At 45.8% G+C, this 288,358-nt stretch overlaps 1 protein-coding gene across 1 annotated transcript; it reads left to right on the forward strand.

The window, feature by feature from the left end:
- Window positions 1–32,826: 32,826 nt before the first annotated feature.
- On the forward strand, window positions 32,827–172,006 carry CLBA1 (clathrin binding box of aftiphilin containing 1). The gene is made up of 6 exons (XM_069207325.1): window positions 32,827–32,957; window positions 75,352–76,066; window positions 106,916–107,064; window positions 108,119–108,242; window positions 134,917–135,036; window positions 170,722–172,006. Exons 2-6 carry the CDS (start codon window positions 75,602–75,604, stop codon window positions 170,869–170,871), a joined length of 1,008 nt encoding a protein of 335 aa, XP_069063426.1. The 5' UTR covers window positions 32,827–32,957; window positions 75,352–75,601; the 3' UTR covers window positions 170,872–172,006.
- Window positions 172,007–288,358: the final 116,352 nt, after the last annotated feature.

Here is a 288,358-nt window from a genome sequence, read left to right on the forward strand (position 1 = left end):
CAGGTACCTTAATTCTGCCTCAGTGTATGATTCCAACCTGTTCACTCCCATAGTTCCTTCAACTAGCTCAGCTGCTTCCACACTCAACCTCACAAAATTCAGGTATTCCTCTCTCTCTGACCGCTCTGCTGTTGCAGGAGTAGTCTGCGGAGTGTTAAGCTTGTCTAACCATTCGTTCAGTTGTTGCGCCATCAAACCTTGCAATGAGATATTTCCAGCTTGCACGATCGGTGTTTGTGACGTATTGGCACTCAATACCTGTGGAGTCAGCAGACCCAAACCTGCTTGTCTCATGGTTTCTAACGGAACCCTGATCGGACTGAAGTCCAACAAGGATCTAGACCTCTCCGCTGTCTGTTCTCCCGGTGTCATCCCTTGAGAGCTTCCTGTGAACCCTCCTCTTATCACCTCTTGAGTCATTACTCCTTGGTCACATACACTAGGCTTTGCCTGCGCATACAGCGGTACTGGCGGACCAACAGTAATCAGCAAAGATATAGCAGCTGGTGCTTGTCCGTTTTCCAGACCCTGTGGAGCATTAAATCCCATGGCTTGATTCATTACAGGTGCTGTAACTGACTGCAGTCCTGTGAACTAAGTGTAATTTGGAACCATCTGTTGCTGCAGCTGGGGCAGCAAATGTGGAGTTGGCTCAATCTGCACCAACTTTGATCTTGTGTATACTGGATCAGGTGGCAGCATCAAATTTGTAGTTGTCTCTAATACTGGGACATCAAGGTAGAGCCTCTGAACTGGTGGTGGCTGTAACTGTATCTGCGTCTCTGGTGCAATGGATACACTAGCACCATTCTGTATCGGATGTAGTAACAATATTTGCCTGTGCTGTATTCGTGGTCCCCTGATTCTGTGTTGAATTTACAGGACCTGCACTAGTACTCGGTCTGTTGTCATTTATGGCCTATGGTGGTGGTCAATCATGTAACAGCTGATTAAGAAATTCATCATCATCTGAATCATCTGCATCTGCCCAAGACTTCTGAGTTTCCTTTTGCCTGCTAGAGCCCTTGTCTGTTTTGCAAGTGGCCTTTCTTCCATGTGTTTCGGCCTCTTGAGTTATTGCCTGAAACATCCTAACCCCATCTATTATTTCCCTTCTCCACATCCTGGTCTCACTATGCCATCTAGCCTCCGCTAGTGTCTTCTCTGCTTTTCTCATTCTCCTCTCGAATTTTTGTTGCCTCTGTCGTATGGCCATTAATTCCCAAATCGCTAATGCCTCAAACTGAGCTGGCCTTGAAGGCGGCTTTTGCTCATTTAATGCTTTCTGCAAATTCTCTAGGACCCCTATGTTAAAGTTTCCGTTCTCTGGAAACGCCAAACACCCATCCTTCTCTGTTAATTTGCACCAATGCTTTAGCCAGAGACATGGCGTGACTCCCTTCTCCTCCATTACGGCATAAGCCGGAGTATCCTCTGACGGTGTAGACTACCCCACACTCGCTGTAATGTACACATCTCCCCTCAAGGCACTCTTTAGAGCCTTGAAAAACTTCATTTTTGCGTCCTTTATTTAGTTTAGAATCGAATCAGGAAGTGACTTTAATTCCCAGAACACTCTTCGCCTACCTTCTCAACCAATTGCCTCTCACGGACTGCTGCCAATTCGTGCGCGACCCTTCTCAGCAACTGACCTATCCCAGTGCGGCTCCAATGATGTCACACTCACACACTGCTGCTGACAAAGTCTTCGGCTTGTCTTTCTCACTCTGAATCCACACAAAAACGAATGCAATATATTGCGAGCACTTTAACAACAAAAACTCAAATTTGTCGGTTCACTACAGGAAGGGTAACACAATCGCTTCAGAATTTTACAGAGATTTCACTTGAAGCCTCGGCCGCTACTCTCTCCTTCTCAGATCCCGCACTCACAAGCAAAATTTGACCCGCAAATTTCACTCTCGACTTGTCAATGGTTTGTCCTAGTGCACCTTAGAACTTACCAAATCTCCATCGAAGGTTTCACTCACACACTTTGACTCAAACTCGACTCGTCAACCATGCCCAACTGACCTATTAAACCACGCAAATTACAACATAAACCAAGTGTCTCATACACTTATCAATATACTCCGGAGTCTTAGACCACGCCGGGTCCGTACATCACCAACAACCATGTGGACAATTTTTTGAGCACAAAGCGCCACACTCACATGAAGTTCGCCGACTTCCCTACTCTCATACTGCGGAGTACACCCACTCCTACTAAAACATTACCTGGCCTAAATTCTCACAAACCTCACAATTCACCTGCGATACACATAAGCTGAGCAAGCGCAAATTCTACGTCACGCATACTTATCACTAGAACGCTGGGAACATACCCAACTCACTTCGGCAAGCTCCGAGATTCCGGGAAAGTCATTTGGGACTTAGAGGCACATCATACCTCCAATTTGCATTATTTCAAAAACAATTCTAAAATAATGGTCCCTCGTCCTACGGCCCCAAAGGGCCTGAACCGTCCTCTGCTACCAGAACTGATAACGCGTCCCAATCTAGATAATTTAATCACTCTGGGACTCGTTTTAGGTCGATTAATCTTTTGACCCTGATTGAAGACACCTTAGGACGAGATAACTAATCCACATGTCAATCAATAGATCAATAACCTCATCAATATTCACAATAGCAAATCAATCAAATTAATCAATACCATCAATAAGAATTCAATCACACCATGACCTTTCAGCCATGAATGACCACACAAAATTTAGTAAGATTTATGATATTTATTCCGTATTGATTACACTTCTACCAGTAGGTTTATTAGTCTCAATACCAGAAAACACATCAACAATGTCACAATATGGCAACTTGAGTACGATTTCGTCAAAGCAAAGATCATAAACATTAGAACAAAGCATGACACCAACATGGATTAATCTTAGCAGAGTATCATTAGCGCATTATTCAACAAAGCATTGATTCCGTCATTTGTCTATTTGCGTCCGTTTAGTGAACCTCTTAACTAACCTCAAATTAGCATTGGCATGTTGGGCTTCATGCAAAACAATTAAGCAACATAAATTTAGAAAAACATCTAACTATGGTCTCTATCAAAAGAGTAGTTAGTACCTAGAAAGAAAAGGCAAACAGACAATCACAACGTCATCATTATATAGTTACCCTCCGTAATGAGACAGCATACAGAGTCAGTCTTGGTCCTCAGGACATCAGTTGATTCGCCATCAGCCAGGAAATACAGCAAAGTTCAGCAAGGCAGGTAATAAGGGACACTTCCCTCATAAGGAGGAAAAGTATGAATCTGGCAGGACAAAGGCAAGAATGGTTTGAGAAGTCAAACAGCAAAGTCTTTAAGACAGAGTGACAAAGTGCCTAGATAACCGCAAAGAATGGCACGTAATGGCAGTGGCAAAAAAGTAGCTCGGAATGGCTAGGATACGGCAAGGAATGGCAAAAATAATGGCTAGTAATGGCAGAGAATGGCCGATTTCTCCTTGTGTCACGAGATTATATCAATCTTGTTGTACAGTCCCCTAATATCCAATTGGGCAAGTTTTGGTGCATCATTATCTCCCTCCAATTATTTACTTGTCGCCTCATTAAGATTGTCACTTTAAGACAGTTCTCACGTAGTTCATTGGCTCCTGTAATTGACGTCTCCAACGGGTAAAATGTCAGGTACAACCTCATGTTCTCGCGGTCCTCTCACAGTCCCAGTCAGTAATTCCATTGTCTATACCAGTTCAGGCGACCTTGTACCTGTTGCAAGTTTACACTGTTGCATTAGGCAACAATGTCTCCTTGAGCAAGTTGAGTCTCATGAGAAAGAATATACTACGGTTACACACATCTAGCTTCTGGAAAAGTACGGCTACATGTCCTTCAGCAAGTCAGCACATTTCACATTAGAAAACACATTTAATATGAAACCGGGCAGCTAGGCCACGACTCATGCTAACTAAGGCCTAGTGATTAATTTAGCAAAACCTTAACATATAACTCTTAATGTTAATACAAAATCATACATTAGTACATGAATAATTCATTATTAATCAATTTCATTAATCTTCGTATACATTGGTGGCCACTCCCCGTGGGCACACTTCAAACACACGTTTAGTAAAAGCATATTAATAAATTTTCCATGCGGCATCATTATGCATTAATTCGCAAACATTTCATGGTAATTTTGATTATAAAACTACACTCCAACAGTAGCAACATGCATTCTAAAAGAAAGGTTCACAAAATTCCCCTGTACATCTCAACATTACTGGTGCCTGATGCAGTTTGATAATTTCTGGAACCATTCTACAGAAAGTGCTCTGGGGGCGCAACAAGCATATTTACCTGCCTTTCTGTGCCCAGGGGGCACATTGCTTCACAGAAGGGGTTTCAGACACTTGAGCATCCCCTTGTATAATTTAGATCTTACCAGAAGTAAATTAGTACAGGAGCGATTTTAAAGGGGCATTGCCTCATTTGAATGGGGGGGTGACCTAATTCAAATTAGGTAATCCTTTGCATCTGCACCATAATACAGGCCCGGGCAAAGAGACCGAAAAAGAGGTGAACTGACTGTATGCCACATATAGATGGCGCACAGTTAGTACACCACTCAGAGGGGCATGGGGGTCACAGGGAAGATCGATATTCCCTTGGAAATAGGCACTGAGTTACCGTCTGAACTGAAAGGCAGACTAATGTATTCAAACAGTCAGTCCACCTTGCTCTAATGAGATGTTCCCAGTACAGGCACGTGTCTATGCCTACTCTGGGAACAGCATATTCAGTGTAATAGGGTCATTCGGTGCCTGGTGCACCTAGATAAAGGTATGCCACAGTACAGACTTGCAGATGACCCAATTTGCAATACGACCAAGATGTTTTCTTAGTTGATGTCAACAGCCCTCTCTGGATTTTCACCATCCTGGAATATTCCTGGATCCTGTCAATTATAGGCAATACTTTGGGTGGATGACCATCACTAGATTGGTAGGTGCAGCAGTCCTGGAAAGGAAAATTGCACAAGGAGAAAACTTCCTGTGAGTCAGGGCCAATAGTATTTTGTTTTTCAGCAGCAAACATGGCACGCACACAGTAATATTCACAACCTCTGCTGAAACTGCCTCATTAACTGCTGCCGTGAAGGCGTTAGAAAAGGCTTGAGAGGTTCTTACACAAGAGGTAGACATGTCTGAATTAGCAAAGCAGTCCTGCACCTGGGAAGAGGAAGCCCGTGCCTCTGAAGACTTGGCAGGCTGCCCATCAGGCTCTAGATGCCACCTCTAGATCCCACCTGACCTGATCTGTATTCTGCTACTGCACGCTCATTCGTAAGCAACCCAACCTGCTTTGAAGATTTTATCTTATACTCTGCTAGTTCTTCTGACTTGGCACATTTAATTTACTCTCCATTCGTTCTGACTCTCCATGGACACTTGCCTGCGAAAGTTCTGATTCTGACTGTATACCATTACAACACTTCTTTCAGCAGTATACTATCTGACGTTCTCTAGCTCAACTGCCAAATCAGGAAAATGGGTTCTATGTTGTGAAAACTCCCAGTATTTTGCTACTTGACCTTTGGTGTTTGGATTTATGCTGTGTGGTGAGCTTCCCTAATGGAGGCTTCCTCACTGTAAACTGTAATGTCTGCCTTCTTATTAAGGTCGACAGCTAGGATAAGCAGTGGTCATCGTCCTCTCAACAGCTATGGAAAGGAGCCCTAGGTAGATTCCAGGGGACATGTACATCGACTGTGTCTGCATAGCACATGTTGTATGTGTGTATTATGATGAGCATGGTGTATATCTAAAGTGCTTCCCCGGATGGTGACTGGAATCCATTTTTGGTCCCTCTATGGGTGAGTGCTGAATATGCTGGAGGTTGGAAGGAGCCTACTTGGCAGAAATGTAAATTGAGGGCTTCTCCAAAATATTCCTTAGGTTCTCTGAAGTGGACCACAATCCAGATAATGAGAAGGTGAGGACGGAGGTACCCTTTGAAGTATAAGAACTAACCTTACCCCTGCTTACTCCATTCACCCCTCACAGGCGCAACCCCCAGCAGGTTGAGAGGCAGCTGAGTGAAGAAGTCTCTCCCTCTTTTGTGCTTTTGTTTGGAGTTCGTGACAAGGAGTTTCAACCCCATCCTTCTACCTAATGACAAATATGACACGAACTGTACCTTGAAACCACTGAGAGAGACACAACAACCAGGAACTGCCTAAATCCGCCCTTAGAGCTAGACCTGTGAAATACAGAATCTCTGTCTACAAATATGTTATAAGTATGGTTCAAAAGTCCCCAGTCAGGGTGCTAGTAGCCAGTGAAAGAACCCACTCCACTACAGACAGGGCATCTTATTGCTGGTTTCCTTACAAAGTGGCGGGGGAGGGAACCTGGGCCAGACCTATGATATGAGAATTATAGACTGATTGGAGAAAAGGAGGAAATGTCTGCAACGTTTTTGCATTCGCAAGCTCTGTGATTTGGAGTTTGCAACTGCGAAAACATTTCTGGCCATATACCAAACCCAGTTTAAAAGTTGGTAAAGACTGAGCCACTCCGAAAATGAATGCGTGAATAAATACTGATTTGGTATTTATTTAGAAGGGGAGTGTTTTGGGTGTCCTTTTAAATGCTTACTAAGTATTAAATGGACCATAGGTTTGGAACCATAATTTTGGCTGTAAACCACTGAAAGGGTGACCACCAAGCTAGGATGCTAGTTCATTTGCAAAAGGGAAGTGGGAAGGGGAACCTTCTCCTTTGGGAATTGTGAAAATAGTTTTTGTGAGAGTACACAGCAATCCAGGAACCCACTGCCTACTCCCACATAAACGTTTTGAACATTATTTTTTGTAAAGCAGCCATGTTTCCTTTAACAAAAACAGGCTGCTTTAAAAAATGTATATACTATCATTCAAAAAGAGTCTCAGACATGGTGGTCTGCTGACCATTCCAGGTCACCACTCCTGTGACTGCGGCCAATTAGGATGAGTCACACTTTGAGGGCTACCTAATGAATATTAATGAGGTAGGTCATATTGCCACTTAATCTGAATAAAAATTTAAAATTCTACTAACACACCTATCAGATTATAACTATGCATAGTATCAATTCACAAAATTTCACACTGGTCACTAAATTACTGGCTGCAAATTGCAACCAGTTTTTGTAACCAGTGCAATAATACATCTGGCACTAGGGTTCTAACAATGAGGGAAAGGAGGTACTTGCATTGAGTGAAGGAGTCAACTTTGCAGGTGTATCCCACAAAAGCAAGCTGTCTACAAAAGTAGAGGTTAATTGTACAAAAAAACAAATGACAACGTTCACCAGTTCTGGGGTCAAGAGGCCATGGAAGGGGATACTTGTGATTGGAAGTCATTGATAATTGGCTTAACAGGACCCTAGATAGCTTTAAAAAAGTAGATGCTCATGTGCAGTAGTATCAAGGAGAAAGTCGGTGCCTGGGAAGTGTAGGGCACCTCTAGGTCAGAAAATCCCAAATGGGTTTAATTGTTTGCACTTCAGGAGCCGGTGTGATTTTGGGTCACTCGAGGGGACCACAAGCTCAACTGCATGGGTTTTGTAATGACCCAACTTCTATTGATTTGACTCTATGCCATAAGAGCCCATGAGGGCCCTCCAGACCTTGTTGAGATACCATATGAAAAGGTAAGGCTTCCAGGTACCATGGCCAACTCAAATGCACCTCTCCAGCACACCAGAAACATTAAAAGTGCAGGCTGTATGGAGTAAGTGGGAGAGTGGAAACAGGTGACTCCTACCCGCACACAGGAGAAGAATGCTGGGGCAGAAAAAATGTGTCTTATTTTGTGGTGTCCCCATAAGGGTGGGTTGCCTCAAAGTTAATATGAAGTTCTAGGGGATCACCTACAGTTGCCTAGAGCCCCACATTAGCACCCTATGCATGGAGAAAGTCATCATCCCAAGACTCCTGGGGCCAAGAATTAGCAATTGTGGGAGAAGCTGAATGTTATGACCCAAGAGGGTCATATGGGAGGTTTAGATGAGTGGGTGTCAATGCTAATCCTCACTATTTACCAAATAAGAACAAGGGGTTGAGATTTGAATGAACCCAAACAAACTGTTAGTATGAGGGGTAAACAGGGATAAGAATAGAAGAGAAACACATTGGAGTTTCATCTCGCATATTCAGGGGCATTGTGTTTTTTTCATAGTTATGGAACTGCAGTGTTTGCCAAATAATCCATCATTTGCTGCACAATCTACAGATTTTAACCAAAAAAAGTTTCTAGCTCAAACAGTTTATGGGTTACTACAAATGCAGCAACATTTGTTGCTGTGCAGTGGAAGGACCTCTGCAGAGGTTGACTGGTCACCTTTCTGTTGCTTATTTCTATATATAGGAGCAAAACTGGTGCCAAGGAGTGCAACATATGCCCAGAGTGTTAACTTGTGTAAAAAGGACAAAATAATTAAAAATTTCTATCACAAAATGTGCTGCATTATGCTGAATAATTTGTCCTGTCTTGACGCATAATTTAGTCCACTCTGCCACATAATTTGGCCCTCCCCTGCTGCATAATTCCAGTGGCTCTACCCATTCTTCAGGATTGCATCTATTTCTTTCAAGGAGAGTAGAACACGTGATAATGCATATGACAAAGGGGCAGCAAGTCTAGAAATAATAATAAGCACACACAATTTGAGTGTGAAATGTAAAGCACGTATCATGATACTGAACAAATTAAATTCCTGTATTGCTCACCTGATACCCACATAGGAAGCACTAAAACAAACCCAGAAAGTACCCAGAGACCTTCCTTGAGCTAGGGAGTACCAGGAGATGTTGTCAATGGGATTAAGTTCAGGTGTAGAAGGGCAAAACTGACAGAGCAGCTTTCTTGGTAGGTGATACAAGTAAACAGACAGAAACACGGAGGAAAGGAAGGGGAAACAAAACAAATATGCAGGGAACACAAGAACAGATCAGTGAGTGAACTGAGGTAACAGAAACCACGCACAGCATGGTTTTGATGCCAACCCCAAACTTCAAATTAAATCAGGCCTCTTTCTCAGAATATATCCACAAGGGGAAGATAAGGAAGATCAGGACTGGACTTCAATGGAATTTGCACTGGGTAATCTGAGCCATGAAATAAAAATAAGATGCTAACATTACAGCCTCATGGCTCAGGAGATATACAACATGATTATGCTATACTGCTACTTATATTGTTCTGCAAATACTCCCTTCGATGCTCTGATTTGTATTCCTCTTTGCCTGACCTGGAAGGCCCTTCCCCGTATGTCACTCCCAAAAACCACTGACAGGTCTTCCAAAATCTCCATGCCTGTGATCATAATCTTTTCTTGTGTGTTGATGTATTCTTATTTCTTGTCTTGTCTTACATTTCGTCCTACCTCCTGATCCTCTTCGAATCCTTACACTGGGGTGTGATCTATGATTTCCCACGTCTTACCCTATGTGAATGCCCAGGGAGTGTGAGACTTTTGGGCCTGAATATGACCCTGGTGGTTTTAAGACTGCCAGGGCCGTGGTGGCAGTCCGAAACCCACATTCCAACAGTGGTGGTTTTCCACGGTTGGACCACCAGCACCACCAGTTTTCCTCCACAGGAGGGGCTGCTGGTGCTGGAGGTGCTGGCAGTCCTGATCCACCAGGGCAGCGCTGCAACGAGTCCCTTCTCCGCCAGTGATTACATGGCTTTAGCTCCGCCATGTAAAGGCTGGCGGAGATGGAGTGCAGGGCCTCCCCTGGCCAGCCCTGTTGTGAAGTTCACTGTCTGATTTGCAGACAATGAACATCGGAACGAGTGCTGGTGTACCCTACACACAACAGCATTGCCGCCAGCTCTATTATGAGCCAGCAACAATGCTGTTGGGTGTTTCCCGTTGGGCCAGAGGCAAGAAACATCTTTCCACCCGCTGGCCCAGTGGGAAACTCTTAATGGCCCGTCGGGACTTCAAGAGATAGACTTTTCCATCTGCCAAGTCATAATGACCCCCTTTACCTGTGAAGAATCCAGAAAGGATGCTTAAACCCCATGTGTGATGTTAGAAGGCTACATTTAGGCCACTAGATTTAGCTGGGTGATTTTGAATGCCAAAGGTTATACGGGTCAAAAGGTCCCACTGTCATTATGTCCACTATTTTATATACTAATTTGCCTGCTGTGTATTGTTTATGTACATTGGTGATTCTATCAGGTTATAGTTTTATGTGTATTAAAGTACTTTTCCTATTTAAAAGTAACAGCACTGATTGGGCAATGATTTTTTGAGAATTAGGATATAATTTCCTGAGATCAGAAGACCTGTGTATGGTTTGTTTTATTTAATTAGTTTTTATTGAATTACATTTCTGAAAATAAACTTTCTCCATCTGAGACCCCGTGAGAGCTAATAATTTAGGCAAGTGTTCCTCTGCAATTTGTATGTGCAATTTATTTTGTCATCTGACCTTCAGCAGTTCTGTGGTAGAAACTGTGAATAGTGACTTAATAATAGTACCATGCAAGGTTGAGGCTGGTCCTCTAAATAGACCCTACACACGCATATAAAACAGTAGTGGATAGCATATCCCTGTGTAGATAAACATTTATAATTTAATTGTATGCATATATCTAGATATGTATATTTCTTTGCACACATATGTATAATAACTATGTATTTTAAAATATCTAGAGACTCCTTAGGCCTGGTTAACAAATGTATATATAACTTACGATTCAAAATATATATATTATTCTATGCTTAACACTTTCATAGGTCATTGCATAGTTTTTTACATAAGTTTTTTTTATTAGAACCCTTTGGCTCTCTGTTTTATTTATCAATCTCAATTGTTACATATTATCATAACTATCTACTTGCACTTCACTATTGAAATATTGAGGAAAAGATAAAATTAGTAAAAAAATAAGTTTTAATTATAAAAAATAAATAAATAAATTGTATTCAAATACTGCAACACTTGAAAATCTGAATTGTTACAATACAACTCAAATCTCAATAGATTATCTTCATTTATTTATATATATATATATATATTTATATATATATATATATATTTATTACCTGTCTATGTAAACATATATTTATATATTTATTCATTTACTCTTACGTACAAGAGAAAAAGGTAAGCAAAAATCACTCTATCTAATGCACCACTCTGTCTCACGCTATACCTCTCTCAATCCATCCTGTCTCCACTCTCTGACTCATACCAAACCTCAACCTACTACTATGATCTCCCAAACAACCCTAGTAACTTCTTCCCTCGTGTATATCTCCTTTGGCTCATCACAAACCTCATTTTACTACTATGATCTCCCTAATCCCTTTCTACAGACTCTTCCCTCCTCCATCTCTCCTTTATTCATCCCAAACCTCTTCTTAATACTATGATCTCCTATCACTTACTCTATTCTTCCCTCTTCAATCCCTCCATTATTCTATTCAATCCAATTAACAGAGTCACTTGTCCACCACTCAAATTAACTCACATTTTCCAGTACTAATCCATCACTAATCCTTTGGGTTCCGAAGTAGCATGCTACTCACCAAAAAGTGCTTCGGTGCCTCGTCAGGGGTAGAAAGCACTATATAAATACAATTGCAATTACAATAATCGTTGATGCAAGACATTCGCAAGGGTTTGCCCCAACTTGTTTTTGGACAATGAGTGAGTTGGAAGCATCTCCCAGTTTGAGATTTTTTCACACAATATTTAGAATTTAAGCCCTGAATGATTAAGGTGATCGTTCTGAATTAGATTGTTAACGGTGGAGATGCATTCTGTGGCCCACTTCCTCCAGAAAAAGGGGCGCCAGCCTATTTATGTTAAGAGTATGTCAATAAAGTGCTATAGATTCCATTATTTGAATTTATAGGTCCCTCAGTGTCACCACAACTGCAGTACAAACGAGTTAAGTGACCCACCCAGGACAGAAAATAATTTTCTGTGCCTTACCACAGAGGTGTATTTGCACAACATGGTAGCATTCAAGTAGTGCAGGTCAACTGATTCACAGCATATTATGAGTACATGTGAGGTAGTCCCAGGGTGCCACTTGTAGTAGCAACACTCAGTTTAGATAATTTTACAGTATTAGTAATATGAGTGCATGATTAAAATATGGTTGAAGAGTTTCAAAGATGCTGCATCCCAACATACTCCATGCAGTAGCTGTGCTGTTTTATACTTCTTAATCTGGTAACATTCATTTCAATAAAGAAACCATCATCCCTAGTTGTCTTACTGGAATGCCTGCTGTTAATAGCTTTGGATATTTTCTTTTCTGTTATTGTACCCTGCAATCCCCTACTCACTTCCGGTGAAACCCTGGCTAGTGAGATCCTGGCTAGAATCCTATTCTCTAAATGTCCTGTTTAAGTTTGGTCTGACCTATATAAGAATTTGAATAATCTTGCAATCTCTTTCATATATGACAATGGATATATTAGGTCCCGCCCTTTAGGTATTCTCACAGGCTTCAGTCTATAGGTGCAGTCCCTCTTCTGTTACTCCACATGTCTAGTAGCACGCTCGGACATAAATAACCCCAGGCACATATTTCATTGCAATGAAAAAATGCACTGATGCACAAGGGCAGAATCTTCCTATAACCCCTCGGAAAGGCCCAATCTTTAAAAACAGCGCTGGTCATGGGTCACTGGTAACTCTTGACGGCCAGCACCTGCAGCATGTGCTGCACCAGTTCCAGGCACAGGGAGTGTTAATGTCAGCCCATTGGCAGTGAGATGCTTGCATTTAAAATTAGAAGCCTATCCCTGCCCTCCCACACATTGGGCTGAAGAACCCTTGATTATTACTAAGAAAAAAAGTCATAAACTACATTTTACTTTGCATTTCACAGGGTTTGTAGTTTTGCTTTAACACTATCATTATGCGTTCACAACCACAGCATGCAAAGAGCTTTTGGTTAAATGCCAGAATTGAAAGAAGGATTATACATAAAATGTCGCACTATTCAGGTATGTTCTAAATGTTTTTGTCTAATCCATTACAAAAACCAGCTTGTTTCACATATGATACCGAAAGTAACTTCTGCTCAGCTATTTTGTGAAGATTAGGATCACCATCATGCCTTAAAATAAGCATTGGTAGGATGAACTGTGGTTGAAAGTTTTATAACGAAATTCACAACACAACAAAGGAAATCATGGGCAGCACAACCTTCTTTAACAAAAATTAAGGTCAGGTGGTGGAAGCAGGATGAACATCACACAATTGTCTGATACATACAGAATGAGTATAGCACTGGCATCTAATACACTAAGGAGGATACGAGAGGAGTTGCTTTTTATGCACTCACCTTAAACAGACAAAAACACAGAAGAAGTACAACAGCTCCTGGAAGAAGCACTCAAAGTTATTCTGGACTTATCACATAGCCATGTACTCGCATAGGATGATGAACCCTCACCTACGTAGTGTGGTATGTTTCATAAGTAGTTTCTACCTCTAGCACGTGGAAACAACAGACAGTAGTGTAGCTCTTTGTACATTCAGCTGAATATGGGCTCCCTCGTTTGGGTGAGGTTATGGCAACTTTTCTGTTCCTATGTTAAACTGTTAAGCCCATATTAAAATTGTGTGTGAGTGAGCTTAAAAACGGGTTCACTAGTGTCTCACTAGCACAAGATTAAAAATGGGAGGGATGAGCAATAGGCCCTGCTTTTCTTTTCCACACACGTTTTGGTGCTCAAATATTGCCCCTATGGGTAAAGGAACTTCCTCTGGACTATAGCTATTGGTGGCTCACATCAAATATTGTGAATCAGTCCCTGGTTCATAAGGCGTGTTATTTAAGTGCATTCAATATATCCTTTGTTTTTGCATAACATGGGCAACAGCAGTAGGGACACCCATTCTTTAAAGACCAGGTACAACCTGGGTGGAAACAGTGCAATCTTCCCTCCGTCAGAAGACAGGTGGAGTTAAGGCAGTAGCAGTACAAGCTTTCCCCATCCCAGGACACATACAAATCAGGCAGCAGCAGTGCAAGCTTTGTACCTCAGAACAACATGCCTGCCAAGTATCCCTCATCAGGGGTTCATCAAACGCAAACATATTGTTTCCAAATTAAGCATAGAAAACGTTTTGTCACGCGTTTGATAGCATCTCTACTAAGTCACTTTCACACACATACTGGTGCACCTGAATAAATCATCAAAAATGAGTGCTCATTGTCGCCGAAATCTGGTGCATTTATTTCAGCTCATGCTGCCAGAGACTTCAAGGCCATGGGCTTGGAGAGGTAAAGTTGTCAGGGTAATGCAGCACCCTTACCCCTGAGGCTAGCAGGCAGGGCTATACTGTGATGTCGACTACAGAGCGATGAGGTCTCACATTGATGGCACCGCACGTGTAGGCCCTGTAGGTGATCTTGTGATGTTCTCAGAGTCGAGCAATTGTGAACAGAGTGCTATTGGAGAGATTTTACAGCAACGGCCAAGCAAGGTAAATGTTCTTTAAAGTCCAGCCTGGGACGGTTCAACATTACATATGTCAGCTCAGTTCATCCTCTGGCCCGTAATATTTGTATGTTTCAGCCATGGGGGGACAGAGGCCTCTGTCCTTCTCATATGCTCAAAAGAACACACACATCCTAAATAGCTAATAACCTAAAAAAATAATCCCCAGACCTGGAGACAAAAGGGGGCAGGGAACGAGGGAGGGGATGAGAGGCAAAGTTAGAAGATGGACTATGAGAAAGGGAATGAGATAAGAAGAACATGGGAGTATTTGGTAAGACAGGAAGAAGATAACATGGAGGCTTGTTGGGCAAGAGGATAGAGGGAAGCGCAAGGACATGGCTATCCAAAGTAAATCAGGGCCATTGGAACTCACTGAACTCGAATTATGGGTGACCTCTATTATCCATCCTTGCACCATTGCCCCTGGCAGCCTTGCTAAACCACTGAGGATGAGGCAAAGGGAGTTGGTGATGAATAAGGCAGGAGAAGCAAAAGAGAAAGATGAGTTGCCAGGGAAGAGAGAGAAATTTAAAGTGAAACAGGAACAAAGAGGAGAATGAAAAAAAGGGTGAGTTGGAGAGGGAACATTTGGAAGAGAAAAGGAAGGATAGCAGAGGAGGAGGAGGCAAAGGTGGGCTACATAAGCAGGAATAAAGGTTAGAGAAAGGCAGTAGTGGGGGAAAGGAAGAGCATGAGCACAAGGAAGGGTAGAGGGAGTGAGTGGTCGGAGAGGTGGGAGGAACAAGAGAATTGTTAATGAAACGTGTTGTAACGGAAATGGGGTTAGAGAGTGAGAAGAGAAAGGATGAAAAGAATAGTTGAGAGGAGGAAGAAAACAAAGGGATGAGGATTGAATAAATTAAGCAAATGAGCTATTGTTAACTACACACCAAGGGAAGACTGCATATGCCCCATGTTTACTGTATTATTTCCACTGCACTCCAGCAGTCCCAGGGGCCTCGGTTATTTGTGGGTGGCAACGGAGAATCCACTGATTCCTAAAGGAAGGGTAAAATCTGCTAATTTAAACTCGTAGAATGTCTTTCCAATAGGGATACTATGATAATGGCAGTTTTCCACTAAAGTAGTGTCAGTGTCAGGTTATCCCCTGACTTTCCTGGTGCCAAAAGCCAGGCTGCCAAACACTGCCCGTCTGAGCTAACCCTGTGCTCCTTACATTTGTCTGTCTTTTGACAGCCTTCAGTTGAGCAGAAAAGGCTCTCAGGTTCTTGCTTTCTCTACCTGCCTGTGTCATTCAGGATCCACGCCATTGCATGTTGCTGTAATATGGTGAAGCACTAATTACCTGTGATTAACTCCCCTAGCCTTAGGATACTCACCTGCGAGCTGCACTGAAAGCATATGTGTTCCATGTGATCATTGTCAACTTCATAACATGCATCACCTTTTCAGGAATTGCGCACGTATTTTAATGCCTCTTCCAAACCCTTACATTTCGACATAGTGATTAATTTCCGCAATTAATCTCTCTATAGTCACATAACTGCCTTGCCCGTCCGTCTGAAAGTGTCACTCAAAGTGTCAACCATAAGGCACTGAAATGTCATACAAAGGGGTCTGCAAACATGGAAATGTCACACATAAGCAAGCTGAACCCTTGGCAGCAATGGAACAGGTACAGCATGACAACAGCAAAGCAAGCTTCCCTCTCTCACAAGGAAACAAGTGCAATCTTCCTTTCCCAGTAGAATAGATTCAGGAGATATACCAGAAGAGGCTTTCAATGCACACAGAACATGTACAGTTACCACATGAGTGACATCAGTTATAGTCAGCCCACTCAGGTGGATGCGTAACTCATTGAAAAGAATGTATATGTGAATGAGTGAGTAAATATGTGAATTTTGACACCATACTTCCTTAGGTGATACTCTACATCAGTATCCTAAATGTTTTATTGCTGTCACTTGGAGACTTGCAGTTTGCGTTGATTCTTTGATTTTCCATTGTGAGGAAATGCCCTTTTGCAGCATGTGAGGAAATATCCTTTTGCCCCCAACTTTTGCTACATTTAGTACTGGTTTAATGACTTTGAACACTGGGGTTCATCCAGTCACAACCAGTGCCAGGTGTTATGTGTTCTGACCCCTAAAATATATGTGCACTTGACTAATACCTAATTGTCATATATAAGTTACTTAGAAGTCCCTAGCATATGGTACAAAGAGTACCAAGGCCTGTAAGTTCAATGGCACTAGTGGACTGCTGTACTGGGTGTGCCACCACTAAAGTGACAAAGTGAAAAACAGCTATAAGACTTCCACAGCAGCCTAGCATTGCAGTTTTAAAGTTGCCAATTAAACCAGTCAAAATAAAAATAACCCTTTTGATAGGCTTAGACTTCCTTTTTAATACTGGTAATTCACCCCCCCCCCCCACACCCCTGCGGCGAAAAGTCTCCAAAGTCATTATTTCACTGCAGCAAGGCTGGCTAAAGGGAGGGGTCACATTACCATTGTTATTATATTACATTACCTCATAATGCATAACTTCACTTTGGGAAAAGATAGAATCATGATTCAAGGACTCAAATTAATAGCAATGTAAAATCCAATCTGATGATAAAGTCAGACTTTGAATTACTAAATTGAAAATGCCACTTCTAGGAAGTTGGAATTTTCCTGCCAATAGCCTCTAGTAGCCCTTTCTTGGATAATCCCCAACTGTCACCTGGCAGCCTGCAGGGAAGAGTCAATTGCTCTTATGAAAGGGAACAAAAGTCCTTGGCTGGGAGGGTGTGTGACCTGCTCCCGAAAGTATGGTCTGGAAGGATGTGATCATCAACTGTACAAGCTTCAACGGGGCAGCCCCTGCCACAGGCAGGTGTAGCTCACACCTGTGTCACTCCTGCCTTTATCTAAATAGACAGAGTAGCACCAATCCTGGGGAGGGGGGTCTGCCACAAGGCTTGTTTTGCGGGGGAGGTCCTCATTGCCCTAGACACCCCTCAGGGGTGTACCAAGAGCTCTAGCCAAGGTAAGTACGATTCTGCCATGTTGGATTTTGGCAGTGCATTGCACTTTGGTATTGCTTAAGGCCAGACTCCCAGGAAATGTTGTCAAAGAGGGTAAGTTACCCCTGGGAATATTTTCCTTACTGGTTATGGAGTGAAACAAGCTAGTGCCAGATGTGGCTACCTGTCTCAGAACACTGCTGGACCTGTAGAAATCAGAAGAAGGGTTGTACTGGCTGAAGCAAAGGAATCAAACTAAAGAAGAAGGATTGAACCTATTGTTTTACCTTTGGAGAGAAACCTCAAGAGCTGGAACTGCTCCCACTTGAACCCAGGACAGAACAGTGAAACCCATGTGTTAATTGACTAGCCTCATGTTAAGTTTAAGTAACACAAAAGATGCAAGAAGCTTGCAACAAAGAAGAGCCCTGTTGACCAGTTCGAATCGGATTTGCCTCAAACCCTGCTGGTGGCTTCTGCTAGATTGAGTCACAACTCACCAAGTGGTGCCCAAAAAGTCCTAAACCCTTGGCTGGTCTCAGATGTAATCTTTCCTCCTCAAGATTTCAAAAGTAGACAAAACTTTTTCTAAACTTTTTCGTAAAAGAACCAGAGGCTACCATGAAAGTGACATCAAACCACTGGTGCCGACACCGCAGGTTGGATTCAATTTGTTGGTTTGCACAGCTACAAGCAGCTCAACTTTCAAAAAAGCTTTTAAGCCCCGACATGGAGGATTTCACTAGGATCAACGCCAAGCAGCATCCCTGCAGTCGTTCAGCCACCTGTTAGATGCAGCCGACAGCCTGTTCTGCTGAGGAGAAAATTCCTCCAGAAAAAAGACTAATTTAGAAGGTAATTTTTTTACAGAGACAGATCTGGTCTCTGCATTTTACCCATGTGCCAATGTAGTCTGCCTTAACTTTTGACTTTGACCCAGTCTAAGGTGGCCAGATACCAGTAGTCACTACTAAAAATCAAATCTCCAGTCCCCTGGTCCATTTTTTGTGGCTTTGGTGTCCTTTTTGTTTATTAAAATGTGAGCTATTTTTACAAATTGGAGTGGGATTATTATTGTGTTGCATTTTTGATTTATCAGCTCTTTTGGGGACTCATAAATGGTTTACTTTTGTTTCCTTTGAGCTAAACTAGACGGCTTTGTGCTTCTGCTACCCAGGGCTGAGCTAAGGTTTAGATTAAAGTAAACTAACTGGACCTGATACAGAGTAGTGGCATTATTACTTGGAGGGATCTCACAACCACCCTAACTAATAATCCGCTTTCTCACATCCTTTTATCGAGAAGTAGCTGTTACCTAGTAGGTCATTATTGGCAGCAGCCACAGCTTGAGTAACTATCCTCTTGTCATGCCCAGAAGTAGTCAACCTCCCCAAAAAGGTTTGAATGCCAGTGCACCAGCTACTGTGGAGTACCAGCCTCGGTGTGTCAATCATTAAAAATTCCAAGGGCTGCTATTGATATGAGAATATGAGTCAGCCGAGCAAACTACAAAGGCTGCTTCAGTCCAGGTTTTCCCTTTGAATTCAGGAACTTGCAGTTTTATGTATTCCATTATAAAACAGGACTACAAGTTGCAGAATTCAAAGGAAAAAAACCTTGACTGGAGCAGCACATTACGCATGTACCAGGGAAACTTGGCAGCTAAGCACCGCCTGTTAAAAGCAGGCATGCTGAATATGTACTGAACACAGCAATCAAGACGTTCATTCACCTGTAATGCCCAGGTCCACAAAACCTCAAACACTGTGGAATCAACAGAAAAAATACTATTGTGAAAGTTGCTCTACCACCACACGATAATTTTTTCTGAAAGAAACAAGAAAAGCATCTCTCATACATTCTGTTGATTCCTGGCCATTTTTAGGTCTCGTCTAAGAGCGCGCATGCGTTGTTTTTTGTGAGGGGTATTGTTTACAGTAAAGGGCTTGGAGCCCACCCTTACCATTGGTTTGCTCCATCTGCACTCTTCAATGCAGCCTTTTAATTGGGCATCATAGGCCATTGTGTCAGTTCTCTTCCTTTAGTGGAGAACGGACGAAGTATAAATGAATTAAACTTAATCAGATGTCATCCGCTCCTCGCAGTATGATTAAAGTACTATGGTCCTCATTACAACCCTGGTGGTCGCTGTTAAAGCGGTGGTAAGACCGCCAACAGACCGGCGGTAAAAAAAATGGAATTATGACCGCGGCGGAAACCGCCAAAATAGACAGCCACTTTAACACTCCGACCGCCACGGCGGTACAAACAAACAGCATGGCGGTCACCACCAACAGACAGGCGGAAGACAATGTACCGCCCACACCATTATGAGAGGCCAATCCACCACCTTTTCCGGGGCGGATTCAACGCAAACAAAAACACAGCGGAAACTGGACTTGGAAGGGAAAACTCCTCACCTCTACACACCCCACGAGGAACCAGGATGCCATGGAGCCGGAACTCCAAATTTACCTGCGATTGTCTTCCTACTCCTCTACCAGGAACACGACCGTCGGCGGCGACGACCACAGTGAGTACTGCACCTATGACACAGGGGAGGGGGGAGGGAAAAGAGAGTGACACACACACGCAACACCCCTACCCCCACCCTCAAACACAACAACACACACACCAAAACATGCTGAAACATTACATTTACACCCCCCAACCCCCACAAAAGAACGTAAGGACAAAGGGAAATTAGGTGAACGATTGTAATCAGGAAAAATCCATTACTCAAAAATATATATACACTATTAACAAATATGTACACCAAGAATTCAAGTCCATGTACTGCACCTACATAGTCTGTGGACCACTGGGCCCAACATGCATGGGCGAGGCCCACACTCAATACCCGATCCAAACGGTGAGAACACTGCAGGGGCATCAGATTGAAATAAAACAGGCACCTCAGGGGGAAGGGAAAGGGGAGGCACCTCAGCCGGACGACTGCACGATGCCAGCTCCACGATGTGGCTCCATGCCCACTGCTTTATCCTGGGGAGTGCAAAGCCACAGTCTCTCAAGTCTCTCCAGTGGGTAGGTTGCCCACTGCTTTATCCTGGGGAGTGCAAAGCCACAGTCTCTCAAGTCTCTCCAGTAGGTGATTTGCCCACTGCTTTATCCTGGGGAGTGTAAAGCTACAGTCTCTCAAGTCTCTCCAGTGGGTGGTTTGCCCACTGATTTATCCTGGGGAGTGCAAAGCCACAGTCTCTCAAGTCTCTCCAGTGGGTGGTTTGCCCGCTGATTTATCCTGGGGAGTGCAAAGCCACAGTCTCTCAAGTCTCTCCAGTGGGTGGTTTGCCCACTGATCTATCCTGGGGAGTGCAAAACCACAGTCTCTCAAGTCTCTCCAGTGGGTGGGTTGCCCACTGCTTTATCCTGGGGAGTGCAAAGCCACAGTCTCTCAAGTGGATAACAGTCTCCACTGGTTCTGGAGGGGGCTTTGTGCCCAGAGTGCTACTTCCTGCCAAGGACAGAGGTAGTGGATGTCATTCTCCACTGGTTCTGGAGGGGGCTTTGTGCCCAGAGTGCTTCATCCTGCCAAGGACAGAGGTAGTGGATGTCATTCTCCACTGGTTCTGGAGGGGGCTTTGAACGCAGAGTGCTTCATCCTGCCAAGGACTGAGGTAGTGGATGTCATTCTCCACTGGTTCTGGAGGGGGCTTTGTGCCCAGAGTGCTTCATCCTGCTGAGGACTGAGGTAGAGGATCTGACACTCCACTGACGGTGGGGCAACATGGAAGCTGTCCAGGCCCCTGGAACTGACCACCAGCCTCGTACGAATTACCACTGGGGATGGCAGCCATGTCTGCGGTGGTGCCACTGGCACAGGATGTGGCGTGGTCGCTGGCGGTGCTGGCGGCGGCCTCAGTAGCAGCAGTGCTTACGGCACTCATTGGGCAGCGGTGCTGGTGGGGGGCTCACTGAGCGTGCTGCTGGCGGCGGTGTCCTGGGCGGCGGTGCTGGTGGGGTGCTCACTGAGCGTGCTTCTGGCAGAGGTGTCCTGAGCGGCGGTGCCTGTGGTGGCGGTGCATGTGGCAGTGCCGGTGGCGGTCTTGTCCGTCGTGCAGGTTGGCGGCGACATCCCTTTCTTTCTCTGGCCCTTCCCCACCTTGGATGGTGGCGCAGCTGTCTTGCCACTCCCAACTGTTGTCCTGGCTGAGCCCTTGGTGGCAGGTGTTTTGCCCTTCTCCCTCCGGGCTGTGGGCAACTTCTTTTGTTTTGGAGGTGGGGGAATGTCCTTGTCCTTGGGACACTGGCTGCCCTGCTGCTTGGTGCACTCCAGAAGCCGGTTACTGCTGGCACCACTGTTCCCGGTGATATGGTGGCTGACATGCTGGGTTGGGACCTGGAAAGGCAGGCCCTAGGGGACGGAAGGGGTGGGGGAGATGAAGGGAAGAGGTCAAGGTTTGACAGGAAGTTTTTTTAGACACACTGGGACGGGTAGATAGAGGGGGATTGGGAGTGGAGGAAGAGGTAGTGGTTGTAGGAGGTGTTTGTTTGCTGACTTTGGGTGAAGGTGCATGGGCTGGAGGCTGTCGTGAGGTGGATGGCTGTTGGGTGGGTGTGTGACTGCGTTTGTGTAGTTTTGGAGGAGGGCTCACAGACACACTGGGAGAGGACAAAGGGGATGTGTGAGTGGCAGCGGTGATTACACGTGAGCGGTGTGTGGTGATGGGCGTGCTGGTCATGGACGTAGTGGCTGAAGATGTAGTGCATGCAGGTGTGAGTGGAGACGTGACAGGGAGGGAGGAGGGAGACGTGGAGGAGGGGGACACAGTGGAGGCAGTGGCTGTTGGTATGTCTGCATGGTATGATGCTTGTGTGAGTGCCTGTGGGATGTGTGGTGCTTATGTTTGCCAGACCTACCCTTGTGTGTTGAGGTGTGTGCATGCTGGTCTGATGGTGTGTTTGGGATAGGCTGAGGTACTGGGGATTGGGTCTGCGTGGAGGAAGTTGGAGGGGGGAGGCTGGACACAGGGACAATGGCTGCCATCAGTGCTGAGGCCAGTGTCTGAAATGCTCGCTGTTGGGCTGCCTGACCAGAGTGAATGCCCTCTAGGTATACATTTGTCTGTTGCAACTGCCTCTTTACACCCTGGATGGCATTCAGAATGGTAGACTGCCCAACAGTGAGGTATCTGAGGAAGTCAATGGCCTCTTCACTGAGGGCAGCAGGGCTGACTGGGGTAGGGCCTGAGGTGCCTGGGGCAAAGGAGATGCCCACCCTCCAGAGTGAGCGGCCATTGACCTCCTCAGATCCCTCACTGTTGGGCAGTCTACCATTCTGAATGCCATCCAGGGTTTCAGGGCCACGGGGCACACGCTGAGGGGCTGCTGGGAGGGCGGTGCTGGTGGGGGGGGGTGGCGGCTGTACCTGTAGATGCGGTGGGCACAGAGTCGGTGTCGCTGGTCTCAGCTCCTGTCCCCGCCGTGAAGCTCCCCTCACCCTCCGTCCCACTGGGGAATCCGTAGTCTCACCCTCCAGGGCCATGTGGGATCAGCTCCCTCCTGCTCCGGTGGCACAGCTCCTCTGCCTGATGATGCTAATGCACACAAGAACAGGGAGACCACAAAAAGGGGGGGAAAGAAAGTAGAAAGACATGTTCAGTACATGCAATACCGCTACTGTTGGCGGACACTACAGACACAGCAGCCCTCTGCACTACGCCATGCACTTAGAGTTCTCCAATTAATCACAGGGACATGGGGTACAAGGCCTATGCCCGATTGCTGCACACATGGAAGTCACAGGAGACTGACTAGGGGTAGATGGCTCTTAACACTGGTGGGGTGGGGTGCCACATAGCCTACCTCACAAAGGGAGCTTGCCTACAAAACTCGCCCTGGCTTAGGGGAACCCAAAGCCCACCTCCCCCACACAGACACCTCCAATGCACGCTGAATCAGATGAATGTGACGGTACTCATCCCCTTGTGGCTCCTATGATGCCCTCAAGCACCCATCCAACTCCGGATACACCACCGTCAGGATCCGGAACATCAGGGGGGTCATGGTGCGACAAGTACCCCTCCCACGTTGGGAGGCCATCACCAGCTGGGCCTCTGCCATCTTCTTGCTCCAGCGGCGAATGTCCTCCCATCTTTTACAGCAGTGGGTGCTCCGTCTGTGGTGGACCCCCAGGGCCTGGATGTCCTTGGCGATGGCACGCCAAATATCCTTCTTCTGGTGGGCGCTGACCTACAGGAATAGTACAGGGGAAAAGGAAAAACTATAACCATCCGGACCGTCAAAGTCATTGGCCCACATTCCCACCCTTGCCCTGACACACATCCACTCACCGTCGTTTCATGCACGCCTCATTCCACCCCCCTATCTCCCATCCACACCACTCGAAACAGGCATTGCCCATACAGCATACTCACAGTGTACTCACCTGTTTGTCTGGAGGACCGTAGAGTAGCGTGTAGTGGGGGAGGACCCCATCCACTAGTTTGTCCAACTACTCCGATGTGAAGGCAGGGGCCCTTACCCCAGAGACTTGAACCATTGTCGCTTCCACACTGAGGTCACAGCAGCACTTGCAGTGTAGGTCCTCTCCTGTCGAAGATCAGGTATCAAGTGAGTGAACAGAGAGAAAATGGCGGTCACATCCGCAGCAGTGCGTACCGTCACCGCCGGTGTACATTGTCATTGGCTCCTGGGACCCATAGGGTCCAATGTTAACCAATGCAGGATTGCACCGCGGTCTTTGACCGCAACGGTGTACAACGGCAGCGCAGTTACCTCATATCCCCTTGTCCCACATTACAGGTCAGGCAGCCGCCATTTCAGGGGGCCACATGGCATTATTTTTAAATGCGTCACACATATCTAGGACTTGCATACACGCTAAGACAGGCACATAGCGGATTGATAAATGTGTGCAATAAAGTTGTTTATTTCGTACCTCAGTGTTGGCTGACCCTCTGATCGCTGTTCTCATCAATAGAGCACGTCCGCTGGGGCAGGTGAGGAGATGGCGGCATCCTCTGGTGTACAGACCGCTGGTGGACCTGTCGACAATGGAAGAGCGACATGTAATAGTCACCTACAGATTTGATCATGCCACAATCCAGGAACTGTGTGCCCAGTTGGAGCCAGACCTGATGCCAGCTATCAGCCATCCCACAGGAATCTCCCCTCTAGTGCAGGTTCTGTCAGTACTCCATTTCCTGGCAAGTGGGTCCTTTCAAACAACAGTGCCCATTGCATCAGGCATGTCCCAGCAAATGTTCTCTAACGTGTTGTCCAGAGTGTTGTCTGCCCTGCTGAAACTCATGCGCAGCTACATCGTGTTCCCTCAGGGGGAGGATTTGCCTACAGTGAAAGGTGACTGCTATGCCCTGGGACATATCCCCAACATCATAGGTGCCATTGATGGGACACATGTGGCTTTGGTACCCCCCCGCAGGAGTGAACAGGTGTACAGAAACCGGAGGAGTTACCATTCAATGAATTTGGCAGATGGTGTGTTTGGCCGACCAGTACATCTCCCATGTGAACACCAAGTTTCCTGGCTCAGTGCATGATGCTTACATTCTAAAAAAAAGCAGCATTCCTTATGTGATGGGGCAACTCCAGGGGCACCGTGTGTGGCTATTAGGTGAGGACATGGATCCTATACAGTGTGAATAGTTGTCTGGGGTTGTCCCTAAGGGTTAGTGTGTGTCTAACAGTTGTCCCTCGACATTTGCAGGTGACTCTGGCTACCCCAACCTGTCATGGCTACTGACCCCAGGGAGGAATCCCAGGACAAGGGCAGAGAAACGCTACAATGAGGCACATGGGCGAACTAGGAGGGTTATAGAGAGGACCCTCGGCCTCCTGAAGGCCAGGTTCAGGTGCCTCCATATGACAGGTGGTTCCCTATACTAGTCACCAAAGAAGGTGTGCCAGATCATCGTGGCCTGCTGTGTGCTGCACAACTTGGCTTTGCAACGACAGTGCCTTTTCTGCAGGAGGATGGTCCTGAAGGAGGTGTTGTGGCAGCTGTGGAGCCTGTGGACAGTGAAGAAGAGGAGGCAGAAGAAGAGGACATGGACAACAGAAACACCGTGATCCATCAATACTTCCAGTGAGACACAGGTAAGAAGACCTCACTGCCTCCTACATCTGATAAAATTGTTCGACCTCTCATCTGTCTGTCACTTTCACCCAGTGTATGGACCCTGATTTGTCACTTTCCCTTTCGATTTCACAGATGTGTGTCCCACTGTGTGACCTCTGCTATGTTACCTCATGGACTAGAGCTGTGTGACATAGGTATGTTGACAATACAAAGGACATTGATATTTCCCTCAGTTATTGCAAATACACTATTGTGAAAGCACAGACTGACTCCAGATTGTTTTGTGATTTAAGGGTGTTTATTTAAGTGATAAATAGTGGAGGAGGTTGTAAAATGGTCAGGGGTGATGGTGGAGGAATGTCCATGGCAGAGTCCAGTCTATTTGTCTCACAGGTGCATTGTCCAAAGGGGCATAGGAAGTGGAGCTAGGGCAGTTTAAGGATGGACAGGGTGACAAAGTGGGACAGAAGGATGACAATCAGGGTGGTCTCATTTCTTGGCGGGGGTCTTGGCATTGTTCTCTGTCTTTGTCCTGGATCTCAGGGACCACTTGCGGGGTGGTTCTCCATCTGCAGGGGGTGGGGTGCTGGTATCGTGGTCCTGTGATGGTGCCTCCTGTCCACTAGCGCCGGCGGAGGTGGTGGGCAGTTCATCGTCCAGGCTAGTGTCAGGGGCCCCTTGTTGTGCCACAGTGTCCCTCCTGGTGTTCACGAGGCCCTTCAGCACCGCCACAATGGTGCCCAGGGTGGTATTGATGGATTTGAGTTCTTCCCTGAACCCCAAATACTGTTCCTCCTGCAGCCGCTGGGTCTCCTGAAACTTGGCCAGTACCGTTGCCATCGTCTCCTGGGAATGATGGTAGGCTCCCATGATGTTGGAGAAAGCCTCGTGGAGAGTGGGTTCCCTGAGCCTGTCCGCCCCCTGTCGCACAGCAGCCCTCCAAGTTCCCCGGTTTTCCTGGGCCTCTGTCCCCTGAACCTTGTGCCCACTACCACTGCCACCAGGTCCCTGCTGTTCTTGGGGTGGTGGGTTAGCCTGGGTTCCCTGTAGTGGTGGACACACTGCTGCTTGACGTGTCCTGGGGACAGAGGTATGGGCCCGCTGGGTGGGTGCTGTGCTGGTGTTTCCTGAGGGGGAAGGCTGTGTGGTGGCCTGCGACTGTGTGAGGGGAACCAAATGTCCCGAGTTCCCAGCTGGGCTGGTCATCTAGATCCAGCTGGACAGAGCTGCTGTCATCACTGTGGGCCTCTTCTGTGGGGAGAGTGGACATGTCTGGAACGACCTGTCCTGTGACATTGGGTAGGGGTCCTGCAGGGGTGTAAAGGCATGATCATTGTATCTGTGTGTGCCATGGTGTGCAATGGGTGGGAGAACCTGTACCCCAGTGCGTCCATTCCTGTGTAGGACCTTGTGTGATAATTGTTTAGGGGTCTGTGTGGGTATGTGTAGTGGACATGCATTGGTGATGGGTGTCCATGCTTTGTTGTTGCATGCAGGGCTTGGTGTTGGGATGTGTGGTTTGTGATACTGGGACATATGGGAGGAGTTGGAGTGATGGGGTGAGGGCGAGGGTGGGGTTATGTGATAGCACTCCGGTAGGGTGGGGGATGAAGTAGTGAAAGATTTGACTTACCAGAGTCCATTCCTCCTGCTACTCCTGCAAGGCCCTCAGGATGCAGTATAGACAAGACCTGCTCCTCCCATGTTGTTAGTTGTGGGGGAGGAGGTGGTGGTCCGCCGCCAGTCCTCTGAACCGCAATGTGGTTTCTTGAGACCACAGAACGCACCTTCCCCTGTAGGTTGTTCCACCTCTTCCTGATGTCATCCCGTGGTCTTGGGTGCTGTCCCACTGCGTTGACCCTGTCGACGATTCTGCGCCATAGCTCCATCTTCCTAGCTATGGTGGTGTGCTGCACCTGTGATCCGAATAGCTGTGGCTCTACCAGGATAATTTCCTCCACCATGACCCTGAGCTCCTCCTCAGAAAACCTGGGGTGTCTTTGCAGTGCCGTAGGGTGGTGTGGGTGATGTGTGAGGTGGTGTGTGTTGAGATGTGTGGGATGATGTTTAGGGGTGTGTAGTGTTTTGTGCGTGGATGTGGATGTCTGATGGTGTTGTGTGCCTCTGTATGGTGGTGTTATCTTTGCTTTGCTGTCTCTCTGGCCTTCTTCAAATTTTTGGGTATTAAGGGTTTGTGGGTAATGCAGGTGTATGTTTTATATTGTATTGGGTGTGTGTATGTGTATCAGGTGTGTGTATTTCGATTTGTCCAATGTGGTAGTGTTTTGTAAATGTGTGTGTATTTTGAGCGCAGCAGTGTGTACCGCCAATGGAATACCACGGTTGAAAGACCGCCGCGTGGATTCGTGGGTCCTGATAGTGTGGGCGTATTCCTGTTGGCGTGACGGTGGAGGTTTTGTTATTGCCAGTTTATCACTGACCTTTGGTGTGGCGGACTTGTGTGGGTGTCTAGATTTTGACGGGTTCTGAGCTGTGGGTCGTAATAGCTGTGGCGAAATTCCGCGGCCGCGGCGGTGTGTTGGCGGTCTTCTCGACGGCGGTAAGCGGCATTTACCGCCAATGTTGTGATGAGGGCCTATGTCTTTTTCCCCTCACGACTCCCCCTTCTTTTCCCTCTAGCACAACCTCGACTCAAAGGTATTGGAGCTTAACATGAGCTCCAGTTACGTTACATTCAGGTTTTTAGTTTATTAAAGGTTTTTACTTATGTATGGAGACACATGAAACAATGTTACATTCATTTTTATTATTTTGTATTTTTGTTTAAGCACAGGGAAATTAGGTGATTTGCTCACAATCACACAATGTTGATCCGATGCCGAGACTCGAACCTGGCCGCGTGTGCAATTTTCCAGCATTTGATGCTTTGAACTGATGAAAACTTTCCCTGTATTGCCTTCTGTGCCCTCTGCGGAGCAATTGCTGCATGACGTTTGAGCCCGATCACTGGCTTGCACATTGGACCAGGAGCTGGGAAACCAAACTCCCTGCTGCATGCAGTCCTACAAACCGAGGGAAGCCACACTAGGAAGACTTTGCACGTAAGTGAGCCCGGGTGGATAAACAGCGTACCGTCTCTGTCAACCCGCAAGTGTTCTGCCAAATATACATCATGTTGCCTTCACTTATTGTGAACCAACCCTTCTGCCACCACCAGCGTGACTGCTCCGGGAATAACAAACAGCTCCTTCCTGCTGAAGCACGCACAGCCCTGTTTTTGCATTGTAGTTTTTTTTAGACTTGTTACAGGGGAGGTGTGGCCCGACTGTCAGCTATATCTTCTTGAAACCGAGTTCAACCTAGTATTGTTCTACTTTATTAATGCATAAATCATTTGGTGATTTTAGGAAATTTAAACTTGTATTGTCAGGTTTGTGAGAAAGCAGCTCTGAAGAACTTGTTAGGAACCAGGTGTTTCCCAGGTTACTTCTTAAAAAGTAATCTGTTTTGGAGAAACTGCTCACCTCGGCATGCCTGTTAACTAAGATACGAATTGCAGTGTAAAAAGAACATGGCAATGAAAAAACAAACCATTTTGTATTCTTTTGATTTCTCCAATATTGTTCCACTCTATGATGTGAAGCAGCTAGTTTCGATTTTTTAAGGGCTTAATTATTTTGGTGTGAGTTTCCTTCATTGTGTGATTTTGCTCTCTTGTGTCTGAAGTATCTGTCTATCTAATGCTTGTTAATGGAAAATTGCATGGGTGGGCAGGTTCAAGTCTCGGCATCAGCTCAACCTGATGCCCCTGGCAGACTTCCACAATTACATTTCTCGGACGTTGTCAAGTGTGTTGTTTCAAACAATCAAGCAATCCAATTTCTGAGGGTTTGTTGTTCAGCGGTTGATAAAATGCTCTTTGTTCTTTATGGTAGTCACTGCCATTGTTGGTGAAGGATGCATTTTTTGACTTAACATTGCACATTATGAAAGATAAGCAGTGAATTACACAAGCAACACTTTGCTTATGGGCCTGCCTATTTTTAAGAAACTTTCAGCATAACGTAATCATGGACAAAAATAGAGCACACCAATTATTTTGCATCAGTGCTTTTTTGACCTTCTCTCTACCCTGTCTGTGGGACAACTGGGCTGATTGCAGAAACCCCCTAACTTTTTGCCCCCATTATTCAGCTGCAGTGCAACTATAAGCAGGGACTTTACAAAAGATGTGTTATTAGCCCTGGTGAGGGAAAAATAGCTAAATTTGTTTTTCCCCATTGTAGTGAACAGGCTCAATAGGCTAGTATGGAAAGACTTTATTTTACATTAATAAAGTCTTATTTTCCATAAGAAGGAGCTAAATATGGCATGTTTAGTATCAAACTAAAAGTTATAATGAATCCGACAACTTACCACTGTTGAATTTAATGTAATGTGTACCTAGAAAGAGTTTTAGAATTCTTACTAAAGGTTACCCGTTTCAGCCCTGCAGTGGCCTGGTCTGATTGGTCAGATTCTGGAAGCCTGAGCCAGGCTGCCTGGATGAGGTGTGAAGTGGCCTGGGCTGAAACAAAGGAATCCTCTGGTGGGAGATCTGACTCAGCAGATGGTAGAACAGAAAAGTGGGGAGCAGCCAAACTGCACTTCAAAGGAGGGAGGGACATTTGGGACAGCCACTGTACCTCCCTAATTTCCTGTAGCCCCAGACAACCAGGTGCCCTTTGATTAGATTGAGAAAGGGGTGTGTTAAGGGAAACTTAGCAAACCAGTGGGTGGGCTCTCCCAGATCTAACCTCGAAAATTGATTTTTTGCCATCTTGGATTTTGGAGGAATGTTGCTACCTGGGACTGACTTTTGCCACACTTCCCAGGAAGTGGTCACTCAAGAGGGTAGTGACCTGCATGTGATTGTACATAGCCCCCCCTTGCTTTTCACCCCAGGAGCAAGGATAAAATTGTCAGAGGTGCACCCACCACAGATCCCTACAGTAACAGGACAATAATAAGAAGGACTGCCCTGCTAGACCCCTGACCTGCACCTGGCACTTCATTCATAAGGACTGCACCAGCTGCACACTTGGGCTTCACCAAGAAAAGGACTTTGACTGTCTTAAACTTTTCAAGAAGGGACTCCCTGTATACAGTAGAAAATAGCTGACCAGAGTCCCCTGCATCAAGCCCTGAAGAAACTGACCAGCTTACCAATGGCCCTTTTTGGATTTGAACACGGTGCATTCTGGGAGTTGAAGTCCTAACCCCAAGGAGCAACTCAGAGCTTCTGGAACCTTGGGGTGAGTTGTGGACACCTAAAACAATCCTTAGAAGAACTTCTGGAAGAAGATCCAGAAGTTTGGAGCAACTTTGGAAAAAAGCTCCATAAGTGGACCAACCCCACGTTGTGAGTCAAGGTGACTTACGTCGACAATGATTCGGCCTGGCTTGCAGGTTCGTCCATCTGAAAAGCTCCAGAGCCCCAGACTTTCAGGATTTCATTGGGGGCTCGTGGAGAGGCAATCCGACGACGTTGAATTGAAATTGGCTTGCTGTGGAGGGTCGCCCGACGTCAGAGAAATAAAGCTCTAAAAAGATTTCTAAGTCAGGACGTAAAAGTTTGACCGAGGCTTACCGTGCAGTGGATCCGAAGAGGGCTCCAGGGAGGTCGGCTTCAATTTCAACTTGGTCCCGGACGAAGATTTCCATCCCGAAAAATAGTCTAAGTTTGAACGTAGAAACTTTTAGCGAGGCTGCCTGCGATACGTATCTGAAGAGGGCTCCAGGGAGGGTGGATTTGACTTGTGACTTTGTCCCGGTCCACAAAATCTTAAGGAAAAAGAGTAAGTCTCAAGGTAAAACTTTGACTGAGGCCTCCACTCACTGTAGGTAAGCAGGGCTCCATCGCCTTCATCCTCACATTTTAGCTGTGCTGGGTCAAGTGCAACCAGATGTCCACTTTTGTGTCTGATTTTGTTTCCTATGCCCTAGAAAACATGTATTCTTTAAAAATTCATATCTCAGGCTCCCTTTATTGGAATTTTGCCATTTTACTGTCATTTTAAAAATAAAATATAATCTATTTGTATAATAATGATGTTGGATTTTTTATTGTGTTTTGTGTTTTACTTATTTTCTGTTTGTGGTTGTTGAATGCTTTACACACGTCTCCTAAACTAAGCCTAACTGCTTGTTGCCAACGGTTGAGTTGGGATTAATTTATTGAGACCCTGACTGGACCTAGTGCATGTTTGTGGCCTATTGCTAAGTGTACGTACTTACCTGTCCTTACCAATATTCCAATTTCCAACACGTCCATTTTTCTTCCTCACCTACCCACTCAAGTTTCTTCTCTTTCCACCTGCCCCTTCCTGTTTTTTCTCACCCTGCCCATCCTGTTTCTTCTCCACCCCCACTTACCTACATCTTGTTTCTTCTCCTCCAGCAGCTCACAACCTGTTTCTTCTCCCATGCACCCTTTTGTGCGTTTCTTTCTCCCCTTCCATCCCTGTTTATTCAGCTCTTTAGTAACCACCATCCCATCTCAGTTTATTCTCCCTCTCCAACATGCCTCTGGTTCTTCTCCACACTCCTAACTGACCATAATAAAAAACAAAAACAACCTCTGGACATTTTATAGTACTTTTTTAATCGTCCCATTGCCCACCCCCATCTGCACCGCCCCTTTTACCCAACCCCCACCTGATTGCCAAGCCAATAACTCACCCATAAGCTCGACCTATTGGCTTTGCCAGTGCTTGTTTATCCAACTCCCTCTCCCGGTTCAACTGTTGGGGCGAACTATTAACATTCCTCAATTCCTCAAACTCAGTCTATCACATTTTTGAGATGGTAAGGAAAAAGACATGTATGACGTTCACCTCTCATGATACCTGCTTTAGATCTCATTGCTGACTCGACCGCAGCTGACGAGAAAGGACCACCGGTTGGAGAATCCTTCCTCAGCTGTCACTCGAACGAACACTCCTCATAGTGCTCGGGAGAGAATACTGGGCGGAGCTTGTCCCTACCCACAGTCTGAACTCTCTTACTGCTAAAAGGGTTACTGACAGACACACTGTCCCGAGATTAGCTCTTTTAAGTATGCTGTGGCCACTGACTCCGAACCCTGGCCCCCTCCCATTGCCTTGACCCTGGGCGCTGACAGTAATCATGGCGAACGCTCCTCCCTCTGCCCTGCTCCTCTGAGCACCGGGCCGGTCTTGAGCCAATCCCCACACTGAGCTCGCCTCCTTCACTTCTTCCCCTCCAGAGGGCGGAGCTGCCACCTGTCTCCGGGCCTGCCTTCCCCTTTCTGCTTTTTTGTGTTCAGTACAGTGCAGCTGAGGCCAGGGAGAGGAAATGCCTTTGACAGCGGCCTGACCCGATAATTTGGCACATCTCGTTTCTTAAGCGCCCGCTGTGACACGGGATGAGGTAGGCGTTTGTGGGAAGTTTCCCTACTCTGTTACCATGAATGTTTTGTTCCATTTCCGTGTTTTAAATTATATTACCAGTTGTGCCTTCTAAGATCTTTTCGAAAGGTGAGGTGCATTTAGCTGGTGATTTACGCATCCGAGTATTGTGTTTTTCTTACTAAAGGGCACCAGTGCCAAGATTGAATTAAGCAGTTTAGTAAATGTCTCATTTTCCGGAGTCCTCAGGTGGTACCTGGTTCTCACCCTCCAGGGAGGGCGTTTGCTTCCTTCCTTTACGTTTGTCGGCTGTAACTAAGCAATCGGAAGTACCGCCCAAACACCCTGGAAGGAAAAACACTCGTTTTACTGCCTGCATCGACAGGTCCCTGGGTGTACAGACATAACTAGTTTGCAACTTAGGCTGTCTTCATTTATCGTTTAATTGCTGTTTTCTTGTTTTGGTACCTGCTAACCTGAGCATTCACGGTGTGTGCACAGCGCTAGAGTGCATAGGGAGGGAAGTCACAGACTACCTATTTGCTACTGAGAAACGTCTTTACTCTATCATGGTTTGCAGCCCCGTTGAAAATTGCTGCCACTCTCCCTTTCGAACTAAAGAAGTACCGACACTCAGTACCTGCCCATTGTAAACAGTTGATTCAGGAGAATCTGGATGCTGCTGCTGTTTTAAAGTAAATGCTCTCAGGTGCCTGCATTGTGTTTCACTTTTTAAGTTAAAGTGCCTGAATGAGCAGGTGATCTCCACATAGGTTTCTCTAAAAGTCAAACAGTTAATTGTAATATATGTAGCTTAAAAACATTCTCAAAGACATCCATGCATCCTCTTTGTTCTTCTAATCTAATGTAGATTGCTGCCAAGTGTTTTTCACATTTGTCGTGTGCATGCGCATGTGTGTTTATGTGTACATTAACTATTCAAATTCTTTTACTTTATCTTGGGTCTAAATGAAATAACACGGAAAAAATCTAAGCATAATATTAAAACACTTAAACTACAAACCTCCATTGTTCTCCTATTTCTGCCTTAACCTGACTGTCTCACCATCCTGGTCGTTGTTTATTTCCACTCAGGCTCTTCCCGCTTCTTTCTGTGCAAGATGCCTATCTCTGATTAATCCTCCCACATCTTCCTCACCCTCTCTCTTTTGAGGCAACACCAGTCGTTGCGTGTTTCCTTAAATACCTTTATTTTAAAAAGTGCTACAACTGAACCATCCAGTTACTCAGTTTATCACTTACTCCCTCTGGCCAGGTGGCTCAGTTAAATGCTCTTTGCTGAAATCTGTGATGATCTTCAGTTAATGATTTTCAAACTCAACAAGTCAAACTCATCCTTCCATCATTCTGAGGCCATGAAATTGGGCACCTAGAGTAACATTCATTTGTCAAACTTCATAGCTTCTGCAAATCATGAGGACTAGTCTGAGATCCTCACTTTCCACCTGTCATCTGGGCCACGGGAGCTATGTGGCAAGAGATGACCAAATTGTGCTGCAGGGTTACTTAATTATGCAGCAAGAAAAGGTAAATTATGTGGCGTAATGCATCACATTTTTAGGCTGTATTCAGTATTTTGTCATTTTTGCACATCTAATGCTATTCGGACAAAGTTTTTGCCACACTGGTTACCATTTGATACCTATTTACATCAATCAGCAACTGAAAAGTGATCATTTAGCCTTTAAGGGCCTTCCAGTGTTGGGAACGTGTGGCAGCAGTTTTAATAACTTTTGATAACGTCTGCTGCAGAATCGCATACTTCTAGTGGCCTTCTCTTCAGGAGCATTTGACAGAGTAGACCAGCCTTCTTATATTTGTACTCTTGAAATCATGGGTGTCCCAAGATCAACCTTGGACTGGCTACCGTCTTACTCCTCAAAAGACTCTATCCTCTGCTGCTCTCTTCCCCTACTCCTCTACATGTGGCCATCACCCAAGACTCAGTATTGGGGCTTTTGTGTACACTACATTTCTTGAGGAAACTATGTATTTTTTCAGCTTTTCTTACTACTTGTACTCTGATGACACTTAGATAATTTTCTATTTCAGTACTATGCTGATCACTTTTAGCCAGTCATTGACTGTTTAATGGCAATTCCTGCACTAATGCTAAACTCTGCAAACAATATATTGCTTTTTGGCATTGTCGGCGTTGACATCTCTACCTGAATGTACCCATTTTATCCCTGATATTCTGTCTTCAACCCTTGCTTTTGGAATCTTTGGTGCTTTTTTTCACTTCAACTTGCTTCTGGAAGCATCTATATCTACCACAGCTACTGCCCTGCATTTCCTTTCACCACACACTTGCAAAATCCAGCCTCAGCTTCCTTTCCACAAGGGGCATATTATGGGCCCCTGGAACTCATGCGGTGCAGTTGGACCACAGCCCTTTAGTGGCAACCAAACCCTTCAGAGGGGCCCCATTCAGCTCAAGGCAAATTAATATATGTCACATGTGGGAGACTCAGGGTCCCCTCTTCACATTGTGCAGAGGAGCTCCGTAATTATGTGCTACACCGCAGCTTTCTGCGCTGCCAACTCTCTCATCAGTAGCCTTGCCATAAGCTGAATCAATTAGCCTTTTAGTTGCTTTATGCAATACTTGTTTGCCCCCTCAATTTAGGTTGTAACCTTTGCCACATGAACCCTGTTCAATCTTCCCAGCTACATCCACACTTCCACTTGTCAAATCCAAGCTATCTGGCTGCCATGACCCACCATAGGCTCCATAAACGTCTTATCCTATTCTTTAAAGTAGTCCACTGCATTGCGCTATCCTCCCATACAACTACTGGATAGATATGCTCTTATTTAGCTATCCTTAAGCTACTCTATGCCCCTTGTAGATTATGATCCACCAGCACTCTAAGGCCTCTACTTTTGCACTCTTTCTGCAGCCAATGAGTCATGATCTGTCAGCATCCAAGGCAGTCCTGAAATCACCCTTGATGCTGGTTGGACATCCAAATGTTTGACCACCACTCTCCTCGCATATGATCAGTAGGCATGAAACCAATATAAATGTACATTTGAGATGAACTTTGATTATGTGTTGTTACTGACTTACTCACAACTGATTCTCTCACCTAGCTCCCACTCTAACCTCATGGCACCGAGTGGCTTTGCAACATGCCATTACACAAAGCATTTCTTTATCAATGGTTATTCATATAAAGTAAACATAACCTTCAAAATAAACTTCCACATTGTGTTCTCAGAAGTTAATCCCCTCTTTTCCATCCCCCCCCCCTCTTTCTTCCTTACCTCTCCCCCATCTCCCTTCTTAGATACGACACACCTACGGGTCTCAATTTTTAGGTCGAGCTTCAAGACCTGTTGCATATACTTTGCGGGCCCATTGCTTATCATTTGTCTATTTTAGTGTCCTATAAAAATCCTTGCCTCAAAGTGGTTAATCTTTCTTATTTGCCCCTCCTCTTTGTAAGTTGTTCACTCCCCCATAGCAGCGCCAAAGTACTTGTAAGATTAAACAACAAGGAAGGGACAGGGAGATTAGTGGTCCAGTGTACAGTCTCCCAGTGTAGTTAATCACAAAACCATAGAGTACACTGTTCCAAGAGAGAGAAGCAGGGAAAAATAACTCTTTAGGAGCAAGAGCCCTCACACATCCCAATGGATGTCATGCTTCATCATTGGGAATGCTCCTCGTCAGACCAGCACTGCAATGTCTGACGGGCTCCCCGGAAGGGGGCTCTTTGCTGGAGTTTTTTTGTAGTGACTGACGTAATCGACTATGTTGTGGACAATGCCTATCTGCAGACACTAAATAAACAGGAGAGGAAAAAACTAAAATTTGCTCTAAACCTCTAGTAACATCACCAGTTTATTCAGTTAGTATGAGGTGTAGGCCAAGGTTAAAAACAAGTTGAAAGTGAAGTATGAGTGGTCATGCTCAGTCACTTTCAGAAAAAAATGAGAGGCCAGAAAATATCATAAAACCTCTAACATGTTTCGCCTCTAGTGGTCCAGCCGGATCCATTGACGCTTCATCAGGACCAAAATGCAACCTCTCCTATAACAAAAAAGTTAGACAATAATATGTCACCCTAGACAGTAAACTAAGGAACAGTCACTTACTTTAAGCGAACTGTACGTCCGGTCAAAATTAAAAGTGCAGGTCGCCCTGTCAAACAAAGGATTATTTAGTATGTATCAAAATGAAATACTGTTAATTACTCAATTCGTGGCAAACAGTGTGAACTAGTGGAGTCAGTGCTCAGTGGTAGTGGGAACTGTAATGAAGGCTTACCATCCCCAATTGTGAAATGTGGCTCCTTGGGAAAGCACACACCTAGGACTAAAGCTGTTGCTATCTAGAACAGTAATCATAGGTCAAATACCACATCAACACAAAGTTCAATCAGTCTGCAAAACAATTTATGAGCATGAACAAAGTTACTCTGCAACTGTATAACGTCTATACAAAAGCACAGCCAGTGCAGTTGTTGCACAGTAATTGCCAGCTTCACTGAAACAGGTTTTAAAGTGTAAAAAAATATTAATAAAGAGAAATGTATCATCCTGTCTGAATCGTTTGGTCGGCAAAGGCAGGAAGTACACATTACCAAGTTCATCGAAATACCGCACTAATGGCATAAAAACTCCTTGGCTTAGTAATGATATCAGATTTCATCTTGTAGGGACCCACTAATAAAGTGTGCAAAAAAAGGTGGGCTTGAAATATCAGTTTTAAAATTGGTCTATGTAAAGTTGCCGGCTGAGGGAGGAATAATGTGGCCGATGATCCTGTCAAAACGAAGTACTCATGATTCAGCAAACCGTCCACGCTGTAGGACCTACCCTCCAGCAGTGCTCCCGAATCTTGAACTAGGAGCGCTGTCAGAGCAGCTTATACGCAGCGAAAGCGGAAGTGAAAATGTCTTCCGGCTCGCGTATTAGGGACAAGTAACATAGAAGACGGAGGGGGAACCCTCTCCGTCAAAGTATAGATGACATAAAAGAAAGAATGGTGGTGCCGATGCGCACAGGGGGTCTTGGGGGTACCGCGCCTAGTTAAAGTTATGCACACACTAAAAATGTATTGTTTAAAAAGAAAGGCAACAATGCACCTGGTATGGAAATTAATGAAAAGGGTAAAAAAAATCTCTTAAATAATACTCAGAAGAGATATCAAACAAATTATTGTTAATAGTAATGTTAGACCAAAATAATTAATAACAGTACTTGTAGCCTTCCACTTCTCCCATTATAGCCTCTGCTTAGGGACTTCTTTTCTCTTTCTCTGAAAGCATTTGACATGAGCCCTTAATGTTTTCAGTTGCTCTGAGCTCCAACTTCTGTTTATGTAAACAGGGTTATAATTCTTTTTATCTCCTCACATCTGCTGCGCACCTCTCCCCGTGTGCTTGCAGAGGTACTTATTTTTAATTATATTCCTTAAATCACTTATTCTCCCTGCGCGAATCCCCTCTCCCTCCCACTGTGCTTTCCCCATTTTCTTAGTAAGTGCTTGTGTTTCCAATGGTCACTGTGATAAACACTCTTTCGTTAGAAAGATTGGCAGAATCATTACGAAGTGATGCCCTCTTAACTGTATCGTAGCGCTTATTTGGAGTGCTGCCTTTTTTAAAAGAAAAACTTCTTTAATAGCTTTGTCACAGGCATTTCAAATCTGAGCACTGCTTCACCCCCTTGCCGTAGACACGCTTGCTGCTCACCACACACCTGCTTCTCACCCTCCCTTTAATTCCACCTGGTGTCCTACTGCCCTGCTCCTCCAAGTGGCCGGTGCCTGCATCTTTAAACCCTGGCTTCAGCCCTCAGCTCGCTTTCTATGCAGCCCCTTTAATTTAGTGGAAAGTGATCCGTACCCCATTAGAACCCAGCCTTTGCTAACCACATCCCCATACTGCCTGAAGTAATGGTGGCCATGCGCCTCTCTTTTATCATCAATCGGGGTCCGCCCTCATTGTCTGCCACCACAGACTCCAACATCCCTTTGTCCATTCGCTCCACATGGCCCTACCTGTCTGCAAGCTGCTGTGGCAGCTTCACTGGTTCAGAGCTCTGTTGCGTCTACAGCCGTGCAGGACTCTGGTTACTGCCATGGCAGCCAAGCAGAGCGGTATTAGTATGGGGAGAAGGGCAGCGTGGCAACTATTCTTTAAAAATCAGCAGAAAAGTAGAACTTGGATGAACTAAGGCCCATATTTATACTTTTTTAGCACTGCATTTGCGTCATTGTTTTGATGCAAAAGCGGCGCAAACATACAAAATACAATTGTATTTTGTAAATTTGCACCATTTTTGCATCAAAAAGCAGCGCAAATACGACGCTAAAAAAGTATAAATATGAGCCTAAATGTCTCAGAACTTTCAAGGTGATTTTGTCTTACCATACGCAAGTCAAAAACCCTGCAGTTCCTAAATAGAGACAAGACACTGTGTACATTCTGGAATATGGATTTATTTAATTATTTTTAATAGTTGTAAATATGATGTAGATCTGAGGAGAGCCAAATGCTGCATGAAAAAGGGCTTCTGCCCTTTTATTTATGTGCTGCAGTGTGCATTGGTTGACAGGGTCACGCTGATAACGGAAATGGCACATATAAGCCACAAGCTAGCATGATGGCCCCATTTATCATATTTTGCCCTCTTTACAAATAACCATTCAATGCCTTATTTATTTTGGGGCTGTGCCCGTGACATTATCTGTGTTTGAGACAAGCAGGAACCCTATCTGTGTTGTGCACAGAGCAGTTTGGATACGTTGTGCCATTCTTCCCCAGTACAGCTGCTAGGAAGATGAATTGGCAGTCTGGTTTAGATTTTGAAGACTCATGTTTTTTTTCTTTCTTGAAACTGCCTTTTATGACCACAGTGAATCCACTATTATTAACCTGTGTAATTATTTACTATACTTAGCAATGCTTAGTGGTATTTAGTCCATTTTCTTTTTTTTTCGATATAGGGAGGTGTACTTTGCTTTCCAACATACTTGATCGACTTAAGACGTTCATACTAATCACGTAAGGTGAAAACGTGTCCCTTAATTCTGTTGCAGCATGCACTGCTCTAAATTTTAATTAATGACTGATGCAAGTCTAGGAGTACCACCTAAGTGGCAGATTCTTTTTGATAACTGTTTGTGCAAAGGAGTTCTATTTATATTACTTTCGTGTACTTTTTTTAAGCAGCCTGGTGCACTTTTTTTTTGTAAACTTTATTTTCAGATTTTCAACTCAAAACATGGAAATGTAAAACAATTGCAAATCATAAAATAACCATACAGTGCCATGACGATGTTTCCTGCGACAGAGGAGAGTGAGGTATTAAGAGTTCTGAGTTTTCAGGATTCATTTGCAACAGTAATGTCAGTTTGAGCCTTCATAGCGCATCACGTAGAGCAGTTATTGCACAATAAATTCATAAACCAAATCGCCAGGTTAACATAATGATCCTGATAGATCAGAGAAGGAACTTACTCATTTGGTCGTCTCCAATATTATTCAAATACCATAATGTGCATCGTTGACCCCTCCGCATCAGCAAGAGACTCTGAGCTGGAGTCATCTCCTTCTGTAAATCGTTCAAGCACCAAACCATAAGCCAAAATTTCAGCCGTAGCATCGTCATCTGTGCGCACTAATCGCATGTGCTGCTCCTCTGCTGCCCCCCACTCCATCAAGTCTCTTATCCAGTGTTCCATCTGTGGCCCCCTGGTTTCCATCCAACTAATGGCCACCCTTCTTTTAGCCATCAAGAGGGCCTGCTGGGTCAGTTTATAAGGTATCTTCCACCCCTTAGGCCTAGGTATCACTCCCAGTAGGCAGGCTGTGGGAGGCAGTGGGAGTATTAGCTCTGTAGTGGCCTTTAATTTAGGGATAACCTCTCTACAGAAGGCCTGAACATCACATGCCCTGTCAAGTGCTGGAAAGTGGCCCGTTCTTCTTCTCATTGTTGGCATCTGGCCCTCTTAGCTGGGTCTAACTTACTCAGCATATGCAGTATGGTATAGGTCCGATGTAGATAGGGAAAATGCAGGAGTTTAAACCTATTATTACATGATACGATGAGGACCATTTCCAGGGCCAGTCCCTAATCAGAATCAGAAAGCAGTTTACCTAATTCTTTCTCCCATGCTCTATGTGCTACACACAGTGCAGTCTGCCTGTCATTTTGTAAGCACTGTATAAAACAGTGAAATCAAGTGTCTTCCCTCCCCCACCTAACCAGCCCTCCCAGGACCTCTGACCCTTGAGGGGCATTCAGAAAGTCACCTCAAACTTCCTGCACCACACTCTCTAATTTAGCATATTGCAGAAACTGGTCTGGCCCTATTTCAAAGGTCTCCTGTGCCCATTGGAAGGATATAAAATGTTCTCCCGGGTAAATGTCTCCTGCTAATAGTCAGCCTCCCCTTCTCCACTGTTCTGTTGACATACAGTCATTGGTGGCATGAAAAGGCATCAGATCCCACAAAGGCAATTCCCTGTCAAAGAGGTCTCTTGCAATATTCTTACATACCACCTGCTCCCATACACAGCTGTGATTTTTACCAGAGGCAATATCGGGTATCGTTTTCTGCCCCCTCTCATCAGGAGCTGTGGTAAGCTATCCTCACCCAGTAGGCCCTCGTACAGTCTTTTCTCCCACCCTTCTGTGTTTATCAGCCATCTAGACACATTCTGTATTTGGATTGCATGATAATAAAGCTGCATATCAGGGACAACTAGGCCTCCATCTTCCAGATCTCTCTGCAGTGTAAGAAGGGAAACCCTGTTGGGGTGTCTAGCCCATATCAATGACCTCAGTAGCACAATAAGTCTGCGAAAAAGCTCATAGTCAAGTGGAAACTGTGTGTTCTGGTCTAAATACAGACAGGCGGGCAGGAAGACCAATTTGGCCACCGCCGCTCTGCCCATAATGGAAAGAGGGAGTTTATTCTAAAAAGCGGCAAAGTTTGTCAAACCTCCCACCACCCTCTCCACATTAAGTCAGTGGTGTGCCTTCCTCATGTGTGTGACCCATATACCCAATTAGCGGAAGCCCTCCATTTTCCAGCTAAGCCCCCTGGTAACTGATCAGCAGGCCGTCCCATCAGGCCCCCTATGGGGAACAGCACCGATTTCTGAGCATTGGTCTTAAGTCCAGAGAATCTACCAAATTTTGCCAGCACTTGCATCAGTATCGGAAATCTTCTGGGGTTCTAAGATACACCAGGGCATCGTCCATGTACAAGGAGATGACATGAATTTTCATCCCAACCTGAATACCATAGCAGGCCATATCCTGCCGCCACAATAGGGCTAGAGGTTCAATCGCCACTGCAAACAGGAGTGGTGATAGTGGGCATCCCCACTAGTTCCCCTGCCCACCCCCATGCCTCGAAGAGCTGGACCCCTACTCTTATATGTACGAAGGGTTCGTTATAAAGGAGGCGCACCCAAGCACAAAAGTTAGGTCCGAATTCCATGCCCTAAGTACTTTTAACAAATAATTCCAATCAATCATATGAAAAGCCTTCTCAAATAATTTGGGGAGGAGTGTGGTGCCGTATGTCTGATAAAACTCCACAGGGAACCCCCCCGCCCCACCGTTTTTGACCTATTGAGTGCTTTCATGTCCTCCCTCAATTCCTTGCTTCTGTTCGAAACCCAGAGTGGGGAGATCTACACCTCCCAGATATTCTTCCAACTCCTGTTCTGGGTTAGCGGTGTCTGCTGTATAAACTGCATGGAGGTGCTTAACATACACAGTTAGGATCTCACTTCTACTGGTGAAGCCTTCTCCTGCTCTATTTTTGAGGTGTAGGATAGGTGGAAAGTCGATCTTGCGCATGAGTATCCGCACCAATAAACATCCAGACTTGTTCCCTTCCCTATGCAATGTCTGTCGATATGACTTTACAGTCATCCTTTCAAGCCTATGCCAAAGCTCACTCATGTCCCTGTGTGCCTGTAATATTTCCCCATGTGTAGTGACTGAGCATGTTTCTTCTCTCTGTAGTGTCACCAGTTTCTGTTTCAATGCTTTGAATTCAGTTTCAATTTGGCACCGTAGTCCACAGACTGTCCCCATACATGTCCCCCTCACTACTACCTTTAGCTCTTCCCACTCCACCTCTCTGTACTTTCTGGTGCCCCATTTCAGCTCTAATTATTCCTGTAGGGATGACACCAGAGCCTCACGGCCTGCAGGATCCAAAAAGGAAGTCTGGTAGCATGCACCAGGTGCGCTGTTCATTTCTTCTGGGCCCCCATTGTAACTCCAAGAGAACAGGAGTATAATCGGATAAGAATCTGCACAAGTTTTTAACTGCAGACATGTGCGAAAGTGTCAATCCTCCCAGCAAAAAACGATATCAGGGGCTGTATGTTCCATGCGTTTTGGAATGGCATGTTTATTCTTGCCCATCTGGATGTAGCTCCCTCCAACCATCTAGAAGCCCTGAACAACTCATTACCCTCTTGAGTGATCTCACCATCAGTGGCTTGGTGCCCTGCTTAGGCGATAATCGGTCCCTATTGCCATCTATGATACAGTTAAAATTTCCGGCCTAAAGTATGGCGGTACCCATTGCCACCTCCAGTAAGTCAAAAATTCTGTCATAAAACATGTAATCATCAGTGTTGGGTGCATAAGTGTTTAGGATCGCTATAGGTATTCCATCCAGGACTCCCTGCAGGAGTATTTAGTGGCCCTCTACATCGGCCTCACTGTATGTGTGCCTGAATTGTACCCCAGTTGCCACTCAGATGGCCACCCCTCATGGATAAGAAGAGTATGTGGACGTATACAGTAGACCTCACCATTTTTTGGCCAGCTCTTTGGTTTCTTCCCCCATCAGATGTGTCTCCTGTAGGTATGCAATCTGTGCTCCTTGCCGACTCAAATATGTGTCTCCAAAGAGGGTAGTATACCGTCTGAGCTCCCAGACATTCCAGGTTACACGCTTTAGTTGATCTACCATAAGCTCATATAACTCTGCTCTCAAGGGGGGTCTAGCCCCTCAACTACTGTCCCTCTAAGAGTGGAAAAAATCTGTAGGGAATCCTCACTTTCTTTAACCCCCATGCACACTGTATTGGCACATAGCAATGTAATTTCAACTGTTTCAGAACCAATGCAATAAACTCAAATCCACGCACCCTGGATAAGCAGTGAAACAACCAATAAAGCTGCTGCAAATCCATTACATAGTATGCTGTCAGGACATCCAGCCTAATCCCAGTTACCCCCACCATTGCCTATCACAAACGTGGAAGGGCTCTCCCTAAACCTTACAGGGTATCTTACCATGTCGGAACCCTTACATCCAATTGTCAGTGATCATAAGTTTCAGATATAGTTCAAGTAAGGCCATTGAACAATCTGACATAACTGTTCTAAGAAAAGAAGTCCATACTTCCCCATCAGGGAAACAAGGCCCACATTCCTGTGTATATTATGCCAGGGAGCCCCAGTTGGGTCGGACCATCTAGCGACCCTCCAAAATGTGTGTCTCAGAAATATCCTCATGCCATTGAAAGTGCCCACCCCCATCCGTCAATGAGTCTTGAGAGGAGGGAGCAATTGCCATTGTGCCGTCATCTTGGGTCATCACTCTTCATGATTCCTCATCTGTCGCAGGGAGATCCCCAGTCACAGTTTCAAGTTTCATCCTGTTGTCTCCAGTTAGAGTTGCTTGATCCAGTGGATGCACTTGGGCTCGAGCGCCAAGGATTGGCCCTATCCGTGGGCACCTTGTCCCACCATGGCCCACCATGTCCCACAGCCAGAGCAGACATCCTGAGGGCTATTGAAAAAGTGGGATTTACCTCCAGAGATGACCTGAAGCATGGCAAGGTACAGCAGCATATATCTGACACCCATGGATCTCAGCTTGGCCTCGACTTTGAGAAAGCCCTTCCGTGAGATCTGTACTTTTTGGTGTAATTGGGATATATGGATATCTTTTGGTTCTCGAAGTGAGCCAATTTGTCTACCTGCAAGATAGAATCTCTATCCTTATAATTCAGTATGCAGGCGCCCGGAGCACTCTTGGTACACGGTCATTATAAACCACCTAGGACCGATGAATTAGATATGGTGGGTTCGTAGATAACACCAGCTTTCTACAATGTTACTCAACCCTTTACCCATAGCACTCTATCTCTTGTTGCATGCCAATCTACAACACTGGATGTCTGGATTAATCCATATTTAAACAATATTGTAATTACTTATGTCACTTGTATATGCCATGTCTCTTTACATATTATTCAAAACATTAAAAACATTTGCTGTGAAATGCGTACTTTTAAATTTAAAATTTAAATTGTATTTATATAGCATTTACTATCCCTGACTAGGGCTCCAAAGGACTGTTATGTAAACAAAAATGCATTAAGCACAGCCTGGATATTACTAAAATCTATGTTTGGAAGCACAGTTTTATCTTAAACCTTTTTGTGCAATTTGTAGAAGTCTATATTTTCCCTTGTGTATTGCAAGTTTTAAGTAATAACTTACATATTCACACAAGCTCTGAACTCGTAGAACAAAAAATAACAAGTAACTATTCTCCACTGCACCAACCAAGATTTAATTCTGTTTCCTGAGGCAAGCATGTATTCCTGTATAGATCTTCAATCCCTGACGCACAGCACCCAGAGTAAAATGCTACATGGATGTAGCAGGCTGGCTCTCTATATAGTGTACAAAAATGTTGTGCACTGTGCAGAGAGTCCAAGCAACCCCGCCTTGATTTACAGAGGTAAAAACTAGACCACCTAATGCTCTAATTTTAATGGTAGCTTGTTTGAGCAGTTAGGCCAGTCTTGGAGAAGTGCTAAGCATTTGTTGTACTCACAGTATTAATAAGTGTGGACACACACTCAAAGGAATAGCTCGAGACCAATTTACAAAAATGCTTCAGGTTTTTATAAAATTTTTAAGACCAATGTCATTAAAATCGGGTAGGTACTTCTTAAGTTATGATTTTTCAAGTTTAGCAAAAATAATCTTTTTGTGCGTACTTACGCACCATAGGGATCAATGGGAGAAAACTTTAAAAATGCCTAAAAAAAATCAGGCGGTGCGTATACCAATGTCTCCTTTAATTTATAGGTCGAGGTCATTGAGATGTCCTCTGGACCAGCCGGGTAAGTTTGGGCAGCTCCTAGTTTTGGCGGGAGGAGCTGCTGAAAAGTCCTTGGCTGGTGCAGGACCACTGCGGGGGACCACTTGGAAAAGCAATACACAGGCAGCTTTCATGATGAGTTGGGGGGATCCCCTTGGAATGTAGTGGTCACAAGGGGTGGGGGACCCTTGGGGCACAGCTTGTTCTCACAGGAAGGCTGGGTGCAGAGCAGATTGGGGAGCCAGGAGCTGTGCGCAAAGTTGCCCTTGGAAGCAGGAGGCAGGGCACTTTGAGGGTGGATTGCAGGTCGGCAGGGCCACTCTGGGGGTTGACTCTTACATGTCCTGAAGTCCTTTGACTGGGGCTTGCTCCTGGTTCTTTGAGAGTCCAGAGTGGACTTTTCTTCTTGGTGTCCGACGTTGAGTTTCCAGTCCCCCGGGCTATTACACGGTTCAGCCACTGGAGGTTGTAGTGCCACCAAACTTGACACACTTGCAGGATTTTTCCTCCGGGTCCATCGGGTGGAATTTGGTCTGGCTGCTATGTCCAGTTCCTTAGTCAGCGGCCAGTGTGTGAACTGGACTTCACTGGTCTTTTGTTTTTTTGTTGCAGAGAGTGTTGCCTTCACTCTAGAGGGAGATCTTTGACGATTTTCAGAACAGTGGAAGTCCTCTGGGGTTTTGTAGAGTCCGTCTGATGTCCATGCACCTCTCAGCAGAGATTGTCGAGTCCTGGGTGCAGCAGGCAGGGTTTGGTCCCCTTTTCTTTGTGCTGCAGGAATGCAGTTCTTGAGCCTGGGGTCTTCTTTGTTGCAGGCCTTTTTGTGTCCTTGGAATCTGATCTGCAGGTCTAGGGGTGCCCACTAAATGCTGCATTTAGTGGGTGTTTTGGGGAGTCCCTAGTAATGACCAATGGGTCATCTACCCTAGGATGGCTACACCCACTATGTGACCACTTCCTGTGGGCAGAGGTCACTTCCCTATCTGTGATAGACTATTTCCTTACCATGCAAGATGGAGAACAATAAAATGGAGAGGTCACTTTGCATGCAACACCTTAGAGGTGGCACAAGCTGGGGGTGGCCACTCCTTCTGTCCTTTGTGCATTTTCCCACCGTTTCTCCCGCCAAAAGTGGGGATTTGCAATGGGGGCAGCCATCTGAAGCTAGCAGTAGGGATGGGGGTCAAGTTTTGAAGGTGGTAAGCCCTTTGAAGCTTGCTGGCAGGGCAGTGCACATTCCTGGAGGAGGAGGTGTTACACCTTTGCCCAGGAGGAGCTTTGCTTTCTGAACCCAGAGAGCACAGGCTGTCACCCCAGGGTTCCAGAATCTTATCTGGTGGTGGCTGGCTAGTTGTAACCGGCCAGCAACCATGCCAGGGTTAGTTAGCTTTTGCAGGGGGCACCTCTAAGGTACTAGTTTGTATTTATTGTTCTGAGTTGTTTGGTACCAAACAACCCAGAGTTCAGAGTGGCCATCATGTAGCTGTGAAACTCGTACTGACCAGTGTCCAGTACGTGCATTTAAAATGACTGCTCTGTTCACTTATTATGTCCCTGGTTTGGCAAGGACACAGTAAGGGCATATTGCTTATGTACAGAGGCCCACACATGCATTATAGTGCACCCTGACTTAGGGCTGGAAGGCCTCCCAGAGGGATGCCCTACCTATATTGCATGCATTGTATAGTGGGCAGGTCACACAGGCTGTGGCCCATATCCGTTTTGCATTTTGGGATATCACCAGGACACTCAGCCTGCAATGGCAGTGCTGGGTGCACTTGAATGCATGGCCCCTGAGGGGGGCACAATCTGTGCTGCTGCCCTCAGGGGGGCTACCCTTAGTACACTGTGCCCTGGGTACCTAAGTACCATTTACTAGGGACTTATAGTGGCAGCTAAAGGTGTTGCCAATTGTGCCAATGCATCACAGCAGTTTTGGGAAAGAGATCTGGCCCAGGGAACCTGGATAGCAGGGGACCTGGACATGAACAACTTTGAAACCACATCAAATGCTAGGCAAAAAAGTGGGGGCTAAGCATGTCAAAAGAGGCACTTTCCCACAATGGCTAAACAATTATAAGGTCCCGAAAGCGAGACCCATTGGCTATGCTTCTTTTTTAATCTTTCTTCTCATTCTATTGAGGTCTTAGGTCTTTTTCTTTCCCCCCATTTATATTTTCTCTTTCTCCCCTTTCTCTCCCCTGGTCTCAGACTCAATCTCCCTATCTGATAGCACCTTCCCGCTAGTGTTTCTCCGAGTGCAGCTTCACACCCTGTTTGCCCTGGAAGTGCCCTCTCCTACTGTGGCTCACCCTCTTGATTTTACAAGTTCCTGTGTTTAGCTAAGGTTGGAATGAGCAGCCGAGGACACTAGCACAGGGTGTGAATCTATAAAGAAGTTCTCTGGGCCTCCGTCTTTCTCAATCCTTGTCTCCATTACACAGTGTTCAACAGGTACCCTTTTCTCTTCCAAGGGCGCTCGGAGTCGGAGTGTGGGAGGTGCTTCAGTACCCCCAATTAACTTTGCAGGAGTTTAGAAGAGGAAAGGGCAAAAAAGAGCCCTTTACATTTAGTTTTTATCTTGCTGTCTTTGCTGTTCGTACAAAGACAGAGGTCAAGTGTCATGCAATGTCTTCTGACCAACCAGCTTATTTAACATGGAGATTGGTGTTTATCTTTCCTTTCCTCTCTCGATGGCAAAGTGAGGGAATGTCATAATGTGAACCAAGTGATATTTTTGCTTGGGTACAGGAAGCATGATCGAAAAGGCTGCTTCGCGTGAAATTTTTTCACACAATAAATGCTTGTAAATAAAATGTACCAATATCTAAAAATATATCAGCAGCAAGAACAGTTCACAAGAATCATACTGATTTTTTTGTAATTTGAAGTGTAAGACAAATAAAGATCTTGATAGGACCAAAACAAACCGAGACAGTGTACTTGTGTGATGCTCAAATGCTAAATATATGCAGAAGTCCACTTTAAAGCTGTATGAGTTATGCAAGTACAGAGGCCATTTCAATTGAAAATGTACTGCCTATAAAAGACAAATACCTACCACACCATGCTTTAGTCATATATTTGGGTCACAACGTTCTAAAGTTCACAGCTGGACACATACTGCTCCCTTTGCCAGTTTCCCGTCAAATGGGTGTGGCTCAATTGCTACACTTTGTGCAACACTTGGATTTTTCACAACCCCTCTGACTTCACTGACGTAAGATTCTGGCTCTTTCTCTTTTACTTCACCTCATACTCGACCTTGACTGAACCAGGGGTGTGGGCCATCCTACACACACATGCCTGTCCTCATACCTGTTCTGATTTCATTCTTAAATTATTCTCACTCTTATTATAAAAATTTAAAACAGCTTCCATATTGCTCATGCTAAAAACCCACGCGACCAATTAAAACATTCTCTTCACGATTGCGTCGTTATGCGGCTGCGCCTTTGCAAGGACAGATTACGTGTCTATGATGTCTTTGTGTGTATTGCCTTAAGATCTTGCAACATTAACGCCAGTTCAAACAAATTTCTAGGTGGCACAGTGACTAAATGAATGCTTAAAGTTCCACATTTCATGTCACCTCCTCATGTGGATGTATACGTATGGATGTGAGTCAAATTCTGCTTGTGGCCCGCCCAGATCTGACCATGCTTTCTCTTCCTCGCTGTCAATGTCAAGCGCCTGGAGGCGGCCTTTCAGATAATGGCTAGAGAAAAACTGGTGGATTCAGTATGATGGCGGCTCTTGGCTAAATTACAATATTTCTTGTTTTTCTAGTTGGGACAATGATTAGAAAACGACTAAAATGTCCTTCTCTCGTGCTTTAAACAAATAACCTGTTATTATTGTTGACATTTCATAGCATTGATTTCAAGCCATTTTATAGCAGTACTCAATGTTTTTGTAATCTGTTTTTCGGGTATGATAAGTAATATGTTAACTTTGATAACGTAGCACCAATATCTGTTTACTTTTTTTTTATTTTTAGCATGTATTTGTTCCTTGTAGCTTATGTTTGTCTTCCACAACTGACATTCATTCTTTTATGGGAAATTGCCTCGGCAAGTGTTGTGGCATGGTAGCATACACATGACTTGCTAGTAACAAAAGTAGCAAAAAAATGCAGGAAACGCAAGCCAAGAGGGAAAGAAAATATCAATACAACATGAGCTGCAAAATCGGCAGTGCACTAAAAAAGTGAACATTGTAGTCCCTGTGGTATCAAGTGTGCAACAATCATACTTGTGGTTCATGGCATAAGATCAGCAAAATACTGCACCCCAGCCCCCAAAGGTACTGTAGATATTGCCCACTGAAATAGGTATGAATTATTCTTGTTGAACATAAGGCTAGAAGTGGCTTTAACCCCTCGGGTGCCTGGGGCGAGCTGGTTACTTCCTTGGCCACAGCGCTTGGGTGCTGAGGACGTAACCAGCTCTTCCTGCACCTGTGGGCAGGGATGGAAGTGGAATTGCTTCCCTTTCCACTCCCGCCCCCACTACCCCCCCCAGTGACATTTGATGACAGCGTGCGATCGCACGCTGTCCTCATCAGAGGTTGCCCCCATTGCACTGGAAGCTCGGCATCCAGCGCGATCGGCAAGCATTTCTCTTCCGATTGGGGGTGCGGCGGGCAGGGAGACATGAAAGGAAAGGCCTTTCTTTTCCTTTTGTCTTTCTGAGCATTTCTGCAGGCCGATCGTAAAGCGATCGGGATGCAGAAATGCCAACTAGACACCAGGGAGTTTAAAAAAAAGATATAAATAATGAAGAGGAGCGACCCCTTGGACAAGGATCGCTCCCCTGTGGGGCATTTTGTATTAGGCCTTTTCTGCCCCCTGGGGGCAAATTGGCCTATTTTAATTAGGGGCAGAAGCCACTAGGCAGCAAGGATAATTTTTAAAAAAACATTTTTACACGTGGCGACCCCTTAGGCAAGGGTCACTCCCCTGGTGGTCACATTTCTTTTAGGCCATCAGCCTATTTTTTATTAGGCCAATCAGCCCCCAAAGGGGGCAGGAACCTCTAGACAACAGGGATTTTTTTTTTTACGTCAATTTCACACAAGGGGAGCGACCCCTTAGACAAGGGTCGCTCCCCTCGGGGGCAAATTTATTAAATTTATTTTAAGCCATTTCTGCCCCCTTTGGGGGCCTATTTTAATTAGGCCAATCTGCCCACAAGGGGGGCAGAAACGACTAGGCACCAGGGATTTTTTATTTTCTTTATTTTTTACAGATGGGGAGTGACTCCTTAGGCAAGGGTTGCTCCCCTGGGAAGCAAATTTATTTTAGGCTATTTCTGCCCCCCTTGGGGAGCAGATCGGCCTATTTCTATTAGGCCGATCTGCCCCCAGGGTGTGCAGAAACCACTTAGGCAGCAGCGATTAATGTGTGTGTGTGTGTGTTTTGTTTGGAGGGGCAGCCTCTTGGGCAAGAGTCGCTCCCCATGGGGGCACAATACTGTTGGCCCTTTCTGCCCCCTTTGGTGCAAATCGGCCTATTATTGTAAAGCCCATCTGCCACCAATAGGGACAAAAAGCCCACCAGACACCAGGGAAGATTTTTTTTTTTTTTTTGTTAAAGAGGGTGGGCTATGGCCATACCCCCACCCCAAACAAATCAGGGCAAAGTTGTTCTGCCCACAGTTGGGCAGATTAGGCAATTACCCCAATCCTCTCCCTGGAGGGGGGGTGCAGACTGCCTTCTAGATGTCATGGACGTTGTAGGTTCCCCTCAGTGCCGGCAGAGCTAGAGGCCAAAAGCCACAACTAGGCACTTTCCAAGAAACACGTCAGATTTCAATGTCAAAATGTGATGTGTCTATGTTGCATTTACTGTCCTGGGCAGTAGGCCTACCCACACAAGTGAGGTACAATTTTATCGGGAGATGTGGAGGAACACAGAATAGAAGAACAAGTGTTATTGCCCCTTGCCCTTCTCTACATTTTTCCTTCCAAATTTAAGACCGTGTGTAAAAAAGACGTCTATTTGAGAAATGCCCTGTAATTCACATGATAGTATGGGGTTCCCTGAATTCAGAGATGTGCAAATAACCACAGCTTCTCAACACCTTATCTTGTGCCCATTTTGGAAATACAAAGGTTTCCTTGATACCTATTTTTCACTCTTTATGTTTCACCAAATGAATTGCTGTAAAACCGGTATACAATGAAAACCCACTGCAAGGTGCAGCTCCTTTATTGGCTCTGGGTACCTAGGGTTCTTGATGAACCTACAAGCCCTCTATGTCCATGCAACTAGAAGAGTCCAGCAGACATAACGGTATATTGTTTTAAAAAATCTGCCAAAGCTGAAAAAACATATAGAAGAAAACATGGACAGTAATGCCTCTTTTGTCACCTCGATTTCAATGTTTTTATTTTAGCTGTTATTTTCTGTAGAAAAACCTTGAAGGATCTACACAAATGACCCCTTGCTCAATTCAGAATGTTGTCTACTTTTCCAAAATGTTTAGCTGTTCGGATCAGGCACTGGTTTCACATCCATTTCTTTCACTATCTGGAAGGAGGAAGAAAGCACAGAAAATTGTAACAAGCATTTGCAATGAAGTGGGTCTTGCATTTGCTCGAGTTTGAGCTATTGGCTTTGTAAACTCCTATTCGGACTTTTCTTGCCACGTAAATTGAAAATGAAAAGTAAAACAGTTTCAAATAAGCGAGCTGACGGCCGTCATGAGCTTTAGTGTGAAGGAGACACAGAAAAGGAAACAGAAGTTCTCTCACAAACAAACGTATCGGCAAAAGTGCAATTAGCCATGCAACAGGAGCAATGGCCAATGTGGCAACCAAACTGCCCCAAAGAGGGACAAAAGTAAAGCACTTGCCAATGATAACAAAGGATTTTTGAAGGGCAAGCCCACGAACAAGTGAACGTGATGGGCGTGAGGTGGGCATGGTGGCCCAAATAGATAACTACACGTCGGGGAAAGCAGCGCTTGGGTGCTGCTATGCTTGACCTAAAAACACGCTATCTTTCAGGCAATTAATTATATTTTAGATTCTTAAAGTTTGGCTCAGTTGATTATTCAAAGAGTCATTGAGAGTCCACATGAAATTAGGTATGCTTCACTGTTCCCTCATCAGCTACTCCCTCTCCAGAATTCTGATACGGGGTAAATGGACAATTTCAATAACAAAATAATTACTCGTAATGATTTCATCCACTCAGCTGGCCCTTTTTCTCTGCAATTTTAGCTAGGCATGATAGTTCCAGGTAACCTACTTTGAAACTTCATTGACAATAAGATCAAATGCACAGAATGTAGAGAAGTTTGATTCACTTTAATACTTGGGCTGCAATTATTATCTTTCCAACTTGATTTGCAATCTTGTGCTCATCACCATACTCAACCAATGAATAAATATTTGGCCAAATGTGAATTAGTTAATACCCACAGTGAAATCATGCCCATGCAAACAGTACTAGACTGCATAATTTTTGTCCTTGCAGGTGTCCTCAACAGTATCAACTACGGTAATATTTTGCTTTTATTAACCTTCTGTAAAAACATTATGAAAACTCCAATTAGGGTACACTGACTTAAATTGGGCTTGAAGCAAAGAGCCCACATAACACTCTACTACAAGTGCTACCAGTCAAACACTGGCTAAGTTCAAAACCTTTTATCTGTATAGCAGTCTATCGATTCACATATTCTGCTGTCAGTCAAGCCATCGTTCCTTTCCCAGGTGACCAGGCACCTATAGTGATTTGCCCAGAACAGATCCAGTCTATGGGGCGACTCAAACATGTTTGTGGAAATACAGAAAGAAATCTTAATCACTCCTTTCAATGAAACTAACATAGTTTTTTTTGCCTGAGATGCTGAGCAGATAAATGAGAGCAACTTCAAAATTATCTCATCAAAGATGTACTGTAATAATCGGATGGTGTAACCAGGTGCGGTGCAAGATATTTTGGTGTTCCAGGCAAATGAGCATTTTTCGGTCAGAGTGTTCGTTCCCTGTTACCTAATAAAAAGGGCCTATTCTTGTTGCCATGCTAAGGCTGCCTGCTAATTATCTAACACGCTGCATTTAGAATCATGTTGTGTTGCTACAAATTGTGCAAAAGTTATTTTTTTGTTTCAAAACTTGACATTAGGCTGTGCCGCTTGGCCTTATTTACTTAATTGAAATCCCCAGCGAAGATGTATGTCACTTTGAAGCAACGTGTTTTATGCCATCATTTATACATACTCAATGTATGAAACTCCAACCCCAGCTGAGGCACCCAGGCAATTATTTGTATTTTATTTCTTTGCAGTTTTTATATAGCGCAATCTAGGCCCAGGGGCCTTAAGGCACTTTACACTTGTACCAGATTACATTACATTAGCTCAGATTCACTTTTTCTGTGTTTTAGGCACAGACAGGTTGTGTGATTTGCCCAGAATCACAGGATGTGGATATATGCCAGGACTCGAACCCGGTTCCCCTGTTCCAGAGTCGGCAGCGAGTTAAACTACATACATATTTGAATAACCAAGTAAAAATACAATTTCTGGTCTGGAAATAAGATTGGGGAGAAATGGAAACAGCAGCCTGTGAAAATCAGACATGCATTGCATTTTTCTATTGTTCCAGCCATTTTGTCTGCCATTGTACATCATTTTAAATGCCTCACCAGTTAAGTCCAGATTCTTCCAGCAAAGCCAAAAGCAGCTATCTATCAGAGAGGCAGAAAGCCCTGCATGACGTCAGATTAAGCACTATTGACAGCCAGGGGACCGGGACTATCAGGAGTGCTCCTAATGGAGTCACACTCCTCTGCACCAGGGCAAATGATCGGAATAAGCAGCAGCTTGCCCAGGAAGGAACGAGGAAGTGGGCTTGATTAGATCACTCTATGTTTATTTTATTGAGACCGAAGAAGAGCAAATTTGTGCTCGAGTTTGAGGGAGGGAGGAGAGCCATCACCCAAAAACAACATGCGCTAAAAAGAACCCGCTCTGTAACAACCTTTGGAAACAAATGGATTCCACTTAAACAGGTCAATATTTTAGACTCACGTGGTGTTAACGGGAGAAAAAAGAAATTGAATTTGCGTTGGGGCTGGGACATATTTTTTGCACCAGTCACTCTGATTCAAGATGGAGGCTCCTGATGGAACCACTTACTGGTTCTCAACAGGCTAAGGAGTGCTACGTGTGAGGAAGAGCATGTGTGTTGTTTCCTTTGTTCCCTTTGCTGGGAGGTGCCTGCTGTTGCTTGCGAAACAAAAAAACACAACCCAGAACAGCCAGTGAGACTGGCCTCACCCAGCGCCTATAGTTTCATTTTCATCAGCCTGAGTTACGGGGGGGAGGAGGAGGCCCCAGGAGAGGGACGAGTGGAACTACCAGTGGAGCCCGAGAAAGCAGGGGGAGGAGACCCCAGACATTTAAAAAAATAAAACACAAAGAAACAGTGTTTTTGTAAAGATACAGCACAGCAATAGAGAATAACCATTTTAAATAAATAACCTGTAACATAACCTTTGCTCACCACGCACTGCTGGGGCAAGGCATTCCCTGTAGAAGCCACTTAAACAAGAGAAAGAGAGTGAAGGTGAGCAGGTCCTGGAAAAGCCCCCCCTCTGCTGTTGGTTTGATTTGCAGAGGGAGCTGGTGGGGAGGAGGAACTGAATACCAACCCACAGTGTAATACAAACAGGCAAATACTAAAAGAAAGTCCCCTACAGAACAGATAAACAGGACATGGCGTAATTATACAGTAGTTGGTGCTGCTCTCAAAGAGAAAAAGGCAGGACAAAAAGGAAGAACTGACCACTTGCAAGCAAGGATTTTTTAAGGTATACAACATGTTGAATGCTTACGCTCGACCCAAAAATGGGGTATGTCCCAGTAAAATTCAAGTCTGCCTGTTCCTGAAAGCTGGGAAGATGGTGATTTTAGCACAGTAAACCCTTTGTTGATGCCATTTTCAGGGGAAAAAACCACAAGCTTTCTTCTGCAGCCATTTTTCCCATAAAATAAATAAATAAATAGCTGTATTTTGGCTAATTTCTTGGTCTCTTCCTGGGGAACCCACAAACTCTGAGTACTTCTAGAATCCCTAGGATGTTGGAAAAAAAGGACACAAATTTGGCGTGGGTAGCTTATATGGACAAAAAATTATGAGGGCCTAAGTGCAAACTGACCCAAATGGCCAAAAAAGGCTCTGCACATGAGGGGAAAAGGCCTGGCATCGAAAGGGTTAAACGCCCCAGGTAAACAAATGAATACTGATAGATGGCATTAATTTTAAGAAAATGCAGGTGATCAGTTGGGTGTCACAAGAATCTCTGAGGCATTCAAGTTTATTTCTAGCACATTTCTGATAACTAGTCTTTGGTACGTGGTGTTAATAAAATCTCATTATTCCATATATTAAAAACACAATGAAACCATCACATGTCAATGACACCAACAAAGGATTAGAGATTTTGGAAGGGATCTACAATTTGTAGTATTTGAATAGGATTAGCGTCCAGTTTGAGAGTTTCTGATTAAGTACCTTATAATTTCACAGATTTCCTAACCTTTTGGGGAGGTTACTGTTTTCCTTCCACTTATGATGCAATCCCAGATCATTACTTTTTCGGCATCAGTTTGTTTTGGAACCTCATGATTCCTGGCTCCGCAGCAACTCCTACCCTAGCATGCCTTTAATTTCTAAGGATTGGCATTGAAAAACTCTGGTCTTTTGAAAAAATAATATTTCTCTGAAGCTAGGTAACGTGTTGTGTTCTAAATAGATGGCATTGTAGTTTTACATTTCAAAAACCGAGATACCTCAAAACCACGATATATATTGGGGATGAAAGGGACTAGTCTTTGGATTGAGCCTCTGTTGATTTTTACATGATTGTTTACTTGTGTCTGACAATGTAAAGCTGGCATACATAGTTCCCTAAGCACTAGTCTTGGGTTTAGAGACCTTTCAGAAAGGAACAGTAGGGATGATACCAACACATGCCTTTGGTACTGTCTCTTCTGTTGAGTCAGCAATGTGTGAACTTGACTGTGTTAGGGTGGATTGGGTTGATCAACATGATTGTCATCTGTGATTGTCCTTTTGAGCTGAGTGGAAACAGAAGGGTTCCCTGGACAGGTCCACTTTAAGCCAGGATAGTTCCTTGTATATAAAATCCAGCAAGAAGAGCAACTCTTCTCTCGCATGTTTGCTTCTGTGATCAATTTCAAACCTATTACATTTTGGCTCCACTTCCTCCTTCCTGAATTGCCTTGGCAACTTCAGTGGTAGGCCTGTCTTCCATGTCATGTAATTTTAGGAGTATTTGCGTTTGGTAGCAGCATCAACAGTCTTTCCAAACCTCAACTTGCCTGAGTTTAATATCTGCTGTCATCTAACTTTCTCAGGATCTTTTTTCTTGCTGCTTTTTGGAGATTCAGGTGTGAAGGTTTGGGAATGGATTAGTTTCTTCACATTGGTTACCACATAACAAACATGGAGCTAATGGAAGAGTGACTCTAACCCTTTTTGGAATACCACCAGGGCTTCTCTCCTTCCTCCTATCCATCCTAGATGCGGCTTCTAACTACATCTTCTAGGCATATGGCATACTTTTTGGTGCTGAGTGATCTGATTCACTCGCAGCATCAGAGATGGATCTCTGGTAGTGTGCGTTTCAATGATTAAAATGCACCTAAATCTGCAGCTGGGAGTGGGAGACGAAATATATATATCTATCCACGACAAGAGCCCAGAAATATTCTGCTGCCCTGCATCCTAGTGAGCAGATAACATTTAAGGCTCAAGATACAAGAGCGAAGCCTTTTCCCTCCTCCACTTTAATGCTTAATATGTTAAGACTGTTGGGAGGGAGGGAACTATTAAGAAAGGGAATTTCTTAATTCATTGTAGTGTCTCTGCAATCATATTTGTCCCTTCACCTTAGGTAATGGATAGTGATCTGTGGTTTAAATAAGGGGGTGCTTACTTTCTATAGCAAACACTACCCATCGTCACCATCTTGCTCCAGTGTGCTCAAAGCTTGCCCTCCTACACAGTACTTGAGGTCTTTAATACTATGCATGTATCCATTCTGTTCATTTACTCTCCCCCTTTCCCCACTGTCTAAGCCAAGCCCAGTACTGCCTCAACAGTTACTCTCTGATATGAGTGCAAAAAGTGTTGTGTCTCTCACACTGCTGGCCCAGTATTTGTCACTCTGAGGTGCCTCCACACATCGTCCGTCCCACTCCTGGACTTCTCAAGTGTGGATGTGGGGCAAGATCATTAGCGAAGGCCACAGAATGCATGCGTCTAAGACTCAGCTCTGAGAAAACACTGGCAGGCATGAAGATTGTGCCATCACTCCCATGGATCCCGTCACAGTCACCTGCCTGTTCACATTTCTTGGCTCCTGGAAACTTTGTCTCCTGAGTGTCAGCAAGCAGTTCACAAAATATCCAGCCCATGCTATCTAGGGCCAACAGCCCTCAGGCACCATCTTGGCTTTTCTGTCAAAGGTAAGGGTGTTGAGTACAAGACCATTCTTTTACCATTACACCTCATCCAGTCAGGTTGCTGCTACACCTCCACGTTGTCCAATTGTTTCAGGATTGGGGCAGTGGGCTTCACTCCCCGGGGTGCCCAAGAGCACAGCTTGACAAAGACTTATAAGTTTCATTTAGATGGAAGTTGATTTAAGCTCACCTGCTCAGCTGAGAATTTTGGCAGCAACCTAAGGAAGTATCTTTAAATGATCGAAGGCAGTAGGGACATTCGGAAGCAAAACTTACTTTACTTAGTAAGAGGACGGGTACTCCATCACAAAAGTGACAGATATCCCATCTACCTTATTACAAATGCGTGATTGAATAATGCAGGTGCAATAAGGCAGACAAGGTATCTTTTTGCCTAATAGACTTGTAATAAGGCAGACAGGATATCCTTCATGTTTGTGACAGAGTACCTGTCCACTAAACTCTAAATCAGGCTCTAGATCTGTGGCATGGCATTGGGCTGATTAATGCTCCAAAAGGTGGAAGAGAGGTGGAGCGATGATATTTTACCACTTGGGAATGGAATGCATTGTTTCCGATTGGCTATGTAATAGCATTTGTTGAAGAGAGTAAATGAGCTACATAATGCAAGAGACCATAATAACAACACAACTCAGTTCTTTATAACAAAAACACAACATTTTAATTCAGCAGTACATAATAAAATAAAAACAACAGAATGGAAAAAACAATACATTGCCAACACAAACACAGTACAACAGAATATTGACAATTGCATACAAAACTCACTGTATTGTTTTTAGATGTTGTGATAGGGTTACAAGATTAAACTGGTGTTATGTCACCCTTAGGTAATTTTAATCTTTAGGGGGCATTCACAGTATCATATATGGATATGAGACTGCTCATCAACCAAGTTGGTGAGAAGTAGGGTTGGACTTGGGTTTTAACACGCTCCCTTCCAACAAGAGTTCTACATTAACCGCGAGCCCACTCCCAATGATTTATGACCTCCAGCAGGACAGGGAGCAGTCCCTATGATGAAGCATTAAATGGATACACAAGATAGCAACACAGCCTAATACAACACCACAACACAATAGAAAAAACAGAAGTCAGTATAGCCACAATGACACTAAAATACCACACAAAATACACCACAACTACATAACAACCATGCTTTACAACACAAGTATAACAACACAGCCATACAACAACACACCACAAAAATGACACACTAAAACCAGGGTCAGTTTCTTTGAATGGCTGTGGGGGCTCCACCCCCGTAGTTATTGCCTTCATAATATTTTTTTATTAAATAAATGCTGATGGATAATGGCCCTCTCTGAAGGGTCACCACAAAACGCTTTTCCTTCCTCCTCCTCTTTTAGTGACCTCATTTCTGTTGGCTTTAGGACTCTGGACACTTTACCACTGCTAACCAGTGCTAAAGTACATAGACTCGCTCCCTAAAACATGGTAACTTTGGCTCATACACAATTGGCTTATTTAATTTACTTGTAAGTCCCTAGTAAAGTGCCCTACAGGTGCCCAGGGTCTGTAAATTAAATACTACTAGGGGGCCTGCAGCACTGATTGTGCCACCCACATATGTAGCCCCTAAACGATGTCTCAGACGTGCCATTGCCAGGCCTGTGTGTGCAGTTTCACTGCCACTTCGACTTGGCATGTAAGACTACTTGCTAAGCTGTAAACTCCCCTTTTTCTACATAGAAATCACCCCTAAGGTAGGCCCTAGGTAACCCATAGGGAAAGGTGTTATGTAGGTAAAAGGCAGGACATGTGTCTTGCATGTCCTGGTAGTGAAAAACTCATAAATTAATTTTCCACTACTGTGAGGCCTGCTCCTCTCATACACTAGCGTTAGAAAATGCCCTTATATACTTTTAAGTAGTAGATTCTGATCTGGCAGGAGTAGCCCTGTCATGTTTAGTATTTCCTGAATGGTAATAGAGAATCCTGATTACTGGTGAAGTTGGATGTAATAATACTATTTTAGAAATGCCACTTTTACAAAGTGGACATTTCTCTGCACTTACTGCCATATGTGCCCTACAGCCTCAGGGATGTGGAATTCCTATCGCCCGGGACATCTTGTTTGGGGTCAAGGGCAACAAGTTTTTATGTTTACTTTGTCCTTGGGACAAGTAGGCCCAACCCTCTGCAGCACAAACCCTTTGGCTGCCTGTTTACAGAGAGTGGAACTCTCTGCAGTTGAGGTAATGTGTTTCCAAAAGACAATGCTGTTCGAACTTGTATTTATGGTTCATTATTTGAAAACCTTCATTATTAGGGTGAGTGCTGTAAATAAATGTTTTAAGGTCAAACTTCACTACTGACGTTGGTTCCAGTACAAAAAAAAAAAAAAACGTGTATACACATGTTTGAAAAGTTTAGGCTATGAGGCTAAGTATAATGCTCCCAGAATGCTCTCTGATTAGATGCAAATGAAGTGTCATTTAGTAAAATGTTTTGATGCATGCTAGTATTTCCCAAAAATATTTCAGTGTAACCATTTTCAACACGATTATGGGAAGCATGAAAATAAACAAACACTGACAAAGCCAACTGATCTGATATATTTTTATAAGTCTTTTAGTTTCATCAATGCGTGTCTTGTTTTGACATGGCTTTTGTAACACTTTATTGTTGTGGGAGCTACCAGGCCCTCAACATTGTAACAAACACTGGCAAAAAAAAACCAAAACGTTTTTGAACTCTAAAAGCACACGTTGCCACCAGTGGCATAACAAGGGCCCCGCAGCCGCCCTCCAGGGGGCCCCTTCAGCACAGCACCTGCCCTGAGTGAGTCTGGATAGGGGGCTCCTCCATATTCTTTGCAAAGGGGCACCCTCCAGTTTCGTTTCGTCACTGATTGCCACTGTAGTTCCTGACAATATGCTCCTTGTGGAAGAGAAGAATGCGATCACTCACAGTAAAGCCAGCCGAAAGAGAGAGAAATAGAAGTTTAATAAAAACAATATGTCTTTGTTAACACCAGACCTAATTAGGGACCAAGACCTACATGTAGGTAGCTTTTTGCATGTCGCAAACAGCGGCTTTCGCTGTTTGCGACGTGCAAAAAGCACATTGCTATGCACAAACCCAGTTTTGCGATTCGGTAACCTGGTTACCGAATCACAAAACAGGTTTGCGACTCGCAATTAGGAAGGGGTGTTCCCTTCCTAATTGCGACTCGCAGTGCAATGTAGGATTGTTTTGCGAACGCGGGCGCAAACCAATCGCAGTTTGCACCCATTTCAAATGGGTGCTAACACTTTCACAAAAGGGAAGGGGTCCCCCTGGAATCCCTTCCCCATTGTGAATGTCACTGTAAACATTTTTTCAGAGCAGGCAGTGGTCTTGCGGACCACTGCCTACTCTGGAAAAAATGAAACGAAAACGTTTCAGTTTTCGTTTTTGTACTGCATCTCGTTTTCCTTTAAGGAAAACAGGCTGCATTACAAAAATAAAACTGCTTTATTGAAAAGCAGTCACAGACATGGTGGTCTGCTGTCTCCATCAGGCCACCATCCCTGTGAGGCCGCCATTCGCAAGGGGGTCGCAAATTGCGAACCACCTCATCATTATTCATGAGGTGTGCATTTGCGAAGCCCTTGCGAATCACAGATGGTGTCAGGGACACCATCCTACATTCGGATTTGCGACTCGCAATTTGCGGGTCGCAAATCTGAACCTACCTACACGTGGCCCCAAATTCTTAAAAAAAGTCACAAAAGTTCACCCATTTTATATGTCGTACCCCTATAAAATATTTGTGAACTGTATTTTAGCATGGGTAAATACGCATGTGTAGATTTGCTCATGTGAACATCTATTGAGCATTTGCAAGTTCATTTTCCCTCCAGCCACTTTCTTCCCAACCCTGGAAGAAGTTCTAATTCTGCCATTGTCAGGAGTAAATGTCCAACCTTTCTTATTATGGGAAAATATTAGAGAGAAGCTGGTGAAAATCTTTGAAACATGCAGGTTAGTAGGTTTGCAGACTCAAAGGCATTCCAGCCCTGAAACTATTGCTCACTGCTTCCTCCAGCCCCAGTATGCAGATCTGCAGAAAGGTGGAAAAATAAGGAAATTGCTACAGTAGGGATTGAAACTGCAAGTATTCAAGCCCTACTATGGTAGTAGCCCTGGCATAATCAGAGAGGCTATTATTAGAGCTCTTACATAATGAGATTGCAGCCATAATTAGGCGCCACACTACATGGCACCAAAGGGACAAGTAGATATGTTTACAGGACAAGTAGATTTGAGAAGCAACCTGTCCCATGGACAAGTAGATATTTTAATAAATTCCACACCCCTGAGCCTGTCTCGACTCCACGTCTGGTCTTTTCTGGTTGACAGCTCTCCTTGTGCATTCGACCCAGACAGCCATAAACACAGGACACTCAGTCACATCTGCATTCATCTACATACTGAATGGATCTCCCTGGGAAGGAAGGGTGGAGGGCCTCTCCCTTACATTTCAAAGGCCAGTGATAGATTCAGAGGGTGAGCTGGTGATCTCTGAGGGTGGGAGTCATCACTTCCACCAGGTGGGAGTGAATGGGGTCCCAGTCACTGCTCTGAGGGACACCAGGGCTAGTCATACCATGATGGTGGAGAGACTGGTTTCCCAAGAGCGGTGCACCGGCCAGTTGTGTGGGGTGACTCCAGCCTATGGGGAGGATTTTTTCTACCCTATGGCCATGGTGTCCCTGGAGTAGGGTTGGGGAGTGACCAAGGGAAGGGTCATAGTTAGTCCCCAGATACCCATAGATTGCATTCTGGGGAATGAGTTACACTTGGTGGCAGGAGAACGGGGAAGGGGTGGCCCCTAAGGGCGCCCTGACAGTTCAATTGTCTGGAAGTACCACTCCCCAGAGGAGGGTACGGAGCCCAGATGTAGGGGAAGATGAGGGAGGACACACCCCTGTCCCTTGTTGAGCCTCAAGGTACAGACCCCGGGTTGATTGACCAGTGTCAGAATACCACCCTGAACTGGAGGGAGGTAGAGTGGAAGTAGGGTGCAAATCCCTTTGGGGCTACTGTCCCCCACTCTGAGACGCCTCGGAGTTCAGGGAAACCTCAGGAGCCCATAGGAAACTCCCTGACACCCTAAGGCTGGAGGAGAAGCTTACCCAGTGGCCCCGATCAGGGCCTCTACTTAGCAGTGGATTGCCTGGGGCCTGGCTCTTGACATTGACAGCTGTTAGTGGCCTCTGTTGGTTGCTGTCCTTGTGGATAGAGTTTTCCCTGGGTTGTTGACAGAAGCCAGACCCAAGGACTGGAATGGGCCACATCACTCTGTTGGCCATGGTGGTACTGCCTGCCTACTGGGATGCACCTGTGAGCAAATTAAGGTTAGGAGCATCACAGATGGGGCCTACAGATGAGGAGAAGGGTTCCCCATGGGTCAGTTCAGTGGCCCCATAGAGTACAGACAGAGTAGCCCCACTGAGTTCAGAAAGGCATAGAACTAGGAAGTGCCCCTGCACTATTGGGCCAGTGTCCATGTTCTATCACCCTAAGCAGGGAAGTCCATCAAAGTATTGATTTGTCTACCCTGCTATTACGCTGGAATGGGGATGTACTGGAAAAAAGCCCTCTCTGAAGGGTCATCCCAAACCTTTTGCCTTCCTCCTCCTCTTTTCCTGACCTCCTGCTTACTGGTGAAGTTGGATTTAATATCACTATTTTAGAAATGGCACTTCCAGAAAGAAGGCATTTCTATGCCCTTTCTTCTGTGCCTTACAGACTGTCTCCAATCCACATTGGATCTTTCCTGGTTGACAGCTCCCTTGTGCATTCCACCCAGACAGCCACACAGGACACTCAATCACATCTGGATTGATCTGCATAGTGAATGGGTCTCCCTGGGCTGGAAGGGTGGAGGGGCTCTCTCTTACATTTCAAAGGCCAGTGGCCTGCCCTCACGCAAAGACTGATAATCCCCCACAGGGACCATGGCAGACAGGACTCAACTGAAAGGGGAAATTGTGCACCTCAAAACCACTCTTTGAAGTTTCCCCCACTTGAAATGCATTTTTGGGTATATAAACTGGGTCTCTGACCCCACCAAATCAGACACTTCTGGACCTACACCGGGACTGTGTCAGAGAGACTGCCTGGCTGCCCAAAGGACTCATCTGGACTGTTTTGCTGAAAGACTGCTGCCCTGCTGCCTGGTGCTCATGACTCTGCCGGATGGACTCTGCCTTCCTGACTCTGCCTTCCTCCTAAAGTGTGATCCAAAGGCTTGGATTGAGCTTGGCTCTGGATTCTGAAGTCTCAGGGCCAAAAAAGACTTCAACCCTTCAAGAAATCCTCGTGCATCGGAAAATCAATGCAGCGCGTGCAGAAATCGACACAGCACCCGCCTCATGGCTGAAATTTCACTGCATCACCTACCAGATTGACTCAGCACCTGCTTCTTGTACCAGCGCGTCAAGGATTTTCAACGCATCGTGCCTGGGTGTCAAAATATCACCCCATCGCAGTAAGGAACCAAGGCTGCGCTTCTGAAATTCTACGCATCACCTTGCAGCGTGGAAAGAAATGATGCATCGTCTGTGCCGCGCCAAAAATCCAATGCTGGGCCTTATTTTTCAACGCATCTCCTCCTCTGCGGCTCCCTTGTATCGTTATTTTTGATGCATCCCAGGTAGTATGCGTTACAAGGACACAGCCACTGTTTCTTAATAACTGACACTCTTTGGAAACTTTATGTTATGCAGCTAAATATTATCTATTTTTCTAAACCTGTGCGGTGTGTTTTTGTGGTGGTTTCACTGTGTTACACATTGCCTTCTAAGTTAAGCCTGACTGCTCGGTGCCAAGCTAACAGAGGGTGGGCACAGGATAATTTGGATTGTGTTGTGACTTTCCCTGACTAGGATTGTGGTACCTATGTGGACAAGGGTGTATACCTCTACCCACTATATTCCCAATTTCTAACATTGGTGGGCAGCAGTGAGGATATGATTTGTGTTTGTGCAATGCCGTACAATAGCTACACTACCTATCCACAGTTAAAAGTAATTTCAATGTTCTTTTTTTTCTTCTTCTGTAAGCTTTCCTGTCTTTACATTTTAATCAATCCTATACATCATGTCTCTGGCTGTGTCCTCAAGTGGAGCTGGGTTGTTTGGCCTTGCTAACCTGGAAAAGTACACAGTCCTCCAGCTGAAGGGCTTTTGCAAGGATATAGGGGTACCTGTCCGTGGAGCTTTCAAGAAGGGAGAGTTTCATAAGGCACTGAGGGCCTGGGCAGAGTCCGGCAACCAAGAGCATGATGAGTTGGTGTAACCTGAGAAGGGCTCTTCCAAGGAGCTGCCAACAGCAGCAGGTGATGACACCCCTGGATTTGTTCTCTCTGCAAGACCAGGAAGCAGTGTCTCCAGTCATGGCCTGACCGCAGAGGAAACAGAGAGAGTAGAGAGAATTCCAGCTGCAGTTGGCAAGATTAAAAATAGAGGAGAAGAGAGCTGAAAGGCAGGCTGATTGACAAGTGTTTTTCCTGCCTATGAAGTTGCACTGAGGGCACATGGGAATCTTGAAGAGCACTGCAGTGCGGGTCTGTGGAAACACATGCCTACACTTGGGAGGGACACGCTTCTGACATTAGAGGTTGGGGACCAGAACAAGTACACTCCCATGAAAAACATTTTCATTGCCAAATTTGGACTGACCCCTGAGAAATATTGCCAAAGATTCAGGGACAGTCACAGGCTCCCTAGCCAATCCTGGGTAGACTTCATTGATTACCCTAGTAAGACACTGAATGGCTGGGTGCGGGGCAGCAAAGTTAATGATTATGTTGGGTTATACAATTTAATCATGAGAGAGCACCTGCTCAATATCTGTTTTACAGTGTTGCGCCAGCACCTAGTTGACAGTAAGCTGACTGATCCCAGGAAGTTTGCAGAGGAGGCAGACCTCTGGGAGAGCACCAGGGTGTCCAAGAAGTTACCTGGGAGTGACCGCAAGAAGGGTGGTTCAGGTTCCCCTCAGCAGAGTGGGGGGGGGGAGGTTAAAGATGATCCAGACAAGTCCCAGAGTAAGGGGGAGGAAAAGGTTCCCATGCTCCATCTGAGAAACAGGGTGGTGGTTCTGGTGGGCGGTGGCCCAAGGCACTCCATTTCCAACCCCACAGGTGGGACCTCTACAGGGGTGGCCAATGTGGCCTTAGGGGAAAGTAGTCGCCAGGAGCAGGTCATAGACCAGGCCATTACATCGTGGAGCACTTTGAACGGGGAGAGAACAATGTTTCTGTGAATTTGAGACACACATGGAGCCCAGGAATTTTATTTCTCAAGCTCTGATCTGTTTCATCTGACGCATTTGACTGCACTTGTTTGTACCACATGAGAACTCTTGGCAAAAAAAGGTTTGTAGTCATCCTCGGGTCCAGTGTGGCCAGGTAGTTGGTAGCTAGGGGAGGGTGACCTGCTTCTGCATTTCTGCTTTGACAGAGTCAGCTTTTCAAAGCAGCAGCAGCACAACATGGATTAAAGAAGTGCTTCAGTGTGCTGGCCTATTACATTTTTCAAGTGCACCATGGCAGCCTTGCATGTGCATGCCGTGAAAACTGCATTGCTTTTCAGTAAGTCCTCTTTGCTACTCATGGGTAAAAGTAGTGAGCTGAGCAGAGCTTTCATTTTTTTTAAAAGACAGTAATATGCAGTTAAATGTCACACGTTTTTCAGTCCTCCCAAAAGTTTACATCAAATAGTTGCAGTTTAGCCTCAAGTTATTTAAGAGACCCTGTTGCTCACATTTGTTTGTTTTAATGAAGTAAATAGTTTAAGGTGGTGATTGGAAACATTATACAATTTGTGTATTGTGTGCAGTATGGTCTTGTATTGTTGAAATATAACTATAAGATAAAGGATCAAAACAAATGAAACACACTTCCAACCACAAACCTTACAAGACGTAGCGTGCTACCCATGTAGGGAAGCGCTTCAACGCTCCACATATGTAGTAAGTGCTATACAAATTTTGCAATACAATCAGTGTGCAGAGGAAATTGCATTAAGAGGTAGCAACAGGGAGCTATGTAGATAAAGCAGAACAAGGAGAATAAAGAAGGAATCAAGTGCTATGTAGAAAAATTGGAAATTGATACATTCAGGGAAGGGAGACACAGAAAAGCAAAGTGGAAATCGGTAGAGCAAATGTTCTGAAGAATACAAGCAGAACAGAAATTGGAATGGATATAGCTAGCTTGATGTGGCAGAGCATAGAGAAAGGAACAGAGTAGTGGATAGAAGAAAGGGGACATAAGGGCATAGAGGGTACAAAAAATGGGATTTTTTCATTCTGAATGCCATCCACAAAAGTCTTGTGTTACAGGAATAATCTAGGTAGGATATCAACTGTGAAAATATACCTCAGGTAAGTATAGGTATGGTTGCATATAGATGTACTATCCTTAGTTCGAAATCTATACACTTTGAGACACCTACCCATGACGTCCCATGGTAACAGTTGCTCTTTCTTACTACACTTGCTCGTACAGTCTAATTTGGGAGTTATTCTGACGCCCCACCACTTTCAAAATTCATCAGCTGACACTGACTAGAACACATCAAAATTTTAACCACAGCACATAACAAAAACAATTTAAAACAAAAAAGCAGCCCAACAATACAACTATGCAACACACCCAATTGGCAATATAACACAAACAATACAAATGCATTTTATAGTTGTGTTGTTGCCTTTTGCCACTGTTTTGTTGTACTGTGCTGTTGTGTTGGCATGTTGCATTTTTGTGTTGTTTTGTTCTGTTATTGTTATGCAGTCTTGTTCTTCTGCTGTTTTTTTTATTTTTATTGATGTGTTGTACCGTTGTGTTCTGTTGTTTTTATTATGGTATGTCTATATGACTTGTGTTTTGTTGTCTTATGTGCTTGTTGCATTGTGCTTTTGTTGTTGCTTTGTTGTATTGTTGTTGAATTAATGTTCTCTGTTATTGTAATTTGGTGTTTCGTTGTTGTGTTGTGTGGTTACAGTACCTCAACTGCAGAATGTCTTTTTAAACATGGAGAATCATGCTTGTCAGATATATATTACAACCACAAGTTTACTTTTATGATAGGATGGTGGTAGGTCTTTGCACCAAACACTGCACTGTTTAGCATCAAGGATATCAAGTAATGCCAATCAAAAATGTTTTCTGATCCAGCCCGAGGTGTGTAATATAGAATTCCAGTGCTGGTCATTCTACCTTTCTGCTGTTTCTCATCCCATGTATTGGACATATCCGATTGAGACGTCTAGTTGCAGATTCCTTACCTTAGGATTTCTCCCAGACATCAGACTGGATCCAGAGATTTTTCTTCAAGCAGTACCCTTGCGCACTGTCAGGTGGCAACAGTTCCCCACCTTGTGTGCTAGTGGTGCTCTGGAGCGTGACCAAAACCCAAAGTGGTGCTCATAGTGCCGGGCCATGAGCCCGAAGGCTTTGAGGGAGCGGTCCCTAAAGCGCCTGGTGGCACAGTCCTCGGCTCCACGTCACTACCGCTCGAGAAGAAGGTCATGAGACCACTCGCGGAGCCATCCCCACTTGTCATTGCACCACTCCAAATCATCAGGACATTTGGGTGACAAGAAGAAGAAGTCAAGAACAAATGTTCTTCGACTTCACCCTATCACTCGGACGATGTGACGCAGGAGAAGAGTTGTCGCTCTAGGCCTCTGTCCTCTGAGCTTGCTTCTGGGTCAGCTCCATGCCTCCCTGAGTTTCCGGGAGCCAGAGCCACCCCTGCCCAACTCAGGGATTTTTTTGAGGCCATTCGCCTCATATTTGGGCAGTCCAACCCTTCTGTGATGCCTTTGGGCCAGGTAGGGTAAATGGGCCCCCCTCGGATTCCGTGCCAGCGGCTTTGGCCTCAGCTCTGCAGGGCACCCCGGATCTGTTACGGACTCCACGCCAACACCAGTCGCACCATCATGACCTTCCCCGGCACTGGTACAGAAGTCAACGCTCCCCACATCAGTTGGGCCCGCAATCAACGTCGACCCCATATTGATTCCCGACTCCGACCTGGAGCCAGAACAACGTCGCCCAACACCGATTCCGACTTTGATGGGGATCTCACTCCCAGGGTTGGATCCTGACCCTTATGCCTATAGCTATGGTGAGAGTATGGAGGGTTCGCTGGACCATTTGGAATACCAGCTAGATGACCCTGATGGAGACTGGGCTCAGGAGGTGGGTGATGCCAGTGGTCTTGACACCTCCCCTGACACTAGTATGCTTTCTCCCCCTACTGTGTCTACTGAGGGAGCCTCATATTCAATGGTGGTGAGAAGAGCGACTGAGGTCCTGGGCCTAGAACTGCCTTGTGGCTGTCAGAACTAACCTGCTGACAGAGGTGCTTCAGCCCAGGGCTTCTACATCTGAACCCTTTTTTTGCCCTTCAATGAAGCCCTCAGTGATGTCCTGCTGGGAGTGTGGTCCAAACCCAGCACAGGGGGTCCTGTCAACAGGAAAATTGCCCGGCACCATAGGTCTGCACCTAACGACCCTAAATTCCTGACCCAACATCCTACACCTGAGAGTTTGGTCATCCAAGCTTCTTCTTCTTCTGGTGCACGCATTCCCTTCCACATCCCCGGACAGGGAATCAGAATGACTGAACCAACTTAGGAAGAAGTTATTCTCGTCTTCCAGTCTAGTGTTACGGTCTGTGAACCCTGCATGCATTTTGTGCCGCTACTCCCATACTTTATGGAATAAGGTCACGCAGGTGTTGCCACAGGTCCTGGAGGAGTCCCAGGCCATTTTTCCCGAGCTGTTGCTGACAGGAGGGATTCAGACAAGTTCACGATTCCTTGTGGGCTGGATTCAACCGACTCACTAGGCATATTGGTTGTGCCGACGGTGGCCTTACGGCACCAAGCTTGGTTGAGGACGTCTGGCTTTTCAGGGGATGTCCATCCATCGCTTATGGACATGCCCTTCGATGACACCCATCTCTTCGGAGACAAAGCGGACTTAGCGCTCAAGTGCATTAAGGAGTCCTGGACTATGGCTCAGTCCCTTAGACTTGCAGCTGCTCTTCGCCCCCCTCAGTTCACTTTTCACCCCTTTCCTGGAAACAGAAGGGGCACCCAACCGTGTCCTTTTCCCTCCAGCCACCATGCATGCTGCCCAACCTCTGCATGGACGAGGATGTGGGATCCAACGTTCTGGTGGATCAGGGAACTAGGGGTTGACCCATTTCACCCCCCCACCCTGCTGCAGCCTCCAAACACCTTCCTAGTCCTTTGCTCCACCACGGACCAGTTATAGGCAGCATTCACCATCACCTGCCCTATTGGAAATCCATCATTGTGGGCAGGTGGGTTTTGCAAATTGTCCAAAGGGGGTACTCCCTTCCATTCAAGATTACCCCTCTGCCCGTGCCTCCATCCTATGATAGGATGATGGAGGATCACTGGACAGTTCTCAGTGAGGAAGTTACAGCTTTCTTGGCCAAGGGAGCCATAGAGAGGGTGCCAGAAGTAGGTTGTGGTTGTTATTCCCGCTACTTTCTGGTGCCTTAAAAGAACAAGGTCCTCTGCCCTATCCTAGACCTCCAGTCCCTCAATCTCTTCCTCAGAAAGAGGAAGTTCAAAATGCTCACTCTGGCTCAGGTCCTATCTGCCCTGGACCATGGAGACTGGATGGTAGCGTTGGATTTGCAGGATGCCTACTTTCACATTCCCATCCTGCTTGCCCACAGACGTTACTTGCGGTTCGTAGTAGGTCACAAGCGCTTTCAGTTTACAGTGCTTCCCTTTGGCTTTACCAGCCCCCTTGGGTGTTCACAAAAGTGATGGCCGTTGTCGCAGCTCATCTGCGCTAGCTAGGGGTTTCAGTCTTCCTCTATTTTGACGACTGGCTGTTGAAGGCAGGCTTGCCTCAGGCTGTTGTCTCCCACCTCCAGACTACAGTGGACCTCCTGCACTCACTGGGGTTCACTATAAACGGCACTCACACCTGGCTCCCTCTCAGGTGCTCCCTTTCATCAGAGCTGTTCTGGACACAGTGCAGTTTCGGGCCTATCTTCCTGATCAACGAGTCCATGATATGATACTGATGTTTCAGCCCCGGTCCAGGGTTTCGGTGAGAATCACTCTGAGACTGCTGGTCCTCATAGCCTCCTGCATCCAGCTGGTCACACACGCTAGATGGCAAATGTGGGCTCTGCAGTGGAACCTGAAGTTCCAATGGGTGCAGCATCAGAGGAATTTCTCTGACATGTGCCTGATCTCGAGGGACCTGCACAGGGTCTGCAGTGGTGGCTTTCGAACCGCGTTTGGGTCAAAAGCAGACTCCTCTTCCTTCCCCAACCAGATCTTACAGCAGCAACAGATATGTCACTCCTGGGATGGGTTGCCCACTTGGGGGAGGCGAAGATCAGAGGCATTTGGGCTCTGGCGGACTTCAGGCTCCACGTAAACCTTCCGAGGCTCAGGGCAATCAGGCTTACATTGAAAGCATTCCATCCCTCTCTCAAAGGGAAAGTGATTCAGGTGTTCACGGAGAACACCACCACCTTGTGGTACTGCATCAAGAAGGGCGGGGTGGGGTCATGGACCCTTTGTCAAGAGGTCCTGCATATCAGGACATGGCTGGAATGTCAGAGCATATCCCTGGTGGTTCACCATGTGGTTGGCTCTTTGAATGCCAGAGCAGAGGAATTCCGCCATCAATTCATGGTTGATTGCAAATGGTTGATTGCAAATGGCGTCTCCATCCAGAGGTGGCGCCAGGTCTCCTTAAGCAGTGGAAAGAGCCTTAGTTAGATCTGCTTGCCTCCACCGAGAATACGCAATGTCAGCTGTGTTGCGCTTTGGAGTTTCATGGTTGCTCTGCAGTGCTTTTCGTCTTGAGTGGAACTCAGGCTTCCTTTAGGCCTTTCCTCCAATTCCACTTCTGTCCAGAGTTTTCAAGAAGATCAAGAACGACCGGGCCCAAGTAATTCTTGTGGCTCCAAACTTGGCATGAAGAGTATGGTATCCCGAGCGTTTGAGCATGCCCATCGATCCTCCACTCAGACTGCCTCTTTGAGAGGCTCTTCTGTCGCAGCAGCAGGGGACGGTTCTCCACCCGAACCTGTCCAGTCTTCTCCTTCTTCCGTGGACATTGAGCTGTGGCAGTTGACAGCTTTCGACCTTCTGCCCAAAGTCTGTAATGTTATCTTGGCAGCCAGGCATCCCCCCACCAAAACGTTATATGTTTGTTGTTGGAATAAATTTGTGGCATGGTGTACCAACAAGCCTGTTGATCCCCTTTCTGCATCTCTATCGGAGGTTCTTTTGTTTATACTCTCTCTTGCCCAGCTGGGCTCTGCTTTGGCACCGTTAAGGGTTATCTGTTTGCTATCTCTGCTTTCCTCAGACTACCGGATCAAACTTCCTTGTTTAAATCTCCCATTGTTGGGAGATTCTAAAAAGGTCTTACCCACATATTTCCACCTAACCTGTTCCTAATGCCCTAGTGGGATTTAAACCTGGTACTCACTTTCCTCATGTGTGCTTCTTTTGAGCCCCTTCATAATTGTCCTCTTCAGCTTCTCACTTTAAAAACAGCTTTCCTTGTAGCTATCACCTCTGCACATAGAGTGAGTGAGCTGGAAGCTCTTTCTCCCGAAGCCAAACTTCATCTCTGTCCATCAGGATAAAATGGTGGTTTGTACCAGGACCTCTTTCCTACCTAAAGTGATCATGCCCTTTCATGTAGGCCAATCCATCACCTTGCCTACTTTTTACGCACCCCCACATCCTTCTCGTGAACAGGAGAGACTCCACTGTGTGACTTCAAAAAGAGCGATCGTACCAAAGACTTCCGGGTGGAGGATCAACTCCTTGTTTATGTGGGTGCGAAGAAAGGACGGGCGGTGCAGAAGAGGACCATCTCTAGATGGGTGTATCTCTGCATCAAAATGTGCTACGCTTTGGCTAAGAAGCAACCTTCTGAGGGTTTACGTGTTCACTCGACCAGAGAAACTGCTGCAACCACTGCGTTAGAACGCAGAGTTCCAGTCATGGACATCTGCCAGGCAGCAACGTGGGCGTCCCTGCACACGTTCTCTAAGCACTACTGCCTGGCCAGTCAGGTCCACAGGGGTGGCTACTTTGGCGGTTCAGTCCTGCAGAACTTCTTTATATGATCTTGGTTCGCAGACCCTCCTCCAGGGATGGTGTTGCTTGGGTATCTATTCTAAGGTAAGGAACTAGAAGTCTCTATCAGATGAACAAGTTACTTACTTTCGGTAACAAATTATCTGGTAGAGACATATTCTAGTTGCAGATTCCTTGCCACATCATACATTTTTTGGCAGTTTTTGAAACTTTACCGTAATTTATTGCATTGTGTGTATCCCAGTGGTTGTATTGTCCCAATTTATGATATTTGTAGAACACGTCCAAAACACACAGGCCCTAATTATAACATCGGCGGTACATACCGCCTACCGCCACAGTGAGGGCCGCCAACATACCACCACCGCGGCTACCATCCATCCACCATATTATGAGCACTGCCTAACTTCCACCACAATAAGGGCGACAGTGCTCATGGTGATGGACGATGGTAAGCTGGTGCTGCTAACACCAGCACCACCATGCCAGAAGAACGCTGCCAGCCGCATTATGACCAGTAATACGGCCTGGCAGTGTTCTGCTGGTGGGGCGCTGCTGGCGGTAGCAGTGCCCCTTCGCGTTCCCTGCCGGCAGACCTCCTCGCCCAAGTTAAGTTAGGCTTCCGACAGGGGAGGGTGGGGGGTGTTGTGTGTGTCTGAGTGTGTGCATGAATGTGTGAGTGTGTATGTGACTGCGTCTGCGTGTGTGCTGTGTTGTTTGCGTGGTTGTATGCTTGTGAGTGAATGCGTGTAAGAATGGTGAGTGCGTGTCTGCATGTCAGTATGATTGTGTGTAAGAATGTGTGTGAGTGTGTCTGGAAGTATGCGTGAATGAATGTGTGTATGTCAGTGTAAGAATGAATTCGTGTATGCCCTGTACTGTGTGCGTATACGTGGGGAGGGGGTGGGTGGCTGTGGGCGGTGAGGTCATGTGTGGTGTGTGCGTGTATGGGGTGAGTGAGTGAGTGGATCGGAGGGGGGTGGGGGGTTGGAGTTTGGATGGAGGAGGGGTTGGGGGCGTCAGGTAAGTTTTGGGGGGTAGGGGAGCCGCCTACTGGTGACGGAAGGAATTCCCTGTCACTGGTAGGGCCTACCACCATGGTTTTCATGGCGTTGTCAACGTCACAAAAACCATGGTGGTAGGCTGGCTCATAATTCCATGGGCGGTACAATGCTGGCTTCTGGGCTGGAGATAGACATCTCCAGCCCGGTGGCTCATGCCACCATGGCGGTATGAGTGGAGAAGTGGCAGTCTCATAATGTGGCGGTATGTTCCTCCAGCCTGTTGGCAGTCATACCGCCACATTATCCCTGGCGGTCAGAAGACCGCCATGGACATAATGCCCCCCACAGTCTCTAGACAGAAATATTTTGATTCGACATTAAAACCAGAATCTGCCCTTTTTCCAGGCCAGGAACACACACTGGAGAGCAGTACAAGGAGCTTTGCTATTTTCAGCTTGCATTTGGCTTAAAATCAATTAACGCTTTGTATGACTGAATTCTATAATCTGTATTTGCTTGGTTTCGCAGTGCACTGAATGCCCCGTTTACCCTTGTAGAACCACTTTGCAATTCTAACTTTTTACATTAGTACTTTTTCTTTTGCAGATAAAAGAACATGAACAAAGACGACCTTGCTGAAGGGCAAACTTTCATCAAAGGCTTTGTATTCACGACAGGCCAAGAACAGGAGAGTGAGCCTCTTGTGTTTAATTGCTCTTCAAACGTAACAAAATAGTTATTCCAGCAAAATGGAGGTCAGGTTTCATTTTTAACATTTTATAAACTCGCCTGATTTTAGACAAATGAAATCTTTTTAAACATTACGGTAAAAATGTAATATTGTCACAGAACAACAATGCAGAACCAGCATATTCTGGAAAGTCTGGCAATGGAGTACATCTTTCCGAAAACCTCTCCAGATTATGCACTTTCAGTGACGCTCAATGAAAGCTTTGATTTTGTGAGAAAGAACATCATGGAAGAAAGCACACACAGCAGTCGTCTGTCACTCGAAAGAACTTTTGTTGATTTACCACCATTTGATGATGAACTAGAAAATTGTCAAGAAGAGAAAAAAGTTACTGAATGCACCAGTTCTTGGGGTGATTTTGAAGGTTTCGGAGAATCAATGGCCAAATCAGAGAGCTTCAACTGCACGCTCGAAGCACTGAGGAACAACTCAAAATCCAAGAATTTTCAAGGAGATATACCTCATGACGAACTTCATTGTTCTACCTCTTGCAACACCTGTGATTTAAGTCAAATACTCGAACTGAATGCGACGACTGCAGGCAGTTCACCAGCTGATTCACCAATCGAGGTTTGTTCTTAGAGGCCTCGCATGGCCTTTTAACTAACATGTCAAACAGAAATGTGTTTCTCTTCGTGTGTAAAAAGCAAGAGTAAAAAAGAAGCCGTAAAATGCTGAATTGCTAAATTAATCTTTTTTTATGTTTTGCAAGAAGAAGCAGCAATGTAGAGCCACTAGCCGGGCTTTAGGGAGTAAAACGCTGAAGGAGCGGTGGAAGTTAGCCTATCTTTTAAAGAAAGTGTCCTCCAGAGAGAGAAATGCTTCCCGTAGTTATGGAAATTAATGCAGATGGTGTAGATCAATGCAGCACTGGAAATGGAAAACAAATACTCTAAAATCTTAAATCTAAGGTGGCGCTAAAAGGCCTGTAGTCAGGCATAGCGGAAGGATGACAGTGAGACCATGCATTATTATTCTTTTTACAAGCTCCACCCCAAAGAAATTTGCACCAAGCAAAACTATGACAGCCAAGTTGTTCTGGCCAGCTTAATTGGTCACAGACTGGCTGTATTGTGACTATTTTAGGGGATTAGGGCACCAGCTGCCAAGATCTGTGAATCTAGCATACTTCAGGGTTTTGTGCTAGTAAGGTAACTCTGATGGTTAATGCGTTTGCTGAAACGATATTGGTGCATTCTCTGATTGCAGGTGTGAATCATAATAGAACAGACCAGGTTGTTCATCTGCCTCCTGCAGAGGGTAGCCGGTAGTTGTAGGTCACAGACTGGTGTTTTATGTAATCAATATGTATCAATAGGTTAATTCTTACATTGCAGCTATCCCTGGGTTACCCTAAGCCTCAGACTTCTATAGTGTTAAAACAGCTCAGTTTGAGTGCATGCGTGTAAAAAACTCTGTATAATCTGCAACAAATAATTATGACATTTGAAGGTTTTAACTCAGCCGTTTGTTATTTCTAAGGTTGATAATATGGGTTCCAGTGGATAGTAATTGTTAGAACCCCTTTCAGAGAACCCTAGGGCAACAAGGTGTTACTGGGCCCACCTGTGGTGGTTACATTTTTTCACCCTTGATGTCCTGAGCCCTGCCTTCTATTGACTTTGAGTAACTGGGCTAAGTACCCTTTCGGCTCCTAGCTGTCAGTGGTAGAGTGGGTCGAGCCGCCCAAGGCTTCTCAAGCAGGAGGCAGGTATAAGGCATACACAGGCACACAACTCAAAATTCACCCAGCAAACCAAATAAATGATTGTTCAGTCCAACACTTGCATTTATGAAAAAAATAGGCTTTTATTTATCAACAGAAAGTATACTACCAGACACCACAAACAGTGAACAGAGCCTTCGTAAGGCAAGCATACTAGCGTTATCCAGGTCAGCTCTGGAGTCCCATTCCCCCTCTAATGATCGTGGTTATTGCCCATTCATATGTAAATCTAACTAACTAGGCCCACTAGTGAGTTCAAGTCTTAGGAGCGCTACCATGGCTTTGCAAAAGTCTAGGTGTTTCCATGTCGAAACATGTCAGTCACAGCAAGTTACCCCAGGGCCTGGTCATCAGTCTTAAGTGCTCCAGCTGGAGTGGTGGTTCAGAGTCACTGGGTGCACGACTCGAGTGGTCAGGATCAAAGGTTGAGATGTTGCTGTCATGATGGTGGATGTCCTCGGTGCTCTTCTGATCATGTGGCTATTCTTATTTTGGGTGTGGTGGCAGGTCTTGGGTTCCCCCGGAGTTGGAAAATTGAATTTGTTGTACCTTTCTTCACAGTTCACAATGCGCATCTCCTTCACAGATGCATGCTGGCTCATGGCAACAGCTCTTCCACTTCACCAGAGCCTCTCATGACATATGGGAGGGTCATATGAGCATACACAGAGCGCCGGCCCCTTCTGGGCTACAGAACTTCTCAGGGCAATGGCCTATTCTGAATCTAAATGCTGCACCAGAGCGATGACCCTCGTTCTTTACCGCAGGCCCCACCTGGCATAGGTGGGTCATGGCCAGCACCAACAAGGTGATGGCCTTTTTCGAGTCAAGGTGCGGCGTGAGGCGGTGGCCCTTTTCTGGACACAGCATGGCACCAAAGGTGATGACCCTAGTTCTTTTTTGCAGCCTCCATCTGGTAAATGGGGTGTGAATTCTACACACAGGTGAACAACCTGATTGGTGTGTGTCCCCACAGACCCAAATCTCACACCTGCTCCCCGTATCCCCTCAGCATGAACTCCACTGGACTTCGCTCCCTCAAGGTGATCTCCTTCACCTCATATGGTCATCTGGCCTTGGTTCAGGCAGAGGCTTAGCTCCAGGCCCCAGGCAAGTGTTCTTGATTCTCCTGGGTGATGCCCCCTCACCCAGCATGGAAAGCTAGCAGACCTTAAGTCCTAGTTCTGGTCACAAGAGGAGGCACTCATGTTGAGCTCCTTCTCGCGGATGTCAGCTTCAATTTAACAATTTGAGAGCTTTGAGCTCCCCTTTTCTTAATCAATTTCCAGACACAACTGTGACTTAGTGTCACTGGGCCTGTTTAAGATTTTGGCAGATGGGTTATTCTGTCACAACACTGATGGACATTCTGGCCGCCAAAATAGTAAACTCATGGGAAATAATGGGATTTATATTGTGGCGGATGGGATATCCATTACTGTTGTGATGGAGTAACCCGTTCGCCGAAATCTGAATCAGATCCTCTGTCCCTGAAGTTCAAATTCTAGGTGTTGCCCACTTTGAAGTGCCTGCTTGTCTGCTGTACTCTTCTTCCAGAGAGCAGTATATCACAGCAAGACTGTCTCTACCCTTGACAGCTGCAAACACAGGCCATAGGAGTAACAAAAAGAACCCATCTGGATGTAATCTATTGATATGAGCATCAAAAGTTTACAAACGCCACAACCATGCCCTTTATTACTGCCTTATCAGTCCCATTTACTTCCTAAAGTGTGACCAGACCCCTTTGACCAGTGACCTTTCTTTGGAATCAAAGATCCCCTTTTGGAGAGTACTGAAGAGCTAGGCTCTCCTTTCCTCCACTGTGTGTCCCACCAAGTTCTCAGAAATTCAGCAATTCACAAATCTGCCTGGGAGAGCACTCCACCTCCACATGTTCCTCCAGCAAGCCCTTGGTCTTTTTGCCTTAACCAGGCTACTGCTTCTATTTGGGAATGTTTCCAAATTTCATTAAAAACTTCATATAAGAAGCACTTTTTTCGTTGTTTTCTGGGGCCCAACGGAAACTCTTGTAAATCTTTAGATTCTGATAGGAGACTGGGGAGTTTCTTTACCACTGCTAGTGAGGAAGATTTCAGCCACTACTGGCATTTTTCTACACTATATGTGGTGACAATATCAGAGTGTTGTGATGATATGTAACGAGGGTCAGGTCGGCTTGCGCTAAAACCCCATGTGGAGTTTACAAAACATGCAAGACAATCATTCATGTCCGTTGGCCACAATACCCTCCCATCAGGACCTGAAAGTGTTGTGTTAAATGTTCCTTTTTGGACCCCCCATCGAGCTATTCTTGACCTTTATTATTTTTTGCCAGTTATTAAATTTGGCTGGTGAGGGAATATTGGGCGCAATAATTTCCTTAATTTTCGCCACACACCGACAACTAGTTTGCTAAATAGTGTTGTTTAAAAAATATAATTTGCAACGGGATAAGGCATGCTCTAAAGAAAGCTTCCCTCTCTTGTATTTGCCAACATTTAGTTCCCCACACACTTTTTAAGTCAACGGACTTTAACCAATATTCATAGCCTCCTATCACCAACTGGGAAACAAAGGAATCCGAATAAATCAATCTGGTATCTGTTAACAAAACATTTTGCAGTTTCATAGGAGGTAATTTGAAATAGTAAGACTCAGCATTTGTTACATAACGCCCAGTAAAACATGCACATTTTTCCATATATGTTTTAGAACTCCCCACTGGTGGGGCCGGGCAATGTTCCCATTGTGTATAATTGTAAACATTTCACAGGGTGCTAGTTTTATGTATAAAATGATGTCCATAATGATTGTAACAGAAAATATTGCCATAATTAGAAGTTGTTTGATAAACATCTTCACTTTCAAATACAGTATAATATTTAGGCTTGGAAAGCAAAGAAACTGTTTTTACATCCTAATCATCAGAAACTACTCCCAGTGTTATACTATATTGAAACTTTAAACACATATGGGACTTGAAGGATCATTTATCCCAAACAATCCCATCAGGAAACAATATAGCTTAAATGTTCACTAGGGACAAGGCTCTCTGGATCTTATGTGTAGACAAATGTGGTTTTAGGACCTCATCCACCAGTTCAACAGCAAAGTGTTCAGGAAGATAATGACCATGTATCAGCAAAATGAAAATGATGTTCAAAACAATCCAGAGAAGAAAGGCAAGCACAGTTAATAGGACCCATAGATAGTTCCAGGGACAAACCAGATAGTTAGTTTTAAGGTAAGTGAACAGCTTACATGCTCTTGATTCAGGTACTGCAGAAGACCTAGTGCAAGTACTGAAGCCGATGTTGGAAAACTGGAACTGACAGATGTGGCCCTTGGTGGTTCATAGTAAACTACTCCAAAGGTTTGTGTTGAATTTGAATAACACTGATCAGAAGTGTGGATGTTGCTTGTCGCAGAAGAAGTTACTGGTACTAATGACAGATCATTTTTTACCCTCTCCAAGATCAGGAAGTGTCAGCATTGCTTGCATAAAACTTGAAGAGGTACATCTTGTTGGTAGTGAGAGGGGTTCAGGAACTACCCAGAAGTACTCTAGGTCTGCTATGTAGGATCGGTCACATGGTGTAACTTGACATTGTCAATGGTGACAAAGTGGTTTCCTTTAGAACTAGGCAGCGGTGGTAAGATGACACTTCTGGTACCGTGTATTCCCAGGTCTGGAACCAGTGCAGATGTGAAGGGCTGAATTATTTTTTCACAGCAGTTTTTTTTTGCTGCCTCATCAGCCAAGAAATTGCCTGCAACGTGTATTCCTACATGTTGATGACCCAATGTGTGAACTACATGGGCATTGGGTAGCATTTTTTTCACATCTGCTACTTTCCCTCACAGTAATCTGTGTTTGATGGTGTTCCCTTTTGAATCTTTGAACCCATTTTGCACCAGGAAGGCAGATATTCATTAAAGGACTGGACACAATAGTAGGAATCACACACTATTAGTGTTAGCTGTTACAGATCCGTACGTTCCATTGCCAGTACCAGAGCCGTAAGCTCTGCCAATTGTGCAGTGCAGTCCCCTAGGGTCTGTGTGTAAGAGTTCAGAGCAAAGAATTTGCCATCCTTCATGACACCACTCACAACCACACAGGCTGCAGAGTACTGTTGTTTTATGCCTACCGCCGGTTTTGCTGAACCATCAGTATAAATTAATGTTTGATAGTGATCAAGAGGCAGGATATTTGTTGCTAGTGGGTATTCAACCTTATATTGAAGGAATCCTTGAGTCTGACGTTTTGGGTCAAAAGCATAATCTACATCAATGGCAGTCAGAGACATTGCCCATTGGACCTAATGTGGATGTAGTGCTCTAGCGTTTGGGACTCTGGCTTTTGTGACAGCCTCGAGAGCTGGTATGGGGGTTATGACAATAATGTGTTTCCCCTGGGCCAGAGGTTTCTCTTTTATAAAAGCCATCTGAACAGCAGTCAGAATATTTTCTGTGGGAGAAAAGCGTTGTTCAAATGTGGAGTAAATATGTGATTTGTTTGCTTATAGGCAATGTATCACTTTCATTGAATGTTACATAGGTGAATCCGATTGCATCAGCAATTACTCTGATGACCAAATTTGTTTTACCACGTTTGTGAAAGTGTTTTGCTTCAAGCATGTCCTGCTGCAATGTTCTCACAAAGCATGTGTGTTCGACTGCCCAATATTTACTTGAAAAGTCGGGCGTATTAAATCATACAATGGTTTTATACGTTGTGCGCACTCTGGAACATAATTTCTGCCAAAGTTGAGGAAGCCTAATAACGATTGGAGCTTTTTAATGGTGTTTGGTGGTTTTAATTGCATGCATTTTTCTAAAAAAATAATGCAGCGATAGGCTCTTTCCTTCATCTAATAACTAATATCCCAAAAACAGGACACTGAGGAAAGCATTTTTTTATTTTTTTATTTAATTTGTTGCCAAATTCTGCAGAACCAGGGCATCATCCGTCTAGTAAATATTGTTGACATAGGACAATGCCTTAGGGTTTATGTTGTGTAAAATTGATGTTTCATGTGCTGAGAACAGTCCAAGACTGATCTTATTCCCTTGTGGGAGTTGTGAAAATTGACTTTGCAAGCTTGGTGCGCTGAAGGCTTTTAAATCCCTTATTTCAGGCACTATATTTTGGGGGAAGCACCCATTGGAAGTGCTGTGAGCATTTTGTATAGCAATTGTGCATGTATGACCATGTAGGTGTCTGCAGTCTAAGACTTTTCTATAAGGATGGTCTGGCTTAGCTATATGAAAGAAGGGTTTGTTCATCGGTGAGGCGCTGGGCTCAATTACACCCTGATATGCAAGTTGTGTGAGTGTTTCTTTCACTGCTTCTTTAGCCTCATGTTTAATGGGATATTGTGGTTGAGGCTGCAGTTGTGATCTAATAGGTATTATGTGGTATGGAGAGTCTCTGTCCCACCCCATGTGATTGCGATACAGCTCAGGGGCTATTGCCAATGCCCAATCTACTGAGTAAGTTCCCCTAATTTCGTAGAAACGAGAGGTGAGAAAGAAGGCATGATAACTTCTTCCCTGAATGGAAGATTGTGGGCAAATTCTGGTGGCCAATCCTTTTCTGCCAATAGGATATCATAGCACTGTGTCAGTTTTTCTGAGAATAGTACTTGAATTGTGCACTCAGTGTCTCCTTCGAGTTGCAATTTCAATTTGTAAACTGTGTCTGGGGGGAAGACACGTGTCTGCAGTTTCAACTTCTAAATAGTCGTTAGTTGCGGTCGCATCCAGAAGCCTTTGTTCTGGTCAACTACTGTGACCTCTGCCACGCTGTCTAGTAGAGTCAGTGCCCACTTCCTATTCTTTATTAAATCTCTCAATATGCGTGGCATTTCGGGCCGAAATAGCTGCCCCCTTTTTTTAAAACTGTGCTTTCTGTTGGGTGGTTTCTCTTCCTTTTTGATGGAAGTTTCAGCTGAGCGTTGTGAATTTTTTTCTTGGTTTCATGTACTCGTTTCGTTGTTCGGAATGCCCTCCTCGCTCACTTCATTTATCCGGTGAGTTCTGAAAGGAACTAGATTGGTGCGTATCAGTATATTAATATTTATCAGGAGTTTTGAAACTGTCTCCATTTCTTAATTGTATTGTTTCTCAGAGGTCTCCGGACGGAGAGATTCTCCTCTCTGTTTTACATTATCTTTGTTTTGTTTATCCCAGCATTTCTTAGAACCCTCTTTTGTTTGCTTGGCAGAATCCTTATTGGATTTACCTTATAGTTGTGGTTTAGTTGGTCTGATTCCCAGACTATCCCGACCTACACTAGAACAGGTCTCAGCGATAATCTTTGGCAGCGTGCACTCCAGATCCTGTAGAGGAATATCCCAGAGCTGCATGCGGCCTGCCATAGCTGCTGCTTCCCCTTTAAGGTTACTTAATATTAGTGAGGAGACTGTGGCAAAGTGCCCATTAATTGTATTTCTAAGACTAGGGCCTGGTCAGCCTCGTATTCTTCTTGAATTTGTTTCAACACTTCTGGAAGATTCGCAGGTGTCAGTGTTTTGCATTGAGTAGTGTAGAGTTTAGCAAATGCTGCACTCCATGATGCACAGTTATCCACTGTGGGAACCATCACAAATGTTTATATTGGGGTCTCATATAGGAAAATACTTCTTCCAAAGCACTTATTTTATTTTTTGCGCTAACCAGAATGGAATTTCTTCACGTTTGGTGGGTACCTTATCCATGATTGAATGTACTGTAGTAGGATTAAGGCCTGCCCTGGCCATATGTGGTTGTGCAGGAGGAGCCCTTGCTGGAGCAGTATTTAATGTTTGCATTACAAATTGTATTAAGCGTCAATATACTTGACCTAAATCATTATACAGGTGGCGCACTTCCAGTACTGCCACGGTGTTAGCATTAGGGTGTGGTGTATATGTGGCCAGTCGTGGCCATGTAGGACCTTCATTACTCAAAGGACCTACTATAACATTTTGTGCAACGTGTGCTAGGGTGCCATCAAGCCAATTTTGGTGTTCTTGATAAGATAGAGGTATTTCGAAGTATGCATATACTCTGTATTGTGTGGGTGTGTTAGCAGGAGTGTAGTGATAAAATGCATGCATGTTCCTGTCCACTACTGGAAAAGTGACCCAAGAATAAAAAAAATCAGTTCTATATACTGGATTTGCCTCAGCTACGAATATAGCTGCTCCTCCCTCCTCCGTGAGGCCATTATTTACTAAATGATTTGTGAGGGGCAGCCTCATGTTTGCTGCAATTACAAACCGTTGGGGTCCTGCCATATTTCAATATTGTATAGTTCAGAGATAGGGACACCAACTGGGGATTTAATCCTTTTTAAAAGGTTCAAGCTTGAACAACCTTCAGTGAAAAATAGGTGCTACTTATCTTACCTGAGGAGGATATCCCTAATACCACGGACGTCTCTGTGTAAGCTAATTAGGGTGTCTTTAGCATGTTGTGAGACAGAGATACTTGGGAGTTCTGTAACTCAGTCCCTAGCTAACATTGGAGGTGCAATGTCGGAATGACTCCTGTTATCGTAACAAGACTGCTGGATTTTGGCGGCACCAGCAAAGGGACTGAGTCTAATCCTTTGCCATGTGACAGCTGTTGGCCTAACCCATCCGGACAGCTAGCAGCAACTCACCAGTACCAGAGAGTAAAGGCGATTTGTGGCAGCCCTTTCGCATGACATTTAGATTTCTCATGGAGATTGTGGTGGAACAGATCATACCCCCTCTCTCTCAGTTACTCATATCTCATACATACAAAGGCAAAATAGAAGCAGGACTAGGTTCAATAGGTTTTATTGAATCAACTGCATTCTATATAAAGAGGCATGTATTGCGATTATAAGGATGATAAAACATAATAAAAACAAGGCAGTGACAAGGAAAATGAAACAGAGGAAAAGTCTCACTATATTGTCACAAGAATGGCTCTAGAATCCCTACCTGCACTACTAGGGTTCTATACCACAGCATAGCAGTGTAAACCCTAATCTGCCCATCAGGCCCCCCAGAAGAACCCCATACCTGTGACAGTAGGTAAGGAAGAGGTCTGTTGGTCTACTGCAAATCCTTCCACACGGAAGGAGAGACTGCGTCAGGTCTCAGCAGAAACTGAAAAGGCGACGTGCAGTGTACGATGGCAACTGGTTGAACTTCCCCTCTCTCATGGAAGAGCAGTGAGGTGTTTTATAATAAAATATTTGGTGTTTGGAGAAAACCGCCCTGACGTGACAATGCATATATTTCTGTGTATGAGAGTTGGGGATATGATGAACGCTTTGTTCCAGCAATAATTCATAACTTATCATGTTCAGCTTTGAATAAAGCATGGATTGAAAATGTTGTGCAGAGAAAAGAATAATAAAATTCTGTGTGAAAGGACAAGCAGATAAAATAATAAAACCATCTCCACTCAAAGTAAGGCTTTTACTAAAATAATTTTTTAAAAAATGCATGTCTCAGAGTGAAAGGGCACAAGCTGCAGGCCTAAACTGACATAATGCCCCTGTGTAATAACAAGAATAACCTCACAACACTAATACGAGACTCTCAGACCCTCATACACTGTACCAATCAGAGGCACTCGTGCATCCTTAGAGCTGCACACAAAGATGCACCTTCATCTGGGCGCCTTGGGTACTTTACCTCCCTAGGGTTTTCCACACTTTCCTAAGTTCCTTATATACAGCAAAGATCCAGTGCTAAAGTAGAGTGGAAACCTACCAGAATATGACCCTTCATTCCCTTCAGTGTCAGTATTTCTATCTGGTGGAGTGCTGCTTTAGTAATCCAGCGTCTACCTGAATGAGGGCCCAGTGTGTTCTATAGATTTGTTCTTTTTCCTTTTTGACAGAAGTTCAGAGGCTGCCAAAAGGTTGAACTTGAACATATATGATGTTATTTACTGGTGGAAGTCCATAGCCCCCTAAATTTAACTTATTTATGGACTAGGTTTACAAAGTGGTTTGCACTTTTCTGGAAACTTTTTTTTATCCTCCACTGGAAAAACATCTTGTGCGTAGAGAGACCACTTTTCGATCATTTCTATTAACTATTTAAATATTTTCTTCTTTTTCTTGCCCTAGAATCTCACTTACTCCTACTGCTTGCTAGAGTAATTTTCTAAGTGTATCCGGGTACACAAATGTGAATCAAAGCTTTGGTGAACACCCACAAAAATGCAGCTTTTCGGATATACTCGTTTTGCACAACCATTCAATACAACACTGTTTTCATTCCCCTATCTCTCCCCTGTTATAGGCAACAGTGGCAAAAAAGTCCACCAAGTAGTTTGACCTTTCTGTAGCAGTAAATAAATGTTTTGTTCATAGAACTACACAAATCCTGAAGCTGTTAAATAGCATTTGTTTTTAAGTCAAACAAACCTTCTTTCTACTGCAGTTTGATAGTCATGAACAGCGTATGAAGCAAATTTAAGTTTGTGTAGAGTGCTAGAGATAAAACTTGCTCATGATGCAATCGCTCACTATTACAAGCATTGGCAGAGCCATTAGGTTTAAGTTTTGTGTTGTGTGCACACTCTCAATAAAAACATTAAACCAATTGGTATCAAAACAAACAAACCCTCTTGAGTTCTATGGGTGATGCCCACAGAACAAGGTAAAGAAAAAGCAATGAGTGCTATCTACTGATACGTTGTTCTACACAAAAAAATTGTAATGTGGTTTACCAGCCCACAGATTGTAGTTGAGTTGATGTATTGCATAATGAAGTGGCTGAATTATAGTTTCCTGAAGATGCATGACCTGTGCTATTGATAAGTGTATAAGAAAGGTTGTGTTGTCTCTGTACTAAATAGCTTTGCACCTGGTATGACATGGAGGCTCATTACGAGCGTGTCAGATCAGGTGCAAACAAATTTGAAATCAAGCTATCATTTTCCCCATTACACATTTTTCCACACTCAGATTTTAATCTTAACATTCACTACCTTTCCCATGCTATTTAGAGCTCATAACAAAAACTGTCTTCTCAATGTTTGCAGACCTTGGCACCGACATTCTTTTGCACAAACATTTCCGTGATCCTTTGCAAACTATTCATTTTGGGGGGTCACTGCACATGAGCTTGGGACCACTGCAGGCATATACATGTCACAGTAATTTTTTTAATTACTGTGGCGTGCATATGATGAGAAGAAAATTGTGTCAGACACGGATGGGGACACACTGGTACACAACACATATCGCACACATACACAACTGTCATTTTGGTGTCAACATTCATTGCCAAATGAATACTGGCACCAAAATGATGGTACAGTCACACCTGTCAACTGTGTCCATGTGTGCACATTGCAAGGGGACCTGTAAATGTCATGTTGTGCGTGTGTGTGATTGCAATGCGATTGGGTGGGTGAGGTGTAAGAAGGTAGAGTGTGTGATGTGGTTGTGTCAGTATGTGTGCCACTTGCATATGGCATTGAAGTTGTTGTGTTGTGTTCTGTGTTGCTGCATACAAAATTCAGGTGAGTGTTGTGTGGCGGTCATTGTCATGATGTGCATAGTTGTGATGTTACGCAAATGTGTGTGTGGATGAGTGTGTAGTTGTGTTGGTTGTGATTTGCTAATTGTGTTGGTTGTGCTGTGCGTGGGTGCAGTGTCAATAGTGTGTGTATGTTGTGTAATGGATGTATGTCAGTGTGTGTTTGTGACGTGGTGGAATGGCAATGGATAATAATGTATATGTTGTGTGTTCTTTCGTGTGTGATGCAGGGAGACACATATGGCATAGGTACAACGTGCATGTGTGTGTGTGAGACTTATCTGTATTCCATAGCCACTACCGTTGCCCGATGCCCATTGGGTCCAGAGACGGCCTCCCTCCGTCAGAAAACCACCACCAGTACACCTCCTGCAGGACTGTAACATCTAAATATAGCGAATGGAACAACGTCGACTTGATGGTCTTTTCTGGTCCTCACCATGGACGGTTTGACGGTGGCACGGCCAAGATCTAAATCAGGCCCTTAATCTCACTGTGCCTACAAAAATGAATGTGTCCTTTTGTAAAATAACTGGTGCTCATGCCAAGTACTCTGATACTTTTGGGTCGGATTCCTGGTATATAAAAACTGCAAAAAAATATAAGAACAAATGTTCACAAAATATTTTTCTACGTTTCATCAGTTTCACTTTTTAATTGCGTGCTTTAAACTCATGTCATTGATTTTTAAAATGAAAAAAAAACAAAGTTCAGGAACAAAAATGCCTCTTTGTGATCATTTTTACGCATCAAAATTCACCACTGTTATATAATAGGGAAGGAAAGCATAACAAATGTATGGAAGGACCTTCCAGAAGGGCGCAGGACTATGTGGGTTCAAAAGTGGCCTCACACCTGAGGGCTCCTCATGGAGACTTTAATGCCAGGGCACTGTAGGAGAATGATTTTGCTCTGGTGAAGCCACAGACATAAGCTGTGGGCAAAGTGGGAAATTGCCCAGGGTCCCACCTCCAAAGGCCCCCCAGAGAAAGTGAACTTTCTCAATATTTTACCACTGCCTATTTAATTTCTCCCACTCTCTGTCTACATCTATTTTTGTCTCTCTCACCTGTGTTATCTTAAAAATGTTGGGTCCTGGGCAAGACCTAATTCAACATGTTTTTATGATCTTATGAAAGTTTAACTTGAATTAGCAAGACATTTAAATTTGTTCAATACAACCCCTCCAACTCTCCCCCCCCCCCCCCCCCCCCAAATAGGTCTTGTCCAAGACTCCTATAATCCTTAAAATTACACTTTAAAGCAACATTAGAACAGACAATGAATGAAGCCTCCAGTCTTACTGGAGGTACTGCAGGTGTAAATAGAGAGTCTACATAATGCAGCGGTCTCAGCTCCTCACACAAGTTAAACCGCAAAATGCAGCAGCTCTCCTGTGACTCTCTCACACCTACAGTTTTTCACTAGAGTAGTTGAGTCTGTGGGTAGCCTTGGCAGTCCGTGCTATGTATTACAGATTCAAATGCAGGGAAGAGTTCCTAGTCAGTCTTTAGCTTTTCACAAAAAATATGCCTGCTCTCTTTGAAAGTACGTATTGCATATCAATTAGTAGGACTTAAAAAAAAGTTCACAATTTCCTGACATAGCCTTCTGCAGCTCAATATTAAAGAGGTGGAAGATTCTGTTGAAGGCTGTGCTCAATGTAGACACAAATGTGGGAAAAGATTACAATATTGAGTTATTTGCCCTTCCTCTTCCTAGCCTGGATACCTAGCAAAATTACATATGTAGTTCTTACCACGGTGTACCACTGGAACCAAGAAAAGTTATTCACCTTTTGAAATTGGCAAACATCTGGTTGCTTGAATAAATGATATGGTCAGGAAAAGCTTTATGATGTTCTATCTCCAATATACACCTGCCGTGTCCAGCTTGAATCCCTGAAATTGATTTCTTTTTTAAGACCTCGTTTTTATCAACCAGAGTGAAACTTTCTAAAGATAATGGCCCCGAAACATCAAGTGACAAGTTTGGAACAAACACATTTTAATAAATGGTGAGAAAAAGGAAAAATATGTTGTCATATCTCACTTTCTTGAAGGTTATCTCAGACGTGTTTTATACTGTAGTAATGACATATGGCAACGCTACCCAGACCCACAGCTAGGGCATACTGTGTAGGCATGCCTGCAGGTAGGTCACGCCAACAGCTCAATCTAATTGGTTTACCTAATATACAGAATTATATACTCCTGCTGTACATTGAGGAAGATATTAGAGGTAACCTTGTAGTATCTTGTCCTTACAACAACACGGTTGTCTGGCCTCGTGCCTCTGTATGGTCTGGGAATTTGACTTGACTTACATTTTCCTTGTAATGTACAGTCAGGTTCCATAATCCCATTTGTACGCAATAAATGTGACCAATCCCGTAATTCAACATTTATAGAGAATGCCAGTACCTATAATGATCCTTCTTCAGCTGTTCGCTTTAACAATAACCTGCGTTTGTATTCAAGGAAATATTTTTTGCTTCATACTACAGTACATACACACAGGTCGGGTCTTACTAGTTTTCTTGCCAGTTTGTCACTTTTTACAAAAATAAACGTTTTATGAATGTCAAAATTGATTACGTCAACTGCATTTCAGAGGTCCAGCAGAATAGTAATTTTCTCGAAGTAAGGAAATTACAATTTTTTGCTTAGATATTCATAAACATAGAATTTTGATACATGATTCACTAATAATGGGAGAGTGTTTCTATTTTGATCTTCTGACATTACAAATGGATGGCCCTGATTGGTATGACTCTGCGAAACCGTGACAACCAGGAGCAACCTGCTTGGAGGCATGCTACATTTCTCCGACATTATTCAGCTACTCTCACCGCTCTGTAATTATTGTCAGATGGGAGTGCCTTTTATTAGGCACATTCTACTTACTGTGCTCACTGCTACTTCCGCTCATCTTTAGCTTCCTTTATTGTAAAACATAGAAAGGGTTGACAATGCTGTTGGCTATTATTAATGCTGCTAGCCACGCCTGCTACAGTGCTGCTTTTATAGCTTTTGCAATTTGCCGAGTTGTTTTTTTAGGGTGACCACCTGGCATTAAGGCAAATTCTAGATAAGACTGTAAAACAGTTAGGTTCAGGACGAAGGGTCAAAATTCAGGACACCAATTCAACAATGAATGTCAGTTTTACAGACACATCCAAAAGAGGCCATACCCCTTTGTGGAATCAGTGCATTTATTTACTCTTTTTTTGTACATAGCACTATTTATTCATGGTGTTTTTTTGTGATTGCCTCCTAGTATGCTACATTCAGGTATCACATTACATCCTTGTTCAGTAGTGAATTAATGCCCTTCAGCACTGTGTCAAGCCCACCAACCATACCCAAATCTACCCAATTGTTTTTGGACAGAAAGCAACAGCAAAATCTTGATTATGTTTGTAAACATATTAAAACCCATGGCAAACAATTTGGTAAACATTAAGGTAAGTAACCTTATGCAAGTTGAACAAAAACAACTGTCTCTCCTCCACCTCCAATGGACTTTCACCTCTAAAACACAATTAATGAGGAAGAGCAGATGGTGTGGGTGACAGTCTCACACCTAATGTCAGGATGTGAGGTACCCACAGCTTGTCTGTAGTCTCACAGCACTAGAGTGCACATCCAGGACTCTACATTTATCTCAGAGCTGGGAGCCCAGGCTACCAATCAAGGACAATAAAAGAGGAGGATGAATTCAAATGGTGGTTTCTAAAAATTGGATAGATAAGGAAGAGAAGAACAAGGTTGGACAATTCCTAAAATCAGACAAGATGGGTCCACCAAGAGTATTGGAAGGTATTATGTACCTGGGGAGTTGTCTCTGTAAACAGGAGGGAAAAAGAAGAGGTCTTGTCAAGTAGTTGAACAAGCAGCACCAACCCACCTTGGCAAACTCTTCTGTTGCAATGGTCCGCTGTTCGTGTTTATGAAGGGTGAGCAGGAGCCAGACCCTTTGCAAGTCTGTGCAAGGCAATTGCCCACTCTGTCCATGTCTTAAAATGGGTTTGCAATTGAGCAAAAGCTAAACCAGTGATCTGGCATATCCCTAAGTGTCAGAGTGCACATAGAGTCTTCAAAATGTCTGGGATGTAAATTGCACAAACAAAATGTAAGAACATGAGAAAGGTGCATTGGTGTTTCTTTAACATATGGTACTGTTTTCCCCCTTATCTACAATTAGACCTCAGATTAAACTGGGAAGCAGTTACCCTTTGGTACCTAGGGATTAATATCTACAATTTCTCCACTGATTTGCAGGATGGAAATATTTGCAGAGCGACACAATCCCTTCGAGCCCAGTTTTCTTTTTCGTCGTCTTTCATGCTTTCTGTAGTAGGCCATGTGGCACTAGTGAAGATGGTGTGCTACCCCGATTATTGTATTATTTTGCCAAACTTCCTCTGGTCATCCCTCATTCTTTCTTCAGAAATGGCACACATCAGATTTGGTTGCTGTGGTGCCGTCAGGTAGCTCTTTCCATTATAAAGCTACCTGTGACTGTATTAGGCCTTTCGGGCTTAAAATGCTGTTATTTAGCTGCAAAGGTCCAAAGGGTGGCTCGCTGGCTGCCTGCCCGCCTCCTGCATGAGATGGGGTTTATCCGTAAAGACTTTAAAGAAGGCTTACTGCATGACTCCTTGTTTCCTACTGACCATTCTACAGAAAACCATCTGGGGTTATCCTGCACAGCTTTCTCTTGCCTTGCTAGAACATGTAAATTCACCGACACAAAGAAACCATGTGCTCCTGCACCACCTTTGCTCGGCCTTACCACTCATACAGGATGGCTGCACTCAGAGCAACTGTGTTAGTGGCATGATGCAGGCATCTTAAAATTGGGGAATTTGTTTCTTGACTGCGAGCTACTAGATTTCCAAATCCTTGTGGCAGACTACCATCTTCACCCAGATCAACTACTTATTTACAAACACCTTAAACAATCATTAAATGCCCTATTTCATGTCTGCCACCTAGCACTAACCCTACATGAGGTGTGCCAGAAGCTCTACACCATAGGGACTGATGGAAAACTGATAAGATGGCTGTACAGACCTTTCCTGCAACATGGAGACCACTTCAGGGCTTCTTGTCATACTACCTGGGAAATTAATGTGGCCAAACCTCTGCAAGTTACTGGGCTAAAATAATGGACTTTCCCAACAAAGTATCCTGTGGCTGCCTTGTTTAGTACATTAATAGAGCTTCCCTGGGAATGCATTTCTGTCATTGCTTGCCATTGGCTTTGTGGTTTTTAACTCCATTTGCTTTCAGTTTGCTGGTTTTATTGGTTTTAGGCTGCCCAACTTAAGTTTGTACCTTTCTTTGCCCAAACCTTATTTACAGTATGCTTCCGAGTGCTCCCTTTCTGTAAACAGGCCTGTAAATCTTGTTCTTATCGCATCAAATTTGCTGTACATTAAAAGAGCAAGGGAAATGTCAGGGTCTGTCTTCGGTGGGAGCTTGGTGTTTACTTTTCTTTCTCTGACTTCAGAGTGAGTGGATTTGTGTGACAATCCTGCTGGATACTGGGGGTAGGAAAGAGTTTTTCCTAGCAACAAACAACATTTAAATGAACTGCAAGCATTTCAGAATTAGGAACACAACAGAAGCACATTTTTGTTAATTCTGAACTGTGCTAGAAAGAAATATGTTAATATGATTAAACCAAATCATCACACTAGGTGATGCAATTTCCACACATCGTCTGTGCACTGTATAGTTTTATTAGAAAAACTGTATGTCTGTACAAATGTAATGGTCATTTCAGTCAAAAATCTGTTGTCTGTAATGGCAGTGTGCTACCACACCATGCATACTCCACTCTACTCTACACCACTCAACACTACTGCACCCTACTAGGCATCACTCCACCTGACACCTCTCCATGCCACTGCACTCTGGAACACTGCACTCTACTCCACCCTGAACCACTCCACTCTGTTCCACTTCACTCTATGCCACTTCACGCTACACTTCACTACTCTACTCAGTACCACTCTGCTCTATGCCAATGCACTTTACGCCTCTCTACACCACTGCACTCTGTGCATGTGCACGCTACACCACTCCAGTCTAGACCACACCAATCTACTCTGCACAGCTCCACTTTATGCTACTCTGCAACACTGCACTCCATGCCAATACAGTCTATGCTAATGCACTTTACTCTGTAACACTCAACTCTATGCCCCTGCATTCTACACCGATACAATGTACGTCACTCTGATCTCTTCTGCACCACTGCACTCTGTGCCACGGCACTCTACACCACTTTACACTATGCCATTACACTGTATGCCACTCTATGCAACTGTACTCTACCCTGCACTTCTCCACTTCACTCTACTGTGAAACAATGTAAGTTATGCCACTGCACTCTATGCTACTGCACTCTATGCTACTGCACTCTACTCTGCACCTCTACACTCTATGCCTCTGCACTCTACTCTGAAACAATCTACTCTACGCCACTCTGCCCCACTACACCCTAAACCACTGCACTCTACTTCAATGCACTCTATCCCAGTGCACTCTAAACAACTGCAGTATATGCAACTATACTTTACTCCACTGCTCTCTATGCCACTCTACTCCACTATACACTACTGCACTCTGACACCCTACTCTGCAATACTGCCCTCTCCACCACTGTACTGTACACCACTCTACTCTGTACTACTGCATTCTGCACCAATACACTCTGCCACTGCACTCTACTCTGTATTACTCCACTCTATGCCACTGCACTCTAGAGCACTATACTCTACACTGCACCACTCTATGCCACTGCACTCTATGCCACTTGTGTCTACTCTGAACTCTGCACCTCTGCACTATACACCACTCTACAGTACTGCACTCTCTGCCACTCTATTGTATGCCACTCTACTCCGCTGCACTCTATGCCACTCTACTCTGCCCCATTCCACTCTGTCCCACTGCACTCTAAACAACTGCAGTGTACGCCACAGCACTCTACTCTGTACTCTATGCCACTCTACACCACTGTACTCTGTACTACTGCATACTGTGCCAATACACTCTACACCACTGCACTGTATGCCACCCTACTCTGCATCACTCCACTCTAAGCCACTGCAAACTTCAGCACTATACTCTTCTCTGCACCACTCTATGCTACTGTACTCTGCACCACTCTACACCACTGCACTCTATGCCACTCAGGTCTACTCTGCTCTCTATGCCACTGCACTATACACCACTCTGCACTACTGCAGACTCTGACACTCTGTTTTTGCCACTATACTCTGTCACTGCACTCTGTCACTCTACTCTGCACCACTCCACTATGCTTTACTGTACTCTACTATGCACCACTCTAATATATGCCTCTGCCTTCTATGCACTGCATTGTACGCTGCTGAATTCTGTTCTGCTGCATTCAATGCCACTTCACTCTACACCACTATATTCTGCAACACTTTACGCCAATGCAGTCCACACAAGCCAACTCTCCTGCATACCACCCCACTATATGCCACACTACCTGACTCCACAGTATGCCACTCCAAAACATGACACTCTGCCACTTCACTCTACAACACTCTACTCCACTCTTCACCATTCCATTCTGTGACACTCTGCACCACTCTTCTCTATGCCACTAACGTTTAGCCATGCTGAACAGCATCCACTCTGGTGTATAACATAGCCAAAACACAGTGACAAAACCAATAACTCTTCCTCTGACAAGACCTATTGGCTTTGGCAATGTTTGTTTCTACTATGAGGTGCTGAGGTTCCTGAAAGCACTGTGAATGTGTACGTCCTTGTTTTAAACATGCATTACACACAGCATACTATAGGCTGACAGAAAATGCACAAGCACATTTAGCTTAAATAAAAAAGCTCTTCTAAAATACAGATTTCAATAATATACAGAATATAACTAGTGCAAAAAATATATATAACTGTCCATTAAAACCATACATTCCACAGCTCAGCTTGGAACACCCTTACAGTAACTCTCTGAAAGAAAATATCTTTGCCATCAGAAAGCTTCAAGTGACTCCTTTAATTAAAGCCAATACAGGTTTCCAAGCCCATTTACATTTGCAGATTTACCAGCGGCGCACATTTGCATTTCTTTTGGGAAAGAGACACCCTGGCAAGAAGGGCTGTCTCTCATCTGTCTCCCCCTTACCTCGGGATCAGAGCTCAGGTAACTCCCTGTCTTTCAATCGAGCTGGGGAAACCGGCTAGTCCTAACTGCGTTTGTCCTTTAGCTGAAAGGCTAAAATTGCTGTCCATTAAGCCTTTCAACACAAACAATGGAACAGTAGGGCTAAATTACGGGCAGTCCGTGAAAATTACGGACGGGTGGTCACCCTAGGTTTTTTGATCATACGATTGGAACAGGTCATCCTACACACTGAGTGCTTTATAGTGTCACCAAACTATTTCCTTATGTATGTTTGTATATGTTGGTATTTATATAGAGCGAATCTAGCTAGAAAGTAACGGAGCGCTGTACGTTACATTGGGTATTAGGAGGAGATGCAAGATCATTTACATCATGTGAGGATTACACAAATACATGTCACACATTGCATTCACATTTTTAGGAAGTCAATGATTTAAAAAAAAAGTATTATAATTTTGATACCCTAGGGGTCAAATGTCAGACAACCCACATGAAAACCACATCCTCTGTTGTTGCTTATCAAATAGTACCTGCCCCATCATAATTTCCTTGAACCCCACCACTGTTTTTGCCCCCTCAAAAAAACTGTCATATGTCTACTGTATCCATCCTACTCTTACCTGCTGTCCTGCTGTGTTTCTTAAAATATTTTCTACCCTGCCTGTCTACCACTATTAGGAGAAAACATAATGTTCAGTCTCCCTTCAGAAATATTTTGAGCCCTGCTGCACTGGGTCTATCTCTCATTATTTCAAAGTCAGTACTGGCAGAGTCCAAGGTCATTAAGTCGCAGTGGCTCACTTTGTTTTTAGATCGGGTAACATTTCCTGGAGCGTTAATACCGGCGACCTGAAAAATACCTACTAAAGCACAGTCCTCAAAGACACTATCCCAAGGGGGGCAGAAAGCCCACCAGAGACCAGGGAAGATTTTTTTTTCAAAGTAAGAGGGTGAAGGTATGGCCATACCCTCACCCCAAATAAATGGGGCCAATGTTGTTCTGCCCACCAGTGAACAGATGGGGCAATTACCCCTGATCCACACCCGGGGGTTGGGGGTGAAAGTCTACTTGATGCCAGGAAAAAAAATAATAGTATGGTGGTGGCTACCAACCAGTATGGCCATGGTTATGCCCCCTCCCTAACTGAAGGGGGTTACAGTCTTTCAGCTCTCCCCCCGCACACTAAACCAACTTATTCCATGGCAAGCAAGAGGACATTTGATTATTTTAGGTTTTGGTTTTACATTTGGGCCATGAAAGCTTGGCCAACTCGCAAAATTGTCCCACTTGGAATGGTGAGGGCTGCACTTTTTAGACTTTGGGACACTGCCATGTGGAAGAATCCACAAGACCTAGACACATCTGAAAACTAAACATCTGGATGAGTCCAGGTTGGTGTGCTTCACAAGCACCCCACACCATTTTCTTACCCACAATGCCCTGCAAATCTCCAACTTTGCTGGAAATCACACATTTCTTCCACAGTTTTGTGATGGAACCTTCCGGAATCTACAGGAATCCACAAAATTCCTACCACCCAGCATTGTCTCATCTATACCGATAAAAATGTTGCCCCACTTGTCAGCCTAAAACTGTTTTTTTCCCAAACTTCCCTTTTGGACCTGCTTTGGTTCCCCCTCAATTTTGACATGTTTTTGGAAAGTGAGGTGTCATTTTTCCTGGGAGACTGAGGGGAAAGTTGGGTGGTAGGAAATTTGTCCCGGTGCGTTGATCCCACACAGAAATGTGGGAAAATGTGATTTTTTTTTTTTGGGCTAAATTTGAGGTTTGCTGAGGATTCTGAATAGGAAAACATTGGGGAATCCACGTAAGTCACACCTCCCTGGATTCCCTCGGGTGTCTTGTTTTTAGAAATGTTGGGGTTTGGTAGTTTTCCCTATATGGCTGCTGAGCCCAGGACCAAAAACGCAGGTCGGAAGGACATTTGTGGCTCCTCTCAGATTTCAGAACTTTCTGTCACCAAAATATGAAGAAAAAGTGGTTACTTTGACAGATTTTGAGGTTTGCAAAGGGCCATGGGTAACAGAACCTGGTACGAGCCCCACAAGTCACCCAATCTTGGATTCCCCTAGGTGTCTAGTTTTCAAAAATGCGCAGGTTTGGTAGGTTTACCTAGGTGCCGGCTGAGCTAGAGGCCAAAATCCACAGCTAGGCACTTTGCAAAAAACAGGTCTGTTTTCTTTGGGAAAATGTTATGTGTCCACCTTGTGTTTTGGGGTATTTCCTGTTATGGGCGCTAGGCCTACCCACACAAGTGAGGTACCATTTTTATCGGGAGACTCAGGGGACGCTGGTTGGAAGGACATTTGTTTCTCCTCCCAGATTCCAGAACTTTCTGTCACCAAAATATGAGGGGAAAGTGTTTTTTTAGGTTTGCATAGGATTCTGGGTAACAGAACCTGGTGAGAACCCCACAAGTCACCCCATCTTGGATTCCCCTAGGTGTCTAATTTTCAAAAATGTGCTGGTTTGGTAGGTTTCCCTAGGTGCTGGCTGAGCTAGAGGCCAAAATCTAGAGCTAGGCACTTTGCAAAAAACACGTCAGATTTCAATGTAAAAATGTGATGTGTCCATGTTGCGTTTCCTGTCGCGAGCATTAGGCCTACCCACGAAAGTGAGGTACCATTTTTATTGGGAGACTTGGGGAAACACAGAATAGCAAAACAAGTATTATTGCCACTTGTCTTTCTCTACATTTTCCCTTCCAAATGTAAGACAGTGTGTAAAAAAATGTCTATTTGAGAAATGCCCTGTAATTCACATGCTAGTATGGGCACCCTGGAATTCAGAGATGTGCAAATAGCCACTGCCTCTCAACACCTTATCTTGTGCCCATTTTGGGAATACAAAGGTTTTCTTGATACCTATTTTTCATTCTTTATATTTCAGCAAATGAAGTGCTGTATATCCGGTATAGAATGAAAACCCTTTGCAAGGTGCAGCTCCTTCTGGGGACCTAGGGTTCTTGATGAACCCACAAGCCCTATATATACCCACAACCAGAAGAGTCCAGCAGACGTAACGGTATATTGCTTTCAAAAATCTGACATCGCAGGAAAAAGTTACAAAGTAAAACGTAGAGAAAAATTGCTGTTTTTTTCTCCTCAGTTTCCATATCTTTTTATTTCAGCTGTTATTTTCTGTAGGAAGACCGTGTAGGATCTACACAAATGACCCCTTGCTGAATTCAGAATTTTGTTTATTTTTCATAAACGTTTAGCTTTCTGGGATCCAGCATTGATTTCACACCCATTTCTGTCACTAACTGGAAGGAGGCGGAAGGCACAAAAAATAGTAAAAATGGGGTATGTCACAGTAAAATGCCAAAATTGACTTGAAAAATGTGGTTTTCTGATTCAAGTCTATCTGTTCCTGAAAGCTGGTAAAGAACTTACCTTCGGTAACGACTTTTCTGGTGGATACATTAGCTACCTGTGGATTCCTCACCTATTGAATTCTCCCCTTGCACCAGCATTCAACGGAAATCTTCTTCCTAGCTTTCGCACGTCGACGAGGACGTCACAATTGCCCACGCGACGCCGTCTGACGTCATACAGGCAATAAGAGGTCCTCGCCGACGTCAGTACCAACATTTTTTACGTGCCTCTTAGACGAATAGGCCATTGAAACAATCAAACATATAACAATATTTAATAACATCAAAAGATCAAAACATCATTATTTTTTTTAACATAAATACATAAATATATACAATATATCTGCAGGCCCTCAAATACCAAGAGGAGCACACCCAAGGATAACTTGGTAAGACCAGACAGGCAACGGGGAGGCGGGAGGGACCGTGAGGAATCCACAGGTAGCTAATGTATCCACCAGAAAAGTCGTTACCGAAGGTAAGTAACTCGTTCTTCTGATGGATACAACTACCTGTAGCTACCTCACCTATTGGATAGAGTCCCAAAGCAGTACCACACTCGGTGGAGGGTGCCTGAATGGTCAAACCAAGAAATCCTGCAGCACTGACCATGCAAAATGGCCATCCCTCCTAACCTCCGAATCCAAGCAGTAATGCTTCGCAAAAGTGTGGAGGGATGACCAAGTTGCAGCCTTGCAGATGTCAACCACAGGAACACCCCTAGCCAAGGCCGAAGAGGCCGACTTAGCTCTGGTAGAATGAGCTCTTATTCCATCAGGGGGTTCTTTCTTTGCCAGAGAGTAACACAGTTTAATGCAAAGAATGACCCACCTGGAGAGTGTTCTCTTGTGGACTGCCCTTCCTCTCCTCTTACCCACGTACCCGATGAAGAGTTGATCCTCCAACCTAAAATCCTTAGTTCTGTCCACGTATAAGCTCAGCGCTCTTCTCGGGTCTAAACGGTGCAGTCTTTCTTCCTCTTTCGAAGGATGAGGTGGAGGATAAAAAGAGGAAAGGGTAATAGTCTGGGCCATATGAAAGGGTGAAACAACCTTCGGCAAGAAAGCAGCCTTGGTCCTCAACACCACCTTATCCCCATAAAAAGATGTGTACGGGGGTTTAACAGATAGAACCTGCAGCTCTCTCACTCTTCTTGCTGAAGTAATTGCAACAAGGAAAACAGTCTTCAGAACCAATAACCTTAAAGGGCAAGAATGCATCGGCTCAAACGGCGAGCCCATAAGAAATGTTAAGACTAGATTTAAATCCCACTGAGGCATAATGAAAGGAGTGGGAGGAAATTTATTAATGAGACCTTTTAAAAGTCTTAGCACTATAGGAGATTTAATTAAAGAAGGTTGGTCTGGAAGGCATAGAAAGGCTGACAGGGCCGACAAATATCTCTTGACTGTAGCCACTGCACAACCCATCTGTGCCAGGGACAACGCAAAAGACAAGATATCTGATAAGTGGGCACATAAGGGATCAATTTGTTTCTCTCCACATCAAATCACAAATTTAGCCCACTTGTTAGCGTAGATAGATTTAGTGGAGTGTCGCCTGGCAGATAAAATAACATCCACTACCTCAGGTGGGAGAGAAAAGGAACTCAGGTTGCCCCGTTCAATCTCCAGGCATGAAGGTGCAGGCTCTGGAGGTGGGAGGTGTAAAACCTGCCGCTGCGACTGCGAGAGGAGGTCTGCCCTGAGCGGGAGACGGAGCGGGGGGCACAGAGAGAGTTGGAGAAGATCCGAATACCATACCCTTCTTGGCCAATCCGGAGCTATTAAGATGACTTGGGCCCGGTCTTGGCGAATTTTCCTCAAAACTAGAGGATTCAAAGGTATGGGGGGAAACGCGTAAAGCAACTGGTCACGCCAGGTCATCTGAAACGCATCCCCCAACGTTCCTTGCACCGGACACTGGAGGCTGCAGAACAACGGGCAGTGCGAGTTCTCCCGAGTGGCAAAAAGATCTATCCGAGGGATTCCCCACATCTGGAAGATTTGACGGACTAGATCCGGATGGAGACGCCACTCGTGATCGGTCGAGAAATGTCGACTGAGACTGTCCGCACGCACGTTCAAGACTCCGGCCAGATGGTTTGCTACCAAGCAAATCCGATGGTCCCTTGCCCAGGACCATAGCCGCAGAGCTTCTCTGCAGAGAAGGTACGACCCTACTCCTCCCTGTTTGTTGATATACCACATTGCGGTAGTATTGTCCGTCAGGACCTGAACCGACTGACCGCGAAGGGAAGGGAGGAAGGCCATGAGAGTCAGACGTATTGCCCGCAACTCCAACAGATTTATATGAAACATCTGTTCCACTGGAGACCAATGACCTTTGACCTCCAGGTCCCCCAGATGAGCTCCCCACCCTAGAGTGGAAGCATCCGTTATTACTGTGGTCACTGGCGGAGGTTGCGAGAACGGCCTTCCTTGGGAAAGATTGCCGTCCGCAATCCACCATTTTAAATCTGCCGCAGCGTCCCTGAAGATCTTTACCGATCCCTCGAGATCCCCTTTGTGTTGAGACCACTGCTTCTGGAGGCACCACTGAAGAGCCCTCATGTGCCAGCGAGCGTGAGCGACCAACAGAATGCAAGAAGCGAACAGACCGAGCAGACGCAGGACCTTGAGGACTGGAACGACCGCTCCACTTTGAAACATTGGAACCAACGCCTGAATGTCCTGAATCCGCTGAGGCGGAGGAAAGGCACGATTCAATGTTGTATCCAGAACTGCCCCTATGAACAGGAGGCGCTGAGAGGGCTCTAGGTGAGATTTGGGCACATTCACAGAAAAACCCAGGTCGAACAACAACTGGGTTGTCGACTGTAGGTGATGCAACACTATCTCCGGAGACTTGGCTTTGATCAACCAGTCGTCCAGGTAAGGAAATACCGCTATCCCCTTCCTTCTGAGCTATGCCGCAACCACCGCCATCACCTTTGTGAAGACTTAAGGTGCTGAAGTAAGACCAAACGGAAGGACCGCAAACTGATAGTGCTGCGACCCCACCCCAAACCGGAGATACTTCCTGTGTGACTTGAGTATCTGGATATGAAAGTAAGCATCCTGCAAGTCGACAGACACCATCCAATCTCCATTGTTCAGAACCAAAAGCACCTGAGCTAGGGTCAGCATCTTGAACTTCTCCTGTTTGAGGAACCAATTCAAAATCCTCAGGTCCAGGATTGGCCTCAACCGACCATCCTTCTTGGGGATCAGGAAGTATCTTGAATAACAACCCTGACCCCTCTCCTGCTCTGGAACCAACTCCACCGCGCCTTTTGAAAGGAGGACTTGAACCTCCTGTTCTAGTAACAGGAGATGCTCTTCTGAACAGTAGGATGGGCGGGGCGGGATGGGGGGAGGAAACTCCCGAAAGGGAAGGGCATAGCCTTTCCCCACAATGCTGGTGACCCAGGAGTCTGATGTTATAACCTCCCACTTGCGGAGAAAGTTCAATAACCTCCCCCCTACAGGAGTGGTATGAGAAGGAATTGGTGGAAGACTAAGGCTGCTTCCCATGCTGCACCCCTCCAGAGGAAGAGGAAGAGGCAGAGTGCTGCTGGGTGGCTCCCCTGGTTCGGACCCTACCCCTCCCCCTGTACGATCTGTAGGAGAGAGCAGTGGCGGGTTGTTGCTGAAATCTGCCTCGAAAGGAGGAGGATGAACCAAGACCAAACCCCCTAAATCTTCTAAAGAGTCTGGACGAAACAGAAGAGGAGGCCTGCAAGCCTAAAGACTTTGCCGTGGCCCTACTCTCCTTAAACCTCTCTAGGGCAGAGTCTGCCTTGGAGCCAAAAAGTTTATCCCCATCGAAGGGAAGATCCAACAGGGCTGACTGGACATCCGACGAGAAACAAGAGCTACGAAGCCAGGCTTGCCTCCTTGTAGCAACAGCAGTACCCATAGCCCTGGCTACAGAGTCAGTCGTATCCAGTCCAGACTGGATCACTTGGGTCGCCGAAGCTTGAGCATCGGAAACCAGGCTCAACACCTCCTGAGGCACCTCAGCATGGGACGACTTTATTTCATCCATCAGGGCGTAGATGTATCTTCCCAAAATACATGTAGCATTAGTAGATTTTAAAGCCATGCTACATGACGAAAAAGCCTTTTTGGAGGAATGATCCATCTTCTTTGAGTCTCTATCTGAAGGCACACCCGGAAAAGAACCTGGGGCAGACCGGGATGAACATTAAGCCTGAACCACCAGGCTCTCAGGGGTTGGGTGCCTGGACAGAAAGCCTGGGTCCGCAGGAGCCACTCGATATCTGCGAGCCACCGATGTATTAACTGCCAAAGATGACACCGGCTTCTTCCATATTTCCAGGATTCGATTTAACAGAGCCTCATTAAAAGGCAGAAGTTTCTCTGCAACCGTTGAAGCAGGATGTAATATTTCTGTTAAAATATTAGGCATAGGCTCAGACACCGGCAAAGGAAGGTCCAAAAAATCAGCTGCTTTCTTTATAACCGAGTGGAATGATGCAGCCTCCTCTGTATACTCTCCAGGCGATGTTAAGTCCCATTCTGGAGAAGTGTCCAAACCACTAGCTGTATCTAAACCATGGAGGTCCCCCAGAGGGTCCTCAATCTCTCCTTCCTCCAATGCCTGCTTCTGATATTCCTGCTCCTCAAGAAGGCGAAGAGCAAGCCTCCTTGAATGCAACCTGGCCTCAATTCTAGGCGTCGACATGGCTTCAGTAGACGTTGAAGCTTGACGCCGACCCTCTGATCCATCCGATGCCGGATCCATCGGCGCCGTGGACTTCTTTGGCGCCATACGAGGCAGAGGGCGGACAGGAGAAAGTTCTGGCGTCGGACCCACAGATCTACTCGGCGTTGCTGGTTGTGAAGCTGACGCCATAGGCGCCGGCGCCGAGCCCACATTTCCCATGGGAAGGAAGGGCATAAAAGGTGCCGGTCGTAACGGAGCCGGAGCACCCATGTTGAAGGCCAAGGGTCCCGAAGGACCAGCCGGTCCACCACCTGGAGCCATCTGCTGAAAGATTGAAAACATTGCATTCAAGAATGCGGAACTGTTGGCTCCTGGGGCCGGGAAAGCCGGATACTGAGGAGCCTGCCGAGGTGACATCGGCGCCGGCCCTGGCGTCTGAAAAGCTGGTGAGAACTCCTGACGCTGAGGAACCTCAAACACCGATGGCGGATTCACAGGCGACGTCGGTGAAGCTGGTGAAGATGCAAAAGGCGTCTGCGGCTGTGGAGAGATGGTGGGGCTCACTTCCCATGTTTTTCGGCGTCGAGCTGAAGGCGACCTCGAACGCGATCTCTCCCTACTCGACCGGCGCCGAGATTCACGACGACGCCGGGAGTCACGATGACGCCGATGAGACTTCGGAGAGGATGACTTGCGTTGATGCCGCTTTTCTTTTTTCTTAGACTTCGCCAAAAAGAGCTTTGCTTCTCGATCCTTTAACGCCTTCGGATTCATCCGTTGACAAGAGTCACATTTGTCAACGTTGTGGTCGGAGCTGAGACACCACAAACAGTCTGTATGTGGGTCCGTCACCGACATCTTGCCTCCGCACTCATTGCAGGGCTTAAAACCAGATTTTCTTTGCAACATTCTTTCTTTTCATCAAAGAAAGTAACAGCAACAATAACTGTAACTACGTAGAGTAGTAACAGTAGCTCCCTCGAAGAATAACCGTCGTTCAAATGGCACGGAAAAAAGGGCACTGACGTCGGCGAGGACCTCTTATTGCCTGTATGACATCAGACGGCGTCGCGTGGGCAATTGTGACGTCCTCGTCGACGTGCGGAAGCTAGGAAGAAGATTTCCGTTGAATGCTGGCGCAAGGGGAGAATTCAATAGGTGAGGAATCCACAGGTAGTTGTATCCATCAGAAATTGTGATTTTAGCACTGTAAACCTTTTGTTGATGTCATTTTCAGGGGAAAAAAACCACAAGCTTTCTTCTGCAGCCCTCTTTTCCCTTTTTTTTTTTTTTTTTTTTTTAAAGCGAAATCTTTGCTGTATTTGGGCTAATTTCTTGGTCTCCCTCAGGGGAACCCACAAACTCTGGGTACCCCTAGAATTCCTAAAATGTTGGGAAAAAAAACGCAAATTTGGCATGGATAGCTTATGTGGACAAAATGTTATGAGGGCCTATGTGCAAACTGCCCCAAATAGCCAAAATAAGGCTCGGCACAGGAGGGGAAAAGGCCTGGTAGAAAAGGGGTTAAAAAAAGGGAAAAACAGAAAAAGGATACGTTTTTCAGAAATATGTGCTGCAAAATAAAAATTACTTTATAAAAAAGCTAACTCAGACATGTTGGTCTGCTGACCCCAGCAGGCTTCTATCCTTGTGATGACCTGTAATAAGAGTGATTCGCAGTATGCCACCAACCTCATTAATATTCATGAGGTAAGGTGGATTGCGACCCACTCCAACTCTTAGTTTTGTCAACTGACCTATTCATACATACGAGAAACCTGCTATTTTCTCCGACCTTAAAGGAGGTGGGTTTGCAGAGTAGTTTAGTGTTCAGAAAAAGTCCAATTGAGACCACTTTTTACAGCCAGATTATTAGAACATGGGGTTTGTTTCTGGAAAAGAAAGTAATCAGGTGCAATGACATGCGGGGAGTTTTCTCCTTTCATTCAGGGCTATTGTTATGTTTCCTGGCCTAGACCACAGTTTATTACATGGTAGTCCCAGGCAGTGCTTAATTTGTAAATAAAAAGGTGCCGGTGCCCAAAGCCTTCCTCTTAAACACACAGCTGCTGTATTTAAATGTGCGAGCAAATCCTTAAGTCGTCTCGGGCCTCTTCAATCCATTTAGAGCCACTCCCCATCCCTTCAGCTCACTCTTGCAGGACAAATAGATATGATGATGCATTTCACCCTTATATACAACGTTAAATACTGATTTTGCATTTGGTGTAATTGCACGTAATTTTCCCGAATTTGTTAATACTAAAGTGAAAGCAAATTACATAAATTTGTAAAGAGACTGCTCAAGTCTTCAACTCCGAGGATGCGCACCAACACAATATACGGAGCATGTGCTGGTTAAATTTGTTAATGAAATGTTCGGTATTGCAAAAGTTAGTGGAGAAAAGTATCACTGCACGGGGTACGTTTTATGGTGCCTGGGTTTTGCAAATGACTAAATCGACTGCCCTAAGGAAGGTCCATCTGCCCTTCTTCACTTGGTTGATAATTTCCTTTTGCAGTACAATTGGGTGTGATATCTGTCTCATTTCACATGCAAATGGAGGAGTCAACCGCATAAAGATATTAAGATAAACCTTTGACTTTCTGTTTGAGGTATGCCAGGCAACTGATTGACCTTATCAGAAGACCAAACTATCAGATTAGCAGTCAGTTTGAGTCAGCCCCGCATTACTACTTACATTTTTAAATATGTTCATGTATGCCTCTATGGGGATTTTTCTTTAATGTGTGCGCTGATTGGTGTACCGAGCAGTGTTCTTATGGAAAACAGACTTAACACCTAAAGGCATCATTCAGAAATTGCATTGGGCAAAGAGATAATGCTTTCTTCATTCTGTACTAATACAACTTAATTTACCTTGTGCAGGACAGAAAAGACTATGCAAACATTTTTAAATTAAGTTTTCCAGCGATTCCATTTCAAGAAACCCAGGAAAACGTAAAAGGCTTTGAACAGCTCCTCAAAGCAAATGAAGAGGATAATGAAATCGCTAAAGTAATCAAGACACAACTTGGGTAAGATATTTTACTTAAATTTAGTAAACGATTTCCGAGCTGGAAGAAGTTGCATTATTTCCCAAAGGCAGGAGATTCTGGGATCTCTACAGGATTTAAAAAGTCCAAAGTGGATGTGTGTAAATTTGTTTCTGAAATTCCATGCAGATATCTATGATTGACCTTTGGGGGATGGCTGCAGGCACATAGTTGTGGTCATATGTCACTTGGAAACTTCTCTTTTAATATTTATCTCCTGGAATTGGGTCTTGGGGTCACTGGGCTTTGGTGTAAGTTGTCCTTTAACCATAATTGTGATGCGTATCATGACATCTTAAACTCCATTATAGAATCAGTGCTTCTGTTTCTGCAAAGTTCCGAAAAGGGCCTCTGCAGCCGTAGCTAGCAGTGCAACGTGATAATGCAAGTAATATGGCTCTCGGGGTTCTGGCTTGGACTATAAAACCTTTAAAATTCACTAGTTATGGGGCACACAAAGCACGCCATAACTAATGCAGCCTGTCATTCTTTACTCCTGTAAGACTGTCTTTTTTTAATGTGCCATTGGCAGATAGGTGCTTTGAGCGTGGCGTGAAGCAACCTGGGTGCGGCACAAACCATAACTGGAAAATGTCACTGGTTTTATGTGTTTGAGGCAAATTCATGTCTGAAACCGTATTTCTTCTAGTGAATTTCTAGGTTTATTTTAATGATTCACGTTTTCCCAAATCCCACTATGCACAGACTTCGGATATAAGTAATGCCTGCAAGCTCAATATTCTGAGGATAGTGACTTTGTAACAGAAGAAATGTTCTCTGACTCCGGCAACTCACTGTACTTCAAGTGAGGTTTGCTTATAATTTTGTGGAAGGGCACTTCCATCTTCGAAATGTGGAGGCACGAACATTTTCACACATTTTAGTGTTCAGTCCAGCCTCCTTTAGTGCTTTGTAGCTAACCAGCTAATAATTGGTTAGTAAATGACATGGTATGCAATGGAATTTTAAACATGTTTAGTCCGCTCAAAGGATTTTACTGCAGATTAACATGATTTTCCATCTATTTATTTTTCAGCATGAATTTTTCGAACGTTTGGAGAATGGTTCATGATGCAAGGATTTCGACAGGGTTAGAATATTCTTGCAGAGAGTCACGCAAAAGCCTCCTTCTAGCCCTTGCTGTAGATTCCAGTGAAAAGGTATTCCCTCGTATTTGCTGTATTGAGCAATTGCCCTTTGTCATTGCATTGGTTAAAATCTCTCTTCAGCATTGCAACTTGAAAACTGTTTTTCATTAATTAGTGCCCCTGAAACATTTTGACGCTACCCTTATGGCAATTGCGATAAACCTTTTCAAAGTAATTTCAAAACTTGTGAAGATTGCAGGCTCGGTTTGTGGAGAGTGCCATCTGCACAACAATCTAGTAGCTAAGCTAAGAAATGCAGTCACAGACTGGAATGGGCAGTTAGTAGAGTTATACAAAGTGGCTGCTGCCACAAGCCATTGCTTAGCAAAATAAATGCATATTTTATTCCGGCCTATTCGACAATAGCTCATTGGAATTAAAACTTTAATATGTTTCCCTGCCCACTGCAAACAGAAGTGGTGGTAAACCTTTTAACCTATATTTGTTTTCTTGAGGTGAAATAAGAGCCAAGTGCATTTGTCTGTTTTACCTGGATAGCTGTGCTGCTGCAAATCACATTGCGCTAATTGCAATAAATTTTATATCACAAGATTAAAACTGTTAGACGTGTCAGCCTTAGGGTGGTCACCCCTAACTTTTTGCCTGCCTCCTCTTTTTAGATACTGTTTTTGCTGGCTAAGCAGTGCTAAAGTGCATATGCTCTCTCCCTTTAAACATGATAACATCGGATCATACCCAATAGGATTATTTAATTTACTTATAAGTCCCTAGTAAAAGCACTATATGTGCCCAGGGCCTGTAGATTAAATGCTGCTAGTGGGCCTGCAGCACTGATTGTGCCACCCACTTAAGTAGCTCCTTAACCTTGTCTCAGGCCTGCCATTGCAAGGCCTGTGTGTGCAGTTTCACTGCCAATTCGACTTGGCATTTGAAAGTACTTGCCAAGCCTAAAACTCCCCTTTTTCTACATATAAGACACCCCTAAGAAATGCCCTAAGTAAACCATAGGGCAGAGTGCTGTGTAGGCAAAAGGCAGGACATGTACCTGTGTAGTTTACATGTCCTCGTAGTGTAAAACTCCTAAATTCGTTTTTACACTGCTGTGAGGCTTGCTCGCTTCATAGGTTAACATTGGGGCTACCCTCATATACTGTTTGAGTGGTAGCTGCTGATCTGAAAGGAGTAGGAAGGCCATATTTAGTATGGCCAGAATGGTGATACAAAATCCTGCTGACTGGTGAAACTGGATTTAATATTACTATTTTAGAAATGCCACTTTTAGAAAGGGAGCATTTCTCTGCACATAAATCCTTCTGTGCCTTACAATCCACGTCTGGCTGGGTTCAGTTGACAGCTCCCTTGTACATTCACTCAGACACACCCCAAACACAGGATACTTAGCCACACTTGCATACATCTGCATTTTGAATGGGTCTTCCTGGGCTGGGAGGGTGGAGGGCCTGACACTTACATGTCAAAGGACAGTAGCCTGCCCTCACACAAAGGACTGCCACCCCCCCTACTCGGACCGTGGCAGACAGGATTGAACTGAAAGGGGACCTTGTGCACTTCCAAGCCACTATTTGAAGTCTCCCCGACTTCAAAGGCACATTTGAGTATTTAAACAGGGCTGCTGCCCGTAACAACTCAGACACCTCCTGGAGAAGAGAACCTGAACCAGAATCTGCAGCCTGCCCAGAAGTACTGCCTGGCTGCCTAAAGGACTCACCTGACGGCTTTCTGTGAAGGACTGCTGCCTTGCTGTTGCCCCGCTGCCATGCTGTTCTCTGGCTGTGTGAGAAGTGCTTTCCAAGGGCTTGGATAGAGCTTGCCTCCTGCTCCCTGAAGTCTCAGAACCAAAAAGACTTCGGCCCTCATTACAACCCTGGCAGTAAATGCTGTTTACCGCTGTGCCGACGGCCGCCAAGATACTGTGACCGCGGCGGTAATCCGCCACGGGTATTATCACCCACACAGAGAATACTGCCACAATACAGACACCCACACAAGTCCGCCACAGCAAAGGTCAGTGATAAAATGGCGATAGCAAAACCCACACCGTCCCGCCAACAGGAATACGCCCAAAGTATCATGACCCACGAATCAACAATGCGGTCTTTCAACCACGGTAAACCATTGGCGGTACACACCGCCACGCTCAAAATGCACACACACTTACAAAACCACACCACATTGGACAATTCAAAATACTCACAACTGACACACACACACACACCACACCCTCACACTCATACCACTATAAAACACACACCCACACTACCTACAACCTCTTACAACGAAAAAAAAGAGATCAAGCAAAGAGCACACACTTAATCAGAGGCACAGAACACCATCACCCAGACACCATCCAAGCACATCACAGTATACATCCCAACACATCACCCCACACATCACCTCGCACATCCACACACATATCAGCCACACCACATCCATGGCACCCCAAACACACCGGGTTTTCAGAGGATGAGCTAAGGGTCATGGTGGAGGAAATCATCCGGGTAGAGCCACAGCTATTCGGATCACAGGTGCAGCAGACATCCATTGCAAGGAAGCTGGAGCTATGGCGGAGAATCGTGGACAGGGTCAACGCCGTGGGACAGCACCCAAGAACCAGGGATGACATCAGGAAGAGGTGGAACGACCTACGCGGAAGGTGCGTTCCGTGGTTTCAAGACACCAGATTACTGTACAGAGGACTGGCGATGGACCCCCATCTACCCCCCCACCACTAACAACATGGGAGGAGCATGTCTTGCCGATCATGCATCCTGAGGGCCTTGCAAGAGTAGCAGGAGGACTGGACTCTGGTCGGTCAAATCTTTACCATTATATCCCCCACCCTACCTACATGCCATCACATACGCCCACCCGTACCCTCACTCCCATCACTCCATTACCTCACATATACCCCACCATCACAACCCATCCATCCCAATACCAAGCCCTGCATGCAACAACAATGCATGGACACCCATCACAGACCTGCATGGACACACATCACCACAGCATGCCCAGTAGAGAGACTCACCCAGCCCATATAATCAGCACTCACACAAGGCCAAGGCGGCAGGGAAAGCACAATTATACAGGGAAACACACCCATTGCACAAGATGGCACACACAGATACAATAACAATGCATTTGCATCCCAACAGGACCCCTACCCAATGTCACCAGAGAGGAGGTGCCACCAACATCCAGCCCCCCCACCAGAAGAGGCCCACAGTGATGACAGCAGCTCTGCACGCCTGGATCATGATGACCAATCTGGCCCATCAGGGACCTCTGGACAGTCGGTTTCCCTGCCGCAGTCCCAACCCACCACAGAGCCTCCGCCCTCAAGAAACACCAGCACAGCACCCACCCAGCAAGCCCATGCCATTGTCCCCAGGACATGTCAATCAGCAGTGTGTCCACCACTACAGGGACCCCAGGCAACCCCATAAACGCAGGACGATCAGGGCAGGACGATCAGGGACCTGGGGTCAGTGGCAGTGGGCACCCCGTTCAGGGGACAGAGGCACAGCACAGCAGGGAAGCTGGGAGGACTGCTGTGCGACAGGAGGAGGACAGGCCCAGGGAACCAACCCTCCACGAGGCACTCTCAAACATCATGGGAGCATACCACCATTCCCAGGAGACCATGGGCACGGTACTGGCCAAGTTACAGGAGGCCCTACAGCTGCAGGAGGGACAGTACCTGGGGAACAGGGAGGACCTCACAAAAATTTACACCGTCCTGGTCACCATAGCAGGGGTGCTGGCTGACATGGGCAAGACCATGAGGGAGGCAGTGGCACAACAAAGGGCCCCTGACACTAGCCAAACCGAGGAACAGCCTTCCGCCGGCGCTAGTGGACAGGAGGCCCGCCACAGGACCAACAGGCCACCAGCACCCCACCTCCTGCAGAAGGAGAACCACCCCGCAAACAGTCCCTGAGATCCAGACAGAAGACAGAGAACATTGCCAAGACCCCCGCCAGGAAATAGGACTCTCCTGATTGTCACCCTTCTGTCCCACTCTGTCACCCTGTCCACCTTGAACTGCCATTACTCCCCTTCCTATGCCCCATTGGACAATGCACCTGTGATACCAATAGACTGGACTCTACCCTGGACCTTCCTCAACCATCACGCCAGCCCCTTGCACTTACCCCCATACTATTTAGCACAAGAAATAAACACCATTGAAATATAAACCATACTAGACTCAGTGTAATGATTGGAAAGGTGTATTCTTACAACATTCTCAAAGCATTGCAACGTCTATGTTCATTGAATTATACCACAGATTGATAGTTGGTGGGCAGCAGTACATATAGCAGGACCAAGAATGGGGTACACTGATCACTGGTCAGTGGCCATAGACAGAGAGTAAGAGGCTGCCATGTACAATGTCCAAAGGTATACTGAAATGTGAAGTTGAATTACAGACACCTACCTGTGTGTCACTGGAAGTACTGCTGTATAATGTTTGTTCTGTTGTCCACATCTTCTTCATCTGCCTCATCTTCCTCACTCTCCGCAGGCTCCACCACTGCCACAAGACCATCACCAGGCTCATCCTCCAGGAGAAAAGGCACCTGGCGTCTCAAGGCCAGCTTTTGCAACATACAGCATGCCACGATGATCTGGCACACCTTCTTGAGTGAGTAGTACAGGGATCCACCTGTCAGATGGAGGCCAAAGGTCCTCTCAATAATCCTCCTTGTTCGCCCATGTGCCTCATTGTAATGTTCCTCTGCCCTTGTCCTGGGATTCCTCACTGGAGTCAGTAGCCATGAGAGGTTAGGGTAACCAGAGTCCCCTGTAAATATTGAGGGACAGCTGTTAGACACACACTAACCCTTAGGGACAACCCCATACTCAGATTCTAACTTATACTGTGTGGGGACCTTGGCCTCACCTAATAACCACACCCGGTGCCTCTGGAGTTGCACCATCACATAAGGGATTCTGCTATTCGTCAAGACATAGGCGTCATACACTGAGCCAGGATATTTGGCATTCACATGGGAGATGTACTGGTCTGCCAAACACACCATTTGCACATTCATCGAATGATAGCTTTTTCTATTCCTGTAGAGCTGTTCATTTCTGCGGGAGGGACAAATGCCACATGTGTACCATCAATGGCACCAATGATGTTGTGGATATGTCCCAGGGCATAGAAGTCAGCTTTCACTGTGGCCAAATCCTCCACCTGTGGGAAGACGATGTAGCTGCACATGTGTTTCAGCAGGGCAGACAACACTCTGGTCAACACGTTGGAGAACATTGGCTGAGACATCCCTGATGCCATGGCCACTGTAGTTTGGAAGGAGCCACTTGCCAGGAAATGGAGCACTGACAGGACCTGCACTAGAGGGGGGATTCCTGTGGGCTGGCGGATAGCTGACATCAGGTCTGGCTCCAATTGGGCACACAGTTCTTGGATTGTGGCACGATCAAGTCTGTATGTGATGGTAATGTGTCTGTCCTCCATTATCGACAGGTCCACCAGGGGTCTGTACACCGGAGGATGCCGCCATCTCATCATCTTCCTCAGCGGTTGTAGCCTATGGAGGAGAACGGTGAGCAGAAGGTCATTTTCCACATAGATGGCACAACTGTTTTTGAATTAATGTCACAGAAGCAGTGTGTGAATTTGAGAGTCAGTATATGTGCCAATATGTGCTGTGACGCAGTTAGGTGCCATGCTATGTGCCCCCCTGAAATGGTGGCTGCCTGACCTGTAAGGAGGGACAAGGGGAAATGAGGTAACTGCGCTGGCGTTGTGCTGTGTCATTACTCTACGATCCTCCGGACAAACAGGTGAGTACACTGTGAGCATGATATGTGGGCAATGCCTGTTTGGAGTGGTGTGGATGTAAGCCACATATTGGTGGGTGCTAAGGCGTCCTGGCCTGAATGCTGCATGAGAGGTGATCAGTGTATGTGCATCAGGGCATGGGTGGGAACTGGTGGGCAATGAGTATGACGGTCCGGACGAGTGAGTAATTACATTTTTCGCTGTCTTCGCCCTCTAGGTCAGTGCCCACCAGAAAAAGGGTATTTGGAGTGCCATTGCCAAGGAGGTGGGGACCCTGGGGGTCTATCACAGGTGGTGCACACACTGCCACAAGAGATGGGAGGACCTGCGCAGCTGGACCAAGAAGACGGCGGAGGTTGCGCATCCTGGTGGTGGCCTACCTGGAGTTGGATGGGCGCTTGAGGGCATCACAGCAGCCACAATGGGGTGAGTACAGATTCAGAAAGCTGACTTTGCGCGCTTTAGGAACTAGCTGGGTGAGGGATGTGGGCTGTGGGTGCCCCTAGGCCAGGGCGATCATATCAGGGTAGGTCCCTTGTTTGCAGGCTCTGAAGCACTCCTACCCCAATGGTACAAGTGGCCAACTACTACTGGGCAGGGTCCTGTGGCTGGCATTAGGCATTGTACCCCATGGGCTGGTGACTACCTTAGTGACTGGTTGGGCAGGGCCTAGTGTATAGGGCAGCTCAGTGTGCGTTGTGTACGCCAACGGTACTGGTGTTGCTGGCATTGACCAAGTGTATCCTCTGTCTTCCCCCCCTTCTTGTTTTGTCACCCTGTCCTTGTGTGCATTAGCATCATCTGGTGGAGGAGCAGAAGCACCGGCGACGGAGGAAGCTGCATCCCACATGGCCCATGAGGGCGAATCCACTGAGGATGAAGGCACCAGTGGGACGGAGGGCGAGGGGATCTCCACGACGGGGACAGGAGGGGATACCAGTGACAGCAATGCCTCCTCCGATGGAAGCTCCATGGCAGTGGCGGACACCTCTGTACCCACCCCAACAACAGGTACAGCTGCCATCCCCCCACCAGCACCGCCCTCCCAGCAGCGCCTCAGCATGTTTCCCGTGTCCGCTCACCCAGAAAGATTGGCATCTCCTTCGCTCCAGGCACCTCAGGCCCTGCCCTAGTCAGCCCTGCTGCCCTCAGTGAAGAGGCTATTGACCTCCTGAGATCCCTCACTGTTGGGCAGTCAACCATTCTGAATGCCATCCAGGGTGTCTAGAGGCATTTGCAACAAACAAATGCATACCTGGAGGGCATTCATTCTGGCGTGGCGGCCCAACAGAGAGCATTTCAGGCATCTGGCCTCAGCACTGATGGCAGCCCTGTCCCTTTGTCCAGCCTCCCCCCTCCAACTTCCACTACCCCGACCCAATCTCCTCTACCTCACCCTATCCCAAGCACACCTTCAGACCAGCATGCATACACATCAACACACAAAAGTGGCTCAGGAAAACATAAGCACCACACATCATGACACAGGCACTCACACAAGCACCATACCCATGCACACATACCAACATCCACTTCCTCCACTGTGTCTCCCTCCTCCTCTTCATCCACCTCCCTTCCAGGAGCGTCTCCCCTCACACCTTCATGCACTATATCGTCAGCCACTGTCTCCATCACCAGCACGCCCATCACAACACACCCCTCATGAGTAGTCACCACCCCCACAACCATGCACACATCCCCTGTGTCCTCTCCTAGTGTGTCTGTAACCCCTCCTCCCAAAGTACACAAACACAGGCACACACCCACTCAACAGCCAGCCACCTCACAACAGCTTCCAGCCCATGCACCTTCACCCAAACTCAGCAGACGTACACCTCCTGCAACCACTACCTCTTCCTCCACTCCCACACCCCCTCCATCTTCCCATCCCAGTGTGTCTAAAAATCTTTACCTAGCTAACATTGACCTCTTCCCTACGCCTCCCCCGTCCTTCCACTAGAGCCAGGATGTCTAGATCCCAGGCCAGCACCTCAGCTACCAAGTCGGCATCCGCTTTGGTCCCTGCAAGTCCGAGAGGATCGAAGGGGGCACCCGTCAGGGCTGGCAGTGTGCCACCTACCAATGCAAAAGACCAACCAATTCCGCCACCTGCCAAGGTTAAGAAGGGGCCAGCAGGCTGCATGGACAAGACGCATGACCCACCCAGCAAGGCCTCATCAACAAAAAAAAAGAGGACAGTACCAAGGTCCCAGCAGCGTCTACCAAGGTGGGGAAGGGGGGAAAAAAAAGCAAAGGCAAGGCACTTCAGGGCTCGGAGCCTCCAGGTGAGGGACTGGTGACCACCATTTGTCCTGACAGGCCAGCAACCTGTATCACGGTAAGCACTGCTGCAACGACCGCCATCTGCACCGCCCCCTACACTGCCCCCTGCACCGCCGCTGCCACATCGACTGTCACCAGCATCATCCCCAGTGGGTAGCCGTCCGAGGCTGCTGGAGACAGCCTGGTGTCTCCCTCCACTTCTACCAGCACCTGCGCCCCGGGCAGCACCGGCAGCATCTCCGCTGCAGACACCGCCACATGCCCAGCGGGTGCCACTACATCGGACATCAGCAGCATCCCCACTGGGCATCTGTCTGAGGCTGCAGGAGACATCTAGAACCCTGCACCCACCACTTGAGGCACCAGCACTGGCACTACCAGCAGTTTGCAACCTAAGTCGCCGCAGGATGGAGTCTGGCTCTGCCTCCATGGAGTATCATGCTACCTGTTCCCTGCATATCTTGTGCCTCCGACACCCAGGTGAGGGAATGTGAACTGCCACACCCCAGGTGCAGCATCACTGAGCACAAGGCCCCCTCCAGAACCAGTGGAGAGATGCATCCACTCCCCCTATCCTTGGCAGGATGAAGCAGACTGGGCACAAGGCCCCCTCCAGAACCAGTGGAACATGTCGCCCACTTGAGAGACTGTGGCTTTGAACTCCCAGGACCCAGCAGTGGGCAAACCACCCACTTGAAAGAATTGAGAGACTGTGGCTTTGAACTCCCCAGGACCAAGCAGTGGGCAAACCACCCACTTGAGAGACTTGAGAGACTGTGGCTTTGCACTCGCCAGGACCAAGCAGTGGGCAAACCACCCACTTGAGAGACTTGAGAGACTGTGGCTTTGCACTCCCCAGGACATCGCTGTGGGCGTGTTGCCCCCTCAAGGAGCAATGGCGTAGTACCATCTTCCGGCTAAGGTGCCCCACCTCCCCCTCCCCCTGAGGTGCCTGTGTTTTTTCGACCTGATGCCCCTGCAGTGTTCTCTCCGTTTTAAGGGAGGAGTCAAGTGTGGGCTTCACCCATGATTTTTTGGGCCTCTGGTCCACGGACGTTTGCAATGGACAGTGTACGGCCCTCTGTACATATTGTCTATATTTGTATAAACTGTTGTTTACAATTGTTAACTTTATATGCATCTTCTAGATATCACAGATTTGACTCAATTCCTTTTGTCCTTGCGTTCTTCCAGGGGTTTAAGGGGTGTATCTGTAATGTTGTTGGATCTGTTAGTGTGTATGGTGTTGTGGGTGAGGGTGGGGGTGTTGCGTGTGTGTCACTCTTTTTCCTCCCTCATCTCCCCTGTGTGCTAGGTGCAGTACTCACCATCGTCGTCGCCTTCTTTGAAATTCCTGGTGTATTAGCAGATACACCAGCATGGGAAGGACCTGCAGTTCAGGCTCCATGGCGTCCTGGTTCTTCGTTGAGTGTTGAAAGGTGAGTGGTTCCCCTTCAGTGTACTGTTTCCGATGAGCTTTTGATGTCGTTGGTACCGCCCCGGAAAAGCTGGCGGATTGGTGCCTTGTAATACGGTGGGCGGTACAATATCTTCCACCTTTCTTTTGGCGGTGACCGCCGCGGTGTTTGTTGCTAACGCCCTGGCGGTCGGAGTGTTAAAGTGGCTGTCTATGTTGGTGGCTTCTGCCGTGGTTGTGATCCCATTTTTTTGTCCACCAGCCTGTTGGCGGTATTACCCCCACTTTATCACCGACCGCCAGGGTTGTAATGGGGGCCTTCATGTCTACCAGAAGGACTCCTTGTGCGGTGAAAATCGGTGCACATCCTGCCAGAAATTACACACAGCCTGCATTGCGGTGAAAAATTCACCGCACGCCGAACCGGAACAACGCAGCCCGACTTTGCAATGAGAAGATCGACGCAGTGCCAGCGTAGCAACCGGAAATTCCACGCCCGGCCCACTGGATGGATGCACAGCCGAGCCGGAACAACACAGCCTGACTTCCAGAGAGGAATCGACGCAGCGTCTGCCATGCGGTAGAAATTTCCACGCAATGCCCACCGGATCGACGCAGCCCCTGTGACTTCGTCCTGTCAGCGCCCGAAATCCACGCATCGTCCCTGGGGCATCCAAGAACCCTGCAACCCGAAGAGTATCCAAGACCAAGCGCAGGAAATCGACGCAAAGCCTTCCCTGCGTGAAAACTAAAAAACACATCGCCGTGTGCGGCCCAAGAAATTGACACACCCTCCCCCCCTATTTTCCACGCATCTCCTCCTCTGTGGTTCTTTGCGGAGATTTTGAACGTAAACCAGGTACTTTGTGCTTGAAAGAGACATTTATTGCTTTTAACAGACTAAAGACACTTTATATCACTTTTACAGTGATATCTCAACATATACTTATTGCATTTTAATCATATTGACCTGCATCTTATCAGATAAATATGTTATATTTTTTTCTAAACACTGTGTGGTGTATTTTTGTGGTGCTATACTGTTATTTATGCATGATTTATTGCACAAATACTTTACACATTGCCTTCTAAGTTAAGCCTGACTGCTCAGTGCTAAGCTACCAGAGGGTGGGCTCAGGATAATTTGGATTTTGTGTGACTTACCCTGACTAGAGTGAAGGTCCTTGCTTGGACAGGGGGTAACCTGACTGCCAACCAAAGACCCCATTTCTAACAAAAACTATAGCTTTTATCATTACCTCCTCGCTCGTCTTCCTGTGCCATGCCTTAACACATGAGCAGTTCTGCTCCACAGAAACTAATTACCTAGCTGAGGTCTGCCGAACTACCGGCATTCATAAAGGGGGGTGGCGGGATAGTACGTCATTCCCTATTCTTTTCTTTCTGCACTGCAGAAGTGTATTGCCTGGCGATGTGAGGTAGGTGGGTATGCTTTTTTGTTTCATTTATATTTTTTATGTTCTTGCCTTGAGACTTGCTGTAGCAGTATTCCGGTTTTTATTTGACCTTGCTGACCTGTGCAGCAGGTGTTGGTCATATCTAGGGCTGCTACGCGGAGCTATCTTTCCCCACGTAGGAGCTGCCATAAGCTTGCGGTCTCATTTTTCACATGCTGCTTTATGGGCGTCGGTCTCTCGGGGGCTGCGGGGGCATCTTTTGCCAGATTAGGAGCCGCTGCAGACTTGCGGTCTCCTTTTTAGGTCTCCGCTCTAGACTGCACACATGCGTGTCTCAACCCGAGTCTGCTGTCTCTATATCGTGGGCTTCAGTCCGCCCAGAGCCTCCCCATTTGCTGCCACCATTGTAGCTCGGTTTATCAGCATTCCCATTTGTAAAGGGGATGCATATGACATTTCTTTTTCCGGTGTTTAGCCCTCCTGAGAGCACCGGCCAACTACAGTTAAGGTCCGCAGCCTCCATGTTTTCAGCCATTGTTTGGGACTACTTTGTCGTTTTGGTTTCAGTTGCTGACCGGTCCTGCTGCACGTTAGGAGCACTTTGGTTGAGGCTGCTCTTAGTGACAGAATTGTTCTGTGTATGTGCTGAAGTGATGGAAGACAGTCACAATCTGAGGTTTACTTGTTTTTCTTTATAGGATCGAGCACACAAGCGCTCCATCCCTGTTGTAATCTCTCTTCGGGCTTTTAACCACGCCCATGTCACGCCTGTCACTTTCATTGGTTTGTGGGCTTGCCTTTTAAAATCCACTTGATTTCATTAGTGAAAGGCATGCATATGTCATGTCTTTTCTGGTGTTTAGCCCTCCTCGAGTGCACCAGCCAACTACTGAAAACATATAGGGTTCCATGTTTTCAGCCTGGTTTCTGCACTACTTTATCTTTTTATTTTCCACGCAGCACGAGCGCGCTGGATTTTACATAGCGCGATCGTTGTTTTGGTTTTCAATTTCATCGCAATTGCGCTGGGTTTTACATAATGCGATCACGCTAGTTCTTTTTCTTTCAATTTATGTGGCAAGAAAAGTTTGGTTAGGAGTTTACAATGCTAATAGCTCTAACTCAAGCAAATGCGAAAGCCTTTGCATTGTAAATGCTTATTTTAATTCTAAGCCTTCCAGTTGCATTGTATAACTGAAATAAAGGCCATTTGCTGTTATCGGTGAGCGTAAAAATTTGGTTTAATTATCAACTCCACGTTTTAGGAAAATATACAGACACATATGCGGATTGAATCATTCCTGCATACCTAGAGCGAGTTTGCATATATTCGCTTTTTAGTGACAGCGTTTGTATAAAAGAGAAGCGTGTCAGCCGTTAGACAGCAGCAGCTGTCAGAAAGTGATTTTGTTTGACATTTTAAAGTCGGGAAAATGGAGACAAAAAGTTGTGTTCGCCCATCTGGTTATTAAAGTGAATATATCAGAGATTATTGGAACTAATCTGTCGGCTCCTCTCCTTTACTTGGAATGACCTTGTATATTTCTGCCCCCACATCCTTCTCAGGCATCTCTTGCATTTATTAATAAAGAAGTGAAAATCAGTAAAAAAATAAAAATAAAAAAAAGGCATTTGTGTGCTGCAGAACATAGTGTCTCCGCTTTGCCATCACAGACATAAAACGTGAGCTCCTCGAACTGCACATCTCAATGTACATCAGCCTGCACCTCCTGCCTTTTTCCCCCTTTAACCTTTTGGGTGCCCTGGAAGAGCTGGTCTCGCCCTCGGCCACGGTTGCCATGTGCCGAGGACGAAACCAGCTCGTCCTGCACTCAGCCCATGGGGGGAGCGCTAGTGCTCCCCGAGGGCCTCCCAACCCCCTCCCCTGGGCAGGGATGTAAGGGGAATAGCTTCCCCTTGTACCCATCCCCCAGTGACACCTGATGAAGTCAGCACGCGCTGACTACATCAGAGATTGCCCCGGTCGCTCTGGTAGCTCAGCTTCCAGCGCCATCGGAAGAGAAATGCTTGCATTTCTCTTCTGATCGGGTGTGGGGCGGGCAGAGAGATATGAAAGGAAAGGAAAGGCTTTTCCTTAACTTTCAAGTCTTTCTGAGCATTTCTGCAGCCTGAATGTAAAGCGATCATGCTGCAGAAATGCCCACAAGACATCAGGAAGTTTCTTTTTTTTCTTTTTTTAATAAGCAATGAAAGGGAGCAACCCCTTGGGCAAGCATCGCTCCCCTGGAGGGCATTTTTTCATTAGGCCTTTTCTGCCCCCACAGTGGCAGATCGGCCTATTTTAATTAGGCCGATCTGCCCCCTGGAAGGGCAGAAGCCACTAGGCACCAGGGATTTTTTTTAAAAACTTTTTTATACATGGGGAGCAACTCTTTAGGCAAGGGTTGCTTCCATGTGAAGCAAATAGTTTTTAGGCCATTTCTGCCCCCCTTGGGGGCAGATTGGCCTATGTTTATTGGGCCAATCTGCCCCTGAGGGGGGCAGAAACCAATAGACACCATGGATTTTTTTTATTTTATTTTTACAAATGGGGAGCAACCCTTAGGCAGGGGGCACTCCCCTGGGGGGCTATTTTATTGTAGGTATTTTCTGCCCACCTTGGGGGCAGATCAGCCTATTTTTCTTGGGCTAATATGCCTCTAAGGGGGGCAGAAACCACTAGACACCAGGGATTTTTTTTGCCCCAATTTCACATAAGGAGAGCGACCCTTAGGCAAGGGTTGCTCGCCGGGGGGCAAATTTATTTTAGGGCATTTAGGGCATTTCTGCCCCCCTCGGGGCAGAAACCACTAGGCACCAGGGATTATTTTTTTTTTAACAGATGGGGAGCGACTCCTTAGGCAAGGGTCGCTCCCCTAGGGTGCCAATTTATTTTATTCTATTTCTGCCCCCCTTAAGGGCTTATCAGCCTATTTCTATTAGGCTGATCTTCCCCCAGGGGGGCAGAAACCACTTAGGCAGCAGGGATTGGTGTGGGGGTGTATTTTGTTTGGGGGGCAGTCCCTTAGGCAAGGGTCGCTCCCCATGGGGGCACATTACTGTTGGCCATTTCTGCCCCCCCTTGGGGGCAGATCATCCTAGTTTTGTAAGGCCCATCTTCACCCAAGGGGGACAGAAAGCCCACCAGTCACCAGGGAATTTTCTTTTATTTTTTTTAAAAGAGGGTGGAGGTATGTCTATACCACCACCCCAAATAAATAGGAAAAAGTTGTTCTGCTCACCGATGGGCAGATGGGGCTAACTACCTCTATCCACTCCCCGGGGGCAGAAAGCCTTCTAGATGCCAGAGAATTTAAAAAAAATAGTGGTGTGGTAGCTACCAACCAGTATGAGCATGGTGTTATGCCCCCACCCCAACTGAAAGGGGTAACAGTCTTTCAGCTCTTGCCCAGCACACTAAAAGATCTTATCCCAACGGCAAGCAAGAGGACATTTGATTATTTTGGGTTTCGGTTTTACATTTGGGCCATGAGAGCTTGACTAACTCTCAAAATCGTCCCACTTGGCATGGTGAGGGCTGCACTTTTTGGACTTTGGGACGCTGCCATGTAGAAAAATCTACGAGACCTAGATGCATCTGAAAACTAAACATCTGGATGAGTCCAGGATGGTGTGCTTCACATGCACCCCGCACCATTTTCTTATCCACAGTGCCATGAAATCTCCAACTTTGCTTGAAATCACAAATTTTTCCCCACATTTTTGCTATGGAACCTTATGGAATTTGCAGGAATCCACAAAATTCCTACTACCCAGCATTATTGCATCCATACCTATAAACATTCTGCCCCACTTGTCAGCCTAAAAATGTTTTTTCAAACTGCCCTTTTGGACCTGCTTTGGTTCCCCTATCAATTTCACCATGTTTTGGCTCTTCCCTGTCACAGGCACTTGGCCCACCTACAGAAGTGAGGTATCATTTTTATTGGGAGACTGAGGGGTACGTTGGATGGTAGGAAATCTGTGCTGGTACGGTGATCCCACACAGAAATGTGGGGAAAATATGATTTTTTTTAGCTAAATCTGAGGTTTGCTGAGGATTCTGGGTAAGAAAACACTGGGGGATCCATGCAAGTCGCACCTCCCTGGGCTCCCTCGGGTGTCTAGTTTTCAGAAATGTCTGGGTTTGGTAGGTTTCCCTAGATGGCTGCTGAGCCCAGGACCCAAAATGCAGGTGCCGCTCCCCGCAAAAACAGGTCGTTTTGTATTTGATCATTTTGATGTGTCCACGTAGTGTTTTGGGGCATTTCCTGTTGCGGGCACTAGGCCTACCCACACAAGTGAGGTACTATTTATATCGGGAGACTTGGGGGAATGCTGGGTGGAAGGTGATTTGTGGCTCCTCTCAGATTCCAGAACTTTCTATTACCGAAATGTGAGGAAAAGTGTTTTTTTTTGGCCAAATTTTGAGGTTTGCAAAGGATTCTGGGTAGAAACTGGTGAGAGCCCCACAAGTCACCCCATCTTGGATTCCCCTAGGTGTCTAGTTTTCAAAAATGCCAAGGTTTGCTAGGTTTCCCTAGGTGCCGGCTGAGCTAGAGGCTAAAATCCACAGCTAGGCACTTTCCAAAAAACATGTTAGATTTCAATGTAAAAATGTGCCAATGTTGCGTTTCCTGTTGTGGGCCTTAGGCGTACCCACACAAGTGAGATACCATTTTTATTGGGAGACTTGGGGGAACACAGAATAGAAGAACAAGTGTTATTGATTCTTGTGTTTCTCTAAATTTTTTCCTTCCATATGTAAGACAGTGTGTAAAAAAATACATCCATTTGAGAAATGCCCTGTAATTCACATGCTAGTATTCAGAGATGTGCAAATAACCACTGCTGCTCAACACCTTTTTTTGTGCCCATTTTGGAAATACAAAGGTTTCCTTGATACCTATTTTTCACTCTTTATATTTCACCAAATGAATTGCTGTATACCTGGTATACAATGAAAACCCATTGCAAGATGCAGCTCCTTTATTGGCTCTGGGTACCTAGGGTTCTTGATGAACCTACAAGCCCTATATATCCCCACAACTAGAAGGGTCCAGCAGACGTAATGGCATATTGCTTTAAAAAATCTGCCCTAGCTGGAAAAAGTTATAGAAGAAAACGTGGACAGAAATGGCTCTTTTTTCACCTCAATTTCAATAATCTTTTTTACTTTAGCTGTTACTTTCTGTAGGAAAATCTTGAAGGATGTACACAAATTACCCCTTGCAGAATTCAGAATGTTGTCTACTTTTCAGAAATGTTTAGCTGTCCAAGATCCAGCATTGGTTTCACACCCATTTCTGTTACTAACTGAAAGGTGGCTGAAAACACAAAAAATAGCAAAAATGGGGTATGTCCCAGTAAAATGCCAAAATTGTGGTGAAAAATGTGGTTTCCTCATTCAAATCTGCCTGTTCCTGAAAGCTTAGCACTCCAAACCCTTTGTTAATGCCATTTTCAAAGAGAAAACCTCAAGCTTTCTTCTGCAGCCCCCCCCCCAAAAAAACACCATTTTAGCTGTATTTTGGCTAATTTCTTGGTCTCCTCCAGGGAAACCCACAAATTCAGGGTACCTCGAGAATCCCTAGGATGTTGGAATAAAAGGATGCACATTTGGCGTGGGTAGCTTGTGTGGACAAAAAGTTATGAGGTCCTAAGCACAAACTGCCCCAAATAGCCAAAAAAGGCTCGTCAGCTGAGGGGAAAAGGCCTGGCAGCGAAGGGGTTAAGAAAGCAGTGGTTCTAGAAGATGGACTGTTTTTAACAGAGACAAGAAACCTCACATCCCCTTTTTGAATGACCCTTTCTGCATTTTTATACTCGAGTCTCCATCAGTCCAAACTTAATCACTTTCCAAATAAAACAATTTGAGATATTGCATGAAATACAGCGAAATGAGTAATGCTACAAATAAATAACCGTAGATTGTATATCTGCATGCATGCCCCCTTTGTGAAAATGAGTCATTATAATAAAATCAGTCTGTTAAACGCTTTATTCCATGTAGCTGTTACAAAAGTGAGCATATTTCCCTTGATGTTTGGCTGCAGATCTTATGGCATGCTCTGAGTAAACCAATCGCAGTGTGTATTCATGAATGCGTCATTTTATCTCACCCTGCCTCAGCTATTCTGTCCAGGGAGTTAAGAACTCAAAAGTCTCCTTGTCACTATGAAGTGCCCTAAATGTAATTGGGTTGATTGATTGTGTTTTGTATACAAATCCATTTTTTTCAGAATTGTACTATTCACCTTGTTTATAAGAGAGAACAGCTTGCACCCCAGAAGAAGCGTTGAGAAATCCGCATGTGTCCGCGGCTTGGTTGCCTTAGCCTCTTGTATTCTGTCCTTGCTTAATATAGATTTAAAATGCACTGTCATCTCTGATGCTGTAAAGAATGAAGCGAGCTAGGACGAAAAAGGGAGGGTTTTCCTTCTCAGAGCGTCACATTCTTTCCGTGATTATAAACGTTTTAGGATTAATGTTTAAAGTTTTTTTTCAACTGGGTAACAGACATGGATCTGGTGAGTTTGTAGGTTATCATGCTTTTTAATTAATTATGTAAACCAACTCTGCCTTATGATGCATGACATCTCACCTACAGATATACAGTGGACCATATTAGCATAAAATGCACAAGCCTTCTAAAGTACTCGTTCTGACAGAAAGGAATCTTGGCACTGAATAGCAGAAGGTTATTGTTACCCAATTTAATGCGCTCATTTTATTGACTTCAGAAGGATGGAATACTGAGCGAGCCAGTCAAAATGTAAACCTGTCACTGTGAGACCAAATTCTAGGCCCTGCAATGTTGCGTGCATTCGGACAGTGAGCCACCAGACATAAATTATGTTTGCGCCAGGAAAATGTGCGCTGGTTCTGGATAATTTTGCAGTGACTTTCGGCTCAAGAATAGCCCAAAACTAACATTTCCAGCAACTGACAGTGCATGCAACATATTTTCCAGCACTCAGTCAAAACACATGCCTGCTGAAGCCAGATGCAAAATGTACTGTCACCAATGCAAAAATGCCCAGCAAAAGTGTCTCACACTAGAGCAATTTATGTGACCTGCAGACCATCACGAAGTGCCCTACTCCCCTGACTGCAACTGAAGTGCTAATGCACTGCCACCCTCTCTTCATCTTTGTATCATCTTGGTGCCCATGTTAGAAGAAACAATGGATACCACAGTGTCCCTTCTTTTTAAGATTTTGGATTTTGCTTTTGCAGACATCGCATCTACACAGCATAGATTATAGCATTCTGTAAGTTTATGATAATATGTGTGATGTTAGTTTTTACGTAATGTAGGCATGGACAGTGTTACTGTACTTTGTAACCCATTTTACTATTCTGTTTTTGGGTCTCTGCTCTAGACGGTGCACGTGTGCCCCTTGAACCGAGACTGCTGTACCAACATCGTGGGCTTCAGCCTCCCCATTTGCTTTCACTATTTTTGCAACATTTTTCACCATCCCCATTCGTGAAAGGCATGCGTAACTCATACCTTTTCCGTGTTTAAACCTCCGCGAGAGTACAGGCCAACTACAGTTAATGTCTGCAGTGTCCAAGGTCCTGATTCTAACTTTGGAGGACGGTGTTAAACCGTCCCAAAAGTGGCGGATATACCACCTACCGTATTACGAGTCCATTATATCCTATGGAACTCGTAATACGGTAGGTGGTATATCCGCCACTTTTGGGACGGTTTAACACCGTCCTCCAAAGTTAGAATCAGGCCCCAAGTTTTCAGTCATTGTTTAAGACTACTTGTTCATTTTGTTTTCAATGCCTGACCGGTCCCACCGCACATTAAGAACGCTATTGTTCCTGTCGCTTTGTTTTTACAATGACTGATTCCTTTTTTACATCTCTTTGCCTGTTTTCTCTTTGTTTCTTTTTGATTTACGTTTTTGCTCCTTTATTCCTATTTTTCTTCCTTTCTGTTTGTGCCATTCTACTCGTTTCTTGGCTTCTATTTCTGCCGTTTTGCTTATTTTTATGGCCATTTCGTGTCATCTGTTTCTACCTTTCTCCTCAATTCTTGGCCTCTGTTCTGACTTTCTGCTTGTTTATTCCTCTGTTTGTGCCTTTTGGTTTGTGGCATTCTATTCATTTCTTGACATCTATTTCTGCAGTTATGCTTGTTTTTATGGTCCTTTCATGTTGTCTGTTTTTGCCCTTTGGAACGATTCTTGAACTCTGTTTCTGACTTTGTGCTTGTTTATTCCTCTGTTTGTTCCTTTCTGTTTGTGCTATTTTGCTAGATTCTTCACTTCTATTTCTCCTGTCACACTTTCTTTAATGGTCCTTTTGTGTCTTCTGTTACTGCCTTTCTGCTCGATTCTTGACCTCTTTGCTGACTTTCTGCTTGTTTAATCCTCTGTTTGTGCCTTTTTGTTTGTGCCATTCTGCACCTTGCTTAACTTCTATTTCTGCTGTTGTTAGAAATGGGGTCTTTGGTTGACAGTCAGGTTACCCCCTGTTCAAGCAAGGACCCTCACTCTAGTCAGGGTAAAAGAGAATCACCCTCAGCTAACCCCTGCTTACCCCCTTGGTAGCTTGGCAGAGCAGTAGGCTTAACTTCAGAGCGCTAGGTGTAAAGTATTTGTACCAACACACACAATAACTTAATGAAAACACTACAAAATGACACAACACCAGTTTAGAAAAATAGGAAATATTTATCTAAACAAAACAAGACCAAAACGACAAGAATCCGACATACACAAGTCAAGTTATGAATTTTTAGAGATTAAACTCAAAAATAGCGCTTAGAAACAAAAAATGCTTCGATGAGATGTTAACACTGCGTCGTGCTGGAGTCGTTCCCAACAAGCCGACACCAGCGGTGCCGGACACGGAGTCATGTAGACCCCCAAGTACAGTACCTTTGGTGAAGAGTGAAAACAAGCCGATGCGCGAAGTCGGGGATCGCTGCGTCTGTGCGAAACGTTGAATCCGTGCACTTCGAGCGGCGTCGGTCACGACATGGTGTGGCGACTTCCACAGAGTCGCGGATTTCAGCGAGGCTGCTGCGGTGCTGGGCCTGCGAAGAGCGTCGCGTTCCAGCGAAGGTCACGGCGTCGGGTGCAGGCGGCGTTACCGGATTCAGCAGCGGCGTCGGTCCGGAGTCGTCCGAAGTCGGTTCCCTTGGATTTCCACCAGCTTTCCTTTCAAGGGCCCAGGAACTGGATAGGGCACCACTTGTCAAAGCAGGAGCCTCTCCAGAGACTCCAGGTGCTGGCAGAGAGAAGTCTTTGCTGTCCCTTAGACTTCAAACAACAGGAGGCAAGCTCTAACTCAAGCCCTTGGAGATTTCTTCACAAGATGGAAGGCACACAAAGTCCAGTCTTTGCCCTCTTACTCTGGCAGAAGCAGCACTGCAGGAAAGCTCCACAAAGTACAGTCACAGGCAGGGCAGCACTTCTTCCTCAGCTATCAGCTTTTCTCCAGGCAGAGGTTCCTCTTGGTTCCAGAAGTGTTTCTAAAGTCTGTAGATTTGGGTGCCCTTCTTATACCCATTTTAGTCTTTGAAGTCACCTTTCTTCAAAGGGGACTCACACCTACTTGTGAAATCATGCCTTGCCCAGGCAAGGCCTCAGACACACACCAGGGGTTTGGAGTCTGCATTGTCAGAGGCAGGCACAGTCCTTTCAGATGAGAGTGACCACTCCACCCCTCCCTCCTAGCAGAGATGGCTAATCAGGAAATGCAGGTTACACCCCAGCTCCCTTTGTGTCACTGTCTAGTGTGAGGTGAAAAACAACCCAACTGTCAAACTGACCCAGACAGGGAATCCACAAACACGGCAGAGTCACAGGATGGTTTAAGCAAGAAAATGCTCACTTTCTAAAAGTGGCATTTTCAAACGCACAATCTTAAAATCAACTTTACTAAAAGATGTATTTTTAAATTGTGAGTTCAGGGACCCCAAACTCCACATGTCCATCTGCTCTCTAGGGGAATCTACACTTTAATCATATTTAAAGGTAGCCCCCATATTATCCTATGAGAGAGACAGGCCTTGCAACAGTGAAAACGAAGTTGGCAGTATTTCACTGTCAGGACATATAAACCACATTACTATATGTCCTACCTTATCCATACACTGCACCCTGCCCGTGGGGCTACCTTAGGGGTGCCTTACATGTAAGAAAAGGGAAGGTTTAGGCCTGGCAAGTGGGTACACTTGCCAAGTCGAATTTACAGTGTAAAAGTACACACACAGACACTGCATTTGCAGGTCTGAGACATGATTACAGGGTTACTTGTGTGGGCGGCACAACCAGTGCTGCAGGCCCACTAGTAACATTTGATTTACAGGCCCTGGGCACCTCTAGTGCACTTTACTAGGGACTTAACAGTAAAACAAATATGCCAATCATGGAGAACCAATTACGTACACATTTTAAACAGGAGCACTTGCACTTTAGCACTGGTTAGCAGTGGTAAAGTGCCCAGAGTAACAAAAACAGTAAAATCAGAGTCCAGCACACATCAACAACCTGGGGAACAGAGGCAAAAAGTTAAGGGAGACCACGCCAAGGATGAAAAGTCTAACAGCTGTTGTTTTTATGGTTCTTTCATGTCGTCTGTTTCTGCCTTCTGCTTGATTCTTGAACTCTATTTCTGACTTTCTGCTCATTTGCTCCTCTGTTTGTGCCTTTCTATTTGTGCCATTCTGCTAATTTATGGACTTCTATTTCTGTGTTTATGCTTATTTTATGTTCCTTTCTTGCAGTCTGTTTCTGCCTTTCTGCTCGATTCTTGACCTCTGTTTCTGCCTTTCTGCTAGTTTATTCCTGTTTGTGCCTTTCTGCTAGTTTCTTGCCGCCTGTGCCTTTCTGCTCGTTTCTTGCCCTGTTTGTCCCTTTCTCTTAGTTTCTTGCCCCCTGTTTCTGCCTCCCTTCCTCTTTTTTTGTTTATTCCTTGCCTTCTGTTTGCACCTTTCTGCTCGTTTTTTGCCTGCTGTTTCTGCCTTTTTGCTCATTTGTTTGCCCTCTGTTTCTGCATTTTTACTCGTTTTATGCTCATTTCTTGCCATTTCTGCCTTTCTGCTAATTTCTTGCTGTTTCTGCCAGTTTCTTGCCCTCTGTTTGTGCCTTTCTGCTTGTTTCTTGCTGCTCATTTCCTACCCTTTGTTTGTGCCTTTCTGCCCATTTTCTGCTTGTTTTTTGCCCTGCATGTGGCTTTCTGCTAATTTCTTGTTATTATACTGTGTGCCATATCTCTGTCCCTTGTTGCTTCTTTTCCCTGCCGTCCACCCACCCACCAGTCCTTTCTAATTCTCCCCCCCCGCCCTTGTTTCATCTCATCCCACCCCCAACTGCCCTCCTTCATGTCCGGATTTTACAACTCTTTCTGTGGCTTCTCAGTAACCTGGGTGACCCGAGAGCACTTACTCTTGCAGTGCAACTGTCTTTGGGGCCCAAATACAGGCACGGTCTTGTTACCACTCTGCCCCATCCGTGATCTGTCCTCAGCGCTGCAGCAGACACCCCCACCTGCCCTCTCATTCACCACCCCCCCTGCACTCCCGTGCACCACCCCCACCTCATTGTCAAAGGCAATAGGTCACCCATTGCCGAGACCTATTGGCTTTGCCACTGCTTGTTCACCATGCTGCTCTGCAGATGTCGGCAACCTTTGCCAAAATAAGAGTCACCTCACACTTGCGGTCTCCTTTCAACACAGGCGCTTCCTGCTCCATCAGGGTGGCTCCTGTGAGATTTTGCGAGGTGCGTGATTTTGGTGCGTGATTTATTTTTCAGGTGCTTCCTGAATGGATGCAGGAAGCACCTGTGGTCTCGTTTTGGGTGGAAATGGAGTCTGCTGCCTCTTAGTGTGGTGGGGTCTGGACTGTTGATGCCATGCACCTCCTGATTAATGAGGCTGTGGAGGCATTGTTTAAAGCCAGGGAACCTGAAGGGCCTCCTAACAAAATTGCAACGCCTAATTCCTGGAAAGCTCTGGATGATCTAAATGAGGAAGAAGAAAGTCTGGGTTGATTTGAACAGGAGCAGAGCTTTCTAATCTATTCACCCACATTAGAGGAAATCTGGGTTTCCCTACTCCAGTTGAAGATGAGAGTGGAGGATTTCTTTACGCAGTAGTAGCGCTATTACCCAGACTTTTTGCCTTTACACAGTGTGGTACTAAAAGTACTTTCACATGAATGGAAAGACATTGATAAGTTATCCTTTCCTAGGTTTCTTTGCAAGCGTTATCCCTAGGAGGGGTTTTCTGATGAATGCCCTCATTCTGTCAAAGTGGATAATGTAATGGCTGGCCTATTCTCCCACGTCATGGTAATCTCTGAGGGCGCCCATTCTCTCCGACCAGGTGGATAAGAAGGTGGAGGGTGCAATTAAGCCGTCATATTCCACTTCTAATTTCTTAATAAGGGCAACAGCCTACATCACATACATGGTCCAATCCCTGTAGAAAGACTTTCAGACTAGCACAGCAACTGAGTGAAGGTGAGGATACGACTTCCCAGCTGTCATTGATGGAGCTCCAAGTTCACTAATGTTCGATGTCTCTTTCGACAACTTATGTGCAGCAGATTCAGTTGCTTCTATTGCAGCGCCTCACCATATCTGGATGCAGTCTTTGAATGCCGATGTTTCTCAAAAGTCAATCCTAATGAAGTTGCAGTTCAAGGTTTCTAAGGTTTTTGCACACCAACTAGAGGAGATGGTCAAATAATTGGCAGAAAAAACTTGAAGCTGGTTGTTCCCGTTCGCCCTCCCACTAAGTGGAGAGGTTTTGGGTATCTCTATGCTTTTGTTCCTCCGCAAGCTAGGGGTAATAGTCAGCCTTTTCGAGGCAGGGCCATGGCCAGGGGGCCCTTGGAGGAGACAAATCCCGGTCTCAATCATCTTTTGCCTCAACCCCTCCTCCTACAAAGCAGTAACTATACCTTCCTACCGGTGGGAGGTCGGCTTTGCTTCTGCCGTCACCAGTGGCAAACAATCTCGGATGTCTGGGTTATTCGGACAGTCTCATCAGCTTGCCAGATAGAATTTTCATTTCACCTGGCTTAAACTTTCAAGATGACTCCTCTGCCATGGGATCCAATGAAGCTCTGCTGGGGCGAGTTCAGCTTCTTTTGGAGAAGGCAGCCATAGTTGCACTACCTTCCTTCACCTGCACTCCCTGGAAATGGATAAAGGCTGTTACTCTTTTTCTCAGGTGGAAATCCACAGGAGACTTCCATCCAGTCCTGGATCTGAAAGGGGTGAATTTGCAAATTCACCACAAACCCTTCAAAATAGTAACATTGCAATTCATCTTTCAATTGATTCATCCTGGGAGCTACCTGGCTTCTAGTGGACACATACTGCCCATCCACCTGGCAGAGCAGAGGTTTCTTCACTTTGCAGTGGACATAAAACATTACCAACTTCAGGTGCTGGGTTTCGGCTCTTTGTCAGTGCCAAGAGTTTTTACAAAGCTCTTGGGCCCCCTGGTTGGTATCCTTCATTCTTGAGGAATTCATGTCTATGCTTAACTGGATGATTAGCTCATTGTTTCTCCTGTTTTTCCTTCCAAGATGGCCAGGGAAATAGATGCCTTCTCCATTCTTTGGCCCCAGGGGTCTCTTGTTTACATTTTCCCCCCGTTTCCCTTGATTCTCAGGGTTCTTAGAAAGATTTCAGATGGCCATGCAGAGTTTCTCCTGGTCATCCCAGAATGGTCCAGAAGGCATTGCTTTCCACTGGACTTAGAAGTGAACCCCCATTGGCTATTCCCCATTCGTCCATCCCTGTTATGGGTTTCTCTCCTCAGTTCAGTCTCTCTTCTGCGCCTCAGGCTCGGGGTATGGCACTTGAAAGAATGAATTTGTTGGCGCAGGGTTGCTCTGCTGAGGTGGCTCAGAGCATTCATCTTTCTCATTCACCTTCCACCCTTAAATCCTACAACCATCACTGAAGGAATTTTGATTCCTGGTGAAGGACAAAGCTTTGTCCCCTAACTCTTGTGATCCTGTCAGGTCCTTTGATGTTTTTTTACAGGATGGCTTTCTGTTGGGCCTGGCGGGTGCTACTCTCTGGGCACGGTGGCAGTCATCCTAGCCTTCAGAGGTTCTGATATGACTCATGTTTCTCCTCTAGTAGCACCACTCTTGAGAATTTATCATCCTATTTCTTGCTTGGATCTTCCTTTAGTGCTCCAAGCATTACCGGTTCCTCCTTTTGAGTCACATTCTTCAGTTGACCTTGAGTTTCTTTCTACAAAGGTTTCATTTTTAGTGGCAATTTGTTCAGGTTGCAGGATCAGTGAGATTGGGGCATTGCTGGCTTCTCCCCCCTTATTGTGTTTTTGTGCTGACAAAGTGATCTTGACCCAAACCAGTTTTTTCTTCCTAAGTTCTTGTTGGATTTCCACTGCCAGGAAGATATTGTCCTACCTCTTTTGTGTCCTGACCCTTCTACTCCTGAGAAGGAAAAATCTAATTCACTGGATGTTATAGGAACTCTTAGAATCTAACTAGACTGTACTAGTTCGTTTCGGCTAGTAGACTCTTTGTTCTTCACCTTTGGTCTCTCTGGCAAGGGCCTCAAGCTGTCTTTGTCCACCCTGATCCCACAATTCTTATGGTGCTGCTCACCATTCTCCCCCCTCTTCAGTCCACGGTCGTTCTTGAAGGAGCATGTCCTTGTACTGGGCAATGCTTAAGGGGGCTTCTCTGGGACATTTGTAATGCAGCAACCTGGGCTTCTTACCTCACATTTGTCTAACATTACCGCCTTCAGTTGGAAATGGCTGCACATCTGATTTTGGTTCACAATTTTTTAGCATCTGTACATAATCTGTGATTGGTGCTATTTTTCATTACAAATGTATATCATTCCATGTTTGTGTTTTTTTTTATGTTTGAATCAATCACCATGTGCTTGTTGGGCTCATGTGTTAATGGAACGGGAAGACGGACAAGGAGATAATGCCCAGTTACTTACTGGTAATCTTCATTACTCCGAGTCCAGGTCTTTCCGCTCCATTTGTGAGCCCATCACTCCCTCCTGTGTCATGTTTCAGGTGATTGTTTCTTTTCCTGTGTTTGTAGCTATGGTATTCTCAGGATGTCTCCATGAAGTTCTTCCCCTTTTAAGCATGTTGGGTAGTTCAGGGCCATATTGGAGAACGTTTTAGACCACAGCTAGGTATTTAGTTTCTGTGGAGCAGGACAACTGCTCATGTGTTAAAGAATGGGATTGGAAGACCTGACCTCGGAGTGATGAATATTACCGGTAAGTAACCGGGCATTGTTTTTCATGAATCGGAAATAGATAGTTGGGAGGAATTTTTGTAGAGTACATTAACTCTGCAGATCTTATATTCTTAATGGAATTAGCATTATTTGTTCGTTATTTATCATATCAGTTTTTAAAAGTGGAATGTTCATAATTGCATGTCCTCAAGTCATCAGAAAAGCAACCTGGACTCAGAATCCAAAAGGCATATTTCAAAATGACATTGTTGTGTCAACGGTCCTCAATGAATTGCTTGCATGTTATTCGAATTGATCAAAACCATCCAATGCCTAACATTCTGCAAGTAGTGACAATTTAATGAGCAAATTTACAGGAAACGACTTTCATTGATTATCTTGTTCAACTCTCCTTTCTCTCCTAAACATGTCCTACAAAAAGCTACTGGCTTGAAAAGTGTGCTCTCAAATGATGCTGAGATAATGCAATATGACGATAATGAAGGTTTGTCAAGAAGTGTTCTGATAATATATTTTATGTTGCTTAGGATGCTACAGCAGAGCTAGATCGAATTACTGAAAGTAGCAACATAATCGAAGACCTTGTACCTCCTCCCAAGATGGACGGCTTCAAAGCTGATGCATCTAAAGCGCTTATTCAAACCAAGGTAAATACTGTCTTGCTAGGAGATGCACACTTTCTCTTTTGTCTTTTCAAAACCTGTATACATATGACACCCAATTCAATCATCTATGTTTGTTCCTACATTTCGATTAAATTCAAATTGTTTTCGTAGAGTTCTCATAACATCTATCACATGCACAATATTGTCAGGACAGAATTAAAATAGTAAAGTTACATTCCACTATGTATGCTTTTCTTGGCGATATTGTGCAAATCAACATTATTTAGCCTATATTGTTGCTGATTGACATTATTGTAACAGATATTTTGAGATACAGCCCTCCTGCAAAGTAGCAGCACTCACTTCATTCCAGGAGTACTCATAATAAATATAGCAGGTTGACATTTACGCATGCAGAAATTCTTGCTTTTTAAAACTGCTTTTAAAACGAGGAACATATTTTTCCTGTCGGAGAAACCTTTTACTTCTGCAGCCTCATCATTTTTGGCTGGTGTTCCCTCCATGTTTCCTCCAAGGGTACAGATTTATTCTCAACTTTGACAGCAGTAATTTCCTGACTACTTCCAGTTTAGGAATGTACCTTCCAAAAGGATATAGGTACTCACCAGTTTTAGGGTGTTCACCTACATTTCAGGACTTCTTTGTCCCGAAATGACCATTTCTCACTCCTGTGAGGATACACATAAAATTACACCATACTAGAGGGAGCAAGATGGCGGCCGTGTGAGGACAGTCGGTTGTTCCTCCTTCAAACCTAAGGGGCTACTGGAGCTCCCCTATGGACTTCTTCGAATAAAACACACTGTCATTGGCATGTTTATACCCCCCTCTTACCATTCTCATAGAGCGGCAATTGTGCTGGAGCAGCTGTTGCGCTGGTTTTTGTGCTGGGTGCCTTTTGGGCTGAGATATTGGTATTCTGCGGTAATGGCTCCTAAGAGTGTGAAAGACCCTAAGCCTTGGGGTGGTTCTGTAGTGATGAGTGGTGCAGCTATGGGCTCAGAGCAAAGAGAGGGGGCTCTGGCAAAAAGGACTCTTGGTCGGCATACGTCGGAGGTGAGCTCCGGCAGCCCTACCAGCTTACAGGTGACTTCAGGCTTTGTCTCAGGCTCTATCATGGGCATCCTCAAACGGCCCAAACATCTCAGCTAACTCATCCAGGTGAAGGATTTGGTAGTGGCGGACGAATGAGCTACCCCCAGGACGTACCTGCCATCAGCTTCTGCAAGGCATGGACATGATACGGCTCAATGCACTCCCACCAATGGTGGAGAGAAGGTGCTTCCTGCGGCTACCTCTGACTCCGAGATTGCTCTGGGAGTGCTCACACTTGAGGGGCATGCCTCCTCTGTGCGGCTGGGTGGCTCTTCTGAGCTGGTGCAGGTAGATAGCACGACTGCAGCATCAGCGACTCTCCCAGGCTCAGATACACAAGGGGAAATTCTTAGTTTGACTGCCCGGAATGGTGTACAGAACCTTGACAGTGAGGGAAGAAAGGATATGCTTCGGGGCTTGGCGACTGGACATGGTAAGGCCACTGGTATTGCCTCTACAGATACTGCGGGCAATAGAGTCATGGCTGCTATGGCTGATAAAAAATCCCTTACATGCACCAGCATCAGCAAACTATGATCAGTCACAGGCAAGCCCTTGTATAGAGTCAAACGCAGGGGAACACTTTTCATCTCTATCCGATAAGTCTGACTGGTCAGATGAGGATTCAGAGGCTACTGGCGGACATAGCAGAATTGGCTCAGAGGGGAGTATATCAAGTGACTTGACCAGCCTGGATACCCCAGAAGGGAGGCATGGGATAGTATCCCAAAGGCGCAGCTTGCCTTACCGGAACGGTGAGAAAGAAGGAGGCTTTGCTGCAAGAAGGTACAAAAGCAGGGGCTGAGACAGGCATTAAAGAGCATGAACGTCTTCAGGATTATTCTCTACCGCCCTGCCTGGAGGGAAATACCATGGGAGGAGATATTACATCTCAAGACTCTCCGCACCCAGTGTCTCTGGAAGCAATTTATCAAACAATTATGACTCATTGGGAAGAAACCTGGGCAGACAGCCTCAAGTCTCAAAGCGCTTATCAAAAATTGCAAGGTGCTATCCGCCGAGTAGCCAAGACTTGTTCTGAGTTCTTGGAGAGGATAGGCGAACTGGAAGCTAGGATTGTAACTCTGAAATCTGAGACATCAGTGCATAAAGTGACATCAGAATTGCTAGAGATTCGGGTGTTCGATAACCAGTGGAAACTCAAAGACTTTGAAAATAGACTTAGGCAGAATAACTTGAGAGTGCTGAGTATCCCAGAAGGGACAGAGGGAGGAGATACCTCAAATATATAGTGAGGCTTTTTAAGCGAGCTTTCCCAAACTTTCTGATTGGAACTGGGAAGCAGAGGTTCAGCAAGCCAACAGATTTCCCTTTAAGCCAAGGGCTCATGGGACGCAGGAAGGTGACAAACTAAAGGGAGTATTGGTATTTTTTGGTAACTTTCTGCTGCGTCAGGCAGTTTTTGATCTGGCTTGGCCGGATCAGAAACAGTCTTTTGAGGGTTGCATTTTTTTTGTGAGACCTGACTTTTGTCATGTTACAGTTGAAAGAAGATGGCACCTTAGGCAACCGATCCAATTCTTTCCAAACAAGGGCGCACAGGCCTATTTAATGAACCCAGCAAAGCTTAAGGTTCTTTTACATGACAGAGCTCATTTTTTTACATCAGAAATTAAGGCCTAGTAATGTTTCTGGCTGAGCTATGGAGCCCTTCCAAGCGTGGCTCTGCTCCCATCTGGTGCTATCCTTTTGTCTGTTTCTGAGGGCTGTTAAATCAGTGTAGGTTTGCATAATCAGGATGTGTTGTGACATGATATGCGCTGTAGGGCTCACATAGCAGCATGTCAATGGATGGCTTGGTGAGGTCAGGGGAGCACTGTGGTATTCACTCTGTGTGAGGGTGGATAAGACTGCATTGGGTTTTTCTTGTTTAGGTGGTAGGAGCAGCACTGATGGTTGATATGGTCTTTCTGTCCTGCAGGTTGGAAGGAGGAGGCATCTCTATCAACTGACCTGGTTGCTCCCATTGTTTTCAGCAATTGGCAGGGGTGGGTGAGGGTGGGGGATGGCTGAGGTGGGGGAGGAGTGGTGGGTGGAGTTAGAGGGGAGGAGTGGGATTCCTTGCGATAAGCGGGGATAGTTTAAGGAACTTGGTTTGTAGCTACTGGTGTGTTCACACTAGGGGTTGACATCCCAAGGTGTGGCTATTCTCGCAACCAGGCCAAGATATTTGGTTAACTGCTATATGTTGGATAAGTTCGGCAGATGGGCTATTCTATAGTGCGGGTTTAGCGTTGGCCGATTTACTTTGTGCTCAGTTTATAGATGGAGGAGGCTGAGATTTTTAACTTTCTTAATATAGAACTGGCATCATGGCCCCACCCTCTTGTTTTGCGTGCAGATTTTAACATACATCTTGATATAATGGATGGACAACCATCTCCAGGATATACGGGTAGGAAGCCTGCAGTTTATAGAGCACTCCAGCGGTTTACAAAAGATCACAGGCTTCTGGATGTCTGGAGTAGCTGTAAGGCTCTGGACCCTTGATTTAAATTTTTCTCTGCTCCGCACAGGAAAATGGTACAACTTGATTATTTCTTAGTGTCTATGACTTTGGCTAGTCAGGCTTCTATAGAAAAATACCCAAAGATTCTTTCCGATCATAGTCCACTGACTCTTGAGATTCAGATATCTGGTACTCTTGAATCCCATAGATCTTGGTCTTTTAATAAAAAAAAAAAACTTCTGCTAGATACTTAGTTCTCAGATCACATGTGTAAGTGGATTATCAAGTTCCTGGAGATTAGCAGAGGGTCGTCTTTGGACAGTCTGGTATGGGATGCCCTGAAGGCTAGGACTAGGGGTGAAGTACTTAGCTTTGGTTTATTTCAACAAAATCAAAGTCTTTTTAGGAGAGGAGAAGCTAGTTCAGCTCTTCACCCAAGGTCTGTATATTGCAAGGGCTCAGCAAGAAAGCCATTTTAACATCCAAAGCTAATCAGTATTTTAGCAAAGAGGTTGCTGCAAACCTCTCTCAATATAGGTCAGAATGCTATGAGTATGGAGAGAGTACCGGGAGGCTATTAGTGAGATGGATCGGGCAACGGGAGGTGAAAAGAGGGATCGGCTATTACAGATAGAGAAGGTAGGCTATGTGAAAATCCATCTGATATTTTGGGGGTTTTCAGAGAATAATATGAAACCGTTTATGCTGAGGATCTGGAACCCCACGCAGAAGGATATGAGGGACTACTCAGTGGCCATGAGAGATTTTGGTTAACTGAAGAATGCACCATTGTGGATGCCTCAGTTTCTATGGAGGAGATTTGGGAAGCTCTGAGTTCCCTAGCTAATGACAAAGTTACGGGCCCAAATAACTTACCCCTAGAGTTTTTTAGGGCTTTTTTTTTGTGAGCTTCGACAAGATTTGCTTCAGGTTTCTCAGCTGGAACAAAAAGGGATAACTCCGCATTCATGGCTGATGACCAGTATAGTGGCTTTCAAGAAGAAGGGGAAATAACCTTTGTATCCTGGCTCCTAGAGGGAGATCTCCTTAGTTAATTGTGACGGAAAAATCTATGCCACATTTTTGGCTAATCGGTTGGCTAAGGTTGTCTCAGTGCTGGTCTCGTAGCAACAACATGGCTTTATCTTGGGATGTGGGACAGTTGATCATGTTCGTCAGGTGATCTCCTTGTTTGATGTTGCTGAGGCTTCAAGAGCTTAAATGGGCCTGGTCTTATTCGATGCTGAGAAGGCCTTTGACCGGATTTCATAGGGGTTTCTATGGTCGGTTTTGAAGTGGAAGGGCTTTAGGAGGAATTTTATTAGAGCGAATAAAGCACTTTATAACGTGCTCAAGGCCAGTCTATGATAATGGGGGTAGAGTCTGACACGATCCAAATGTTATGAGTCACTAGACAGGGGTACCCATGTTTGCCTCTGTTATTTGCACTATATATTGATCCTTTTATAGCCCTACTAGAGAATAGGTCCCATATCAAACTGTTTGTGGTAAACCAAGTGGAATATAAAGTGCTGGCTTATGCAGACGATGTGCCAATAATTTCAGCCGATCCCTCAAATGCTCTCCCCGCAATTGAAGAGGTGGCTAAGGGGTTTGGGGTCTACTTGTGCTATAGGCTTAATGAGGATAAGACACAGATATTATGCACCAGGGAAACTGCATGCAGTTATCACCAGGAAGTCTCAGATGCAAAATATTTGGGAATTAGGATCACCTCAACCACAGATAATTTGGTAGAACTAAACATGACACCATTGTTGGGAGGTATCAAGCAGGAGCTGGCCAGAGTCAGCCATCTACGTCTCTCGCTTTTGGGGAGATGCAGTGTGTTAAAAAGTTCTGTTTTGCCAAAAGTGCTCTATATCATTAGGACCATTCCTCTTGAAATTAATAAGGGGTTGCTGATCAAATTGGAAAATACATGTTTATGTTATTTGTTGAATTACAGGAGGCCAAGGAGAGCGGCTAAATTTACGGTTCTTCCCAGATTGAAGGGAGGAGTGGTCAGTACCCAACTTTACATTTTATAATCGGGTCTGTGTGCTACAACATATGGGAATATTAAGTTCACAAGAGGGCTTGATGGAATAAGTCCTGCTTAAACTCTATCCATATATGAATTAGTCCTGGTAGCTGTGCTAAGGATTGTTTCTTCAAAAATGTTGAACCCAGCTACTATAAGAAAACTAAATGTAAGATTCTTATAGCAGCATTTATAGCCTAGAGACAGTTCAGGGGAAGGTTAGGCATAATCAGGTTTACCTGCTATACACCCCTATCTACCTTGTTAATCTTTCTGCCTGTTGTTCAGGATACCATGGCTAAGAGATGAGCTCAAAAGGGGATTGGGATGCTGGAGGACTTATATCAGGATGGTCAGTGTTACTCTTTTAGGGAGCTGCAGGAATGTATGGGATTGTCCGGGGTGATTTTTTGATAAAAGAATTGGGAACTCTTATTCAGTAGTCAAGATCCCCCTAATTGAGACTGTTAAGCGCAGGGATAGAATGGGATAAATTTACGAATGTTTGCTACAAGGGATACCCGATGATCTGAAAGTGCAAAATGCAAAATGGGAGTCTAGACTCTGCATAGAGGGTCTTCTTCGTCAAAAGTCACTGGACATATCTAATGAGGACTTGATAACGATCGGTCTGAAGAGTCAACATTTCAAAGCAGCATTCAATTTATATTATACTCCGGCTAAGGTGGCTAGATGGCCTGGTAGGTCCTGTGGCAACTGCAGCCGATGTGGTGCAGAGCAGGTTAAAACTGTGCATGTTCTTTTTTTGTGTTCCAAGTTAGTCTCATCTGATATCGGGTCTTTTTTTAGCTCAATCATTGGTGGGCCAGTGCAGGTCTCCCCTGCACTGTTGGTTCGGGGGATCTTAGACCGCTCTGAGGTGAATGACGTAGTAAAGGAGCATTGCTACCTTCTCTTCACTGCTGTGGCTGTGAACCGACTCTGTATTGCATAAGAATGCCTTTATCCCAACCCCTCATCATGTTTGATGTGGAGATCCAGATTTCTGGCAATCTATAAAATGGAATTAAATCTCTATAGATGCAAGGGGCATAAGAGATATGGGGGATAGGATCTGGTCACCCATTACTGCAGGCTGGAAACTTCACCTGCTTGCTGCTGAATGATTTCATGGGGCCTTCTCATTTTGGATGGTTCAGTCTTCAAGCTACGGATTTTGTTGGATGGTGCTGCTCCCTGGCCTTGGTTTATACTGTGTTCTATGGTATTTTATGCATGTCTCCTTACGTCTTTTCCCCTTTTCCTCTTTTTTTTTTTTTTCTTTTTCTTTTACTAGTTTCTCTTTTTTTCTTTTTTTCCCCTCTTTTTTGGTGTTAGGGCCTCTAACAGGGACGTTATTGCTATAGCTTTTCAAGACCTTTTATGATGGTACTTATGTCATTGGTATTAACTGTTGGTGTCATCTTTCAATTTTCCTACTGTACTTGTTGATGGCAGTTGAATAAAATTATTATTTTTTAATTACACCATACTACTGTGGTTGTATCTGTGAGTAAATCCATTTGGGAATGTAAATTCAGGTTTTGTGAATACCAAACATGGATTTACACTTGCAAATCAAGCAACTTGCCCACCACAGTTTAGATTAGGCACCAAATGTATTTGTGACTCAAAGCCAACTTGAGAATCTTGTCAATCACTTTTATATCTCTGTGTGATATTTAAAATGGAACCCGGTATGAAATGCCATTCTCAAAATGTTTTCTGAAATAAAATATAACTAATAATGTAATGCTAAAATTAATAATTAGTTACAATAAAACGGAATAGCAAAATTCCTGGTGAAATATTTTGTCATTTTAGTAAAAACGTATTCAGCGCATTGCTAATGATAGAAATTATGTTATTAATTCAATTTGGCACTAGGCAACGATTAATCACCAGCGTGTTTGCATGATTATCTCCTGGTTCAAACATTCATAATTTTCATGCCACTTCAAACTCATGAACCATAGTTGGATATTTTTCTCGGTGCACGCCGCTATAATTCACCCTGACTTGTTTATTTTCTCAAACGTTTATGTACATATATTGGTTCTTGTTTGATATTCTTGACGTGCACGAAGATATGCGAGATAAACCTACTCTTCAAATGAATAAGAGCCCTCGGCTCACTCTCAGTATTTATCAATACTTCTGTGACACCTCCAGTGTGCTCATTTTGGATTTCCTTACTTTTGTGTATTTCATGACTCTCCTGGCTACTGTTTATTAAAAATCGCATTAATTAATGCCACACTTTTGTTAACAGCAGCAAAAGAGAATCAATCAGTTTATCTACACCAATCATGAATCCGAGGACCATCACAGAGTGAGGCATGTAAAGGGGGGAATAAAATGCCCAAATGTGTTCCTTCAAGGCTGAATGAACAAATTGATATTTGAAATATATAGCAGTAAAGCCATTTTTTGTTTGATACTTGTTTCTGTCGCCACGATTTGTGCACTTATTGACAGACTGACAGGTAGGGAGAAACAGTTTGTTTCCTCATTTTTAGATCATTAGTTCCGCAATGGAGTTCTTGGTTTCAATTGTTAAATATTGAAGAAGGTGTTCACTGCCTCATATGGCTTGCCGTTCTAACGGGGTTTCACTGTTCAAGAGCTCTAACCTAATTTCCACAAACCTCTCATACACAAAAATATTAACATGACCAATACTGGCTACCGAAGTATTTCAGTTCGAGTGCATGGGTACCTGATTGTTCTAGAGCAAACCTGAGACACAAGGATCAGGACTGCACAAATTGACCCCTTGGCTCTTTAAAGCTTCACCTCCACCATGAGGACAGTTCCTATGTACTGTTTGTCTCAGACCCAGTGGAACCAGATTTACACCTATTTTTCTCTCTAGTTTCACTTTATGATTCTCTTTTTGACATGTGGTTACAATGTGAGCGACTGCATTTCAACTCTTGGGATTTCAAACACCAGAGTTGGTGTCAGACGTGTAACGCCAGCATAGGTGGCGTTTGAGCCCTGAAAAGCACCGGGGGCTTGAAGGTCCTGTCAAAACAACCTCAGCTATGCCATTAAGGGCCAGCAGGTTAGGGTGTTTTTAGACTTGCCTTGGCCTTGCACAGCACAAAGAAAATTGATCCTGACCCAGTCACTCCTGCAGATCCAACTGAAGCACCCACAGTGCAGTCAGATTCCAAATTACTCTGAAGAGTTTGATTGGTGATATTTGAAGTTAGATCAGTACAGTAAGGGAAACTGGTTCGATTTAAATCTCTCCTAATTTTCCACGTGCCATTCTTGTTAGGATTTGAATGCACACAAACATCAGAGATTTCTCTGTCTTCCTCATCTTGTCAGAGGTGTATGGATCCATGAAAGCATGAAGATTAGTTACCTCCTCCAGCCTTTCCTAATTTAAGGACTTTTTTGCCTCCTCTTTGCAGGTATTTAGAGACACTACTCCTTCTTCTGTAATGCCTCTTGTCAGCATCTATAAGAGGTGTTCCCCCTTAATGTACAAACTGATGTTTCTTTTGAATTTTAACTCAGCTTTTTTGGTTATTCTCAGCACCTCTGGTTTATTGCAGCAACAATGGACACAATCAGGTGATTCCCTTTAACACTGGAATAGACATGTCGGAGAATCTTCCTGTTCTTTCAACCACTGTAATAGCTACCTGTCCGATTTTTTCTGCAGCAATTGGCCATATTTTTGTTCTGGGCTTTATGGTTCCCCAGACCAAGACAAAAATAAGAATGTTCCAGTGGGTGCAGAGATCAAATGGAACAATGTCTGGAAAGGCATTTCAGACCAAGTCCTGGTTTCCAACCACTTGGCATCAGGTCTGCATTGTGGATGGAGAATAAAGTATCTGGTGAAGGGGGATTAATTCAGGCCAACCTGAAATCAAAGTCTTGACGCCTATCTGTTAAAGCAGGAGGCACACATCAATGATCTGTTGATCAGTGGGGGGCAGTCTTATCTGAAACAAATGCCACCTTAGTATGCTGAAGTTCAAAGTGATTGGCTGACTGCTCTTCTTCCTATATATGGTTGAGGTTTCAGAGCTCCTCATAGTGCATCACAGCTTATCACGATGCATTATATTAATAATAGGTGGATATATGCTCGAAAAGTGCCTTTGTGTAAAAGGGTTGGAAAGTTGCCATTGGGCTCTGAGGCCCTTCTCTGTTTCTACAGTTAATCGGATGGGCTAATACATAGCTCATGGAGATTTTTTTGCGCATTTAGCACAGGTAAAATGGAAGTTAAATAAGGGGCTTCTTTATTACGTAGGTCTCTGCAGAGAGATTCATTTGTTGCCTTTGCAAAAAGCAAGATGTTCTGGTTTAGTGATATTTCACTCTGGGGTCAAGAGAGTACAGATTTTGTTTTCCAACATGAAAACGTATTTAGTACGACACATTTTTTATATTGGTATTTTTTTGTGTTCTGCAAAGGCCAAACTATTACTGATCTTATCTTGTATTAATCCTGATGCTGGGTTCAGCAAGGGTGTTACACAAATCTTCTAAAATACAGCTTGGGTCTACGAATGAGAATCTATGTGGACATATTTGCTCAGCCAATATGGGGGCTAGTCCTCCATCCATATTTTCACACTCTGCATCTGCAGGCTTATAGCCTGAAAGAGTTGTTTTGGCACACTGCTGGAAGTGCTACTTGACTCTAGAATTTTCTCTACCAAGATAGCTTACTCTTGCAGATGTACGTCACTCCAAGGAGTGGTGTCAGGTTAGAGATCAAAACCTTTTCATACCCTAGCCACACAGTTCTAAAATTTGCCTATGAATGACCTTAACCTTAGCATTGTAAAGACAATGGAGCATCAGTTTATTTGTTGTATCTTTTCTGATAACAGGTTGTAGTTTGTTGTACCTTTGGTGACCAGGTAACTGAAAGGATTAGTGACCTTCCCTACCCTTCCATGCCACTAATCTGTGTTCAATGACTTTTGCACAGTTCTGTGTTTTTTTCAGGTGCTCTTATTTCACACCTCTCCATTTTTGTGGTTTTTAAGTGTTTGACTGTAGCAATCTATCCATTGAATTTGAATAAAGAAGCAATCTGTTTGTATCATACCTCATTCTTTTAGGAGGAAAGCATTTTCTGTAGCCATTTTGAAGAAGGTGCCTGTTGTATGTTGTGTTTCAAAATGTGCATATTGTATCAGTGAGAGTGTGTCTCGGAGTGCCGGAATGTTGGGGGGAGGCATAAATGTTATTTCACACCAGGTTCCATCCTCATTTAATAGCTGGACCTTGTACATGATAATAGGATGTTCTCATGCTGCATTAAACATCAATTCGTTAGAGGATTTCACCTCAGTGGATTCTTATCTTAAGCCGCGGGTTTAAGCTGTGTGTTTATCTCTTTGCAACAGTGCCTACTCTAGACCTTTGCTGTGCTGCCGTATTGGCCTTGGTTGATACAATTAATGGGCATTAATGGCCAAATGCATAGACTTCATATGAAAGTAAAAACTGGTGTGCGATTGCCTCAGTTTCAAAGACAGCTTCCTTCTACACTTACGTGATACATTTAGCATGTATTCATTTCACTTCAGTTTTCCTTGCTCTCAAGTTGTATTCATGTTGGCTACTTATGAGAAACAATGAGGTGTGGACAGCCAGCACATGTTTTGCCCCTCACTGGCGTGCAGGCCTGGGAATTTTTTAAGGCTCAACCAGTAAATATATTAAAGCTTGTCTTAAATGAGTACTAGTCAGTTGTAAATTGTCTATCTCAGCCCTGAAAAATACAAAGCTGTCAGTGCAGAGAAAACAATAAGAAGGACAAAGCTTCTGCTAGTTGTTGCTTGATTGTAGCTGAGGTCTTGGGGTGATCCTTAATGTGGTCTGGGGCACAATGACAGTGATAATGGCTGTAGGAAAATGCCCCTTTTTGCATGGTCACCCCCATTTTTTGCAAAATTTTGTTTCTGGTTTTTTTTAGTCTACACACTGTGTCTCTGCTAACCAGGCCCCAGTGCATGTGCTATGACCCCTAAAACATGTAAAAATTGGCTACTCTCAGGGGACTTTTACCCCATTGGTTAGGAAGTGGCCAGGGGTTTCCCCCACCCATTGGTGGGCACTGTGCATAAATGTGGCAGCACCCGTACCCTCTTCAGCACACTGCTGGACCCGTGGAAGACAGAAGGACTGCACTTGCTGTTGTGAATCTGTGAGGAGAACCCTAAGGGCTGCACCTAATTCCATTTGTACTCAGGATCCTGTTAAGCTAGGGGCACAAAATTTGTAAGCAGCCCACTTTTCTGAAGCGGACTTTGGTCTTCAGCAACCCACCGTCGTCGAACCCCAAATCCGATCCACCTTACTGCTTGCCACACTAACAACACATCAACAACCACCTTTTCCTCAGAAAAATGTCTACGTTCAAAGCTAACTCTTTGACCAGAACCTACCTGGGCCTCGTATCCTCCCACACTCTATCACAGTCAGCCTCAAACCTTACCCTTCTCCCAATTTCCTATCTCCAGTTCCCCTTATTGGATTTTTGTTGTTTTGTTGTCATTTTGTTTAGTAGCCACTTAAGTGCTAAGGATGAGATGCCCTCATCCTCAGCACAGCCGCCTGCTCCAATGGTGCTGAGGTTGAGACCATCTTGTCTTTAGTTCTAAAGGGGTTGAAGGATTCTATATTTTTAAATAGTTGTAGTCAGATTTTTAGTGTGTTGTTTTTTGACGTTTTAACTGTTTTGGTACTTCTAAATGCTTTACACATTTTCTTAAGCTAACTCTGTCTGCTCTGTGCCATTGTTACCAGGAGCTGGGCTCAGGTGTAAATGATAGAAACCTTTACTGTATCTAAAAAGAATATTGCCATTATTACTTATGGTGTACTACCATACACTCCAACTAATAATCCACTTTCTCTCTATGGCATATTCAAATATATGAGGCCGCCAACCTAAACTTTCACAGTGATAATCAACGATGTCTGACAACCAGCAGAGGCTAGCCGCAGCTGACAAAAATTAGACCATCAATGGTGGTGGAGTTATTTCTAACAGAGCAGCAAGATGTGAAGATCCCTCTATAAGTATCTGAGTGCCCTTCTGCCATGTGCAGAATGGCCCTGGCCACCACTCTCCAATATAGCTGAGGTATTACTTCTATAATCACCTGCTGCTAGGAGCGTCCACATTTTATTTTATACAGTCTGTATATGGTTCCCTTTTTAAGCATAATTTCAGGTACAAAATAATTTCAAGCTATTGTGAAGTTTGGTATTTGTTAATCCGTTCCCTGCAGTATGAGTTAGAGTATGCATGGATGTGCTTAGAGGCTCAAATATATTTGTTTGCAAAGGCTTGAAGTGCATCTGCAGGCCCTTTACAGCACTAGTGAGCCAGAAAGCTGGGAGGTACATTGTGTACTGTTTGTGAGGGCTGAAGGATGATGTCCCTTGTTATGCCCGCACATGGGTCTGAAACGTGATAGCATTTACGGGAGCATAAATAGAAGTGTCAGAGAGAGAATAAGGTGAAAATCCCAGCAAAGGCCCAGACAGGTTTCCTTTAAAAACAATAGAAGAGTTTACAGGTGTCATGCCAGCAGGCCATAATGTACCATCGAATGGAAAGTAAGCTGTCCTATTAAGGACCCATGCTTGAGAAATGCTTCTTTTAGAAGGAACAGGACCACTGGGGTACCAAGTTTTGAAGGAATTGAGGAATTGGGTATGCCGGAATAGGTAAACCAGGGCAACACACTTGAAACAATCTAGACTTAAACAAATGTTTATTTCTCTCTGTGAACATTATATACTCATTGCATTCGATCTCAGAGTGTCAAAATCGTATCTGCTTTATCCATTAATAACATTGGTATCTTACTTTCTTCCTCCTTGTAAGCCTATGACTCAAATCAATCTGATAAAGGTTCACTGTGCCCATTGCTGCAGTTTTTAAATACATCTTACTTATTGATTTCTCCAAAAGCTATACGCAGCTAGACTAAACCAAGGGTAGGGAAAAAACAAAAAATGAAGGAGAGGGGAGGCTGAATGCCATATAATTGCTTTATACAGGTCGTCATTACTGCTTCCTTCTAGAAATAAATAGGTTGGAAACAAATATACAGACCATATATATTCCCATCTCCAATGGCACAGCATATGATACTTGTACAGATTCAGAGTAGCTATGACAAGTCTAGGTCCTGTGTGAAGATAGTCACATGAATAGATGTAGAGCACATGTCAAAAACAGACTGTAGTGAATCACAACTTTTGGTCTTACAATGTATAGTTAAGGAGGAACGATTTTAGTGGAGAACATGAATCGCTGGGCCTGGTTGGTGGACTTTGTAATAGGTAAGTAATTCCAGCCATAGTGCTGAGCTACTTATGACTTAGATCTTTATTGCACTTGCGACCACATCAGATACAACCATAGTATTGACCACTCAGATGTATGTCACGATACTGAGTGACACAATACCGTCAGCCAAAAGTTTGCATCCAGAATACTGAATATCGTGAAGGTACTTGGACATCGGCATGTGTAGATTCACTAATCATAGCCTGTTTTCTATGTACATTGAAGGGGTATATAGTATAGTCGCCAAGTAAAAATTATCTCCTCAAACTAAACTTCCAATTAAGTTTACAGGTCCATGTTGTCAGAGAAGAAACTGGTTTATTTTATTGGCCCTCATGTGGCAAAAGGTTTTACGCATTCTGTGATTATGGGAATATGCATGGATACAGCAGGTCCTAGTTTTGATTTCAAAATAAATAAACAACTTCACCTGGCTTTTATCTGTGAGACAGTTGGATTGTAATAGAAAGAAAAGAGACTGCGCCCTATAATCTTGGTTGTGGTGCAGTTACACTGTTATGGACAAACTCAAATACAGTGTGACCATGAACAAAGCAAGCCAGTAGCTACTCCAATTTAAAGGTGAACCGGCAATCCAGTTTTTTGTAAATGATGATAGCACAGACATTTACAGAGGCTGTTATCTAGGTATGAAAGAACTAAGCATAAATACCATCTTGAAATTATTATTTTCAGATTGTGCGTACCAGCATTTTGCAAGCCAGTATTTCCCGTCAGTGGCAACCCTCAGAATTTCGAACAGGTGCAGCACTGAGACTGGGATTGCACATTGTGATTGCATTCAGAACCTTCTTGAAGAGGTTGGCAACTATGTGCCTGTTTAGAATATAGCTACCTAGGTTGTGGCTGGGCTGCTCCAAAATATTGACTTACTAGGTAACTGCTACTTCTCAATATGTGGAAAACCAAAGAATAGATACAAACAACAGGGCCTTCACACTGTTGACATGGAATATCACCTGAGTGAGAATGCTGTCATAACGCGACTAGTCATTCACTGTTCCACCTATACATTTCTCTCAGTGACGTAACCACCTGTTTCAGGGGTCTGTCTGTAACTTACATGTCACTCATGCTTTAACTGTACACATTCTGAGAGCAATGAAAGTGTTGTGGTCTTGGCTGGTCTCTGACATCATTGGATCGATGATGTCAGAGAATAGAAGGGAGATGTCCTAAAGATTCTTGGAGGGACGGTTGGGAGTGGAAGGAAGCAGCGAGTAAGCAGCTGGCACTGTTGTGGATGCTGTATAATAAAAGACTTACCAAACGATTTCGAACCTGTTGACTTACCTTGTAACAGTGGCGACGAGAGTCTACAGCATCCACCGAACCTGGCGTGTGATGGACGGACGGCTGGGCTTCTGTCAAGTTCCATGCAGTTGAGAGGAAGCGCTGTGATGGTATTTCTAGTACTCCAGCTTTGCGCTGATATTTCACGTACTCCAGCGTTGTGATAGAGCAGTTTTTGTTCCTTTTTTTTTTTATGTCCGGCAACCTAGAGTGCTGACCTGCAACTGTGTCGAGTGGCGCCACAAGTTGGTACGTGCTGTGGAATTGCCGAACTGCAGGTCCTGGCAAGAGAAGGTATTTCGGCTGCATTTTTTTTTTTTTTTTTTGGTGGCAGTGCTCGAGCTGTGTTGGCAGTATTATTTTGACCGCGCGCTGGCCGTGTTTGTGGCAGTGGCACGAGCGCGCGTTGGTTTGTGCGCAATTTTTTTTAAAAAGAAGAAGAAGGAACGATATACCATTCCATAAGCGGGTATCAGCGCGTGTTCCAAAGTCCTCGTGCGAACGTGCGCACATGACTGTAGCAGCATTCCAAGGACTCTGTGCTGCCAGGAGACCGTCATCAAAAGCAACGCGACACAGCGCGAGCCTCCCCAACAATTGATTTTCACTTTCATGCATCGCGAGATTGACACGGACGTCAGATCTCGCGTGTTTTGCAACTTTACAGTGTCTAGACTGTTGACCCGTTTTCCAACAATTGTTTTCCATTTTGATACATCGCAAGACTGACAAGGATGTCAGATCTCACGTGTTTTACAGCTTTCCTGTGTTTAGACTGCTAACTCATTTTTTTTGTGGCACAAAACCACATTTATACATTTTGTTCCTGGAAATGTTATATTTTATTGAAATGAAAGGTTGGACAATATGTGAATAATATACCGTTCTTGATTTAAGTACTTAGAGGATTTTGAATATTTCAGTGTATTATTATTCATTTATTGATTTATCTTTCTTGGAGCATAGTTTCTACATAATGTCTCAAATGGCTACTCTCAGTTTGTCTCAACCACCACAATTTTTACCTGAACGTGGGGAACCCGTTCTACCGTGGAAAAAATGGATTAATCTTTTTGAAACTTACTTGATTGGCATTGGCGGAGAAAAATCTTCGCAGCAAGGAAACAAGGTATTCTTCTGCATAATTTAGGTATTGAAGGAAGGAATATCTATGAGAGCCTTGATCCAATTACGATTGGCACTGCAGATGGTGATCCTAGGGATGTATATGACATGTCAGTTATGATGTTGAAGAAACATTTTGATACCCGAATAAATGTAGTCATGGAAAGACATAAATGTTTCATGAGAACACAAGCTAGAGATGAAAGAATGGGAAATTACATTGCTTCTCTTATTAAGACACTAGCGCAGACTTGTGAATTTGCTGGTTTAACTGATTCTCTTATCTGGGATCAACTGGTAAGATGTACCAATAATCCAAGAGTGCAAGAAAAGTTGCTAGCAAAAAATCCCTCTCTGGAAGAAGCTGTTGCTATAGTGGAGAGTTTGGAGCATGCCACTTTCTGGGTCAAGGAAATGAAGAACACCACTTCGAACTGTTTAGCTGATTCCGTGGTTAATCCGGCAGTAGCTAGAGTTTTTACTCAAGAAAATTGACAAGGAAGGAATATCTTGCAGAAATCAGCGACAAGTCATATGAAAGGGAACAGTGAGATGCCCAAAGAGTCCAAATTTAAATGTTACAAATGTGGCAGCTCTGGACATTTAGCAAACAATCCGAGATGTTTTGCTAGGAATGTCAACTGCAGAAATTGTGGAAAGAAAGGACATTTAGCAAAAGTTTTCAAAAGTCAGAAGATAAATGTGATACAGGCATGTGATGAGGCAGTGTCGAGTCAACAGTTAATCTTAAATGTGATATGTCCTTATGCTCAGAATTCCTCTATAAGTAGTGACACCAAGTTAATTATGCCAAAATGTGATATAGAAATTGATGGTAAAGTTGTTCCTGTCCTTGCGGATTCAGGATCCCTTTTTACCTTTATAGGTGATAAAAACTGGGAGACAATTTTTGGTAATGACCATATTAAACTTTTGCCTCCTGACATTAACCCCCATAGGCTATGGTGGACAGAGAATTGATTTATTTGGCTATTCACTGATGACAATCAAATTCAAAGGGCGTGAAACTGTAGGGAAAATTTATGTGGCCAAACGAGGAGACAACTTGTTGGGGTGGAGACATCAGAAAGATTTGGGCATTATTCTTAACCCAAATTCCCCCGAACAAGTTCTTTCCATATCTCATATAGGAAATGATGCTTCAATTGTGAATGAATTTCCCGAAGTGTTCAGTGACAAATTGGGGCTGTTGACAGATTTCAAGCATAAAATTATTTTGAAATCCTCTGCTAAACCAGTAGTACATAAAGTAAGGAAAGTGCCTCACTTGATGTTGTCTCCATTGCAGGATGAGCTTAACAGATTGCTGAGTTTGGGAGTTATAGAAGAAATTGAAGCTTCGGAATGGTTGGCTCCCATTGTTTTAGTTCCCAAGGACAATGGTTCTAAAATTAGAATGTGTGTGGACTTGAGAGGTCTCAACCAGTGCATATGGGTAGATCGCCAGCCTTTGCCGAACATTAATGAAACCTTAACCATGCTTTCACAAGCCAAGGCATTTAGTGTGTTAGATCTATTGGCGGCCTACCATCAAATCTTACTTCATGAGGACTCAAGACACTTGACTTCTTTTGTTATGCCTTTGGGAGCTTTTAGGTTTATTAGAATGCCATTTGGCTTAGCGTCGGCTGCTGCGTGCTTTCAAAGAATAATGAAAGAAGTGCTTAAGGGTTGGAGTTCTGTCCTATTCTTTCAAGACGATATTCTAATTTATAGTGAAGATGAAGAGGAGCATGATATGGCTCTCAGAGCAGTTTTGAGTAGATTAAAGGAAAAAGGGTTAACCTTAAAGAAGGAAAAGTGAAAGTTCAAGGTTGGTACAGTTTCCTATCTGGGGCACACCATTTCTGGCAATGGTATCAAACCTAAGGTGACACTGACCAAATCTATCATATCAATGCCCACTCCTTCTGACAGAGATCAAGTGCGCTCATTTCTTGGTCTAGCAGAATACTACTCGAAGTTTATTAGAAACTTTGCGAGTGTAGTACAACCTTTAACAGCCATGTTAAAGAAAGGTGTGGATTTTATGTGGTCCTCGGAGTGTGAAGAGGCTTTTAACATTGTTAAATCCAGAATTGGAGAGATACATACACTTGGCCATTTTGATATCAGGAGGAAAACTTTGCTGTCCACAGATGCTACTAGCCTGAAGGGTTTGGGAGCAGTTCTCTCACAGTTGGTTGATGGTGAAGAGAGAGTAGTGGCTTTTGCCTCTCGTTCCCTTAGAGAGGCAGAAGTACGCTATTCAGTAAAAGAGCGGGAAGCTTTGGCATGCAATTGGGCCGTTAACCATTTTAAGTACTACCTATGGGGGTTACCGTTTGTACTTAGAAGTGATCACAGGCCTTTGGTGCAGATGTTTTCGTGCAGTAATATAGAAAACACAACTCCACGTATCAGACGTTGTGTAGAAGATCTAATGGAGTATAATTTCCATGTGGAATACCTACCAGGGAAAGAAAACATTCCAGCAGATTTCCTTTCCAGGCTACCTTTGACAGACCATACTACAGATGATCAGATTCCAATTTTGTGGATTAAAGAACCAGCTAGGCAGAATGTGAACAAGACACTGTTCGCATACTGGTTTCAGAATATGTTGTGAGGGGTTGGCCTCATTTATGTAACTGTCCAGATGGTGTTAAAGCATTTTGGAAGTCAAAGATGAACTGAGTATTGTTGGAAATGATCTGTACAGATGTGATAGGTTAGTTCCTCCAGTTGGGTTTTACTACAGACTGGTCAATTTAGCTCATGAGGGACATTTAGGCAGGAACTTAACCAAAGCTAGTGTCAGAGAATGTTACTGGTGCCTGGGCCTAGATAGACAGGTTGAGGCAGTCGTAAAAAATTGTATGTATTGTGCAAGAAGTGATAAATCCAAAAGTGTAAGAACTGTTCCTTTATCCCCGGTTTGTGTTCCTGATGAACCATGGTGCAAACTTGGATTAGATATTGTGGGACCGTTTGAAACTCTACCTCACAATGAGAGATTTGCAATTGTGTAAGTTGATTATATGTCCAAGTGGGTCACTGCTAGTTGTGTGAGTGCTATCACCACTAAAGTTGTCATAGAGTTCTTAACTGATGTTTTTGCATGTGAGGGTATTCCAAAAGTGATAGTCACTGATAATGGTGTGCAATTTACTTCACTGGAAATGAAGAATTTTCTTAACAATTTGGCTATCTCTCACTTTCGCACTGCTTTATATTCCCCCCAAGTCAATGGGCTGGTTGAAAAGATGAACCAGTTGGTGGTAGCTAGTGCACAGACTGCCATGGACAATTGTATCCCTTTAAAAACGGTCCTTAGGGAGAAATTATGGGCCCACAGGAATGCTCTTAATGCTGTTACGGGTATGTCCCCCTTTAAAATATTGAGAGGTAGATTGGCGGGTTCTAAACGTAACCCCTTGTGGTTGTTAGCTGATAAGGAGATTAGGGATTAACCAGTTGGGGAAGATGCTATCCGACACAGAGTTATTGCTAATCAAGCAAAATATAAGGAAGCATTTGATATTAAACATGGTGCTCATCAAAGGTTGTGGCATGTAGATGACATGGTGTATGTTAAAAAACCTTTTTGGTCAAGGAAAAGGGCATTTAAGTTTATGGGACCAAAGAAAATTGCGCAAGTGAGGAGGAATGTTGTTGTTCTGGAAGGGGGTGATGTGTGGAGCATGTCGCGCCTAGCCAAATGCGTGAATGACAGACCAATTACTGAAGGAATGGACGAGGAGGAAAACATTAGTGGATCTGATCCTGATTCTGGAGAGAAGATTAGGAGGAGTGTAAGGATTAAAACAACTCCCAAATACTTAGAGGATTTACACATTAAGGAAGCTATGACAGTAACATTGGGTATGTGATTACATATTGATCATATACTGATTATTTATGGTTATTCCATTTTTATTTCAGTTGCATTAGCTTTAGCTACACTTTACCAATGAGCCCAATATTTGTTACATTGTGTTGATTTCCATTTCTTTCTTTGTGTTTTTTTATGTCAATATGTTTGTAATGTTATTGAAATATAGTTAAGTTAAGTTATTTACTATTTCTATGGGAGGGAGATGTCTTGTGGTCTTGGCTGGTCTCTGACATCATTGGATCGATGATGTCAGAGAATAGAAGGGAGATGTCCTAAAGATTTTTGGAGGGACGGTTGGGAGTGGAAGGAAGCAGCGAGTAAGCAGCTGGCACTGTTGTGGATGCTGTATAATAAAAGACTTGCCAAACTATTTCAGACCCGTTGACTTACCTTGTGACCGTAAGGTTCTATTAGTCGACCCTGCTGCATAATTGCAATTAAGAGCACCTTGGGCTGTATCATGATGGGCTGTACTTGTGTCAAGCTTCTGTTTATGCTCCTTCGAAGCATAACGTGAATTCATTCCACCTAATATTTCCCATAGTTTAATTCTTTATTTTCAGACAGCAAAGCTCAGAAACAGAAAGACGCAAACCTTGTTCACAGTTTCCGAGCTGTACTAGCTATACTGAAACAATCTAAAATTCAAATATGCACTTTTTTAATTTACCACTTCATGCCTCAGCTATAAATAAAGTGGCACTGAACAACACTTGCAGCACAACAGGGGGTCCAAACTGAACAAAGAGCAGTTCTCTTCAGCCTCCACAGCACTGCCTTTTCAGAAAGGTTGAAATATATATGAGGCCACAAGAGATTTATTGGTCCTTCATTGCTGCAGTACCACTGGCACATTGGCCCTAGATGCGAGGCAAGAGATGCTCGTTTGTTGGGTGCCTGGCTTGTGGTCGCAAGACCTCTGAGCGCCCACTTTCTAGGTCCAGCCAGTTGCGAGCCTGGCTTTTCAGTTTGGGCATGCCCTGTTTCCTAGCGTAGTTTATGATTACAGTGACCAGTAGTTGATATGCGACGCCTATGGAAAGATGCCTGACTCCATAGGGGCAATATTTGAGCGCTGAATCATGTTGACAGAAAAGAAAAGCAGGGTCCATTAACTGGCCCTCCTGTTTTTAATCATGTGGTAGGGACACACCAGTAAAAATATATTTAGGACACCCACATGCAATTGGAATACTGGTCCTAACAGTTTAACAAAAGGAGAACGTAAATATAGACATGTGGTACCCAAACTAGGGTCCCTATAACTAGGAGACTGCACACCAACGAAGAATAGTATTCTAAGATGCTTCCCCGTGTGAGATGTGGAATGGACTGATGACACATACTGCACTAGATAAGTCAAGGTTCATCATCCTATATAAGTACATACATTTATGGCAATTCCATGAGAGACTTGGCTGCTTTTTCTCTCAGGATTTTTTTTACTTCTTGTATGTTTATATCTGTTTACATAAAGAGTACAACCACCCTTCAATTCTTTACACTCCCTATTTAGAATGTCAGCTAAATGTTATTGCTTATTTACTTCATGGGGCAAGCTCCTAAATATATACATATATATATATGTATAAATATATATATATATATATATATATATATATATATATATATATATATATATATATTTTGTGTGGGTAAAACCTGCACCTGACTATAACGCCCCTGTAACCTTTGTTTTTTTCAGTGAATTTTCAATTTTTTTTTTTTTACATTAAATAATATATAAATACCGTATGTTAACCTCTTAGCTGCTGGGCCTTTCGCCCCCCTCATCCCCCCTTTTTTGGCTATTTGGGGTAGTTCGCGCTTAGGCCTTCATAACTTTTTGTCCACATAAGCTATCCACGCCAAATTTGCGTCCTTTTTTTCCAACATCCTAGGGATTCTAATGGTACCCAGAGTTTGGGTTTCCCCTGGAGGAGACCAAGAAATTAGCCAAAATACAGTGAAAATTTCGTTTAAAAAAAAAAAAAAATGATAAAAGGGCTGCCGAAGAAGGCTTGTGGTTTTTTCCCTGAAAATGGCATCAACAAAGGATTTCTGGTGCTAAATTCACCATCTTCCCACCTTTCAGGAACGGGCAGACTTGAATCAGAAAACCAAATTTTTCAACACAATTTTGGCATTTTACTGGGACATACCCCATTTTTACTATTTTTGGTGCTTTCAGCCTCCTTCCAGTTAGTGACAGGAATGGGTGTGAAACCAATGCTGGATCCCGGAAAGCTAAACAGTTCTGGAAAGTAGACAAAATTCTGAATTCAGCAAGGGGTCATTTGTGTAGATCCTACAAGGTTTTCCTACAGAAAACAACAGCTGAAATAAAAAAATATTGAAAGTGAGCTGTAAAAAACAGCCATTTTTCTCCACGTTTTACTCTAACTTTTTCCTGCAATGTCTGATTTTTTAAAGCAATATACCGTTACGTGTGCTGGACTCTTCTGGTTGCGAGGATATATAGGGCTTGTAGGTTCATCAAGATCCCTAGGTACCCAGAGCCAATAAATGAGGTGCACCTTGCAATGGGTTTTCATTCTATACCGGGTATACAGCAATTCATTTGCTGAAATATAAAGAGTGAAAAATAGGTATCAAGAAAACCTTTGTATTTCCAAAATGGGCATAAGATAAAGTGTTGAGAAGCAGTGGTTATTTGCACATCTCTGAATTCCGGGGGTGCCCATACTAGCATGTGAATTACAGGCCATTTCTCAAATAGATGTCTTTTTTACACACTGTCTTACATTTGGAAGGAAAAAATGTAGAGGAAGACAAGGGGCAATAACACTTGTTTTGCTATTCTGTGTTCCCCCAAGTCTCCCGATAAAAATGGTACCTCACTTGCGTGGGTAGGCCTAATGCTTGCGACAGGAAACGCAACATGGACACATCACATTTTTACATTGAAATCTGACGTGTTTTTTGCAAAGTGCCTAGCTGTAGATTTTGGCCTCTAGCTCAGCCGGCACCTAGGGAAGCCTACCAAACCTGTGCATTTTTGAAAACTAGACACCTAGGGGAATCCAGGATGGGGTGACTTGTGGGGCTCTCACCAGGTTCTGTTACCCAGAATCCTTTGCAAACCTCAAACTTTGGCCAAAAAAACACTTCTTCCTCACATTTCAGTGACAAAGTTCTGGAATCTGAGAGGAGCCACAAATTTTCTTCCACCCAGCGTTCCCCCAAGTCTCCCGATAAAAATGGTACCCCGCTTGTGTGGGTAGGCCTAGCGCCCGCGACAGGTTATGCCCCAAAACACAATGTGGACACATCACATTTTCCCAAAGAAAACAGACCTGTTTTTTGCAAAGTGCCTAGCTGTGGATTTTGGCCTCTAGCTCAGCCGGCACCTAGGGAAACCTAGCAAACCTTGGCATTTTTGAAAACTAGACACCTAGGGGAACCCAGATGGGGTGACTTGTAGGGCTCTGACCACGTCCTGTTACCCAGAATCCTTTGCAAACCTCAAACTTTGGCTAAAAAAACACTTTTTCCTCACATTTAGGTGACAGAAAGTTCTCGAATCTGAGAGAAGCCACAAATTTCCTTCCACCCAGCGGTCCCCCAAGTCTCCCAATAAAATTGATACCTCACTTGTGTGGGTATGCCTAGCGCCCGCGACAGGAAATGCCCCAAAACACAACGTGGACACATCCCATTTTTTGACAGAAAACAGGTGTTTTTTGTAAAGTGCCTACCTGTAGATTTTGGCCTCTAGCTCAGCCGGCACCTAGGGAAACCTACCAAACCTGTGCATTTTTTGAAAACTAGAGACCTAGGGGAATCCAAGATGGGGTGACTTGTGGGGCTCTGACCAGGTTCTGTTCCCCAGAATCCTTTGCAAACCTCAAAATGTGGCTAAAAAACTCTTTTTCCTCACATTTAGGTGACAGAAAGTTCTGGAATCTGAGAGGAGCCACAAATTTCCTTCCACCCAGCGTTCCCCCAAGTCTCCCAATAAAAATGGTACCTCACTTGTGTGGGTAGGCCTGGTGCCCGTGACAGGAATAGATCACACAACGGTCAATGTTGGTCCTTACATGAGGCAGCTGTTGACCATGGGGTGATCCATTCCTGACACAGGCACTAGGTATAGGCACTCAAGTGGGGTAGTGTTTTTAGCAGGACAGGTGAGGAATCACTGGGTGGTAGGAATTTTGTGGGTCCCAGCATATTCCTGTAGTTTGTGTGACAGAAATGCGAGAAAAATAGAGTTTTTATTCAACATTTCAGCTTTTCAGGGTATTCTGGGTTAGAAAACTTTGGGGAATCCACACAAGTCACACCTCTGTGGACTCCCCCGAATGTCTAGTTTCCAGAAATGTTTGGGTTTAGTATATTTCTCTATATGGTGGCCGAACCCAGGACCAAAAACAAAACACAGGTGCCTGCCTTACAAAACCATTTTGTTTTGTGATAGATAATTTTGATGTCTCCACAATACGATTTGGGCGGTGGAATTTGGGGCTGAACTAAATTGGGGAGCTCCCAAGAGAGCACTCTCTCTCTGCTTGCTGCCGCATTCACCTGCTGTCTGGGTTGGGCTAACCCACTATTACCCCGTTGCACAGACAGTGCTTGCAAAGGGACAGCAGGACTGTCCTCATCACCTCCCTAATAATTTACTGGAAGAGGAGTTATCGAATGGGACTCCTCCAACTGAAAAATCACTCCCAGAGTCTGCTCCATTGTCCTATCCCTCAGATGCTGTCTCAGTATCTGATGTCTCAGTCTCTGATCCTATGTCAGAGCTGTCCTCTATAACCCGAGTGACGGCAGCAGTCATCCATCAAGATGCCATCTCTGCTATTGGCTAAACTGTTGCTCTAAAACACTAGCCTACGTAGACCGGCACAAAATCGATGGTGTGTGTGAGATACGTGCAACAGTAGAGGCCACCTTACCTGTGCTTCTTCCCTCAATCAGCATGTTCTTTCAAGACACTCAAAAACACCTTTTCACATACCATTCGTCACAGTCTTTAGCACCTCCTGCGCCCAGTCCAACAATCATTATTGGTGCTCCCACTCCCTCCTCCTCGGGTTCCCTCATTACCACCCAGCAAAAGTGCCCTTCATCTCTCCATAGCCGCCCCCCACCCCGCACATACATTTCATTTGTATTATAGCGCAGGTAATGGCTGACTTTACTAATGTACTCAGCTATTGACATAAAATACAGATTTGCTCTTTGCAGTAGGCATATAAATCTTCTGCGCTTCTTTATGGCACTAAAACTGCCACTAGACAAAAGTCTGATCCTTTTGTAGCAGAAACATAATCACAATACTTACTTGACTTTTTTATTGCTGCCTAAAAGCTACAGGTGAAATGCGTCCGTTGAAGTATGTGTATTGCTTTGAAGACGCAAGCTGCAACTGCAAGACAACTGGTGGCAAATATATATATATGTTCGATGGCATGTGTAGCTGCAGATACACATGCTGTGCACATCCCGCCATCTAGTGTTGGGCTCGGAGTGTTACAAGTTGTTTTTCTTCGAAGAAGTCTTTTCGAGTCACGAGATCGAGGGACTCCTCCCCTTTCGGCTCCATTGCGCATGGGCGTCGACTCCATCTTAGATTGTTTTCTTTCCGCCATCGGGTTCAGACGTGTTCCTCTTCGCTTCGTGTTTCGGTTCGGAAAGTTAGTTAAATCTCGGAAAATTTGACGGTATTGTTTGCGTTCGGTATTGGGTTAGTTAAAACAGATCGACACCGAATTTTGAAGAGCTCCGGTGGCCCTTTGGGGTTTTCGATTCCCCGGCGGGGCCTGGTCGGCCCGACCTCGTGCGTCTTCAAGGCTAATGGAACGGACCCCATTCCGCTTCTGCCCCGAATATCACAAGTATCCTTACACAGATAAGCATCTGGTCTGTAATTTGTGTTTGTCTCCCAAACACAAAGAGGATACCTGCGAGGCCTGTCGAGCATTTCGGTCGAGGAAAACGCTAAGAGACCAAAGAGCAAGAAGACTTCAAATGGCGTCGGCGCCGGCAGGACACCAAGACTTGGAGGAAGAAGAAACCTTCTCCATCGCGGATTCGGACTCGGACGAGGTCGATTCCGAACAGACGCCGAGAACCGTGAGTAAGACGCCCCTGCCCAAGACTCACGGAAAATCCTCTAAAGCCCAGGGGACGCCACCGCCAACAGGCCATGGCTTAACCCGAAAATTAGGTGACCAGACATCGGCACCGAAAAAGGGCACACATGTGTCAAAGTCATCCGACTCCGGTCGAGATACCAGCACAGAACAGACTCGACCCCGAGACACCGGGTCAGAGCAATCTCGACATCGAGAGAGCAGTGGCACCGAAACGAGTTGGCACCGAGATATCGGAACACTGAAAGGCAAAAAAGTGTCTTCGGAGCCGAAAAAGACGGTCGAAAAGGTTTCGATACCGAAACATCCGGCCTCGGAGCCTAAAACAAGTTCCTACACCGAGGAACAGGGCCTGTCCTCACAGATGCAAGGACACAGATTCGGACAGGAGCTAGAGGCAGGGGAGCCAGATTACACTCAAAGACGGCTCCACATTCAGAAGGACACAGGAAAAATCAGTACTCTCCCTCCAATCCGAATTAAAAGGAAACTTGCCTTCCAAGAGAAAGACGAGCAACCACAAGCAAAGGTGGCAAAACAAATAACTCCGCCACCATCACCACAGCGCTCACCACAACCATCACCGGTAGCCACTCCACCAATGATGCAGTCTCCAACTCATACAGGAATGAGTCAAGATGATCCTGATGCATGGGATCTTTATGATGCGCCAGTATCAGATAACAGTCCCGACTGTTATCCAGGGAGACCGTCACCACCTGAGGACAGTACTGCCTACACACAGGTGGTGTCAAGAGCAGCTGCGTTTCACAATGTCACCCTGCACGCAGAACCAATTGAAGATGACTTTTTGTTTAATACTCTGTCGTCCACACATAGCCAGTACCAGAGTCTCCCTATGTTACCGGGAATGCTGAAACACTCAAAGCAAGTGTTTCAAGAGCCTGTAAAAGGCAGGGCCATCACTCCAAGAGTGGAGAAAAGTACAAACCTCCACCAACAGACCCTGTGTACATCACGCAGCAATTGACACCGGACTCAGTGGTAGTAGGGGCAGCTCGCAAAAGGGCGAACTCACACACCTTGGGAGATGCAGCACCACCACCCGACAATGAAAGTCGCAAGTTCGACCCCGCCGGGAAAAGGGTCGCGGCACAAGCAGCCAACCAATGGCGCATTGCAAATTCACAGGCCTTGCTGGATAGATATGATCGGGCTCATTGGGCCGAAATGCAACATTTCATAGAACATCTACCCAAAGAGTTCCAAAAGAGGGCACAACAAGTGGTGGAAGAAGGCCAAAGTATCTCTAACAACCAGATACGGTCGGCAATGGATGCAGCAGACACAGCTGCTAGGACTGTAAATACAGCGGTCACCATACGGAGACACGCATGGCTACGCACCTCAGGATTCAAGCCGGAAATTCAACAAGCTGTGCTGAATATGCCTTTTAACGGACAGCAGTTGTTTGGGCCAGAGGTGGACACTACTATCGAGAAACTTAAAAAGGACACAGATACGGCCAAAGCCATGGGCGCACTCTACTCCCCACAGAGCAGAGACACATTTCGTAAAACACAGTTTAGAGGGGGCTTTCGAGGACAGAGCACAGAACCCTCAACCTCACAAACAAGGCCCACATACCAGAGTCAGTATCAGAGGGGAAATTTTCGGGGACAATACAGAGGGGGACAGTTCCCTAAAACTAGAGGAAAGTTCCAAAGTCCCAAGACACCGCAAAATAAACAGTGACTTCAGCGTCACAAATCCCCAACACATAACACCAGTGGGGGGGAGACTAACCACTTTTTACAGAAACTGGGAGGAAATAACAACAGACACATGGGTCCTAGCCATTATCCAACATGGTTATTGCTTAGAATTCCTACAATTCCCTCCAAATGTCCCACCGAAAACACACTACATGTCCAAACAACACATGGATCTATTACAACTGGAGGTCCAAACGTTGTTGCAAAAAGATGCAATAGAACTAGTACCAATTCATCAGAAAGGAACAGGGGTTTACTCCCTGTACTTTCTCATACCCAAAAAAGACAAAACTCTAAGACCCATCCTAGATCTCAGAACATTAAACATTTACATCAAATCAGATAACTTTCACATGGTGACACTGCAGGACGTGATCCCATTGCTCAAACAACAAGACTACATGACAAAACTAGACCTCAAGGATGCGTATTTACATATACCCATACATCCTTCCCACAGAAAGTACTTAATGTTTGTAATCCAAGGAGTACATTACCAGTTCAAAGTGTTGCCATTCGGAATAACAACAGCGCCAAGAGTTTTTACAAAATGCCTTGCCGTAGTGGCAGCCCATATCAGAAGGCAGCAAATACATGTGTTCCCGTACCTAGACGATTGGTTAATCAAAACCAATACGCAAGAACGGTGTTCACAACACACAAAGTATGTAATAGAAACCCTTCACAAGCTAGGGTTCTCACTCAACTACAACAAATCACACCTACAGCCGTGTCAAATACAACAGTACTTAGGAGCAACAATCAACACAAAAAAAGGGATTGCCACTCCAAGTCCACAAAGGGTACAGGCATTCCAAAACGTAATACACGCCATGCACCCAAACCAAAGGTTCCAGGTAAAATTAGTAATGAAACTACTAGGCATGATGTCCTCATGCATAGCCATTGTCCCAAACGCAAGATTACACATGCAGCCCTTACAACAGTGCCTAGCATCACAATGGTCACAAGCACAGGGTCAACTTCAAGATCTAGTGTTGATGGACCGCCAAACATACACCTCGCTTCAATGTTGGAATACTATAAATTTAAACGGCCTTTCCAAGACCCAGTGCCTCAATACGTAATCACAACGGATGCTTCCATGGTAGGCTGGGGAGCACACCTCAACCAACACAGCATCCAAGGACAATGGGACACTCACCAGAGACAGCTTCATATAAATCACATAGAACTACTAGCAGTATTTATAGCGTTGAAAGCATTTCAACCTATAATAACCCACAAACACCTTCTTGTCAAAACAGACAACATGACAACAATGTATTATCTGAACAAACAGGGAGGGACACACTCGACACAATTGTGTCTCTTAGCTCAAAAGATATGGCATTGGGCGATTCACAACCACAGCCGCCTAATAGCGCAGTTCATACCAGGAATTCAAAATCAGTTAGCCGACAATCTCTCTTGGGATCACCAACAGATCCACGAATGGGAAATTCATCCCCAAATACTAAAAACTTACTTCCAAAGATGGGGAACACAGCAAATAGACCTATATGCAACAAAAGAAAACACAAAATGCCAAAACTTCGCAACCAGGTACCCACAGGCTCACTCTCAAGGCAATGCGTTATGGATGAGTTGTTCAGGGATATTTGCATACGCTTTTCCCCCTCTCCCACTCCTTCCGTATCTAGTAAACAAATTGAGTCAAAACAAACTCAAACTCATACTGATAGCACCAACTTGGGCACAACAACCTTGGTACACAACACTACTAGACCTCTCAGTAGTGCCTCATATCAAAGTGCCAAACAGACCAGATCTGTTAACTCAACACAAACAACAGATCAGACACCCGAATCCAGCATCGCTCAATCTAGCAATTTGGCTCCTGAAATCTTAGAATTCGGACACCTAGACCTTACACAACAATGCATGGAGGTCATAAAACAAGCTAGGAAACCAACCACAAGACATTGCTACGCAAATAAGTGGAAAAGATTTGTTTATTACTGCCATATTAATCAAATTCAACCATTACACGCATCTGCTAAAAACATCGTAAGCTACCTACTACACTTACAAAAGTCCAAGTTAGTTTTTTCATCTATTAAAATACATCTGACTGCAATTTCAGCTTATCTGCAAATTACGCACTCAACTTCTTTATTCAGAATCCCAGTCATAAAAGCATTTATGGAGGGTCTGAAAAGGATTATCCCACCAAGAACACCACCAGTTCCTTCGTGGAACCTCAACATCGTATTAACACGACTCATGGGTCCACCATTTGAACCCATGCACTCATGTGAGATACAGTACTTAACATGGAAAGTAGCCTTTCTAATAGCAATCACATCTCTCAGAAGAGTAAGTGAAATACAAGCCTTTACCATACAAGAACCCTTTATACAAATACACAAACATTAAGTAGTTCTACGCACAAATCCTAAATTCTTACCTAAAGTCATATCACCGTTCCACTTAAATCAAACAGTGGAACTCCCAGTGTTCTTTCCAGAACCAGATTCTGTAGCTGAGAGAGCAGTACATACATTAGACATCAAAAGGGCACTAATGTACTACATTGATAGAACAAAACAAATTCGCAAAACAAAACAATTGTTTGTTGCTTTCCAAAAGCCTCATACAGGGAATCCAATATCCAAACAAGGCATTGCCAGATGGATAGTTAAATGTATTCAAACCTGTTATATAAAATCAAAAAGAGAACTGCCTATTACACCAAAGGCACACTCCACTAGAAAGAAAGGTGCTACCATGGCCTTTCTAGGAAACATACCAATGACTGAAATCTGTAAGGCAGCCACATGGTCTACACCTCATACATTTACCAAGCATTACTGCGTGGATGTGTTAACAACACAGCAAGCCACAGTAGGACAAGCAGTATTACGGACATTATTTCAAGCAACTTCAACTCCTACAGGCTGAACCACCGCTTGTGGGGAGATAACTGCTTACTAGTCTATGCACAGCATGTGTATCTGCAGCTACACATGCCATCGAACGGAAAATGTCACTTACCCAAGTGTACATCTGTTCGTGGCATGAGACGCTGCAGATTCACATGCGCCCTCCCACCTCCCCGGGAGCCTGTAGCCGTTTTAAGTTGACAAAAATTAACCTTTTACATTTGTAAATTTGTAAATATATCAATTTTAACCACATTATGTACATACATACTTACTCCATTGCATGGGCACTATTACTATATACACAACTCCTACCTCACCCTCTGCAGGGAAAACAATCTAAGATGGAGTCGACGCCCATGCACAATGGAGCCGAAAGGGGAGGAGTCCCTCGATCTTGTGACTCGAAAAGACTTCTTCCAAGAAAAACAACTTGTAACACTCCGAGCCCAACACTAGATGGCGGGATGTGCACAGCATGTGAATCTGCAGCGTCTCATGCCACGAACAGATGACCACTGGGTAAGTGACATTTTCCATATATTATATATATATATACATATATATACATATATATATATATATATCACTTTTATATGTGGGTCTGGTTTTCTTGGGTGCCGATCGCAGCCCCCAGGGAAACCACACATGTATTGACAAAAGTAATATATATATATATATATATATATATATATATATATATATATATATATATATATATAGATCTATCTCTATATAGATATATCTATCTACATAGATATCTCTCTCTCTCTCTCTCTCTATATATATATATATATATATATATATATATATATATATATATATATATAGATCTATCTATAGATATATCCATGTAGATATATCTACATAGATATATCTATATATATAGATCTATATATATATATAGATCTATATTTTTTTTAGTAGTTGTAGGGTTTCCTTGGGAAACCCTACAACTACAAAAAAAAAAAATATTGCCCCCACAGGGGGTCGCCCTGCCCACGGGCGACCCCCTGTCCATTTCTTTTTTTTTTAAATAAAATTTAGCCCCCAGTGGGAACCTACCTTTTTAAAAAAAAAAATATGCCCCCGGGGGAGGGGGGCCAGTTTTCCGAGGGGGCCGACCCCCCCAAGTGAAATCCCTGGTGTCTAGCTGTGCTGCGATCGGGGGCCAGGAAACACTTTCAGGAAGGCCGCAGGGACAGGTCTGTGGCCAGGCACTCAGCCAACCCTCCCCCGCATGCACCTAACCCCACGCTGCGCATGGCCTTTAGCAGATGGCTATGGTGTTTGAGCGTTTGTTTACCATTGGGCTTCAAATCAGCGGATCCATCACATATTTACACTGGGGGTCGGGCTTTGCACCGCAGTGGATCTGCAAATCGGCCCAAAACATTTTTTTTTTGTTTTTTACCCATGACAGGTCCCTCAGAGACCCCTCCATGTCTTTTATGGGGTCAGGACACTTCAATCCTGCCCCTTATGTGTGCTTTTATTTATGTTTTCTCCCCGGGTGACAGGCCAAGAAACAAAATGTCAATCGCAACTTTCCTTTCAGGTTGCGGCCAGCCAGTCAGGGCCTTGCTTTTCCCTAGATACCTATATATTTTCCTTCAATACCTCCGAAACTACTGAACAGATTTACACCACATTATATAAAAGGCTCTTTCAAGACCAAGATCTATCTTTTTGCCAAATTTGGTGTAATTCCGTTCAGCGGTTCCGGCTTTAGCCATGTCTAAAAATTGCAAAATCCCGTTTGACATTGCATGGGGAAAAATGTTTTGGCTGACCCACTCTTTCTCTGCCTCTGCTTGACAAATCACCCCAAAACCCAGACAGCTGAAGTGAGTGGCAAACTAGTTTTAAAAATTACGTGAAGATGGCATCAAAGTTATTAGCAAAACAAAAAACGCTTTGATCTGTGCAAAAAGGTGGTCCTAACTATAACTACCTACTGGCTACCGCCAAGTGGTAATATATATATATATATATATATCCACTGCACAGTTATAGCTAGGATAATTTTTCGATAGGAAAGGCCTTCTTTTGGGCTGCTAATTACTTTGGCACTGTTTGACGAATTTTCACAAAAACGTTCAAAAAAGTGCTCTTTTTTGCTTAGTTTCTTCATGGAAAGTTTTAAGGTTTTTTTAAAAGGGCTACTGGGAAAACGGCTGAACAGAATTTTGGCAGGAAGCTATTTTGTGGTCCAGAAAGCATGCTTTTTTGTAATTTCATGTAAATCGGTTCTTTAGTTTTTGAAATGTTAAGGTTCAGAAATATTTGTAGTAACAATAACTTGCGCCCTCCCTCTGAAATGACGTTGCAGTGATGCCACATGGTGGAGATGAGTGTTATGGTTACCTTGATGCACAAGTTATAGTTACTTGTGATAATTAGAACTGGTGAATTTCATTGTTTTTTTTGTTTAAAACAATATGTTTTGCCTGGCATTTTCATCTACCTATAGTTATATAACCTACAGTCACCAGTAGGTAGTTATAGTTAGGACCTAGTTTCTATAGAAAATGTGGTTTTTTTACTATCCTTTATCTTTGGTGACACTCGATGAATCTTCATGAAATTTTCTTCTCGCTTCAGCTGGAGTCTGGAAAGTTTTGGGGTGATCCGCCAAGTGAGGGGGGCTGACGAAAAGGGAATGTCAAAAAGGGTGTGTTTCCCACGTTAATCTCTGTAGGAATTTAGAACACAACTACAACCCTAACCACTGGACAGAATTACATCAAATTGGGCGGAAAGATAGTTCTTGGTCCAGAAAGCACCCTTTTTGTTATTTGGTGAAAATCTGTTCAGTAGTTTTTGAAATATTAAAGAAAAACAAATTTGTATCTATAGGGACACGAAGGCTCCGCAAACCCTCCAGATCTCATGCTGAGATCTGATTACTGAATACTTCAACAAGGAAGGGTTGGCAGTCATGTTGGGACTCAGCTTCAGCTGAGTCCCTGAAAGAATTCATAAACAAAACAAAAGGGACCAGGGTAGGGTTACCCTGACCCCTTACCTCTGGTGGTGCGGACTCCCCCAGTTCAAAAAAGCATTTTGTTTTTGAATTTTCAGCAGGAGCCATGGCAGATCCGCAGATCCACTGAAAATTAAATGAATAAATAAGCGTGGGCTCCTGTGCTTGTTTAAGTCCAGCCCCTGGGTCAACCAGGTCCCGGGGGCATAGTCATTTTCATTGCGGGGGTCTGTGCACAGCAGTGGTTGGTTTAACATATAGTAATGAAAATTATTAGACGTTTAAAAAACAAAGAAATTCACAGAAAAAAACAAAGGGTACAGGGATGTTATAGGTAGGAAATAGAATTGAAAAATATAGAAATTCACTTAAAAACCAAAGAGTTATCTCAAGTAACTATAACTCCTACCCTAAGGTAACTATAACTCACACCCTCACCTTGCACAGCTAATTACCCCACAAATTACGGCACTAATTACATCTTTGATAACATAATTGAGAGTATGAATGTAGTATTTGCAGTTACATTTCTGGTGAAAAAACTGTGCATGGCGGGCCTGAGTTAGTTACATTAGGGCATGAGTCTACAGTTGAAACGCTTAATCGGTTATTAAACAAAGTGTGGACACTGGTTGCTGGTTGTCTTTAGGACTCACGCATGTATGTGTGTTCTGTATATATGTGTGTGTGTGTATGTGTGTGTGTATATATATATATATATATATATATATATATATATATATATATATATATATATATATAAAGATATATACACACACACACATAGATAAAACTGTGACTTGCACCGCAGTAGATTTCATATGTCATCAATGATTGATGTAATATTTGTTGTCATTAGAAATGCATTACAGCAATTCAAGTTATACTTAGGTCAGGTAAGTATAACTTGTGAACTTCAGTGTTTGGTTGGTTTTATAACAGTAGTTTGTTCTTTTGTTAAAAGACCTACATATAAATCCACTTTAACCATAGTTTTTGTTTTGTTTTTAGTGGATGTCTGTATGCGTTGTAATATAAGTTAAAATATTATTCCTTAGTTACCTATAATACTTGAACCTTTGTTTTTTCAGTGGATTTGTATGATTTGTTAACATTAACATCTTATTACGATATGTCTGATGCACATGCTGCTCTGTGGGCTGTGTTTCCCTTATAACATGAAGGTGACTTCTACTCTGATGGTTAGCACCACCCATCTTCCTTTCCATCTGGTGAGTTCACAATTAAGGGCAGGATTACAAGTGAGGTGGATTTCAGTCCAGAGTCCCTAGTGAAACCTAAAACTTTGTAACCCTGATGGACCTAAACATTTCTGTTACTGGCCACAATGGGTGTACCGATGGCATCTGTAATGCAGCCCAAAAGAGGAAAAAGCAATACAACTCTAAAAGTCCCTTCTTACAGCATGGCAGAACCAAAGAGTTGGAGATACATTTCCAGTATCACTGTTTTAATTATCTTATAGTTTTTCTTTTATACATTTCTGACATGAAGTTTGGGAAAACGTGCCCTCATTTTGATGACGTCTATAATTCACCAAAGGGATCTAATACATGCTTATCAAGTGAAGAAGAATCAAACTGTGTATAACCATCAATACAAAACTGATTTCATGTTATTTTATTTATTTTCTTAGCTTTTGGTGCCTCCAGATTCCAAGCACGGACAGGGTTTCAGCTACCAGCTTTACCTAAAGCGAGCCCCATCGAATGCAAATGTGCCTGCACAAACCTTTTCTGGAAAGAAGAGCATATTCTCCATAAACAACCTAATAATGAAAAGTTAGGCTTTCTATTAAACTTGTAATGACTCAGAACAAATTAATATATTTTATTATATCAGAATCTTTTAAACTGATAGCCAAAGATAGCAGTATTTTATATAGATATTTTATTTTATTTGTATAGTACTGAGGAATGTCAAGCTTATTATTAGGATAATTTGTCATTTTGTAAATGTATATACACACACATATGCACAGCTAATACCTTTTCATATTACATCACATAGCATGTTAAATCATAGCATTCATAGCAACACTTATGATGTCTGAATAGACATTATGATAACAGTGTGCATGCTAGGGGGTGAGTTATAGTTAATGTAGTCTTCCTAGCGAGTTCACAACACTGTGTACGGAGGTCTGCAAGTTATAGTAAGCTTTGGGTGGGGCATAAATTATATCTTTAGGTTATAACTATAACTTTAGAATTTCCAATGTATGTGTAGTTTGTTTGTTTTGTATAGAAATAATAAATCACGTTTTCTACCTATAACTAATCTTAAACCTTTGATTTTTCCATAGAATTTCATAGTCTTGTGGTGTAGTCAGATGGCAGAGTGTCATGGCGTACAGTAGAGAGGCGACGAGTGGAGTGGTGTAGATTCAAGTGGTATAGAGTGGGGTAGCTTGTTGTAATGTGAAGTGGCATAGAGTGTAGTATTGTATAATAGAGTAGAGTGTAGTGGCATATTGTAGAATGGTGTGTTGTGGAGTATCTTACAGTGGAGGAGCGTAAAGTGGAGATGCATGTCGTAGAGTGGAGTGGTGTGAGGTAGAGAGGTGTGACATAGAGGGGAGTGGTGTGTTTTAGAGCTGAGTAGCATGCAGTTTTGTAGAGTGGAGTATAATGCTGTAAAGTGGAGTATCATGTGGTAGAGGGAAGTGGCATGTCATACAATGGAGTGGCATGTTGTAGAGTGAATTGCTATGTCATAGGCTAGAGTGGCTATTGTACGGTTCCTACTAAAAGGTAGGACTGTGTATTAGGACGACAGAACTTCAGGATGTGAGGACTGAGTCCGTCTACACCATCAGGAACTGTCAACCTTCCCAGGGTCACAGATACTTTTGGCAACCTCAAACATGACACTCTGACTCCTTAAACACAAAGATATGAATAAAGGTTTTCAAACATTTATTGGAATATTTGTATTCTTGCTTAGAGAGAATGAGCTGCGATGATTAGGTAGATGAAACAAAGCATTGTAACCAGCAGTACCAACATGGTGAATAAAATAAATAAAAATAAATAATCCAACCATATATTTCTATATATTCCTACCTATCACTACCTACACTCTGAGAGCATAACGGGTGTACCCTCTGCCCGATCAAGGAGGATAGCCTGAGACATCCCTCCATACATGGAGAGTTGAGTCAGTGAGTCAGTCTAGAGTGAAGCTGGCAATCCTTCTCTGTGAGATGGAAGATCAGCGTCAGCAGAGATGCATACCGAACACAGGACAATCACAGCCGTAGTGCTCCTCTGACCCTTGTAGAGCAGTGCACCATTTATATAATCAAAACCACACTACTTTAGAGGCACATGATAGGTCTAGGTTTCAGAAGCTGTCTCCAAACGCAATGCAATGCAAGCATCTTGTTCTATGTTCCTAGCCTCGAACAGAGTGTACAGATTACATGGCCAGAAAGGCTTACTAAAAACAAGCAGCATGTGTAGTGTATTCTCAGAATAATATCGTGCAAGATTAACTTCTGTAAAATGTAATTGCTAAAAGAGATGTCAACCTAAAACGTGTGAAATATAAAATGTAAAACTAAGCTAAGATGGAGAACTAAAGTAGGCCCAAGAAGGCCTCAGTACATGGCATGCCAAACAGTAGTTGTGGAGTGGAGTAGAGTGGTGTTGAGTGGAGGAGCATAGAATGGACTAGAGTGTTGTATAATGGAGTGGTGTGCTGTAGAGTGGAGTGGCATGTCATAGCGTGGTGTGTCGAGTGTCTTACAGTGGATAAGAATACAGTGAAGTAATGTAGAGTGGAGTGGCATGTTGAAGAGTGGTGTGTCATAAACTCAAGTGGCGTATCGTAGAGTGGAGTGGCATGGAATCTCATGGAGTGGAGTAAAGTGCATTACAGTGGAGTGGTGTGTCGTACAGAGGAGTGACATGTCACACAGTGGAGTCACATGTCGTAGGGTGGAGTATTGTTGAGTAGAGTGGTGCAGAGTGCAGTGTTATAGACCGGCGTGGCATAGAATGTAGTAGAGTGTCATAGAGTGTAGTGTCATCAAGTGGAGTGTCGTAAAGTAAAATGGACAAGAGTGTTTTAGAGTAGAGTACCGGAAAGTGAAATCTCTTAGAGTGGAGTGAGTGGAGTGTCCTAGAGCATCATGGAGTACAGTGGAGTTGTGTGGAGTGGATTAGAGTGTTGTAGAGCATGGTAGGTTAGAGTGCCATACAGTGTTGTAGAGTGGAGTGGCATGGAGTGGAATAGTGGAGTAGAGTGGGGTAGTGTGTTAGTGGAGAAAAGTTGCATAGAGTGACAGAGGGAGTTGCAAGCAGTGCCATATGGCAGAGAAGAGTGTTGTAGAATGGTATAGATGGAGCACAATGTGTTAGAGTGGCATAAAGTGGACTTCAGTGTAGTACAGTGGCATAGACTGGAGCAGACTGACAAAGAGTGGAGGGGTGTAGAATATCATAAAGTGGAGTAGAATGTTGTAAGATGCAGTAGAGTGGAATAGCTTAGAGTGTCGAGTTGTAAAGTGCTATGCCGTGGAGCATTGTGGTGTAGAGTGTCAGACTGGTATAGAGTGGATTGGGAGAGACTTGAGTTGAATAGAGTGGAGTGGCATTTCATAGAGTAGAATGGAGTGGCATTAAGTGGAGTGGAGTGTCATACGTTGGTGTGTCACAGAGCGTCTTAGAATGTAGGAGCAAAGAATGAAGTGGTATATAGTGTAGTGGCATGTCATAAACTGGAGTGGCATAGCTTAGAGTGGAGTGTGGTGGAGTGGAGTGGTGTGCAGTAATGTTGAATGGCATGTCAGAGTAGATTGGACTGTCGTAGAGTGGCATAGAGTGGAGTCCCATAAAGTGGTGTGTCATACAGGGTCATAGTGGAGGAGCGTAGAGTGGAGTGGCATGGCACAGAGTGGAGTGGTCTTTCATACAGTGGAATGTTTTGTAATAGAGTGGAGTGTCGTAGAGTGGGCTTGAGTTTCGTACAGTGAAGTGATGTGTCATAGAGTGGAGTGGCGTGTCATAGACTAGAGTGAAGTGGCATGTTGTACAGTGTCAGAAAGTGGAATAGAGTTGCGTAGAGTGCAGGGCTATAAAGTGGAGTACAGTTTTGTACAGTGGACTCATGTATAATGGAGTGGCATGTTGTAGAGTGCAGTGGTGTGTTAGGGTACAAGGAAGTGTTGGCAGCCATGTTGGGACACTGCATAACAAAGCCCCACTGTATTTCAGTCTCCATTAATATGATCCACCTGGAATCTAATTTTCTGAGAGTCAGTTCTCAATTTCTCCCTCTCTGTACTTGCATGATATGGTGGATTCCAAAATAGCAAATTCCTGCTCTGCCACAATCATGTTCTTCCCAGATATGTTTGGCTATAGCAAAAGTCAAGTCTCTGTTTTAATGGCCTGGATATGCTGTAGAATTTGAAGTTTCAATTTATTAACAGTACTACACACACACACACACACACACACCTACACACACACCTACACACACACCTACACCTGAATTCCTGTAGACTTTTTTAAGAAGCCCTACCACAAAAACTGTAGAATGGAGTTACAGCAAATTTGGCAGGAAGCGAGATCTTGGTTAAATAAGCTTGCTTTTTGTGATTTGGTGTAAATCCATTCAGTAGTTTTTGAGAAGTTAAGGTGAAAAAATATTTGTGTATCTGGCTGCTGGGTTTGAGGGACTCTCGCGAGAGTCCCTCAGACCCAGTGTTAAAAAAAATAGAGTGTTTTGATTGGCTCTGGGAACATTTTCTCCTTGAAGCAATTCACTTCTGCTGGAGTCAGACTCCTGCTACAGTTAACGCTCTGATTGTCTGCCAACAACATGAAGACAAATATTGCTGGCAAGACTCGGAGACGTAGTCCCCTGTCCTCAACTTCAAAAGAGAAAATAATATAAGGGGGCAGGGATATCCTGCCCTCCTAGGCCCTGTGTGGGGGACATAGAGGGACTCCCTGAATCTAATGTATTTTTTTTTTGATTGGCTGTTTTTACCACGGTCTCATGGGATTGCAGCAACGAAAAATATGACGGACCACCATTTAAAAAAAAAAACATTTTGGGTGTAGGGCCCCCTATTCTGAGCTCTTTTTGGGCCCTGGGGACCTGATCCCTGGGGCTGGGTATCTTAAGTAAGGGGAAGGGGATGCTCCGGGGACCTCATCCCAGGGGTCCAATACAGTAATTAAGGGAAGGTAGCAAACAGTCCCTCTATGCAAACCTTTTTAGGGCCTGGGGACCCCATCCCCTGGGACTGAAATCATTAAAAAGGTGAAGGGGTATGCAGCCCCCCTCCTCAAGCTGATGGTGGCCCTAGAGACTCCATACCCAAGTGCCAATACAATAATTAGGGGAGGGAACATGCAGCCCTAGTTACTAAACTTTGTTAGGCCCCGGGGTCCCCATCCCACAGGGCCAGCTCAAATACTTTATCCCTGGGAGCCCACCCTCCAGAGACAGACTATTTTCCCTTCCTGCATGAATATGGGCATGGAAACATGTTTGATCCCACCTGGTGGGAGCATTTTTTAATCTTCCGCTGGGTGGGAGCAAATGTGCCTTGCCTGTCTTGCAGCGCTGGCAGGGAAGGCATGTCTGTTCCCACCCAGCAGGAGATTTAACCATGATCCCGCCTGGTGGGAGCAGACTCTGCTTTCCTGCCAGCAATCTTGCAGGCTGGGAAACAGCTATTGTTACCGCCTACAGGAAACAGCTGCTCACTGAGGGCAAGAGCAATGTTGGGCCCGCACTGTTCGGGAGGGGGGCTGGGACTGTATGGGCCACTATGCAAAGCATAAAACAAACACACCAATGATGTGATCAGTGATATATATATATATGTATGTATATGTGTGTGTGTGTGTGTGTATATATATATATATATATATATATATATATATATATATATATTCACTAAGAAACCAAAGGTTACAGGGACCTTATAGTTCGGTTCAGATTTTACACACACAAAACCTTAGAATTTCAGGAGATATAGTTACAGTTATCTCAAGTAACTATAACTTGTGTCCTAAGGATAGGGTCACTGGAATTATGTGATTGTGCGGCTGCAGCGATTTTCTCATAGCTATAGACTTGCCACATTTGCCACATAATCAGTCACCTGCCACATAGCCTGCAACATTTAACAAAAAAAAGTGTCTTTGGCTCAAACGGTTCAAAAGTTACTAAAAATGCGACAAAAATTGGTGCTGCACAGTGGAAGACCCTTTGCAAAGCTGGAGTGGTCACCTTTCTGGTGCTTACTGCTATATATTTTTTTAACCAATTTTTATTAGTTGTTTAGTGTGTAGACATAAAGCATTAATACATTTGGATCTGCACATTATGTAGTCTGTATATTTAGACGTTCAGATTACATGTGTGAGCTCATGATAGATACATAAGGCAGGACCCCTTGGTTTGTTTAAGTCTATAAACATTAACATGAAAAGGAAGTCAAAATGAATACAGTAAATCACAGCATGAGCAGTGATACAGCATGCAACATTGCGCTTACTTTCTCCTACTCTATAGTCATTCCGCCTTCCTATAGATCCTTGCAGATGGAAACCATGGGCTACATCAAGGAGGTACACTGAATTAGTGATACAGACCTTCTGACAGTCGAGGTACATTGAGAGGGACAAGGAGAGACCAATCGGATGGAGTGTGGTGATAGTAGTGAGAGCATGGTGGGAGAGGAGGCGGTGGGGGACTAAATCAGGAACTCCTCTTTATGTAGTTATAAGCCTTGTATGAACATCTTCCAGCCAGCTGCAATAGGTATTCTGTGCAGATCTCGTGCCTCCTCCCTTTTAAGTGCTACAGTTTCAGATTTTTTCCCATTTTATTAATGCTGTGCACCACTAATGTATGCTTGGGAAGGTCTGAGGTTTCCAGTGCATGACAATAGTCCTAAAGCCAATTAACAGGGCAAGGTCTATAAACAGATTTCTCAATTTTGCTCCTTTCGGACGTTTGAAAAGACCAAGAAGAGCGCTTTCCATGGTATAGATATCCACCCAGTCTGTTAGTTCCTTAATGGCACCAGTAGTATCCGTCCAGAGTCACACCACCTCTGGGAAGGACCAAAACATATCAGTGGTGCGTCCTCGGCATCTAGGACATTCCGGGGAGGAACCACATATTTGGTGCAGGGACCCGGGTGTAAGATAGGCCCTATGCAATATGCTATGCTGAATGTATTGAAACTTTGAGAGGGTATATTAGTATCCCTTCCCTTTCCTTTTCTGAGACTTCCCTACCTATGTCCTGCTTCTAGTTCCTGTGAATTGATAGCAAGTGGTCTTAGACGTGTGTGTTAATGCTCGGGTGAACCAGGTGATTAGGCCGCACCCACTGCCTATAATATGAACTGTATGGATCATGGGGAGATTTTTAGTGTTAGAAATGGGGTCTTTGGTTGACAGTCAGGTTAACCCCTGTCCAAGCAAGGGCCCTTACTCTAGTAAGGGTAAGACACACACATTCCAAACTATCCTGTGCCCACCCTCTGGTAGCTTGGCACTGAGCAGTCAGGCTTAACTTAGAAGGCCATGTGTAAAGTATTTGTGCAATAAATCATGCAATAACACAGTAGAACACCACAAAAATTCACCACACAGTGTTTAAAAAAATATATAATATTTATCTGGTAAAATGCAGGTCAAAATGATTAAGATGCAATAAGTATATGTTGAGATATCACTGTAAAAAATGATATAAAGTGTATTTAGACTCTTAAAAGCAACACGTCTTTTGCAAGCACAAAGTACCTGGTTTGCGTACAAAATCTCCGCAAGGAACCGCAGAGGAGGAGATGCATGGAAAACAGGGAGGTGTGCGTTGATTTCTCAGGCCGCACAGAGCAATGCGTTGTTTATTTTTCACGCAGGGAAGACTTTGCGTCAATTTCCGGTGCTCGGTCTTGGATCCTCTTCGGGTTGCGGGGTTTTCGGATGCCCTGGGGCCGATGCGTTGAAATCCGACGCTGACAGGATGAAGTCACAGGGGCTGTGTCAATCCGGTGAGCGTTGCGTGGAATTTTCTACCGCATGGCAGGCACTGCGTTGATTCCTCTCAGGGAGTAGGGCTGCGTCGTTCCGGCTTGGCTGTGCATCGATCCAGTGGCCCATGCGTCAAATTTCCAGTCGCTATGATGCGTCAAATTTCCAGTCGCTATGCTGCGTCAATCTTCTCCTTGGGAAGTCGGGCTGCATTGTTCCGGTTTGGCGTGTGGTGATTTTTGTCACCGATATGCAGGCTGTGCGTCATTTCTGGCAGGCGGTGCGTCGATTTTCACCGCACCAGGAGTTCTTCTTGCAGGAATGAAGACTTTATGGTCCTGAGACTTCAGGAACAGGAGGCAAGCTCGATCCAAGCCCATGGAGAGCACTTCTTCAGCACAGCCAGAGAGCAGCAAGGCAGCAGTCCTTCTCAGAAAGCAGTCAGGTGAGTCCTTTGGGCAGCCAGGTCGTTCTTCTTGGCAGGTTTCAGGTTCTAGTTCAGGTTCTTCTCCAGGAAGTGTCTGTGACAAGAGTGTCTTGTCAAGAAGTGTCTAAATTGGTAGGGTCAGAGACCCTGCTTAAATACCAAAATGTGCCTTTGAAGTGGAGGAGACTTCAAAGAGTGGCTTAGAAGTGTACAAGGTTCCCTTTCAGTTCCATCCTGTCTGCCAGGGTCCCAGTAGGGGGTGTGGCAGTCCTTTGTGTGAGGGCAGGCTACTGTCCTTTGACATGTGTGAGGCCCTCTACCCTCCCAGCCCAGGAAGACCCATTCATTTTGCAGATGTGTGCAAGTGTGACCGAGCATCCTGTGTTTGGGGTTTGTCTGAGTGAATGCACAAGGTAGCTGTCAACTAAACCTAGCCAGATGTGGATTGGAAGACACAGAAGGATTTAAGTGTAGATAAATGTTCACTTTCTTAAAGTAGCATTTCTAAAATAGTAATATAAAATCCAACTTCACCATTAAGCAGGATTTTGTATCACCATTCTGGCCATACTAAATATGACCTGGCTACTCCTTTCAGATCAGGATCTACCACTCAAACAGTATATGAGGGTAGCCCTAATGCTATCCTATGAAAGGAGCAGGCCTCACAGCAGTGTAAAATGAATTTAGGACACACATGTTCATGTCCTGCCTTTTACTTACATAGCACCCTACCTTATGGGTTACCTAGGGCCTACCTTAGGGATGACTTAAATGTAGAAAAAGGGGAGTTTAAGGCTTGGTACTTGGTACTTTTAAATGCCAAGTTGAAGTGGCAGTAAAACCACACACACAGGCACTGCAGAGGCTACTTATGTGGGTGGCACAACCAGTGCTGCAGCCCAGTAGTAGCATTTAATTTACAGGTTTAGCACTGATTAGCAGTGGTAAAGTGTGCAGAGTCCTAAAGCCAGCAAAAATTAGGTCAGAAAAAGAGGAAGAGGAAGGCAAAATGTTTGGGGGTGAACCTGCAGAAGGGCCATTTCCAACATTCAGGTTCTGTGTCCATGATGTGCCATAGTTCAGAAAGGGCTGCCAGTAACCTGCCTTGCGCTAGGAAGTGCCCAGCTGGTACACCCGTCTGCTCTTAGTTGATCAAAGGATAAGAGCGCTTTGTCATGAAACAAAGTTCCCAGAGTGGTTATTCCCGCTGCTTCCCAATGTTGGATAGCCGCCTGCCCCAACATTGCACAGAACCGGCTAATCGTGGAAAGCCTAATTTCAGGGGAGTACTGAGGGACTGGGGACATCAGTCAGAGTGCATTTTTATAACTATCATGGGCTACTTTGAGCAGAGTGCTCAAGTGACTAGGTGGGTCAGCGTGTAGGGGAAATGTTACACTTCTTCCAGCTAGCAACTCGCAAGCCATTAGGCAGGCCATTGAAGCTGGGTGGCCAAATGATAGTGTTCAAAATTAGGGGCCCCTTGACCCTCCCCTTCCAACCGGTAGTTGCAGCTTGCATAATGCAACGCAGCATCTGCCCTTGTTCCAAATGAATCGTCCCAACGCCACGTGGGGCCAGTGAAATACTGATCTGGGGATGTGTACAGGTAGATTATGGAAATAAAATAAGAGGTGAGTACCGTTACCATCAATAAGGTTCTGAGTGCTATGTTAGGTATGTATTCCTAAATATCGAATAGTATGAGCTTCCCAATGCAGAACATGATTGTCTACTGGGTAGTGTTGCAGTGGACAGTTAGGATGGAGGGCAAACAGATACGATTTTCTCCAATTGACCCCCAGCCCTGAAGCTGCTCAGAATTCTGATAGGATAGCTGTTATGTTGCCTATGCCCTGTATAATGTTGCATATGTATAAATTAGTACATCATCTGTGAATTGGGGTGCCGTGTGCACTACACTAATTAATGGTATTCCCCACTCTCTGGTGTATTGTCGAAGTTTCTGCGCTAGGGGTTTCATAGTCTGGGCAGAGAGAGGCGGGTTAGGGGACAAATCTGACGTATCCCCCTCAGCACTGACAAAGGGGGAGAGATGCTTTACCCAATCTTCACCCAGGCTGTGGGGTCTACTTAGAGAATACGTACAAGACTTTGGGGGTCATTACAACATTGGCGGTAAAAGCCGCTTACTGCCGTGCAGAAGACCGCCAATACACCGCCGCGCCGCGGAAATCCGCCACAGCTATTATGACCCACATCTCGGAATCCACCAAAATTCAGACAGCCACACAAGTCCGCCACACCAAAGGTCAGTGATAAACTGGCGAAAACAAAACCTCCACTGTCACGCCAACAGAAACACGCCCATGCTATCACGACCCACGAATCCACGCGGCGGTCTTTCAACCGCGGTATTCCATTGGCGGTACACACCGCCGCGCTCAAAATACACACACATCTCCAAAACACCGCCACATTGGACAATTCGAATTACACACACCTGAGACACATACAAACACCACTCCCACACACCCAACACAATATAAAACACACACCCACATCACCCACAAATCCCTACGACCAAAACTGATTGACGAAGGCCAGAGAGAGAGCACAGAATAGACAACCCCACCACACAGAGGCACACAACACCATCACCCACACAACATCCACGCACAAAACACCACACACCACTACACATCACCACACTCATCACCACATACGCCACCCCACACGGCAAAGACACCCCAGGTTCTCCGAGGAGGAGCTCAGGGTCATGGTGGAGGAAATCGTACGGGTAGAGCCACAGCAATTTGGATTACAGGTGCAGCACACCTCCATAGGTGGTCTCCAGGCACAACATCACGGTACAGCGGACTGGCGGCGGACCCCCACCTCCTCCCCTACAACTAACAACATGGGAGGAGCAGGTCTTGACCATTATGCATCCTGAAGGCCTCGGAGGAGTCGGTGGAGGAATGGACACTGGTAGGTCAAATCTCAACTATCATATCCCTCACCCTACCTACATGCTATCACAGACCCCCACCCTCACCCCCTCCCCTATCACTCCAACTCCTCACTAATGTACGAATAACACAAACCACCCATCCCAACACCAAGCCCTGCATGACACAACAAAGCATGGACACCCATCACTAAACCATGCCCACTGCACATACCCATAACACCCCCCCAACCATCATCACACAAGCCCCCACACAGGAATGCTAGCACTGGGGTACACGCTCACCCACCCAATGCACACCATGACACACACACATGCAATAATCATGCTTTTACACCCCTGCAGGACCACTACCTAACGTCACCAGACAGGAGGGTCCAGACATCTCTACCCCACCCACAGAATAGGCCCACAGTGATGACAGCAGCTCTGGCGAACTGGATCCGGATGACCAGCCTGGGCCATCGTGGGCCTCGGGACAGTCGGTTCCCCTCGCACAGGCACAGCCCAACACGGACCTTCCACCCTCTGGAAACACCAGCACAGCACCCACCCAGCGGGCTCATACCTCCGTACCCAGGACACGTCAATCAGCTGTGTGTCCACCACTACAGGGAACCCAGGATAACCCACCACCCCAACAACAACAGGGACCTGGGGACAGTGGTAGTGGGCACACGGTCCAGGGGACGGAGGCACAGGAACACGGGAACTGGGAGGGCTGCCGTGCGACAGGGGGCGGACAGGCCAAGGGAACCCACTCTCCACGAGGCCCTCTCCTCCATCATGGGAGCATACCACCACTCCCAGGAGATGATGGCTACGGTCCTGGCCAAGTTTCAGGAGACCCAGCGCTTGCAGGAGGAACAGTATTTGGGCTTCAGGGAGGAACTCAGAACCATCAGCTCCACCCTGGGCACCATCGTAGGGGTGCTGAAGGACATACAGAACACCATTAGGGACACCGTGGCACTCCAAGGGGCCCCTGACACTAGCATGGACGATGAACTGCCCCCCACCTCCGCCGGCGCTAGTGGACAGGACGCCCCGCCACAGGACCACCACACCAGCACCCCACCCCCTGCAGACGGAGAACCACCCCGCAAGCGGTCCCTGAGATCCAGGAACAGGACAGAGCACGATGGCAAGACCCCCCGCCAAGAAATGAGACCACCCTGATTGTCATCCCACTGTCCCACTTTGTAACCCTGTCCATATTAGAACTGCTCCAGCTCCACTTCCTATGCCCATATGGGCAGTGCACCTGTGAGACTAATAGACTGGACTCTGCAATGGACATTCCTCCACCATCACCCCTCACCATTTTACCACCCCCTCCAATAATTAGCACTTCAATAAACACCCTTGAAGCACAAAACAATCTGGAGTCAGTCTGTGATTTAGAAAAAGTGTATTAGCAATGACAGTGACAAAATCCGTTCTCAATAGTAATGTCAACATACCTATGTCACACATCACAAGTCCATGAAGGATGCAAGCAGATGACACACGTTGGTAACCACACCGGTGAAACCGTAATGGAAATGTACTACGCAGTTACCAAATACTGGTTGAAATTGACAGACAGGATAGAGGAAGAAGTGTGAAAGTACTTGTAGTAGTCAAGAAAGTGTTCTCACCTGTGTATCACTGGAAATATTGCTGTATTACTGAGTCCCTGTTGTCAAAGACTTCTTCCTCTGCTTCCTCCTCATCACTGTCCACAGGCTCCACAGCTGCCACAACACCGTCATCTGGACCATCCTCCTGCAGAAAAGGCACCTGGCGTCGCAAAGCAAGATTGTGAAGCATACAGCAGGCGATGATGATCTGGCACACCTTCCTTGGTGAGTAGAATAGGGAACCACCTGCCATATGGAGGCACCTGAACCTGGCCTTCAGGAGGCCGAAGGTGCATTCAATCACCCTCCTAGTCCGCCCATGGGCCTCATTGTAGCGTTCCTCTGCCCTTGTCCTGGGATTCCTCACTGGGGTCAACAGCCATGACAGGTTGGGGTAACCAGAGTCTCCTAATAGCCACACACGGTGCCTCTGGAGTTGACCCATCACATAAGGGATGCTGCTATTCCGCAGGATGTAGGCGTCATGCACTGAGCCAGGGAACATAGCATTTACCTGGGAGATGTACTGGTCTGCCAAACATACCATCTGTACATTCATCGAATTATAACTCTTCCGGTTCCTGTACACCTGTTCACTCCTGTGGGGGGGGGACCAGAGCTACATGGGTCCCATCAAAGGCACCTATGATGTTAGGGATATGTCCAAGGGCATAGAAGTCACCTTTAACAGTAGCCAAATCCTCCACCTGAGGGAAAACGATGTAGCTCCTCATGTGTTTCAGCAGGGCAGACAACACTCTGGACAACACGTTGGAAAACATAGGCTGGGACATCCCTGATGCCATGGCCACTGTTGAAATGACCCACTTGCAAGGAAATGGAGCACTGATAGCACCTGCACTTGAGGGGGGATTTCTGTGGGATGGCGGATTGCTGACATCAGGTCTGGCTCCAACTGGGTACACAGTTCCTGGATTGTGGCACGTTCAAACCTGTAGGTGATGATTAAATGTCGCTCCTCCATTGTCAACAGGTCCACCAGCGGTCGGTACACCGGAGAATTCCGCCATCTCCTCACATGTCCCAGCTGACGGTGCCTAGGAAGGACAAAAGCGACCACAGAGTCAAGCAACTCAGAGGTTTGTACCCACAGCTACACAGAACACGAAACATAATCCAAAAAGTTGTCTGTATGTGTGTTGAGTCCAGGCCTAGGTATGTGTGACGCAGTTGAAAATGAAGCCATGTGGGCCCCTGAAATGGCGGCTGCCTGACCTCTAAACTGGGACAATGGGATGTGAGGTAACTGCGCTGGCGTTGTACACCGTCGCGGTAGGCGGTCGAAGACCGCTGCGCAATGCTGCATTGGTTAACATTGGACCCTATGGGTCCCAGGAGCCAATGACGAAGTGCGCCGGCGGTGATTATACGCACCGCCGCGGACGTCACCGCCATTTTCTATCTGTTCAATCACTCGATACCTGATCTTCAACAGGAGAGGACCTATACTGCAAGTGCTGCTGTGACCTCGGTCTGGAAGAGACAATGGCATGTGAGTCTGGGGAAAGGGCCCCTGCCTTCACTGCACAGGAGTTGGAGAAGCTCGTGGACGGGGTCCTCCCCCAGTACACGCTACTCTACGGTTCTCCAGACCAACAGGTGAGTACATAGGGTGCAAGTTGAATGGGCTATGCGTGGGTGGAGAGGGCTGGTTGTAAGAAGGAAGGGGGCAGAGTTCTGCGAGCATGAAGGACTGTGAATGCATGTGCCACATGGCAAGGGTAGGGATGTGGGCCACTCACTTCGACGGTGCAGTTGGTAATGACTTCTCTTCATCCCCTGTACATGTCACGTAGGTCAGCGCCCACCAGAAGAAGGATATTTGGCGTGCCATCTCCAAGGACGTCCTGACCCTCGGGGTCCACCAGAGACTGAGCACCCATTGCCGTAAAAGATGGGAGGACATTCACCGCTGGAGAAAGAAGACGGCGGAGGCTCAGCTGGGGATGGCCTCCCAACGTGGGAGGGGTGCCCGTCGCACCATGACCCCCCTGATGTTCCGGATCCTGGCGGTGGCCTACCCTGAGTTGGATGGGCGCTTGAGGGCATCACAGCAGACACAAGGGGGTGAGTACACTCTCATTCAGCTGACTGCGCGCAGTGGAGGGGTCTGGGTGGGGGAGGAGGGCTGTGGGTTTCCCTAGGCCAGGGCGAGTTCCGTAGGCTAGGCCCCTCCGTAATGCAGGCCATGTGCCACTCCACCCCACCTCTGTAGAGTGCCAAGTACAGGTATACATTCCCCTGTGTCATCTATGTGTGCAGATGTCCACCATAGCCATGTAGGCCATATCCCATGAACTGCATCTGTAGAGCCCAACAGCGCGGCGTAGTGCAGGGGGCTTCTGTGTCTGTATTGTCCGCCAACGGTAGCGGTAAGCCATGCACTCAACCTGTCTTTCTTCTGTCGTTCCCCCCCCCCCTTTTTGTGCTCTGCCTGTTCTTTTGTGCATCAGCATCATCAGGCGGAGGTACAGTGGCACCGGAGCACGAGGGGGCTGCATCCCACATGGCCATGGAGGGCCACACCACGGACTCGGAATACACCAGTGGGACGGAGGGCGAGGGGAGCTTCACGGCGGTCACCGGATCAGCAACCAGCGACACAGACTCGTCCTCCGATGGGAGCTCCCTTGTGGTGGCGGCAACATCTGTGCCCCCCACATCTACAGGTACAACCGCCACACCCCCACCAGCACCGCCATCCCAGCAGCCCCTCAGCCTTCGCCCCGTGCCCGCTCGCCCAGGAGGGTGGGCATCACCTTCGCCCCAGGCACCTCAGGCCCTGCCCCTGTCACCTCTGCTGCCCTCAGTGAGGAGGCCATTGACCTCCTCAGGTCACTCACTGTTGGGCATTCTACCATTGTGAATGCCATCCAGGGTGTAGAAAGGGAGTTGCAACACACTAATGCATTCCTGGAGGGCATTCATTCTGGTCAGGCTGCCTCAGCCATTGTCCCTGTCTCTAGCCTCCCCCCTCCAACTTCCTCCACCCAGACCCAATCCCCTGTACCTCTGCCCATCCCAAGCACACCGTCAGACCAGCCTGCACACACGTCAACATACAAGGGAAGCTCAGGCAAACATAGGCACCACACATCCCACAGGCACTCACACAAGCATCACCCACATACAGACACAGCAACATCCACTGCCTCCACTGTGTCCCCCTCCTCGTCGTCTCCCTCCTCCCTCCCAGTATCGTCTACAGTCTCACCTGCATGCACTACCACTACAGCCACTAGGACTCGCACCAGCACACCCACCACCACACCACGCTCACCTGCACTCACCACCCCCACTACCATTTACACGTCCCCTGTGTCATCTCCCAGTGTGTCTGTGACGCCCCCTCCCAAAGTACACAAACGCGGGCACACACACACACCCAACATCCATCCACCTCACGACAGCCTCCAGAACATGCACCTGCACCCAAATCATCAAAAGTTACACCTCCTACAACCACCTCCTCTTCCTCCACTCCCAGACCCCCTCCAGTTACCCGTCCCAGTGTTCGTCAGAAACTTTTCCTGTGCAACGTTGACCTCTTTCCCCCCCCCCTCCAATTCATAGGTCCCGTACTAGCACCTCATCCAAAAAATCTCCGGTACCAGTGGTGCCTGTTAGAGGTATGTGGAGTGCACCGGGCACCAGGGCAGCCAGTGTGACACTGAGCCAAAGCACAGCCAGTCCCCCCCCTGTGAAGCACCAGAAGCTGGACAGTGCCCGACGGGATAGGGGAAAGACTCCAGACGGCAAAGCCGCTCACAAGGGTCCCAGGGGGAGTGTCGACTCAGCTGTGACTCCTCCCAAGGTGGGGAAGGGGCAGAAGAAAGCGCCAAAGTCTGGGAAGAGCAGCACGGCAGAGAAGGCCGCCATCATCCCCGCTGCCCAAGAGGCCATCGCCAGCCCGATCGTCACTGGTCAGGAGACCACCTCCAGAGTCAGTGCCCTGGAGGGCAGTCCCATCGTCACTGGTCAGGAGACCACCGCCAGAGTCAGTGCCCAGGAGGGCAGTGCCATCGTCACTGGTCAGGAAACCACTGCCAGAGTCAGTGCCCAGGAGGGCCCCGGCAGCCACAGCCCCGCTGGGCAATGAGGGACCGCCATGGCAAGCACCGCTGCACAGGTCAGAGACAGCAAAGTTAAGCACCGCTGAACAGGGCAAGCATCGCTGAACAGGTCAGAAACTGCAAAGTCAAGCACCGCTGAACAGGGCAAGCACCGCTGAACAGGGCAAAGACCGCCATGGCAAGCACCGCTGAACAGGTCAGACACTGCAAAGTCAAGCACCGCTGAACAGGTCAGACACTGCAAAGTCAAGCACCGCTGAACAGGGCAAAGACCGCCATGGCAAGCACCGCTGAACAGGGCAAGCACCGCCAAGTCAAGCACCGGTAGCCCATGTGCGGCAGGGGCAGTGTCGGAACTGGGACTGTCACGGGAGAGTGATGCACTCTGGGCACCAGTCCCCCTCCAGAACCAGTGGAGAACAGCATCCACTACCTCAGTCCTTAACAGGATGAAGCACTCTGGGCACCAGTCCCCCTCCAGAACCAGTGGAGACTGTCATCCACTTGAGAGACTGTGGCTTTGCACTCCCCAGGATAAAGCAATGGGCAAACCACCCACTGAAAAGACTTGTGAGACTGTGGCTTTGCACTCCCCAGGATGCAGCAGTGGGCAAACCACCTACTGTAGAGACTTGTGAGACTGTGGCTTTGCACTCCCCAGGATAAAGCAGTGGGCAACCCACCCACTGTAGAGACTTGTGAGACTGTGGCTTTGCACTCCCCAGGATGAAGCAGTGGGCAACCCACCCACTGTAGAGACTTGTGAGACTGTAGCTTTGCACTCCCCAGGATAAAGCAGTGGGCAAACCACCCACTGAAAAGACTTGTGAGACTGTGGCTTTGCACTCCCCAGGATAAACAGTGGGCAAACCACCCACTGTAGAGACTTGTGAGACTGTGGCTTTGCACTCCCCAGGATGCAGCAGTGGGCAAACCACCCACTGTAGATACTTGTGAGACTGTGGCTTTGCACTCCCCAGGATGAAGCAGTGGGCAACCCACCCACTGTAGAGACTTGAGAGACTGTGGCTTTGCACTCCCCAGGATACATCAATGGGCATGGAGCCCCGTCGTGGATCTGGCGTGGTGCTGTTGTCCGGCTGAGGTGCCCCCCTTCCCTTCCCCCTGAGGTGCCTGTTGTATTTCTATCTGATGCCCCAGCAGTGTTCTCTCTGTTTCTAATCAGGTATATGATGTGGGCCTCGACCATACATTTTGGGCCCAGTGGTCCACGGACATTGAATGGTGCATACCTGCACTACTAATCGTGATGTATATTTTGTTGAATGTGTATAAATATCTGTATATATTGGCTTACTGTATTTTGTATTATATAACATTACTGTGTTTTGATACATTACAATGGTTCAACTAATTATCTTTTGTCTTTGCATTCTTCCGGGGGGGTTGGGTGTTGTTACTGTGATGTTTGGATATGCATTGTAGTGTGTGTTGTAGTGGGTGAGGGTCGGGGTGGGGGTGGGGGTGGGGGTGTTGCGTGTGTGTGTCCCTGACTTTTGCCTCCCCCTCCTCTATGTCGTAGGTGCAGTACTCACCGTTGTCTTCGGCGCCTGCGTTGCTGATGATCGTAGAGGAGCAGGAAGACTATCGCAGGGAGTATTTGGAGTTCCGGCTCCATGGTGCCCTCCTGCCTTGTGGAGTGTGTTGAGGTGAGCGTTTTCCCTTTGAAATGGCTGTTTCCGCCGTGTTTTTATCCACGGTGAATCCGCCCCGGAAAAGGTGGTGGATTGGTAGGTTGTGATACTGTGGGCGGTACTTTGTCTCCCGCCTGTCTGTTGGCGGTGACCGCCGCGCTGTTTGTCTGTACCGCTGTGGCGGTCGGAGTGTTAAAGTGGCTGTCTTTGTTGGCGGTTTCCGCCACGGTCATAATTCCCTTTTTTTTTCGCCGGCCTGTTTGCGGTCTTACCGAAGCTTTAACACCGTCCGCCAGGGTTGTAATGACCCCCTTTGTATGCTCCCCGTGATTCCCAGGGTGGTGAGGGTGGAAAATATGTATTCCCAGTCTAGTGTGTTGAACGCTTTTTCAAAATCCAACACCATAGAAGCAGCATAAGGCCACTGCATGGGGGAGCGTTCCGTAGTCCTGTGAAAGCACTGGATGTTAAAGATGGTGGCTCTGCCAGGGATAAAATCGTTCTGGTCCGAGTGCACAGGGTCAGTATGGGATTCCACTTCCAGTTGTCTGAGCTTGTTTTCAGTCTGGATGAGATTGCTATCTAGCTCTGCCCTAACCCCCACTGATGTTCAGATGCAGTGACCCCACATTATTACCTTTAGCGTCTCCCAACCCACAGTGTAGAATGTTGCAGTGCCCCAGTTATCAGTTAGGAAATGTGGGGACTCTTTGAACACCTGATCCTCTAGTGCTGCGGGTTGCAGATGCCATGTGGAGACTAGTGAACAAGCTATCCCCCAGGTGAAGTCTATTAAGAGTGGGTTATGTTCAGAAAACAAAATCCCTAAATATTCAGCTGAGGTCACCTATACCTAAATAGGGAGGCATGGCAAATTATATAGTCTAGACTAACATGTGAGTCGTGTGGGAGTGATTACTAGGAATACTCCCTGGTGTCCGGGTGAAGTGTGCACTAGCTATCTATTAGGGCCCAGTACGTCAGCCATTGGTCAAAATGAGCGGTCGTTGTCACAGTAGGAGAGGTCATGGGGGGTGTGAGCGATCTAACTGCAAGTCAAGTACACTATTAAAGTCCCCTCCCAGAAGCCGCATGATAAGTACCCATTTGATCAGGACAGTTGTTAACTGGGTAAAGTTGCACCACGTTGGGAGCATAGATACTACCCAGTAGCACACGTCTTCCATCGAGAGTCCCTTCCACAAAAACATATAGCTGTTCTGGGTCAATTACTACTGTCGTATGGCAGAAGGGAACACCAGTACAGATCCAGATGAGGGCTCCTCTTGTAAAACCCGAGTATCTGCTGCCGTAACAGTGACCTCTCCAGCGCAGCTGCAGTTTGACATCTTCCCCTACCGCTATATGCATTTTTCTGTAGGAATGCTGTTTGTGCATTCCTGCGCCAAATATATATTGCTGAATGTCATGCCTCTTCCAGCTGGTTCCCAGGCCTCTAACATTTCAAGCACTCTAATTCCCGCCATTGTTTGTGATCGTGGCAAGTGGAACGGAGTGGGATCAACGAGGGCAGGATGGACAATGTAAGTGAGGAATGCAAATCATACTGTGAGACTTCCATAAATTTGTAAACAATTCCCAACCTAGGGTGATACCAAAGCACAAAAGCACCCAAACAATTAACAAACTATCCCAAAGATGCTGTACTAGTATTCGTCCTGTAGTACAGGCCACGGCTGCCTAAGAGTGGGGCAGGGGGTGGTCAGGATTATAAGAAAACAAAGGCAATACCAATGCTGTAGTAAAGGCTTGTGTGAATCAAACTGCAAGGCTCTTAGTGTCATCATCGATACTGAGTTAAAAAAAAGTCAATCCAGCTTGTGGGGTTGCGTCAGGCAAGATCTCCGATGGGGCCAGACGATCAGATGTGTCTGATTCAGGATTTGAGAGTTGATCGTCTGCGGTCAGAGGAGGCGGCGAGTGTCTGTCGATCCATAGTGTGGATGCAACTGACAATGAGTGCATCGGTTCCTGTTGTGCTTGCGCTGGGGTGGGAGCTCCTAGAAGCTTGGCTGACTTTGCACTCTGATTCTTATTTCTTCCACAATGTTTCTTCCTGTCTGAGTGGGGATGCAAGGACGGTGTTGGCAAGGTTGAGGCTTTGTATCTTTCCTGCTCCACTCAGTTCCAGGCAGCCGGAGGCTCAGTAAAGAAGTAACTAGTTCCATTGACCATGACCTTGAGGTTTGCTGGGAAGAGCAGCAAGTGTTTTACCGTTGTAAGCACTTCTTAACCCCCAAGAAGGATGCTCTGCAGTGCTGTCCCGCAAGGGTGGAGTCTGGGAATAAAAAAAACAGAAGCATTTTCGTATATGAGTGGTTCGGCTGTGTGTGGCTCACACAGAATGGCCTCCTTGTCCCTATAGTTTAGAAACCGGACTAATACTAGTCCTGAAGTGCCCTTTCCAGGGGTTTCTTTGTTGGTACTCTGTGAGCTTGTTTTACCAGATAGTGAGGCAATAATGTATCTGGGCCCTTCACCTGTGCCAGCCACGTTTCGGAGAATGGACTGTGTCAGCTCTCTCTGCTCCTTCTGGGAATCCACGATCGAAAGAATATTTCTTTTGGAGCAGCCTTCTAACTTGCCACTCCAGAACAGAGAATGTTGAAGTGCATGTGACAAGGATGGGTAATTTCTTTTGATCTTCCCTCAGGAGCTCCACCTCAATAACTACGATATCAATGCGGTTCTTTAAGTCTAGCCTGGTATCAGTTATGGCATCAAGGATCTTGTCTGTTTTAGTGTCATGAAGGGTCGGCAGAGGTCCGTCTATATGCAGATGTGGAGCTGCTGGATTTGAGTTATTGGCAGGAGGTCCCTCCGGGTGTGAGGGATCCGCACCCCTTTTCAAACCCATATTGGTTCCTCTGCAGTTGATGGGTTGTTGGATGATAGTGAGACGGCTATCGTCCCATGCAGTGTGGCCCTTTGGTGTTTCCTGCTGACCCACCAGTCCTCTTTGTCCACCTCCAGGAGGTGGACGGTGAGGAGGTACGAGCAGTCGCTGATAGAGGAGGAGCATAGGTAGGCTTTTGGCATCCAAGGGAGGCAGGGATCTGCGTTATCTGGTGCTTAAGTGGCCAGTCATCTTGGCCTGCCCCACCACCCTGTGAGTGTTGGTCGAAGATCCTAGGGGGAGGGGCCACAAGCAATCTGGTCCTCCCAGGGTCTGTTCAAGGGGAGCTTAGTGTCACTCGTATATGATGCAAGGTCTCTGGTACAAAGGCCAGGGTATGCGGCACCAAATGCACAAGCCCATGTACAGGAGGAGCACACCTTGTTCTTGGATCTTGAGCCTTACGGGCTTCACAGTATTACCAAACAGGCCTTAGAGTGGGAGAGCAGTCAGCATGCAGTAACGGCAGAAGCAGTGCTGATAACAAAATTAGGGGAGGTGCCTGCTCCAGGTAGTTTCCTGTGTGTGGGGAGCAAGACAGGGGCCACGTTCAAATGATCAGCATGGGATGCCGCGCAGTGACCAGACCAAATTTGGAGTGCCGTAGGTCAGGCGCTAATTACAGATTGTTACCACTGCATGCCTCCCCACCAGTTCAGTCCTTTGGTCTCTGATCCGAGCTGCACTGTGCCTACGTATGCAGTCTTGTGGGAGGAGCAGCACACCCACTGGGATCAAGGATGGAAGAAATAAATGGACCTCCTTGCCTCCAATGCCAGATCAATGCCATCAGACAGCGCACAGTCTCAGGTCCCACTTTCCGGCTTCCACCCCCAGGCCCAAGGTGAGCCACACAGTTCCCGGACGGCCACTCATTAAAGGAATAGGGCCGTCATGGCCCGAGAGGCCAGCGGTGAGGCCCACGAGTGCCTCTCTTAGCCTGCACCGACTCCAGGGCAGTCCACAGAGGCCGGATGGCAGCTTTATTGGTCAGATCTTGGGCCATGCAGCACAGCTGTTGTTAGAAGCTGTCCGCCATCTTGCAGCATCGGGCCACGCCCCCTGCTTATTCCTATAGTTTGATGTTAAACTGCCACTAATAAGGAGCAACCAGTGCCCACAGAGTATTACCAAGTTTAAAAATGATGAAATTATGAAGTAATACTATTATAAAATAAGCCACATTATGCTGTATAATTTGCCTTTTCTTGCTGCATAATTTACTCAACCCTGCTGCATGATTTGGCCCTCTTCTGCCGCATAATTCAAGTGGCCCTGCTTAAGATAACTATAACTCACACCCTGCCATGCACAGTTTTGTCATAAAAAAATTTGCAGCAAATGTTGCAGCAATATTATCAATGATGTCATAGAAGATGTTATGAGTGATGTAATAAGTGAGGTAATTAGTAGTGCATGGTGGGGACATGAGTTATAGTTACCTTAAGGCACAAGCTATAGTTACTTGAGATAACTGTAACTATAGCTGCTGAATTTCTATGGTTTTTCGTGTGTAAAATCTGAACCTTACTATAATGTCCCTGTAACTTTAATGTCCCTGTAAACCTGACCACATCACTGCGGGCAGGGGAAAAGATCAGACGTCCCAGTAGGCGGGATTTGCTCTTGCTTGGAAAGAGCTTTGAACATGCTCTCACGAAACACAGGTGTCCCTGCCCACGCCAGTGCAGGCAGGGAAACCGATATGTCCAGGGGGTGGGCATCCCAGAACAGAACATGAGCCAGCCCTGGAAAATGGGGTCCCCAGGGCCATTAGTGGCTCCAAGAGGGGGGGCACACTCCCCTCCCTCATAATGATAAAAAATATTCCCCCTGGGACCTGGCCATCCTGAGGGCGGCTTAAAAAAACAAGCATGGGAAACCACTCTTGGTTTTTTTTTCCCCATAGATCCTCTGTGGATTTGCACCAAAATAAAAAAATAAAAAAAATAACATTTTTGGGCCTTTAGGACCCCACCACCAGGCCCAGGAGGTCAGGGTATTCCTACCCTGCTCCTTATGTTTTTTTTAATGTTTTTTTCTTCAAGATGGCTGCCACCACTTCCTGGTTGAAGTGGTGGTAGCCAATCAGATCTCAGCATGAGATCTGTCAGACTCATGGACCCCCTCATGTCTCCAGATACACGTAAATCTGTTTTCCTTAGTAACTCCACAGCTACTGAACAGATTTACACCAAATTACAAAAAGCACTCTTTTTTGGACTAAGATCTACCTTTCTGCCAAATTGAGTGTAATTCTGTTCAGTGGTGTGGGCTGCGGTTGAGCCTAAACTCTGTATGGGAAATTGAATGGGGATAATGCGTTTTGGAACCTCCTCCTTTTTTTTTTTTGCCCCCCCTTGACGAATGGCCCCGAAACATTTCAAACAGCAGCTGAAGAAGATTAAAATGTCATGAAGATTTGTCAAACAGTGCCAAAGTTATTAGGAAAAAAAATACTTTATCAATGGAAACTAGGTCATAACTATAACCACCTACTGGTGATTGCCAGTAGGTAATACATATATATATACCACTGGCAACTACCAATAGGTAATACATCAATATATGTATATATATATTCACTAAAAAAAAAAAGTTTACAGAGGTGTTATTGTTAGGTTCACATTTTACACACACAAAACCATAGAAATTCAGCAGTTATAGTTAGAGTTATCCCAAATAACTATACCTCGTGCCCTAAGGTAACTATAAATCATGTTCTGCTAAGCACAGTTTTTTCACCAATAGTTTTCTTGCAAATGTTGCAGTGATGTCATCAATAATGTCATAGAAGATGTTACGAGTGTTGTAATATGTGGGGTTATTAGCATTGCATGGCGAAGGAGCAAGCTATAGTTACCCTAGGGCACTAGTTATAGTTACTAACTATGGGCTAGATTCGCAAAGGTAAACTTAGACCAAAGTCTAAGTCTAGACCTAAAGTCTAACTTTACTAGTAGTAAAGTTTCACTTTTGGTCTAAATTTAGGCTTTTGGTCTAAGTTTAGACCAAAAGTCTAAACTTAGACTAAAAGTCTAACGTTACTACTGATAAAGTTAGACATTTAGTTTAAGTTTAGACTTTTGGTCTAAACTTAGACTTTTGTTCTACGTTTAGCTTTATCGGGCCCTATGACTGCTAAATTTCTATGGTTTTGTGTCCGTAAAATATGAACCTAACTATAACATCCCTGTAACCTTTGTTTTTTCCCAGTGAATTTCTCTGTTTTTTAATATAAAGTAATATTAAATTACCATATGTTAATCCAAACTCCGCTTCACACGGCCTTTGGCTGTACGCAGCAGGGAGTTGGCCTCAGGGCATGGCCTGTGGCTAGGCCCTGCACCCAATCCCCACATGATGCCAACCCTACTCCGTGCACGGCTGAAGGCTGTGCGTGGTTGGTGATTGGCTGCAAGGCTTGACCTGCAGCCAGGTCCTGCAGCTAACCCCCTTTATGTGGCCAGTAGCCATGCCATACACACCTGAAGGCCATGCATGGCGAGGGGTTGGCAGCAGGGCCTGGCCTGTGGCAACCCCCCCCCCCATTTAGTAAACCCCACATCACACACGGCTTAAGGCCATGCACAAAAGGGGTGCTGGTCAGGCCCTGTAGCCTACTCCTCAAGGGCAGCCAACCCCCAAAGGCAGCTAACCTGACGGGGGCACGCAACCTGTACCTATGCCGATTTCCATCATGCGGACTCCATCTCCCAGGGCACGGCTAATTAAAGAGGGGTGCCAAATAGCCTCCCTCCTAGGGACAACTTTGACCACAGGGACCCCATCCCCCGGGGCCCGGACAATTAAAAGTAGGTGCCTCGGATCCCACCTAGGGCACTTACTTCACTATTGTCTGAGTGGGTGTGTCAGAGGCTGGATGGGTGTGTCAATGGGTGTATAAATTCTTGTGTGTGCATGTAAGGGAGTTTGTGAGTGGCTGTATGTGTCAGTGAGTGGCTGTAGGGGTCTGTGAGTGGGTGTGTGAGTGGCTGTGTGAGTGGGTCTGTGTCTGGCTGTATGGGATTGTGAGTGTGTGTTTGAGTGACTGAGTATGAGTGGGTGTGTGGCGGTATGGGTTGGTGAGTGGGGGTCTAAGTGGTTTGGAGGGTGTGTGAGTGGGTATGTGAGTGGCTGTATGGGTCTGTGAGTGGGTGTGTGAGTGGTGGTATGGATGTGTGAGTGGGTTTCTAAGTGTCTCTATGGGTATGTGAGGTGTACGAGTGCTGTGTCAGAGACTGGATGGTTGTGAGTGATTGTGTGAATGCTTCTGTGGATGTGTAAGTGGGTGTGTGATTGTGTGTTTGAGTGGGTGACTGTGTGGGTTTGTCTGTGGGTGTGTGAGTGCTGGTGTGGGCATGTAATAGAGTTTGAGAGTGCCTGTATGGGTGTGTGACCATACTCCTGCCAGCCAGGAACACTTGTGTTCTTGGTATCAACAGGATATGAGGTCAGTAAAATACCTAGGTATGGTTCCACATCATTTCCTTGACTGCTGTTTGATTGACTACCATCTCTTCACATCTTTTTCCTTATTTAGTATTGTCTTGTCGTTCTGGGTTTTTTTTGTGTGCAGGTTAACCTCTATTGAATGAACATACATTTCAATTTATTTGGTAGTAGAGTGTGAATGATATTGGCTCGATACCCATGTCACAGTTTCTTATATTTCACTATTTGATACACTGTTTTGCACGTCTTGAAAGCTATTATTTAAATTTTGTCCTCACCTTTCTCACTTTGGGGCTTATTTAAAAGCCTGTGGTGCAGGGCAGCGCAGCAAGTGACCTTGATGCACTGCCCTGCACCACAGGGAATGGGCAGAAATTTGCTGTATCTACAAGATACAGTACATTTCCATCCTCTCTCCCTGTGCTGGCGCACAATGGCCAGTCTAGTGCCGACACAGGCATCCTTGCACCATGGTGTAAGGATGCCTCCGTCGCAGACAGGATTGTTTCTGTGCAGGAAGGGAATCCAAGGAGGCTTGTTCGTCTTTCTTTGTGTGCTGAAGAATACAGCACACATAGGAAGAGGAAAAAACGAGAAACAATAAAGATGTTTCTCCTCTTTGCGCCTCCCCTAAGGAGGCATAAGATTTTGATGCATTCCCAGGTTCACATCGCCTTGTAAATTGGGGAATGTGTCAAAACTCATGGGCATTGCGTGGGAAAACCCACTGCACCGCCCATGGAATGCCTCCCTGACATAATGTAGGGCAACGCAACGCCCTGTGCTGCGTTGCCTTACATCTTATCTACAAGGCCATAAAAAGCCACCCAAGGTGGCTTTTCATGGCCTTGTCGATATGGGTCTGCACTATGTGCCGCCGGTGCACACAAAAAGTGGTGCACCGGTGGGGCACAGGGTTTGTAAATAACCCTCTTTGTACACATTTCTTGTCCACAGTTTACAAGTGACTTTTCCTTTTTCAGAAGTGTGCTGTTACTGACTTAAGTAAAGTCTGTCTTTTATGTTGATGTACATAAATAATATGTGCTGTGTAAACTACCTCTGTCATTATGTGAATAAGGCCTGTGTGAGGCCGAAATGCATTTGTGGGAGTAATAAACTTGTCTTGACACCGCAAGTTCTGAATGACCTACTGGTGGTCGCCAGTAGGCAGTTAAGGTTAGGACCTAGTTTCCTTAGATAAAGTGTTTTTTTGGTTTCCTAATAACTTTGACGATGTTTTATATATCTTAACACCATTTTAGAAACCATTCACTTCAGCTGCTGTCTAGAGACCGAGAAAAAGTGGGCGTCTCAAAATGCATTTTCCCCATGCAATTTTTCATAGGAATTTCAGACACGACTATAGCCTGAACGGCATGACAGAATTACCCAGAATTTGGCAGACAGCTACATCTTGGTCCATAAAGAGCCCTTTTTTGTAATTTGGTGTTAATTGCTTCAGTAGTTTTGAAGTTAATAAAGAAAAAAGAAATTTGTATATCTAGCGACGCCAATCCATCGTGGATCAACTGCAGTGGATCAATGTGCCAACAGCAATGCTGTGAATGGCTGTCCGCAACCGGACAGTAAACTGGCGCCCACCATTTTAACTATCAAAACATGGCCCGGGGTCTCAAAATTAAACTGTAAACTGATAGAAGGGATCAGGGTGGAGGTACCCTGACCCCATGGGTGTGTTAGAGGGGACACTGAGCAAACAAATGATGGATTAAACCCAGAACTGCGTCTGGGGTGAATGTTTGATTTGTTCAGCAAGGGCCTTGAAAGTTGCAAAGACAGGAACATGATGGACTTAGCTTCTTCAAGAAGAACAAAAATCAATAGTTATGTTTTGCTGAATAAGTAAAACCGTGGAGCAAGCTCTTGTTTTGCTTATTTTCTGGAATGGAAAGGCACACAAAGAAACGTGGAAGAGCTTGTTTAGATAAAATAAAAGTTTACATTTCTTTCTGCAAATGAATGGATTGTGCAAACGTGAATAATTGTCGATGCAAGGTGGCTGTGGCATTGTCGCGCCACGTCTACCTTATATGAATTAGACATTATTTTTCTAATTAATAAAAACACTCCTTAAAATCCAGTCAGGCTGAATTAATATGTAATATCTGTATGTACTGAACACAGGGTACTAATTTAGACAGTGCTTAATCTGTGGAAGAATCAGCTTGCTGGCAGCACTGTTGAATGTTAGGGGTTCGAATACTAAGGATGTGTCTCCAAAAATAAGTGAGTGCAGATTGGGCACACATACAAACAGCAGCTCGAATTAAGCAATACATTTAGACAAAAACAATTAATCACAAAATGTTGTATATCGGTGCTGAAAAGGAAAGAGAAATAGTTGTTCATCCAGAGACTGAATTGCACAATGTTTAACCAGCAACCTGTATTGAAATCCACGCCTGACAAAATTGCGTCACTCTAAGCAAATCACTTTACTTTCAGTGTGTCTCATTTTAACTGCGTGTCAGATATAAGAGTACCTTGAAGCAAGTTAGCTAGATGTGTGTCCTGTACAAAAACTTCACCTGTGTTTTGCAAGACAATATATTGCTCCACATAGATGTGTGGACTTATATTCAGAGTGCAATGCAAGCTGACACCTCTTGGCCCACTCAGCGCAGTGACAGAGCTTGAACTGCGTTCATTTTTTTAAATTAGCCATAAACAGGATTTCAAGAATAAAAATAATTTGGAAACGTCTTTACCATATTTGTACATGAAGTGTGCTGTGCCATTTACTTGCCAGATCTTGTAGTACTCGCTCAGCTGAGCTCATCTTTGGCTCGTAGAGCTGATCCGGGAACCCCTGCCCAGGTCACCATATGCATTTGCCACCTTGATCAGCGGTCGAAGTGAATTAAAAATAGTATGGGAACTGTGATGCTGCATGCAATGGGAAAGGGTCTGTGGTGGTGGAGTCAAAGTTGTGAGTAAAAAAGCAAAAAGGTGTTTTTGGTCTTTCACCATCAGGTGGCTACATATAAAATAGCATGCAGCTTAAATAAAAACAATTTTTTTTAAAGTTGCTACTCAGTGGGAAATACACTGTAGTACATTATGAAACCTCTATTAGTTAATGCACTGCAGAGGTCTGTGTGTAACCAGAGAGCCACATAATAAAATCTTGGTTGTTGCTGTGGAGTATGGTGACTTGTATATAGTACTAAGAGGTCAGAGCCTGTATGAGTATGTAAGTCATTATTTTAAACTTCTATTACACACAGTATAATATAGACTGCTACAAAATTCAAAAAAGGTTTAAGAGAAAATGGTGCTTCCAAAATATAGATTTTAGTAATGCCCAGACTGTACGTAATGCAAATATTTACCTAACTGTCTCTTCAACACATCTTCAGGGGCATAAAGGGCTATATAAATACAGTTTCAATTAAAAGCACACACTTTGCTGCTCAGTTGCTAACTCTATGCACTACCACTCAACAAAAAATCTTTGTCATCCAAAGCTTTGAGTGATTTGATCAATTAAAGCCAGTACCAGCTCCGAAGAGACCTTTAGGTTTGCAGATTACCTTATACATTTGCAGATTAACTCATTGCGCACATTATCATTTCTTTCAGAGAAACAAGCACCTTGGAAGAACGTCTTGTTTAGCTGTGTGCCCGGCTTCTATTTCACAGCACAGGAGACTCACTGCAGGACGCTTCAGCTGAAGTGCATTTAAAATATTGCACTTAACCGTCCAGCTGCAGTTGTCTTTTTACAAAAAGTAGGGGAATGGTTTTTAATAAATCAGAAAAGCAGGGGCACCTCGTACCCCTCTGATCCGTCCACTTCGACCACTGACCACGACCAATTGGAGGAGACTTAACAGACCATTTTCATTCACATTCATCACCACATAGCTATTGTGTGATCACACAATCCCCATGGATAATTGGCAAAGCTTTCATCTTCCCAACTTTAACTTCCTGATACAGTCACTTGAGGCCATAAATGTCCTCTGGCATGATTCGTCGACCCGCAGATGTTTTCTTTTTATTTCAAGAGTGTTATATTGGGATTTTAAACAATAGGGAAATTAACAAACATAAATGAAAAGAAATAATACACTGTATTGTGCCATCAAATCAAGTGGGAACATTAGTTTAGGATATAGCGTGAGGAGTCCGTCCACATTTATAAAGTAGAGGGTAGAGATAAGTGTATTTGTTTGCAATGGTAAGGCAAGGTTAATCAGTGTATGTATTGTGGTGGAGTGGTTTTTGATGGTATGGTGAATGATTAAGGTACATCAGTTGTGGATTAATGAGACAGACCCATTCCCACCATGCGTGGGGGGATAGTTTGGATGAGTCTTCCCATTCATTGTGGAACTATAAGGCCAGTTGTGACTAGAATGTCCCAAAGGAGATGGACCTCTTTATTTAACGCCTGTTTAGTATCAGTAGGGAAGATGCCCAGTATAATAGAGGCTAAAGTATGGGTCATTTTGTATGAAGTATTTAAGATATTGTATTACTAATGTCCTGCCAGAACTTTTTGGTGGAGGTGCACTCCATTAGCATGTGTTTTAAGTCACCTGTTTCCTTCTCACAGCTCCAGCATGTGTTGGAGGATCGGAGGCCTAGTTTATGAAGTTTGGCTGAAGTCCAGTGGGCCATATTGGCAATCCAGTAGCTGCTTTGTGCTAGTGATGGGGTTATTATTTTGGAAGTGAGGTTACTCCAGGTAGATGACCAGTCCGGTGTGACCTTTGCAGTGTTGGAGTCTGATAGTAGAGTTTCCCACTTGTCTTGGTTTATTTAGTAAGGTTTTTGTGGGGGATAGGAGGGAGTACAGTTGGGAAGCTAGGTGACCACCTTTGGTAAATTTCTCCAATGTGTCGGGTAGACTGGGGGCGTGGAGGTTTATGTTTAGCTATAAATGATTATATTTCAAGGAAATTGTAAAAGTCTAGGTCATTTAAGTCAAATTTATCTTTAATTTGAAAGAACGGTATAGGTTCTTAAGGGGTGCCAATATCTTTCACCAGGAGAACATCTTTTTTTGACCACTTCTCTATATACATTGTTCTCCCTTCTAGTTTTACATTTTCATTGTGCCATAGTGAGGCTAGACAAGAGTGCTTAATTTTGTTGGGTAGTTTGTTGTCAATTTTGCCTGTGTTGGATAGAATGTTTATAGGGTGGTGTGTTTTAATTTTCTTGACAGTTAGAAATGAAGTGAGGGATAAGGATTTAGTGAGGGCGATTTCAATAGTGAGCCACGTGGGTGAGGCATTGGTGAAGGTTAGGAGCCAGTGGCTCCCGTTTCACTAGGAAGGAATGTTGGTATCTCCAGTAGTCGGGTACGTTTAGGCTGTTTAAGTGTTTTAGGAAGTCTCAGTTTCTTTAGGGCAATTCTGGGCATTTTAGACTTTCATTGGAATTTGGTAAGTAATGTCTATTTTAGTTTAAAAAAAGGTGTCTGAGCGGTATATGGGGGAAATGCTGATTAAAAAGTTAATGAGGGGGGTTAATCATCAATTTAATGGATTCTATTCTACCCCACCAGGAAATGAACCTGGTTGACCATTTGTCTAAGATATCTTTGATGTTATCTAGTGTCTTTTTCTCGTTAAGATCAATGGAGTCTTTAGGTTATGGGTGAACCATATACCCAGGTATTTTGTCCTATCTGGGGCCCATTTGATGCCATAGGGGCTGATGTGTGAGTTGTTGCAGTACCCATTAAGAGGAAGAACCTCTGTCTTTTCCTTGTTGAGGCAGTAGCCTGACATTTTAGAGTAGTTGTTGATGGTGGAAATGATGTGCGGCAAGGCTGAGTCTGTCTGGGTTGTAAAAAGGATAATGTTATCCGCGTAGGCGGCTAGTTTTTGTGGGCCTGATGAGAAAAGGATGCCAGGGATGAATGGATTTTCTCTGATCAATGTAAGCAGGGGTTCTAGAGTTAGAGAGAGGGCATCCTTGCCTGGTTCCTTGTTGAAGGTAAAAGGGATTAGACATCTTTCCACTGATGTTTATTTTAGCTTTCAATTCTTTGTATAGAGAAAGGATCAAAGTTGAAGGAGGTGAGTGAGGCTTGGAGGAAGGTCCACAATACCTCATCAAAGGCCTTCTCTGCATCTAATGCTATTGTGCAGGTTGGTTGGAGCAGGAGTTTGCCTATTTCAAGCATGGCTAAAAAGTCTGATATTATCCACGCTGAATCTCCCTTTGATAAATCCTGATTGAGAGGGATGCATTATGTTTTGAAAATGGGCTCTATTCTGAGGGCTAGGATCTTCGCGTACATTTATTAGTCTGTGCTTATGAGGGATAAGTGTCAGTAGTCGTTGGGATTGGATGTGTCTTTCTCTTATTTGGGTATAACAATTATAGTTGCCTTTGCAGAGGAGTCCTCAACAGAGTTCGTGGAGAAGTGCGTGAATAAGGCCCTCATTACAACCCTGGCAGTCGGTGTTAAAGCGGCGGTAATACCGCCAACAGGCGGGCAGTAAAAAAAAAAATGGGATCATGACCACGGCGGTCACCGCCAACAGATAGGCGGAGGAGAATGTACCGCCCACCATATCACAACCCGCCAATCCGCCAGCTTTTCCGGGATGGTACCTAACGCCATCAAAAGCACGGCAGAAACAGTCTATGGAAGGGAAACCACTCACTGCTCACTACTCAACGAAGAACCAGGACGCTATGGAGCTCGAGCTGCAGGTCCTGCCGATGCTGGTCTACCTCCTCATACATGAGGAATATCAAAGGCGACGCAACGACCACGGTGAATACTGCACCTAGCACACAGGGGACGGGGGGAGGGAAATGAGAGTGAAACACACACGCAATACCCCCACCCTCACCCACAACACCATACACACAAACACATGCAACAACAGTACATTTACACCCGTTACCCTCTGGAAGAACGCAAGGACAAAAGGAATTGAGTGAAATAAGTGATATATTGAAATATGCAGATATAAGTAACGAATAGAAAAACACTATATACAAATATGTACAGAAGGCCGCCCACTGTCCTTTGCAAATGTCCGTGGCCCACTGGGCAAACAATCATGGGCCAAGCCCACACTTGACTCCTGCCTCAATACGGGGAGAACACTGCAGGGGCATCAGGTCGAAAACACACAGGCACCTCAGGGAGACCGGAAAGGGGGGGCACCATGCCCACAGCAATGTCCTGGGGAGTGCAAAGCCACAGTCTCTCTAGTGGGTGGTTTGCCCACTGCTCAGTCGTGGGGAGTGCAAAGCCATAGTCTCTCTAGTCGGTGGTTGGACAGCTGCCCACTGGGGATGCTGCTGCTGACAGTAGTGGTGGCAGCGGCGGTGCAGGTGGCGGTGCTTGTGGCAGGGCTGATGGCTGTGCTGCACATGGTGCTGGTGGCGGGGCTGGTGGTTCTGCTGGTGGGCACCAGGGCATCACCTGCATCCTCCGTCAGCTGAAGTGCCTTGCCTTCAGTTTTCTGCCCCTTCCTCACCTTGGCTGATGCTGTTTTGCCCTTGGCTCTGTCAGCTGAAGATTTGGAGAAGGCCTTGCTGGGTGGGTCGTCATCCATGCCCCTTCTGCATGATGGCCCCTTCTTCACCTTGGCAGGTGGCGGTATGGTTTTGTCCTTTGCAGGGGTTGGTGGTAAACTGGCTTTCCTGACCGGTGCCCCCTTTGAGCCTCCAGGAGCGGCAGGGTCCACAATGAATGGTGACTTGGTGGCTGAGGTGCTGGGCTGGGTTCTGGACACCCTGGCCCAAGGGGAATGGCGGGGGATGGGTAGGGAACAGGTCAATGTTAGCTAGGAAACGTTTTTTTAGACACTCTGGGGTGGGACGAGGGAGAGGGTTTGGGAGTGGAGGAAGAGGAAGTGGTTGTAGGAGGTGTCTGTCTGCTGAGTTTGGGTGAAGGTGCATGTGCTGGATGCTGTTGTGAGGTGGATGGCTGTTGGGTGGGTGTGTGCTTGCGTTTGTGTACTTTGGGAGGAGGGGTTACAGACATAGTGGGAGAGGACACAGTATGTATGGGTGTGGGGGTGGTGACTGCTCGTGAGGGGTGTGTTGTGATGGGCGTGCTGGTGATGGCGGTAGTGGATGAGGATGTAGTGCATGCAGGTGTAATGTGGGGGGGTGTTTTATAGTGGTGTGAGTCTGTGGGTGTGGTGTGTGTATATGTGTCAGGTGTGTGTATTTGGATTTGTCCAATGTGGTGTAGCTTTGTAAGTCTCCATATGTCTTTAAGTTTAAGAGAACTGCACACGTTTAGCATTTGTTTATGGGATTTGTTGGTTTTAAATTGACATGCAGAATTCCTGTCCAGGGTGACGTCCCAGAGTAAATTGAAATCTCCTCCTAGAACCATCCTGCAGTTGGGAGGTAAAGTTGAGAGGTTTTTTTATTGAGATTAATCCAAAAGGTAGGGTTGTCGCTACTGGAGGGATAGATGTTCATGACAATAATTTCAGTGTTGTCCCTCTGTAATTAATAAAAAGCCATCTGCCTTCGTTGTCTGCTTCTGAGGATAGGATAGTGAGGCCAGAGGCTTTTGATATAAGGGTGATCAGCCCATTTTTACTGTTCGTGGCTGAGGCGCATGATAAATCACTAACACATGCTTTTTTTAGGAGGATTGCCTCTTTCTTGGCCATCTTGGTTTCTTGAAGGAGAATTAGGTCTCCCTTAAGTTTGTGTGTGTAGTCTAGAATTTTCTGTCATTCGGTTGGGTGATTTAGACCCTCAACATTAAAAGAGAGTATTTTTATGTTTGCCATTTTTGTGGAAGGTGAGTCTTCTCATCGATGTAACCAGCTAAAAGCCAGTTATTGTTTGCCGGTGAGGTGGGGGTAGGATGGGTTTGAAGGGATAGCATAGGGGAGGGGAAACAAAATGTGTGAGAGAGGAAGGAGAGGGGGTAGGAAAGAGGGAAAGGAGAGAGTAGAGTAGCACAGTACAAGACAGGAGGAAAGATATGAAATGTAAAAAGAAAATGGAGAAGATAGTATAGTGATTGATTAAATATTTTTGATGAGACTCTAGATTCCATGGAGAGGTATCTGACAAAATCTAACTAAGGAGAGGTGATGGAGGCCACGAGTGGTCAAGTCTAGGTCTGGAGTGCACTTTTGGTGTGCCCTGTATAGAATGGTGTGTGTATTAAGAGTCACTGCAGCGTCTAAGTATGCTATTTTTACCTATATTGTATGGTGGTTGGAGTGCCTGGTGTTGTTTCCATAGTGTTGCCTAGTGAGTTAGTTGCCATTTAGTGGGAGAGGATAATAATGTATATCCTGTATTTTATATCAATGTATTTGCAGATATAGTAGTTGTAATATTTATAGAAAGTGTAATATTTGTAGTGAGTGAGGTGGGTATTTCTGGGATGGGTGTTAGTTAGTGACACGTGTCAACATTTCTGCTGAGCAAAGTTTTTATGTCAACAGTTAGGGTTGTGAGAAATGGTACCTGATGTATTTCATGATTATGGAGTTCAATGTACAGTTTGCAGTAAATTCTCCACTTACTGTCATTATCGTGCTAACATAATATCAACATAGTGTCAACGGAGAGCCAACAGAGTTTCAACAAGCTATTAGTAAGGTGTCTACCTAGAACCAAAATATTATCAACCTAGTACCAGCATTATGTTCACATAGTGCCAGCATGTTCTCAACATAGATTCAACACATATCAAAGTGAGTCGGTCAAGTGACCCCAGGTTACTGTATTGCAGGTAGTGCAGGCAAATGTTAGTAATTTATTTGTATTGTCCAACCTGTGGGTCAAAACACAGTTTTAATAACAATTGGACAACAGCTAAGTAATATTGGATGGCACTAAACTTGGATGATATTATTGTCAATGTGAGGCTGGTATCAGTATCAATTAATGGCAATATGAGATTTGATAAATCTAAATTATGTTAAAAGTGAGAAGATGAAACATTGCAATAAATCCGTCACCAGTTTGAAGGCAATTATAACACATCCGATTTAACCATAGCAGGTTGAAGGTCATCATAGAGATACAGTACCAGTCATTGAAGAAGAAAAGAGAAATCTTACCATTGGTTAGGGTTAATAGTAGATTGTTAGGTTTATTGTTAGGTTATTAGTAGGTTAGTAGGTGCTAGTTAATTAGTTTAGTTAAGAATCAACTCAAACAAATATTTCGGCCTATTACAGTTATTATGAAAGAATGAGCTTGTACTCCCGGATGTCAATCCCATTGGGCGATCAGAGTTCTGCAGCATTATAGGAAGAAGGTGAATTGGGTTTTGTTTAGGCCATTTGTGGGCAGCATTGAGTACTGTATGTTACTAATGAGTAGAAAGTTAGTGAAAGTTACTAGGAAGGATTCTTGTTAAGCCATTCCTTCATTGTTTTTAAGAAGTCATTTTCAGGTTTTGGATTTCTGCAATATAGGAGGCCAGTCTCTTAGGTGTTCAAAAATGATGGTTTTGCTGTTCTAAGTTGTTCTTATTAATGCAGAGCCAATAATCAAAAATTGTATTGACAGATCTTGCAGAGTTTTACTTTGGGAAAGGAATGCCTTTTGTTTCTTGATAGTGTCTTTGGAGTACTCTTGAGAGATCACAATGGATGAGCTTTGCAACTTAATTCTCTGTATTTTCTTCATCTGTGTGAAGATGGCTTTAGTATGTGAGTAGTGGAGGGGTTTGAAAATAAGGGCTCTTGGAGCCTCGCTGATTGTGGGCTTAAGTGTGGGCACTCTGTGTACTTGGTCTATTTCAAAGACCTTGTCTAAGTTTATATTGAGTACTTGGGGGATCCATTTATCGATGAAGGTTGCACAGGAAGGAGCTTGGTTTTTGCTATCTTTAGGAAGTCCAGAAATGCGGAAGTTGCCCCTTCTATTTCTATCTTCGAGTTTGGTGATGTTCCTTTCTCGTCGAGCCAGTCTTGCGGTGGTGGTTGATAAAAATTTAAAAGAGTTGTGTTTGTGGTCTTCCAGGAGGTTTATCCGTGATTCTGACTCTGCCACCCAGTTTTAACATTTCCTGTTTCAAAGATGCAAGGTTGTTCTGTACAGGTTCTGTAGTGGACTTTGTCAATTGAGCAAGCAGGATTAGCAGGTTGAGCTTCTGCATAATTAGGTTAAGAGTTGTGGCGTTCTCAGATTTAGATTTTATAGGGAAGTCTAGGGCCGGAGGGTTCTTCTTGTGTCTCCTTTGTGCAGGTTTGGTGTCTTCCAGAACCCCCCCCCCCTCGTTTTTTTGGGGTTGTGCAATTTGGAGTCTGCCATTTTGAGAGTGGACCTTAATGTATACTTTGCATTGGGTGTACCTAGTGGGATTTTGGTAGTTCTTGAGATGTTTGATGGAGGCACCCAACTTTGGGAGGAGGGTGAGATGCAGAAATCGGTATCCTTCCTGGGTTAGTAACACTTAAATAATTTTATATTGGTCCATAATGCAGATAGTTGAAAAGCAAGGTACAGCACTTTGGAGAGTAAGGGATTATCCTCAGCCCTTCCTGGCTGCAATTTGGGTTGCTGTTGAGGTGGAGAAATTCAAGATCCCATTGTTTGTAGTTTATAATTAAGAAAGTTCTGGAGCATGCTTTAGAGAGAGCTGCATTAAATGGAGGTGGCCATCTTTGGGTCAGGCATAGGACGGGAGGGTCAGTGTCATATTTTCTCTGGTCAGTATGTTAGTTTTGTATATTATAGGTTCCTACCCTTATAGAACGTTGTAGAGTAGTGCCACTAAGTGCTCACTTCTAGGGGTAGGATGTTTGCAGTGACTCTGGAGTAGTTGAGTAGACATTCACCCATGTGGAGTCCTGGTGTCTGCCATTTTAGGGTCAGGCATTGTGAGGCAGCTTCTGGAGCATTTGGTTATAAGAAGTGTTTCTCTCGAAGCTATTTTGCCAAAAGTAGGTCGCTGAAAGCACCACACCTTCCTATATGCTGGGCACTGTTTAAAGCGTCGATGAAGGAGATGTATCAGCAGAGCAGCCCATTTTTGTCCCTCGGTGCAGCAGACCTCTCCGATTAGGTGGCCATTTTCCTCGGGCAGTAGCCACACCCCCCTGACTCCTCCAACCACAGTTGTTTTTATGAGACTTATTTCTTATACTGACAGTCACTGTCTGCTGGCTCAGGAGAGGGACAGGCCCGGAAGTCTGATTAAATAAAATAAATTGCCATGGTTTCTAATCGAATTTAGGACTAGGTAGCAATAAAAAATGCAATTTGAGGAAGGCTTTTATTTAGAACAAATCATTATATGTGAATAATCTCAGTTGGAGTAATTGTAGAGCACACAAGGTAGTTTACACGCTATTGAATTGAATGCCTGTTAGCAGAATTCTAAATACTAACAACAATGAGATAAGACTGCCATCTAATGGCAAGAGGAACTCTAAAAAAAAATCAAATGAAATTAAGATTTAGATATGTGTCAAAAACCTCAGGTAGACTGTGGGGCAGATTTTTAAATATTTGGTGCAACACAGCAAGACAACTTGCTGCTCTGTGTCAAATGGCGAGGGCGTGACAAAAGGGTAATGCAAGCCCTTGATAAATCTGGCCCTTTGTCTCACTACTGTTAAGGCAAGTGCATTTCTAAAATGTGTGGTGAGGAAATAATAAGTGCTAGTAATTGTTTGAAAAACAAATCAAATAATAATATTTAAAAGGATACAGTGATTAGAAAGTTTGTATTTTAGGTAGGGAAAAATATACTATTAAAACATATGTAAGGTAAGTTGTTTTAGTGAACCATTAGCAATAAAGGTGTATTGTATAAGACAAGTTCTAAATTGGATTAACTAATATTAATAATTAATTCCACTATTTTCAGATTATTGACAGCAAGATGAGTAATGCTTGAAGTAATGTGAGAATAAATTATTGTAAAATAGTATAAGGGACCAAAAAGCAGTAGGTTCTTATAGAGAAAAACACTTGAATGGTTTACTTTAGAAGCTCCATTTTATACTTTAGAAGCTCCATTTTTCTTTGTGGTACCCAAATATTTTTGTATTTCGAATACAAGACAAACTTGATTGTAAGCAAGCCTGATTGCCTTTAACATTATAATAGAACATGTGTAATAGGCACAGGGCCTGATTTAGATATTGGCAGAGGGGTTACTCCATCACGGATATTCAGTCCACCAAAATCTAAATCCGTATATATTCAATGGGACACATCCTTGGAGCTGAAACCATAGAGTTTCACCTAATTCAGAGGTGTCAAATCCTTTCTTGCCCCAAACAGAAAGGGCAACATTGGGAGAGTATCTTTGTATCTAAGCCTCTTACTTGTCAGCTTGGCCAGTGGGTCGTGAAATGTGAAGGGGACTGCAGAGAGATTGTGTCCTATTTGCTTTGTAGAAAAGCTGGAAGAGTGATTCAGACTAGAGGAAAGTATGTTGGACATTTATGCAGCTACAAACTGTTGTAAAGTATACAGTGGAATATTAACAGAAGAAAAACAATATTTATTTTACCGTTTAAGTACCTCAGGAACACATAGCACAGAAGTGCACCTCAGGAAAGGTCTCACATTCTCAATTATCAACATTCATTAACATTCTACTCCAGTCAGGAGGCCTGAACCATGGGGTAGTAGAATAAGGGGACAGTGTAAAGTATAAGTGATACCAGGATGTTTCCAAAAGTTTATTTGTAGTCTGAAACACATAATACACAGAAAAAATCTAACAACCTTCACCTCCCAGGTTGCGCCACAAACTCCAAAGGCCACTGTCCATGTATTAACAATCTAGAATCCCTCAGTCACCTAGGGGATAGGAGCATGGGCACAGCACGGGCAGCAAAACAAGTGAAAGAATGCCAAGACGCAATAGTGTGACATGGTACAGAACATAACACATCTTCTTTCTTTATAAACAATAAAAATAAATAGCACTCTTAACAGAAATCTAACTATGTACACTTTTATTATACAAGTAAAAACGTTAAACAAAATAATAATAAAGAAAAATGACATAATTACCTAATACATAATTTCATAATCTGATAACTATTTGGGCTTAGTTCTCACTTGTTTTTTTTCATTTCCATCATCTCAGATTCATTCGCCATTCCTCTTTCAGATTCACTCATCATTACTCTGGCAATTCCTCCTCTTACACTCTTCCCATCCAACTTGTCTTAACTGTTACCAGAAATATCTCATTCCTGACCTTCCACTTCTTGACTGTTACAAGTAATACCTCCATCCTGAACTCCACTTCTTACCTTTCCTCTATACTTCCTTTAACATCAACTTGTCCCTCAACTTGTCCCTCGGGACCATCCATCTTCCTCCTGGAAGCAACATCTTGTTCTACTTCTTCCCAGTACAATCTTGCACCTTTATTAGGAACACCTTCATTCTTTGAAACTCCACCCTTAAGCACAGCAATTCTTTTCAAATTCTAAACTTTGCCATTACTCAAGATGACAGCATTACGCAAGGGTGCAGTGATTAGAATTTCATCCTTCCTTACTTTCCAAGGTTTCCTCACCTTAACCACCATTCTCATTTCATTTGTGGTATCTGCAGTGTTTTTCTTTAAATCATATTGTTTTTTTGTACTTTAAACTGGTGTTGACAACCTTCTTTCTGACCTTTTCCATAGGAAAATCCATTGTGGAAAAAATTAATAACTGTCCTGGGTCCCTCTTAGTTCTGGCTTCCCTTCCTTGTATGACTTTAAAAGGAGATACACCCAAGGCATCATGAACAGCAGTTCATCCAAACTGTTTTACAAATGAATTTCCCAACCATCTCCATTTTTGACAGCTAACTGCAGAGCATTTTTATCACTCAGTTGAATCACTCTATCATTCCATTCCCACAAAGATTATAAAGTGATATGGCTCTATGTTTAATTCATGCGAGGCAAAATAATGTTGTGCTTCACCAGACATGAATTGAACACAATTGTCGCTAATTATCTGTTCTGGTGAACCTTCGTTCAAGAATACTTCATCTAAAAATGTCAAAACAGCATCAGTGTTAACTCTTTCCACAAATTTCACTATTCATCTTGTAGAATATCTATTAAAGCACTTACATATTTCTGCCTCTCTCCAATAGGTTCTCTGATATCTATTTCAAGGATGTCTCAAGGTTTCTTGGGAACTATTTGTTCACACGTAATAGGTCTAACAGTCCGTAGAGATTTGTCAGAATTGGCACATTAAATGCATTCTCTAACCATTCTCTCCACAAACACATCTACCTCTGGCCACCGATACCATCTTTTAACAATTTGTTTAGTTTTGACAATTCCTCCATGACCCTCATGACACAAGGTTACAACTTTCTTTCTCAATGTAACAGGTGGAATAACTCTATCACCCCTTTGCACAAATCCATTTTCAACTGTTAACTCCTCTTTTACTTTCCAGAAATGCCTCAATTCTGCAGTTTAGCTAGTTTTTTGGCCAACCTCATTCTGTGAAGTGTATTCATTTTTGCAATGCAACATCCTTAGCAACCTCTTTTTCGGTTGAGGGTAAGCGTTTGACCTCTTGTACACTTAAGTATACTTTTTTTCTGTGGGCTTCCAGCTATATCATTTGTTAGTTTTAGTGTCATTTAAAAATCCTTGTTTGTTAGTGGTCAATCATGCCTCTTTATCCCTCCTCCTTCTGTGTGGGAGCAGTGACCAACTACTGTATAATTACACTTTGTCCTGTTTATCTGGTGTGTAGGGGACTTTTTTTTACTTTGTTTCCTGCTCCTGTCCAGGGGTGCTTCCTTTTTCATTTGCAGAACATTCTTCCTCTGAGCTTAGCTGTAAACAAGGCTATAAATCAGTCTGTTTTCTTGGTCACATTTGGTCTTTTTGGGCTCTCTGCACCCTCTCTTAGCTGCCTGTCTCCCGCCCTTCCTTGGCTAGATTTTTTTTACCAAGTGTGCCTGCCTGTGTGCTGAGAGCAAAGGCGGTGGGTCGCTTGTAATTGCTTACAGCCTAGACACCCAGCTCTACCAGGAATCCACAATCCTTAGAGACAGTGCGCACTTCTGCTCCATACTGGGATCCCACTCGCAGCTCCATCAGTACATTTCAGTTCACACACGCCAAGCCCACAGCCGTGCCAGTGCCAGGAACCCCACACACACTGTCTGCCAGAACACCTCAGTTCTTGCAGTCAGTACACTCTGCTGCTCCAGTACTGGGCCCTCAGGCGCAACTCCATCAGTGCACCTCCGTTCACACACTCCAAGCCCTCAGCCATGCCAGTGCCGGGAACACCACACACGCTATCTGCCATAGCACCTCAGTTCTTACAGTCAGTACACTCTGCTGCTCCAGTACTGGGACTTCGGACGCAGCACCATCTGTGCACCTCAGTTCACACACTCCAAGCCCTCAGCTGTGCCAGTGCCAGGAATCCCACAAACAATGTCTGCCAGAGCACCTCAGTTTTTGCAGTCAGTGCACTCTGCTGATGCAGTACTGGGAACTCGGGTGCAGCTCCATCAGTGCACCTCAGTTCACACACTTCAAGCCCTCAGCCATTCCAGAACCCCACACACGTTGTCTGCCAGAGCACCTCAGTGATTACAGTCAGTACACTCTGCTGTTCCAGTACTAGGACGTCAGACGCAGCTCCATCAGTGCACCACAGTTCTTCTCCAGCGAGGTCACTTTGTTTCCTATACTGGGACCCCACTCACATACAGTTCCATTATAGCAGCTCAGTTCTCATAATCAGTCCCACTGCCAAGCCAATATTGGACTCAAAAGAGCAAAACACATCTCAGCCAGTGCACCTCAAGTCTAACATCCAATGCCACAGTTGATGGGAACCACCACAGCCTCGCCAGAATCCATCAATTCTAACATTCAGTGCACATTTCTTCTCAGTACTAAGGCTCACACACACGCTCTTCAGGACTACTCACTTCTGTGGTTCAGAGGCAACGCCACTCCCATAATGGGCCCCAGTCGCAGCTTCACCAGGGCACCTCCAGACTAACACTCTGCACCACTAGTACGCCAATATTAGGTGCCAAACAGAGCTCCATTAACATGCCTCACTTCTGACCTTGTGTGCCCGTTACTATTCCAGTACTGCAGCCCACATACAACTCTGTCAGTGCACCTCAACCCTAACCTGCAGCACCCCATTATTTCAATACCAGGGATTACATGGTGCTCCATTTCTCATTCTTCACCAGCTGCCTTTCTGTTATTTCAGCACTGGGCCGGGACACAGCTCTGTCTCTACCCCCAATCCTGATCTGAAGCGCCCCAATATTGCTGTATTGGGGTTCACATACAACCCTGCTAATAAATCTCCTGCTGTTCTGCAGTGACCCATGCTGTTCCACACTCTGACTTCTGTTTGAGGACGTGGGGGAGCCAATTAAATATATTCTTAGCTGCCATCTTTATTTGGGAGGGTCTCTTTCACCTAGTTCACTCTGTGCTTTCCTTTACTCTGTTTACTCTCAGTGTTTTCTTTCTCCCCCAGTATTCTCTTTCCAGCTCTTAAAATCCACATGTTAACAGTTTTGCTCTTTATTTCAACTGTTTATTTCTACTCTTTGTTATTTCCCTCTTCCTCTTGCTACCTCCTCTTTCAAACTTACAAAAACTTGGTTATTTCTTACCTTGTTTCGTTCCTTTCTTTTTTCTTCATCAGGTGTTCATTCTTTCAGTCTTTTTTCTTCTTCCCTTCATTGTTTCTTTGTTTTTTTATTTGCTCTTTGCTTTGACCCGGTATGCGTCCTTTCACTTTTTTTTTAGCTCTTGCTTCCTTTCTTGCTCTGGTGTTTTTCTTATCTTTATCTGTCAATTCAGGTTTTACTATAAATCCCTCTTTTTCCGGTCTGTATGTGGAAGCCACAAGTTTCTTGTCTAAACCCCGAGTTTCAAAGTGATTTTCCCATTCTGTGTCTGTGGAAACTGTGTCAGTACATACTTGCCCTGGTTCTTTCGCTGTTTGTTTGTCTCACCATCTCAATTGTTTTCTCTAATGTTCATTTTTCTCTTTCTTTTCACAATTCTTTCATTATTTTTTCCGTTTTATCTTTTGTTCACTATCTTCCTTCCCTTTTTTTTTGTCTCACACGTTTGCTCTATTTCTTCTCTTAGTTATGTTTTCATTTTCTCATTCTTTCTTTCCCTTCTCTCTTTTATTTCTTTGCGACCCCTTCTCTTTCTTCCCTTTGTCTGTTGAATTCCTTTCACTTCTATTTTCCTGCCCCATCCGCTTTCTTTCCTGAGGCATAGTTATCAATGGAGCAACATATGCATCGCCACCGGGGTCCAGAGACCTATGGACCTCACTCAACTCTCTACCAAAATTGCAGTCAACCATTTTACTTTCTTACTCCAGGGCCCATGACACCATTACTACACCACTGTTTCCCTGCGACTGGCACGTCATACAGCAATCACTCGATCCCAGGCCTTGTTCCAATGTGATCTTGGTCCTCCATATAAGTCTCCACTGCTCACTCACTCCCATTTGCTCAATTCAACTCCAGCACCCTCAAGTAGGCCGGACATGTCAATTCTGTGAACTCCATGGATAGTATTTGTAAGAATGGTTGCCAGAGTTCTTTAAAGTCACCACTGTGCTGCTGTGAAGTCAAAGTGAGCTTTTCCATAGCGAGGATGAACCACAGCTTATGGAGCCATGATGTTAATGTCGGGATCTTGTCAGTGCCCCACATGGCTAATAGCAGCTGCAGTGCCGCATTTAAAGCCTAGGCCATCTGCCTTCCTTTCAATGATCTCAGGGGGAAAGTAAGCGGGTTAGGCAGGCCCAGCAAAGTGTACGCAGGAAATCTGGGGATCTGAGTATCAAACGCAGCGTCAATAGTGTCTATAATATTCTCCCAGCACCGATGAAGCTTAGGGCAATGCCATAGTAGGTGCACAAGCGACCCTCCGCCCCCGCAGCCACTCCAACAAAGGCTGGACTTAGTGGGATCCCAAGCATGAATCCTTGCTAGGGTGTAGTACCAATAGGAGGCCACCTTATAGGCTGTCTCTGTGCCTGCCGCATTGTAAGCCGTGTGATGTGTCCTGTAAAAGATGCCCTCCCACTCCTCATCAGAGAGCTCCCTCGCCAGTTCCCTCTCCCACCTCAGCTGACCCTTAGTCTTAGGCGAACAGGCCTCCCCGTTAGAGACCGTAAAGCTCCGAAATCACCCGCTTATCATCCTTTTTCACTAAGATCCATTTTTCAAACGGTGTTAAGGGCCTATCTATCTATGCTCTATTGACTGGCAACATGGCCCAGTGTCTTATTTGATAATACATCATCCTGTCTGCCTCCGTTAAGCCATATGTCTCCCTCATCTGGTCAAAGGAGATCACCCCCTGCTCGTCGAAAAAGTATCCTACCCTTTTGCAGCCCCCTTCGTACCAACGGTGCAGTGCCTCCCGTTGCAGGCCCGGACCAAAATCAGGGTTCGCACCCAGGGGGGTCATTGGGGACGGGAATGTCGTCAAGCCCAATCTGCTGGCCATCACATCCCACAACCTCATCGACACTTCCGTGATCGGGGATGCGTACAGCCCCCGCGCTCTGTGATGGCGCCGGAGCCAAGGCTCCTTCCATATATGGGGGCCCGCCACCGCTTGGTCCATGAAACACCAGTGTTTCTCGGAGGAAGGGCGACTCCATTCTAATAGAAAACGCAATTGTGCTGCCTGAAAGTATCGTGGAAGGCAGGGGACTGCCAATCCTCCCTCCTGCTTAGGGCGATACAACACCCGACGTGGTAACCGCGTCGCCTTTCCATCTCAAATGAATCTTAGAACCGCTGTTTGAAGGGTTGCTATCGTTCGTGGCGGGGGTGCCATCGGAAGTGCCTTGAACACGTACAGAACGCGTGGTAGGATGGTCATCTTCACCGCCGCCACCCTATCCAACCAAGACAGTTTAAGTCACCCCCAGGTCTCTAGGTTGCGCTGCACCTCCCGGGTAAGTTTTGTGTAATTCAACGTCACCGTACGACCAACAGTGGACCCTAAATCAATCCCCAAGTACGGGAGTTTTGAGGAAGACCATATAAAGTGGAGTCGGGCCTTCAGATCTCTTTCATGCTCGGCACTGATAAACCTGCTCATGGCATAGCATATTCATCCGGAATCCCGAGACCCGTCCAAATTCGTCTAGTATCCCCATTAGTTCAGGCAATGAGGTTGCGGGTTCCGCCAGGGTAAGAATCACATCATCCGGGTACAATGAAATGATGTGCTCCTCTCCCCCAAACTTCACGCCCGTGATCTGAGGGTTATCGCGAAGCCGCTGCACCATGGGCTCCATATAGAGCGCAAACAAGAGAGGCGAAAGCGGGCACCCCTGCAGGGTCCCTCTTTGAATTGAGAACGGCAATGAGAGCATCCCGTTGACCCGGACCGCCGCCCGAGGCGCCTGATAGATACAACAGATCCATGCCATAAAACCCGGGCCCAGCCCAAAGCGCTCAAGCACCCTGAACAGGTATGGCCAATGAACCCTATCGAATGCCTTTTCGGCATCAATAGAAAGGAAGAGCGCCTTTCTGCGTGAGCGATCAGTTTTATCCAATAGATGAAGCAATCGCTTGGTATTATCACTACACTGCCTATGCGGTATAAACCCTGCTTGGTCGGGATCCACAAGGCCCGGCATGTAATAATTGAGAAGGTGTGCCAGTATGCCAGTGAACAATTTGGCATCGATATTCAAGAGGGAGATCGGCCTGTAGGAGGTGCACTCCTTGGGATCCTTCCCCGGCTTCGGAATAACCACAATAGTGGCATCCAGCATGCTGGCCGTGAGAGCCCCGTCTGTCGAAAGGAATTAAAGAGTCGCACTGATAACGGTACAAGTTCCATACAGAAGGTCTTATAAAAAAGTGCGGAAAAACCATCGGGCCAGGTGACTTCCCAACCTGCAAACATGCAATTGCTGATATGACCTCTTCCGCCCTTATAGGTTGATCTAACGAAGTCGCCTCTCTCTCGGTCAAAGAAGTAGTTGCTATACCCTCTAGGAAGGCCTCCGGAGTTGCATTACCGGGCTCCTCAGCCCCATATAATCCCCGATAGAATTCCGCAAACGCCTCCGCAATTTGGTCGCTCATGCGCACTTCCGCTCCCGAGGGAGAGCAAACCATTTTTATCATTGACGCCGAGCGCTGCGCTCGCAACCGATGTGCCAATAGCTTCCCACATCTATTACTTCCTATATAATACTTATGCTTAAGGCGCACTACCGCATACTCTGCCCTGTCCCAGTCCAACCTCCTCAACTGCTTCCTTACTTTCTCAAGCTCTCGTCAGACTCTCGGTGCACCGGTATGCTTATGTGAACGCTCCAACACCATCACTCTCTGTTCTAAATCCTCTCTAAGGAGTCTCCTTGCTTTATTATCCCTAGCGGACAGCGACATCACCTCACCCCTCAATACAGCCTTCAGTGCCTCCCACAGCGTCGCCGAGCAAGTGGTCCCATCATCATTAAGGCTAAGGTAGTCTATTATTGCACTACGAATCGCCTCTACTGTTGCACCATTCTTAAGCATTGAGTCCCTAAATCGCCACCCCGATGCGCCCACGCGCTCCATACTCATGACAACCTCAACAGTAACCGGAGCGTGATCCGACAGGGCTCGAGGCTCAATCACTGACTCCCTAACCCGGAGAAGAAACTCTTGCGAGGCCAAGAAAAGGTCAAGCCTAGCGTATGTCTTAGTCGCTGCCAAGTAAAAGGAATAGACCCTTAACGTGGGGTGCGCCCTCCTCCACACATCCTCCAGGCCACACTCACTCAGCCACTGACGACCCGCCACTGTCATTGACACCATCTGCCCATACCGGTGAACTGAATGATCCAAATCACCATCCATCACCAGGTTAAAATCGCCCCCCACCAGGATGGCACCGTCCGGAGATTGTAGCAGCGGCGTCAAAGCCTGTTTTAGGAAAACTTCTTGCTGGGAATTAGGCGCATATAGAGAAGCAATAGTGAAGGGAAAAAAAAACAATCTCATTCTCATGGCTAGAAGCCTACCTTGCACCTCATGCAGTTTTGTCACCACTTCCCCAGGGAATGAGCACGCTAATAGTATCGCAACCCCTGCATGCTTCGATGATGCCGAAGACCAGAACTGCCTAGGGAACCACTTAGAGCGTATGTGATAAATGTCTTTTGGGACGAGATGTGTCTCCTGCAGCAGGCATATGTGACTCCCCGACCTCTTTAAAATGGACAGGATGGCTAGCCTCTTCATAGGATTATTGAGCCCACGGACATTCAAGCTTGTACATTTAATAATCATACCCTAAAATTAGACCAGTATTCAAGAAGGAAGAGACCTCACAGGAAGAGCTCCCCCCAGGCCAGATTATCAACCACCTCAAACGCCAAGGCCTGGGAATATCTCCACACAGAAGCCAGCGTCGCCGGGAAACCCAACAACATTCAACCAATGCACACAACAGGTGCTCACAAACAAGAAGTCCTTGCAAATCCATCTTCACGAGGAAAAGTCTCCACAGGGCAGTAGATCTGTCCAACGTGGGGGAGCCCCAACAGGCAAGGTCGCCTTCTCGCTCGCGTCCTGGCAGTTCTCCTCCAAGCCCAGTATCCGATTTGCTTCCGAAACGGATCTCACCTGCCGGAGCTGTTCCTCCCAACGGAAGACCAGGCGGAACGGGTGGCCCCAGGAGTAGGACACATCGTGCGCCCGCAAATGCTCTGTGATAGGTCTGAATTCTCTCTGCCTCTGCAAGGTCCGCACAGAGAGGTCGTGGAATAATTGTAGCTTGTGTCCTTTAAAAAGTACTTGATGAAGATTGCGAGCCCGCTGTAGGATCTTTTCTTTACACCCAAAGTTGTGGAGACAGGCTAGGATATCTGGGGGGCGGTCCCACCAGCGCGGCCCACACGATGAACTCTATCCAGGACTATCTCCTGGGTCTCATCCGGGCCCAGAAGAGAGCGAAACAGGCCCACCACATAGTCCCCAATGTCCTCCTTATCCGCCCCAACCGGGGCTCCTCTGATGCGGATATTTTGTCTCCTCAAACGATTTTCCAAATCCTTGACCGCTATCTGGAGGAGGTCCTGCTGCTCTCGGAGGCTGACGACCTCCTGTTGCAGGCCCGCCATCTCCTCGCCTCGAGGAATCTCGCCGTCTTCCAGCTGCGCCACTCGCTCTCCCAGGGAGGTAACCTCTCCTCGCAGCTCCTTCACCTCATAGGAAATGTCACTACGAATCTCCTGGATGTCGCTCCGAAGCTAATCAAACAGGGAGGTCAAGAAGCCTTTCGTGACCGGGGAGCCCTCATCTGGATCCATCTCCGTCCGACTCTCCAGGGGTCTCGTCGCCGGTGAATCCTCAGCCATACCACCCGATGTCAGGCGGGCCCCTGTCAACATTTCTCTCACTGAACGCTCCCGCTTGGATTTGGACGCCGCCATGGCACGCGGGCACTGTCTCGGTTTGCCAGATCACCCCACTGAGTCTCTCCAAAAGCTCCGTCTGGGACTAAATCACCAGGTGTTGCAGTGTCAAAGATTGCGCCTTTGCACTTTGTAGCCTCCTTTTATGAATCTTCGCTTTATATAGCCTCTGCAGCCTCACGCAGGGGCCCGCACCTACTTGTCCTCCTTGCGGGTGAGTATGGTGACCTCGGGGCAGAGTGATGGTCTCTCCTATCTTTGCCCGCACCTCCAGGCCTCTCCGCAGTCCTGGAGAGACCCTCTGGGGAGGGGGGAGCTCCCCTCCAGCCCCCGACCAGGTCCTATAAACGGGACGCCATCCGCGCCCAGGGCACCTGCCAATCCTGGGGTCTAGGCCCCCACTGCGGTCCCGCCGCTCGCGGGGCCCAGTGCGATCCTTCTGGGGCTCCGGCCCCTCAGACACAGGGCCCAGGAAGCCGCCAGAGAAAGGCCCGCCTCGCGGGCCAGGCCGCCGGCCAAGCCTCTCCGCGGCCCCGATCACGTTTCGGGGCCGGCCGCTCCTCGCTCACTGGGAGCAGCATCGAGCACCACTCCACATCAAACATTCCACCACATTACCCAACACATCCTCACCAAAACACATCACACAACACCCATGGCACTACAAAGGCTCCCCCATTTCACTGAGGAGGAGTTAAGGGTCACGGTGGAGGAAATTGTCAGGGTAGAATCACAGCTCTTTGGAGCACAGGTACAGCAGATATCCATTGCAAAGAAGATTGAGCTTTGGCAGAGAATCATGGACAGGGTCAACACCGTGGGACAGCACCCAAGAACAAGGGACGACATCAGGAAAAGGTGGAACGACCTACGGGGGAAGGTACGTTCCATAGCAGCAAGACACCAGCTCGCCATATAGAGGACTGGTGGTGGACCCCCACCTCCTCCCCCACAACTCACAGCATGGGAGGAGCAGGTACTGGCAATACAGCATCCTGAGGGACTCGCTGGAGTAGCCGGAGGACTGGACACTGGTAAGTCAATATTTACTACCTATCACACCCCCAATCCCTGCATGCCATCTCACACCCCCACCCTCACCCCCATCACTCCACTCCATCCCACACACTGCACCTACACATTTCACTAACCTCAATGCGAAGCCCTGCATGCCAAACCAACGCATGGACACCCCTCCCAGCCCTGCATGGACACCCATCACTAAAGCATGCACGGCATAGGGAAAATAACAATCCCACACCACCATACACAAGCAAAAGCTGGCAGGGCAACAACAATGATAGAGGGGAAGCCAGGGAAGTACAAATGTCATACACTTGAAGCATAATACATCACTTACATCCCCACAGGTAGCCCAACCAATGTCAGTGGAGATGAGGTGCCACCACTATCCAGTCCCCCAACAGAAGAGGCCCCCAGTGATGACAGTAACTCTGGACTTCTGGATCTGGAGGACCTACCTGGCCCATCGGGGACCACTGGACAGCAGGTCACCCAAGCCCACTCACAGACCACCACAGAGCCTTCCCCATCAGGATCCAACACCACAGCACCCACCCAGCGTACCCAAACCTCTGTCCCCAGGACATGTCAATCAGCAGTGTGCCCACTTGTACAGGGACCCCAGGCCACACCTCACACCCAAGACAATCAGGGACCTGGGGTCAGTGTCAGTGGGCACACCATTCAGGGGGCAGGGGCACAGGTCAACAGGGAAACTGGGAGCACTGCTGTGCACCAGGGGGAGGACAGGACCAGGGAACCGACTCCCCAGGAGGCACACTCCGAGATCCTGGGAGCCTACCGACATTCCCAGGACACGATGGGCCAGATCCTTGACAATGTGCAGGAGAACAGGTGGCTGCAGGAGGGACAGTATCAGTGGATCAGGGAGGACTTGCAGGCCATTAACAACACCCTGATCACCATAGCAGGGGTGCTGGCAGACATAGCCAACATCATGAGGGAGGCAATAGCACACCAGCGAGCCCCTACCACTAGTCAGTCCATCGAATGCCCTCCACTTACCCCGCCAAAGGACCCACCAGCACCCCTCCCCCTGCAGAAGGTGAACCACCCCGCAAACATTCTCTGCGACCCAGACAGAAGCCAGAGACACTTGCCAAGACCACTGCCAGGAAATGAGACTCTCCTGATTGTGTCCCACTCAGTCACCTTGTCCACCTTGAACTGCCATTGCTCCCCTTCCTATGGCCCCTTGGACACTGAACCTGTGCTACAAACAGACTGGAACAATACACTGGACTTTCCTCCATCATCACCCCATTCCATTGCACTTTCCCCTCTTTTTCTTAGCACTACAATAAACACCCTTGGAAAAAACTCGACTACTAGTATTTCATGTATTGAAAATGTATATTAATGGTAACAGCTACATCCATTCCAAATGAACTGTACACAGTGAGAGCATAGAAAGAGTGACCTGTAGCAGGCTGTAGTGATCACATGAGGACATTGTTGTCATATCACCAACATCTGTAAAATGATAATCCATAGATAAAAGTAAGTAGAGGTAACAAGTGGGTAATACCAGCATGCCACTGCCACACAGAATACACCAATAGTCATAGAAATATGAAGTTTCACTGTCTCACCTGTGTGTCATTGGAAGTACTGATGGATAACTGATGTTCTGTTGTCCACATCCTCATCCTCAGCCTCCTCATGCTCACTGTCCTCAGGGTCCACTGCTGCCACAGGGGCATTTCCAGTCACCTCCTCCTGCAGAAAAGGTACATGGCATCGGAGGGCCAGGTTGAGCAACATGCAACATGCCACTACTTCCTGGCAGACCTTCTCGGGTGAGTAGCACAGGGATCCACCTGTCAGATGGAGGCACCTGAACCTGGCCTTCAAGAGGCCGAAGGTCCTCTCAATGATCCTTCTGGTTCACCCATGTGCCTCATTATAACGTTCTTCAGCCCTTGTCCTGACATTCCTCACAGGGGTCAGCAGCCACAATAGGTTTGAGTAGCCAGAGTCACCTGCAGGCATTGAGGGACAACATTTAGCCACACACTATCCTATTAGGTTAACATCAGAGGCATACACTAGCATACACCGGGTTGAGACCAAGGCTTACCTATAAGCCACACCCAGTGCCTCTGCAGCTGGGCCATCACATTTGGGATGCTGCTATTCCTCAGGACAAAAGCATCATGCACCCACCCAGGATATTTAGCATTGGCGTGGGAGATGTACTGGTCCGCCAGGCACACCGTCTGCACATTCATGGAGTGGAAACTTTTACCATTCCAGTACACCTGTTCATTCTGGCAGGGGGGGGGGACAAATGCACTATGTGTCCAGTCAATCACACCAATATATTGGGTATATGTCCCATTGCATAGAATCCGGCTTTCACTGTAGCCAAATCTTCCACCTGGGGGAAAGCAATGTAGCTGCACATGTGTTTTACCAAGGCAGACAAGTCTCTTGCCAGCACGATTGACAACATTGGCTGTGACATTCCTGCTGCCAAGCCCACCTTCACTTGGAAAGAACCAGTTGCCAGGAAATGGAGCACTGATAGAACTTGCACAAGAGGGGGGATCCCAGTCGGATGACGGATAGCTGATATCAAGTCAAGCTCTTTGATTGTGGCCCTGTCCAGTCTATAGGTGAGTATAATGTGTCCGTCCTCCAGTGTAGCTAAGTCCACCAGGGGTGTGTACACAGGGGTATGTCTCCATCTCCTATTCATCCACAGTGGTAGGTATCTAAGGGACACAAGAGTGTGTAGGCTGTCACAATATGAACAACTAAACCACAACAGCAGTCCACATTGTGCAATTACATATTGGGACAGTGTGAATTTCAAAGTATGTGCCTATTTATCCTGTGACGCAGCAATTATCGATAGGCCTGTTTACCCCCCTGAAATGGCGACCGCCTGTCCTGTGTGGAGGGACAGGTGGAAGTGAGGTAATTCCACCGACGTTGGGCGTCGTGGCAGTAGGCGGTCGTGCAATGCCTCATTGGATAATATTGGGCCCTATGGAGTACAGTGGCCAATGGGGATGTACGCCGGCGGTGACAGTGTACACCAACACGGACTTGACCGCCATTTTCGAAATTATTCCTCACTTGTTTCCTGACCTTCAAGAGGAGAAGACCTACACTGCATGTGCTGCTGTGACCTGTGTCTGGAATCTACCATGGCCCGTGTGACCAGGGAAAGGGCCCCAGCCTTCACTTCGGTGGAGTTGGAGAGACTGGTGGATGGGGTCCTACCCCAGTACAGACTGCTGTATGGACCTCCAGACCAACAGGTGAGTACACTGTGGGTACGATGCATGTAGCATGGATGCATGGAGATGTGTGTGAAGGCATTGTGTGAGGGGGGATTATCTGTTGGTGGTGTGCATGTCGTGCGCTGGGCAATGTGTGTGCCAATGGAATGTGTGGTGATGGAAAAGGGTATGGTGGGCATGTGTGTGACAGCCTGGACTGTTAGTTTAATGGTGTTCTTCTGTCTGTATTGCCTCTGCAGGACAGCGCCCAACGAGGAAGGGGTGCCCGTCGGACCCTGACCCCCCTGATGGCCCACATACTGGCGGTGGTGTACCCTGAGCTAGATGGGCACTTGAGGGAATCACAGCAGCCACAAACGGGTGAGTACAGTGGGTATCTTACCATTTGTTTGGCTGGTAGGGTGGTATCCGGGTGGGGGTTGTGTGTTACTGGGTGCCCCTAAGGCCAGGCCAGACATTGCAGTGTAGGTCCTCTGAAGGGTAATGGTTGCATGCCAAATACAGGTAACCTAGCTTGTTAGTAGTCACTTCCAGGCAGGGCATCGTGGGTCCCGGGTGTGCTGCAGTTGGCGATGTGAGCTCTTCATCATTCCTTGGTGACTAACCATATCACTGGTAGTGCACTGCACATTGCGTAGGCCTGTTCCCTGTGTGTGAGGGTGCTGTGTACGCCAACGGTGGTGTTGGTGCAGTCATTGTATCCTTTGTCTCTATCCTCCCTTTCTTGTTTTGTCATCCTGTCCTTGTGTGCATTAACATCATCTGGCGGTGGAGCAGGGGCACCAGCGACAGAGGGAGCTGCATCCCACATGATCCTGGAGGCAGAGTCCACCGACGCTGAGGGAACTAGTGGGACAGAGGGTGAGGGGAACACCACGGCGGAGACTGGAGGGGACAACACTGACTGTGATACCTCCTCCGTTGGGAGCTCCCTGGTGGTGGCGGACACCTCTGTGACCACCCCAGCTGCAGGTAGAGACGCCACCCCCCATACCAGCACTGCCCCCCCAGTAGCCCCTAAGCGATTTGCCCATGCCCACTCACCAAGGAGGGTGGGCATCTCCTTCGCCCCAGGCACCTCAGGCCCTGCCCCAGTAAGGCTATTGACCTCCTGAGATCCATCTCTGTAGGGCAGTCAACCATTGTGAATGTCATCCAGGAGCTGGCATCCCAGACGGCATTCACGGTGGATTGGCGGCCCAACAGAGATCGATTCAGGCTCTGGCCTCCTCTCTGATGGCAGCCATTGTCCCTGTTTCTACCGTCCACCCTCCAACTACCACTTCCCAGTCCCACTCCCCTCAACCCCAACCCATCCCAGGCACAAATACAGATGAGCATGCACACAAGGCAACACACAAGAGTGGCACAGGCAAACACAAGCACCACACTTCATCCCACAGGCACTCATGCAAACACTATACAGTTGCAGACACGGCAACATGCACTGCCTCCATTGTTTCCCCATCCTCCTCCACCTCCCACCCAGTCACGTCCACACTTACACCTGCATGCACTACATCTACATCCACTATCAGCATCACCAGACCAAGCAGAACACACACCTCACTGGCAGACACCTCCACAACAACCATGTACGTGTCCCCTGTGTCCTCTCCCACCGTGTGTATCCCCCACCCCTTAAGGGACACAAACACAAGCACTCACACACCCAACAGCCATCCACCTCACATCAGCATACAGCCCATGCACCTGCACCCAAATCCAGCAGACATACACCGCCAACAACCACTCCCTCATCCTCCACTCCCATTACTCCTCCCACCCCAATGTCCCTAAAAAGCTTTTCCTTTCCCAAATTGACCTCTTCCCTACCCCCCCCCTGTCCTGCACATATGGGCAGGGTACCAAGGACACAGCCTAGCACCTCAGCCAAACAGTCCACGGGGACAGTGGTAGCACCACCTACTCGTGGTGGTAAGGATACCAGACCTACAACACAGAAGGGGAGGGAGCCAGCACCACCAGGGAAGAAGGGTAAGAGGCCTGCACCACCAGGGAAGAGTGTGAAGAGTCCTGCACCACCAGGCAAGAGTGTGAAGGGGCCTGCACCAGCTCTGAAGAAGGGGAAGGAGCCTGCACCACCAGGCAGAGAGGGGAAGAGCCCATCCACCCCTGCCACGAATGGTAAAGGATCCCGACCCATGGACAAGAGGAGACAAACCCTCTACACCTGCTGAAGCTGTCAGGCTAACACCGCCACCAGCTGTCACGGGGCCGCCAACGCCAGCTGTGGAAGTGCAGCCATCAGGGAGTGCAGGGTCTGCCCAGGAGGCACTTCCACCCACCACCACAATGCAGCTGACAGTGCAGGGGCTGCCCAGGAGTCTCCGCCAACCACCACCACAATGCAGCTATCGGACAGTGCAGGGGCTGCCCCCAAGGCTCCGCCAACCACCACCACAATGCAGCTATCGGACGCTGCAGGGGCTGCCCAGGAGGCTCCTCCAGCCACCACCACAATGCAGCTATCTGACAGTGCAGGGGCTGCCCAGGCGGCTCTGCCAACCACCACCACAATGCAGCTATCAGACAGTGCAGGGGCTGCCCAGGAGGGGCTCCGCCAATCACCACCACAACGCAGCTATCGGACATTGCAGGGGCTGCCCAGGAGGCTCCGCCAACCACCACCACAGTGCAGTACTCACTGCCAGCAGACGCCATGTAGGCCACCCTCCAGGGGCTGCTGTGCAGGCTGCCCCATCCAGAACCAGTGGGCAAGTCACCCACTTGAGAGACTTTGGCCTTGCACTCCCCAGGACAAAGGAATGGGCATGTTGCCCCGTCCAGAACCAGTGGGCAAGTCACCCACTTGAGAGACTGGCCTTGTGCTCCCCAGGACAAAGCAATGGGCATGTTGCCCCCTCCAGAACCAGTGGGCAAGTCAACCACTTGAGAGACTGTAGCCATGCACTCCCCAGGACAAAGCAATGGGCATGTTGCCCCCTCCAGAACCAGTGGGTAAGTCACCCACTTGAGAGACTGTGGCCTTGCACTCCCCAGGACAAAGTAATGGGCATATTGCCCCCTCCAGAACCAGTGGGGACGTTCCCGTATTCGGCTGAGGTGCCTCCTTCCCCTTGAGGTGCCATCCCACTTGGAAAATGATGCCCCTGCCGTGTTCTCTCCCGCTGTGTCAGGAAACTGGTTGGGCCTTGGACTGTGTCTTGTGGCCCTGTGTGCCCTCATGACTTTGGACTGGGCATTGGCCCCTCATGGACATTTGTATATATTTGGTTTGTGTGGTGGATTTTGCTATGCTAATCCATTGTCGTTACTCCAGCATTATGGTCCATTGTTTTATTATGTTGTGTGTTGTGTGCCATTGTTTTACATGTGCAGCTGGTTGTGTGTATGGTGTGTGTGTGTCAGGTGTGTGTTCTGTGTGTGTGTCACTCTCATTTTCCTCCCTCCCTCCCTCCCTTGTGTGCTAGGCACTGTACTCACCGTCGTCATCTTCTTCGGCGTTGGTGTTCCAGGTGGAGCATGACGTAGAAGATCATAGGGAAGACTTGCAGTTCGGGTTCCATGGCGGCGTGGTTGTTGCCTGTGTCTCCAATGGAGAGTCCTTTCACTTCTGAGCTCTGTTTCCGCCAGTTTTTTTTTGGTGTTGGTACCGCCTCGGAAAAGGTGTTGGTTTCCTGTCTCATAATGTGGTGGGCGGTACTTTGACTCCTGCCTGGCTGTTGTTGACTACCGCTGTGGTGACTGGTGTTTCCGCCGTGGCGGGTAGTGTGGTACATTGGCTGTCCATGGGAGTTATCACCGCCATGGTCATAATTTGGCGGTACTTACCACCAGCCTGTTGGCGGTATTACCGCCACTTTATCACTCACTGCCAGGGTTGTAATGAGGGACATAATCTGATTTGACCATTATTGCAACTAGCAATTACTATGGGCGAAATCCATTCAGATGCCTCTAGCTCTTCTATTAATGTCAGCATTTAACAATTTACCCAACTCATTTTATACATCCTCCCTTAAAAGAATAGGAATGTTCCTAACTTCGAGGACTTTAGGATATGTATCATCCTTTAGTACAATATGATGCACAAAACCTGTGAAATTTCTAATTTTTCCTGAGAAAACCTTTTTTCTCCAACATCCTGTTTCCTACCCTTTTACTATCATCCACAATCATCACAGGTTCTGAACTGTTGGGATTTGACATCATGTTTAGGTTATCCTGATCATGCACCCCAACACAGATGGTCCTCTTCTAGCAATACAGAGTATTCCTTCAAACTGTCTATTTTTTATCTAAAAACAAGTGGCCTATAACCCAATACATTAATCTTTTCGCCAGATAAACTTTCAGACCGAATCTGTGTAGCAAATAATTTCTCATAAGTGTGACCTACAAATTTCCGTACACTTCATTGATAATAGTGAAGGGAGATTAGAAGTCTGCATACATTGAGACTTCCACTCCTGCAATGCTCATGGTACAAATGGCCTTCTTTCTTACTATATCATGCCCACCACTCACGTTTAACTCAAAGAAATCTTTTGTACTGAAAATTCTATTAACTTGTTCTTCTTCACCCGAGTTATCTTCCTCTTCAATGCATTTTACTTTCACATTTTTTCTTACAAACCTTGGCAAAGTGTCCAACTCTCCCACATGATGAATACTTTGCTTTAATAGCAGGACACAATTTGCTATTAGCAAGATGTGAATCACTGTCACAACGATAAGACCTCAGGTTTTCTTTTGGTATATCTTTTCCTCTGACTATACCTATTGGTTTTCTCTAATACATAGACTCTCCCTTCATCTTACTAATCAGCTCCTGTTGTTAACTGTAAATCTCACCCTTTACTACCTTGACATTGTGCCTGGATGATTCAGCCTGTCTCACAATGGCTAAAATATCTGGTAGTTATGCATCTTCGTTAACCAACAATCTCTCCTGGATTGCGGGATCCACAATTGGCCTAACTAGCTGATCACAAATTAGCAGTTCTTTTAGGCCTTCAAACTTACAATCAAGAGATAATTTACGTAAAGCAGCAACATATTCATCCACACACTTGTTAACTTCTTGATTCCTTTGAAAGAACTTATATCGATCCATGCCCATGCATACATTAGGTGCAAAATACTTTGAAGACATTGCAATGGCTTTATCAAAACATCCCCACCATCTTGAATAACTGGTAACTGTTAATGAACTTTCGAACCCATTGCCTAACTCAATTTAAAAAATTGCTTTTTCTGTCCTGGGGACATTTTACCATCAATATTTATAGTATCTAAATAGTTCATAGAGAAGAATTCCAATCTGGCCATTTCATGCAAGATTCACCACCTGCAGGCCAAAACGCTTGTGGAGGTGGTAGTGAGTTATTCTGGAAACTCATTGCTGCAGTAAAAATAGTATATATAAAAAGATACTCAAAAAGCAATGTTCTTTCTTCGCTCTCACACAAAAAATTATAGTAGATTTCAAAATATAATTGTAAATTGAAAATATGGTAGTAAATATATTAAAAGATTGCTAATTGCTTTTGGTGCATTTATGCAATTTGATTACCACGTCAATGGAAAATGAGCGTGTTATTCGCTGTAGTAGAAATAATGTATTTGTTATTGTGCCAATCGCTGTCGGCACAAGATTCCAAAGACACCAATAAGCGTGCTAATTAATCCCTGTTAGCACATGAGATGCCCAGAAGATTACTCTGCACAACCCGTAATTAATACAGCAGCGTGTTTTCCAAAGTCACTAGAATGCATGTAATTGCTGTTAGTACATGAGTTGTTCAGAAAGTGGCGCAGTGTGATCAAAATGCTGGAGAACCATTATTCTTATTTTATCTTTTGAGGTTTTCACACAAAAGATGGCGCTGGAAACAAACACGCTAAGACTGGAGTGGGAACTTGAAGTTTTGTTGAAGGATGTGCTCGAGCTTCCCAACGTGCAGAGCCTTACGGGCCAAGCACTTCCTCGCAGGGATAGCAGCAAGTTTGCACGTGCCACAATGCGCAACGACTTACGGGCACATTTCCGGGTACTAGGAAGCAGCGCGCGTTATGAAGTTCGTATGAGATGATGTTTGCAGGAGAGCAGTGTGCGTGGTAAGTATATTGAGAAATTTCCTAGCTATAGAGAAGGAAAGTTTCAATTCTATTAAGGATACATAGGCGAGGATTATGCATATCTTTTTTCACCCTTTATTATAACAGCCAGTTCAAAGTTCAGCAATAAACATAAAAAACTACAACACCCATGAGTCCAACACATCTCCATGGTAAGCAGTATCCAATCCTTTCCACCTCGACTGTCCATATATATCCTCCGTTGCCATAGTCCTTCCTTGACTTCCCTGTGACTGAAAGTTAAGGCATCGTCAAGTTAGAGAGTAATGCAACACATATGAGAAATTATGACCATTATCTATTTTTTAAGTAGAATAATCAATTCTTAGTAATCACACGCCCTAGGGCAGCAAACATTTTTATAAGCGTTAAAACAGCAATAACATATTAGACAAACTAATCCAAAAGAATTTATCATTTCCAAACTGTAAAACACAAATGCCACCTCAGTAATGATCCTGTGTCCAATAACCTCACCTCATAATCTCACCTCCGTGTCCTTAATAGAATTTAAACTTTCCTTCTAGATAGCTAGGACATTTTTCATTCTATGTCAGGACCGGAGGTGAGGATTATGCATGTTTAAAGCTTACTTACCACCATCGAGACCGCCTCATTAATTGATTTAAAATAAAACCCCAAATGCTTTCACATTGATGACCGATTCCATCATAATCCATTTCACCCACATAGCAATCGATGGGGAGGATACTGCCTTAAACGGTTTCCTTATAGAAATCAACAACTGTCTCTCCAGTGGGGGTCAGTGCTCAACTGTAATCTCCTCGTATGCCTTCAGGCACCTGACAACATACAGCTTGAGGGTATGTTCAAACGCTGGATAGGTTACCGACCTGGTATTACATTTGGCCCTTCTGGATACAGTGAAAGTTACCCCCTTGGGTGAGAAAGTCCAGGCCGATATGTCGAGGGCTCTCACATCCGAAACCCTCTTACAAGATATAAGGCAGATCAACATTGCGAGTTTTGCTGACAATTCTTTTCTTGAAAAATATTGGTTATCCTGCCAAGAAGACAAAAAGCGCAGAACCATAGGATGAGGTTGTCCCAAAGGGTCCAAGAGTATATGCAGGAAAGTCAGAAGAAGGAGCGGGTAGTCGTAAGAGAGTTCCAGCAGAGTCGGGAACCCCTCCTGTGATCCCCACAGCAGGGTTTCCCACACCACCAAAGCCCCTTGATGATCCACTTGAGCTGACACTCTCGGAATCAACAGGAAGGGGGGAAAAGCGTAAACTTGATCCTGCCCCCAGCCCTGCAAAAAGCATCCACTGCTGAAGCTCCCGGGTCAAGGCGCCAGCTAAAGTATGTTGGCAGTTGGGCATTCAGCCTGGATGTAAAGAGATCCATTGAACACAGTCCCCAGCATTCCATCACTGCTGAGAATACTCCCCTGTCTAGTCGCCAATTGCTGGTATCCTCCAGAAATCTAGAGTTCCAGTCCGCTAACACATTCTGGGAGCTTGGGAGGTATTCCCGCTGTCACAGATATCGGATGTTGAAGGCAATGGTGCCAGAAATCCTTCGCTAGTTCCGCTAGGGCTTTTGAGCAAGTGCCTCCTAGGTGATTTATGTACTGGACTGCGGACACATTGTCCATCCTCAGAAGGACAAAGCAAGAGATCCTGTCTCGCGTCAGGGACCTGATTGTGAAAGATCCTGCCAAGAGCTCCAAGCAGTTGATGTTGGGTGGGATTGAGCTCCTTTTGGGGTCCAATGTCCCCCCCATCGAGACTTCCCCACACCTGGCTCCCCAGCCCTCCCAGCTGGCGTCTGATTTGATTATCAGATCCGGCGATGACCCAAAGATCGTCCTGCGGTTCCAAGCCTCCATGTGGTCCAGCCACTATTGGAGCTCCGTCCTTGCCTCCTGAGAGAGGGCTATCAATTCTGAGTAAGTCATGCCACGTCTGAGATGATGCGCTTTTAGGCATTGAAGTGCTACGTAGTGTAAAGGACCCGGGAAGAATGGCCTGAAATGAGGACGAAAGAAGTCCCACAATTCTGGCCAACTGCCGGAGGGAGATCCTGCCCCGTGTCATGACCTTCTTCAGTTCTTTCTTGGTCTTGGTCACCTTCGAGATTGGAAGGCTGAGGGAAGCCATGATGGAATCTATGAGAAACCTCAGAAAGGTCATAGATTGTGATGGAAGAAGTTCTGACTTCTGTTGATTTATTCTGAACCCCAAGTCCTGGAGCAGTGTAATAGTCATGGTCACATTGGAAAGTAGTTGCGAGTGGGACTGATCCATCAGGAGGATATCGTCCAGATAACTTATCAAGCACACCCCCTGAGATGCCCCACCACTATTTGAGCAGTTTCATGAAACACCACAATGCCGATGATAGTCCGAATGGGAGAGATGTGAACTCGAACACTTGTTCCTTCCAAAAAAATTGTAGAAACCTGCGATGTGGAGGAAAAATCAGGACCGTGAAGTAGGCGTCCTAGGCTACGAACTTTCCCAATTCTTTAACTAACGAATCTCCAAACAGGTTGCCCGGGGTGACCGCCCCTGCCTCTGATCCAGAAAGCTCCCCCAGTTTAGAGGTCTATCTTTATTAGTAATGAGTGGCACCTCTCCACTGAGATGGTGCAGTTGGCGTTTCCCAGAAGGCAAACTGCCCTCTGGGCCCATCCTGCCACAATGTCCGTTGGCAGGGGAGTGTCTGTGTGCCTTGCCTGCTCGGCCAGTTGGATAATCTGTGTTAGGGGTCCTAACACGTCCAATAACTTATCCTGGCATGGCCTCCAGGAACAGTCAATGCCCTTTTTAGGGTCTTTTGTGCACTTCCAGAAGAAGGTACACAGTTTTGGGTCTATGTCAGACATCGTTGCTACTTTGCCTGCCAACGTAGGGCGTGGACATTGGGCCTTCAACCTGGCGTGAACCTCCTTATACAGGGGTTGTCGGATTTTGCTGGCTACGTAGTCAGCGACCTTCTGCTCCGGTCGCCACTCCGTGGATCTGGGATGGTATATACCATTGGGGTCTTCCTCTGGATCTGCCGTGGTTGAGGTCGGACGCCATGGTCGACCGGAGTCTTGCTCCTCGTCATCGGAGGACTCCCCCTCTGTGTCGCCCTCTACCCATATGGGTGACCCCAATTCTGGGTCAAATATGGGGTAAACCTCTTCACCAGTCTCTCTGGGCCATACCTCCTCCCAGAGGGGTGCTCGTTTCAGCACATGTGTACTCTTATAGAAGGCTTCGGTGAGGCATTCAAAGCCCTCCAGGTGCCCTGTGTCACACTTGCGTGATTTCTTGGGAGCTGTCACCGCGGTTACACTTGGGCCTGCTCACGTTCCCCCAAACATGCCTGTCCCCTTTGACAGCGTGATCTGCGTGCGATTCACGATGTCTGCGCTATGGGCCCCAGCAGGAGATATTTCTTACCGCCGTGCAGTGTTCCACGGGAATTGGAGGGGTTACCAGAGAGCCACATGCTCTATCCCCTGCAGCGCAGTCACCACAATGATCCGTGCGCCCATGGCGACTAGAACCGCAACAGGGATGCGCTCTGGATCACGACGCGAAAGAGCGCGATCGTCCGGTGACAGAAACACACTGTGGATAATACAAATATGCAGGCAAAAAGCACTTTTAATGTTTAACTAGCTCTACGAGGCAGTAAGGGCAAAAAATTACTTAACTGATGCTCGAGCAGTGAAGAAAGAGGAAGGACTATGGTAACGGAGGATACATATGGACAGTCGGAGAGGGAAAGGATTGGATACTGGTTACCATGGAGATGTGATAGACTCATGGGTGTTGTAGTTTTTTACGTTTATTGTTGAACTGGCTTTTATAATAAAGGATGAAGGAAGATATGCATAATCCTCGGCTCTGGCCCTACATAGAATTACTTTTCAATTTACCTATGCCTTCTAATCTCCACTCAGAAAATAAATGCTACCATTGTATAAATAAACATGGTGGGTTTGCACTAAGCACTGTTGTAGCGCCCGCACTTCATCAATGATGGCTCCACTAAGTCCATTTAGGCTCTTTGGAAAGGTGGTTTTATTAATTATAATTTCTATAAATAATCATTATGTTCCCTTCCAGCAACATGGGTTTGACGAGCACTACAGAACAATTGCAAAACTGTACAAACTGTAAAACTGTGACATATGCCTGCTAAACAGAAGTATTCTAGAAGGTGTTCTTGGATTTTCTCTTTTCCTATATTTTTGCTTAACAAATGACTATCGTGTAACTACAAAACCTGTTATTAAAAAACGGTTTGGGGACTTCCAATCTGTTCTTGAGTCTCCCCTATAAGGAGACAACCCTTTTCAATGACATATGTAATCATCTGTTTTAGAAGTATAATTTATATGAAATGATCGTTCTGTATGGCATCAGCTAATGGAGAATCATATTGCTGTAAAATCTGTTTGTTATGAAAGGTCTCTCAAGATTTTTGTGGGTTTTCTGTATTTGACTACACTGTTCTTGTTACCACGGATTTGTCCCAGATTTATACTTGGTGTTTGCTTCTTCATCTCACAGTGAAAGCATTAAAGCGGTCTTGAAATCTTAGGTTATCCACTGAAACATCCTCATTCAGAATTTTTCATAGATCCTGGGATAACGTCTGCTGTGTTGCTGACGTCCCCGATGTGAGGAGGTGCAATATCGCTCTGGTAACATTAGATTTGTGCTTTTGGTAACGTCTCGATTTTTCTATGTTGTGAGGTAACACTACCCTAATTGCAATGTGGGATTACTACATCATTTTAAATCCATGGTAACAGTGAGAATACTTTGACACAAACAATAAGAACTCAAGCATATCCCCTTTGGGAGGTTTGGACATAACTCCCAAACTAAAGGGGAAGTTTCGAATAGCAGTATTCATTTTAGGTACAGATATTAAATGACGTTATCCAGATGCGTGCTTTATAATGTTTGGCAGTTTTGGGAACTAATGTTTACTATACTACCTGTGTCAAGCAGCACTTTACTTTAATTTGTTTGAGGTGCTTTTGTAACAGTTCAGGGAGATGTGATCCCAATTTACCATACTCATACTAATGACAGTCCTGTGGTATGGATCTGGCGATTGCATGAAAGTTGCTGATTTTTAGGGGAATTATCGTCCGTTTACCTAGGACACAGGGAAGGCTAAAATTCTCTCTCTGTTTTTCCTATTTAAAGTAGGAGCTAGTTTTACATGGGCAGGGGGCAGCTGTCTTTCTGCCCTTGTCTTTGGTTATGTAGATGGCTTCTTGCACGAATACATAAGCTGACAAAAACTCCATTGTGCGACCCAGCAAAGGCTAAAATAAATTATTTGAGATTGATGTTCTGCTTCATCCCTCTTGGAGTTGGTTTTGCAGTTTATAATCTTCAAACTCACTAAAGTAATAATAAAGTTTCCTTTTTTCTCTGGAGCAAATCTTTCGACAGCATAGTATGTTCTTTAAATATATCTACTGAGAATAAAGTTGTGGGTAATTCCTTGACATCTCACTGTTGGGGAAATTCCCCTCAATAATATAAATAGAATTAACCTGAAACGACTGGTTAATCGGTTGCTTTTTACTGTCTGGGCAACTGATTTTCCTAGCAACTCAGAATAGCAGCTTTGGCAAAATCACAAAAACACTCCATAGGCAGTCCTTTTCGGTTCTTCGATGCACTTCCAAATCAGCGACCAGTTGTAACTATGGACGTTAGGGTCAGGAAGACAGGAGGCAACTCGTTCTTATAGACGTTGTTTGGGTCTCCAGTTTTCTTGTTTTCTGGCAACGTTTTATTACACTAATAGTGAATATTATTATATTATATTATTCACAATTAGTGTAATAAAGAATAGAGTACAATTAGAAGGAATATAACTCTCCCTGGCAGTGTAGGTAAGTAAATAATAACAACTGTTTGCATTCTTGTGGGTGAGAATGTGTTTCTGTGAGAGTGTGTGTGTGTGAATGTGTGTATATGTAAGCATGTGTGTGTGAGTGAAAGTAAAGGCCAAATCATTTCTGCTATCCCTGCATTTTGATGAATTGACGTTCATGGCTGTAACGAGTACTGTTGCCTTTGAAGCACAATTAAATAAATAAGTTAGAGATGTATACCAATCAAAGGTCGAGTGCAGAGTCCCAATTAAGTTTCAAAAGCTTCTTATATCCTTCATTCCATTACTTTGGTATAAAAAAAAAAAGCCAACGCGTTTCATTCCTTTTCTACAGAGAAACTTCTTCAGGGCTGTGACAATACGAATATAACAAAAAATTACATTGGGAATAGTGAGTGTACAATAAATACATCAGTGATTCCATATATAAAATTCACAACAAAAACATTTTTACATACACAAGTGGCAACAATATACTTGTCTGCACACTGGGAAAAGGAAACAATCAATTCAACCAATCTAGTGCATCTGGAATGGTAAAATGTAAGACCAATATACATATGTGTTCATTACTTGTGTCATATCCTAGCTGTTCCACCCAAACTAATACAAATTCATCACAAATACCTAGTTTCATGCGTTGATAATAGTTATTGTAGAACGTCTCCCCTCTGTAATGACATATGGTCCAATAATATTTCGTTTCATGTTCATTAGCTTCCTCAATATTTAATACATATGCCAAAAATGGTCAAAAGGGGCCAAAGATGAAGTTGACTGGGCGTGACGACCTGTTATGCCATCTCTGCCTTTGCAAGGTTGAAAGGATTACTTTTGATATTGTTGTGGTGGTTGGTGGTGCATTATGAAGTGATGCCAATTAACCCTAAAAGTTCTGTACTGTTGGCAAACTCTTTTAAAAGGAGATTCTAAGCTCAGTGCTCAGGTTGTGACACAACTAAAACCCAAACAATCCTCATGCAAGAGCGTCTTCTCAGAACTTCTGTGTGTACCTGTCTAATAAACAAGTTGCATTTAAAGCCTTCAAAAACAAGTTACCTGATTAAAACACATTGTTGCCCTGCACAGCAATCCTTTTTGAGTCCCTGTCAGGAGGTCTGGCTGGTATTTGGTTCTGTCTGTATTTAAGGGATGACCCCTGGACAACCAAACCCTCTGGTACCACTGGTTGCCGTTTCTCCCATGGGTCCTTAATGTGTTCCATGAGAGCTTTATTAAAAGGTTATATGGTTTCAGTAGTCTGCTCATTACCTACTTGCGGTTGCCGGTAGGACGTATGTGAATTTTTTTTTTCTTTTGCTAATAACTTTGGCGCAGTTTGACGAATCTTCACAAAATTTCCAAAACTAGTTTGGTGTAAATCTGTTCAGTAGTATTGGAGTTATTAAACAAAAAATATTTATATATATCTAGAGACAGGGATCCACTGTTGATCCACCACAATAGTCCACGTGCTAACTGCAATCCCGTGCTCGGCTGGTCACAACCTGAGAGAAAAGTTGCATTTGCCATTTTGTGAATCAGGACACGGTTCCCCGGGGAGGGGGATTAACTGTAAATAGGATAAAGAGGGCAGGATAAAGGTATCTCAACTCCATGGGACTGATGGAGGGAACCCTCATGGGCAAGAAGGTGCCCAAAAGTGTTTTTTTGTGGTACACAATGATCCGCATACCCACAGGGCACTCAGTGCAACCCCCATGTGAATCCAGTACAGATTCATGGATCCAGAGGCCAATTAAAAAAAAAATACACTCACTCAGAGACCCACTCACACATTCACTCACACAACTACTCATACACCTACTCAAAGATCTATGCAGCCACTCACACACCCATACAGTCACTGATACATCCTCTCAGGGGCCCAGAGAATCACTCACACACCCACTTCCAGAACCACACAGGACACACTCACTCCCACAGCCATGTAAACACCCTTACAGATACTCACACACACACACTCACAGGCCCACACAGCCACTCACACACCCACTCTCAGACCCACACAGTCACTCACACACCCACTCATACATTCACACAACCACTTACACACCCACACAACTATTCACACACCCGCTCACACACCCATACAACCACTCACATACCCACTCAGACCCACAAAACTGCTTACACACCCATACAGTCACGTATCCCCGCTCACACTCAGACAGCCACTCAAACACCTACACAACCACATACACACCCACTCACACAGCCACAAACACACCCATACAGCCACCTAAACACCCACTCACAGACACATGCAGCCAATCAGACATAGATAGCTACTCATACACCCAGTCACACACCCACACAACCACTTACACACCCACATAAGCACTCACACATCCACTCACATACTCACTATACCAATCGCACACCCACTCACAGACCCACACAGGCACTCACACACCCACACAGCCACTGATATACACACTCAGAGAACCACTCACACACCCACTTAAATACCCACACAGGCACTTACACACAGCCATGTACACAACCATACAGCCACTTATACTCCTACTCACAGACCCACAAGGCCACTCACACACCCAGTCACATATCCACAGAGCCACTTACACACCTACTCACAGAGACACATACAGACCCATAGAGCCACTTATATGCCTACTCACAGACCCACACAGCCACGCATACAGGTACACATCTACCCAGCCATGTAGCCAGTTACACACCCACTCACACAGTCACATACACACCCTTACAGCCACTTACACACCCACTGTCAGGAACCTTATTGCAGGAACAAGAACTCACCTGCACAGAAGCCCAGTACACCGAGGCTGACAAGAGCCCGAAGATATCCCCATTGGAGGTGCAGATTGCCATCTGCAAAACGTCTGTTGACCGTCATTCCTCGTGTGTTCATAACACGCTTCAACTTCGGAAATTCCAAGATGGTGGACACATCAAGGACGTCAGCAGTCTAGTGTTTTGAGCACGAGCTGGATTCAGCTTATGATCCGGGCACTCGCTTTGGAAGATGGCGCACTTCAACTGATTCTTTGGAGACACTGGTAGCGTCTCTTCGGCGCACATGTGTTTCCTCATAGAATGAAAACTTCCTTAAGTCAAAGCACCTCTGGGCATATCATGGCGTTTAGCTCTAGACTTCAGAAGCAGTGTCTCAGAACTTCATATCGCAAGTATTGTCTGTATCTCAATGCTCTCAGTTCATGGAACGTTGGAGTTTCAGTCAGTAAATTAGAAGGTCAAGACGTAATTTCCTTTTATTTTGTGAAAAAGACATTCAGTTGAAGATGACAATTACCAGCAGCATCGATATTTTTCACAGAAAAGACTTTGCAGATTGTTAATCCTAGCAAATATTCGATTATTTAAAAAAATATATATATATTATTCAACATTGTATTGCAACACAGAAAAGAAAGATCTAATTTACCAGTGAATCCTACAATGAAAATGTTCTGTTTATGTTTGTCTTCCTTTAGAGGTAGCTGTTACATATAGCACCAGAGAAGCAAGCAGATAAGAATCCCCCCATGAGGCAGTCTCGCTTGTTTATCCGCTTCCCCTTTCCCCCTTGTTGATGTCTTGCGCTGACGGTGTTATAAGTTGTTGTGGATATTGGTGAGGGAGCGTTGGGTGCAGCTCCTTCTCATGAGGAACTCAGCTGTTCGGTCCTGACAGATTAAAGTGCCAGTTCAGCTGACTCTATCCGAGCTGAAGATCATGGAGGGTTTAGATATAAAGACCCCAATAGGGATTTTAGATAACATGAAGAAACAACTAGACAATACCATGAAAGAGAATAAAGGCTTAAAAGAAGATATAAAAAGATCCTAAGTAGAAACTCACCATCTTTTGGAAAAGATGGATTAATTAATAGCTACATCCCCACCTCTTTCAAAAGATTCAGAAAATCTGCCCAAGAGTTTGCTGCTAAGATCTCCACACATGCAGTTCACTCCTCTTCCCCAATTAAACCACTCACACACCCATACAGGCACTAGACAGCTACTCACACAACCACACAGTCACTTACACAAATACTCACACACCCACACACAAGCAGTGATACAGGTATATAAATTGCAATAAGATATGTTGGTACTAAATGTGTTGTTGTTTTGTAGTGAATGTGTGCTTTTGGTTTGGAACGGATCAGCAGATCCATCACAGGTCCAACCACAACATAGCTGGCAAACCACTTATTTGGCCTGTGATCCATGGCAGATCTGCGGATCCAAGTGAGAAATTAGAAAAAGGGTTTTGAAAACAAAAAGAACTAGTGTTTGGGGAAAGGGTTGGCTATGAAAAGAGCCTTTCTGTTTATGGTGTGTAGATTAGAATTACACATATAACAGGATGCAGTCTTTTAAGTTGTTGAGGAACACCCTGTTGCCTACATCTGTAAAATGGACTCTGTCTTTTCAGTATATTCTCTCCATGCTGAAGCCTAAGTTATTATGGAATATAGAGCCTATGTTGTGTTCTCGAAGAAATGCAGAAATAGCCTTATTGACATGTTTCTTGGATTTCTCTATATGTGGACAAAATTCAGTTGGTCACTGACACTTCTGTCTTTGGCAAACGTTGGAAACCGCCAAGGCAGTATGTGGGAAAAGTAACATTAATTTAGCAAAGGTATTCTTCATTGGGATTTTCAGTCCTACACCAGTAATTATGCTTAGATCATTGCCACCACAGTAATCAATTATAAGGTATGGATGTTGGCAATCTACAATGCTGTCAACCAAAGGCAGAAATTGATGCCTCTTTATCTCTCTCTGGCCACCCTAAGTAATGTCTATGCTAGGCAAACCTAGGTCCCTCTCAGTGGCACTCTATCTAACACTCTCTCTGACCCAAAACACAAAAATATGGCACACAATCCAGACTCTAACCTTTTTGGAGACAAGCAGGAGTAGCACACAGGGTAAGGCTACAGCAGAATTAGGCGATTTTGAAAATGAAAGGCGGTTAGAATGGAGGATAGCAAGTAAAATAAAAAAGAACATACTTGATTGGATGATGGAGGTGTGCAGGGAGCAAAAGTTAGGTAGTGACTTTAAGGAAAAAAGTAACTAACTCTGTGATTGGCTTGAGGAGTGGCTTGGCAAGCCGGCAAGATGGCTGCCTTTGGGTGAGGCTCTTCCGGGTCTGGAGCAAAATCCGTAATTTATCCGGTCATCATTTGGGCATCGGAGCTGGTTTGTGCTGCACCGGACTCCATGCTCGCAGGACCAACAAATAGGAGGAGGAGGTGACGCACAGCGATTGAGTGGCTGTGGAATGGCCCTGGAGCGCTATGTCGCCCATGCATCTGAGAGGTGAGGCCTAAGCGTGGGCAGCAGCCACAAATGGCCGCTCATCACTCAGAGCTGGCCAGGTCCCTGGAACGACGGCCAAAAGTGGTGAGTGGGGCCTGGAGGAGAGAGCTGTGTAGAGCGATCGCCTCTGGCCTGCCTGTTGCCACCCCAGCATGCCCTGCGAGGTGATCTGGATGGCGAACATAAGCGCAGACGAAGTGTGGTTGTGGAGGCTACCCTTGGTGGAGGGGTCCTCTGCAGTTGAATGAACTCAGACTTGCTCATCCCCCTCAGGTGCTAATGCTGGGGTGTGGCAGGGGCTGCCATTGGAGGTGCCTTAGCCACGATTTGAGGCTGGGCCTGGATCCTATGACTTTTTGCCGTGGATATTGAGTGCATCCGTCTGCAGCTGAGAACCTACCTGGTGGTGCAGGGGCTGCCCCCTTGGCTGTGTGGGCCCGGCATCGGGGTGACGGGCATCCCTGTGATTGTGAGGATCGTGAGCCTGCTTGCACCCCCCAGTGGAGATCCTGGAGTGTGGTGGGGACCATAGTGGGGCACAATGATTATCATCTCCTGAACCTTGACTGTGCACCCTGTGCAGTGCAAATACCTTCAGACTGGCTGCAGGGGGTGAACCAGCATGCCACTGGGATCATGCCTCGCAGGGTCCAATCTTTTGATAGACATATTGGAGGTGTCTAAGCCACGTCTTGAGGATGGGCCTGGTAGATACAACTCTTTGATGTTTTTGGGTACTCCTGTCCATGGCTGAGAGCCCACCTGGTGGTGGAGGGGGACTGCCTTCCCTGGTTGTGTCGGGCCAGTCCCCGAGGGGGACGCCCCTGCACTTGTGGTGATAGTGGGCCTGCTCGTACTCCCCAGGAGTGCCACTGGGGTGTGGCAGGGCCAGCAGGAGCGAGCAACAATTATCTTCTCACTGATGTGTACCCTTGAACCTTCACTGTACAGCCTGCGCAGTGCAGTTACCTTTGGCCTGATTGAGGGGGATTGGCCTGTGCGTCACTGGGAATCCTCTCCTCATGGGAAAGGCGGATCACAAGCAGACAAAATTGTCCTTTGAGACACGATAGAAACTTGGGGCATCCAGCAGACATAATGGAGATGAGGATGCCATGGAACATAGAGGCATATTTAAGAGCCCCTAGTGCCATTCTAATGCCACATTAACATTGTTTTTTTTACACCAATGTGGCTTTAGAACCCCAAAAATGCGACACCATATTTACAAAGTGACGCAATGCATGCATTGCGCCACTTTGTAACTCTTTGTGTTACATTTTGCCTGTGCCAGGAACAACAATTTCCTTGCGTCATTTGTTTCAGCACTTTTAATGCCTGCTCAGAGAAGGCATTAGAACGGGGCATACCATTGATTACAATGGGCCCCTATGTACTCTGCAGGAGTAGCTGCAAAATGTGGGCGCGTCTCCTGCAGAGTACATCAATAACATAAAAACACACATGGTGGTGGTAGGGGGGCCCCTAAGGATGCAAGAAAAGTGGTGCTGCACTAGGTGTAGCGCCACTTTTCTTAAATATGCTCCATAGTTTGTAAGAGCCGATGCAGTCCGAGTCGATTAAAGCAGTGTTTATCTGAAACAAAGCCTCTCTGGAACCGATTCTAAACTAGATCAGCTCACAAACCGGATGGACCGCCATAAGGATAAGGTGGATGACCATGACTCCAGGCTAGATCAGCTGGAATGACGCACTTCGGATTTGGGTGACGATCAACGCAACTCGGGTGAACATATACTTCAAATGGAAAGTCATTCGGAACAAAAATAATTTAGAAGCCAGCTCCAGAAGAAATAACCTCTGTATTGTGGGGGTTCCTGAGTCGACCTCCAGGGGGCAAATGGAATGTTAATGCTGAAATCCCTGTTTCTTAATGCTCTGTCTGAGATGCTTGTGGTTGAAAGGGTACACCATTCCCTCAACCCGTGCCCTCTGGCCGGTGCCCCGGCCCGGCCAATTGTTGTTAAACTGCTAAACCACAAGGATAGAGACACAGTCATCCTGCTGGAGTGTGAGCGTCGCCCGGTTCTGTATCAAAACAACACATTTACACTCTTCCCTGACTACACCCCTGCGGTGCAGGTTGCACGCAGGGATTTCTTGCCGGTGAAGTGACCCTTGCTTCAAATAGCTTCTACGTATTCTTTAATCTATCTGCTAATACTGCGAGTTAAGATTGGCGGAATGCTGCACCTTTTTACAGAGCCTAAGGCAGCAGCTAAATTTTCAAAAACTCTTCCTAAGAAACCTGTGGTTGCTTCGCCATAGAAAGAGGAAGGAAGCCTTCGTTGTCTCAGTGACAGTAACTAAATATGAGAGGAGGCGCGTGGCTTGAGAAATCTGTGAGCAGATGCTACTGAAATCATTGTGCTTTAGATAGTATGATCGGCTTCCCGGTCCCACAGACTTTTGTAACCCAGTTCCCGGCCCCACCCTGTGCCTGTAGAAGACGCCGGGTACTACGGTCTATCACCTGCTGCTTGGGATGAGTCCACAAATAGCTATTTTCTTTCACTCTTAGGGGAAGGTTTTTGATTGTTCTTTGGGTGGAATTTGTGTATCTGACCCGATTTGGGGGGGGTCAAAGTGGGCTGTGGGAGGTTAGGAGTGTTTTTGGGTTGATGTCAGTGTTCAGATGGTTACAGTCCTGTTCAATTTGCATTATCTTCAGGACACCAGCACATTCCATATACACTGGACACCACAACTAGAATGGGAAACGCTGGATGGGGGTATGCATGCCATCATACAACACTCTTACCAGGCTTAAGTGTCTAATGTGGAACATTTGAGGGTTAAATCATGCACGTAAGATGCATGGGGTTTCAGCATACTTGCAATGACATGGGGTAGACATATGCATGCTGCAGGAGATACACCTAACAGTTGAGACTAGGTTACGTTTGCAGGCTGGGTGGATTGGCGAACGTCTCGTGGCACCTTACTCCAATTATGCCCGGGGTGTTGCAATACTCATTCGTAAAAAGCTCTCATGGTGCACCGGACAGTGATCTGTGACCCAATTTGCAGCTGTGTGATGGTGGTGTTGATGCTGTTTGACTGCCCGTTCTGATGCTGTTGATATATCAATCAATCAATCAGGGATTTGTAAAGCGCACTACTCACCCCTGAGGGTCTCAAGGAGGAGGGGATGGGAAAGAAGGCGAGGGGGGGGTAGGTGCTGCTACTGCTCAAACAGGCAGGTCTTGAGAAGTTTCCGGAAGGTAAGGAGGTCTTTGGCCTGGCGCAGGTGGGTGGAAGAGTGTTCCACGTTTTGGCAGCGAGCTGCAAGAATGATCTACCACCGGTTGTAGTTCTGTGGACGCGTGGGGCGGTTGCAAGGGCAAGGTCAACGGAGCGGAGATGCCGGGTCGGGGTGTAGAAGGAGAGTTGTCTGTTGAGGTATTCCGGTCCAGTGTTGTGCAATGCTTTGTGAGCGTGGGTGAGGAGTTTGAAGGTGATTCTCTTGTTGACTGGGAGCCAGTGCAGGTTTTTCAAGTGGTCTGTGACGTGGCAGTGGCAGGGGATGTCCAGGATGAGACGTGCAGAGGTGTTCTGGATGTGTTGCAGCCTCTTCTGGAGTTTGCCAGTGGTTCCTGCGTAGAGGGCATTGCCCTAGTCCAGCTTGCTGCTTACGAGGGCTTGGATGACAGTTCTTCTGACTTTGGTGGGTATCCATTTGTAGATCTTTCGGAGCATGCAGAGGGTGTTGAAGCAGGAGGGAGAGATGGCGTTGACTTGCTGGGTCATGGATAGTGAGGGGTCCAAGATGAATCCTAGGTTGCATGCTTGGTTGGTGGGAGTCGGAGCGGTTCCGAGAGTGGCAGGCCACCAGGAGTCATCCCATGCAGAGGGGGTGGAGCCAAAGATGAGGACTTCCGTCTTGTCGGAATTGAGTTTGAGGCAGCTGCTCTTCATCCATTCGGCGATGGCCTTCATTCCTTTGTGGAGGTAGGTCTTGGCGGAGTCCTTGGTGAGGGAGAGGATCAGCTGGGTGTCGTCGGCGTATGAGATGATGTTGAGGTTGTGGGATCGGGCGATGTTAGCGAGCGGGGCCATGTAGACATTGAAGAGGGTCAGGCTGTGGGACGAACCCTGGGGTACACCACAGATGATTTTGGTGGCCTCCGAGCAGAATGGGGAGGCGAACTCTCTGGGTTCTGCCAGTGAGAAAGGAGGAGACCCAGTCCAGGGCTCTGTCACAGATTCCAGCATTGCTGAGGCGTGAGCATAGGGTGTGGTGGCAGAAGGTGTCGAACGCGGCCGAGAGGTCCTGGAGGATGAGGGCTGCAGTTTTGCCGCTGTCTAGTATGGTTCTGATGTCGTCAGTGGCGGCGATGAGGGCGGTTTCGGTGCTGTGGTTGCTGCGGAATCCGGATTGGGAAGGGTCCAGGGTGCCGTTCTCCTCTAGGAAGTGAGTTAGTTGTCTGTTGATGGCCTTCTCGATGACATTTGCCGGGAAGGGGAGCAGGGAGATAGGCCGGAGTTCTCAATGACTTTTGCCGGGAAGGGGAGCAGGGAGATAGGCTGGAAGTTCTTGAGGTCCTTTGGGTCCGCCGTGGGTTTTTTGAGGAGGGTGTTGATCTTGGCGTGTTTCCAGCTCTCCAGGAAGGTGGCGGACTTGAAGGAGCTGTTGATGATCTTCCGTAGTTGGGGTGCGATGACAGAGCTTGCTTTGTTGAGGATGTGGTGAGGGCAGGGGTCAGATGGAGAGCTGGAGTGGATGGTGCTCATGATTTCGATTGTGTCATTGTCGTTGACGGGGGTCCAAGGGAGCAGGAGGTTGGTCAGAGGTGAATCTGTGGTGTTGGTGGTTGCAGGGGGGGTCTGGGTGCTGAAGCTGTTGTTGATGTCTGCAACCGTGCGGTGAAAGTAGGAGGCTAGGGAGTCTTGGGATGTCTTGGGATGGCGTTGGTGTTGGAGCTGTGGTTGGAGAGTTCCTTTATGACATTGAAGAGCTCCTTGTGGCTGTGTGTGTTGGTGTTGATTCGGTCTTTGAATCTTTGAAGGCGGTTCTTTTGGCGGCTCAGATGAGTTGGTGGTGTCTGCAGATGGCGTTTTTGAAGGCTGTGTGGTTGTCCAGAGTCTGATCTTGGCGCCACTTTCTTTCGAGTCTTCGGCAGCTTTGCTTAGATTTGTGGAGGTCGGCTTTAAACCAGAAGGCCTTTCTGTTGGTGCGTCTATTGGAAAGATTCTTGATTGGGGCAAGAGTATTGCCACAGGTGTTGACCCATTGCCTGAAGTTGCGGCAACTGCATCAGTGTCAGTGGTGTCGATGGGTGGGTTCTGGGAGAGGGTCGCAATAAATTGTTCTTCAGTGACTTTGTTCCAACTGCAGTGGGGGATCCGTTGTGGGTGGTGGTGTGTTGTGGGTTTCTTGAAGGAGAAGTGGATGCAGCGGTGGTCTGTCCAGTGGAGTTCGGTGGTGTGGCTGAAAGACATGATTGCTGGTGGAGATAACCCAGAGTTTTTGGCAGAGACATGGCGTCTTGTTGAGACGTTGGGTTACTTTTGGACCTGGTCCTTTTGGCGGGTTCATCCCCTGACTTTTTGCCTCCTTCCTCCTAATTTTTCTGATCTCTCGCTGTTGGCTCTAGTACTCTGAGCACTTTACCACTGCTGGTCAGTGCTAAAGTGCAGTTGCTCTCCCTTCTAAAGTTGGTGTGATTGGCTTATATCTAATTGGCACATTGTATTTACCTGTCCCCTGTACAGTGGTATCTCTAAACCCAGGGCCTGTAAATTAAATGCTACTAGTGGGCCTGCAGTGCTGCTTGCGCCACCCACATAAGTAGCCTTTTAAACCTGAACCTGTATTCGGCCTGCATGCGCAGTTTGCTGCCACAGGGACCTGGCATCTATTTGCCAGGGCCAGAACTCCCCTTTTACTACATGTAAGTCACCCCTAAGGTAGGCCCTAGATAGCCCTATGGGCAGGGTGCTATGTATGTAGAAGGCAGGACATATGCCTAGTAGCATGGCCTGTCCTGGTAGTGACAAACAGCCTATTTGGTTTCTCACTGCTGTGAGTGCTGCCTTCTCATAGGATTGCATTGGAAATGCCCTGCCTTATGTCTAGGGGGTATTGTATGATTTATGAGGGGTAGCGTAGGCATGTCTGGTATGGTTGTAATGGTAGTGAAAAATGCTGCTTACTGGTGTAAGTGGATTTTTTATTACTATTACAGAAATGCCACTTCTAGAAAGTAAGCATTTCTCTGTGCTTATGACTCTGGTGTGTTGCAGCTTGACTCCAATCCACGTCTGGGCAGAGTTATAGTTGGGCTTTGTGCATAGTTTTCAGACAGCCTGTACACAGGGAGGGTGGAGGTGTCACAGAGGTATATCTGCATTTTGAATGGTCTTCCTGGGCAGAGAAGGGGGAGGAGGGGCACACATGCATCTGTAAATGCTGTGCCCTGACCTCACACAAAAGGGTTGTTTACCCCCAACTGATGTTTGAAGCCTGTCCTAGAGGAGAGAGCGGGCACTCCCAGAACCAGTTGTAACTGGTTGGAATCTCTTCTCCCCTTCTTTGTTACCACACTGAAAAACTGAGTATAAGTACAGGGGATTTTCCCCCACATTTTGGAGACACTCTGGACTTAACTTACTTGTAACTAGACACAGAATGTTGCTGGAGGGACCCACCAGGAACCGCCTTGGACTGCTGCTGCTGTGCTGACCTGCTTGGTCACTTGGAGGAACTCCCAACTGCCTGCATCCATGTTGTGCTGGCGTGCTGCTGGGTCCTCCGCACTGTGCTCCATCTTGCTCTGTCCCACAAGGGCTGGGTGCTGTGGTCCCTCACCCCTGCCATCACCTGTAGCAGCCTGGAGAAGCGCTTCCTTTCTTGTGAAACTAGAGCCTGGAAAAGCGCTCTGCCTGCTGCCGTGGTGCTTGGAAAGCGCCCCACTTAATTGTAAAAGCACCTGGGCAGGACAGTGATTTTAACCCAGTTTCACGCTTTGTAAAGTGCTTTGCCGCTTCCAGAATCACTGCTGCGATCCAGGCATTATCTATTTCAAGTGCACCGGAGATGCGTTGCCCCTGGTACCCCCAGGGTGAGGCACACTCCGAGGAGCACCCCAGTGGCACAGGCAGGCATCCACTTTGGTGCCTGTTCACTGCTGCGGCCCGGGTGGGCTGCAGCTGACTCGCAACCAGGTCGGGTGCGGGCGAGTCAGCCCTCTGTGGAGAAGGACGGGGAGGAGGCCTCATCCGAGGTGCTCCATCCCACCAGGCCCTAATTTTCTGCACCCCAGGGCGGGCAGGGAAAGGAAGCCTCATCGGAGGCTCCCTGCCCCACCGGGCCCCTATAGTTGTCGGCTGGGGTCAGGGGTGGAAGGGAGCCTAATCGGAGGCCCCCACGCCGCTCGACCCCTTGTTGCTTGGTGGTGCCCCACCCCCGCTTGGGAGGGCTGGTCATAGCCCAGGGCCCACAGAGTCTGTAGGCGCTGGTTTAGGTGGGGGTCCCAGGAGGGGCCCGAATATAAAAACCAGAGGGATGCGAGGCACCCCTCCCCCATCATAAACCGGCCCCTGTTGGAGTGCAAAGGAGCACTGGGGGGAGGGGCTTATTTTACTTCATGGCACTACAGGTGCCTTTTCATCATAAAAACAGGTAACGGCAATAGAAATACGCTTTCAGATGTTCCTGATATGGGCTTTATGGACTGATATGTTAACCTGTTTTCCCTTATGATGTGTCATATATTTGTTAGTGTTCCTTTTATGGGCATTCTATGCTAATATGTTTCCATGACTTGCCATATGTTTTCTAATGTTCCTGGTATGGGCATTTATGATAATTTCATGACAAGTGCATTTTTATAGTAATGTTTTTCTGACTAAGGCTTATGCTGCAGAACAATGAGTAACATGTGTGTTTTGTGTGACTACTGCTGATCTGGGCAGAAGAACAGTATTATGTAACTTTCTGACAACTGCTTGGGTAGCAGGATATTACTGATTTGTTGTGTTTGGTCCAACAATGTTGTGTACAATACACTTTATTTTTATGTAACTTGGTGTTGTGTTTCCTTTGTGGTGGGGATAGTGCGTCATATGTGTTGTGTGAGTTGTGCAAACGCTTTACACATTGCCTCTGGGATAGGCCTGACTGCTCGTGCCAAGCTACCAAGGGGGTGAGCAAGGGTTATCTTGGACGTGAAACTCCCTTGTCCTGACTAGAGTGGGTGGGTTCTGTCTGGCTTAGGTGCATACTCTAGCCCACCAGAAACCCAATTTCTAGCAGCCATTGTACCCTTCTATGGGTAGGGGACTTCAGTGTTCTAATGGATCCATACCTGGAAGACCCCCACACCCGGGGGCTGCGAGAATGCAGTGCTCAATTGTTTTGGAAATGGCTTAGTAGACGTAGGGGGTCATTACAACATTGGCGGTAAAAGGCGCTTACCGCCGTGCAGAAGACCGCCAATACACCGCTGCGGCCGCGGAATTCTGCCACAGCTATTATGACACACAGCTCGGAAACCGCCGAAATTCAGACACCCACATAACTCCGCCACACCAAAGGTCAGTGATAAACTGGCGAAAACAAAACCTCCACCTCCACGCCAACAGAAACACGCCCATGCTATTACGACCCACGAATCCACGCGGCGGTCTTTCAACCACGGTATTCCATTGGCGGTACACACCGCCGCGCTCAAAATACACACACATCTCCAAAACACAGCCACATTGGACAATTCAAAATACACACACCTGATACACATACACACACCACTCCCACACACCCAATACTATATAAAACACACACGCACATCACCCGCAAACCCCTACGACCGAAAAATCACAAACGAAGGCCAGAGAGGGAGCACAGACTAGACAACCCCATCACACAGAGGCACACAACACCATCACCCACACAACATCCACGCACCAAACACCACACACCACTACACATCACCACACTCATCACCACATACACCACCCCACACATCACACACACCACCCCATGTCACGCCAAAGACACCCCTGCTTCTCCGAGGAGGAGCTCAGGGTCATGGTGGAGGAAATCATCCGGGTAGAGCCACAGCTATTTGGCTCACAGGTACAGCACACATCAATAGCCAGGAAGATGGAGATATGGCGCAGAATAGTGGACAGGGTCAACGCCGTGGGACAGCACCCAAGAAATAGGGAGGAAATCAGGAAGAGGTGGAACGACCTACGGGGGAAGGTGCGTTCAACGGTCTCCAGGCACAACATCGCGGTGCAGCGGACTGGCGGCGGACCCCCACCTCCTCCCCCACAACTAACAACATGGGAGGAGCAAGTCTTGACCATCATGCATCCAGAGGGCCTCGGAGGAGTCGGTGGAGGATGGGACACTGGTAAGTCAAATCTTAACTATCATATCCCCCACCCTACCTGCATGCTCTCACACACCCCCACCCTCACCCCCTCCCCTATCACTCCAACTCCTCACTAATGTACTAATAACACAAACCACACATCCCAACACCAAGCCCTGCATGACACAACTAAGCATGGTCACCCCTCACTAAAGCATGCTCACTGCACATACCCAGAACAACCCCCTAACCATCATCACACAAGCCCCCACACAGGAATGCTTGCACTGGGGTACACAGACACCCACCCATTGCACACCATCACACACACATGCAATAATCATGCTCTTATGCCCCTGCAGGAACCCGAAGGACCGTCACCACACCAGAGGGTCCAGACAACACCACTCCATCCCCAGAAGAGGCCCACAGTGATGATAGCAGCTCTGCCCTACTGGATCCTGATGACCAGCCCGGACCATCGTGGGCCCGGGACAGTCGGTTTCCCTTGCACAGGCACAGCCCAACACTGACCTTCAACCCTCTGGTAACACCAGCACAGCACCCATCCAGCGGGCCCAAACCTCCCTACCCAGGACAGGTCAATCAGCGGTGTGTCCACCACTACAGGGAACCCAGGATAACCCACCACCCCAACAACAACAGGGACCTGGGGGCAGTGGTAGTGGGCACACGGTCCAGGGGACGGAGGCACAGGAACACAGGGGAACTGGGAGGGCTGCTGTGCGACAGGGGGCGGACAGGCCAAGGGAACCCACTCTCCACGAGGCCCTCTCCTCCATCATGGGAGCCTACCACCACTCCCAGGAGACGATGGCGACGGTCCTGGCCAAGTTTCAGGAGACCCTGCGCCTGCAGGAACAGTATTTGGGGTTCAGGGAGGAGCTCAGGACCATCAGCTCCGCTTTGGGCACCATCGTAGGGGTGCTGAAGGACATACAGAACACCATGAGGGACACCGTGGCACTCCAAGGGGCCCCTGACACTAGCCAGGACGATGAATTGCCCACCACCTCTGCCGGCGCTAGTGGACAGGACGCCCCGCCACAGGACCAACACACCAGCACCCCACCCCCTTCAGACGGACAACCACCACGCAAGCGGTCCCTGAGATCCAGGAACAGGACAGAGCAAAATGGCAAGACCCCCACCAGGAAATGAGACCACCCTGTTTGTCCTCCCACTGTACCACCTTGTTACCCTGTCCATACTTAAATTGCCCCAGCTCCACTTCCTATGCCCAGATGGGCAGTGCATCTGTGAGACTAATAGACTCTGCCATGGACATTCCTACGCCATCACCCATCCTCTTTTTACAACCCCCTCACATTTCTGAGCACTTCAATAAACACCCTTGAAACACAAAACAATCTGGAGTCAGTCTGTGATTTACTAATTATGTATTATCAATGACAGTGTCATAATGCGTTTCCCATTGTAAGGCTAACATACCTATGTCACACATCACAAGTCCTTGAAGGATGCAAGCAGATGACACGTTGATAACCACACCTGTGAAACCGTAATGGAAAGGTACAACTCAGTTACCAAATAGTGTTTGAAATCGACAAACCGGATAGAGGTAGATGTGTGAAAGTTAATGTAATGTTAAACATGAAAATGTTCTCACCTGTGTGTCACTGGAAATATTGCTGTATGACTGACTCCCTGTTGTCGTTGTCTTCTTCCTCAGCTTCCTCCTCATCACTGTCCACAGGCTCCACAGCTGCAACAACACCGTCATCTGGATCATCCTTCTGCCGAAAAGGCACCTGGCGTCGCAAAGCTAAATTATGGAGTATGGAGCATGGAGCAGGCGATGATGATCTCGCACACCTTCTTCGGTGAGTAGGATAGGGATCCACCTGTCATATGGAGGCACCTGAACCTGGCCTTCAGGAGGCCGAAGGTGCGTTCGATCACCCTCCTAGTCCGCCCATGGGCCTCATTGTAGCGTTCCTCTGCCCTGGGATTCCTCACTGGGGTCAATAGCCAGGAAAGGTTGGGGTAACCAGAGTCCCCAATAGCCATACACGGTGCCTCTGGAGTTGACCCATCATATCAGGGATGCTGCTATTTCGCGGGATGTAGGCGTCATGCACTGAGCTAGGGAACATAGAATTTACCTGCGAGATGTACTGGTCTGCCAAACATACCATCTGGACATTCATTGAATGATAACTCTTCCTGTTCCTATACACCTGTTCACTCCTGTGGGGGGGGACCAGAGCTACATGGGTCCCATCAATGGCACCTATGATGTTGGGGATATGTCCAAGGGCATAGAAGTCACCTTTCACTGTAGGCAAATCTGCCACCTCAGGGAAAATGATGTATCTCCGTACGTGTTTCAGCAGGGCAGACAGCACTCTGGACAACACATTGGAAAACATAGGCTGGGACATCCCTGATGCCATGGCCACTGTTGTCTGAAAAGACCCACTTGCAAGGAAATGGAGCACTGACAGCACCTGCACGTCAGGGGGGATTCCAGTCGGATGGCGGATTGGTGACATCAGGTCTGGCTCCAACTGGGTACATAGTTCCTGGATTGTGGCACGGTCAAACCGGTAGGTGACGATGACATGTCGCTCTTCCATTGTCAACAGGTCCACCAGTGGTCGGTACACCGGAGGATTCCGCCATCTTCTCAACTGTCCCAGCTGACAGTGCCTACGAAGGACAACAGCGAAGAATCAGTCATTATTCCTCCAGGTATGTACCCACAGTTACACACAAGACTACACCACTCACAAAACCCTTCCTGCATGTGTGTTGAGTGCAGGCCTAGCTATGTGTGACGCAGAGGTAAATTAAGCCAAGTGGGCCCCTGAAATGGCGGCTGCCTGACCTCTAAAGTGGGACAATGGGATTGTGGGGTAACTGCGCTGGCGTTGCACACCGTCGCGGTAGGCAGTCGTAGACCGCGGCGCAATGCAGCATTGGTTAACTTTGGACCCTATGGGTCCCAGGAGCCAATGAACAGGTGCGCCGGCGGTGATGATGCGCACCGCCGCACGTCACCGCCGCGGACGTCACTGACATTTTCTATCTGTTCAATCACTAGATACCTGACCTTCGACAGGAGAAGACCTACACTGCAAGTGCTGCTGTGACCTCGTCTGGAAGCGACGATGGCTGCTGCGTCTGGGGAAAGGGCCCCTGCCTTCACTGCACAGGAGTTGGAGAAACTGGTAGACAGGGTCCTCCCCCAGTACACGCTACTCTACGGTCCTCCAGACCAACAGGTTAGTACACAGGGAGCACGTGGTATGGGCTAGGCCTGGGTGGAGAGGGCTGGTTGGAAGAGGGAAGGGGGCAGAGTTCATAGTACATTAATGCATGGGAATGAATGGGCCACACGGCCAGAGTAGGGAGGGGGCCACTCACAACAACGGTGCAGTTGTTAATGACGGTTCCTCTTTCCTTGTGCATGTCATGTAGGTCAGCGCCCACCAGAAGAGGGACATTTGGCGTGCCATCGCCAAGGAGGTCCGGACCCTGAGGGCCCACCAGAGACGGGGCACCCACTGCCGTAAGAGATGGGAGGACATTCGCCACTGCAGCAAGAAGACGGTGGAGGCTCAGCTGGGGATGGCCTCCCAACGTGGGAGGGGTGCCCGTCGCACCATGACCCCCCTGATGTTCCGGATCCTGGCGGTGGCCTACCCGGAGTTGGATGGGCGCTTGAGGGCATCACAGCAGACACAAGGGAGTGAGTACACTCTCATTCTGCCGACTTTGCGCACAGTGGAGGTGTCTGAGTGGGGGAGGTGGGCTGTGGGTGTCCCTAGGCCAGGGCGAGTTTGGTAGGCAAGGCCCCTCCATAATGTAGGCCATGTGGCACTCTACCCCACCTCAGCAGAGTGCCAAGTCGAGGTATAGTTGCCCCTGTGGCATCCATGTGCGCAGATGTCCACCATTGCCATGTAGGCCATATCCCAGGAATTGCATGTGCAGAGGGCAGGAGCACGGCGTAATGCAGGGGGCTGCTGTGTCTGTCTTGTCCGCCAACGGTAGCGTTATGCCATGCACTAAAACTCTCTTTCTTCTGTCTCCCCCTGTTTTTCTGCTCTCCGTGTCCTTTTGTACATCAGCATCATCAGGCGGAGGTACAGTGGCACCGGAGCACGAGGGAGCTGCATCCCACATGGCCATGGAGGGCCACACCACGGACTCTGAATGCACCAGTGGGACGGAGGGTGAGGGGAGCTTCACGTCGGACACCGGATCACCAAGCAGCGACACAGACTCGTCCGCCGATGGGGGCTCCCTTGTGGTGGCGGCACCATCTGTGCGCCCCACTTCTACAGGTACAGCCGCCACCTCCCCTACCAGCAGCGCCCTCCCAGAGCCCCTCAGCGTTCGCCCTGTGCCCGCTCACCCAGCAGGGTGGGCATCACCTCTGCCCCAGGCACCTCAGGCCCTGCCCCAGTCACCCCTGCTGCCCTCAGTGAGGAGGCCATTGACCTCCTCAAGTCACTCACTGTTGGACAGTCTACCATTGTGAATGCCATCCAGGGTGTAGAACGAGAGTTGCAACGCGGTAATGCATTCCTGGAGGGCATTCATTCTGGTCAGGCTGTCCTTCAGCGAACCCTGCAATCTCTGGCCTCAGCACTGATGGCAGCCATTGTCCCTGTGTCTAGCTTCCCCCCTCCAACCTCCTCCACCCAGACCCAATCTCCTGTACCTCTGCCCATCCCAAGCACACCTACAGACCAGCATGCACACAAGTCAGCACACACAGATAGCTCAAGCAAACATAGGCACCACACAACCCACAGGCACTCACGCAAGCCTCACCCACGTACAGACACAGCAACATCCACTGCCTCCACTGTGTCCCCCTCCTCCTCTTCTCCCTCCTCCCTCCCAGTCTCGTCTACACACACACCTGCATGCACCACATCTACAGGCACCATGAATCGCACAAGGAGACCCAGCACCACAAGCCGCTCACCTGCACTCACCACCTGCACTCCCATTTACACGTCCCCTGTGTCCTCTCCCAGTGTGTCTGTGACGCCCCCTCCCAAAGTACACAAACGCTGGCAATCACTCACCCAACATCCATCCACCTCACGACAGCATCCAGTACCTGCACCTGCACCCAAAACACCTAAAGTGACACCTCCGACAACCACCTCCTCTTCCTCCACTCCCAGGCCCCCTCCAACTACCCATCCCAGTGTTCGTCAGAAACTGTACCTCTGTAAAGTTGACCTTTTTGCCCCCACCCCCCCCCCCCTCCAATTCATCAGTCCCGTCGTAGCGCCTCAGCCAAAAAGCCTCCAATACCAGTGGTGCCTGTTCAAGGTTTGTGGAGTGCACCGGCCACCAGGGCAGGCAGTATGACCCGGAGCCAAGGCACTGGCAGCCCACCCCCTGTAAAGGCTCTAAAACTGGAGAGTGGACGACGGGACCGTGTGAAGACTCCTGGTGGGAAAACAACTCACATGGGTTCCAAGGGGATTGGAGAGTCCGCTGTGACTCCACCAAAGGTGGGGAAGGGCCAGAGGAAGTCTGCCCAGCCTGTTCTGAGTGTCACAGCGGAGAAGTGCGCCATCATTTCCGGCGGTCGAGACACAACCGCCAGCACCGTCGTCACTGGTCCAGAGACCACGGCCAGAGTCATTGCCCAGGAGGGCCCAAGTATCGTCAATGGTCAGGAGACCACCGCCAGAGTCATTGCCCAGGAGGGCACAAGTATCGTCACTGGTCCAGAGACCACCGCCGGAGTCACAGCCCAGGAGGGCACAAGTATCGTCACTGGTCAGGAGACCACCGCCGGAGTCACAGCCCAGGAGGGCAGAAGTATCGTCACTGGTCAGGAGACCACCGCCAGAGTCATTGCCCAGGAGGGCACAAGTATCGTCACTGGTCCAGAGACCACCGCCGGAGTCACAGCCCAGGAGGGCACAAGTATCGTCACTGGTCAGGAGACCACCGCCAGAGTCATTGCCCAGGAGGGCACAAGTATCGTCACTGGTCCAGAGACCACCGCCGGAGTCACAGCCCAGGAGGGCACAAGTATCGTCACTGGTCCAGAGACCACCGCCGGAGTCACAGCCCAGGAGGGCACAAGTATCGTCACTGATCAGGAGACCACCGCCAGAGTCATTGCCCAGGAGGGCACAAGTATCGTCACTGGTCCAGAGACCACCGCCGGAGTCACAGCCCAGGAGGGCACAAGTATCGTCACTGGTCAGGAGACCACCGCCGGAGTCACAGCCCAGGAGGGCCCCGGCTGCCACAGCCCAGGTGGGCTATGATGGAACGTCATGCCACACACCAATGCCCAGTGTAGGGAACGTCATGCCACACACCAATGTCCGTACCAGAACCGCCATGGCAAAGCACCGCTGTACAGTCCTGAACCGCCATGGCAAAGCACCGCTGAACAGGGCAAAGACCGCCATGGCAAAGCACCGCTGAACAGTCCTGAACCGCCATGTCGAAGCACCGCTGAACAGGGCAAGCACCGGGTAGGAATGAATAGACCGCCACATCAGGCATCCTTATCCCACGTGCAGCTGGGACAGTGACAGGACAGGAACTTTCACGGGGAGACTCATCCAGTCTGGGCACCAGTCCCCCTCCAGAACCAGTGGAGACCTGCATCCACTCTGTCTGTCCTGCACAGGATGAAGCACTCTGGGCACCAGTCCCCCCCAGTACCAGTGGAGACCTGCATCTACTTGAGAGTCTGTGGCTTTGCACTTCCCAGGATGGCACAGTGGGCAAGCCACCCACTGTAGAGACTTGAGAGACTGTGGCTTTGCACTCCCCAGAATGGCACAGTGGGCACCCCACCCACTGTAGAGACTTGAGAGACTGTGGCTTTGCACTCCCCAGGATGGCACAGTGGGCAAGCCACCCACTGTAGAGACTTGAGAGACTGTGGCTCTGCATTCCCCAGGATGGCACAGTGGGCACCCCACCCACTGTAGAGACTTGAAAGACTGTGGCTTTGCACTCCCCAGGATACATAAATGGGCATGGAGCCCCGTCGTGGATCTGGCTTTGCAGTCATCCGGCTGAGGTGCCCCCCCTTCCCCCTGAGGTGCCTGTAGTATTTCTATCTGATGCCCCGGCAGTGTTCTCTCCGATTGTGGTCAGGTATCCTTTGTGGGCCTCGCCCATGCATTTTTGGACTGTTGGTGCACGGACATTGTTGTGTACATATCTGCACTACTTCTCGTACTGTATATAATTATGACTGATTTTCATATATATCTGTATATTTTTGTATGACATGTATATTGCCACATTACAATGTTTGACCGAATTTCGCTTTGTCTTTTCATTCGGGGGGATTATAGGTTGTTACTGTGATTTTTGTGAATGCATTGGTGTGTATGTTGTATAATGCGAGGTTGGGGGTGGGGGTAGGGGTGTTTGGTGGGTGTCCCCCTAACTTTTGCCTCCCCCATGTCGTAGGTGCAGTACTCACCGTTGTCTTTGGCGCCTACGTAGATGATGGTCGTAGAGGAGCAGAAACACAAGGGCAGGGAGTATTTGGAGTTCCGGGTCCATGGAGTCCTCATTCCTCGTGGGATGTGTTCAGGTGAGCGTTTTCCCATTGCCAAAGCTGTTTCCGCCGTGTTTTTATCCACGGTGAATCCGCCCCGGAAAAGGTGGCGGATTGGTGGGTTGTGATACTATGGGCGGTACATTGTGTTCCGCCTGTCTGTTGGCGGTGACCGCCGCGCTGCTTGTCTGTACCGCTGTGGCGGGCGGTGTGATAAAGTGGCTGTCATTGTTGGCGGCTCCCGCCAGGGTCATAATTCTCTTTTTTTGTCCGCCAGCCTGTTGGCGGTCTTACCGCCGCTTTAACACCATCCGCCAGGGTTGTAATGACCACCTTGGACATAATAGGGAGGGCATGTGCATTAATACTACACATAATAGTTGGTCTGGTATAGATATGTGATTGCTACCAAAGATGTAGACTCCTGGACTACTGAAGTGGCGCACTGCCCCTGTACACTCTCGAACCACTCTCCTGTACTTTTGGAGATGCAGATTCCGGATGGAGTACAGGGCGCATTTCTGTGGCACCTACCAGCGGGGTTTTGCGCAGACCTTCAGGATGGAGGTGCGTGAGGCCATTGTAGAGTTTTTTGTGCACAATGAGGGTTCTGTGCAGTTACCTGGGACTCTCTGAGAGGCCTTCAAGGTCATTATTAAAGGAGTCTGTCTGTCCAAGCAGCATGGTGTCCTTCAAACACTGCGCTGTGAATTGCCGAATCTGGAGGGAAGGCTGGGAGATCTATATAGAAGCTACGATTCTGGTGACATTTCAATCCTGGTGGAAGATAGAGGGCATCATAACAAATATGATGAAGCGGTGTAGCGTGAGACATGCTTTCTCTGGAAATAAGCATGAGCCAGTCAGTACGGGGAATGTGAAAGGGCTGGGGAAATGCCTGCTAGCCTTTTGCGTAAACCGTGGGCTAGTGACTGTCTAGTTGTGTTAGAGGATGAGCAATCGGGACCACAGCTGGGGACGGAGGCGGTGCAGCGGAAGATGAGGTCCTTTTTGGCCTCCCTGTACTCGGCTGGGGCTCCGCTCCGTGATGAAATGTACACTGACTATTTTGATGCACTACAATTATTGTGGCTAGATGACGGCCACAGACAGTTCCTGGACACCCCTTTTACTGTGGAAGATATTGTCCAGATCATTCAGGAATTACCAGGATAGAAAGCGCCGAACTTGGATGGTTTAACAGCCACATTTTATAAAGAATACACTGAACTACTGGCACCACACCTTTTAGAAATGTATGCAGAATCACTAGAGAAGGGCCTTCTCCCACCTTCGCTTTGTGAGGCACTGATAGTAACCATACTTAAGCTGGATAAGGACCCGGCTAAATGTGACTCACACCACCCGTTGTTACTAAATGTCAACAGCTAAATCCTGGCTAAACAGATAGCATTGAGACTGCTTCCCCTGCTGCGGACCATTGTCAGGCCGGACCAATGTGGGTTTGTTCCTGGTAGGTCCACTGTCCATAATTTGCAGACCTACTTTGAAGTGGCGCAGTCGGCTGGTCCCGGGGATCACGTGGTGGCAATATTTTTACACGCCACCAAGGTGTTTGACTCGCTGGACTGGTTTACCTTTTTGCGCTCCTGGCCCGGTTGGGATTGAGCCCCTGGTTCATCCACCTGGTGCGCCTGCTGTACGCGGGACCCTCTGCTAGCCTGCGCATTAATGGCTCGGTTGCTGAGCCCTTTGTGATGTTCCCTGTCACCCGTCAAGGATGCCCACTCTCACCGCTGCTGTTTGTGTTCGCAATGGAGCCATTAGCTGCGCATCTTCTGCATTACCACACACATAGAGGTTTAGCCTTTACGCCCTGCACAGACCAACCTAGATCCCATTATACGCAATTTTCTTTTTTCGTTTGGGGGACCTCTCAGGTATTAAAATTAATTGGACAAAATCTGTGGTGCTGCCAATGACAGAAGATACTGGCCCACATGTCTCTGAGTTTCCCCTGTGCTGGGCGACTGAGCCAGTGAGATACTTGGGGATCTGGCTGGCAAGAGGGCTGGATGAGCTGTTGAGAGCTAATTCCGGCCGTGCTATGTCAAGGCTGGAGAACAAGGTGAACAGCTGGAAAACTTTGCCACTGTCGTTCACTGGCAGGATTGCAGTCACTAAAATGGTAGTTCTCCCAAAATTTCTCCACCTATTTACTAATCTCCCGCTCACTCAGTGTTTTAGGACGATGTTGCATTTGTTGTTGATCTCCTTTGTATGGGCAGGTGGGTGACCACAGGGTCCTAGGAATTGCTTACGCTGCCCTTTGAGCAGGGGGGACTTGCGGTGCCTGATCTAGATTTGTATTATAGCTGTGCCCAGGCGCAGTTCATGCACTCCTGGATACATCCAGTACAGTTCTTGCCTTGCACTGACCCAGAATGTGATCTGGTGCGGCCCTGTCAATTGGCGAGAGCACTTTATTTGCAACCACGGAAAAGGCTTGATACAGTTTCCTGCACTGTGAGAGCATGGCATGATCTGCACCACAGGGGGAAGCGACGGTCCTGTATGCGCCTTCCATACCCTTTTGGATCAACCCATGGTCCCCATAACTAGTGACGCGGGCACACGATTGAGGCAGCAGAGAATGCAGTTAACTACCATGGGCGCCTTGTACCCGTATGGCCAATTTATTACTCCGGATCAGGTGGTGCAGGGGGACTCGAACACACTACTTTGTAGACTCACATACTTTCAGCTTCAGGCTGCGATTGGGGCACAGCATGCTGACTTCCCGAAGGTGCTGTCGGTTCGCCAAGCATTGGAAACACTTTACACATCCTTGACACCACGTCTGTTGGTCACTCAGTTACACAGAATCATAGAGTCTACAGTACTGACTGCTCGCCCTTGAGTACGGAGGTTGTGGGAGCAGGATTTCGAGATGCCTCTCTTGGACACTGATTAGAGCATATTGCTACGTGCACATTAGAGCTCTTTCCCCAAATTATAGATGTGGGTGATCCATTTCAAATTTCTTCATCGGATATATTATACACCGAATCATTTACATCGCATGGGGCTGTGCAATGACTCCTGTTGTTGTAGGTGCTCGGCCACAAACACTAACTTTTTGCATGCTGCGTGGGGATGCCCCGGAGTATATAACTTCTGGCATGAAGTGTTTGGTGTGATTGATGAAGTAGCTGGCGTGGCAATTCCTCACACTCCTTTGGTGGCCCTACTGGGGTTTGTGAAGTATGTCCCGTCAGGCATTCGGAAATTGGTTGACATGATGCTTGTCCTGGCTAGGCGCAGAATTGTTATGAGAAGGGGCCGCAGGGGTGCTGCTTGCAAGGTGGACTGGTTGAGGGATACATCTATTGCCAAGCACTGACCCAGTTGTATTGGGATATGATGCCTCCGAGGTTGCATCTCCCAGAGGATATAGGCCCCCCCTGATTAGCTATTTACAGGCCCAAGGGACTGCTATTGTTGTGTGAGGGATGGTGCACATGTATGACCATATCACAGAGCTAGAGGGTAGAATGCCAGCTGCATAACAGTGTCCTAACTGGACATACGTTATATGCACCCCCTGTGCTCGTCCTTTTCTCTTTTGTTACCTACATCATAACATAATGCATTGTTATGAGATCTTTGGCAACAAAGATTTATCATGTTATGATGGGGGAAATAGTTGGTTATAATAGGATGTGCCTAGCGGAAAAGATATTGTGATGCCCCTCAGTGCTGAACCATAGTCGATTTCCCTGGAGACTGTCTTGAGCACTGTATCATGTATGTTTTTAGTTTTCTGTGTTACTAAAAATGCAAGAAATAAATATATTTTTAAAACTCTGTGATTGGCTTTGGAAAGATAAAAAATATGTTGTTTGGGATATGTTTGGAATTGCAAACAGTCAACCACACTTACTACACTTAATGTGAAGCTAGTATGCTGTTGAGAGAAAGTCTTCTGAACGTCTGACCTACTGTTTGGCAGAGATTACTGTATACATAGTTACTATGGAAACAGAGCCAAAAGAGTGTGGGTGGAGTGAACAAAAGAGACTGCAGTGTGAAACAGAAAAGCAGACTAGTGTACAAAAAAATGTCCGTAGGGGGTATATGTCTTGTAATTGACTATATTTTACAGAATGAAACATAAATGAAAAGCACTGACAGCCGATTGTTTAATTTTGTTAAAAGTTGTAGTGCAAATCAGCCAATCCACCACAGAGCAAAGGTGGGGGGGTGCTCAGCCTTGTTGCTTATACGCGGTTCGCAAAAGACCTACCAAACTGGGCTTCTTTACAGTAAACATGGAAAGGGCTAAAAATAGTGACCATTTTGAAGTGGTATAAAAAAAGTAAAAGAAAACCTGTGATTCGTTAAGTACAGGAGTATGAGTGAAAGCACAGTGGGAAGAGTAGCAATTATTGGTACATTTGTACTGAGAATGGAGGAGCATTGCCATATTTCTGACATGAGATTTACAGTGGAAAACATATATTATCAGATATTAAAATAAAAGTTAAAAATAGCAAAAATATTTTACAGGTATTTTAATTAGATTGTTCCATAAAAATAAGTTTATTTAAAAAAACATGAGTATATACATGGGCTGAAGGAAAATGTGTATCTTCTAGAAGCTACAGTAAAAGGCAAAACAGAAGGCAGGTTAGATGAGAACATTAACTAAACATATCATGTCATGGACCGCCAGGGCCAACGACCGCGGGAGCACCGCCAACAGGCTGTCGGTGCACCCATGGGCATTCTGACCGCGGCGGTACAGCCGCGGTCAGAAACGGGAAACCGGCGGTTTTCCGCTGCCCATGGGAATCCTCCATGGCGGCGCTGCAGTCAGCGCCGCCATGGGGATTCCGACCCCCTTACCGCCAGCCTGGTTCTGGCGGTTTTGACCGCCAGAACCTGGCTGGCGGTAACGGGTGTCGCGGGGCCCCTGGAGGCCCCTGCAGTGCCCATGCCAATGGCATGGGCACTGCAGGGGCCCCCTAACAGGGCCCCACCAAGATTTTCAGTGTCTGCCAAGCAGACACTGAAAATCGCGACGGGTGCAACTGCACCCGTCGCACCCATTCCACTCCGCCGGCTCCATTCGGAGCCGGCATCCTCATGGAAGGGGGTTTCCCGCTGGGCTGGCGGGCGGCCTTCTGGCGGTCGCCCGCCAGCCCAGCAGGAAACTCAGAATAACCGCGGCGGTCTTCTGACCGCGCAGCGGTATTCTGACGGCGGGACTTTGGCGGGCGGCGGAGTCAGAATGACCGCCATAGTGAGCAGCAAAAGAGGAAGAGGAATTCCCATACTGGAAATATCGTTTTTTTTAAGCCAGTATGAATGAATGTGTTTGAAATTAGATTTTACACAATTTAATAGTGCTTAATTTGTACCCACTCAAACAGTCAGGTAGGCTCTTACACAGACACAGTTACACTATTACAAAAGCACTTATGTACCCACCACTTATATAGCCAGACAGTGAGTGACACACTCAGTCACACACCCATAAAAGTATTCACACATCCATGTACTCACCTATACATCCACTTAAATAGTCATTCACACACACACATGCAGGCACTGTCACACCCACCTCACCTACCTAAACGGGCATTAATGTAATCTACACTCAGAAAGTCAGTTACACACACACTTACACACTCATACACCCAGTTATACACCATGTCACCCACCCATATAGCCACTAACATACTTATTTACAAACCCATAGAGCCCCTCACACACAGTCAGACAGCAACAGAGGCACTTAAACATCCACACAGCACTTATGTATCCACCACAAACAGAGACACATGCACACACTTCCAAACCTCCACTAACACAGCCAGTTACCAATCCATACAGCCACTTACATACCCATTTAGACACCCATGCAGTTACTAACGCACCCAGTCACACATCCACACAGCTACTTACACATCCATTGACACACCCATACAGACACTGATACACTCGCTCACATATCCACTAGACCACTCACACACCCAGCCATCTGCCCATACAGCCACTGATATACCATTTATACACCCATACTCCGACACGTACACAGCCTTTTACACCCTGACATAACCACTTATGTAACTACTCACTTGCTTATAGTATGTAATCTAATCGTATGCAAGGTAAAGTTAAATGTAGTCCATATTTGCTTTTCAGATATCTACTGGTGTTTAAATAGGAGGATTCACAATGCCGAGAAAGACACAAAGAAGAAAAAAACAGAAGAATGAATATTAGCTGCTTAAAAGTGAGATTTTGTTACAACTCTGTCGTCCCATCTCTAGGGGGACCTTAAAAGGGACTGTCGGTAACCTGGGAATCACCTTGACCACTCATCTAGAGTCTCTTGCTGACTCCCCTTTGTCTCTCTTTTTGCTATGGTATGCTTTTATAGGATTACATTTGCTTCCTAGGACTGCAAATCCCCTAATGCACAGCCTGGTAGTCAGGAAAGCCTGGATTCTGTTACACATTGTTTTCTATGGGAGAAGTCCAGCTGCTCCTTTTCACCGGATCGTCTCCTCCAGGACTTGCGAGTGCCTGAAACTACACACACCTGAAACCTCTCCTGTGCAGCCCAGTCATGTGATTCCACCTGGGGTTTGCTGCAGCTTGGACCTGCTTATAAACAGCCATTTCCTCAAGATCCTCGTCGTGCATTGGAGTGCGATTCCTTTGTGTTACAGACCCCTTATCCGATGGTGTTCCAGTCTTGTTCCTTTTCTGTTTCAGCTTGAACCTGTTACGTGTTTCTCTGCCCTGTTCCTGATTGTTCCAGCCAGTCTGCTCCCTATCTCTTAGCCTTGTACCTGTTTGTTTCTTCCAGAGCCTACTCCCTGTTTCTCAGTCCTGTTCCTGCCTTGTTTCAGCCTGAACCTGCTCTCAGTTTTCCAGTCCTGTTTACTGCTTATTCGTTCTCCCTGTATTCCAGCCCTGTCGTTGCTTGTTCCAGCCAGTGCCTGCTCCCTGTTTCCCATTCCTGTTTTTCCAGCCAGAAGCTTGCGCTGTTTTCCAGTCCAATTCCTACCTTTGCTTCAGCCTGAGCCTGTTCCTAGTTCCTGCCCCTGCCTCCTAGTTTGTTCCTTCTATTTCCGTTTACTCTTGGGTATTTGCACCTGGTAAGTGTTCAATCAGTCTTCACCAGTGTATAAGTGTTTTCCTTTGTTCTGGGGTCGGCTCCTGGGTTCCAGGAGGCAATTCCCGCCCCATCCTGTGTCTAGTGTTATACGTAGTCTTTAGTGCCTAACAGTGACAGTGTGCTATTTCTGGTTTTCCAGGAATTGCCTCTGTGTTTCCAGCTGGACCCACAAGAGCTTGTCTTGTGTATGTAAGTACTATCCTTGTTTGTGCTCTAAGGGTCCAGAGACAGAATCACTTCTGCTGGCTCCTTTCTATGGGGCTTGCGGGGTGACTATCTGTAAGAGCAAACTGCACAGAGGCATTGACATTTTCTGTTGCTGTGGGAGGTTCTGAGCCCTACGTGTGTACAACCTTAGTGGTAACCCCAGTGTGTTTGTCCATTAGTAATCTGTTTCCTGTTTGTTCACACTAAGGTTGCTCTGCTTTTACCTTCCTGTTTCCTGTGCCTGTCCATAGCTGTCCTTCCTGTGTATGCCTTTAAATGCTCTTCTGCCCCAGTACACTACCTCTTTGGGATATTCTGTGACCTTGAGGGGTGCCCTAACCAGAGTCCTGATCAGACCCGCCCGAAACCATGACAGATTTAAAAAAAGGACATGATGGGGAGAATATGCTGGAAAAAAGAGCTGCTAGTAAAAGAACTAAGGACTTTGTTAAAGCAATACGGGGAAAAATGCAAAATGTTGAAAAAGTTTCAAATAAAAAAGAGGTTTAAAATCCTTTGATAAGGAGGCAGAATGAATTTAAAGAAATATGATTGAGAATGTTTAGAAGCAGAGTAATACAGAATTTGGTATGAAACATGAAACAGTGTTAGACCTGGAATCCATGGTGTGGATTCCCCTGATGTTTGCCTTCTGTCCTCCTGATTTGCTGACTTCATTGTGCTGTCCTTAGGATTCTGTGCACTTTACTAGTTCTAATCAGTACTAAAGTGCAGGTGCTCTGACCTCTAAACATAGTGCCATTGGCCTATCCACAATTGGCATATTTAATTAACTTGTCATTCCATCGTAAAGTGCACTATATCAGCCTGTAAATTAAATGCTACTAGTGTGCCTGTAGAATTGATTGTGCTACCCACCACAGTAGCACTTTAGATTTTTCTCAGGCCTGCCACTGCAGAGCCTGTTTTTTGCTGTTTTAAACTGCCATTTTGACCTAGAAAAGGGGCCTATTTGCTTCCCCAAACCTTAAGGTAGGCCCTAGCAAGCCCCAAAGGCAGACTGCAGTGTATTTACAAAGCTGGACAAGTACTTTTAAGTTTAACATGTCCTGGTAGTGAAAAATTATTACATTTGTTTTTTACTACTGCAAAGCGTATCTCTCTCATATGATTATCTTAATACAGTTTTTATATGTAATTTTCAATTGGGAAAAGATAGAAATTTGGAGTTTGGTGTCTTTGGACTCAAAATCTAAAATCACAACTCATGGTGATGTCGGATTTTAAATTGTAAGTCTGAAAATACCACTTTTATAAAGTTGGCATTTTTTTAATTTAGCCATTCTCTGCCTCTGCCTGCATCTGAATACATGTCTGGGGTGGGTGACAGCTGTGCTTTGTGCATTCCCTCAAGACAGTCACACACAAAAGGACCTGGGGTGCGACACTCACCTCCTATTGGCCCATCACCAGGCTGATGGGCCTTCCTGAGCTGGATGTGAGAGAGAAGCTGACACTTGCACCTGAATAGGGCTGGGCCTGTCGCAATACAAAGAGCTTAGTAGGAATTTTGAACATGCACCACTTAAAGTAGAACAATTAAGTCCACATAATCCATATCATCACGAGAATATCTTTTCTTTTATTAAATTTTCCATATACGTAAAAATACAACGGCCAACGCGTTTCGTCCTTTCACAAGGACTTCTTCAGGGCTGAAATATAATGAAAACATACATAACAAAAGTGTATATACAAAAACATTAATACACACAATGTATATGTACCAAATATATATTAACAAACAAATACAAGACATCACAAAAATTATATGACAGTGTCAAGACAAGGGACAGACAAAGCAATGTTGTCAGAGTCACCAGATCCTCGGGGTCTGCGCATGTTCCCAACATGTCCACAACAAGACAGCTCCAATACTCTGATTAGAATGTCACAGAGTCTAAGAGAGTCCAAGTGGGGAAAATCTGATTAGGAAGGGAACAGCTGGGAAGGAGACCTGTAAGAAACAAAAGGTTAAACAACACAACATCAGAATCAAACCACATTTAGATTCATAAAAACTCTCTGTTGAATCTAGAGTTCTGTGATACTCAGAACATGAAATAACACTCTGTTGAGTCTAGAGTTCTGTGATACTCGGAACATGAAAATAACACTCTGTTGAGTCTAGAGTTCTGTGATACTCGTAACATGAAATAACACTCTGTTGAGTCTAGAGTTCTATGATACTCGGAACATGAAATAACACTTAGATTGAGGAAACATGAATGGCCTAGAACTAGACTCTATTTAGGCCTCAAGAAATGTAGGTACCTGGAAAAGAATCAAGAATGGTTAGTACAATGCTTCATATGGAATTTTCATGAATTGAAACATAATGTTCTAGGAATACAAGAACCTTCCTGAACAATGTCCCAGAACAAACACTGCCTCATTACATGAGAATAAATAGCATCCAAACATTCCTTGGAAAACAATAGGAATTGTACTAAAGACTTAACATGCACATAGAATATAACATCCAGAATTCTAGCACTTTAGTTTTGTAGAATGCGGGAACATGAATTGCGCACATGGCGGATTTCCACAAGAGTTTGTAAATGCCATAAAATAGTTCCACACAATGAATAACATGAATTAAGCACAAGAAATGAATCGCGTGTCTTGCCGATTCGAATGCCACCATGTGAATGTTGTGAAATGGTAGCGCACAATGAATAACATGAATTAAGCACAAGAAATTAATCGTGCATCTTGCCGATTGGAATGCTACTTTGTGAATGCCATGAAATGGTAGCGTACAATGAATAACAGGAATTAAGCACAAGAAATTAATCGTGCGTCTTGCCGATTGGAATGCTACTTTGTGAATGCCATGAAATGGTAGCGTACAATGAATAACAGGAATTCAGCACAAGAAATAAATTGCGCGTCTTGCTAATTCAAATGCTACCTTGCGAATGCCGTGAATTGGTAGCACATAATGAATAACATGAATTCAGCACAAGAAATGTATCGCGTGTCTTGCCGATTCGAATGCCACCATGTGAATGCCGTGAAATGATAGCGCACAATGAATAACAGGAATTAAGCACAAGAAATGAATCGTGCGTCTTGCCGATTCAAATGCTACCTTGCAAATGCCATAAAATGGTAGTGCACAATGAATATCAAGATTTGTACACAAGAAAAGAATTGCGCGTCTAGCCGATTCGAATGCCAGCATGTAAATCCATTAAACATCAAGCGCACATTCACATGCACAAGAGCAAAATAGTTTTATCATGCTAAGTAGGCCCAAGAACTCGAAGTCCTTCGAGAACGGGATCGGGGGCCCAGCCTGACCTCCATCTTACCGCCCTGATCAAGAATCACCGAACAAAGTGAATGGGCGAGTCCTGGAAGATCAAAGTAGGCCTCCAGAACAGGAGCTCAGGAAGTTGCTGCTGCTCTGCACCGGGTCCTCTGAATAGTGAGCACATGGAGCTGGGCTAGCTCCCTTATATAGAGTCTTGGCCCAGCCCACAAACCACACCCAGGCATGCTTCAGGGAAAGCTTCTAGAAGGCCCTGGAAAGGGACCACACCCTGACACACTCTGAAAGCCTGCAGCAGTACATTGCAAATGAACAGTATTTAAATGCACCCTGAACATAAGTCTTCAGGATTAAACTCTGCAATGCAAAAGGTTAAACAACAGCATATCAACACAATGCATAAATTACGTTATCTTGAAAGTGCTGGGTTTTTGCATTCTAGTCGCCCGTAGAGCGCGCACTGCCCAGATGTTGACAAATGTGCTATATTGATTATATAAATAAAACAGCATAAACTCATAAAATATTTTTAAACAAGACCCAACCGGAAGCAGCAATAGAAAAAACATATATTCTGAGTGTTTATTTAATTGTATCAAAATTATCAATCCTTAAGGGAAAAATACACAACATTTTAAAAAAGGACATAACTGAAAAGCACCCAAATTAGTTATGGCTAGATGCAACAATATATTCTTATATGTATAATTCATGCAGATCATACCTTAAATAGATAAGCATTTTGATGTTTCTTCAACTGCTGCTAATATTAGGCTATTGTTCTCAAATAACCACTGGGGTACAATATCAAAATAGTATACTAAATATAAGAAAGAAACAAGAAAAGAGGGGATAAATACATCAGTTGAAAAACCTCTACGAAAACGAGTGAAAAAATCAGGAAGTGGGAAACACAATAAATACGCCTTCCACATATGAGGCAAACAAAAAATATAATCAACCAAAAGTAATCGAATATTAAGTCATCTTCCTATTAAACTAAACTGAAATATTGTATCAAAAATACAAAGGCCGCTTAAATGTGGTAACCTAATTGCCAAATGACACTGAGTATGCGATAAGCTATAAATATAGACGAGCATGTATTAAGAAAGGCATTTTAGAACAAACTATGAGTTGTATGGAAAATAACCATTGTTGCCGGCAGGTACTGTGATCAATGCACACTTTCAATCAAAAGAAAGAAAAAAAACATTCTTCATCTACAAGGACTGTATACATTTTTTGTGATAGGAATAGGTGCATTTCCTCCTTTTCCGCTGCCACTTCTTTGAACACAAAGAGCTGCATTTTTTTCACATTTGTTTATTAGTTTTCAATATTTATGGAAGACAGTACAGTATGATATTCCGTTATTCAAACTGACATTTTTGCAGATAATATCACAGTAAATATATTAAGAGATTACTTTGTCAGAAGTTCTTCAGAAAACGTTCTTAAAGAGTGATTTACAAACATTTGTTTTATGTATCAACAAAACTTTAAACTGGAAAAAACATAGCTGTGCTTACTTGTGCTTGTATATGGTATGATGGGATGAATTGAGTATTGTGTACAGTGCATTGTTGAGTGTCAGAAAAGAAGGGGGGTTTGCAGTGTAGACATCCACTGTAGGCATCTTGATGGGTGTAGATATGGAGAACAGTAATGCACATATCAGTGAGGAACTCGCTTCTTAGGGAGGATTTAAATCATTTTTGGCCTTCACATTCAGAACCAGGGGGTCCCAGCAATTCCACTCCTGTGTGGGTGATACCACAAGCTTCAAGCCAGCGGAGATAGTGGGATTCTGCTTTGGCCCAAGTTAGCAAATCTTTTAACCATTGTGTTACGAGTGGAGGAGTCGAAGATTTCCATGACATAGCAATACTGCGTTTAAATAACAAAAATGTGAAATCAATGAACCTGTGAAGGTATTTATCTCCTTTTTTTCTGAGCGAATGCCTAGTAAGCAAGAGATCAGTGTTATGGGTAGGGGTGGTTAGTCAGCTCCCATATCATCGCGGTAATCTTGTGCCAAGTGGTTTGTAACACCAGACATTCCCAAACTATATGGTAGAAACCTGCGAAGGGTGAGGCGCAGCGTGAGCAAACCCGACTATGTGTGGGATACATGCGGTGGATGCGTTGGGGATCTAGATATGCGTGGTGTATGTAATTGAATTGTGTGAATCTGAACCTGGCATTTCGGGATATTTTCTTTACCGACTGCAACGCCTTGCCCCATTCCGCTTCAGTCAGAGGCTGAGGCAGCGCTGCATTCCACTTTTTGTGCGCAGTCTGTAGAAGGTTGCCTACAGATATGTGCAGTGCAGCATACAGGGTTGTAATAACGCGTTTAGTGCTTCTGGCTAATAAAATGGAGTGTAAAGCGTGAGATATGGGGGGTTCTGTCTATATTGTGCCCCAGCGGCCGCCGTGACCTGCAATATAATATAATATGTAAGAAATTGCCCAGGTGCAATGTTGTGTTCTGTGACCATTTCTTGAAAGGACCTAAGTGTACCATCTGAAAATAAATGTCCCAGACGGATAACCCCTTTTCTGTCCAGTGGGCGCGATCATGAGCTTGTGTTTTCTGTGTTATCCCGGGCATCTCCCAGATCGAGATCTCCGATGAGTAGGGAATGTGAGGGCCCCTTAAGTGTAGATAACAGTGCCAGCATATATGTGCCACCTTCATTAATTGGGTCAGAGTGGTGCGAGGTCCGTTGTTGCCTGTAAGCCAAGTGTATATTGCAACATTCCCCAGATGGGTTTTTATAGCACGTGTTTCCGGGTCTAGTGGTGAAAGTAACCAGGTGGACGGCCATTGTAACTGTGTCGCTGCATAATATATCTCGAAATTTGGAGCTCCTAAACCGCCCTCTGTCAATGGCCTTTGGAGTTTAGAAAGGGCTACTCTACGGCGTCCGTCCCCCCAAATCAAATCTAAAGAAAGCTATCCAGTGTTTTAAAGAAGGCGCGCTGTATCGCTATGGGTAATGCTGAGAATAAATACAGCAGCCTGGATAGGATTAACATTTTGGATATTGCCACACGGCCGGTGGCGATCGCCAGAAAGTAAGGGAAGTGCGTATATTCACAACTGCCTTATGTAAGTTGCCGTCAAGAAGGTCCTGCTTCACATGATAGACATTAACTCCCAAATACTTGAAAGTATCATATTGCCACTGCAAACGGGACTCGCCGTGGTCATTCTGTCTGCAGGTGGGCACGGGGCTAGCGGGAACACACAGGACTTAGGCCAGTTAACCTGGAGACCCGAGATCTCCCCAAAGGTTGCCAGTAGTTGTTCGAGCTCAGGTAGTGCGGTACGCACGTCTCTAAGACAGATGAGAGCATCCTCAGCATAGAGAGATACCACGTGGAACCACTGTGAGTCCCATAGCCTCCAACTATCACCCCGGTCCCGCAAATAGCATGCAAGGGGGTCCACGGACAAGGTAAACAGGAGCGGCGAAAGTGGACAACCTTGATGAGTCCCCCGTTGTATGCCGAAGCAATTAGATTTCACCTGACCCGTCTTCACCCTAGCCAGTGGTTCTCTGTACAACGTTTTAATCCATCTGAGAAGGTTAGGTCCGAATCCCTTTGTTTCAAGACACGCAAAGAGGAAATCCCATCTCAAAGTATCAAAGGTTTTTTCTATGTCTAAGGAGACTGCCACTTGATGTGGATCTCCGGTTCCTCCGTTATGAATGATATGTAAAAGGTGCCGTATATTGAGAAATGTGGTGCAGCCCGGTATGAAGCCTGATTGGTCATGGAGCACTGATATTTGCATTACAGGGAGTAATCGGTTAGCTAGTACCTTTCCTAATATCTTGCCATCCTAGTTTAGCGAGGACAGGGGACGGTATGACCATACATCCAGTGCATCACGCCCTGGTTTACGTAGTACCACTATCAGGGCCGCGCATAAGGATTGTGGTAAGATGCCCTGTTCAAAAGCCTCACGATAAACCTCCAAGAAACGTGGAGTGATGGCAGTGGAGTAAGTGGCATAATATTCAATAGGCAAGCCGCCTGCACCTGGCGTTTTATTACGAGCAATTTGCGATATGGCTTCTTTGATCTCTTCTATCTGAATGGGTTCTTCTATAGCATTGCGTTGTGTGGTAGTGAGACTAGGGAGGGATACCCCTTTCAGAAAATCCTGCATATGGCTCATGTCCGAGGTGGCAGGTTTCTCATAGAGCTGTCGGTTGTAATCACGAAAGGTATCATTAATAGCTAGTTGGGATGTGTCCATTGTGCCATCATTTATTCTAATCAACATAGCCGGTGTGCCACGGTGTACCTCGCGGAGAAGCCAGGCAAGCAACTTGCCTGAGCGATCTCCTTGGGCATGCCGTAGAGCCATCCGTGTGCGATAGTAGTGATGACTGAAGTCAGGTATCTTCGCGGCGACGGACACGGTACTGACAGAGCTGTGAGGGTGACACAGTCTGCCCCGTAGCATGTACTTCCGCTTGACGTAAGTCTCGTTCCACTTCAGAGAGATCCCATAGCAACTGCCGTCTAACCCTCCAGGTAGTAGCCATACAGTGTCCTTGGATCACTACCTTATGAGTTTTCCATTCTATCGTTCGAGAAGAGGTTGAGCCAGCATTCGTCACAAAGTATTGCCGGATGACCTGCGATAGTGCCTCGCAGAACGGAGGATCCGATAGAGCCTCCGCCTGTAGGTGCCAATTAGGTATGGAGGGCCATGGTAAATCCCAGGTCTGTACCACCGTCAGTGGAATATGGTCCAAGTGTGTTTTTGCTAGGTATTCCTAGGGATCTAGAAGGGGCCAGTTGTTAGTGGTGCTAAAAAGGATATCTATCCTAGTGTGTAGATCATGTACGGGGAATAAAACTAGTACTCGCGGTCTTGCGGGTGACCCATGCACCATATATCGCCAAGCCCCATATGAGTACTCCAACTCTTGAAGTGGTGAGTAATGCGGTTGCTTGCTGCAATAGGTAGTGGGGGGTGAGAACGGTCTAACTGCAAATCCAAAATGCAGTTCAAATCTCCACCCCATATTGCTAGAGTTAGCGGGTCTTGGAATCTAGGAATTGTGTTTGGTTCACATTAGGGGCATATATGGGCACTAAATTAATGGGAGGGCCATCTAGCCTACCTTTAAAATGACATAACGACTGTCTGGATCTCTGTTTTGTGTTGTAAGGGCAAATGGGACTCCAGGAGCCACCCATATGAGAACTCCCCTGGCATAAGCGGATGTAATAGTACCATATGTTTGTCCTTGTCACCTAGATCTTACTCAAACTAGTTCCAAGGCCGTAAGATGGGTCTCCTGAAGCATTGCAATATGTACCTGATGGCGTTTGAGATATGAGTATACCCTATGGCGCTTGATGAAGGATGCCATGCCCCGTACATTCCAGGTCAAGAATCTATATTGTGGAGTGTGGGTCAGTGAGGGTGTGTTAGACATCATTCCTAATACAATGAGCAAGAGAGAATACCCTCTTAGCTACTAGTTGTATTTTGACACCTGACATCGCATTGCACCCACAGTAGTTATTGCTCCATGCACATAATAGCAATGCTGTACACAATAATACAATGTTAAGCACAATAAAGCAAGCAGGTAAATCGAAGAACACCCCAACTTTAGTAACAATCTCCCCAGGGCTGAAACCGCGTGGTATACCGTCCAATGCACATAATCATTTGCAAAATAACATTTGCCATGATAACTTAGTGAACAATGTGTTGAGAGATACATCATATGGGGACGTTATCAGCACATGTATTGATGTGCCCCGCATTAGGGCCCGTGTTGTAGTGTGAGAGAGGACCCTGATTGAGTCTGTGCCTGCAGAAAATTCCTGCCGGTTGGCGAGAGGAGCACTGAAAAAAGGGCAGCTGATGGACCTCAATGCAAAACGTATTGGTTGATTAGCCTCAAATAATATCGTCTACTGATCCAGGTGTAATGTGAGGGTCTTTATTGCTGCCAATCGAGGAGATCTCCGAGTCGCCAGTTTTGGACCCCAATGTTTTTGTATGATCTGAGCGTAGAGCGGTGAAGGAGTTAGTTCGGTATTGTGTCGCTGCTACTACTGCTCGGGCTTGCTCCGCTGCTGCTTGGTCTCAATCTGCTCGGGAGCTTGGTGGTTTCCTGTGATGTTGTTGTGGTTTAGATGTCACCCATGTGTCTGTTTCTTTCTCCTCTCCGAGTGTTGCTGCTAGACCTTTGGCGTGCAGCCAGGTCCGCACATCCTCGGTGTCTGAAAGATGTGTGTTCTTTCATGGTCCATAACTTTAAGTTTTGCTGGGAAGAGGAGGGCGTACTTGATTTATAGTTCGCGTAACCGATGTTTAACCTTCATGTAGGACCTGCGTTTACATTGCACCTCTATGGCATAGTCTGGGTAGGCTGAAATCATGGTGTTGTAGAAGTGCCACAGGCCTTTGGTGCGGAATAATTGAAGGATGAGGTCACAGTCGTGAAAGTTCAATAGGCGGGCTATAAGGGTGGTGCTCCCGCTTCGGGGGGACGTCCTGGTATGCGGTGAGCCCTTTCTATGGAGAACAAAGGGGGTGTTTTATCCTTTAGCACGGTCGACAGAAGCCACTCCTCTAAGAACAGTTCAGCACAGGGACGTTCTGAGCATTCAGGGAAGCCAATAAAGTGAATGTTGTTGTGCCGTGATCGTCCTTCTGCGTCTTCAGCTCTGTGGTGTAAAGCAGATATCTCTTCCTGCATGTTCGTTATTTGCGTTTGCATGGACTGGAGGGTCAGCGATATAGTTTGCGTGACTGATTTGGCTTGGGTAACCCTATTTGCTAGCTTGCGATGATCTGCTCTCAACAGGTTCACCTCCAGGGATACTGAGTCAATTTTAGCCTCTAGCAAGGTTTTGGTGTCCAGTATCGCATGTAAGATTTTCTCAAATTTCTGTGGCTGTTAAGCGTGGATTTAAGATGTCAAAACTGATCAACTTGTGACGAGGGGTCTGATGTGAGAGTGTCAACTATTTGCATGGTGTCTCCTGTTGTCTTGGTGGGTCATGGCTTCCCCATGACCTCACGAGGAAAAGATCTGTGGTAGCGAATGTGCGCTTGTGTTGCTGGTTCAACTGTAAGATGGCCTTACGCTCGGCTTTGATTGCACCGCTCGATCAGCACTGCTGCGAGTAGGCCGTGCAATGCCAGGGCCCGCGGAGTAGTGTGCCTTGCAAATATCGGCAAAATATATCTCAGTCAAAGACTGTAATGCGATGTGGCCTGCAAGTTATTATTAAGGTGTGATCTTTTACTCTGTATGTTTTATCTCAGCATCTCACATGGTTTATCGAAGGCAGTCAAACACACAAATCACAGTGGGTAGGCCCGTGGCCACTTTCAGCTTGACTAGCGGGCCCGGCACGATCCCACATGCGCCAGCACTATTTTGAAGATCCGTTCCATAACATCAAATCAGGGCCCCGGAGCCTCTGGTAGTTTTTAGGCCATAACCGATTCTCACAGCGGTGACATGCAGCACGCTGTAACAGCAGTGTCAGGCACACTATTTTTCATCCACATCAACGGTTTACTGTTTCTCAGCATGGTGCCATACCCTCACCTTCAGCAGCACCGCATCTATCTCCAATGACACCGCGATATGGGATAGCCAGCAGTTAGGCCCAACACCTTTCGACTTCACGCCTCGCATAGCCACTCGTGGGATACCTCTGTGCGGTCCTATCGACCCGTGCAGGTTATATTGTGTCTGTGTGGTCGGCAGTGGCTCCCCAGCGGCCCCCTCAGATATCACTGGACTTTGCGTCAGTAGCGAGACGCCATTTTTGTCAATCCTGCGGTCCTCGTAGCGTTGGGTGATCCAGGCCTGCAACGCTATGTGCAGCACCGCTGAAGCCATCTGGGCTCCCACACACCCGGACTGTGTTCAGCAGGTCTGCGTATTATTTATGGGACCCCCCCACACATAAAGAGCTGCATAACCCCTTGTAAAGGTTCTGGAGCCACGAAAGGAAGGGCATGGACCCTGTGCACTTCAAAGGCCTCTCTTTGAAGTCTCCCCTTTTCAAAGGCACAACTGGGTATAGGTACTGGTCCCTAGACCTCATCAAATTAGTACCAACTTCTGGATCTGAAGACATTCTGTCAGGATGAAGGACTGCAGTGCTGCCAGGTGGGAATGCCACTCTGCTGAACTGCTTTGCTATGTTGGTCTGCTGCCTCTTGCCTGGGAGTGTGAAGGACTGGACTTGCCTCTCTACACCCTCCAAGAATCTAAGAGACTCCAGGGGCTTGCTGGCTTGCCTCCTGTTCTGAAGTCTCAGGCCATCAACGACTTCCTTCTATCCTGCTTCAGCTGCTAGACTCTGCCAACTGTGAGTCCTGTCCTGCCAAGAGGTGCCAATCCAGTCATGGGCCTCGAAAGTGGGCTTTGTACCTGTTCTTCTACATGAGTCGACACAGCGATGCTGTTGCGCCGATCAGAACTGCTGCATCCCTTCTCGACGCCAATGCATTGCCGCTGGAGACAAGGATTCTGCATCGCGGCTGCGGATCGAGGCATCATCACCAGCCCTGGCACATTGCCTGCTGCGCAGCTTAACGATGATGCATTGCATTCACAGCAAAGGGTTTAATGCCACACTTTGAGAACATTGCATCGATAAATGTACAGCTTGACGGCGACGCATTTCCTGGCTAAGTGAAATGGGAACCGATGCATCACTTTTGCATCCGCTACTCAGCGGCAACACATGCCTCCATCCAAGTACTTCTCAGCGTGCCCAGCGTGTGTACTGTAGGTGACCTGCCCTCCATCATAGTCAGCCTGAACTTTGGATTTACCTCAGTCTAATGCGACCTCAAGTAACCTTTTAGCGCTATTGACTTCTAAGCACTATATTGCAGTTTATTCTTTAAAAATTCATATCCCAAGTTCTACTTATTGGATTTTTGTTGTTTTGGTCTTGTTTTACTCATAAAAAATATTTGTTATTATTCTAAACTGGTATGAAGTTTTTGTAGTGTTTTCACTGTGTTGCTATAATTTACAGGGAGTGCAGAATTATTAGGCAAATGAGTATTTTGACCACATCATCCTCTTTATGCATGTTGTCTTACTCCAAGCTGTATAGGCTCGAAAGCCTACTACCAATTAAGCATATTAGGTGATGTGCATCTCTGTAATGAGAAGGGGTGTGGTCTAATGACATCAACACCCTATATCAGGTGTGCATAATTATTAGGCAACTTCCTTTCCTTTGGCAAAATGGGTCAAAAGAAGGACTTGACAGGCTCAGAAAAGTCAAAAATAGTGAGATATCTTGCAGAGGGATGCAGCACTCTTAAAATTGCAAAGCTTCTGAAGCGTGATCATCGAACAATCAAGCGTTTCATTCAAAATAGTCAACAGGGTCGCAAGAAGCGTGTGGAAAAACCAAGGCGCAAAATAACTGCCCATGAACTGAGAAAAGTCAAGCGTGCAGCTGCCACGATGCCACTTGCCACCAGTTTGGCCATATTTCAGAGCTGCAACATCACTGGAGTGCCCAAAAGCACAAGGTGTGCAATACTCAGAGACATGGCCAAGGTAAGAAAGGCTGAAAGACGACCACCACTGAACAAGACACACAAGCTGAAACGTCAAGACTGGGCCAAGAAATATCTCAAGACTGATTTTTCTAAGGTTTTATGGACTGATGAAATGAGAGTGAGTCTTGATGGGCCAGATGGATGGGCCCGTGGCTGGATTGGTAAAGGGCAGAGAGCTCCAGTCCGACTCAGACGCCAGCAAGGTGGAGGTGCAGTACTGGTTTGGGCTGGTATCATCAAAGATGAGCTTGTGGGGCCTTTTCGGGTTGAGGATGGAGTCAAGCTCAACTCCCAGTCCTACTGCCAGTTCCTGGAAGACACCTTCTTCAAGCAGTGGTACAGGAAGAAGTCTGCATCCTTCAAGAAAAACATGGTTTTCATGCAGGACAATGCTCCATCACACGCGTCCAAGTACTCCACAGCGTGGCTGGCAAGAAAGGGTATAAAAGAAGGAAATCTAATGACATGGCCTCCTTGTTCACCTGATCTGAACCCCATTGAGAACCTGTGGTCCATCATCAAATGTGAGATTTACAAGGAGGGAAATCAGTACACCTCTCTGAACAGTGTCTGGGAGGCTGTGGTTGCTGCTGCACGCAATGTTGATGGTGAACAGATCAAAACACTGACAGAATCCATGGATGGCAGGCTTTTGAGTGTCCTTGCAAAGAAAGGTGGCTATATTGGTCACTGATTTGTTTTTGTTTTGTTTTTGAATGTCAGAAATGTATATTTGTGAATGTTGAGATGTTATATTGGTTTCACTGGTAATAATAAATAATTGAAATGGGTATACATTTTTTTTGTTAAGTTGCCTAATAATTATGCACAGTAATAGTCACCTGCACACACAGATATCCCCCTAACATAGCTAAAACTAAAAACAAACTAAAAACTACTTCCAAAAATATTCAGCTTTGATATTAATGAGTTTTTTGGGTTCATTGAGAACATGGTTGTTGTTCAATAATAAAATTAATCCTCAAAAATACAACTTGCCTAATAATTCTGCACTCCCTGTAAGTGTTGCACTAATACTTTACACATTGTCTCTTAATTTAAGCCTGAGTGCTCTGTGCCTAGCTACTAGAGGGTGAGAACAGGTTAATGTAGGGTGTGTATTTGACTTACCCTGACTAGGATTGTGGTCTCAACTTGGACAGGGAGCATACCTCTGCCAATTAGAGACTCAGGGCCTGATTATGAACTTTGCGGATGGGATTACTCTGTCCCAAATGTGACGGATATCCCATCCGCCATGTTACAAGTTCCATAGGTTATAATAGAACTTGCAATACGGTGGATGGGGTATCCATCACATTTGGGACAGAGTAATCTCCTCCGTTAAGGTCATAATCAGGCCCTCAATGTCTAACAAGCAGTATAAGAGGAGAAGGGCAGCACTAAAACAAAAAAAAAAAATTGAGAGTATGGTTGATAAAGTGTTTGCCCTGAAGCACAAATTATTTATTTTGATACTTAACAGAATGAGAACACTGGCTAAAATAGTGTTTATGAAGAAAAGAAGCAAAAAAAGGTTTAATAATAAAATTAATTTTTGAATTTTTTCCAAAACGAATGGCAGCATTTGTCTAATACTGAGGCTTTCTTTAATAAAGAAAGCTACTTTCAACAGAGCTCATTAGTTCATGCAGATGAAACAAATGGCCAATGCTATATGGTAAAAAAAAGGAACTCCCATTGCAAAAGAGGAGAAAATTCCTAGAAATATAGAGGAAGAGAAAGGTGAAAAGGTACACAGAAGGCATAAGCATGTTCCTGTGTATAAATAGCATGCAGTAGTATTTGTAGTATTCACCAGCAATCAAATGATATATTAAGACATTTTCTATGTCGATTTCTAGATAGAAGTGTGAAGTGGAAAATTGCAATGTTGCAAGTGCTAGGTCTATGCAAAGTTAGGAAATATTTTAATTATTTTAATTTACAAGGACACTCACTGGCATGTCTATTCAAGAAAGTGTGCAGATGCACCATTCATCAATTTCAAACGGTGGCTGTTTATCATTTAAAAATGTGAAATTTAGGTATAAGACTTTATTTTGTAAAGAATATTGCATTGTGTTTAGGTGAAATGAAGAAAGCACTTCTGTATGGCACAGTACCAGAGGTTGAAAATGTTTGTGAAGATATTTATTTACTTTTCTTTGGTCGTGAAGTGCAGACTGAGCAAAATAGGGAGTTTGTATGTTCAGGTGTAGAGAAACAAAACATAAGTGCTATAACTTTAGACAATAAATAGCAAAGTTTAATGCAGTTTTTACAGAGAAAACAAACTGTTAGAAATTGGGTTTCTGGTTGGCTAGGGTATGCACCTACGCCAGGCAGAAACCACCACTCTACTCAGGTCAAGTCAGATACCCACCAGGGTAACCTGCGCTCATCCTCAGGTTTATCATCAAAGGTAATGTGTAAAGGGTTCATGCAGCATACTCTCACAGTAACACAATGAATACACCACATAAGAGACTCCACAGGGATATATAAAAAACACTCTATTTTGTAACCACATTAGGCCCAAAATCACATGTAATCACATGTATCCAATAAGTAATAATGCAGACACATATATATTGCAGTAATCTCACAAAATGATATGAATCAATAAATACTTTGTGAATTATACAATGATCAAGTATCACAGTGAATGCACTTCTAAATATGTCAGTCAAGGTTAGATTAAAACACTAGTAATACCAGATAATCTTTTGAAAAGAAAAGGTTTGAACATATCCCATTGAAATCACCCTGTAACTTTCTGGCCCAGAAGCCTCTGCGCTTCTATTTAAATCTTTAAGGTAATTTTGTGTCTTCTAACATAGTCGGGCCCGTAATGACAGCTCTGTGCCACTCTCAGGGTCTTATCTAAGGTTTCCCCTCTACCAAGTCGAAGCAGACAATGCCCTTGAGGGTTGACCACAGGGGGAGGGAAGCACAATCTCATGGGTCCCACAGGAGACCTCTCTCGGTCCCCCACCTCTGCACACAGACTCAGCTGCCTGCAAGTGCAGGGTGCAGCTGCAGGAGGACTGAACCTTTTAAGAAAAGCGGGGGCTCCACAGGCCACTTGTCACTCCTCAGAGTGGTGCTGCCCCAGCATCGGCGAGCCCGCGGGGCCTGTGCCATCTAAAAACCTAGGTGTTCCCTGGGAGCAGGGTAGACCAGCTCTGATGTAGGCAACATCTCCGGCATTGTCTATGGAATGCGTCTTCCAAGGGGTGTGTGCTTAGGGGCGCTGCAGCAGCTCTCTTGCACAGCAATGATTGAAAAGGTGGCGCTGGCGTTGCTGGCAGCTCGTAGACTCTGCACTCCTGGCCTGGGCAGCCCGAGCATGGAAGGCTCAGTTCACACTGCTGGTGCAGCATGGCTCCGATGAGAGACACACCGGTCCTTAAAAGACACACTAATCCTCAGTAACTCTCCCCTGTACATGGAGGTTCTGGCGGAAGTCACTTTCAGGTGCTGCAGCATCAGCAGTCATTAGTCCTGACGGGCACACCCCGGTGCTTCAGGCTGATGGGGAGTGCTGTTTCTAGGCAGCACAAAACGCTTGTAGTCAAATCAAACGCTGGGCCGTTAGGATGCTGATTATTGCTGGAGTGAGAGTCCCAAGGCAATAAGGAAGCTGCAGAGTCCTATCTGGTCATGAGACTCTGAAAGAACAGTGGCCAGCCAACAAGCCCTTGGAGAACACTCAGGAGCACAAAAAATGTAGCAGGCCAGCTCATTAAAGCAGGTTTGCAAAGTGGCAGTGCCTCCTGCACCCCAGCACTCAGCAGGTCAACACAGCAAAGATGTCAGTAAAATGGCAGTCCCTCCTTGCAGCACAGCAGACTTCTGGAAATGAGCACATGTAGAGCCAGCAGCCTCTGGTTACAAGTCCCACGCAGTGTATGATTAGATGTGGTAAGAGCCCCAGTACTTGTACCCAAAAGTGCCTTTCATGATGTAGGGGTGATTTCAAAGGAGCTCTCTGAGATGCACAAGAATCCCTTTCAGCCTAGCCCTGGTTTCAGACAATCAAGAGTAAATCAACCTTTTGGGTGAGAGCAGAGCACAACCCATTCAAATGTAAGTGTGACCCACCTCTCCCTGCCCAAGAAAACTGTCAGTATGCAGATAAATGCAGACATATCCTGTCACTCCCAGCCCTTCCTGTATTATGGCTGTCTGGAGAGAATGCACAAAGAGTGGCTGTCACCACAACCCAGATGGTATTGGAGGCAGGCTGCAAAACACAAAGTTATAAGCACAGATAAATGTCCAGTTTCTAAAAGTGTCATTTCTAAAACAGTAATGTGAAATACAACTTCACCAGTAAGGATGAATTATCATTACCATTCTAAACATACCAAACATGACAAATCTACTCCTTTTTGATCAGGAATTACCACTTAAAAGTATATAAGAGAATTCCCAATCCCAACCTATGAGATGAGCAGGCCTCACAGTAGTGAAAAACGAAATAGACTGTCACTACCAGGACTACACAGCACCCTGCCCATAGGGCTACCTAAGACCTACCTTAGGGGTGACCTATAGGTAATAAACAGGGGATTTTTAAAGCTTGGCAAGTAGTTTTAAATGCCAAGTTGAAGTGGTAGTAAACCGCACACACAGGCACAGTGGCAGGCCTGAGGCAGGTTTAAAAGGCTACTTCTGTGGATGGCATAATCAGTCCTGCAGGCCCACTAGTAGCATTTTTTTTTACAGGCCCTGGGTATACGGTATACCACTTTACAAGGGACTTGCAAGTAAATAAAATATGCCAAACATGTGTAAACCATTTATGCCATGTTTAGAGTAGAAGGCACATTAGCACCGGTTAGCAGTGGTAAAGTGCCCAACCTCCTTAAGCCAACAAAAAGAAGGTCAGAAAAATAAGAGGAGGAAGGCAAAAGGTTTGGGGTAACCCTGCAAAAAGGGCCAGGTCTGACACGACCCTCCTCCAGCCTAAAGCCAGGGTAGACTTCTCAATACCTTGATGGACTTCCCTGCTTACAGCAATAGAACATGGACCATGGCCCACTACAGCAGGCGTACATGCCAAAACTACACCTCTCTGAACACAGTTGGCTCCCTCTAACTGTGCTCTCAGGGCCCTCGTTAATCCATGGAGCATCCTTCTCATCTGTGGACCCATCTGTGAGCCGCCTAACTTTAATTTGCTCACAGATGCATCCCAGTAGGCATAGAGTACCACCTTGGCCAACAAAGTGATGTGGCCCATTCCACCCCTTGGGTCTGACTTCTGTCCCCAACCCAAGGAAACCTCTGTCCTCAAGGAGAGCAACCAACAGAGGCCACTGACAGTGGTCAGTGTCAAGAGCTAGGCCCCAAGCTATCCAGGGGTCTCTGTCCTCTGTGATTTCTCAGAGTTGGGGATGTCGCCCCAGGACCTTTGCATCCTTTATCCACTCCACCTCCCACCAGTTCAGGGGTGGTATCCTGAAAGTAGTCCTCCAGCCCAGAGTCTGTACCCATCAGCTGAACAGGAGTCCGGGGTGAGTTCTTCCTACCCCCCCCTCATTCCGGGGTTCATTTTCTTGGGAGTGGTACCCCCATAACACTGGACTGTCAGGTCTCTTTTGGCGGCTGTCCTGCTCAGTTCTCCCACCCGTTCAGGGGTGATGCCCTGCAACTGGTCCTCCAACCCAGGGTCTGTACCCTTGAGCTGCGCAGAAGTCAGGGATGAGTCCTTCGCCCGTCTGCCCCTCCTTCCGGGGTTCCATACCCTCCTTTTGGGAGTGCTACCCCCAGAATCCAGAGTTGGTTCGGCGCTGGTAGCCTCCACTCCTGGTGCTTCCTCCAGAAACTATCCAGTGTCTTGAACTGGGTATGGGGCACCCTGGGCCTCTGCCCATCCCTACCTCTCTTCCTATTCTGAGAAGGGACATGGGGCCCTTTACCCCCCACCCCAAGACAGTGGCACTGGAGCCTGTCTCTGATACTGTGAACCTTCCCTGCTCTGGGTTGGGGGAACCTGAGCCACTTCCCATTAGGATTCCTCCCAAATGCCTTCCCAGACATTCTGGTGCTCACCTAGAGGACTTCCTTCTTTGCCACTTCCCTGGGGTCAGAGAACGTACGCTCCAACAGGTGTTGGCATAGCCATGGAAAACAACAACGGAACATGTGCTCTCTGACAATCATATTGTACAGCCCTTCAAAACTGTTTACTGTGCTACCCTTCACCCATCCATCCAATATTTTGCAAAAATACTCCACAACTTCCTCTGAAGACTAGTGAGACAGTTTACAGCTGCCCCTGAACTTCTACCTATACTTTTCAGGGGTAAATCCATAAATTGTTATTATGGCTTTCTTCATGAGGGTGTACCTCTGCCTATCATTCCCTTCTAGGGCCAGTAGGACATACCTCCCATCACCAGAAATATGACTCCACATGAAAGTTCCCCATTCCTCCTCAGGGATCCTGTGCACCTCTAGAGCTGCCTCATACACCTAAAACCACTGATCTACGTCATCCGCTCCTTGAAGCTAGGCACCAAGTCTCTGTGTATGTGAATGTTATCTTCAACATTAGACTCTCAACCTTTGCTGCCACCACTGGACTCTACTTGCTGTGCTTGTAAGTCCGAAACTACGCTCACAGGCCAATTTGCTTTCCTCAAGAGCAGGTTTTTCCCTGGCAAAGGCCCTTTCCGCCTCTGCCAATCTCTCTTCAGTTAGGGCTCAGTGAGCCTCAGCCCTCCTCTCCTCTACAGCCAGCTGGGCCAACTGCATCCTCAGGTCCCTCTCCGCCTGTCTGTCCTTGAGCTCCTCAGGGGACACAGGGTGTGAGGTGACATTGCTGCTGGCAATAGACCCAGCAAGGGATAAATCAAATCAAATCAAATCAAATCAAATCATTAATATTTATAAAGCGCGCTACTCACCCGTGCGGGTCTCAAGGCGCTAGGGGAAAAAAGGGGGGGGGTTACTGCTGCTCGAAGAGCCAGGTTTTTAGGAGTCTCCGGAATGCGGAGTGGTCCTGGGTGGTCCTGAGGCTGGTGGGGAGGGATACCCTATCTACGTGATCCCCTTCCTCCACAAGAGCTTCTGCCCAGTCATTTTCTCCCTCCTCCTCAAACTCCACAGGGCCACTGCTCTCCTGAGATTCGAGTCCAGAACCTTCCATGAGATTCCAAGGTTTAGGATCTTTAAGAATTCCAAGGGGCCCTTACCCTCAGAGTCCTCCCCAGAATGATTACCCTCCTGGTCATCTTTTAAAGCTGTTTCCCAGTGCGCCCTCTCAAAAGTACAGTATACAGAACTCTCTGGAGGTCCAGCTTGGCGCATTCCCTGTCCATAGCTAGTCCTGTCTCCCTGCAGAACCCATTTAACTCCTCTTCACTGTAAAACAACAGTTCATCAAGCTCAAAGGTTGACTCTCTTTTGGCAATGTACTCTAACACTAGTGCAAACAACAAGAGTCCCAGGCATAAGAAGGTGAAGCAGGAGTAAATTAAAAAATAGCTAATGTGGGAGAACAGGAGAAAAAACACATAACGGTCGTAGTGTTGAGTTGTAGTGAATCATTGCCCTACAATGGTATTGCACAAACGCAAGTCCTAGCCTCACCGTTGATCACCAAAATTAGAAATGGGGGTTCTGGTTGGCTAAGGTACGCACCTAGGCCAGGCCGAACCAGCCACTCTAGTCAGGGCAATTCACATTCACACCATGATAACCTGTGCTCCCCTCTGGTAGCTTGACGCAGAGCAGGCAGGTCTATCATCAGAGGCAATGTGTTAAGAGTTTGTGTGACACACTCTTACAGTAACATAATGAATACACCACAAACAGAGACTTCACACTGGGGTATATAACAATCGATTCTATATTGTAACCACATTAGGACCAAAACTACATGTATGCAATAAGTACTTAGAAAATAATGGAGGTTATTTCTAGAAACACTTGTATATGTTGCAGTTAACTCACAAAACAAAGTGAATCAATAAATACTTTGTGAATTATACAATGGTCAAGTATCACATCCAATTCACTTGTAAATATATAATTCAAGGTAAGGTTAAAACGTTAGTAATACCAGATATACTTTCAAGGATGGCATTGAGTGCTCAGTATTTGCACACTACTTGAAAATGTTGAATGATGTAATTCAACCGGAAGATACAATTGCTGCTGAAGTGGCTAAGGAGAGTTAGCAAAGTAGCCAAGTTCAGGTCCTCAAAGTCAGGACCCACTTGGATAGCCAATAATTGAAAATGAGGATGCTATTGCAATGAATGAGGTGGAGGTGCACTGGAGCAAGCAAGACAGGAAACAATTGGGGGCATATTTATACTCCGTTTGCGCCGAAATTGCGTCGTTTTTTTTGACGCAATTTCGACGCAAAACTAACTCCATATTTATACTTTGGCGTTAGATGCGTCTAGCGCCAAAGTCCATGGAGTTAGCGTCATTTTTTAACGTAGACACCTACTTTGCGTTAATTATATGCAAGGTAGGCGTTCCCGTCTAAAAAATCGACTCCGAGGCATGTGCGTCGGATTTATACTCCCGGGCAAAAATCACGCCCGGGAGTGGGCGGGTCAAAAAAAATGACATACGGCCGCTTTTGCGCCGTTTTTTAGCGCCTGCAAAAGGCAGGCGTTAAGGGACCTGTGGGCTCTGAAGGAGCCCAGAGGTGCCCTCCCATGCCCCCAGGGACACCCCCTGTCACCCATGCCCACCCCAGGAGGACACCCAAGGCTGGAGGGACCCATCCCAGGGACATTAAGGTAAGTTCAGGTAAGTTTTTATTTTTTATTTTTTTTGTGGCATAGGGGGGCCTGATTTGTGCCCCCCTACATGCCACTATGCCCAATGATCATGCCCAGGGGACAGGAGTCATTTCTATGGGGGTTGGGAGTGAAAAAAAATGGCGCAAATCGGGTCGAAATGCAAAAATTGCCTCAACCTAACTTGCCCCATTTCTTGACGCCCAAGCCCCATATCCCCCTACGCCGGCGCTGCCTGGTGTACGTCGTTTTTTTTAACGCACACCAGACGGCGCCGGCGGCTAACGCCGGCTAACGTCATTCAATAAATATGGCGCCCGCATGGCGCTTCAGAATGGCGTTAGCCGGTGCTAATTTTTTTGATGCAAAACTGCGTTGGCGCAGTTTTCCGTCAAAAAGTATAAATATGGGCCTTGATTTGGTAGATATAGTTGCATGGCTAAATGATGAGCAAATGCAAATATATATACATATAGGTGAAAGCTTAGTTGAGCATGAATTGCTTCATGACATGAAAAGCTTGTGCATACTGAACATTTCAACTGTTCTATGTCAGTGGTCAGATTGCCGCTGGTAAACATTTCTTATTACAAGTTCTTACTGATTTTCTATAAAGAACTACACAGTGCAATATATCATGTGTGGTTACAGCACCTCTTGGATTAGCTGCAAACACTACCAAAGGTATTACTTTACATTGACTTCCGATGCTACCTGTGGAACATGACAACAAACTGGAATACTAAATGTTATCTGGTGACGCTTGCCATGAAGAATCAAGGCCCATATTTATACTTTTTTAGCGCCACATTTGCGTCATTTTTTTGACGCAAAATAAGCGCAAACTTACAAAATACAGTTGTATTTTGTAAGTTTGCGCTGCTTTTGCGTAAAAAAAATGACGCAAATGTGGTGCTAAAAAAGTATAAATATGGGCCCAAGAGTGTTAGAAAAGTTTAAACTTTTAATCACTGATGAGGTAAGCATAGCCTCAAACTTAATGCTTGCCTTCTGGGAACTGATTATAATGTCCTATTTGGAGGAAAACATTGGATTGTCTACTAGAAGATCTACTGCAACTTCCTCCTGTGAAGGGTCAGCCTGTGTCCAAAACACTGCTGCATCAGGAAACTAGGAATTCATTGGGAAGCACTGGAATTATTAAAAAATAGGTGACATTTCAAATACAACAAAT

Source organism: Pleurodeles waltl, chromosome 9 (genome assembly GCF_031143425.1).
Source record: "Pleurodeles waltl isolate 20211129_DDA chromosome 9, aPleWal1.hap1.20221129, whole genome shotgun sequence".
NCBI lineage: Eukaryota > Metazoa > Chordata > Amphibia > Caudata > Salamandridae > Pleurodeles > Pleurodeles waltl.

Excerpts from the sequence above, each read along its gene's own strand:
- CLBA1 (XM_069207325.1), top strand. The coding sequence starts at position 75,602 with ATGCAGAACCAGCATATTCTGGAAAGTCTGGCAATGGAGTACATCTTT. Across the intron at positions 107,065-108,118 it reads GTAATCAAGACACAACTTGG|CATGAATTTTTCGAACGTTT; the intron begins GTAAGATATTTT and ends TTTATTTTTCAG. Across the intron at positions 108,243-134,916 it reads CTGTAGATTCCAGTGAAAAG|GATGCTACAGCAGAGCTAGA; the intron begins GTATTCCCTCGT and ends TATGTTGCTTAG.